This window comes from Panthera onca, chromosome D3, assembly GCF_046562875.1.
Source record: "Panthera onca isolate mPanOnc1 chromosome D3, mPanOnc1 haplotype 2, whole genome shotgun sequence".
Taxonomy (NCBI): domain Eukaryota; kingdom Metazoa; phylum Chordata; class Mammalia; order Carnivora; family Felidae; genus Panthera; species Panthera onca.
The window spans coordinates 39743793-40003411 of record NC_138350.1 but is presented as its reverse complement, the minus strand read 5'-3'; the positions used below and the strand labels follow the sequence as shown (position 1 = coordinate 40003411).

Genomic DNA, 259619 nt, shown 5'->3' with positions numbered 1-259619 from the left:
TGCTTCAAAGTCACAGCTTCAGGCTTGAGTATTTGAATCCCTTTTTTCACTAATTAAAGCCTTTGAGAAGCAACACGTTTTTCTCTTTGCCAAAGTCACAGTAGGGTCAGTTTATCTAACCAGAGATTCTTTCTTTGTTTTTCAGACTATGTAACAAATTAACAGGTGGTAGAACCTGGTGGTTAGAGTCTACATTTTAGATTCAGACTAGAGCTAGATTCCTGACTATCGATTCAACCTCAAGCAATTTATTGCTCCTTCCTAAGCTTCATTTTCCTTCTCTACAAAATATATCCAAATTATGAGAATGCCGTAGAGATTCAAGGAGATAATGCATTTAACCCAGTGATTACCACGTAACAGTAAACATCAACTATTATTACTGACAGAAATAATTTGAAAGCTCATTGTTCATATTATATGTACTGAACTGGTTAAGCTCCAACATGATATTACAGTGATATCACCTCAAGTGAATACAGATCACTTGTAACTATAAAATATTAAACAGACCTAATATTGTAGTCTATAATTACTTTCTTGATGATAACTACAGTTAACACTGAGACCCTGTGATAGGCACTTTATATACAGGACCTCATTTAATTCTCATAATTTCCTGCAAGCGAGGTATAATCAGCTTTACTATATAGCCAAGGAAATCAAGGTTTTGAAGGCAAAGTCATTTACCAAAGATCACCCAGCTAGTAAATGACAAATTCATTTAATCCATATTTGGACTCCAAATCCCAGCACTTCTTGCCATGCATTGATGTATCCTCTAGTGACACTTCGTTTACAAGAAACTAGGTATTCTGTGAGTCTCTCTTACATTATGCTCTGCTTCTGAGCTATCCAAAGTACGTAAAAGAATGCATTCCATTTAGTCCTGATGCTGTTTCCTGGTAAAATTCAACTTGGCATTTCTTCGTCAACATATACCTCCTGTCAGTGTGCATATGGACATTTGAGCTATTTGGAATCCATATGAGAGTTTTCCAAGTTTCATGTTCCCCAAGCATCCATTTGTCCTCTAAACACCCAATATAGAATGGTAGTGGTTCTGATTTTTATCCACCAGGCATGAGAATGGTTCCCAGTGGGCTGTTTCTGTAGACAACATGTTTCAAATCTTCTCAAAACAGGAGGGAGAAAAATAAACAAAAATAAAATATATAAATCATAATACTAGATGATATTTAATGACCATTTGCTATATGTCAGGCATTAATGCTAATTGCTTTACAGTATCTTATTTGAACACTGCATATACATAAAAACATTTTATGGATTATGAAGTTGAGATTCAGAGAGGTTAATATTCTTTTTTTAAAAAATGTTTTTAGTGTTTATTTTTTGAGAGAGAGAGAGACAGACAGAGCACAAGTGGGGGAGGGGCAGACAGAGAGGGAGACACAGAATTCGAAGCAAGCTTGGGGCTCTGAACTGTCAGCACAGAGCTTGACACAAGGCTTGAACCCACAGACAGTGAGACCCTGACCTGAGCCAAAGTCAGACGCTCAACCGACTAAGCCACCCAGGCACCCCACCAAGAGGCTAATATTCTTAATATCACATAACTAGAATGTGACAGAGGATTTAAACTCAGTTCTATTCTATACAGAGTGTAGTCTCCAAATTTCATACTATACTGCCTTTCAACAACTGTGTGTGTGTGTGTGTGTGTGTGTGTGTGTGTGTGTGTGTGCGTGTGTGTGTAGATAGAGCCATATGCCAATAATGTCCATCAGAAGGAAGACCCGTTACTAAAGAATTTGTTATATTTCCTGTGCAACAATTATTTATTACATCAAGATATACTGGCTACAAGGTCACGATCTCGCGGTCCGTGAGTTTGAGCCCCGCGTCAGGCTCTGGGCTGATGGCTCGGAGCCTGGAGCCTGTTTCCAATTCTGTGTCTCCCTCTCTCTCTGCCCCTCCCCCGTTCATGCTTTGTCTCTCTCTGTCCCAAAAATAAAAAAGAAAAAAAAGATATACTGGCTACAAAATCAATACCTTAAAATATTTACAGAATTTTGATCCCAGTTAAAAATACAAAATTAGAGAAGTCCACACACACTTGTGGAAAACTAAAATATTATCATTTATACACTGACACTCAAGATCCCAGTGAAAGCCAAATAGTTTATTTCAAACAAATATATAGGATTTGACAAAACAGCATGAGCTAGAATCAACTTAGTTTACCAAGTGATCTTTCTGCTATAGCATCATCTGGATTCACCCTTTCCTGACAACATATTTATTTAAAATACAACTATCCAGGAGCACCTGGATGGCTCAGTCAGTTAAGCATCCGACTCTTGATTTCAGCTCAGATCATGATCTCACAGCTGGTGAGCTCGAGCCCTGCATCAAGCTCTGCACTGACAGTGTGGAGACTGCTTGGAATTCTCCCCCTCTCTCTCTCTCAATCTGTCTCTCTCAAAACAAACATGAAAAATAACATATAGCTATCCAAATTACATACATACGACATAATTAAACTAAAATTAAAGAAGAAAAATTTAGCTGGTCTCATAAAACTCAATTATTGTGATTCAATCATGATTCCCTTATAGATGAAAAATCACCTTGTCAATTACTCTGATATAATCATAAAGCCCTTATAGATGTGTAATTATTCTGAAAACTTAATGGAATGCTAACCAAGTATTAATTTAAATTTCCTAGGAAACCATCTAATGGAAATGGCTTTTTAAAAAGCATTGAACTATAAAAGTTTGAAAATTTAAAAAAATACTTGCTTCTAGAATTATGGGGCTTTTAAAAGCAATTTTAAAGTAGATATATTCTCTCTTCAAACTGACTTTTAAGAATATTAATATTTTGGGGGCACCTGGCTAGCTCAGTTGGAGAGCATGATCTGGGGCTGTAAGTTTGAGCCCCATGTTGGGTATAGAGATTACTAAAATAAATAAATAAATAAATAAATAAATAAATAGTATCAATCTTTTTAATATTGACATTTATTATATAGTATAATTATATACTTTTATGTATATTATATATTAATTACATTAATATTTATTAAAAATTAAGGGTGAAATGATGAGTTTAACTAATAGTAGTGTATCCTAAAAGCAAAAATACATAGGGGAGCCTGGGTGGCTCAGTCGGTTGAGCGTCCAACTTCAGCTCAGATCATGATCTCACAGTCTATGAAGTCTGTGGGTTCGAGCCCCATGTTGGGCTCTGGGTTGACAGCTCAGAGCCTGGAGCCTACTTTGGATCCTGTGTCTCTCTCTCTCCGACCCTCCCCTGTTTACACTCTGTCTCTCTCTCTCTCAAAAATAAATGTTAAAAAAAATTAAAACAAAAAAAAGAGTCTCTCTTTCCCCTTCCTCTGCCCCTTCCAGCTTGCACTTTCACTCTCTCTCTGTCTCTCTCTCTCAAAAAAAAAAAAACAAAAAAAAAAAAACAAAAAAAAAACAATAAAAATATAAACCAAAAAAGTAATTAAAATAAATATTATTTAGAAATGAAATGTGAAGGGGTACCTGGGTGGCTCAGTAGGTTGAACCTCTGACTTCAGCTCAGGTCATGGTCTCACTGCTCATGGGTTCGAGCCCCACATTGGGCTCTGTGCTGACAGCTTGGAGCCTGGAGCCTGCTTTCGATTCTGTGTCTCCTTCTCTCCCTGTTCCTCCCCTACTCATGCTCTCTGTCTCTCAAAATTAAATAAAAAATGTTAAAAAAAAATTTTTTTTAAAAAGAAATGAAATGTGAACAAAACAAAAACTAAATTCCAACTGAAATCAAGAACTTTTTTTAAAGTTGCTAGTTGTAGTTAACAAGTACAATGCATGCACCAACAGTATGGAAAAAGAAAGACCATGTATTGAAAACCTACTACATCACACACTGTGCCATGACCCAGGATCCAGAGGTGACTTACTCATGTCCCCAAAGTAGCCACTGTGTAGTTAGGTAGACAAAGTCAGGTAGTTACTTAAAAATAATTGTGGTACCATGGCATAAGGTGATATCTGCCATTTTACCCTGTATAATTCACCAACTCTACTCCTACTTCCCTTCTTATGGACCCAAATACTATATAATGAGTATTAAGCATGTTCGCCCTTTGCTCTAGAGGTAGACATTTTCTTTATTATATTGGCTAGTAAGCATGCCTGCCTTTTTCCCCGGAGGGAAACACTCTTTCTATCTTCAAAGGCTATTCATTACACAGACATCCCTGAAAAGATAATCTGGAACAAATGGAAGCCTGGGCCTGCTTGCAAGGTATACAGAAACATGATGGACCCATGAAGAACTGCCTCCCAACAACTGACATACATTATTTTTGCAAAAACAATAACTTTTTCTTCTTCTTTTTTGTTTTTAAGTAGACTCCATGCCCAATGTGAGGCCTGAAGTCATGACCCTGAGATCAAGAGTTGCACACTCCACCAACTAAGCCAGCCAGGCACCCCTCTTCTTTGTTTTTTTTAAGTGAGAACCAAGCTACGGGTGCCTGGGTGACTCAGTCGGTTAAGCCTCTAACTCTTGATTTCAGCTAAGGTCATGATCTCAGGGTCATGAGATTGAGCCCCACGTTGAGCCCCATAATGAACCCCACATCTGGTTCTGTGCTGGGTGTGGAGCCTGCTTGAGAGTCCCTCTCTCCCACTTTCCCTCCCCTGCTCACTCATGTACCATGCACATGCCCTCTCTTAAATAAATGAATGAATGAATGAATGAGAACCAGGCTAAAGAGGGAGAGATCTGAATCTCCAATTTCATTTTATTTTTGACAGTTTCAGAATAGTAAAATTTACATATCACAAAATTCGCCCATTTTAAGAGTAAAGTTCACGGGGCGCCTGGGTGGCTCAGTCGGTTAAGCGGCCGACTTCAGCTCAGGTCATGATCTCGCGGTCTGTGAGTTCGAGCCCCGTGTCAGGCTCTGTGCTGACAGCTCAGAGCCTGAAGCCTGTTTCAGATTCTGTATCTCCCTCTCTCTGACCCTCCCCCGTTCATGCTCTGTCTCTCTCTGTCTCAAAAATAAATAAACGTTAAAAAAAATTAAAAAAAAAAAAGAGTAAGGTTCAATGAGTTTTAGTAGACTTATATAGATGGGCAACCATCACCAAAATCCATTTTTAAAACACTTCCATCACCAGAAAAATTCCCTTATGCCAGTTTGTAGTTAAGCATTGATCCCATCCACAGCCTAGGCAACCACTGACCTGGATTTCTGTCTCTATAGTTTAGCCTTTCCTAGAAATTTCATACAAATGGGATCATATAATATGTAGTCCTTTATGTCTGTTTTTTTTTTTTTTTCTTAGCAAGATGTTTTTGAGATTCATCCATGTTGTTCCAAGATTTGGCAGCTTATTTCTTTTTATTGCTGAGAAATATTTCACTGAAAGACAGAGCATATTTTGCTTATCCATTCATCAATTAATGGACTTCTCATTGTGTCCAGTTTTAGGCTATTGTGAATAATGCTGTCTTGAATTTTTAAATATATTTGTCCTTATATAGTTAATCACACTTGGTCTCACAGATAACAAGTATCCAAACACTGACCAAAAAATATTGATATCTAACACTTACATAGTACTTACTATTTTCCCGGTGGTACTATAAATGGTTTATATGTATTAACTTCTTTATTCCTCAGAACACTGTATGAGGTAGGTGTTATCATTATTATTATACACTTTCACTAATGAGAAAACTGAGGTACAGAGAAATTCAGTACCTTGCTCAAGTACATACAACTAAAAAGTGTTAGATATTGTGGTGATTATTTTACAATGTATGTGATTCAAGTTGTTATGCTGTACATTTAATTTTATTTTATTATTATTTTAAGTAGGCCCCCCCCCAACATGGGGCTTTAACTCACACTCTTGAGATCAAGAATTGCACATTCTACCAACTGACAGCCAGTTGTCCCTATGCTGTGCATTTTAAACTTCTGCATTGCTGAATGTCAATTATATCTCAATAAAACTGGGAGGAAAATGTTAAGAGTGAGGATTCAAATTCAGATAACCCAGGGGGCGCCTGGTGGTTGAGCATCCAACTCTTGATCTTGGCTCAGGTCATGATCCCAGGGTTGTGGGATTGAGCCCCACATTGGGCTCTGTGCTGAGAACAGAGCCTGCTTAAAATTCTCTCGCTCTCTCTCCCCAGCTCATCATGTGCTCTTTCTCTCTAAGGAAAAAAAAATTAAAAATAAAATAAAAATCTTAAAAAAAAAAAAAAAGAAACTATGTTCAAATTCAGATAATCCAGATCCAGACCTCACCCACTTGTCAGTATACAACACTTGCTCATAACTAAAACAATCCACTTGTGATAAAATTCTATAACTTCTTCTATTCTTTTATAATGTAGATACTAGTCTCACATTTGAGGCAGGCATATATCTTCAAGTATTAACTTGATTATATTCTTTGTTTTCTTCTCTCTCTTTCATACTCTGATAGTCCCTTCCCCTTTCTCTCCCAGTCCATGCTGAAACAGAACAAAGATGCACAAACAAAACAAACCTTCAGACTTAGGAGTTTCAGGTACAAGCTTACAGAGCTAGATTTTCCTATCCTGCTCACCAGATAATACTGAGCCTAGAAAAGAAAAGGCAAAAGGCAGAGTACCCACTACAGCAAGGGAGCAAGGACCAATAGAAGGAATGGGGTGATCCTCAACCCAGAAGGAAAGGGGCCTTTGGAAGAAAGAACAAGGGAGTAGAGAGAAAGATAAGGGATAATTTATCCTTAAAAATGGACTCTTGGAGCACTGGGGTGGCTTAGACAGTTGAGCGTCTGACTCTGATTTTGCCTCAGGTCATGATCCAGTCAGGGGATCCAGCCCTTTGTCAAACTCTCCGGAGCCTGCTTAAGATTGTCACTCTCTCTCCCTCTGCCCCTCTTCCCCCCTCATACACATACTCTCTCTCAATCTCAAAACAAACAAACAAACAAACAAACAAACAAACAAACAAACTCCTAACTTTGAAGGCATTAAGCTAAGTGAAATAAGCCAGGCACAAAGAACACGTTATATGATTCTATTCACCTAAGGTACCTAGGTTAAATTCATAGAGACAGAAAGTAGAATGGTAGTTTCCAGAGGCTGGGGCAGTGGGGTGGGGGAAATGGGAACTAGTGTTTAATGGGTAGAAACTTTCAGTTGAGGAAGATGAAAAAGTTCTGGAAGTGGATGATGGTGATAACTGTATAGCAGTGTTAATGTACTTAAAACCACTGAACTGTGCAACTTGAAAATGGTTAAGATGGTAAATTCTTGTTATGTGTATTTCACCACAATTTTAAAACAGGGACTTCTGATTCATCACTGTTCTGCATGAACAGCCCACAGTTCAGCAGTCCTGGACATTGATAACTCCATTCCCCATAAGATAGATGGGGGACTCAGAGAACTTGGCCACCTTGGGCAGAGGGGAGAGCATGAAAGGGGAACCATGCCCCTCCAAGGAGCAACTCAACAGTGTCAGCTGGGAATCTCTTGGTGAGGAGAGAAACAGACACACCCCTATCACACCTGGTTCTCATCAATGTGTACACACTATGTTCTACTGCATCCATAGATAACCAATAACAATTAATGAATGCATTGTACTATTCCACAATCATTGGTGTCCTAGTCCTTAAATACTGGACACATGGATGTTTCCAGTTATTCATCAAGACTAGAAGTCAGGGTTAGGAATTAGGAACATCTTCATTTGCAACCCAGCTCTTTTATTACATCTATGTGTGTTCCCTTCAGAGGCTCTGTTTCTCTGGCTGTTTCTTCATGGTTCCCCCAATTGCGTGGGACTGGAAGAGTGGTTCTCCTTCCTTGCTACACATTAGAATAGCTAAGAAGATTCTAAACTGTACTCTAACTCAGACCATATTTCAGGACAATTACCTCAAAATCTCTGGGCATGGGACACAAGAATTTCTAAAAGCTCCTAAATGACTCTAATGTGCAGCTCAAAGGAAAAATGATCTCTTAGGTCTCTTTCCATTCTAAAATGATGAAAGCCTCTGAATTAAAAAGAGAGCTATAAATATTTTGTACAAATAGAGGTTTTCCTTTTCAATTACCTCCTTGTAAGTATTTTCCCAGAAAGGAACTATGAATTAAAGGGTATATTTTGTGAGATTGCTATTTGGAATAATTGGGCTATGCCATCTAGCACGTATGAATATGCTCTTTCTTCATGGCCACATCAATATTGCAATGTATAATTTTAATTTATTTTCAATATTTATTTTTTTATTTTATTTTAGAGAGAGAGCATGTACCCTAGCAAGGGAGAGGGGCAGAGAGACAGGGAGAGAGAGAATCCTAACCAGGCTCCGCACAAACTGTGAGATCATGACCTGAGCTGAAATCAAAAGTTGGACACCCAACCGACTGAGCCACCCAAGCATCCTTAAATTTAATTTAAATAAATTTAATTTATTTAAATTAAATTTAATTTATTTCAGCAAGTTTAACAGGTGTGAAATAGATCTCACTGCTATTTTAATTTTATTTTTTAAATTATTTTTATTTTAAAAAAATGTTTATTTATTTATTTTGAGAGAGAGAGGAAGAATGTGAGTGGGGGAAAGACAGAAAGAGAGAGGAGAGAAAGAGAATCCCAAGCAGGCTCTATGCTGTCAGTGCAGAGACCGACACAGAGCTTAATCTCACAAACTGAGACCGTGACCTGAGCCAAAATCAAGAGTCAGATGCTTAACTGACTGAGCTACCAGGTGTCCCCTCATAGCTATTTTTAAATGCATTTTAGGGGTGCCTGGGTGGCTCAGTCGGTTGAGCATCCGACTTCAGCTCAGGTCATGATCTTGCGGTCCATGAGTTCGAGCCCCACGTCAGGCTCTGGGCTGATGGCCCAGAGCCTGGAGCCTGCTTCCGATTCTGTGTCTCCCTCTCTCTCTGCCCCTCCCCCGTTCATGCTCTGTCTCTCTCTGTCTCAAAAATAAATAAGTGTTTAAAAAAAAAATTAAAAAAAAATGAATGCATTTTAAAAATTCTTTTTGAGTCTGGACATTTCTATCAATGTTAGCTAACTATTTGGTTTTCCTCTGTGTGAGCTATCTTTTGACCTTTGCCATGGAGATTATTTTTCTCGAGATCATTCTTAATCTGTTAATATATTAACAAAATAAAATTGCTATCATTGATTGAGAACTACTATGTGCTAGATACTGTACCATGCTTTACATATGTTTTGCTTTATTCTTTACAAAAATTATACAAGGCAGTTATTATCCCCAAATTATAAATGAGAAAACTAAGATTCAGATAGGTTAGGCAAGTTACCCAAAGTCACACAGCTAATAAATAATGGAGCTGGTATTTGAACTCATCTCCATCTGGCTCTCAAGAACTATCTCCCTTACTGGACAAGTGAACACTCAATGCTTGCACTGCTCACAGTACATGCTGATGTTTTGCACCATGTGATTCCTGCTCTCTGACCCACAGTGATGGGTCATTTCAGACCTAAAGGTAACTGATGTACATCCTTACCAGCAACCTATGTATGGCCTGGTCCAAAAGGTGAGCCAAACCAATCACATTCCTCTCTTGAGAATTTGAATTTGGAAATGTTGAGCATCAGTGCACTTAATAGAAGGAGCAAAAGTGGAAAAGGTAGAATGAAGAGTTGCTTTGCGAATACTGGAGTCAGAGGAGCCATGACAAACTGAAATTATGAGGCACCAGAAACTAGGGTTAGCAGATAAAGAAGGTTGGTAGAGAGAAAACTAAGTAGGTGTGCTCAAAGAAGCAGACCTAATCAGAGAACAATCATTTGGCGAATGAGAGAAAAACCGAAGAGTCAATACCTCAAAGCTCCCTCTGTTTTCAGTAACTTTCCAGTTTAGATGCCATTCATGTATATCCCTCACCTAGGTATCCTTTTTCGTGAGCTAACTGGACTGGGTCTCTGTTCCTTGCTATTGAACAAGTCAAAATAAAATACTCTTTTTTTTTTTTAATTTTTTTTAATGTTTATTTATTTTTTGAGAGACAGAGAGGGACAGAGCATGAGTAGGAAAGAGGCAGAGAGAGGGAGACACAGGATCTGAAGCAGGCTCCAGGCTCTGAACTGTCAGCACAGAGCCCGACACGGGGCTCAAACTCATGAACTGCAAGATCATGACCTGAGCCGAAGTCGGACGCTCAACCAAATGAACCACCCAGGCACCCCAAAATGCTCTTTTCATTAAATTTAAAAAACATTCTGGATATTAAGCTTTCATCTGTCATTTTGTTCATAAAATGTTTCTATTTCAATTCTTTCCTTGATTTCATTACATTTTGACTTTTGTAAAAGTAGAACCATCAATCTGATAATCAGTAACACTTTCACAGGTCACAAACTTATATTTGCACAAACAATAGGGACAGAAAGCAGAGAGTGGTTGCCTGAAGGTGGGGGAGGAGAGAAGTGGGAGGAGTCAGGAAGGATGGATTTACAAATAGGCATGAAGAAACTTAGGGGGAGATAGATATGTTCAATATCTTGAGTGTGGTTAAGTTTTCACAAGTGTACACATGTGTCAAAACTTAGGATATTATACATTTAAATATGTGTGGTTTACTGTATGCCAATGATGCTTTAGTTAAACCATTTTTTAAAACATATATATTCTTCTTTCCAGTTAAGATACTTAAATAATTCTATTTCATTCAACTTATTATGCTTTATGCTTAATTGGAACTCACCTGCAATTTATTGTGGTTTATGCTATGTGAACTTAATCAAAGTTTATTTTTCTCAGTTTTAATATTCTCTTTTTCAACTACATTTCATAAATAGTTATTTCTTGCACCATTGTTTATTACACTTGGAAAGTCATGTGCTGAGCCTATAATTTTTTATCTATTCCTATTAATATCTTTCATTCCTTGGCCAATTTTTCTATTTTTAAACCTAATACTACCTGGTTTGGAGGTCTGGAATTTTGTTCCTTTGTGATATTTGTAATGTTTTAAAGTCAAGTAAAGGACTTTACATGAGGCAAGTGTGCTAATGTTAGTACATACACACACACACACACACACGCACACACACACACAGATGTTCTCATATAGTTACACAAAATAAATCTCATGTAGCTATTATACATATTATTTTAATAAACATCAGATGCACCTTATATGAAAATAGTTTTAATAGAATTACTATAAGAATTAATAGAGTAACAGAGTAACAGGGTGCCTGGGTGGCTCCGTCAGTTAAGGGTCAGGTTCTTGACCTCGGGTCAGGTAAAGATCTCACAGTTCATGGGATCCAGCCCCACGTCAGGCTCTGTGCTGACAGCATGGAGCCTGCTTGGGATTCTGTCTCTCCCTCTCTCTCTGCCCCTCCCCCGCTCATGTGCATGCACTCTCTCTCAAAATAAATAATAAATAAACTTAAAAAAAAAAAAGAATAGAGGAACACCAAGATTTTATTCATTGTCTCCCCTGTCTTGAGCAATAATTTTTGGGGGGCCTATATATCCAAATAAGATCTAACCTATCTGTGACTAATCCAGCCACCACAACTACCTGTGTACCAAGAAAATTTTCATTCTGGACCTAACAGGCCACACAGAAGTTTGATAACATACATCTGGTTGCATTTCAACATAGGACCACTTTCATCATTTAACCACTTCCTAAGTCTCCTTTATTTTTTTCTACTACCTTTGCCTCAAAGTTCTTGAATAAGGGTTACAGTTTTAACTTAGGTTTAACTGAGCACACATGACATGCCTGGCACAGCGCAAGGTCATGGGAATAAAAACGGAAGGAGGCACTCTCAGGAAATATGTGTACTTTCATATCGTGGCTCTTTCTTCTTCCTGAAGCAGGTAATGAATCATGTAGCACACAGTAAGACACTGAAGGACACGAATCTTGGAAAGGCCCCTTCAAATTTAACTTCAGGTTCTTTGGTCTTTCAGGGATTATGGATTCAGGGATTCAGGGATTATGGGTGGTGCTGCCAGACCAGTGATTTAATGCTTTATTGAATCAGTGCTCCATGGGGTAATACAAAAGGAGGTGTCCTGTGTTAAATGTTGACAAGTTATATGAAACAGAGACTGCCCATAGAAATTACTTTCATTTACCATTATTTTTCCAGGAGAAAGAAGAACTCAGAATCAAAAGTTATAAAATACTTACAGGTGGCTGGCAAAACAGATATTGCCCCAAGGCACTGATTTCAGTGGAACTAAGCCTTGCTGGAAAGTCTGCAAGAAACCATAAAGTCTCTTTTCCTGGGAAGAACAAAAAAATAAGTCAACATTTTGGGCAAATATTCCCACTCCAAATTATTGATACAATCATTTTTATCAACAGCTAGCATGCTTCACCAATCAATACAGCATAGAGGCTGAAAGCTCAGGCACTGAGGTCATATAGACCTGCATTAGATTCCTGCCCCTTCTCTTCCCCACAATATGAACTTGGGCAAGTTACTAATCTAAGCTTCAAGTTCCTCATTAGTAAAATGGAGGTGACAGTAACCATCTTGCAGGGCGATGACTGAAAGGCAATGTTAATAAGACATTCAGAGCTCCTGGCTTATAGGAAGTACTCAATAAATAATCATAACAATAATAATTCATTATTATTATTAATGAATACATTAAAAAACTTCTACTTAGGTGGCACCTGGGTGGCTCAGTTGGTAAAGCTCTGACTTTGGCTCAGGTCATGATCTCACAGTTCACGCATTCAAGCCCCACGTTGGGCTCTGTGCTGACAGCTCAGAGCCTGGAGCCTGCTTCGGATTCTGTGTCTCCCTCTCACTCTGCCCCTTCCCTGCTCATGCTCTGTCTCTCTCTCTCTCTTAAAGATAAATAAACATAAAAAAATTTTAAAAAAAACCTCCCACTTTGAAAATGTAAAACTAATACAGGATATGTTTACAAGCTAGTTGGAAAACAAGTCAAACACACATAAAAAAGCAAAGAACAATCCAAAGTGATTCAATATTTTTCAGTGTAATAAGATGTTAAATATGAGGTTCATGTTATCCCAGAATTCTGGCAGATAGCCCAAAGGCTGAGAGCATTAGTTCTCAGAACATCTATCCAGGCATGCTATATGATTATACAATTTCATAATTATGAAATCCATTTTGTGACCCCTAGTTAATGTTCCAATTCAGGAATAATAGGAGACAAGGAGATCAGACCTGAAAGATTCTAGAGAGACCAGCATACGGAATTCTTCAGAAAGAATTGTCAGAGCTCTGTGCATCAGTTCCACATACAGATGGCGTGAGGAGTAGGTGGTACTTCTCATAGCACTTTGAAGATATCGGTCACCCGCCTTCAGCACGTATTGTTGCTGGAGGAAAGCATGCTGTTGGACCCACTGTCAGTCTATTGCAGGCAATCTCTTTTCTCTCTGTAAGTTTGTACTATTTTCCTTTTTACTCTTGATGTTCTGAAGTTTCACTGGGACATGACTTGGTACAGATTTATTTTTATTTTTCTTGTTTCATATTTGGGTGCATCTTCAACCGGAATAAAGATTATAAAGATTTTTGACTCTCAATCCTGGAAAACTCTCAGTTGTCTGTTTCAATATCATTTTCCAACATTCTCATTTTTATCTTGTTCTGGATTTCCTATTAAATATACAATGGACTAGCTCAATATATCCTCCATGGCTTTTGACCGCTCTTTTATATTTTTACTTTTTTGTCTCTCTGTGTTACATTTTGGTGAAGGTCTCAGTACTGTCTTCTAATCCACTACTTCAAATGTCTAAAATGTCATTTCTTACCATCACCATACCCACCCTCCAAACTATTTCTCCCCCATGTTCCTTATTTCAGTGATAGGCATTACCATCTATCAGAAATTCTAATTCCTTCTTCTCTCAGGCTTACCTTCTACTAATCCTCTATACTATTATCACAGTGATTTTAAAAGAATACAAGTCTGGGGGCGCCTGGGTGGCTCAGTCGGTTAGGCGTCCGACTTCAGCTCAGGTCACGATCTCACGGTCCGTGAGTTTGAGCCCCACGTCGGTCTCTGGGCCGATGGCTCAGAGCCTGGAGCCTGCTTCTGATTCTGTGTCTCCCTCTCTCTCTGCCCCTCCCCGTTCATGCTCTGTCTCAAAAATAAATAAACGTTAAAAAAAAATTTTTTTAAAGAATACAAGTCTGATAATATTAATCCCATACATAAGACAGATCAGTGGTATCCCATTGACCTTCAGAAACATGGCTTTGAGGTCATTCAGGGCATGGTCTCTGGCCCCCTCTTAGGCCTCATATTTTTGCCGTTTTCCCATCATACCCTACCTTCCAGTTCTTCATTCATTCAATATGTATTTTTATTTATTGAGTGCCTTTAATGTGTTAATTACTGTGCTGGGCCTTCAGGATACTTCAGTAAACAAAACAGTTCCCCAAACCCGTCTTCATGGAACTTAGTAAAAAAAAAAAGAACAAAAACAAAAAACTGGGACCTCATCAAAATGAAAAGCCTCTGCACAACGAAGGAAACAATCAGCAAAACTAAAAGGCAACCGGTAGAATGGGAGAATATATTTGCAAACAACATACCAGATAAAGGGTTACTATCCAAAATCTATAAAGAACTTATCAAACTCAACACCCAAAAACCAAATACTCCAGTGAAGAAATGGGCGAAAGACATGAAAAGACACTTCTCTATGGAAGACATCCAGATGGCCAGCCGACACATGAAAAAATGCTCAACATCACTCATCATCAGGGAAATACAAATCAAAACCACAATGAGATAGCACCTTACACCTGTCAGAATGGCTAACATTAACAACGCAGGCAACAACAGATGTCGGCAAGGATGCGGAGAAAGAGGATCTCTTTTGCATTGTTGGTGGCAATGCAAGCTGGTGCAGTCACTTTGGAAAACAGTAAGGACGTTCCTCAAAAAACTAAAAATAGAACTACCCTATGGCCCAGCAATTGCACTACTAGGCATTTATCCACGGGATACAGGTGTGCTGTTTCGAAGGGACACATGCACCCCCATGTTTATAGCAGCACTATCAACAATAGCCAAAGTATGGAAAGAGCCCAAATGTCCATCGATGGATGAATGGATAAAGAAGATGTGGTATATATATACAATAGAGTATTACTAAGCAATCAAAAAGAATGAAATCTTGCCATGTGCAACTATGTGGATGAAACTGGAGGGTATTATGCTAAGTGAAATTAGTCAGAGAAAGACAAAAATCATATGACTTCACTCATATGAGGACTTTAAGAGACAAAACAGATGAACATAAGGGAAGGGAAACAAAAAAAATATAAAAACAGGGAGGGGGACACAACAGAAGAGACTCATAAATATGGAGAACAAACTGAGGGTTGCTGGAGGGGTTCTGGGAGGGGGGATGGGCTAAATGGGTAAGGGGCATTAAGGAATCTACTCCTGAAATCATTGTTTCACTATATGCTAACTAATTTGGACGTAAATTTTAAAAAATTAAGATTAAAAAAATAAGCAGTAAACAAAGTAAGTCAAGTATATAGTTATGTCAGAGGTAATAAATGCAGTGGAAAAAATAAAGCAAGAGAGAGAATGCTGGACTTGGAAGAATGAATGATGGAATCTTAAATAGAATGACCAGAGAAGGCATTATTGAGATGGTGACATTTGAGTGAAGACTTGAGAGAGTTGAGGGAGAAAGCAATGAAAACATCAGAAGAAAGATCGTTGAAAAGGAACAGCAAATACAAAGGTGTCAAAGCGGAAAAATGCCTTCTTCAAGAAACAGCAAAATCAATATGGTTGAGCAATTGGCAAAAGCAGGCAATAGGAGATAAAGTCAGTGAAGTTCACCAAGTCTGGTTTTTTGGGGGGCTTATTATAGGCCACTCTAAGGCATGTGGCTTTTACTCTGAGGTGAGACACCATTGGAGGGTGTTGAGTAGAACAATGACATGATCTAATTTATGTTTTAGAAGGATCACTCTGTGACTATGGAGAGCAGAATTCCGGGGAACATGGAAGTAAGAAGACCAGTTAGAAGACTACTGCAAAAATCCAGGTTTGATACTTTTGTACTAGGATGGTAGCTGTAGAGGTGATGGGACATAGTCAAATTGATATGTTTTGAAGGACTTAACCAATAGGTTTGGCTAACTGCTGTTCTAGACCCTGGAGATGGTTTAACCACAAGGTTGGATGAGGGTCAGAAAAGAAAAAGGTGGCAAAGATGAGCCAACAGTTTTTGACTTGAGCAACTTACCCTAGACGGAGAAGATGGCAGGAAGAGCAGGGTCTGTAGGTAAGATCAGAAGATCAGTTTTCAAAAGGGAGAAGACAACATATGGGGACAGATGCTAGCCAGTAGGTAGATGTGGTGGTGAGAGCTTGTGGAAGTCTATTTTGCCCAGTGACTTAAAAGGTCATCAACTGAGAGCAAGGATGGGAGAAAAGGTGCTGGAGATGCGAGGAGACAAATTTTAAACTGATACCTAAGAGAGCAGAAGCATCAAGATAACATCAAGGGCTCACTTGAGGTCTTTGGTCATATGTAAACTATGACCATTCAGGAGTGCCTGGGTGGCTCAGTCGGTTGAGTGTCTAACTCTTGGTTTTGGCTCAGGTCATGATCCCAGGGTTGTGGGATTCAGCCCCTTGTGAGGTTGAGCACTGAGTGTGGAGTTTGCTTAAGATTCTATCTCTGCCCCTCTTCCCAACTTGCTCTCTCTCTCACTCTCAAATAAACAAAGTGAAAAAAAATTTAAACTGTGACCATTCAGCTTGTTTCCTCCAGTTGAACAGACAAAGCATTAGCATAATAGTTAGTTTGGGGTAGGATAACTGCTCTACAAACCCCAAATTTTAGTGCCTTAACACAACTGAAGTTGATTTCTAAGAAATTTACATGGACTATCTCACCTGATGCACACAATGGATGACTAAAGTAGATGCTATCATTATGCCCTTGTCTAGATAAGAAAACCAAAGAATTGTTTGAAGTAAGCCTAAGCCATAATTTTTGTTTTAGGTATTTGTTTTATTTGGGAGTATTTTTAAAAAACTGCCTCACAAGATTAATTCAGCAAATGTGATTTGGTCACTACATTCATTCATTAACAAGTTATTATTAATATCAACTATGTCAGGCTAAAAACAGTTTATGATCTTAGAAATATTTGCTTTTTCATCAGTGGAGGAGCAATTCTTTAATTAATTGCCGGGAACAGGTAAATTATTTTCTAGGTAATTCTTATTTCATCTTTTGGTTTGCCTTATTCATATTCTCTCTTCTCTCTTCTTGAATCTTTAGTGTTTTTTCTAAGCATTTATCTTTTTTTTCAAATGTATTTTTTTGTTATTTATTTTTGAGAGAGAGTGCAAGTGGGGAAGGGGCAGAGAGACAGGGAGAGAGAGGATCCGAAGTAGGCTCCACATTGACAGCAGAGAGAGCCTGATGCAGGGCTTGAACCCACAAACTGAGAGATCACAACCTGAGCTGAAGTCTGATGCTTAACCGACTGAGCCACCCAGGCACCCCTCAAAAGTATTAGTGTGAAAGTAATAACTTCCCCCAAATATTCTTAATTCAATTCCACATTATTTTTTATCTTGTATACCAATCCTGAATTTAAAAATAATTGTAATTTTTAAAGCAATTCTTTATGTAGAACTTTCTACACCCTTTTAATACATTTATTTGTAGTTTTGCAGCTTTAAAACTAATTTCCAAACAGATTAATTTAACCGCCTTAATTTTATTTAAAAGAAAGGAGTTCCTCCTACTGTTTTCCTGGATTAATGCTAATTTTTTACATCCTAGTTTACATAGAAAGAATTACAATTCCATTTATGTAGGCACAACCAGAATGTAAGCCACGTCTCCCACCATTCGAAAGTTTCTTATATGCAATACAAATTGTAAGTGATCACTAGGAAATTATTGACTTTGCCAGTAAATACCAAAGGTTAATTCAGCCACACTTTCTGTTGTTTGGGTAAGGAGTTTCTCTTCTTGAACCAAAGAAGAGAGCACAGAATTGTAAAATAAAATGTGGGATTTGGGTCAGGCCATTTACCAGCTATGTGCATTTGAACAAATAACCAGTTACCAAATATTTACTGGCACCCATGGAAAATTAGGCACTATTTTAGGAGTTAGGGATACATGAGTAAGGAACACTGGTCCCTGTCCTCCCTTCTCTCCTACCCCTAGGCAAACAGAGACATGAGTTATAATCCTGGTTCTTTTATTACGTTTTGGGTAACATGGGCAAGTTATCAAAATATTTGAGCCTTATTTCCTAATCTGTGAAGTGGAGGTAATAATACCTACTTCAGAGGGTTGTTGTAAGAACTAAATGATAAAAACGCTTAGGTAAAATACCTACCACATAATAGGTACATATTAACAGGAGTTCCTTTGTTTCTCTCTAGATTTTTCTGGTCTCACAAAAAAGCCTCACCTTGAGGCAACAGTGTCCTTTTAATAATTATAGTAACCCATAAGAATCAAATATTATATACTCTGAGCTCTTGAAACATTAATGGAAGGTTTTCTCAACCTTGGCACTACTGACATTCTGGGCCGAATAATGCTGTTGTAGGGGGCTAGCCTGTGCACTGTGGAATGTTTAGCAGTAGTCCTGGCCTCTATGCATGAGATGCCAGTAGCAGCTCCCTGGCAGTGAAAATCAAAAATGCCTTCAGGTATTCAAATATTCCCTTGGGGAAAAAAGTCACCTGTGGGTGAGAACCTCTGCATTAGTGAATCATAAACTTACACGTAGTAGGTCTTGAAGAGCATTTTTAAAAGTTAAATGGCATAAAACAGACACATGAAAAGATGCTCAATATCACTCATCATCAGGGAAACACAAATCAAAACCAAAATGAGATACCACCTCACACTGGTCAGAAGGGCTAAAATTAACAACTCAGGAAACAATAGATGTTGGTGAGGACATGGAGAAAGAGGAGCCCTTTTGCACTGTTCGTGGGAATGAAAAGTGGTGCAGCCACTCTGGAAAACAGTATGGAGGTTTCTCAAAAAATTAAAAATAGAACTACCTTACAACCCAGCAACTGCACTACTAGGAATTTATCCAGAGGATACCAAAAATGCTGATTCGAAGGGGCACATGCACCCCAATGTTTATAGCTGTGCTATCGACAATAGCCAAATTATGGAAAGAGCCCAAATATCTATCAACTGACAAATGGATTAAGAAGATGTGGCATGCAGGGGCACCTGGGTGGCTCAGTTGGTTAAGCGTCCAACTTCAGCTCAGGTCATGATCTCACAGTTTGTGGGTTCGAGCCCTGCATTGGGCTCTGTGCTAATAGCTCAGAGCCTGGAGCCTGCTTCAGATTCTGTGTCTCCCTCTCTCTCTGCCCCTCCCATGCTCAGGCTCTGTCTCTCAATAATAAATAAAAGTAAAAAAAAAAAAAAAAAAAAGTTTAAAAAAAAGATGTGGCATGCATATATACATATATATATATATATATATATATATATATATATGCGCATACACACACACATACATCCACATACATACAATGGAATACTATTCAGCGATGAAAAACAATGAAATCCTGCCATTTGCAACAAAGTGGATAGAACTAGAGGGTATTATACTCAGCAAAATAAGTCAATCAGAGAAAGACAAATATATGACTTCACTCATATGTGGAATCTGAAGAAACTCAACAGATGAACATAAGGGAAGGGAAGGAAAAATACAATAAAAGAGAGGGGGAGGCAAATCATAAGAGACTCTTAAATACAGAGAACAAACTGAGGGTTGCTGGAGAGAGGTGAGGTGGGAAGGTGGGTTAAATGGGTAATGGGCATTAAGGAGTGCACTTTTCTGGATGAGCACTGGGTGTCACATGTAAGAGATGAATCACTGGGTTCTGCACTGTAAGTTAACTAACTTGAAAATAAATTAATAAAAAAAAAGTAAAGCTGTACAATAAAGAAGTCAGAATGGGAAAAAAGTTAAATGGCCCAATTTTGAAATAGAAATCTTAGAAAACATTCTACGTACTCAATAAAACGTACGTATTATTTAGTGATATAAATTTCATACAGCAAGTTATAATCAAAAGTTTGAAAGCCACTGTTCTATACTTAATAAGACCTTTCACATAAACTATCTCATTTAATCAGGAAACTCTATCAAGTAGGCAGGAAGATGTTATCCCCATTTTACAAATCAGAAAATTGAGGCTGAGGTCAGCTGAGTGATTTGCCCTCAGTGTCTCAGTAGGCTGAAGAGCGGATATGATGCAGAACCCAAGTCTCTAAAGTTAAGGTAAAAAGGAGATTGTTACCTGAAGGCAAAAATCTCTTATGGGGTCAGAAGAATAGAGACATAGAGTCAGAGGTCTTTGGCAGTGAGTCCAATCATTAAAACAAGTATCAATATATTAGATGCATGTGAAAATGTGAAAAACATTTTATCAAGGTTTTTATTTTTCCACAGTGGCTTGCTAACCTTTGTGTACCCAGAGTTACTTGTGGAATGAATAAAGGAATGAATGAACACTGACCACACAATTCCTATTCCTCTTCAATCACCCAGTTTCTCTGATCACCTTTAGACAATTAAGCATGCTCCTCCATTTGCCTGGAACCTCTCCTCTCTTTCCCCACTGACCTGTTTTTTTTTAACTTTTAATTTTTATTTTTAATTCCTTTTTTTTTTTTTTTTAAATAAGCTCTATGCCCAATGTGGGGGCTTGACCTCACCACCCCAGATCGAGAGTCGCATGCTCTACAGACTTAGCCAGCCAGGTGCCCTTCCCCATTGACTTTTAGAATCAGCTCTTCAAAAGTCCTCTAGGGGCCACCTTCCACAAATCCCCACACAGGTTTATTTCTTCCCATGTTCCTTCTATGGGCCTTATGCAATTATACTGTAACGATCTGTTTTACAAACTCTTCCCTGACACCCCTTGTGCCTTTGCAATCCTTTCTACTCCCTCTCCGCCAACCCCAGAGATAGCAGCTTTATTCTATTTCAAACAGCATAAACCACAACACCCACCACAACACTTGGAAATACAGGGGCTGTGTAATACCTGTTGACTGATTGAGAGGAAAGAAACAAGGCAAACAAGGCAATTATCTGACACTTAGAAAAGCAAAAGAATGCTGTTGCTTCCTTCCGAGCTGAGAAGACTAAACTATTTCATTGTGGGTTCAAGTTTTCTTTCTGAAGACAAGGACAGTAGTTGGAAGCCTCCAGGTCTCCGTGGTGGCAGGTCACCACTCAGTGGAGGTGCGAGTGCACTGCAGGGTGCTCACACTGCTGCCCAAGTCAGACTCCAAAACCAAACTGCGGTACCCCTACCTCTAAGCCATCTGGACTTGGCCTGTCGCTGCCTAGGTCTTAGGCCCTAAGCTGTCTAGCTCTGTATCCCCAAGTGTTAAGAGTTCCTTAGGACCCCAGTTATACAGATGGCTTCACAGGACTTGCTCTAAAACGATTCTGAATCATTAGGTTGGAGATAAGGCACCCAGTATTTTGAATTTTTACCAGCACCCCCGTGATTCTTAATATCAAGGCCACTTAGGTAACTAATCATCTTTGTGTCACTCCCACTATAGAATTAGGGCAGTTATTTATTTTTCAGTGATTTTTACCTCAATGTTAACCTTGGAATATGCTATTGGTTAGTAGATAAAATGCTCCTGAGGTCCTGGAAGTTGCAGTGTGTTAATATTCAGAATACATAATAATGCAACTTTTAGCTTCCTTTTAGCAGGGTGATTCAAGTGAGAGGCCAAAACCACAGCCACCCCCAACGTCAGAACTGTTCTGGCCACATGAGCCAAGCTAGGCACTGAACCTCAGGGCTGGGATGACGATCCTGAGTAATATCGGTCCAACTCACTCCTTTTGTAGTTGAGCTCAGAGAGCTGAGGTGACCGTGAGCACCACAGTCTTCTCTTCCTCACCAGACTCTGGATGGAAAAGGACAGAGGACAGAACTGGGGCGGGCTTTCCTTTAACAAGATGCATTGTTAGAAGCTGTCCAAGAAAAGGAGAGCTGAGAAAAGATAGGCCGCACTTTTTAATCCCTATTTTCACCAAGCCGCAAGTCCGCTTCACAGTGAGAGATTGGGGCAAGATTTAGTTAGCTCTTGCTGGTCGCCTGTCTTCCCTCCTAGTCAGGTCCCGACTTCCCTTGTTAACCGGGGCTCTGGTGGGAAAAACAGCAAACGGTTTTGAAGAAGGAGGAAATCTTCATCATCCGTGACCTCATGACATCCGCCTGGGCCAAAAAAAAAGTAGTGGCCGCTTGGCTGAGAGCCCTGGGGACTTAGGAAAGTTTGCTCCAATGTATAAGGGGTGGGACCCTTCGAAACAGCACAGTGCACAGACATAGAACCTCCTACCCGTAGACCTCACAGAGACCCACGCCCTGAGTGAGTCCCGCGCGCAGGCGCACGACCGTCCGGCGGCCGGGTCTGGCCCTCTGGGAAGCGCGGGCGCGGGTCACGTGGGCCGCGCAGCCCTCTGCGCTATTTCCCTACAAGGACTTGGGCTTGCCAGGCCCCGCCCCTGGACGTGCCCTGGAATGTGCAGGGAGGCAAACACACAGGGCAGGCTCATCCATTTACCAACAGGAAAGGGGGGAAAAAGCCTACATTGTAAGAGGAGGTACAAAAATATGGAAACCCAGTAGAACAATTACACGAACGAACCATTACACATTCTTCTGTGTTCTAAGTCGCCCGCTTTATGCTCCTTCCTGTGCACTCGTTCAAAATTGCGCCCTCCTAGGACACTGGCAACTCCCCCCACCCGTCGTCTTTCTATTAAGTCAGGCCCACTCTGTCGGCCGACAATGGTGACTAGGCTTCCTTCCGGTTTGCTAAGCGGAGGCCGGAAGTGTTGGTTTTAGGGGGCTGTGGGAGTAGAAGAGTGCTGATACCGGCAGCGAGGGCAGCGAAGGGGTTACCGAAGTGCTGGGATTCTTGCGGCTGTGCAGGGTGAGTGGTGCCCGCGATAAGGTGCGCGAGGCCCATCGCGGGGGCCCATCTCGACGGGGCGGCTGGGACGGCAGTAGCGGGCCACCGGAGCCGGGGAGTGCACCTGGGCAGGTGTACTGGCGGGTTCCTTGTTTCGAGCCCAAGGGCCAGCTCTGGGATCGAAGGCCACGCCCGGAAGTAGCCGAGGCGCGGACTTTGTCCCTTTGCCCAAAGTCGGAGCTAGAGGAGTGTGGTTTAGCTCTCTGGCGCCGCGATCTTGGGCGACAGCCGGGCCTGCGAAACCCGAACCCCGCGGCGCTGACTCCTGGACTATGTTTAGTTTCTAACGTAAACTTGCCGGATTCAAGAGAGTTTGCGCAAAAACCGAAGCCCAGTGTCCGCCGTGCTGCAGCTGTTGTTGCAGCTGTGTGGCTACGTTTAGTAGGAATAACCAACTCAAATTAGCAGCTTCCTCAGCTCAGCATCCATTTCTGTAATTAGAACTTTTTTTTTAAGTGATAATTTACAAAGAGGGGTTGAGGGTGTAGTCTGCCGTTTGAGAAACTCCAAAATACAATACCATGTTCCTTTTGGGTGGAGACCTCGGGTTATTGTCAGTTTGCCAGAGTGTTTCCTTTTAAAGTAGTTGAGCTGGTATATGAAAGTATATATCAGTTCTTAAAGCAGAACTTTGGAACAAATATGCGTTCAGTTGAGATTTTAACTTAAGTGGAAAATGTTTTCTATCTGAAGGTGAAGAAAGTGAATGTTTTTTAAAACTATTTGTTTCATGTTCTGGAAGGCTTTTGATAAAACTTAACAAGAAAAGCTTTCCGTTTTCAAGAGTGAGCATTTACTGGCATGTGAACCTTGACAACTAATTGCCTTAGTCAAGTACTAAGAACTTTTTGGGTGTGGCTAAGAGATCTAATCCTACCTTTAACCGGAAGTTTGCATAGGAGTTGAAAGCTCGCTTCATTTGGAACAGAAGCACTAACCTGAAAATACATTTTTAAAAAAACTGGGGATGGCACCAAAAAAAATCGCACAAACTTCGCTTCAGGGGGAAGTACGTTGATAAATGAGGTAGGAAATTTGGTCTGGATTTGGAAAAAAGATACTACATGCTACCACATTAGGAAGTGTTTTCAAAGATGGGAGTTTTTCTTTAAAGAATGTATCATACTTCCTAGGATACTACCAGTTGTAGTATCAGTTCTGTAGAAGAAACATCTCTAGATTATCTTATATCTATTACCACTTTATAAATGCTGGACTCTAGAATTCTAACTAGAGTAACAAAGTGTAATATTAGTATGGATTAATATTATTTTATAAATGAAACCATAGTATATCTTGAGATGCTGAAAAATCTTCTGGTTGCCCTCGGTGTGTGGAAAAAGACTTTGAGGACCTTTACTTCTACCACTTAATCTAGTCTAATATTTTCCTTACTTGATTTGTATCCCTTCTTTTGTCATAACCCTGAATTGAGTTTCTTCCTATTTGATCATGCTAAAACACCCCCAAATTCATTGCTACCAACACTTACGTCCCCTGATTTAAAACAAGGTTACACTCCTTTAGATCTGTAAACTGAATATTCTTGACCACCATTGACTATGTTTCATTCACTTTCTTGTGCATCTGAAATCCTTTCATTTTTCATAGAGGCCTGCTCTGCAAGTTTCCCTGCTTTAAAGTTTAATACAACAAATATGCCTTCACATGAAAGAGCTTTCATTAAATGCTTCAGAAATAAACTCCAGACTCTAACTTTGAATGAGTGAGAATCCTATAACTTGAAAATCTCAGATGCTTACATCTTCCCATCCTAAATAAAGAATATTTACATTGATGCATGAAATGTTTTCAGTGTTTTTTACCCTAGCTTCCTAGATTTCTATGAGTTGTGCATTTGTTTGTTACATAAAGAGAGTTACAGTCTCGCTTGTTTGGGGAAAGTCAAAATGGATAACAAACTAGAATCATAGCAAGGAGGACAGTGACAATACCATAAGTGATATGCTCTTTGTGATCATAGCACTGTTCCTGATATGGCTCCCTCTTCATCAGTGTTTATTCCACCCATACTTGTAGTTTGGTAGGAAAAACTTAACCACGCTTTCCTTACTGTAAAGATTTTATTTTCTTTTTCTAAGTAATCTCCACACCGAACGTGGGGCTTGAACTCACAACCCCAAGATCAAGAGTTGCACAGTCCATCGACTGAGCCAACCAGGAGCCCCTACATTTTCTGTATTTTAGAACAACTTACTGTGAGGCTGAACTCCCTATTGCTGAAAGGCTACCAGTTTCTGGTGGGAGATAAACTCATAGACAAGAGCACAACCTCCTTGAAAAAGGCCCAGGTAGTAACTTGTCTTAACATTATACTACCAGCTTTTGGTAGAAGTAACTATCTTAATTTTTTAGAATTAAAACTAACGTCTGAATCTCTTAATTCTAAGGATTTCTCTTAGCTTCTAAATGGTACAAGATTTTTCAGGGTCTTCCCCCACCATCTCGATCTTTTAGAAACAAAGATCTTCCTCAACTCACAGTATTTAATAATCATGTATCACCTTTGAGTTATTTTTCATTATTGTCACACATTGTTTTAACTTGAGAGTTCTTCAGGAATGAAAACTATGTGTCATTTCATAAATTTAACCAATCAGTTCATTTCCTTTTTTTTTTTTTTTTTTAAATGTATATTTATTTTTGAGAGGAAGAGCGCGAGCTGGGCAGGGGCAGTGAGAGGGGGGAACAGAGGATCCAAAGTGCGCCCTGCGCTGACAACAGCCACCCCAATGTGGGTCTCAAACTCACAAATTGTGAGATCATGACCTGAGCCAAAATTGGACGCTCAACTGACTGAGCCATCCATGCACCCCTCATTTCATTTCTTTATAGTTGCTTCCCCAACTATATTTTAACCTTTTTAAGATAGGACAATTGCCTTACATTTAATTCTTAAGTAGTTTTCAACACTAGTGACATTTGATGCACTTTGGTATAATTCATCGATCATATTAAAGATTGATGATTAAGTATTGATTGAGCTAAAGTTCTGTGAAAGACCACTGTCAGTGCTGACCAAAGGGAGAAAAAAAAAACCTTTATAACTTTTACAAACCGTTTTTACAATGAATACAAATTTAAAGAATGCATGATTAAAAGAATCATAATGGGAAATGATTTAAAATTCAAATATATATATGTAAAGGTACCTAGAGGACTCCCATCAAATTTAGTATTCTGAGTTTTTATAGATTAAAAAATGTGTCAACCATTTGACCTAGAATTCTCATCAGTTTCTTTGTTCTTAAAATAACTGACATTCCTGCCTCATGAAGGGAAGACAATGTTGTCAAACAAAACCGATGATTTTTAAAGACATGCTTTGATTTGCAAAGACACAGCAAAGAGAGGTGGACTGGTAAATATGTGTCACTCATTACATCTGGATCACTCACCCCAAGTTCTTGAGTACAGTTAAAAGATGGTGGAATAATATACACTGTAACTTTCTAGTTTTTAAAAGTACATTTAGAATAGAGGGAAAAATTAGATAACAATGGTATTTGCTGCCCCAAAAGGTGTTACAGAATGAAAATAGGCATCCATGGTGCTGATAAATTTCCAAAGGCAGCCACACAAATTGTGATTAAAGGAAACTTGGAAATTAGGGAGGAGTGTGTATCATAACTTCTGGGTCGCGTAGGGTATATCTTACCAACAGCACATTCCAGTGTATCACTGAGTGCTATATTGGATGGACTGGAATTTGTGACTCTCCTTTGTGGAATTTCCTACTAAAATCTGAGAACAGATTTAGCTTTTTAAAAAAATCTGAGGCAGAGCTTTTGTAATTATTTCTATGATTGAATTTAGTCTGGGTGATGTGGTATAATCGGGAAGAATGTAGGAAACAACTTTTTAAGCTCATAGGAAGCATTGTGTTCTAAGGTCACTTTGCGGGAGATCTAGGTAGTGCTTCATTCTTTGCAGGCCACAGATTTATTTTTAGAGCAAGGGCATAGTGTTTTGCTACATCATAGCTAAATGTTGTTTTCAGAACGTAAGCTTTAAAATTGTTATCCTGGTCAGAGAGTGAAATCAGTAGTGCCTATTTTAGTCCTGCTTGGAAGAATATAACTCAATACAGTGACCTAGTCTCGCTGGTTAGAGGTTTTGCCGACTACCATCGCCACCTCAGCTCTGAAGGATGGTACGGTAACATTTTGTTATCTGAGGACTGTGGGCTTTTTAACATCAAACAGATTTTTATAGTCTTTTAAAGATTGAGTGCTGAAAAGAAAATTGCCTTTCCATTTCAGTTGTTATTAGGCATTCTTTTTATTTTTAACTTGAATTTTACAGGGATAAATTTAGATTATTAGAGAGTAAAGGTAGTTTCCTTAGCTCTTAACATGTTTTCTAAAACTTAAAACAAATAAATAGCTTTAAAAACTGTTGCGCTATGGCTTTTGTCTAGAGAATTTAGTCACACCTCAAGGGACTTAGCTTGGCTCTGTGCAAGAAATTGGTTTTGACAGAGTGGACGTATCTGTAAAACTTATAGGTGAATTCATAGTTTTTTTAAACTTTCCAGTTAGCTTTTCAACAAATCTCTTTCATGAGCTACTTTGATTCCAGAAGTGAGACTGCAAGAAAATTGTTAGTTGCGAGTGGAAGAATGCTATTTGACAATGGAGATTAAGAGATGAAGACCTGTTCCATCAATTAGTCTTCCTTCCTACTTTCTGTCTACCTGAGAATGGGACGGCTAGTTTAGGCTAGGGCTGTGGGAAAGACTTGTTGAAGATGAATTAGTATTCCCCAGTACTGCCACAGCACTGAAGTATAAAACCAGTACTGTTTCCCCAAGTGTAAAACCAGTACTTACCTGGCTATGCTGCAGCACAGGGGACATGCAATCTTGTTGATATGCTCTGAGCTTTGAATTATGTGAGTTACAGTTTGGAATTTGAAGTTAGTGATGGACTGTTCATTAGATGTTATGACTACTAAGGGTGAGTGAACTCAAAGTTGAGTCTGGTTTTTCTCTTTGTAGTTTGGTTCTGTGAGTAAGAGTATTGATTAGTAGAGACAGATGTTTGCTAAGTGATACTGCCCTGCTGAGTAGTTTTTAGGCACATCTCTAAGTAGCTCAGACATGTCAGGAAGTTTGATGCAGCTTAGTTTTTATTAATCTTTGTGTTTTGTATATTTCCCTTCCTAATTAGGATTTAACCACCACCATGTCGAGCAAAAGGGCAAAGACCAAGACCACCAAGAAGCGCCCGCAGCGCGCAACATCCAATGTGTTTGCCATGTTTGACCAGTCACAGATTCAGGAATTCAAAGAGGCCTTCAACATGATTGATCAGAACAGAGATGGTTTCATTGACAAGGAAGATTTGCATGATATGCTTGCCTCCCTGGGTAATGATCAACTTTAATATTATAAAGAGAATTTCTGTAATGCCTGTGAAGCCAGTCTAATGATGCTGTAGTTTACTAAGATTCAGAGTCTGGAACAGTGTTTCCCAAAGTGTGGCCCTTGGACCACCTGCAAGTTTCTGGACAGGCCTCAGGATTGGGCTGGGGGCCAGCTGTGTTTGTGTGTTTGTGTGTTGCAAACACTGATACTGATTATGAGAACAATGTTATTCCTCTTGTCATCCCAATAGAATAGCATACTATCTCTAGACTCTTAATACAGGCCTTATTCACCGAGAAGACTTTTTCCCAAATAGTTTTGCTATTATGAATACACAGCAAACTACATAAATGATAATCTTTCTTGTCAAAAAGTTTACTGTGATGATTACTTGATGCATTTTGTGATGTAAATAAAATTATGACCCTCTTTTTTATTCAGGGAAAAATCCAACTGATGAGTATCTGGATGCCATGATGAATGAGGCTCCAGGGCCCATAAATTTCACCATGTTTCTCACGATGTTCGGTGAGAAGTTAAATGGCACAGATCCAGAAGATGTCATCAGAAATGCTTTTGCTTGCTTTGATGAAGAAGCAACTGGTAAGTCTGAGGTAACCTTTAATTACTAAGTGATTTAATTTTTAGTTGTGGTAACTAAAACATATAATAACTTGAAATATGATGACATAATACCCTCAGGTTTATTCCATACCTGTTTTTGGACAGGCTTTTCCTATGGCATGTTAATCACTCATTTTACTGCCTTTGCCCTTAAATATTTAATTTACAATTTAATAGGTGTACTTGGAACTTCTCTAGGAAACTTACATTACTCTTTTACTAGGATAACTCCATAATGGTTAGGCTGTCAGTAATTGTGTTGAATGAATAACTTTTACCAGGGCCATCTTGGATAAAGGATAAATTGCTGTAGACCTTGATACCAGTACTGTCCCGTATTTGTTTATCAGGTACCTCTCAGCTCTGAGATTGTTTAAATCTGGTGTCTAATCTTTTGCTCTAGAATCAGACTCCCTGGTTCTATATACCTATTCTGTGCGATAGCTATGTGATTTCAGGCAAGTTACTTAACTTTTTCTAAGCCTCCGTTTTCTTACCTATAAAATGGACACTAATATTACCTACTTCATAGTGTTGTTGTGATTACTAAATGAGGAAATGAGATAATTTATACAAAGTGCTTAGTATACTGCTGGCATAGACTTAACTTTCAAAAAACCTCAAAATTAACAACATAAATGCTTGATCCTTTGGCACAATTGCATATAAAGGAAACATAAGGGCGTAACTCACATGGCAAGTTTTTGAGAAGGAAGGCACACCCTTTATTTACGTATTACTTGGACTGTTTTAAGTAGTCCAAGCATAGTCTGCTGTTGGAAGCATAGTTTCCGCACAATATGGCCCCATTAGGCCTCCTCAGGTATACCATCTTCCTGTATCATCTTCCTAACCTCCTTCCAAGCTCTTCTATGCCTTGTTGTCCTAACTTACCTCTACCATTGCTCCCTCTGTATCTTCCTTACCATATCACCTGCTCCCTCTTAAAACTGAAATTCTTGGGGTTTTTTTTATGTTTATTTTTGAAGGAAAGAGAGACAGAATATGAGTAGGGGAGGGGCAGAGAGAGAGACACACAAAACCCAAAGCAGGCTCCAGGCTCTGAGCTGTCAGCACAAAGCCCGAACTCACCAGCCGTGTGAGATCATCATGACCTGAGCCGTAGTCGGACGCCTAACCTACTAAGCCACCCAGGCGCCCTTTAAAACTGGAATTCTTAACAGTTATACCTGGAAGGGAAAAACAGGAAACTTACTTTTTTTCTCCTAAAGTCACTTTTGTATTGCTTGAGCTTTTTACTGTGAGCAGTTGCTACTTTTTTTTAATGGAAGGGAATACAGCCATAAAAGAGTTAAAAATCCTATCCAAGGGCACCTGGGTTGCTCAGTCAGTTAAGCATCTGACTTCAGCTCAGGTCACGATCTCGCCATTCCTTAGTTCAAGCCCCGGGCTCTGTGCTGACAGCTCAGAACCTGGAGCCAGCTTCAGATTCTGTGTCTCTCTCTTTCTCTGCGCCTCCCCTGCTCGTGCTCTGTCTCAGAATATCTTATCCATTCTTCAAACTTATCTCAATGGTCACATTCTTTATAGAGCCTTAGCTGTGTTTTTACATAATATTTTTTCCTGGTTCCAGGAAAACTTAAAGCCTATCCTTTCATTCCACATCTAAAGTATATTCTTGTCTCTCTCCTGGCCTTCTGTTTTAGTTGTGTACTTATTCCCAGTCGTCACAAAATCTCTCCCCACACCCAGAGCCATGGCTCTGTCTTCAACAGCATTATATTCCCATCTTTGTAACCCCTTCTAACACCTACCACAGCTCCTTGCACATCGTTGATGATAGGTTTATATGATAGTTGAATGACTTGGCTGGGGATGAGGATTTATTTCTACAAGCTGAGAGACTAACATTTAAAGAGCTTTTTTAAATGTAGAATTTAATTAGCAAAAACCCCATAAGTCTAGAGTTGCTCTTGTGAACTGACCTTATAATTTAAACTCATAGGAAATGTATCATCAGTGTTTCAGCTTAATTTCACAAAAAAGAAAATTCAGATTTTTCTTTTTACTTTATGAATTTCAGAATCTCTTGGTCATTTATCAATTTTGCTTTAGTATTAGTGGCTCTCGATCATGATGTGAATTATTTGGAGAACCTTTTAAAAATATCAATGCCATGGGGTGCCCTGACTGGCTTAGTTGGGAAAGCATGCCATTCTTTATCTCAGGGTTGTGAATTTGGGCCCATGTTGGGTATAGAGATTACTTAAAAATAAAATCTTAAAAAAACAAAAAAACTGGACCTCAGGACTTCAGTATTCTTTCCACTGAAGCACTTTATTGATATTTATGATATGGTATTAATTTTAGTGTTATTTGCTTATAGAGTAAGTGTGACCAGGGGTGCCTGGCTGGCTCCTTTGGTAGAGCATGTGACTCTCGATCTCTTGAGGTCATGTATTCAAGCCCCACATTGGCTATAGAACTTACTTAAAACAAAAACAAAAACCAAACTAAGTGTGACCATTCACGCTACTTTAAGGAACCATGAGGCTTAGATTCCTTAATCATACTTTACTGCTTTTGTTTAGGTGTAGGTTTAGGCCCTATTATGAAGACTTGGGCAGGGAAGATGATAGAGCAGAACAGGATGATAGACCTAGGCAGCTGGGCATTGCCTAGGCAACTGTCTGCTGAGGCTGGCTTAAGCATGGGGAGATGCCATATTTCATATATTTGCAAGTTTATAGTTCTTAACATAAAGAACTATATGCTTGGTCAAGTGTAGATGTTCCTTGTAATCAGTCCCCAGAGGAGTATGTATTCTGATCCCCAGTTCTTTATTCTTTAGGCACCATCCAGGAAGACTACCTGAGAGAGCTGCTGACAACGATGGGAGACCGGTTTACGGATGAAGAGGTGGACGAGCTGTACAGAGAAGCGCCTATCGACAAAAAGGGGAATTTCAATTACATCGAGTTCACGCGCATCCTTAAACATGGAGCAAAAGACAAAGATGATTGAAAGAACTTCAGATTCCAGCCAAACGTTCCTTGTTGCCACTTTGGGTATTTCTGAGACGTTCTCTTAGAGTCTGTTGCATGCCCTTAGCTTTGCAGCTTTTGCCTTTCTTGTATTTATTCTCAGCCATTTTGGGCACATGCATCTCTATATTCAGACTGGAAATGGGACTTTTTATGATTTTCAGATAGAAAATAGGGCAATTTAACTTACCAGCCCCTCCCCCTCAATAACTGCAGTCTACACAGATTCAGTATATTTTTTCAGAGAAAGTTATTCACTCAATTTTTTCTGAACCATAATTAAACTTTATGATAAAAACTGGCTTGTTTAAAACTTATTTACCAAAATCGGCTTTTGTTACTTGCTTCTTCCAAAGAAAAGTAGATGAGGCAAAGCCTACAAAAAGATATGGTTGTTAGACCTCTCCTTTACTCCATCCAGTTTCTCTAACAATCCTATCTCTAATATTTATTCCTCCCCCTCCCAAAGAAATCCAGTTTAAACTGCCTTAATTGGGTTTCTTGCACTTTGTCTTTCAGTTTTAAAAATAATTTTCTATAGATTTGCAGAGACATGCTAGCTTTGGTAGCTTTAAATCTTTAAGTTTTACATATCTGTCAACATCCCTCTTTATCTGTTCTAAGCTTTTGTGTATTGCATCACGTGATTTAAAATTAGACCAGGCCACTGAGCCTAATTTTAATTTGTCCTAATTTTTAAAACTATTTTAGCTCCAAAGGTTTTATGGAATGCTTCTTACCAAAAAGATTTTTTTGTATTGAATTTCAAAATGTTGGAAATACAATCCAGTATTTTTTTTTTTTTTTTTTTTTTAACATTTTTTATTTATTTTTGGGACAGAGAGAGACAGAGCATGAACGGGGGAGGGGCAGAGAGAGAGGGAGACACAGAATCGGAAACAGGCTCCAGGCTCCGAGCCATCAGCCCAGAGCCTGACGCGGGGCTCGAACTCACAGACCGCGAGATCGTGACCTGGCTGAAGTCGGACGCTTAACCGACTGCGCCACCCAGGCGCCCCCAATCCAGTATTTTTTATTGTATGTAGTTTCTCTTTAATACAACAGTCCCTATTGAAATACCATGTTTGTTTATGGAGAGATTCCCATGAGTCCATGTATGAATTTTGGACATTCCTGACCTGCCCACAGTCAAAACAGCTGAAGCTACATGCCTGGGAAAGTGAGATCATTATTTCAATCCTAAAAATAACTTCTGCTATCTGCAAAATGCAGGAGTGTTTTCAGAGTTAATCAGAAAGTGGTAGAGTTTCACTTGCTTTGGCCTTCAAAAATCTAACTTTCGGGGCGCCTGGGTGGCGCAGTCGGTTGGGCCTCCGACTTCAGCCAGGTCACGATCTCGCGGTCCGTGAGTTCGAGCCCCGCGTCAGGCTCTGGGCCAATGGCTCGGAGCCTGGAGCCTGTTTCCGATTCTGTGTCTCCCTCTCTCTCTGCCCCTCCCCCGTTCATGCTCTGTCTCTCTCTGTCCCAAAAATAAATAAAAAACGTTGAAAAAAAAAAATTTAAATTAAAAAAAAAAAAAAAAATAGAAAAAAAAAATCTAACTTTCAAACACTCATGAGTTTTAAAAAGACTTTGAAATGTTGGGGGGAAAAGTTGGTTAAAGAGTTGACAGCCTACAAAGATGAGTAATTGACAATTACTCTAATAACTTTATGTTTTATGCTACTATTAATAAGACATTACCTCACTCAATAAACAATTACTGAATGCCTTCAAGGCAGCAGACCTTTGCGTTCAACAGGATAGGTGAGTGAGATCCTTTAATCTGGTGCAGCCAGCTTTACAGAGAAGTAAAAAGTCTAGGAACAAGACTGCTTCTGTCCTCTTTGAGGATAGAATCTCAGCACCTACTTTTTGCCCTTTATGTGTTTCTGAATTTCATTCAGTGAGTTAAGCAAAATACTTTTTCTTAGGCTCATAGCCTTAATGCTAAAATCCAGTTTGTTGAATTGAATTTCCATTTCAACCAAAAAAATGGTCACTTCTGCTTTTAATAAACGTCCAAATAACATTGTTTCCACTACGGAAACAAAGTGATCTCATCTACTAAAATAAGCTCTTATAGTATCTGCATTTTCATCTCTAATAACTTCTCAAAGAATCAACTTCCATTAGGAACAGTGAATGGTCTCCCTTGAATGAAGTAAGTCTTCTAATAAAGTAATAGCATTCTCCACATAGTAACTAGGGTTTGCTTAAGCAAAGATAATTGCCAATAAAAAGCTAAAAATCTCCAAAAGTGGATTTGACTGAAAAACCAGTCTCCATGATGAAAGTCCTACATTCCAAAAGTTCTCATGAAACCAACCTACTGCATCCTTATCTACCTGCTTATGATTATATTACCATTTGGACTTCAGGGCCCAAATTTAATATTTATCAAGGAGCCTATGACTCAAGAGCAGGAATTGATGAGTGCTACTGTGATAAAAAAGGGAGGAAAGCAAAGCTAGTAAAATCAAATTCTGAAAAGGAAAGGCAACCATTTCCTACAAAGTATGAAGAGAGAGGGGACAAGTGGTATAACACCTAGACTTATGAATATGCAGAAAAGTTAAGGATCAGATAGAAGATGATAAAAGGGCTTGGAGAAGAGCCACAAAAACAGTATTGTGGAAACCAAGTGAATAGTTTCAAGAGTGAGGAGGTTAGTCAATAGTGTTAAGACACAGAAAAGTTAAGTTTAAAGGAGGCCACTAGATCAAGTCATTGGTCACCTTTGCTAGATTTGTTAGGGTTCCGAATGCAGAATCCATAGTGCAGCATGAAACAGTAGGCTGCCTAGGTTTAGGGGTCAGGCTAACCTACATTTTAATCCCATTTTTGCTACATTGTTTCATAACCTTAGGTCAATTAGATTCCCTCAACCTCTATTCATTTGTAAAATGGAAGTAATGCTACTGGTTCATAATATGAACATAATCTATTAATATATAATGCAGCACTTTTTGTGACTAAGAGTAGTATGGGGTTTAGAGTCACACTTTGTAGACTTGGGCAGGTCACTTGTGTCAGTTCCATCACCTCTAAAAGGAATGGTACCCTTAGAGCCTGTTGTGAAAATTAGAAACACTAAAGCTAAATGGTCTGGCACACAGGTATTCAAAAGTTACTCTTGTTCTGTTTACCAGTGGGGGTCTGAAGCTTGGCAATGAAGAGAAGCTTGAAGGGAAGTTCAGGATCAAAGGGCTCATCTTTAGAGATTCAAGCCTGTTTGTAGACAGAGGAAAAAGACAAACTGGAAGAAACAATCAGTGAAACAAAATGAATTATGTCCAAGAGATAGGCAGGGCTAGAACCTAGATCACACATTATAGGATTATCCTTAGAGAAATAAAAATGGATACTTCTACCTCTAAAAAGAGGAAAGGATAGGCGATAGGAGTTAATGGCAGTTGGAGATTGATTAAAAGGCTGAGGTTAGGAGAAAGGTCCATAGTTGTTTGATAGTAAATTAGTTCAAACTAGAATTTTATTATATTAAAAGGTGGTAATAAGGATTTACTGAGAATATACATTAAGTCTATCAGTTTCCTGGTACCAACTAGATGCTCAAGTAGTTTTTTAGATTTCCTGAGTAGATCCAATAATTAGACTTGTTTGTGTCTTTCTAGGTCCTCCTTTAGTGTACAATTTCTCGATTTCCCTGAAACCTGGTTTTTTATTCTTGAAAGTATTGCTGGAACTAATCCCACATGGAAGACATGCCCAGTTTCCCCAATGCTGCTTCTCTCATTTCTACCTGCTCTTGAACTTCCAAGTCCCCGTATGGTTTTTTTTTTTTTTTTAATGTTTGTTTATTTTTGAGAGAGACAGAGTGAGAATGGCGGAGGGGCAGAGAGAGAGGGAGACACCAAATCTGTAGCAGGTTCCAGGCTCTGAGCTGTCAGTACAGAGCCTGGTGCAGGGCTAAAACCCACGAACTGAGAGATCATGACTTGAGCCGAAGTTAGACACTTAACTGACTGAGCCACCCAGCCACCCCCCCCTTCTTTAAATTTTTTTAAGTCCCTGTATCCTTTTACACTAGATGTCTGTCTCCCTACTCAAGTAGTGCCATAATGACTTATTATCCACATACATTTTATAGTTGTAATGAACATACACCTTGTTTTTAGTTTAACATAGCTTAAATTATTTTTCATGTTTTGGCATAGCCACCTTTATTTGTAACCATTCTTTTTAATGACCACAATTATCTTTGAAAAGGATATGCCTTAATTAGCCATAACCCAAGAGCTAGATATTTAGATAATTGGCTTTTCGTTAATAAATATTGTTTTTCTTTTGAATCTAAAGAACAATATACCCTAGAATTATTTTACGAACAGAGCTCTTCAGTACAACTTTCTGTGATGATAGAAATGGTGTCTGCTTTCCAATAAGGACATTAGCCACATATGGCTATTGAGCACTTGAAACATGTCTAATATAACTGAGGAGCTGAGTTTTTAATTTAAATTTAAATAGCCACGTGTGGTTGGTGACTATTGTATTGGAAAGCAGTTCTATAAACAAATATGGGGATCAAAGTCAAAGTGCAGTCAGAGTCCCTCAGCTATGATCTTACCTAAGCTGGCAAAGGTGAGGGCTTATGGGATGGTAGTAGACCATACTTGAAGGGCTCTATGACAAAGACCTAAAGAAGCCAAACTCTTGATTTTGAGTGTTAAAAAATTATACTATTGGACCAAAGAGCAGATTGCGGCCAAGGGAAAGAGTCATTATTTTAGAATCAGGTGTGACATTTCAGAAATTGCTTTTCAAATTCTGAGAAAATGCATTCCCTAATCATCTGGACCTTGGGCAGTGTTACTCAGATTAAGACCACAGCATCAGCATCCCCCAGCATCTAGTAAATTTGTATTTACTAGAAATGCAAATTATCGCCTCGCCTTTGACCTAGTGAATCTGAGTATCTGGGGTTGGGGCTCAAGAATCTTTTACTAAGCCCTCCAGGTTTTGCTTACACATGCTGCTGTTTAAGAACTGCTATAGAGTGCTGAACACATGGTTCCTAATATCTAGGAATTTCTGATCAAAGATTTCTAGAATATAAAAGACTATTATTCCTCTCCCCAGCATCTGGCACACTTTCAGGCAGTAACAAGTGCTCAATAAAGGTTTGCTATTGGCTTATCCTCCATTACCCAGAAATAGTGGCATTCATCTATATTAGAATGAGGGAAGTGAAGGTTATAGGCACAAACTTGTGTAATGTAGCTTCGTGGTTTCCTGTTTTGACGAAGAGCATTTTATAAATGTGTGTGCGCGTAACTCTCTCATCTGTTGACCCAAGGAAAGCAAAAAACATTTTCAGTAAAACTTTCTTGTGGTTGTAAGGAGGATGAAACAGTTATAGGCTAGCCGTGGTCTGTAAGGCCATAAACCTTACAATTTGAAGGCTAAATGATAGAACTCTGGCTGGAGCTCCGTTGAAAAAGAAAGGGTTTTCCAGCAGGCAGGAGTCCGCCCCGCCGCCGCCCTCTTACCTTCCGCAGTATTACGCGGGACGCACCCTAATTAGTTATTTTACTTCAAGTTCATACGGAACTACGCGAGCTGTACTTTCATGTGCCAACTGTGGGAGCCCAGGGTGGGAGACCTTCGGCACCCGGGACCCCCCAAATCCTCGGGAACCGCGCCCCGCCCCACCCCACCCCACGGGGTCAAATTCCAAGCCCGGGCCGGCGCCCTGCAGCCCAGGAATGCGGAAGGGCCGCGGGAACCCGCCGCATAAGGCGGGGGAGGAGGGCGGGCCGCGGGGCTACAGCCGCACGCAGGAGGGGATGCAGCAGCCGATGCAACAGGCCACAGAAGACAACTAAAGCCCAGGCTGTGTTCTTCGGCCGCAGCCTCCCTCCTCGGCCGACACAGCGGGCTTCGCTCGGTCCTGAGCGAGAACCCCTCTCGCATCCCCCCGTCCCGAGTTGGATCTCGCCGCGCCTTCCGGTGCGCTTTCCGGTCCACTTCTCGAGGCAGGAAGTGCCGGGCGCCGCCACTGTAGCACCACAGCTCAGCGATCGTCGCCGTCGCTCGTCGTCTCGCGCAGGGCAGACCGGGCTCTGGTGTCTGGCGGCGGTGAGTGGCCCTCGCCCCGGCGCGCGACATCCCTCGGGCCTCCCCCCTCGCCCCCCTCCCTTCCAGCCTCGCGCCCGCCGCCGGGACCCCGCCCCAATAGACCCGGACGCCGGGGACCGGGGGCTTCGGAACCTGTTGGGCTGGGCGAAGAGGGTTGATGAAGAGGCCCTGGCAGTGGCCGGGCCTGGGCCTGAACGTTGAGAGGCCGGGCAGCGCCAGGGCGGATGAAGCCGGGCTAGGGAGACGCCCTGCTGGAAGAGGTGGCTGGGTACCGGGCAGCGCGGAGACCGGCCCTGCGTCACCGGGGTGACTTCACACACCTGGTGCCTCCGACCTCCCCGCGGCCCCGCTGCCAGCACCTGCTCTGTGCCGCACACAGGGCTGGATGCTTTGGTGGGTGCAGGAGTCTAGTGGTGCGTGCGTCTTTGCCTTAGGTGAAGTGTCCACGGAAACTTAAGAGAACCTGTACCGGAGTGCATGGTTGGTACAGGCTAAAATGGAACGATGCCCATAGGAGTTGTAACTCTCACTGTGTCTTGCATCTTGTAAAGATTCAGGTCATGCGTGTTGATGGAAGAAAAGGACAAATCACAAGTCAAGAAAGATTTCCTGAAGAAAAAAATCGTAACCTCCTTGAAGACCTTAAATTCAGCCCTAGGAGGTAGAACTGAAGTATTTCTGGCAGGATCTGTGGTAGGAGGTAACAAGAGGAAAATCTCAAAAGGTGGGAATTGTGTTGGGTGAAAAGGAGACAGTGGGGAGACCAGCCTGAATGGAACAAGAACTATAATGAGTAATAGGTGGGTATAAGGGTAGATAGGTAGGTAAGTGAGACGTTTTTATGGATGTCTTGAAAACTTGGCCAGAAATAACAGATTATGTAAGAGGCATTAGGCAGTCATTTTGGATTCATTACTAAGGGAGTAATAAGAAGAAAGGGTGCTTAGAAAATTAGTTTGGCAGCCTTTGTTTAAGATGGATTTGAAATGGTCTTTTCGTAAGAGAAGAATCATAGCATTTTAGAATTCAAAAGAACCTTGAAGATTATCTTGTGAAATAGATGACTTGTCTTATAGATTATCTTTCATTTTATAATTGAGGAAATTGAAACCCAGAGAAGTGAGATAATTTGCCCAAGGTCACTTGAAGGACTCACGTGTGCCTCTCATTTTCTTTGTAAGCATTAGGTGGACCCCACTGGGCCTCATAACTAAGTGCACAGTTTTTTGTTTGTTCAGGCACTGTTCAATGAAACAGCTTCTATATTGGATGGCTTGATGTTTGTTTATGCTTTAATGAGACTGAGTTTCGACAGGATAGACTGAAACTTCTGAAGGACAGATCCCCAGGTGAGGGTTGTGGGATTAGGAAAGATAAGAGGACTTAGAGCCCATAAAGGGGGCTGATTGTCCCTCTCTTCTAGGATTCAAAGACACCAAGTACCTAGGGATGCTTTTCATTGCCAGCAGCGTTGGGATCTTCCTTACTCTGCATCTTTGCTGTGTGGTGGCATTGCTTGTTACCCCCAGCTAGCTACCCATGTTTTCATGATAGAGAATTTGAGCTGTCTATATATAGGAGAAACGGGCTAGTGGTACAGCTCTGGAGCCAGACTTCCTGAGTACAGATCCTGAATTTAAACGCTACCATTTTCCAGGTGCTTGGGTGGCTCAATCAGGCATCTGACTCTTGATTTTGGCTCACGTCATGATCTCACAGTTCCTTAGTTCGAGCCTTGCTGTCAGGCTCTGCGCTGATAGCTTGGAGCCTGCTTGGGACACTCTCTCTCTCTCTCTCTCTCTCTCTCACTCACTCTCACTCTCTCACTCTCACTGCCTCTCCCCCACTTGCACTCTCTCTGTCTCTCTCTCTCTCTCTCTCTCAAAATAAATAAACTTTAAAATAAACTCTACCATTTTCTAGCTGTGTGGCTGCAGGCACAAATTGTTTATTCTCTTTGCCCTAATTCTCTCTTCTGAGAAGTGGAGATAATAGCGCTGATATCATAAGTTGTGAGGATTAAATATGTTAATACATGTGAAATGCTTAGACCAGTGCCTAGCACATACTTAGCACTCAATTATTGTCTGTTATTAGCATTGTTTCTTCCAGGCGTGGAACAAGGGGGTAACTGGTAAGTTTTGTTGAGGATCTCTTGAGGAAAAGTCCAGTGGAGTTTATGCTGAACCATGGGTAAATCATAGAGAAAAGATTTATTTTAGGAGTAAGATCCAGGATCTACTTTATAATGAATATATGTATATGTAATTCTGTTGTGATAGGAAGCATATGTATGTATTTGCTTTACAAATATTTATGGAGCACATGCCAAGTGTAAGGCAGTCTACTATACCACACAATCCAAGGTAAAAAAGGCTAAATGCCATAAAAATGTATAGGTGAATGGCATGGCAAGAAAATATTACTGGGCAGTAAAAAAAAGAGTAAGTCACAGATAAATGCAACAAGATAGATGAATCTCAAAAATGTATTGAGTGAAAGAAGTGAGGCATATAGAATATACACTGTATAGTTCCATTTATAAGAATTTCAAAGACAGAACGAATTTATGGTTAAATTAATAAATTTCTGGTGTATAGAAATCTGAGCAATGGTTGCCTCTGGGAGAAGTCATTGACTTGGAAGGAACTTTCTGGAGTGATGTTAACATTTATAACTTGATTGGGATGGTGGTTAGATAAATGTTCACATTTACAAAAACTCATTTTTAAGATCTGTGCATTTCACCATATATACATTTCACTGCAATAAAACAAAATGATATGGGTGTTCAGGGGATGGAATGTTTACTGCCAACTGGGGTGATCATAAAACCCATAATTAAAAAATGACAGCATTATAACATATGTGGTAAATACTAAAATATGTATGCTATGGGGAAAGTTTAGCTGGTACTAAGAGGAAAGCTGTAAAAATTGTGTTTGGCTCTTTAAAAAAATACATATAATAATTTATAGAACTGATTACATATTTGCCTAAATATGTAGCATAAAAACAATGATATGTCATTAAGTATATGAGCTTAATTTTGTGGACTATTCTAGCTTGATTATATACTAAATTCCCCCTTATGATTACTGTTTTCAGACCATTGCTCATGTATCCAGTCATTTGATCCTCCTAATTAGCACCAACATTAGTCTTGACTACAATAATGACCATGGGAATCCATGAGAAATTTCTAAAGATTCTGTTAGACCTTGGTGAGCATGAGAATTGAATTGGAAATGACTTTGGCTTTTAGCAGAACTGCTCTCTGGTCTTCTGCATTTACTGTCAGGTCTCACCTTCTGCCTCTGCTTACAAATTGGTCTGGCTAAAAGGAGACCCCCTAAGTATCCTGACCCTAAGCGTCTCCACTACCATTCTACTGTAGCTTGGCTAAAACTTGAACTCTTCATCATCCTTTTGCTCACCAAACCATCTTCTCCTTCCTCCCCAGTTACCTCTTTTTTTTTTTCTTTTTGTAAAGTAGGCTTCACGCCCAGCCCAGAGCCCAAACAACCTTGAGATCAAGACCTGAACTGAGATCAGGGGTCAGATGCTTAACCCACTGAGCCGCCCAGGTGTCCCCCCAATTACCTCATTTTGGTTTTTTTGACCAGTACCTGAGAAAAGCACAATAGTTCAAAGATAGAGCTTTTCATGAAACTCCAATTAGGAAACAAGAACTAGCAAAACAGCATAGGAATCAGAAGAACAGGATAGTGTTGATGGGAATGTTGAGGAAGTGGTGATTCTATTGAAGTTAAAAGAGGAACCCATAGAAGGGGTGCCTGGCTGGCCCAGTCAGAGCATGCGACTCTTGATCTTGGGTCATGAGCTCAAGCCCCACGTTGGGGATAGCGATTACTTAAAAATAAAGAAGCTTCCAGGGTGCCTGAGTGGCTCAGTCGGTTGGGCCTCCGACTTCAGCTCAGGTCATGATCTCACAGTTCATGAGTTCAAGCCCCACATCAGGCTCTGTTGACAGTGAGGAGCCTGAAGCCTGCTTCCAGTTCTGTATCTCCCTCTGTCTGCCCCTCCCGTGCTCATGCTCTGTCTCTGTCTCTCTCTCCCAAAAGTAAATAAACATTAAAAAAAATTTTTTTAAATAAACTTAAAGTAAATAGTATTATGAGTAATTGTGAGCTAACATTTAAAAATCTAGATGGAATGGTTAAATTACTAGAGAAATATTTTTTAAATGCCAAAAGTTAGTGCCTGGTTGGCTTGGTAGAGCATGTGACTCTTGATCTCAGGGTTGTAGGTTCGAGCCCCGTGTTGGGTATAGAGAGCCCTTAAAAAAAAAAAAAAAAAAAAAAAAGGAACCCACAGAACTTGGAGAAATTGAATAGAAGGAATTAAAATTTTCTAACCAGGAATAGAAAGTTCCGTATCCAATGTAAACTTGACTATGGCCATAATTCTGAAATAAAGCCATTGTCCTATTTTAATATTAAAGAGGTCAAGGAAACACAGTGGCTTTTTTTAGTTTTCTAGTACTATATAACAAATTATCTCAAACTCAGCACCTTAAAAAAGCAATAGTTTCTGAGGATCTGGTATTCCAAGGCAGCTGAGCTAGTGGTTCTGAGTCTCATAAGGTTGCAATCCAGATGTCAGCCAGGTTTGCAGTCATCTGAAGGAAGACCAGTCTCCAAGATGGCTGACTCATATGGCTGGTAAGTTGGTATTGGCAGCTGAAGAACCAGACACAAGAAAAGCTCTCTGTCCTCCTATTTACCTAAAAGCAGGGCATAAATTTGCATAGGTGTCCTTCCTCCCCTGTCTACCAGGAAGGACAAAGGTTATTCTCAGGAGACAACGTTAGCCTCTTATCAGCAGAGAAAGCCCTGATTAAATCTACCTAACAAGCCTTACCCTGTTTGCTTGCTTTTCCTGGTAACCTTCCGTCACTAGCCTCTTCCCCTCACACACACCTGTCTTCTTTGTCTTCAGCTGAAGATGATATTTAAGCTGAGTTATTTTCATTTAAAAAAAATTTTTTTTAGACTGAGTTCTAAGCTACCTTTCTGAGTTGGCTTTTCCCTGGTATCTCCGCTGTTACACATGTTAGTAAACTGTTTTCTTGTGAATATGTAATTACAGAAGTGGCAGCCAGGAACTCAAAAGGGTGGAAGGAAAATTATTTTACCTCTTTTCACAGGTCAACCCTTTCCACTGTTGGTGGGGACTGCGCAAGGGCATGAGAAATGTGGAGGCCCATCTTGAAGTTTGGCTACCACCGTAGCCAAGGAACAAGTTCAGATGTTCTCAGAGGCCAGGCCATCACATAAACAAATACCAACTGTGACAGGAAGATGTAGGGAGTAGTGGGGATTCCTCATTGAATACTCATTATCTACAGGAACTTATGAATGCTGGTCATTTGATTCTTTATCATACAGTTTTTCAAGACATCTGAAAGTTGTTTTCATTAAAGTAAACTTAAGTTTTTTACAGTGTTGGCAAGCTAACTCAGTTACTGAAGAAGGCACTTAAAAAGGTCATCCCTGGGAGAAGTAAGTGAACCTCCCTGCGGACTGCATATAGTTTGGCAGCTGCCAGTTTGTGACTTCTGATCTACTTATTTTATTTTATAGATGAGGAAAGTGAGGCCCAGAAAAGCTAAAATGACCAAAGGTCATGTAACTAACTTGTGAATGACAGAACTAGAATTAGTGTCCAGCTCTCTAGCATCTCCATTAAAACATGACTAAGTTTTAAAAGAACTAAAAGAAACTCGATGCGTAAATAACCAGTGCCTTGTAAATGGTTAACTCGTTGGTTCTCAACCCTCCTGAATGGAATCACCTGATGCATTTTTTTAAATTACAAATTCCTGGGCACCACCCATCATCATTCAGTTTCAGTTAGACCAGACTAGGACTTAGGCATCAGTTTTTTTTAAACTTCCAGCAGCCAATATTGAAACCAGAAGGTTAACTGTTGTGAGAGACAGATTTACTTGTCATATGGCGACAGCCCCTAACTGACTTAAGATATAAAGAAGGAACCCTTAAAGGAATGTCAAGGAAGTCCTAGGTAGCTGACAGAATATGCTTCATAAAAGCCAATCAAGTCATATAGGCTGGATAAAGTTCACAAGCAATTTCTGCTTATTAGTAGTGATTATCATGCCCAAGTTTTGATTTACACAACAGTATCGCAGGTGATTTTGCAGACATTTAGATCATTATCGAAATATGTTGACACCACAGCCACATATACCGCTGTTCCTATATCCCAACCCTTATAAGTTCTGTGAACACTATATACACCTTTAGTTCACTCTATATGAGAAATTTACAAAAATAATGACATATTTAAAGAGGAAGTGAGAAGTATTTACTGCTGTTGATGGTTCTTCATTAAATTACATGCTGGTTTATATGAGGGTTTTTTTGCTTTTTTCTTTTTTTGTAATTACAGTTTAAGAGTGGAGTTTGGTTGTTGTTTCCTGCTTAACATTTATAAGTTGAACATTAACTTGACAGTCCTAGATAAAGGTTTCAAGCCTTACCTATGATGTCAAACCAAGACCATGACTGACAGGAAATATTGTCACTTGTTTAAACCTACATTGCAGTTCCCATTTCACTGTGCAATTCTGTCCTGTACATTGGTTTCTCCAGTATCGTCTGAATTTATTGGAAAACTCAAGGATTTGAATTCAGAGGAAAGTCACTGCTCAGAAATCAGTGTTAGATTGCATTGGTCATACTGAAAGTTTTTTATATTTTGTGGTAAGTTCAAGGGGCACCTGGGTGTCTCAGTCACTTAAGCATCTGACTCTTGGTATCTGCCCAGCTGGTGATCTCACTATGGTGAAATCAGGTTCTGTGTCAGGCAGAGCATGGAGCCTGCTTGGGGTTCTTACTCTCCCTCTCTCAAATAAATAAATAAACTTAAAAAAAAATTGTGGTAAATTAAAAATATCTAAAAGAATATTTAGTACAAAGTGAAAAATACAAAGTTAGAAATAGCCTTCAATAAATGGGGCTTGGCTCCCAGGTCTGCCACTAGGTGACCTTGGGAAAGTTATTTAATTGCTTTGATCTTCAGTTTCTACATTTGTGAAGCAGGCGTGTTAAGTTTAATGCACATAATGTGCCTAGCATATGAGTCACTCAATAAATGGAATGGAGCCATAAGTTGAGTAGACCTTTAATTTTCTCCTTGGTCTTAAAGCATTTGGGGCTGGAAAAGTAGCAAGAACAAAAATATATAAGGTAACAAACTGTGTGGTGCCATGGACACATACAAGCAGTTTGGTGTTACTGAAGGAAAAGTACAAAGCAGAGAATGGCTAGAGATAAGGCTGGAGAGGTCATTCTAGAGTATGCAAAGGAGGACCTTGTGTACCATGCTTAAGAACTTGTATTCTATACTGTATGCAGAGGACAGCCAAAGATTTTTAAGGGAAAGATAAGGTCATATTCATATTCATGTGTTAGACACCACTGGCTGGAATTTAAAGGGCAGTTTAGAGGGATGAAGAAGCAAGAAGATAGGTTAGTTGGCCATAGAAATATATATATTTTTAAGTTATTTATTTGACAGAGGCAGAGACAGCATGAGTTGGGGAGGGGCAGAGAGAGAATCCCAAGAAAGCTCCGCACTACCAGCAGAGCCCGACATGGGGCTAGAACTCACGCAACCAATATCATGACCTGAGCTGAAACCAAGAGTCGGACGCTTAACTGACTAAGCCACCCAGGCACCCCGACATAGAAATATTCTACACAGAGATAATGAAGGCCCAGTTTAGGGTGGTGGGAGAGGAAAGAGGAAGATGAGCAAATCTGAGAAATAATTTAAGAGGTAGGGCTTGATTCATCAGGAAGAGGGATGAGTTAGGGATGACTCCTAAGTTTTTGGCTTGGTGAGTAGGTAAATGACAGAAAACTAAGACAATTTAGAAGTGGGAAGATAATGAATTCACTTTTCAACACATTGATTATGAGTGTCTGTGGGATGTCCAAATGAGTGCCTTTCATAAGCAGTTGGACGTTGGAGTCTGTAGCCAAGGGAAAGGTCAGGCCTGGTGATACAGATTTGGGAGCCATTGAATGTTGTCAGACCAGTGAGAGTTGATGAGATCATCCAAGGAAAGCAGAATGGAAAGAATTTTAATAAGCCATGGACTGCTAGAATATTGGGAAACATGAATACCTAGGTGAGTGGAGAAGATAAGAGCCTAACAAGAAAATGGAAGAGGACCAATCATAGAAATAGAACTGAGAGAAGAGTAAGTTGGTATCACCAAGTCAACCAAGTATTTAACGTAAACGAACCTCTCCAGCGTAGGAGTTTCCCTCCTGAGACTGATGAGGTTTTGGGGTGGGGTTTGTGAGGTCCGGAGCCAATGGACAAGAAAAAATTCTTGAAGTCTTTGGTGCAAAAAGGTGATTTTATTAAGGCATGGGGACAGGGCCTGTGCATTGTAAGTGTGGGGGGTTATGGGTTTATGGAGTTGGGGTAGAGGGAGTTCCAAAGAGACTTTCACATACTAAAGACTTACTGGAGGCCTAGCTATTATTTAATGTCAACCTAAGGTTGTTTTTCCCTCTAGCAAAGCATTAACATTAAGTCACAGGGAGTTCCTGGACTTCAGGCTATGATGGGATTGCCTTTTTCTGGTAAACTGGTGGGGACTCTTATCAGTTTAACCATTTGGGTGTTTTTTGTTTGTTTATTTTTGGGTTTTTTGTCCTTTCCTGGTTTTGGGTAGCCTGGAGTGTCCAAGGAGTATCATACATGTCCCACCTGGGTGGGGGGCGGGGGGGAGCTGTTGGCCTGCACTTTGCCCTCAGCTTGCCCCATGTTACTTCATCAGGAGTGGAAGGTATACAAGGTTGGGAACCTTGCATTCTCTTTCCATTTTGGACAGTTCATTTCTACTGTTACTGTTCACCAAGGCCAAGAGGGATTTGGCAGTTTGAAAGCAGTTGCAGTAGAGGGGAGAAAAGCCAGATTGTGGTGGGTTGAGAGTGAGTGGGAAGTGAGAAAGTAGAGAAAGCCAAGATACTTATCTCAGAAGAAAAGGAGAAAGAGGATGGTAGTTTCTTTTGGGGGTAGAGTTCTTTTGACATTGATTGTTTTGCTACAACTTGGCTTCACTCTTCAGCTGATATTCTATTATCAGCTCATATTTTATGTGCGTATGTGTGTAGTGTCTATAGGTACCTTATATGTGTATAAATGTGTACTATTTAAAATGTGTACTATTTTAACATGAAGTAATGAAAAATTTTTTTATTTTTAATGTTTATTTTTGAGAGAGAGGCAGAGAGAGAGGGAGACACAGAATCTGAAGCAGGCTCCAGGCTCTGAGCTGTCAGCACAGAGCGTGATGTGGGGCTTGAACCCACGAACCGTGAGATAATGACCCGAGCCAAAGTCGGATGCTTAACTGACTGAACCACCCAGGCGCCCCAGGAACAACAACAACAACAAAAAAAACACTTTTAAAAGAAATTGTGGTGTTATATTGAGCCTATTATCTGCTCTGTAACATATTTTGATTAGGGTCATTTAGTGAATTGCTCTTGTCTTTCGCTTTCCTTCCCTGTTTCCTTCACTCTAGGGGTCAGACTTGGCTCACCATCTAAGGGCTTTTCCAGCCTTGTTGGTTACTTCCCCATTCTCTCTCACAGGCATTTCCCCTAATAAAAAAATTTTGCGTGTTTAATCTCATCTTGGCAGCAGCTTCCTGAACTCCAAATAAGCTTCAGAAATGTTTAAATATTTTGGGTAGCTGTAAGGTTAGCATGACACAACCAATTTTTTTTTTAAATAAAAATTTACTCTTTGGGAGTTTTTTCTCAGTGACTGTTACAAACATAATTTGTGGATACTGAGAGAACTAATTCTTGCCTTCCTATTTACTGTCTTATGTACATATTATGACTTGAAGAAATAGAATCTTGGGATTTTTAGCATGAAAAAATTTTGATCCAACAGTTTTGGAATGGGAAGAAGAATTAAAGCATAGTCAAGTGCCTTGCTGGTGGACCACATTCTGTCTCTAACCTTCAATATAACTAAGCTGAAATAAGCTAAGTTATTGGACAGAAGAGAAAATTAACATTTATTCAGGACAAGTATGTGGGGTAGGGAAGGAGTTGGAATGTTAGAATGAGAAACTCTAAGGCTGATGTACTTCAACCTGCACCACTAAGCCAAGCTTTAGAATACCCAGTGGTGTATTTTTTTGAATTGAAAATAGAAAAGTAAACAATGTAGATTAAAAGTCCAAAACTCGAGCATGCAACTCTTGATCTCAGGGTTGTGAATTCAAGCCCCACATTGAGTGTAGAGATTACAATCTTAAAAACAGTACCAAAAAAATTAAGTCTAAGACTAAAAGTCCTAGAGACCCAGGTCCAAAATTGCCTTGGTCAGCCATTGTCCCATCTAGTCATCTGCTTTCACACTATGGGGCTACAGAATTAGAGAACAGTCCCCAAGACCACCCTCATTTCTGACACCGGTTGCAAGTTTGGGTCCCCAAGACAACCCTTAGTTTTGATAATTTTGCTAGGATTCACAGAACTCATTAAAAGCTGTTATACCGTTAGTTATGGTTTATTACAGTAAAAGGGTTCAGAGTGAAATCAGCCAAGGGAAGAGATGTATGTTGCATAGTCCAGGAGCATTCCAAATGCAGAGCCCCCAGTTGTCCTCTTCCTTGGACAGTGTTGACCCCTCCTGGCAATAAGATGTGACAATATGCATGGTGTATTGCCAGCTAGGAAGGCTTACTTGATCTCTGATATCCATAGTTTTTACTGGGGCTCTATCACATAAATGCTGTCAGCTGCTCTGTGGCTGACCTCAGTCTCCAGCCCCTTGAGTGGTCAAACTGATAACACATGATCCAAAGCCCTCACAATAAATTACATTATTAGGCTGTCTGATATGACCCAAGACCCTGATATCAGCAGGACATTCCACAGGCTTAGAGATTACCTCCCAGGAGCAGAGGGAAAAGGCCAAGACTCTCATTGAGCAAAATTGTTTACTACACAGGGCCATTGATTTTATATTTTAACCTAAATAATACCTATCTCATAGGGCAATTGTGAAGATGGAATAAGACATTGGATTGAAAAATGGCTCTGGTGCCTCTGGGTTTTCCAAGATAATATGTAACTAGTAATGGTGGAGCTGAGATTTGAACTCAGGACTTTCTAATCCCAAAGCTGATAGTATTTTTGTGTTGCGTTTATCTACATTATTTGAAACTGCAAATAAAAAATGGAATGAAATGTTTATTAATATTTGACATTTATGGGGTGCTTGGGTGGCTCAGTCAGCTAAACGTCCGACTTCAGCACAGGTCATGAACTTGAGCCCCGCATTGGGCTCTGTGCTGAGAGCTCAGAGCCTGGAGCCTGCTTCAGATTCTGTGTCTCCCTCTCTCTCTGCCCCTCCCCCACTCATGCTCTGCCTCTCTCTGTCAAAAATAAACAAACATAAAAAAAAAAAATGACTTTAAATTATTGATGGCTTTCAATAGAGTGTTGGAGGCTGCCACCAAAGCCATATTACAGAGAATTGAGGAGTGATTGAAAAGATGAGAAAATGAAAATAGTTGAGTATTACACTGGTATTCTAAAAGTTTTGTCAAAGGAAAGGGGAAATGTCAAAGGAAGGGATGCAAGATTGAGTCATAGGTTTTGGGATGCCTGGCTGGCTCAGTCAATAGAGCATGTGACTCTTGATCTTAGGGTCCTGAGTTCGAGCCTTGTGTTGAGCATAGAGATGACTTTTAAAAAGTAATGAAAAAAGAGTAGCTTTTGATAATTTTTTAAAGATGAGAGCCTTTGAACATGTACCATACAGTGACTATACTAGTCTCTACAAATGTCCTCTCATTTAAGTCTCACTTGCACTGAACTAGAGGCTGTGTTTTGCTGTAAAACTGAAGATCGAGTGAGCTTCCCTGGTTTCCACACTGTTTTGAAAAACCAAGATTCAGAGAGCTTATGCAATATTGGTAATAAAATGGAGTAAAAAGAAGAGTGCCTATTGTATAGGATTGTTACGAGGATTCAATGGGACAATCCTTGTAAAAAGTAAAATGTCAGCTTTGGAGCATTTCTCTTTAGGAGAGCCCCAAACCCTCTTAACGGTGCTTGGCACATAGTAAGCTACTCAGTAAATGCTGGCTATTGGTATGTATTTTTAAACTAATTTCCACTCAATAAAAATGGGTTTCATGGAATTTGGGGACAACCTATATAATGATTTGTTTCTTAAAATTTTCAAAACTGCTTTTTTCCTAGCCATTTAACTGTCACATTGGAAATAAAGCTTAAATGTATATGTATTCCTACCCAATTGAAGTAATAATTCTACAGTAACCTATTTTTACTCACTGGGGTGCCTGGGTGGCTCAGTTGGTTAAGCATCTGACTCTTGATTTCTGCTCAGGTCATGATTTCATGGTTCGTGGGGTCAAACCTTACATCAGCACAGAGCCCACTTGGGAGTGTCTCTCTCTCTCTCTCTCTCTCTCTCCCTCCCTCCTTCCCTCCCTCCCTCCCCCCCCCCCATGCTCTTTCCCCTCCCCACCCCACCGTCACTCTCCCTCAAAATAAATATTCTTTTTTTTTTTTTTAATTTTTTTTTTCAATGTTTTTAATTTATTTTTGGGACAGAGAGAGACAGAGCATGAACGGGGGAGGGGCAGAGAGAGAGGGAGACACAGAATCGGAAGCAGGCTCCAGGCTCCGAGCCATCAGCCCAGAGCCTGACGCGGGGCTCGAACTCACAGACCGCGAGATCGTGACCTGGCTGAAGTCGGACGCTTAACCGACTGCGCCACCCAGGCGCCCCATTATTCTTTTTAAAAGATATTTTTACTTGCTAACTTCTAGGTGTTACAGGTTCTTTTTTATGTTTTATGCATTCTCCTTTGCTTTGTTTCTTCTTTTTAACTCTAGAATTAAATAGCCACCATGTCGAGCAAAAAGGCAAAGACCAAGACCACCAAGAAGCGTCCCCAGCGCGCAACATCCAACGTGTTCGCCATGTTTGACCAGTCACAGATTCAGGAATTCAAAGAGGCCTTCAACATGATTGATCAGAACAGAGATGGTTTCATTGACAAGGAAGATTTGCATGATATGCTTGCTTCTCTAGGTAGACTTTTATATCCTTAATATGCCCACTTCCCCAAAATAATAATTCAGTGTTTTCTGAATTATTTTTTGCATCATGAGTAAGTATTCCTCAAAGGCTTATTGAGAGATGTCTGGGTGGGAAGTGCCATGTTGGGATTGGCCAGTCATAAGAGGATTTTATTTATAACTTTTTTATAATTGAAGAAAATAAAATGTAAAAATAACAAGATTTAAAGCAAACATAAACTGCCCTCTGGTTGTCCGGGCACCTTACTTGGTTTTATGGGTGTTAATTTATTATTCCTTGTATGATTTTGTTGTTTGTTGTGATCTTAAAAAGAAAGATGGGAGGGAAGGTCTTCCATGTTCTATCCCAAGTCAGCAGTGACTTTATAGTTGGAAATGGCAAACCTAGGAGTTCTCTATAGACTGGGCAGGGAAGGGAGTGCAGGTCACAGATAGCCTACAGTTAGGCTCTGTCTGCACTCTGGAGTTTTCTTATGCTTGACTGTTAGCCAGAACAGGGGCCACAGGGCAAAAAATGAGGGTGTTATTTTTTTCCCTCTTAGTAACACAACATAATTTTGTTCCTCTATTTTATTTTTTTTTCTGATATATTATTTTGAAAAAAATACTTTTTAAGATTTTATTTTTAAGTAATCTGTATGCCCAATGTGAGGCCTGAACTCATGATGACAAGATCAAGAGGTACATGCTCAAAAAAAAAAAAAACAAAATGAAGTTGCAATGCTCTTTTGACTGAGCTAGCCAGGAGTCCCTATTTTGAAAATTTTTAAGCCTGCAAAAAGTTGAAAGAACAGTGTAATGAACATGCATACACCCTTTACCTAGATGCACCAATAGTTAACATTTTGCAACATTTTCTTTAGGCAGAGTGAGAGTAGAATCAGGATACTGAACTAAGTTGTTGCCTTGGAGGTAGTTTGGATCCCAGTGCTTTTCACACTCAAAATAGCTAAGTGTATGCTTTTTGGGTGCGCCACTAGGGAAGAAGGCCACAGAAGAAAATTGAAGGACTTAGTTGTATTACAAAGATTGAACACTCAAACCTGTGCCCTCTCATAATAGATGCTCAGTTAATCTTTGTTGGATGAGTGAGGGATGGTAGAGTAAGAGGCTGACTTTAGGGCCTTCCATTTTGGGGAGCCCCATGCCTTTAAAGATACGTATTTATTTATCTTTCAGATCAACAAATTATATTGGATGCCTTGAATGGGTTCATAGGTGCTTAGCCTAAACCAATTCATTTTTAATCCCCGTGTCTTTCCTGTACCCATGTTCTCTTGACACCTTTGGGTTAGACTTTTTCCCAAAAAATTGGGGCAAGAGAGTTGAATTAAACTTGAAGGTAGAAAAGTAGATCTTTTTAGCTCCTTTCACTTACTCAGTGAATCTTAAAATTAATTTTGGGCTAATTTTTGTATTGGTATGTTGAATAGGTGTAATGAGTGAGACAAGTAATCTATAGTAAGACAGATGCCAACTTGGCATTCATATTTCGCCCAAACTCCCAGGATGAAAACTACGTATGAACCACAGTTCTAGATTTGATTGTTAGCACTTAGTTAGGTATAATATTCTCCTTAGATATGAACATCTAACTTAAGATATTCTTTTCATAGAGAATCATTACAAACAGTGTTGGGAGGGACTTTTCAGAAACCAAGTTTAACCAGTCCATTTCACTGATCAAAAAAATAAACCCTAGACAACTGCTTCCTTTTCTCAAGTAACAAAGCTAGTGGCAGAACTGGGATTCAAATCCACAATTCTAGATGCTTCCTTCTTTCACAGCTACTTTTCCTATACCATGGGGGGGCCTCACAAATGCCTGGACAAAGAGGAGCCCTTTGTTATTCCTACCGTGACTGGCCCTTCCCGACTGGCCCTTCCCGGGGACTTTCTCCTAACTTCAAAGGAAGGGTCAGGGGAATCTCCCTCCATAGGGAGAAGCATTCTTAGTTGGAACCGAGATTAAGATTTCCCATTATGAGCAATACTAAACTAGTTCTGCCATATGAGTAAACAGCATTTGCATATATGTCTGGCCACTGAGTAATAGATACTATTGTTCAAAATGAGCTCAGGATTCTAAGCCAACCTAGTAGTTTTAGCTTAAATGACCAACTTATAAATAAAATTTTTGAAAATACTAATTCATGGGCAACTGTGCCACAATTGGAAATATGAATATTTCAAGACGCCTTGGTGGCTCACTCGGGTAAGCATCTGACTTCAGTTCAGGTCGTGATCTCATAGTTTATGAGTTCAAGCCCCATATCGGGCTCTCTGCTGTCAGCGCTGAGCCCACTTCAGATCCTCTGTCCCCCGTCCTCCCTGCCTCTCTCTCAAAAACATTTAAAAAAAGAAATATGAATTATTTCAAATTTTTAATCAACTTGCATTGAAATGCCCTGATGGACCTTTAACATTATCAACATTCAAGATGTAAAACTGTGGCATTGCCTGGTTCATGGGTTCAGGTGCTTGTTTTTCTTTTTTTGTTTGTTTGTTTGTTTGTTTTTAGAAAGGGTGCTAGCATGTAAGCAACAGAGGGGCAGAGGGAGAGGGAGAAAGAGAGAATCCCAAGCAGGTGCCACGTCTAGTGGAGAGCCTGATGCAGGGCTCAATCTTACCACTATAAGATCTTGACCTGAGTTGGAATCAGAAGTCCAATGCCTAACTGAGCCACCCAGGTGCCCCTCTGGTGCTTGTTTTTGATGAAAAATAGTGAAGGAAAAGTTGCAGAAAGTATCAATGAATGAAAAACATGCAACCTAAGCCCACAATACATTTTTATAATGATGTATCAAAGATTTTTTTACATTGTCAAAAATTTGTCTTTTTAAAATGTCCTTATTGCAAGTTAATTGAAAAAAATAGTTTCATGTGATGATGATGTAACTTAAAAATATGCTGGGAGCATAACAATAACAAATAATTATGTGTTGAAATGAGTTCTTTGTCCTTTAATGTTAAAATGTACAATCTTACAGGGAAGAATCCAACTGATGCATACCTTGATGCCATGATGAATGAGGCTCCGGGGCCCATAAATTTCACCATGTTCCTTACGATGTTTGGTGAGAAGTTAAACGGCACAGATCCGGAAGATGTCATCAGAAATGCTTTTGCTTGCTTTGATGAAGAAGCAACTGGTGAGTGCTCTTTGTTCATGCCCACCCTCATTCCAAACTATATGAAATACTTCTTAGGAAATGAAAAAAACGAGTAAAATATAACTATTTATTTATTTAAGTTTATTGATTTTGAGACAGAGAAAGAGTGCGGTTGAGACAGGGGCAGAGAGAGAGGGAGAGAGAGCATCCCAAGTAGACCCTGCACTGTTAGCACAGAGCCCGACATGGGGCTCAACCCACAAACCACAAAATCATGACCTGAGCTGAAGTCGGACATTTAACTGACTGAGCCACCCTGGTGCAACCCCCCCCCCCTTTTTTTTTTAATAAAATATAACTTTAAAAAAAAATGAATCAACTATCATTTATAGTAGGACAGTATGACCGAGAATGGGTAGGTCACAGGTATGTGGGTCATAAAGCTCCCGGTTTGAGGTGTTAATCTTTGAATTTGGTTCTGAGCTTCCTGAAAGCCAAATGGAGAATTGTCTGTTGAATAGTATTTCTTAGACAATAAAAACTACTTTTCAAGAGACTGTCAGTCTCTCCAAAAATTATAGGGAACTAACTTGAACAATTAAAATATTTTTTTCTCTCTCATTTTAAATCGTAAAGCCTAGCTATTCACATTTTCTTACTCCTCTCCTTTTCCCCTTTGCTTTCCATTAACCGTCTCCTCAGCCACCCACACACTTCCTCAGATGTACCTTGCAACCTCCTTCCTGCTTTCGTCTCCAGACTTGTCATAACCGCACTACCCCTCTGGCACATTTGGTCTTGGCCAGTACTGTCCATTTTTCTGGGCAACTGCCTTTTTGTTTTCCTTTACATCTCTGAAATACAGAGGGTTTTTGTTTTCCTCCCCTAGAGAAAAACACTTGCTTCAAATTAATTGTGTAAGCATTATAACCTATAAACTGAGTCTTTAAAATGAAAGAACTCTCAAAGATGATGTAGTTACATATTGCCTTAGTTCGCTAGTTTCTTTTGTTCACATAAACGTGGATATTCTGAAATATTTTGTAACACTGACGTAGCTTAGAAATGAACCATTCAGTGCCAGGAAGTGTTTGTGACTCCCGTTTCTACTGCCTTCCAGGCACCATCCAGGAAGACTACCTGAGAGAGCTGCTGACAACGATGGGAGACCGGTTTACGGATGAGGAGGTGGACGAGCTGTACAGAGAAGCGCCTATCGACAAAAAGGGGAATTTCAATTACATCGAGTTCACACGCATCCTTAAACATGGAGCAAAAGACAAAGATGATTGAAAGAACTTCAGCTAAAACCTTCCAATTGCTTTGTCTTCCTCTGTTTTATCTCCTAGACACTGTCCCCCACCCGCATAGACCTGTTGCATGCAACTTAGTTTCACGGCTTTGCCTCTTTTTTTGATGTATTTATTCTAGACCTTTCTGCCATTTAGCACTTGTATAATCAGACTGCAAATGGGGTTGAGGTTGTAAATTGTTCTGAAAAAGAGATTGCGAATAAAAATCAACAAATGTGAAAGCCCAGGAAAATATATCCGGTATTTCTGGTTTTGCTGGATTTTTACATTTTTATATAATAAAACACTATTTTGAAATAAAGATTATGGTGACTCAAATGGAATATAATGGAAAGTAGTTGGGGCAGTCTTTTTTTTTTTTTTTTTTTTTTTTTTTTCAGATTTTCAAGTTCACAGATTTCAAATTTCATGGTAAAGCTGATTTTTCAGTTATGTGGGACAATGTTCTTCAGAACTTAAAAAAAAAAATTTTTTTTTAATGTCTGTTTATTTTTGAGATAGAGAGAGACACAGAGTGTGAGCGGGGGAGGGTCAGAGAGAGAGGGAGACACAGAGTCCGAATCGGGCTCCAGTCTCTGAGCTGTCAGCACAGAGCCCGACGTGGGGCTCCAACTCAAACTGCGAGATCATGACGTGAGCCGAAGTCAGCCTCCCAAGTGACTGAGCCTCCCAGGTGCCCCTTCAGAGCTTTTAAGTACAAGTTAACATCATTATTCAGTAAAAACTCATACCTTTGTGTTTTTAATGCTTTTTAGTAAGGTAGATGTTTATTGAATGATAAATACAGAATATATCTGAGGAAACATTGAACAGTTTATGGATCTTAGAGCCTAAGAAGATTCTGATGAATAGTTATTACTAACATTTGCTATGTGTGAATCACTGCACACAGATGATTTTCACTGACTTCCCGACAATCTTGTGAGATAGATTTTTATTAGTGCTGTATTTCAGGTGAGGGAACTGAGTTCTGCATAGTTGAGTGATTGATCAGAGTCACTTGTGGTAAGTGAGAGGTGGGATTCCAACCTGGGTGCCTAACTCCAGAGTTTATAGTCCTGCAGCCCCCCTGTGCTGTCTGCAAAAAGCCCCAAATGCTTAAAAGGTCAAGACATGTCCATTACATTCTAACATAATTTTGTAGTCATTGAAATTTAAAATAACTTGCAGAAATTGATTTGAACAGAATTTCAGGAAAGTATCCAGTTAAAAAACAGATTTTAAGCAATACTATGTTTGAAGGCAGTTCATGTAGTATATAAACTATAGACTATAGGCAAGGACTGAAGAACAGACAAGGCTGCTATGGAGTTCATTTAAAATCCTCAAAGCCAGACAATGTAATAGAGAAAAAAACCTTAAAAAAAACCAAACTAGGTTTTCCCAATTTTGTTCAACACCTCTCCCTCTCTTGAAAGTGTTGTTTCGGTATTTTATCTGCTAGAAATCAATGCACTTACATACCATGTAATACTTGCCGCCGCTTAATTTTTCTGGGCATCCTTTCCATCCTCTTTAAAATGAGTGAGCAGTTTCACTGTCATGGTCTAGTATAGTGCTCTGCACTTCATGAGAGCTTTCACATTTATCATCTGATCCTCACAGCTCACAAGGTAGATAGGGCAGATGTTATTCCTGCTTTTTTTATGACAGCTGAAGTTTAGAAAAGCCAAAGCACGTGTCCAAGCTTAAGGTCACCATGCGGTATCAAACCAGGTGGAGAATCGTTATATGTTTAAGGGGAAATCTGAGATAATCTTGATCATCATTAAACCAATATTTATCAGTCACCTGTTATGTACCAGGCACTAATTTTTTTTTTTAATTTTTTTTCTTTAACATGTATTTTTGAGAGAGAAACAGCACGAGTGGGGGAAGGGCAGAAAGATAGGGAGACAGAATCTGAAGCAGACTCTAGGCTCTTGAGCGGTCAGCACAGAATCCCACGCGGGGCTCAAACCCACGAACTGAGATCATGATCTGAGTCAAAGTCGGATGCTAAACCGACTGAGCCACTCAAGTGTCCCTGCTAGGCACGGTTCTAAGTTTTGGGGGTAACGGGGGGGAGGGGGGAGGACAAAGGTGCTGCCCTCTTGGAGCTCACATTCACTGATGAGAGGCAGGGTCAGTAAGCCATATCACATAAGTGCTGTGGGACAAAGAACAGAGCAAGTGTAGCAGAGGGCCTCTGAGAAGTGACATTAAGCAGAGATCTGCATGACAAGAAAGAGGTTCCCCTCTTACCACTCACAAGACTCCTTTCAGCGCATGCTATAGCAAGAGCATTGGGAGAGCGCAGAAGGACAAGAATGGTATTTGCTGTTTAGTCTAAGTGCAGAATCCTAGGGCTTTGGGCAGTGAAGAAATGTGAGATTTTAAAAAACTTAACCTTGCTGCTGTGTATGGAAAGGAGGGACAAGGAGCGTCTGGGTGGCTCAGTCAGTTAAGGGTCTGACTCTTGCTCTCAGCTCAGGTCATGATCTCAGGGGCTTGAGTTCAAGCCCTGCGTTGGGCTCCGTGCTGGGTGTGAAGCCTACTTAAAAGAAAAGAAAAGAGAGGACAGGGGAGGGGAGGAGCGGAGAGGAAAGGAGAGGAAAGGAAAGAAAGGAGGGGCTAGAGTAGAAACAAAAACAATAAGGCTTCCAGTTAGGAGACTACCGCTGTCATCCAGGTAAGACCCAGGGGCGGCTCAGACTCCCGAAATAGTAGAGGAGGTGGTTGTAAAACATCTCTCCTTGTCTATTTCCTCTCCTTCAACCCTGCCTTGTCGCTGTCTCCCTAATATTATTCTAACTGCCATCAAGCTTTTTAAAAATCAGTTGTTCTTAATGTCTTATGTTGACCTGCCTATCCCATTCTGTTTCCTATAGTATCTATAAAGAGAGTTGTGGAATCCGGTAATAGAAGGCACCTAGGTTAGGACCTTGTTCTTTTCTGGTCAATTAATAAATGAAAACTCTATACAGTATCGTTCTCTTTTTTGAGAATCACATAGTGATGGTCTCTTAAGTTGACAGTTGATCTTCTGGCTATCACACTGGGGATGTGTGGATGTTTGTGCATAATCATGCAGTTGAAACTGTGCTGAATGTTTACTATGTACTAAGCATGTTACCCTACTTCCCTTTCAGATAGGGACTGTATTTGTATTACTCCTGTTCTAAAAATGAAGCACTGAGGAGCAGAGAAGTACCTTACCAAGGTTACACAGCTGGTGGGCAATGGGGCTGTTATTTGAGTTCTGGCAGTCTAGTTCCAGAACCTGCCCTCCCAGGAAAATGATTATTGGGAATAACACCATTTAGTTTCTTACCATCATTAAAGAAGATTCAAAACTCTAGGAGGTGGATAAGGTAGGCATTGTTAACCAGTTTTACAGGTGAGAATACTGAGTTACAGAAGTTCCCTGACTTGCTCAACTTGATATAACTGGACAGTGTCTGAGCCAAGACTAGCTTCTAAGCTTTTTGAGTGAGATGGAGTGCTTCTCATGAAACCTACCGTTTCCTAATTAAATAATGCCAGTAGCCTGACCAAAGTTTTTTTCTAATTTGTAAATTTATGTGACTATACTATCATATATATGAAAGCCATTAATATTTTAAAAATTAAATTATATTTATACATTTAGTGGATTATCTTTCCTAATAAAATAATTGTATAAAATAGATTTTAAAGTTCAGCAATACATATATGAATAAATACTTAAATGATGAATTTCCTTGATCGTAAATGGACTTTTTTTTACACTTCAATGCTTTTGAAAACAAGATGTCTTACAATCACTGTACCTATTGAATATTGTTCATCCTGAAAAGTAATTGTGTTGGTTGGTGTTGCCTCTCAAAACTGATAGGTCTTAAAAGATAAACAGTGTTTGAAAATCTGACAGGAATAGGGTGTGTAAATATGTCATCTGGGAAATATGAATGAGGATGTAAAAGTCTATCACATACTGAAATTTTGAGAAAAGTTTTCTTGGACAGAAAAGTGCTGAGGATCACAGATGGCACACATCACACTCTTGTCATATGCAATTTTAGAGACAATAACCATAAGTGTCGCTAGATGGCACTATTATTCTTGGGTAGTGTAGTAACTTATTCCTTAATGAACTTGAAAGTGATAAAGCAGGAGTATAAATATGTAGAGTATTCGTCCCAATAATGCTGTAACATTGTCAAAATTGTTTCTTTAAGAGATAGAATAACAAAGTCTATTGCAGTGAAATTCATATTATTTTGTGAACCCCAAAATCCAGGGAGCAATCTCTCGGACTCCTTTTTACAAAGCTGTATCATTCATTCATTCTTTCCATCAATCATTCATCCACTTACAAACATGTATTGAGTGTACAGAAAAATGCCAAGATCTCAGCAATGCTCTGGTTGTTTTCACACTGAAGAAAAAGGACTTTTGTCGAAAGGAAGATTATGGCCTTTGCTCTCATAAAACCTAACTCCTCCACTTACTGGTGGTGTCATCTTGTGCAAGTCAGTATTATTATTATCACTTCTATTTTTTTTTAATTTTTTTTTTAACGTTTATTTATTTTTGAGACAGAGAGAGAGACAGAGCATGAACGGGGGAGGGTCAGAGAGAGGGAGACACAGAATCTGAAACAGGCTCCAGGCTCTGAGCTGTCAGCACAGAGCCCCACGCGGGGCTCGAACTCACGGACTGTGAAATCATGACCTGAGCCGAAGTCGGCAGCTTAACCGACTGAGCCACCCAGGGGCCCCTTATCACTTCTATTTTAGAGCTGAGAAGACTGAGGCACAGAGCCAGTGGATGGGTATGAAAATACTTCGTAAAATCATGCTCTGTATATGAATACTATTAGTATGTCAAGAATGTTGCCAGCTATTTCTATTAATTCCCTATAAGATGCTCCATTAAGTCACACAATCTAAGCATATAAAGATCAGCCCCTGCACAAATGACCATGAGACAGCTTCTCAGTGCAGCTGCTCCCTGCCTCTACTTACCTCTTGGAAATACTGTCAGACCCAGAAACGAGGTTGAGAGATCTGAAGTGTTCTGGAAGGATACCAGGAGTATGTTGTGGGGTGTGTATGAGTGGGTGTGTTTAGATAGAAAAAGTTGTTTCCACAAGTCTTGCGGGAAGCCAACCGAATCTTTTACTGGTCCCGCTTGTGCTACAGTTGACGTTGCTCCCAGCGTACAACACTGCCTTTCAGACACCCGTTCTGAACGAACATGATGATGAAGCATATTTCCTCACGGACGACGCTAACTAGCACAGCAAAACTGAATGTGAATACTTTATTCACGTTTTGTAATAATCTGAGTGTAGATTGACAATGGCTCATTTTAGGAGGTTGTGCTCATTGTGCTTTTCTCAAGTTATTTTCTTTTTTAAAAAAATTTGTTAATGTTTATTTATTTTTGAGAGAGAGAGAGTGGGGGAGGGGCAGAGAGAGAGGGAGACAGAATCTGAAGCAGGCTCCAGGCTCTGAGCTGGCAGCACAGGGCCCAATGTGGGGCTTGACCTGAGTTGAAGGCACACGCTTAACCGACTGAGCCACCCAGGTGCCCCTCAAGTTATCTTCTTAGGTGTGATCTATTTATTCAGTTCTTATTTACCCACTCAGATATTATGTCCCAGTGCTGCGGGCGACATAAACATTCTGGCCCTCCTCGGGCCCTCCTAGAAGTATCAGACCGCCTAGTACCCTGGATGCAGGTAAGAAAGGTTGGTTCTCTCCCTTTAGAGAACCCCAAACACAGCTGTGCTCTGTGGCCATGCTGAGGCTACAGCTGATGGCCTAACAGCTCACCAAAGAGGAAAAAGGTGGTTTTTACAAAATGCTTGCTCTGACAGTGATGTTTGTTTTCCCAGCACTAACATTGTTTCCTTCAGACCTGCAAACAACGGTAGCTAAGAACTCAAGTAAACACGTAAAAGAGCAAAACCTCAATTTTATTATTTATTTATTTTTAATGTTTATTTTATTTTTGAGAGAGAGAGAGACAGAGACAAAGACAGAGTGTGAGTAAGGGAGGGGCAAAGAGAGAGGGAGACACAGAATCTGAAGAGGCTCCAGGCTCTGAGCTGTCAGCACAGAGCCTGACAAGGGGCTCAAACTCACAAGCCGTGAAATCATGACCTGAGCCGAAGTCCTCCAGAGGCTTAACCGACTGAGCCACCCAGGCACCCTGAAAAACCTCAATATTAAAAGTTACATTGAAAATATTCAAGAGGTGCCTGGGTTGCTCACTCGGTTAAGCAACCTACTCTTGATTTCAGCTCAGGTCATGATCTCGGGGTCGAGAGACTGAGCCCCAGGCTCCACCCCGCTTCCTCTCTCCCTCTTTCTGTCCCTCCCCTGCTCATACCCTCTCTCTTTCTCTCTCTCTCTCTCAAAATAAATAAGTAAAACTTAAAACAATTAAGAATAAAATATTCAAGATTTCCTGCTTATTTTGGAGACAGTTAAATAAATTCAGCATATTCTCTAGTTAGGTTCCTACCAGGTTATAGGCAGTTGAGAGGTGGGTCCACTTGCTGAAAGTCACTGAGAGAGAGAGAGAGAGAGAGAGAGAGAGAGAGATTGAGAGAAGAGTCCCCACTTCTCAGGTCAGAAGATTAAGGCCTCTAATCTCTCAAATCTCCCTGGAGGCCATCATAGCCATTTGTGGCAGAAGGAGCCTCCTCCTCCAGGCTCTCGGAAGCTTCCACGACCTCCTCCCCCTCACCCAGTTTACCAGGCAGTAAAACTGGCCACTTTACCCCTTTGTTTTCAAATTGCCCTTGAGCTCAACACCCTCCCTCTCACTTTTCCCCACACAGAGTTTTTACACCTTTGGGGCCCAAACCTTGAAAAGTACATACAAAGAGACAAGAATCTGTAAACAGAGAAGCCAAGAGGGAACAATGCCTACATTCATGGGAATAAAGACAGCAATCTCAGAAAACAATCATAATGGCGAATTTTTCATCAGTGATTCTGAGAAACTTCCCCAGAAAAAAGATTTATGTCTCAGTCTCTCTCCTTACCCTCATTTCAGGTGTTTAAGAGAACCAGGGATTTTTTTTGTAGCCCGCTTCTTGAACTCTGTCACATTCATGTAACATTCCCCCCCCCCCCCACTTTGTTTATGAGTCTGCCTATTTCTTTCCCTATTAAAAGACAGAAAGAGTCTATAGCTCCAACCTCTTCCACAACATCAACCCAAGGAGAGCAGGGACCTCTCTTTATCTAATTGTCTTTCCATGCAGAATGGGAGATCCATGAATAGTAGTTGAGCAGCTGATCTGAAGCAAATGCACCATGTACTGCCCAGAAAGGGGAGGAAGGAAAACCCTTCACCCATCCAAGATGGTCGTCTTGGAAAGATGTGCAAATCCAGGCTAGCCCTACAAGTTGGCAGGATTGACCAAGAATGGAGTGAATAAAGTGAAATCGAGGGTAAAGGGGTGCGATCAAATTATTACAAAGAGGAAACAGAAAAAATCATTTTAAAGAGATGAAACGCAAGCATTTGTACTCCCACCACAATTGTGGGGATGGAAGAGGTTAGTATTTTTGCTTTTCAGTACATATCCATCTTTATATGCATATGATTTTTGTTGTGATTTTTTTCCCCTTTTTCCACCTGTGTTCCAGATGCCTGTCACCTTCACCATTTTGCCACTTTGCTTGAATATTTCAAAACAGACCTCAATATTGAAATTCTTCCATGGCACGCTGTTCTTTTATTTGAAAAGATGTGTTTGATTCAGAAAATACACAGAGGTTGCCCTACTTTCTTTGCATCTGGGCTAAATTGGAAGTAGGCAGCAAAATGGGTAACCTCCTGACTAGCGGAAGTGAGGCTGACCAACAGACAGACGACAGCCTGTGGGGAAGTGGTGGCCAGCGGTCAAATGCGTTTCCCCAGCCTTTATGCTACATTGTGTCATAGAGGCCCGGAATGGCAGGCACATATGGAAATCAGTGGCCTCAGTTGAAAGTAGAGTCCAGATAGAGTTCATACCACATTGAGAAATCATATTCGTATTCATAATGTTTGTTCTACATCTGTGGGCACACCCACGTGCATTCATGCAAGCATAAATGCATCAAATGTCTCTGGAAAGACACATATAAGAAGTTGGTTGCTCTTGAGGGGGTAAATGAGTAGCCATGGGCCAGGAATGAGAAGAAGACTTAATTTTACCATAAATAGTCTCTTTTAAAAATTTTGGAACTTATGCTTGCATTTCCCATTAAAAATTACAACACTTGATAATCATCAAAACCAGAGAATACATTCTACAAGACTGGGTATATCTAATAGTAGTCCCCTAACACAATTTCTCCTTTTGCATAAGAGGAATAAAATCCTGCTCATTAACTCAGATGGAAGAGGGATTAATGGGGCATGTTTATGCACTATAGTTTGACTACAATGGTGGATGAATGCCAAAGGTATGTTACCATGTAAGCAAATGGCTCTTGACTACCACGGGCTTGGGGGGCTCCTGGTAATAGTGCTATGGAAAGGATGGTGAGGACTTTGGTATCTGTATTGGTTGAGCCTGGATGATACATTTCTGCTCCTGTTACTGAAAGGCCCATATTCTTGGAAGGACCTGAACTAAGGCTAGAGTAGCAAGGATTGAGAAAATGAATGAATTAGAAGGAGATACCGAAGAAGCAGGTTGTGGAGACCTTCTTTTCTCCCCCTCCTCAGGCAGCCAGGCAGCTGCATATAAGATGTATATAAGCCTTTGGTTAGGCCATCTTGCTTCCGTCCTTGCTGCCACCACTAGATGGACACTCACCTAATTTTCTGGAACTTGAATCCAGGGCTTTCTCCAATTCCTTCCAGATTCTCCAGCATGATCCCTTCTCCCTCTTTGTAGATGGCCCAGAAAAAAGAGACTGGTGAAAGAACAGAATGCAGATGGTGTATGTCTCATATAGTTTACCTTATCAGGTTACTTACTTAGTTATTCATTTAATAAACATGTATGAGAAACCTACTGTAGCCCAAAAGCTGTGTTAGGCTCTAGAGATGCAAGACCACAAACAGTTAACAATCTAGTGGGGAAAATAGATTTTTAACAACTGTGTATGAGTGGGATTGTCTGATAAGTGTTAACAGAACCTGCGCTAGGGTAACATAGGGGCATCTACCAGGAGCATCCAAACTAAACTAGGGGTATGGTGATCAAAGAGGTGACGAAGTCTAGACTGGAAAGGCATGTGGGGGTCCTCCAGTGGGCAGTGTGGGGGAGTGGGGATGGGTGTGCGTGCTTTCGCTGGTTGGTGGCCGGTGAGTGGGTGTTGAGAAGAGTGTGGGGCACTTAAGAAAGAGTTCATAGTATGTACAATGAAAAGTGACCATGGCTCATCAAGAACTACAAACTGCCAGCATGTTGGAAACATAAAATCTGATAGAACAGAAGTGTCAAGGGAAGGAGAAGGGCTTTAAATGTCAAAGTAATGCATTTGAATAAATCTGAAGCTGGAGGGTGACAGAAGGGCCCTGGAGCAGGGGAATGAGGCAGGGTAAAGACTGGGTAATAGGAGTGGGGCAGAGATGGTAAAGATTAGTTGCCAACAGTAATTCTCAAAAGCCAGTCCCAATCTCAAAAGCACATGGTGGTGGGGGGGGAGGGGCTTGTTAAAAATAGTCTCTTGTTCTGACCCCTCAAACCAGAATCTCTGGAAGAAGAGCCCTGGAATATGCTTGATAGGAAACCTCGGGAAATTCTGAGGGAGAGTGAGTGTAGGAACCTCTGAACTACATCCAGTGTCTTCCGTTCACTGCAGACCCTAGTCGCTGTGGGCTTGCCGTGTACTTTCATTCTTGGTGGGCACTTGGTAACCTGAATATGTGTTATTTCATTTAATGGCTGAGACCTTAAAACACGGTGGTTAAGCACTCCAACAAATTTAACCTCTGGGGAGGAGTGTGGTGTTAACACTTCTATACATGGCACCGTTCACAGACCAATTACGTTGGATTTCCAGATTAATGAGATGACCGTAGAGTTGCCAGGCTCTGAAGGAATTGGAGCTTAGACAAGAAAAAAGGAAGTAAAATTTGTAAATTATTTACAAGTTCCAGTATTCTGTTTTTAGTTATGAAGCCAGACTTCACCAAAAAGAGGAAAAGGTAAAAAGAGAGTAACACTCAAACAGGTTGGCAAGAGCTTGCTGGGCCATCACGATCCATATGCCCTTGACCTTCCTGTCTCCTTGGCCCGCTTATCTCACACAGTCCTGGTTTGTAGCAGAGTACCGTCTCGGTTGTGAACATTATCTTTATATGGGCTTCGGTCATTCAGAGGACACCCACAGGCTTTCAAGGCTTTGAGGGAAACTCCTTGTTGAAATGTTTACGTTATTTCCTCTTTACAGCTGCACTGCAAGCGGCACACATTGCTTCATGCTCTGCAGATAATATTCTGGCTCCTCTCTCCTTGGCTTCGGCACTCATCACTTCCCTCCGAGCCTGCCTGTTGTTTCTTCTCTTTTGTCACATCTGGCCCTCACCCAAGTTCAGCCTGCTTTTCAGTGTGTGTTTACTGGCATTCTTAAGCATTTTGAAAAGCCGTGTAGTGTTTTCACTTTAAAACATTTAGGTTACAGGAGGAATGGAATTAAAGATGATTTTTTTTTCATTACAATTACTCTTTCGGTGTTACGTCCAGTAACACCGAAAAATTCTGAAACCTGAGTAAGTTTTATGAAACTTGAATAGTAGTGTGTTCCCTTTGCTCCCAAATGACATGTGGTCACAAACGGAATGCCAACTTCAGTCCATGTTCTAAGCCAGTGGCATTTAGGGAGGTGACCCTGGTGCCCCTTGCAACTCTTCCCATCTTCTCACCCCTTCTACACTGGGAAGTCCTCGAGTGCATTCCACAGCCCATTTGAAAGGCTTCCTGAATTTTCCACTCCATCCTCTCCTCACTGGGTCAAATGCTGAGAGTCAGAAGGACTCAAATCAGGCTGCATCAGTTCAAATCTGAGAACTTGTTAGCTTAATAGTTGGACCTATTTTGTTTTGGACAAAATTGCTAACCTCTTTAAGCCTAATTTTGTATTATCTGTGAAATGAGGCTAACATTAGCACCCACTTTAGAGGGATGCTGTGAACGTTGATTATGGTAATTCATGGTAAGCACTTAAGATAATGTCTGGCTCATTGTAAGTATTCAAGACACTTTAGTCACTAATATTTCTCCAAGGTTTATTGATAAATACTCTTATTTATAGCACAGTATTATCGAGAATTATAAAATCTTTTTTTGGTAAAAATTTGTTGTCAAGAATATGAGCCTGGGTGGCTCAGTCAGTTAAGCATCTGACTCTTGATTTCAGCTCAGGTCATGATCTCACGGTTGGCTCCTGAGATCAAGCCCCATGTTAGACTCTGAGCTGACAGTACGTGGAGACTGCTTGGGACTCTGTCTCTCCCTCACTCTGTGCCCCTCCCCTGCATGCACTCTTTCTCTCTCTCAAAACAAATAAATAAACTTAAAAACAAAAGAATATGATCACTGTGATAAGACTAAAAACATAATCAATGAACCAAATTAACTTTTTCATGCCTTGTGATCTTTATCTAGTCCTACATGTTCCTTGTTTATGCTTCTTATAGCATCTTGAACACATGAACTAGCTAGCATTCCAGGTTGATATGTTTTTACTTTGTGAGTTCTTTTTTTTTAATTATATTTTACTTTTTAATTGAGGTACAATTGACATATAACATTATATTAATTTCAGGTGTACAACATAATGGTTGGATATTTGTATATTGTATATCTCATGAAATGATCACTAAGTCTAATTAACACCTGTCACATTACAAAGTTACACTTTTTTTTTAAATTGTAATGAAGACCTTTAAGATCTACTTTCTTAACAACTTTCAATATGCAACACAGTATCATTAACTATAGTCACATGCTATACATTACATGCCCATAATTTATTTTATAACTGGACGTCTGTAACTTTTGTCTCCCTTCACCCCCCACCCCCACCCCCAGATTGATTCTGTAGTGTGACAAAAAACAGACTAAGTCATATTAACCTAAGTAAGAGTTGCCACATATTATCATCACAAGGGAATTTCTAATCTTCTAGTTAAAAAGAAAATGCCACAACAGCAAGTATTTGATAGAAAACATCAAACTGTCTGATTCTATGTATCCCAAGTCATTCAGTGAGGAAATGTTCCTTGACTTTGTTTTAAAGTAATAAAATGCACATGATAACAATTCATAGAGTAAACAAGGATGGAAAAAGAAAAGTTTCCTACCCCAGCCTCCTCTCCACTCCCCAGAGGAACCCAAGACTGACAATTATTTATCTGTCCAAAAGTTTCATAATGCTTGTACTGGCATGTTTTCTAGAAGCTCTGTACATCAGTTTGGCCTAAGAGTTCTGCCAAATTCTGCGATTTGGTTTCAACTTTGGCCTGTGGAAGACTGAAGAGTCAAATGCCAACTCATAGAGAACCCTGGCATTCTCAGACTTGTGCACGACCAATTATCAAATTGGGGAGGGTGAGGTTGGGGAAGGGGGTGGGGAAGGGAGTAGTTGTCTGCAATTTATCAGTGTCCAGCCAAATCTAGCTTTTCTTTTGTTTTGTAAATAAGCTTTATTTTTATTTTTTTAAATATTTTAAAAAAATATTTATTTTATATATTTTTGAGAGACAGAGCATGAGCAGGGGAGGAACAGAGAGAGAGGGTGGCACAGAATCCTAAGCAGGCTCCAGGCTCTGAGCTGTCAGCACAGAACCAGACGCAGGGCTCAAACCACAGACTGTGAGATCATGACCTGAGCCGAACTTAGCTTAACGGACTGAGCCAACCCAGGCGCCCTGTGTAAATAAAGTTTTATTGAGATCCACCACATCTATACCTTTATATAATTGTCTTTGGCTGCTGTCACGATAGGTGGCAGGGTTGAGTAGTTGCAACAGAAGCTTGCCTACAAAGCCAAAAGTATTTCATTTCCAGCCTTTTATGGAAAAGGTTTGCCATTTCAGATTAGGCTATTATCATGGCTAATCAGCATAAAACCCCCATGATCCAAACAAGGCAAGTCATTGGTTGCTAATATCTGAACAATCACTTTTAAACATAGGAGGCATTCTAGGTATAATTTGGGTGGAAATATCTCCCCAAGTGTTTTATGTTGAAATTCTTTCAGTTAAAGTGTGTATTTACCATTGTAATAATAATAATAATAGTGTAATAATTAATGTTGTAAAAGTTAAGTTTGTGAACAAAAGTCATCATTAGGAATTTTCTGTTTTTCTTTTCTTTTTTTCAAATGTTTATTATTTTTGAAAGAGAGACAGAGAGCAAGCAGGGAAGGGGCAGAGTGAGGAGGACAGAGGATCTGAAGTGGGCTCTTTGCTGACAGAAGACAGCCTGATGTGGGCTCAAACTCATGAAGCGGGAGATCATGACCCGAGCCGAAGTCAGACACTTAACTGACTAAGCCACCCAGGTACCCCAAGATTTTTCAACTAATTAAATAAGGCAATAGATTAACAGTCAGTGCAAATAATTAAGGCAGAGTTTGAGAACTTTGGGAAAGGATAGAAAGTAAGTCCTTTTTGAGTCCACAAATGTTTATAAAAAATAAGTATAAATTTTAAGGACAATAATCAAGATTAGAGAGTATCAAAATTCTAGTATCTGCAAACTTGTTTGGTGAAGTGAGTGAATAAGATAGCTCTTAAGAATTTTAGGGGCGCCTGGGTGGCTCGGTCGGTTAAGCGTCCGACTTCAGCTCAGGTCATGATCTCACGGTCCGTGAGTTCGAGCCCCGCGTCGGGCTCTTGTAATGCCCAAAGTTCTAAAACCTCCCACAAAAGACCACCAGAGTCGTAAGTCAAAGCCAAGCGGCAAGGGTCGTTTATTGCAGGTTCGAACCTGGTCCTCTGCGCACTCGTCGCCGGTGACGCAAGAGGCCACGATTAGGGTTGGTATAGCGTTTTTATAGATAGAGACAAATAGCACAGGGGAGGTTTTTACTTGTGGCGGGAGGAAGAAAGGGGGAAAGGGGTAGGTGAGGAATGTGCTAAGCAAGCAGGTTTACAGAAGCGAGAAATGCCGGTTAGTTTGTATACAATCACTTATTTCATTACATATCAGACTACATTTAGGAAGTTTTACAGCCCATTCTACTACACAGCGGGTTACAGGAAAGGTCTCACAATGCTTGTAAAACAGACTTCTCAGCAATTGTATTTCTTATCAAAGATCCATAATAAGCAGAAAAGAGAACCTAGCTTTAAACTAAGGCAGGGCTGTCATTTGAATTCAAAGCTGTTCCTTTCACTCTGTGCTGACCGCTCAGAGCCTGGAGCCTGTTTCGGATTCTGTGTCTCCCTCTCTCTCTGCCCCTCCCCTGTTCATACTCTGTCTCTCTCTGTCTCAAAAATAAATAAACGTTAAAAAAAAATTTTTTTTTTAAAAGAATTTTGATTAAGGGGCACCTCGGTGGCTCAGTCAGTTGAGCGTCCGACTCCGGCTCAGGTCATGATCTCACAACTCGTGGGTTTGAGCCCCGCATCAGACTCTGTGCTGACTGCTTGCTCAGAGCCTGGAGCCTGCTTCAGATTCTGTGTCTCCTTCTCTCTCTGCCCCTCCCCTGCTCACACTTTGTGTCTGTTTCTCAAAAATAAATAAATGTAAAAAAAAAAACAAAAAAAACAGGAGAAAGAATTTTGATTAATTATTTATTATTTAATTCCAATTAGGCCATGATTATTACAAGAAAAAAATCTATTCGAGAATTCTTCACATCTTGTAAAGATGAATTAAATGCAGAATGGCAACTTTGTTATCACTTCAGATTTTCCAAAGAAGGAAAACTCCAATATCACATGTAATAATAACCTGACATATTTAGACATAATAAAGATTATGTAGAGATATAGAGAAAAAGGAGGTACCCCAAACACATTTTGTTCTCACTCTTGTAACTTCAAAAGGGCGGGCACCATGGATGAACTTTGAGGACATGATGCTAAGTGAAATAAGCCAATCACAAAGGGCAAATACTGTATGATTCTACTTTTATGAAGTATCTAGAGTAAATTCATAGACATGGAAAGTGGAATGAATGGTGGTCACCAGGGACTGTGGGCAAAGAAGAACGGGAAGTTATTGTTTAATGGGTAGAGAAGTTCAGTTTTGCAAGATGATAAAAATTCTGGAGATGGATGGTGGTGGTGGTCGCACAACAATGTGAATATACTCACTATCACTGAACTATACACTTACACATGGTTATAACGTAGTAAATTTTATGTCGTGTGTATTTTACCACAATTTAAAAAAAAGGTTTGATGAGAGTACAATTCTTTATAAGAGACAATTCTTTATAGCTTTGAGTCTATCAAACTCAAAACTTTAAACAGAATCTTGTTGAATTGACCCCTATCGACTGCTAATCATTTTTGTCTCGGGCCATACCACCCTGAACGTGACTGATCTCGTCTGATTTTCAATAATTGAAGTAAAAAGATTCTGGAGAGTTGCCCACTCTATAAATCTTAGGTACAAATTTCCTTCTAGAAAACATGCTACTGAAAAACTACTTCCTAAATTGTATTATGCTACACACACACACACACACACACACACACACACACCAAGATGTTATTAAAGGAGCTGGTTGAAAAAGAACACCTAGGGGCGCCTGGGTGGCGCAGTCAGTTGGGCGTCCAACTTCAGCCAGGTCACGATCTCGCAGTCCGTGAGTTCGAGCCCCGCGTCAGGCTCTGGGCTGATGGCTCGGAGCCTGGAGCCTGTTTCCGATTCTGTCTCCCTCTCTCTCTGCCCCTCCCCTGTTCATGCTCTGTCTCTCTCTGTCCCAAAAATAAATAAATGTTGAAAAAAAAAAAATTTTTAAAAAATAAAAAAAAAAAAAAGAAAAAGAACACCTAATTTACCTGTTACAAATGTGCAGTACCATGACCACAGGAGTTGCTGACCCACTGACCCCACTGGGGAAAGCACTGTTCCTGAACCATGATGGCAATCTTTAAAGATGTGTCTGCTAAATATTTAACTAATATTTGACTTTTTATTTGTTTATTTATTTTTTAAGTTTATTTAAATTTTTTAGTAGTCTCTACACTTAACATGGGGCTCAAACTCACAACCCAGAGATCAAGAGTCGCATGTTCTTCCCAAGGAGCCAGCCAGGTGCCCCATAATATTTGAATTTTTAAATAGAAATTCAGACTTATTCTTGTAGTAACCCAGATGTTCATTCTGTGATGCTATAATCTGTTTCAGTCTTAGTTTTAACTGTATATTGATTTTAACAGCCAGCCATTTGGAATTCAGCCAAACTGTGAAGTTGGTGTTGAAGTACCTATAAAAGCATATGTATTTTTTAAATGTACATGAATGAGATCAAAGTATACATGCTATATTTAATGTTTAATGAGTAATATATCTTGGATAACCTTACATATTGGGATATACCACCCACAAGTATTTATCTAAGAGAAATAAAGGCATATGTCCTTACCAGACTTACACACTAATACTCACAGCAAGCAGCTCCATGTTTAATAGCCTCAAACTGGAAATGACCCAAATGACTATCAACAGGTGAATGGCTAAGCAAATCATATCTATAAGTGGAATACTAATCACCAATAAAAGACATCATCTACAAATATACAGTACTATACAATGGAATACTAATCAGCGACTTAAAAAAAGAATGCACTATTGATACATGCAGCAACATAGATAAATCTCAAAATATTTACGCTGAGTTAAAGATGCCAGACAACCAAAGAGTATATACTGTATAATCCCATTTATATAAAATTATAAAACTGCAAACTAATTGATAGGGATGAAAAAACTGCTGGTTGCCTGGGGACTGAGGATGGGGAAGAGAACAAGGGAGAGAGAAATTACAGGGACACAAGAAAACTTTGGAGGTGATAGATACATTATTTTCACATGGCCATGGTTTATACTCTATCAAAACTGATCAAATTGTTTAAATCTGCTTGCTTTATTGTATGTCATACATACTATATCACACATACATACAAACTATATCTCCATAAAGCTATTCAAAACCAAACAGGGCACCTGTTAAGCTTCTGACTTTGGCTCAGATCATGATCTCACCGTTACTTAGTTCGAGTCCCAAATCAGGTGATCTTGAGCCCTGAATTGGGTGAGCCCCACTTCTCTCTCTCTCTGTCTCTCTGTCTCTCTCTCAATACAACAACAACAAACCCAAAACAAAACAAAAAGGTTTTAGGAGTTGGTAGTGTGTTTACTCACACATTCCACAAATTCGATTTTACCAAACTCTTCTTTAGTAAGAATTTGTAGATCTGTTGATGAAATTAGCCCTTCTCAGGAATGTTATGGCAAATATTTCCTCAATTTTGTTTCTTGTTTCTTAAAAACCGTATTTATGTGATTTTTAGCTAAACTGAAATTTCTTACATTTTTATCAAATTAAATGCATGTCTTTTAGGTTTTTGGCTTGCGGTAGCATAATCTGCTTAGAAAGAAGTTCCTCTTCAAAATTATGTATTTAAAATGTTCCCACAGGGTGCCTGGGTGGCTCAGTCAGTTAAGTGTCCGACTTCATCTCAGGTCATGATCTCACGGTCCATGAGTTCGAGCCTCATGTCGGGCTCTGTGCTGACAGCTCAGAGCCTGGAGCCTGCTTCGGATTCTGTGTCTCCCTCTCTCTCTGACCCTCCCCCGTTCATGCTCTGTCTCCCTCTGTCTCAAAAGTAAATAAACATTAAAAAAAAATTTTTTTTAAATAAAAAAATAAAAAAATAAAATGTTCCCACATTTTATTTGCTTTATATTTTACATTAAATTCTGCCTTGAATTATTTTTGGAATAAGGCAGGAACTGAAACTTATTTTTCCCCCTAAATGGTTAACCAATTAAACTGACACAATTTATTGAATAATTAGTCTTGTTCCATGGATTTTTGTCATCTAAAAATACTTCTGTATCTTTGGTTCTATTTCTGGACTCTTTAATCAACTCCACTGGTCAGTTATTGAAGTTTTATAATAGATGCTCATATCTGGTAGGACTAGTCTCCCTCAATTTTCTTCTTTATTAGCTTTTTGTTTTTTTGCATATTTTTTCCTTGCTGTTTCCTTTTTTTATTTTATTTTATTTATTTATTTATTTATTTATTTATTTATTTATTTTGAGAGCAAGAGATTTATTTATTTTGAGAGGGAGAGAGAGTGCGAGCCAGGAAGTAGCAGAGAGAGAGAGGGAGAGAGAGAGAATCCCAAGCAGGCTCCACACTGTCAGTGCAGATCCTGACCCTGGGGCTGGAACCCACCTACCGTGAGATCATGACCTGAGTCGAAATCCAGAGTCATCCAGACACCCAACCAACTGAGCCACCCAGGTGTCCCTACTGGTTATTCTTATATATTTATTTTACAAAGATGAATTGGAAATGAGTTTCCAAGAGTTAATGTCTCCTAGTAATACTGTCTTTATCTTCATCCTCTTTGCATTTGTATTTTTTCATGTATGTCAATAATATAAAATTTGATCCATAAAGATTAATTAATTAATTGACGTTTAATTTTTTTAGCATTTATTTATTTTTGAGAGACAGAGAGAGACAGAGCATGAGCGGGGGAGGGACAGAGAGAGAAGGAGACAGAATCTGAAGCAGGCTCCAGGCTCTGAGCCGTTGGCACAGGGCCTGAGTGAGGCTCCAACTCATGAACCTCAAGATCATGACCTGAGTTGAAGTCAGACGTTTAACTGACTGAGCCACCCAGATGCCCTGATCCATAAAGATTTATGACAGTTATATCTTTATTCCTTTACCATCATAAAATTCCCCTCTTTATCTTTTTTCAAATTTCTTTCGTTGAATTCATCCTTGACTGATTATGATGCCAGCTCTCTTTTTTTGGTTTTCATTTCCCTGGGATGCATTGATCTATCTTTCCCTTTCAATATTTCTGAACAACTTTGTTTCTTTTTTTAAAGTTTATTTATTTTCGAGAGATAGAGAGTGTATGTGGGGAAGGGGCAGATAGAGAGGGGGACAGAGGATCCAAAGCAGGTTCTGTGCCTTCAGTGCAGGGCCTGATGCAGGGGCTGCAACTCATGAGACCAGGACCTGAGCTGAACCCAGGTGCTTAACCATCTGAGCTATCCAGGTGCCTCTGAAAAACTTTGTTTCTAACTCTTTAGCATTTAATTGTTTTTAACCGAATCTGATTCCTTTTTTCCCTAATATGTATTTAATACTTTTATACTTATTCATATGCCATATATTTAATATTAATTGTCATGTACATTTTGTATTTCCAACACACCCTTTATTTTACTTCATGATATGTTTCTTTTGTTTTATTTTTTTTAATCTTTTTAAAAAATTTTTTTTAACGTTTATTTATTTTTGAGACAGAGAGAGACAGAGCATGAACAGGGGAGGGGCAGAGAGAGGGAGACACAGAATCCGAAATGGGCTCTAGGCTCTGAGCCGTCAGCACAGAGCACGATGCGGGGCTCGAACCCACGGACTGTGAGGTCATGACCTGCGCCGAAGTCGGACGCCTAACCGACTGAGCCACCCAGGCGCCCCTTTTCTTTTGTTTTAAAGTGTACTCTACCTTGGTAACTTGAAAGGCTTACTGTCCACTGGTAGGTCTTTTTTTTTTTAAAGATTTTATTTTTTTAAGTAATCTCTACACCCAACATGGGGCTCAAACTCACAACCCAAGCTCAAGAGTCACACGCTCTACACTGAGTCAGCCAGGCAGTTTTAGGTCTTCTAATAGTTACCTTTTATGAACTTATATAATTGACTAAATCCCTATTTTTTAGTGATAAAATGAAGACACTATCTATTGACTCTGAAATAGAAAGGATGAAAAATTACCATACTTAGACTTCCTTTCATATCTCCCTTTCTGTTAATTTTTGCTAGTTATATATCACAGAGCCAGATATGGGACTCGATCTCATGATTCTGAGATCATGACCTGAGCCAAAATCAAGAATTGGACACTTAACTGACTGAGCAACCCAGGGTCCCCTGCAGTTGTATTTCTTTGCTTCATTTTTTTTCTTCTATGGCGTTTTGTTTTTTTTTTTTTGTCTCCTTTAAAAAAAAATTTTTTTTTGTTTATTTTGAGAGACAGAGAGAGAGAGCAAGCAGGGGAGGGGCAGAGAAAGAGGGAGAGAATGAGTGCTGACAGTGAGGGGCTAGAACCCACGATCTGTGAGATCATGACCTGAGCTGAAACCAAGAGTCGGACGCTCAACCGACTGAGCCACCTAGGCGCCCCATCTTCTATGGTATTTTTTAATATGATTTCTATTCCATTTATTGTAGTCTCTGATTATGGATACCAGCCATCCTGATGTCAGACTATTATTATTTACTCTGTATCTAGCTTCTTCCCTAAGATTGTTAAAATATCTTTCTTTTTCCCCTGCATTCTCTGTGATTACTGCAGACCTTTCCTTCATGTTATTAATTTAGTTTTCAGCTATGTGTGTTCCATTCCTTGCTGTCTCGAATCAATTTTTTAAGTAATTCATTGTTTTGGAGTTTGTTGTTTATGTGTTTATTTGTTTGTGTTTGTGGGTTTTTTTGTTTTTTGTTTGTTTGGGTTTTTGTTTTTGTTTTGTTTTTTTTTACTTAGCATTGTGTATTAGGTATCTCCAGAAAAAGATACCCAGCAGGATATATATATCTAAGCACAAGGTATATCTACATCGATACCTATCTATCTCTATATCTATATCTATATCTATATCTATATCTATATCTATATCATCTATATCTGTTTCATCTTATCTATCCTATTGGTTAGGAGAGACAGAGAGTTTTAAGGAATTGGCTAAAATGATTATGGAGGCTGAAAAACCCCAAGATTTGCAGGCTGCAATTTGGAGACCCAGGAGATTTGGTGTGTGGTTCTAGTCCAAGTCTGAAGGCCTGAGAACCAGGACAGTTGATAGCCTAAGTTCCAGTCAGAAAGCTGGCAGGCTCCAATACCAATGAGAGCCAATGTTTCAGTTTGAGTTGAAAGGCCAGAAAAGAACAATGTGCCAAAAGAAGTCAGGCAGGAAGACTTCCTCTTACTCAGCCTTTTTTGTTCTATTCAGGTGTTCAGTTGATTGGGTGAGGCTCACCCATATCGGAGAGAGCAATCTGCTTTACTCAGTCTATAGATTCAAATTTTGATCTCATTCAGAAACAACTCATAGAAACACTCACTGTAATGTTTGACCAAATGACTGGGCATTTTGGAACCCTGTGAAGTTGATGCCTAAAATTATCACACATTGCAATCTTAGCCTTCTATTGCCTTAGCTCATCTTTGATTTCTTGTTTCATTGAATTTATATATTAATTTTGTTTCATAGAATGCAAAGCATTTGCTGTTTTTCTTTAGGTTTTTAGATATGTTTCTTCCCAGATATATTTTACTCATTTGTTCCTGCTCTTTTTCTGTCATAGTGTATTTGCCTTGTCTTCATAAAATCCTCCTCTCCATCTTACTATTTAACATGGGGGGGACCCTATCCAGATTTCCTATTTTCACAGATAGGGTGTAGATGAATTCTTATTTACAATCTTTTTCACATTGATCTGAGGCCTGTTTGTCTTCCTGTTAGAAATTCTGAAGCTGAGTCTTTTGTGTTTTCTCTCTCGTTGTCCGAGGGCAGGTTGAAGGGAACATCTATCAGCTAGAATTAGACTCGTCTGTAGAAGAGAAAATTCAAAGTAACAGTGTCTTCAATCAGAAAGAGGTTTGATCCTCTCTCACTTAGAAGTCTACCAACCGTCACAGTTAATATGATACTCTGCAGTGTTAGGGTCACAAACTCAAGTTCACCATGTGGTCTCAGGTCACTCCAACTCTACCCATCACATCTGCTTTTTGGCCAGTAAGAGAGAAGAGGAAATGGGAATTCCCACTCCATTTAAGTACCTTCCCATAAGTTGTACACAACGCCTCAAGCTTAACACCTATGAGTGCCTCACTATGGGGTAGCTTAGAAATATCTTTTTTGGGGGACACAAGGGTGGCTCAGTTGGTTAAGCAATCTATTCTTGATTTCAGCTCAGGTCATGATCTCATGGTTTGTGGGATTGAACCCCAGAGCCCCCTGTTGGACTTTGTGCTGACAGAGCCTGCTTGGGATTCTCTCTCTCTCTCCCTCTCTGCCCCTCACGTGTGTGCTCTTTCTCTCTCTCTATCTCTCAAAATAAATAAACTTAAAAAATATATATATATCTTTTTTTTTTTTTTTTCCTGAGTGTCTGTGCTCAGTACAATTGTGGTGTTTTTGTTTGTTTGTTTTTGTTTTTAAGTAAAGAAGAAGGGAAGAAGAGACAGGGTACAACTATTGGTGCCTACAGGGATGGGGATTGGGGCGGGAGGAGAGGAGGAGCTTCAGCTGAGGCCACGGGCTTTCATGTTGGTGGACCTGGTCATTGCTCTTTTTGCTGTATTTGGGTTAAAACTCCTGTCCTACAATTCATCCCACTGTATCGGTAGAGTATATTTACTCTCAGATTCTAGCTGCTCTCCAGTTAAAAGTAGAACCATGAAGCCTTTGCTTCTGATTAAGGAAAAACGTAGGCATTTATTTCCTCCACTTCACCTCTGCTTCACCTGCTAATTGCCCCTCCTTGGCAGCCACACCACTCCCCTACCAATGGAGGAAAGAAAAGATAAACGAAGCCTGTGGGGTTTGACAGTGAGCACTAGTGAACAAAGGGTTTCAAATGAAGGTTTCTGTGCATTTCTTTTTTGTTCACTTCATTTAATTTTAGGGGAGACTCTGTGATCTAGCTTCATCAGTCTTCTATCCTAACCTGAAGTCATCTTCAAATATATCTAGATGGAGACAAGACATGTAGTTGTAAATTGGGTGGATGATTTTATCAAAATAAGAAAACTCATCTCTTGAATGGCTCCCATGTCCCTGTAATGGATACTGTAGTAATCCAGGATGACATGCAATGACTCTTACTGACCTGAAGATACACAATTATATTTTTCTTAGAAAACTAATTACCAGATTATTTATAAAACTAAAATTTTACCAAGAAGTAATGATATTCTTCTTCAGGTACTGTTGGTTATTTTTCAGCTCCCAACTCTGTTGATTATGGTAACCCCAAAAGGATTTTGATTAATAAAGACATTTTACGACACTTTATTTATCTATTTATTTATTTTATAACACTTTAAAATGGACTTTCAGGGAAGCCTCAAAAACTGTCTTACTGATGGATTTTATTTCACCATATACATCTTTTGTATTTTTCTCCTTAGACAGCTGTCTCTTAAAAATTCAGATTGGGCTGTGGGGCGCCTGGGTGGCTGAGTCTGTTCAGCGTCAGACTTCAGCTCAGGTCATGAACTCACAGTTCATGGGTTTGAATCCCACATCAGGCTTTGCGCTGACAGTTCAGAGCCTGGAGCCTGCTTTGGATTCTGTGTCTCCCTCTCTCTCTGCTTCCCCCCAGCTTGTGCTCTCTCTCTCTCAAAAATAACTAAATAAACTTAAAAAAATAATAATAAATAAAATTCAGGTTGGTCTATAATGACAGTCTGGCTCATTTAAAAGGCCTGATTAGAGTGAATAATAATGATAAATATAATAGTTGTAACTAACATTTATTGAGCTCTTACCAATAATATCTTTGCTTAAACATAGCTTGGTGCTACTCGGAGTAGAAATACTGTATTTGTTTCCAAATTAGATTCCTACACTTTAGTGGGAAAACTTCCCTCCTTTGCCCTCCTTATTTTAATGGGACACTTACATTGTAAACAGCATCCCACCCGTCATTATAATACTGGCCTACGTGCCCAGAAAGCTGTTATATATTGCTAACTCACTTTTCTGCTCATGCCCCTAAAAGGAAGACAAAATTGCAGCTTTCCTGTTGTGTGCCTCTATTTCTATCACCTCAGCTACCTTTGGGTCACTCAGCTGTACCATAACATGCTTGGTGGCTGTGGCAATTTGATTTTTTTTTCAAATTTTTTAAAAAGTTTATTTATTTTGAGAGAGACAGAGACAGCACTAGTCAGGAGGGGCAGAGAGAGAGGGGGACTTTTTTTTTTTTTTTTTTTAGTTTGTTTATTTATTTATTTATTTATTTATTTATTTATTTTGAGATAGTGATTTTTTTTACAAACGCTATACAGTAACTTTGCTTTTTTAGGGGAGGTTGGGGGGTGCTTTCATTTTATTTCCATCTTGGATAGGCAGAGATTTTTCTTTTCTTTTTTTTTCCAGAAAATGGAAATCCCAGGAGAATGTATTGCTGATTCTGGTTTTCATTTGAGTGCCCACCCAGGTCATGAGAGATGAATTGTAGTCTTTGTTCTGCCCCAAGCTCAGAAAACCCAACTTACAGGAAATTGGATAGAAACAGAACTGTTTGCAAGAACAGCAGCCATTAACGTGAGCTCTGCAATGATCAAACCTTCATCTGGGGAGACTTCACACCTCTGTGAAAGCAGAAACAAGAATGGAACTAGCTTAGCCTCTCACCTCCTGATTCCCATTTCTAGAGCAGAATATCATATTGTGTCAGTCTGAGGTTTTACTTTTAATCGTTAGGATTCTCTGATTTTCTTTTACCATTCTCAGAATGTGTGTATTTGCTGTTGAACAAGATCAAAAAATATTTATAAAGAGTAGATTAAAGGGTGCGGTGCAGAGGGGAAACCATCGATTTTAAATAAATATCAATTGTCACTTTTTTAATGTTTACTTATTTATTTTGAGAGGCAGAGAGAAAGTACGCACACAAGTGGGGGAGGGGCGGGAGGGCGGAGAGAGAGAATCCCAAGCAGGGTCCATGTTCAGTGTGGAGTCTGATGCCGGACTCGATCTCACGACTGTGAGATCATGACCTGAGCTGAAATCAAGAGCCAGATGCTTAAAGGGCTGAGCCACTCAGGCACCCCTCAATTGTCATTTTTGCTTCACCATTTTGGACTTATACTGAAGACTGATTTTATAGTTATCCACCAGATCATTGGTAAATTTGATCTTCACCTTTTACTACAACACTACGGGAAGTTTGTAATCAGTTGCTTTCTAAGCTTTTCTGTTCAAATCCTAGCTCTCTGACCCTAAGTATCTGGCGACAGGGTCACTGTCTACAGGAGGCACAGCTGTCTTTGCCACTGCCGTCTCCAGCCTCCTGAAAGTTATTTCTTAACTTCCTTCCACACAGTTGAAAGGGTGTTGGAGTTGGAGTTTTCTCAATCCCCGTGTCCCCGTATCCCCAGAGGGGATCTGCTCTGGGTAGGTGAGATCATACAAGGTCGGCTGATGGTCAGATACCAAAACTCTGTGCTGTGCTGTATTCTTTGGACGCTCCCCCACCCCCAACACATTGGTCTCACACCAGACACTCCCTTTGGAGTGGGGTCCAATTTCAGCACCCTCTAAGTCAGTGCTTTGGGACTCCAGACTACTCCCAAACTTGAAACAAAATCCATTTAAAGACCTGCTTTCTCTCTAGTCTTTATGCTCAGACTCTACAATTTTACCACAGTTATTCTTTTTTTTTTTTTTTAAGTTTATTTATTTATTTTGAGGGAGAGACAGAGAGCACAAGCAGGGGAAGAACAGAGAGAGGGGGAGAGAGCAAGAACCCCAAGCATGCATTGCACTGTCAGCTCACAGACTGATGGGGGGCTAGAACTCATAAACTGTGAGATCTTGACCTGAGCCAAAATCCAGAGATGGATGCTTAACCAACTGAGCCACCCAGGCAGTCTTTACCCCAGTTATTCCTTTTTTTTTTTTTTTTTTTAAATATTTATTTATGTTTGAGAGACAGAGAAAGACAGAGTTTGAGTGGGTGAAGGCAGAGAGGGAGGGAGACACAGAATCCGAAGCAGGCTCCAGACTCCAAGCTATCAGCACAGAGCCCGACATGGGGCTCAAACTCAGGAACTGTGAGATCATGACCTGAGCCGAAGTCGGACGCTTACCCACTGAGCCACCCAGGCGCCCCACCCTAGTTATTCTTAATTGTTAAATAAGGAACAATAGTCTTTCAATATACGTATTCTTAGATGTTATACCCACATTTGGGGGAAGGTAGAGGTAGGCATTGATTCTGAGTAAAAGCAGCAAGCCATACAACAGGTATGAAAAATAGAACTTAAGACTAAAAACAAAAAATAAATGTCCCTCTGTAAATTCTTTTCCTCCTTCCGCATTGTTTTCTCTGATCTCTAGAGCGTGTCAAAGTTCAAGCACAAATAAACGACAACAAAAGAGGCCTAGAAAAATTCTCTTTTTAAAAGAGATGTATTCAGTGTAAGATCTTTCACATAATAATTTTTAAAAAGAACACAGTGAACAAGAAAGATAAATTAAAAGATAAGACGATTTTTTAAAAAACAGAATAGATTAAAGCCCTGTTGGCCCCTCTACCTTATCCAGCTCGACATCCCATATCGTCAGCTGTGCTTTTTGTTTTGTTTTGTTTTTAATAATGAAGGCTTAAAACTAACCTTTGGTTATAGAGGTCAAAATAGGGGTTACCTTTGGGGGACATTGACGGGAAGGATCCAGGAGAGCTTGCTGGGTACTTGAGCTGGGTGATGGCTACAAGGTATGTGTGTGAAAATTCATCAAGCTGAGCACTTACAACTTGGGCCCATTAATAAATGTAAGTTACATCTTCCTAACAAAGAACTTAAAAATCTGTGAAGATTTGGGGTGCCTTGGTGGCTCAGTTGGTTAAGCATCCGACTTCTGCTCAGGTCATGATCTCAAAGTTCCTGAGTTTGAGTCCCTTGTTGGGCTCTGTGCTGACAGTGCAGATTTGACCTAAACTATGCTTATTAAGAGGCCCAAAGAGCATTTCTTGAGCCACATGCTGTGTTTGGTGGCTACAATGGGGGACTCACATACTGTACTATATGTTGCAAGTATATCCAGGTGCCAGTGAATCAGGTGGGTATCTGGCCCTCATGGTTTGGAGGAGATTGTTTATTTCAATGCATTTAGGCTAGCTACTTCAAACGTTAAAAAAAAAAAAAATTTTTTTTAAGTTTATTTATTTTGAGAGAGAGGGACAGGGAGAATCCCAAGCAGTCTCTGCACTATTAGGGCAGAGCCCGATGTGGAGCTCGAACTCACGGACTGTGAGATCATGACCTGAGCCGAAAACAAGAGTCAGATGCTTAACCAACTGAATCACCCAGGTACCCCTACTTCAAACTTATTAAATGTAAAACATTTAATAATTATGAGGCCTTTGTTTAATACATGTGAAATATAGTATTTTTCAAGCAATGGTAGTTTAACAATGAGATCTAGGGGCACCTGGGTGGCTCAGTCAATTAAAATCCAACTGGCTCAGGTCATGATCTCACGGTTCGTGAGTTCGAGCCCCATGTCAGGCTCTGTTGACAGCTCAGAACCTGGAGCCTGCCTCGGATTCTGTCTCCATCTCTCTCTGCTCCTCCCCTGCTCATACTCTGTCTCTCCCAAAAATAAACATCAAAAAAAAATTTAAAAAAACAAAAAAACAATGAGATCTAAATTGATTGAAATTTCAGGTGCATTTGGAGCAGTTTCCCAGAGACTATGCATCAAAGTAGCAAAGTGCAATGATCAGTCACGTGACCAGGGGCCAGCAGACTTGACTTCTCCTCCTGATTTTGTCACCTGAACTCATTCACCCAAGTCACCTGAACATTCTGGGCCTCACTTTTCTTATTTGTGAGGTAAGAAGTCACAACTTTAAAATTATGAGACTATAAAAGTTTGAATTTTGTAAACTCTTTGAATGGATGAATTGGGCAGTTGCCTATCCTTAAAGGAGAGGTGATTTTTTTTTTTTTTTAAGTTTATTTACTGGTTTTGAGGGAAAGAGAGCAAATATGAGCAGGGGAGGAGCAGAGAGAGAGGGAAACAGAAGATCCCAAGTAGGCTCCATGCTGTCTGAGCAGAACCTGATGTGGGGCTTGAACCTACAAACCATGAGATCATGACCTGAGCCAAAATTAGAAGTCTGACACTTAACTGACTGAGCCACCCAGATGCCCCGGGAGAGGTAATTTATTAAAAAATAAGAAATTACATGGAAACAAATTCAAACAGTATAGAAAGACATAAAATGATCTCTCCCTCTCCACCAAATATAATTAGTGTGAATAACTACTTATCCTTTAAGAAATACTTATGCAAATATGTATGTAGACTTTAAAATGTTTACACAAATGACTTCATAGTAAATACTATCTATAGTTTGCCTTTTTTTCACTAAATAACATACTTTGGAGATCTTTCACATGAAACATGCAAATTTACCTCACTCTTCAACATTGTGCATCATAATTTATTTAATCAGTCTCATACTACTGGATGTTTGGGTTATTTCCAGAATTTTGTCATTACAATTAATACTGTAATAAAAAGCCCTCTATGTATATGAATAGGCATACTTTTACAAATATATACAAATATATGCTAAAATAATTTCACTAGTAGAATTACTGGGTCAAATGATGAATACATTTTTTTTTTAAGTCCATACCCAACATGGGACTCAAACTCATGACCCCCTGAGATCAATATTCTCAGGCTCTACCAACTGAGCCAGCTAGGGGTCTTGATGAGTGCATTGTAAATTTTGGTAGACTGTGTTAAATTACTTTTCCAAAAGGTTTACCAATTTATCCTCCAACCAACCATATTAGACTACCTACTTCCTCCCACCCTTGCCAACACTGGGCATTGCCAATCTTTTACGTTTTTGGTTAATTATACATAAAAATATGGTAAGAGTTAGATTTTAAGATCAGAATTAAATGATATAAGATTACCAATCTTAATGCACTTCCTTATATTTAGCTTAACAGAGAGGTCCCTTTCATCTTTTAAGTGTTTGGTGTTTTGCATTTATCAGCCCGTCAATTTATTCTATGATGACTTTGGAGGTTTAACAATTAACCAGATTTGCTTATGCTGCTAAAGACTATCAAGATACATCTTACATTTGCATTTCGTTTCAGTCCCTCATTTAGTTTCAGGAAAAAAAAAAGTCCTAATGGGCACATCTTCTGCAACTTAACTCATAGAGATGAAAACACAATGTACACTTCACTGGCTACATTGTGCCCTGAGACTTGAACAGTGAGTGATCAGGCAGCTCCCAGAACAATCAGGTTAAAAGGTTATGCTTTGCAGAACACACTTGAGTTTTCTCGGGTTAACTCAGGTATGTTTTCTCTCTGATCTCGGAGGGTTCATCCTAACAACTACCTACTAATCCTTCAAGAAGAGCAAAGTGCAATACCCTATCTTGATATTGCTTCGGGCAGAAATATAATTGTTGGATATCAACCATGTTATTTTGCATCTGGTTTCCCAGACTTCCTTGAACACAGCTGGTAGGAACATGTCTATTTACAGAGAGGAAAAATGACACTCAGTAATAATTAGTGATGGATTCAAAGTCATTAGTTTGGGCACACCTGAAATACAATTTCAGACTTGAAAACCTTCACTGCTTGAAAAATTATCACACACAATTAACTTTCACTACTCCCAAAAGAAATCCTAATAATCTCCAGGAGTTTTTATAACTTTCCTTTGAGCTACAAAAATAAGCATCTATCTGCCATGAGCAAATCTCTAGAGTTGACTGATAAATATTATTTGTCATTTAAGCCCTCTAAAAAGTATCTGAGAATATATTTGCCACAGGCCTGATTTTTTACGTAACCACAAAGAAACCTGGGAACAAAGAGAAGAGGTAGAGAAGGAAGGAAGGAGAAGAGAGGAAGACAAGAAAGGAAAAGAAGGAGGTGGTGAGGGTGAAGCTGGAATCCAAGGTCAGCTGGGTCAATGGGGGAGGGGTAGAATTATTTCCCAATTTGTATTGGTCCAGCCTAATTTATTCCATCAGTTACACAAGATGACATGTGTCAATTTAAAAGGTTCTCTCAGTATAATTAGATCTGCAAAACGGAATTCATATTACCACCAAACATTGGGAGAGAACACTGATAATACATGTTAAAAATATGAGAGAGAGATATTTGTGTCAGGAAACATAGAGCAGATGTACTTTTGCCCATTCCCTGGGTTTGCTTTCTTGCCAAGATGTGGAGCTGAAGGAGCCACCAACCCAGAAATGCCAACAGGCACAGACAAAACAACAAAAACAACAATAAAAGCAGATTCTCTCCAGTCAGAGGGCCAGGTAAGGAGCCACATAGTCAAACCCTATAAAGCACGTACTGTGTTCATGGATTGGATCCTCAACATAGCACAAATGTTAGTTCTTCCCAAACTGGTATATAGGTTTAACACAATTCTTACCAAATAGTAGCACAATTCCTGTAGATATAGACAAGATTAGCCTAAAATTTATAAGACAAGGCAAAGGAACTAGAATTGCTGAAAAAAATTTTGAAAAAAAAGAACAAAGCAGAAGGAATCAGTTTATCCAAACTCTATCAAAACTCAAATAGATCAAGAAATAAAGTACACAGGTGCATGGGTGGCTTAGTCATGAGCCTGGTGGCAGCCAGCTCTTGATTTCGGCTCACTCAGTCATGATCTCACAGTTTATGAATTGAGCCCCACATTGGGCTCTGCGCCCAATGTGACAGTGTGGAGCCTGCTTGGGATTCTCTCTCTCCCTCTCTTTCTGCCCCTCTCCCACCATACTGTCTCTTTTTTTAACATCTATTTCTTTTTGAGAGACAGAGAAAGACAGAGCACAAGTCGGGGAGGGGCAGAGAGAAAGACACAGAATCAGAAGCAGGCTCCAGGCTCTGTGGGCTCTGAGCTGTCAGCACAGAGCTGGACACAGGGCTCAAAACCCACAAACCATGAGATCATCAGCTGACCCCAAGTTAGATGCTTAACCAACTGAGCCACACAGGCATCCCATAAACACTTTTATAAAAAAGACATAGAGTACAGCATATTCATACATAGAATACTATGTAGCAATGAATGAATGAACAACAGATACAGGCATGAAATGAACAAATATATACAACTTTGGGTAAAAGAAGCCAGTCACAAAAGACTATGTGTTTTTAAATTTCATTTATATAAATGTTGAATTTAAAAAATTTTGAATAAATTTGAGTAAATGAATCACTGCTCATATCTTTATAGATAAACATCAATAAATACATTAGGTAATGTAGAGTAAAAATAGGTGTTGCTAATATCTTACTGAATAAGCTAATTTCTTACTAAGATAAATTAGAGAATGGTATATAGTGTGATAAACGTAGAACTGAAAAGAATGTATTCACTCCTCTTTTGAATTTATTCCTTTCTGGATACTAATTCCACAAATTTATCTTCTATCTGGTGTTTAATTAGGAAAGATTTTTCCCAGTAGGTTTATAGATTATGTTTTGAGAATACTCTTCATATGAATTGAGTAGTTAGTTAAAAAAACAAAAAAAAAGGGGCGCCTGGGTGGCTCGGTCGGTTAAGCGTCCGGCTTCGGCTCAGGTCATGATCTCACAGTTCGTGAGTTCGAGCCCCGCGTCGGGCTCTGTGCTGACAGCTCAGAGCCCGGAGCCTGTTTCAGATTCTGTGTCTCCCTCTCTATGCCCTTCCCCACTCACACTCTGTCTCCCTCTGTCTCAAAAATAAATAAACATTAAAAAAAAAAAAACCAACAAAAAGAAAACAAAAAAAAAGACAAAACAAAACAAAAAAACAGAGAATGCTTTGAGATTTTGTTAAATTAAGAATTTCAGATATCTATGGGTTTTTCTTACCCAATAAGGTGTTTTATTTATTTTTTTTTTTTTAAGTAATTTCTATACCCAATGTGGAGCTTGAACTCATGATCCAGAGATCAAGAGTCACATGCTCTACTGACTGACTCAGCCAGGTCCCCCCCACCCCTGACCGATAAGGGATTTTATTTTATTATTTTAATGTTTATTTGTTTACTTTGAGAAAGAGAGAGGAAGAGAAAGAATCCCAGGGGCTCTATGCTGACAGCACGAAACCCAACAATGTGGGGCTTGAGCCCTTGGATGGTGAGATCATGACCTAAGCCAAAATTAAGAGTTGGACGCTTACCTGATTGAGCCACCAGGGAGCCACCCTGCCTCCAAGGGTTTTAAAACAAATTCATTAAAGTGCTTCAGGCACTTCTCTTATCTAACAGTATTGGCTATTCTCGGAAGTTATTAGGACAACTCTACTCTAAAACTTTTGATTTTTATACTATAGTGTGCAATGTATTTTATTTAACCCAATAAAATATAATTAATTTATTTAGAGTTTAGAAGAGTAAGTATAAGAATTTAAGTCATATACCTATGGGCATATTTTAGTTTTCTGTCCTTCCCATGAGTAAACAGCTGCATTTATCCATTCATGGCTGACAAAACCCATTTGTTGGTACTGTACTATCAAAGTTACTTTTGCAAATGCAAAATCTGGCAGCATTTTAATGTCGAATTATCACATGTACTTGAATAAATCTTTAGAGAGAGAATTGCCAATTTTGAAGGGTTACTGAAGGTACTATTTTATTCACCAGACAAGAGGTCTGCCAAGCACTTCAAAAGTCCAACTGCTTCCTCAAATTACACACTGGATGTAGGAGATTTGAGGAATGTTAACAAAATGAAAATATTAGTTACTCAGATACTTTGAAATATGAACTGCTGAAATTGGAAGTAGCTATAGCTTTGTCCAAGGTCAAAGGTCAATGAGAAAATGTCTTTCTAGACAGAATTAGCAAAATTCTGAAATCTGTTCAACGAATGATCACGATCACTACAAAGCTGGCCAGACTTTTGATTAGGGGATTGGAAAACAGAGAAACAGGTAAAGATTCTTAAGTGGTCTAATTTATGAAGACTGGACTTCTGGATTACTCACTCACTCAAGAAACAAAGCTGAAGAGTCTATTCTAGCTGCTGATCCCACCATCTCCATGAAAGCAGCCCCTCAGCACATAGTGGTGTTTCATTTGTTGTTGTTGTTGTTGTTGTTGTTGTTGTTGTTGTTGTTTAAATCTGGAACAAAGCTACCTGCCCAGCATGTTTTCCCACTGTTCATGATGTGACTTCTGCCAGTCTTGCCAACCCAAACTTGCCTCCCAGTGAATGTTCCCCAACCTCACATCATGCCCCACCTTTTTAAAACTCCTTGTCCTAGATCATTCGTTCTCACTCTTGGCTAAAAATTAAAATCATGTGAAAAGTTTTTTAAAAAATTACCTCCTAGGCTCCCCCTCAGAGATTCAAATTTAACTGCTCTGGGGTAAGGCCCAAGAGCCAGAAGTTTCCCAGGTGATTCTGAAGTGCAGCCAGGGTAGAAAGCCATGGCCTTAGAAGCTCACCTCCCCTGCGGAAGCTCTTCCCCTGCCCCGCCTCCCCCTGCGATCCACCTACCATATTTTTACTCAATATTCCACCAGCAGCACACCATCACTTCACCTCTGAGTCATTTCTCGACTTCCCCAGGAAGAAAATCCTCTCTCTCCTTTGTGCCTCATTATGCACTCTGCAGAGTTCCCTCCCAGCACCTGGTGTGAGTTAATGATCTTTTTCCACTGACTGATCTCTGCTTCCACTGGACTGTGAGTTTATGGGGGTGAGGTTCATCTATGTATCCCTGGTGTCAATAAGCGTTTCCGGGAAAAATGAGGGACAGATAAACAGCTTTAAGAACTCCATCTTCGCTGGCTTTAACCTCCAGAATCCCTTGGGGGAATATTTCCAAAGACCCATAAATTCTCCACATGGTCCACTGCAGACCTGGCAGGAGAGATAGGTGAGAGTGGAGAAGTTGGAGGGAATGTCCATGGCTGTGAAAATCCTTTAGGCCCAACTGTTGGGACACATTCCCTTAGGGTTTTTGCGGTCCGTTTTGGTATTCTGAAAGTATCAATAATAGTAATGGCTATGCACCGGGCATTCTTCTAAGATCTTGCTTTCCCCCAATGTTATTGAGGTATAATTGACAAACAAAAAATTACATATTCTTAACATGTACAATGTGATAGTTTGATATACGTATATGTGGTGAAGTAATTACCACAATCAAGTCAACTAACATATCTATCACCTTATATAATTACTTTTTTGTTTTGTGGTGAGAACATATAAGATCTACTCTTTCAGCAAATTTCAAGTATACAGTACAGTATTATTAACTAGAGGCATTGAGCTGTACATTAGATCTCCAGAACTTATTGATCTTGCATACCTGAAACTTTGTGTTCTTTAACCAACATCTCTCAATTTCCTCCCCTCCTCAGCCCCTGGCGACCACCGTTCTCTCTGGTTCCATGAGTTCAACTCTTTTCGATTCCACACATAACAGATCAGATCATGCAGTATTTGTCTCTCTGTGTCTGGCTTATTTCACTTAGTGTAAGTTCTTGAGGTTTATCCACGTTAACTCAAATGACAGAATTTCCTCTTTTTAAAGGTTGAATAATATTCCTCTGTGTGTGTGTCGGGGGGGGGGGTGTTTATTCATTTCTCTGTTGATGGAAATTTAGATTGTTCCCACATTTAAGCTCTTGTAAGTAGTTCTGCAATGAATGTGGGAATGCTAATCCTGATTTCCTTTCTTTTGGGTATGTGCCCAGAAATGGGATTGTTGGATGTTATGGTAGTTCTATTTTTAACTTTTTTGTTTGTTTGTTTGTTTTAAGTAATCTCTATACTCAACATGGGGCTCGAACCTGTGACCCTGAGATCAAGAGTTAAACACTCTTCCAACTGAGCCTACCAGACACCTCCTATTTTTAACTTTTTGAGGAATTTTCATACTGTTTTCCAGAGCAAATGTGCCATTTTGTATTCCCACCAACTGTGTACAAGGGTTCCAGTCTCTCCACATCCTCACTAATACTTGTTGTCTTTTGTCAAATAACCATTCTCACTGGCGTGAGGTGATATCCCATTGTGGTTTTGATTTGCATCTCCCTGATGGTTAGTGATGTCAAGCATTTCTTCATATACTCATTGGCCATTTGTACATCTTCTTTTAAGAAATAGCTATTCAGGTTGGTCATCCATTTTTAAGTTGGGTTGTTGCTAATAATATCTTTATATTACAGTTAAAGAAATTGACTCTAAAACCTTACTGATTTTACTTCATATCTGCAACAACCTTCTAAGACAGTGAAGCTCAGAGGCTAAACTTACTCAAGGTCATAAGGTTAGAAAGTGAAATTAAATTCAGTTCTGCTACTTATCTCTTTAGATGGTTGAAAAGCACTGCCCTATGGATTTTAATAACCTCTTATGTCCATTAAATGCAAGTAATAGAAAATCATAATTGAAGCACCTGGGAGGCTCAGTTGGTTAAGCGTCAGACTTTTGATTTCGCTCAGGTCATGGTCTCACAGTTCGTGGGTTCGAACCCCGTGTGGAGCTCTGTGCTGATGGTATAGAGCCTGCTTGGGATTCTTTCTCTCTGCCCCTCCCCCAGCTCTCTCTCTTTCTTAAAATAAATAAACATTTTAAAAAGTTTTTAAAAATAATAGAAAATCATAAATCAGATCCATTTAAACAATGAGGAAATGTATTATAACAAATCTTTTTTGCCATTTTAAGATTTTATATTATTATTTAATTTTTAAAGTTTATTCATCCATTCTGAGAGAGAGAGTGGGGGAGGGGCAGAAAGCAAGGGAGAGAGAGAAAACCCAAAGCGGGCTCTGCACTATCAGCTCAGAGCCCTATGTGGGGCTCAAACACACGAACCACGAGGTCATGACCTGAGCTGAAATCAAGAGTCAGACACTCAACTAACAGCCACCCAGGTGCCCCTATGACATGAAATCTTGAGGTTGAGTAGCCATAGGTATGATCTTTTTTTTTTAATTTTTAAAAAATGTTTTATTTATTTTTGAGAGAGAGAGTGTGTGTGTGAGTAGGGGAGGGGCAGACATAGAACCTAAAGCAGGCTCTAGGCTCTGAGCTGTTAGCACAGAGCCCGACGCGGGGCTCGAACCCGTGAACTGTGAGATCATGACCTGAGCCGAAGTCAGACACTCAACTGACTGAGCCACTCAGGCACCATTAGCCATAGGTATTGTCTTAACTGCTGCTCCAGCTTCCTTCTCTTTCTCTGCTCTTTCCTCTACGATGCATGGGCCTCACCCTGAGGTCGGGTACTCTCGCCAGATGGTCACTGAAATCTTCGGACTCACACTAAGACACAGCAATAGGCTTTCTCCTAACCAATCATTTCCAAGGGAATGGGATCACCAAGAGCTACTGGAGGAGTAGACTGGGTGCTGGAAAGCCAACAGCTGCCTCCTTCATCCCTTATATTTACAGAGCATGTCTGAGTTTTCAGAATTGTTTCATGGTAGTTATTGCTTTTGATCTTCACAGCAATCTATGTTAAATGTAAGTTGTGGGTTGTCCTCAGGGGTGGTTTTATGCGCAGGAAAGAATTAATATTCAATACGTTAAAATACAAGTCTCATAATCTAATCTTTCCTCGGGCTTTTAAATCTAGCTTACAAATTCTATCTTTACAACTCTAACAAGTTTGGCAATGACTTTAAGAAGGCCTTGGATTAAAGCGGTCTGTTCATTAATTTTTTTTTAGAAAAAGAGAGAGGCATGAGCAGGGGAGAGGGGCAGATGGAGAGAGAGAAAGAGAGAGAGAGAGAGAGAGGGAGAGGGAGAGAGAGAGAGAGAGAGAGAGAGAGAGAGAGAGAGAGAATCTAAGCAGGCTCCATGCTCAGTGCAGAGTCCAAAGTGGGGCTCAATCCCTGGATCCTGGGATCACAATCTGAGCCAAAATCAAGAGTTGCTCAACCAACTGAGCCACTCAGGTGCCCCCAAATTGTCCTAAGAATAAATAGTTCTTATAAATCTGATGTGTTAAATAAAACTTATAACATATTGAATGTGAATTTCTCTTAATTCAGTTCTAGAGCTATATTTTATCATATCCAAATCAATTATGCATTTGCACATTTTAAATTGGATTTACAAGGCAGTTATTCTAATACTTCAACTGTCTTAAAACATGACAAGTATATAAAACACCAAATATGTACTCATTTCTTTAAACAAAAATATGAATACCATGAATTTGGTTCCCTCAAATCATCTTAGGGATGCACGCCACTTCCCATACAATCTGCGATTTTCCCATGTAATTATTGCTTGAGGTTTTGCATAATCACCGAATATTTAAGCCAGGATCTGACTAAATTCTTATTTGTGAGGGACTGAATTGTATTTGCAGTTGCTATATCAATTACCCCTTAATTTCAGAAGAGCATGGATTAAATGGCCCAAAACAAAGACTCTGATTCTTGCCTTGGAGGAGTCTTGCCCCTCCCACACCACTTAATTAGGTTTTGCATTTCTTTGGTTTTTAAGGTATATAACTGTAATTTCCTTGACTCTCTAAAGAACTTTGAAATTGCTTGATTGTTACATTCTTTTTTATTCTCAGGACCTCCTAACGCTTTGGTGGTATTAAAATATCATTCATTTGAATTCTGTATTTGTCTGACTATTGGTTTACAACTTCCAAGGTAATTCAGCTGACCTGTTTTATGCTAGACAAGCACAGGAAATCCTGTGGTTGGGTTCTCAATTTAGGGGGTATTCTTCTCTTAAAGCAAGCTTTCTATGGTTTAGGACTCTCTAACCAGGAGATTAGAGAACAGTTATGCCCAACTCACACGGGTAGCCATTGAAGGGATTAGAACCCCACCAAAGTGGAAGGAAAATCACATGAAGGGGCGCCTGGGTGGCTCGGTCGGTTCAGGGTTCGACTCTTGATTTTAGCTTAGGTCATGATCTCACAGTTTGTGGGATGCAGCCTCACCTCAGGCCTCTGTGTGGAGACTGCTTAGGATTCTCTCTCCCTCTCTCTGCCCTTCCACCACCCCTTCTCTTAAAAAAAAATCACTTTAAACTGAAAACATCTGAACAACCAGCAGCCACAGAAGGAAACAATATCTAAACTTAACCAAAGCCTCCTGACACTACAGCTGTCTTTGACACTCTCTGAGGGAGTTTCCTGTTTGGGAGAAGACTGATCTTTAGCACCCGGAAGTGCAAATTCAGCTCCATTAGCATCAAAAAGACTAATAGAATTTTTTTGTACTTTCCCATTGAAACCAAAATTCACCCCTTTTATGTTAAATTAGGCTGTAGACCTTTACCTCTTGGCTATCTGGTACTCATCACCCCCATGTGCACATGTAAATAAACCCTGTCTTTCCTCCTGTTAATCTGTCTATTATCAGTTAATTCTCAGGCCCATGACCATTTGAATTTAAGGCAGAGGAAAAGTTTCCTCCCGATGGTTTTGGTAATGAGGATGGGATGGTCGGGACTCCCTGTGTATTTGGGAGACTGCAGCTGAGATCCCAGGACCTCTGACCAAGCTAACCAAGATAACGTTCTTAGCAATCAAACTCCCAGATCTCTGCTCAAGGTACAATTCATCGAGGGTGATAAGAGACTTTCCTTGTGTTTTCTAAAAGGGATTTTCCAAACTTTAGATTTATATGAGAAAAGTTTTTGGTTAGAACAACAGGCATACCTTGTTTTATTGCCATTGGCTTTATTGGGCTTCACAGATATTATGTGGTTTTTTTTTTAGGTTTATTTATTTATTTTGAGAGAGAGAGAGAGACAGGGAGGAGAGAGAGAGTGCAAGCCTGAGAATGGGGGAGGGGCAAAGAGATGGGGGAGAGAGAGAACCCTAAGCAGGCTCCGACCTCTGTGGTGAGCCCAATGCTGGCCTCAGTTTCACAACTGTGAGATCATGACCTGAGCCAAAAATCAAGAGTTGGAATGTTTAACTGATTGAGCCACCCAGATATTGTCGCAAGATATTGTTTTTTTAAAAAATAGAAGGTTTGTGGCAACGCTCCATTGTACAAGTCCATTGATGCCACTTATGACTCTGTGTCATATTTTGGTAATTTTTGCAATACTTTAAACTTTTTCATTATTATATTTGGATTGCTGCAATATCATGATAAGACTTTAATAGATGAGGAGTTGCCTCTTATAGATGAGCAAAGATAAGTGGTTTCTTGAGTTGGAATCTACTCCTGGTGAAGATGCTGGGAAGATTGTTAAAATGACAACAAAGAATTTAGAATATTCCGTAACAACTTCGTTGATAAAGCAGTGGCAAGGGTTTGAGAGAACTAACTCCAATTTTTAAAGCTCTACCGCAGGTAAAATGCTGTCAAACAACATTGTGTGCTACAGAGAAATAGCTCATGAAAGGAAGAGTCAATCAATGCAGCAAACTTCATTCTTATCTTAAGAAGTTGCCACAGCCACCCCAACCTTCAACAGCCATCACCCTGATCAGTTGGCTGCCACAATATGGAGGCAAGACCTGACACCAGCAAAAAGATCATGACTCACTGAAAATATATATATTAAATTACATATATATAATGCTATTGTATACTTAGTAGTGCAATCAGGGGCACCTGAGTGGCTCAGTTGGTTGAGTGTCCAACTCTTGATTTTGGCTCAGGCCACGATCCCAGGGTCATGGGATCAAGCCCTGTGTTGGGCTCCATGCTGAGCATGGAGCCTGCTTAAGATTCTTTCTATCCCTCTGCCCCTCTCCCATAACTTTTACATGTACTAGGAAGCCAAAAAACTCATTTGACTTACTTTATTTTGATATTCACTTTTATTCTGGAACCAAATCTGCAATATCACCAAGGTATGCCTACAGATTTTTGGGTATTTTTGGGTATTTTTGACTCTTATTTTATTTTATTTTATTTTTAATGTTTATTTATTTATTTTGAGAGAGAGTGCAAGCAGGGGAGAGGGAGAGAGAGACAGAGACAGAGACACAGAGACAGAGACAATCCCAAGCAGGATCTACATTGCCAGTGCACAGCCCAACTAGGGGCTCAGTCTCATGAACTGTGAGATTGTGACTTAAACCAAAATCAAGAATTGAATGCTTAACCAACTGAGCCACCCAGACACCCTGAGGCTCTTATTTTAGATAGCCATTTGTCCTGTTCCTTTGTCTCTGTCTTTTGTATTGTTGTCTGTCATAAATCATAGTGTAGAACACAGGCATGTGTCTTATAAGCCTATTGTTTGAGCTTCACAGACCACTTAGTTTACAATTCTCACTAGACTGGTGATAAGCTTTGCTGTGGGTCACCAATAAATCTGGGTGAGGTTCTTCCGATTTGATTTTATGTCCTGAGAGCTTGGCTTGATTCCAGAGAGAGGATTCTCTTTGGTTTTCCACCTGCTGGGCAGCACAGATATTTGAGTCTGTGCTCAGAGGCAACCAACCATCATGTTAGGGGCTGACATATGAGGTCCACAAGCAACACTTTCCTACCAACTGTTGCCAGCATTCAGGAGGTCTGTTGAAGTTTAAGTCCTACAGGATCCCAGCCCATAAGGACCCTTGTTGTCTCCCCATTGCCTTTGAGTGTTGAGAATTCCCTCTCAGTATCATGGATTAGTGGGTCTGTGACTGGAGGTGTCTCATATTTGTAGGAAGTTGAAGTCACAAATACCTAAACACCATTCTTACTGCTTACGGCAATGAGAATTCTTGCTATTTTTCTCCTTGGTTATCTTTGGATACGCGAGCTGCATATTCTGTGCCTTCTTGGGGCATGTGTCTTATGTCCATATATAAGCCATAAAAACATTGATTTAAGTCATGTTTTAAAGGGGTATACTCTCAGAAGTTGAGTTAGAGTCCCAGGCTTCTTTGCTTAAGATATACTTCTTGGGCTGAAAGTTTTTTCTGACTTTTTTTGGAGACCTCTCTATTCTCCCAACTTGCCTTTCATGAGAATTTCTCAGTTAACCGAAACCCTCCACCTTCTCCAACCCCTTTCTCTAATATGCTCCACTGCTATAGTGCTGATCGTCTTTTTCCTTTCTTATTGGTGTGGTTTTATACTAAGGATCATTTGGAACTTCAGTGGCCCCTTCAGGAAACTTAAGATCTCCCTAAATTAGTTCCTCTAAGATCTCTCCCTTTTTATTATCTCCACTCCTTCTTCCTCCTTTTGCTAATATTGATCTTCCCTTCAGCCCCTTTGACATGTCCCCCTTCAGACTCTTACCTCCTCTGGTAAGACTTTATTAAAACTGCACGAAATGCTTTAAAATTTTTATCCCAGTGAATAATAGAACTCCTTAATTCTTTCATATGAAAATGTTTTCATCAGTTTTCCCCACACCTGCTGTGTTATAGAACTATAGAATAACCAAATGATGATGCATCTGACAACATAAAAAAAAGTGTTCTCTGTGTCCTCTTAGGTGTGATTTTCTTTTAGACAGTGTCTTGTCTGCTTGGACTGCCATAACAAAATACCACAGACTAGGTGTCTTAAACAACATCAGTTTAGTTCTCATAACCCTGGAGGATGGAAGTCCAAGAATAAGGCTTGTTTAGTTTCTGGTAAAAGTGCTTTTCTTGGCTTGTAGATGGTCTTCTTTTTGCTGTGTCCTCACATGACCTTTCCATGGTGCATGCATATCATGGGGGGAGTCTCCTTCTCTTTTTATAAAGTCAATATGTCACCACGGGCACCCCACCCTCATGACTTCTTCTACCCCTATGACCTTCTAAAGACCCCACCTCCAAATACTATCGTAATTAGGGATTCGGGTGTCAACATATGAATTTTGAGGGGGGACATGAGTATTCAGTCCATAACAAAGAGGCTGCATGACAAAGTGACAGAGTACTGGACAGGGGGTCTAAGATCCAGATTTTTAGAGCTAGATCTGTTACTGAATAACTTTGACCATGAACAAGTCACAGCTTTTTTGGATCTTAATTTATCCATGAGAAAATGGGGGAATTGAGAAGATCGGTTCCAGAATTTCCTCTAGCTTTGAACTTCTGCTAGTTTTCTTCATTCAGGCCCTTGATAATCACATACATTTAGGTGATATTTTGCCTTATTATCTTCAGATATCTTTTTAGAGAATAAAAAAATCACAGAACTGTTTCAAGAGTGTAGGTGGGTAGTATGCACCACGAGGAGTTGAAAAGTAGAAGAGAAAAACTGGACAGGCAGTGGCTTTGCAAAGGATCCATCTAAGAGATGACGTGTCACCAAGTGGGCCAGGCATAATGCCAGGATAGTGGAGCTGGATGAGCACATTGAGAGCTATACCTGGATCAAGAGTGCTGTCACCAGATACACTGGGACTAGAAAAAGGAGAGTCCCAATGGGTACCTTATTTATTTAGTACCTGTGTTATCTCAGCTGTCTTTTCATTTATTGCTTATTTTCTTTTTAAATCTCTCCCAGAATCCTCCCCCGCACTGTAATCTCTATGAGAAAAATTGTTGGCACAGAACAGGTACCCAATAAATATATATTAAATAAATAAAAGATGTCAGGGTCTCAATAGAAGTGACATTCACACATTTTTTGGAAAGTAATCACTATAAGAGACACATTTTTTTCACATAGACCCAGTTCTTTGTTTTTCCCTTCCCTTCCTTCCTTCCTTTTTTTTTTTTTTTTGTTTTTTTTTTTTAAAGAGAGAGAGCAAGAGTTGGGGAGAGGGGCAGAAAGAGAGGGGCAGAGGGAGAAGGAGAGAGAATCTCAAGCAGGCTCCACACTCAGCGTGGAGACTGACACAGGACTCGGTCCCTTGACCCTGAGTTCATGACCTGAGCCAAAATCAAGAGTCAATTGTTCAACCGACTAAGCACCCAGGTACCCCGTTTCCTTCCTAATACAATTCATTCTGGCATTTTATTTATTTATTTATTTATTTATTTATTTTTTTTTTTTTTAACGTTTATTTTATTTTTGAGACATGGGGAGACAGCATGAACGGGGGAGGGTCAGAGAGAGAGGGAGACACAGAATCTAAAACAGGCTCCAGCCTCTGAGCAGTCAGCACAGAGCCCGATGCAGGGCTCGAACTCACAGAACGCGAGATCATGACCTGAGCTGAAGTCAGATGCTTAACCGACTGAGCCACCCAGGCGCCCCCATTCTGGCATTTTAATCTTCTGTTTCCTTTTTTAAAACCTGGCCCCGACCAACTATACTAATTTAGCCACCTCATAGGGAGGGATGAGGTGAGTCCGCATTGGTGGGTGTGATAGAGTCACCTGAGCTGGGAATGGATGGCCCAGGCTGTGACAGTTCAGTGGCACTAGGTACTTCCCTACCCTCCTTTGTTCTGATTCTGTGCTCTGCAGGGAGACTTCCTCATAATTTTGTCTTTAGGGAATGAATGTGCCAATCAGCAAACATGAATATCTGTCCTACTGATATTTCTATCAATTAATTGGTATTCTATTTTAATAAATCAATTTATTTAATTGATATTCTATTTTATACTAGATACTACACTATCTCTTGTGAATTTGATTAGTGTGAATAAGAATCTGAGAAACTGTTCACCTTTGGATGCCCTTGACAATGTCATAATTCTACAAAGAATGGACCCCAGACCAGACAGAGGCCAGCCAGTTCTGTGATGCTGTAGGGAGACTAGTCCTTTGGGAAAGTCTAATGCTAACAGCAGTTTATAAAGACAACAGAGATCTTTCTGGATGCTAGCACTGCCTGTATTGTGAAATCCTTTGTAAACCTGGTAAGCCTCTGTTTACCCAAATAAGAATGTTTCATAGAGATGACAGACTTAAAGTTTGTTTTACAAAATTTACTTATAGAACTTGTCTTTTAAGGCTAATAATTGCAGAATCATTTTGAGCTAATTCATATATAGCACACATTTGCATCATATGGTCCTTGCCCTTGGGAACTAAATAATAAATACAACTCAGGGCCAGCTAAACCCAAACAAATATACTCATATACACATGTGCTTATTGAACAATGTGTTGCATTTAGATAGGGCTTTGCATTGTCAGGTATGTGCAGGCTCACCTATTCCTTGAGGAAGTTAGGAAAGGTGATGTTATAACTGTGAGACTCTGACAGCTTAGTCTACTCAAAACTTTTGTCCTTGGGCCGGTGACCCTGCTCAGTAATTGGCAGAATAAGGCTTTAATTTCTAGCCTCTTCACCAACAGATCATCTCTCTATGGTTTTCACAGTTGAATACGGTGATCCTCTTTTTGAGGGTTCCCAATCTTTAAGATGTCTGGTATGCTCATGAACTTGTCCCAATACCTGCAGACCTGTTCCTTAGCCTCCCCATCCTTCCAACCATGTGCCTCGTGTGGTCCACACGGAAAGAAAGAAATATGGCTAAGTCATCAGAACGTAAGAGGAACTGCTTACACCTCTCAACTCTTGAAACTATCCTCTTGGCTTCCATAGTCAAAGGAAGCTTTCTGATCCAAAGAGTTACCTAGATCAAATATCTAGAGGGAATTTTTTAGAATTTATTATTTTTAAAAGATTTTATTTTTTTTTAATTTTTTTAATGTTTATTTATTTTTGAAGAAGGGAGAGACAGAGCATGAGTGGGGGAAGAGCAGAGAGAGAGGGAGACAGAATCGGAAGCAGGCTCCAGGCTCCGAGCTGTCAACACAGAGCCCGACACAGGGCTTGAACTCACGAACTGCGAGATCATGACCTGAGCCGAAGTCAGATGTTTAACCGACTGAGCCACCCAGGCACCCCAAAAGACTTTATTTTTAAATGCTTATTTATTTATTTTGAAAGAGAGAGCATGCGCAGGAAGGGGCAGAGAAGGAACCCTAAGCAGATCTGCGCTGACAGTGCAGAATCCGATGTGAGGCTCAAACTCACAAACCATGAGATTATGACCAGAGCCGAAATCAAGAGTTGGATGCTTAACCAACTGAGCCACCCAGCTTCCTCTAAGGTTTTATTTTCAAGTAATCTCTAGACCCAATGTGGCACCCAAACTTACAACACCAAGATCAAGAGTAGCATGCCCTACCAACTGAGCCAGCCAGCCGCCCTCTAGAGGGAACTTTAAATTGTTTGTTTATTTTGAGAGAGAGAGTCCCCATGAGAGAGAGTGCATGAGAGTGGGCCAGGGGCAGAGAGAGAGGGAGATAGAGAATCCCAAGCAGGCTCCATGCTGTCAGCACAGAGCCTGACACAGGGCTTGATCTCATGAACTGTGAGATCATGACGCTTAACCAACTGAGCCACCTAGGCACACCCCCTCTAAAGGGAACTTCAAAATCAGACTTGATAAAGCAACAAAAGGAGTTAATCAGGAATGAATGCACACCAAGGAATAAGTACAATCCACAGCTTATCTTAAACTTAATATAAACATGCAACACACTATAATACAAAGTAAGTTTCTTGTGCCAACTTCCAATTTGTCTCCACTGAAACTAATTTGGGAGGGTTGTCTTTGTTCTATTACAGTTCAAATATAATTTTTCCTTTTATTTTTCTTTTGTAGTCAAGGTTCTGTTGACCTATTTCTGTGTGGCTGTCTGGGAAAAACACACTGTATTTTCCTTTACTCTCATATACAATAATTCTGACTCCAGAGGTGTGGGTTTTCCCATACTGACCAATTCTCTGACACCAGCTGGGTGTCCTACAATTCAACTGAATTCAGGCAGTAAATGACTTAGCACAGACCCTAGGGGTTAAGGGCTCAGTCCCACAAAACTGCCCTCAATTCAGACACCAGTTGCTAGTCGTAGGTCTTCAAGTTACTCACAACTTCGATCTGACTTGGCTACAAATTAGAGGTTTTCATGACACCATCCTTGGGTTCAATAATTTGCTTGAATGGCTCAAAGAACACAGGAAAATAGTTTACCTACTACTGTCAATTTATTATAAAGGATATTTTAAAGGATTCAAATGAATAGCCAGATGAAGGGGTACATAGGGCAAGATCTGGAAGGCGACTCTGAGAACAGAAGCTTCTATACCCTTAGAGTTGGGGTGTATCACCCTCTAAGCATATAGATGCATTCACCAACCTGGAAGCTCTCCCACCACCCTATTTTTGGTGTTTTCATGGAGGCTTCCTCACACAGGCATGATCTATCATTAACTCAATCTCCAGCCCTACCCCCTCTTCCCAGAGGATGGGGGTGGTGCTAAAAGTTCCAAGCTTCTAATCTTGACTAGGTCTTTCTGGTGACCAGCCCCTTTCCTGAAGCCACCCAGGAGCCCATCAAGAATTGTCTCATTAGAACAAAAGACATTCCCATCACCCAGGAAATTCCAAGGTATTTAGGAGCCAGTGTCAGGAACCAGGGTTAAAGACCAAACACTGGGACAAAAGATGCTCCCAAGGGTTCTTATCACGTAGGAAATTACCATGGTTTAGGAGCCCTATGTCAGGAACTGTGTCCTACTGTCCCCTCTTGAAAGATTGTTTCCTATGTCACCAATTCTCTATCTCTGTTTACAATTGCTCAAAGTGTAGATTTTAAGATGGAGTTTTCAGAAACTACTCTGGAGATGATTTTGTAGAATGCCTGCCTTCTTTACTATCTGCCCAGGAATAACCTAGTCTCTGTTTTCTGCCCAGTTGACTCTTGGCCTCTCTCTGAGCTCCCTCAGCCACCTCTGAGATCCTTCCCACACTATAACAGGACAGAGGTTTCTAGAGTCTTCTCAATGTGAGGAAGATGTCTATCTAGGGCCCAAGCTGTAAATGGCTTTCTCTGCTATTCAGCCTGGAGCGCCTCATTCTTTCCTTGCACTCACTCCTGGGGCCCTTTTTGCTAAAATAAAGAGAGGGGCATATATACTCTCTGGCCATGAGTCTCATATACATGGCATCCCAATCTTCTTTCTTGGGCCCCTGTCTGGACCAAAACTGGGCTACAGAGTAGGCAACCCATGCATTTCCTGTCAAGGTCTTACAAGGAATCACTCTGGGCAGGACTCCATTGGTGGATGTTGCATGTGATAACTCACATTTTGCTCGGTGAATTGAGGGTCTCAGGGGAGGTGGTTTTGAGAGGAACTGACAGAGGCTGTGCTCTGTGTGGGAGATCCCCTGCTGCAGTCAGGTCAGCCTGAGGGGATGCTGAGAGATAGTGGCCAGATTCAAAGTGCAATTAGAGGTTGGACAACTATGCAAAGCACAGTGGTAGAGAGGGGCAGAGGGAGAGAGGGAATCTTAAGCAGGCTCCACACTGAGCAGGGCTCGAGCCCATGACCCTGGGATCATGACCTGAGCCGAAATCAAGAATCAGACACTCAACCAACTGAGCCACCAGGTGCCTCTAAATAATTTTTTTTTTTTTTTTTAAAAAGCCACCTGAGGCACCTAACTGGCCCCACATTGGGCGTGGAGCCAACTTAAAAAAAAAAAAAAAAGCCTCTTAGATCCAACCACATGATTCATTATTTGTGGGCAGAAAATTCCTATTAAGAAAGAAGAATCTTCTGTTTGGAATGATTAAAAAAAAAAAGAAACAGGTTCTGAAATGGATAGTGATGACGGTTGTACAACATCGTGAATGTACCCAATGCCACTGAATTGCATGCTATTGAAATATAGTTAAAGTGGTAGCATTTCTGTGTATATTTTACAACAGTTAAAACAAATTTTTTTTTAAGGCAGAACCCCAAGGCAGGGCAGAGGACTTCGAACTCTCTTTGGTCTCTCTGAGCCAGTGGAAACACTTAGTAGGTATTGGTAACAGTATATATAGTAAGCATCTGGTCTTTGGAGGCACACAGGCCTCGCCTCACAGGAGGTCATACCCACACTAGCTGTGGGGAGGGAGCAACCTCCCTGGGTCTCAATTTCTCATAGTTAAGAAAGATAGAAACTAACAAGTAGAGCTTTTGCTAAGATTAAATAAAATAACATAAGTGTGGGATTTAGAATATACCAACTTAGTTCCACCTAACCCCTAGAGCTATTTATTTATTTATTTATTTATTTATATTTTAAGCAGGCTTCCACACCCAATGTTGGGCTCGAGATCAAGAGTCGCATGCTCTACTGACTGAGCCAGCCTAGGACCCCTAACCCCTAGAGCTTTTTAAAACTGTGTTCAGACTCTACTCCAACTGGACACCCACGACCATTGATAGGGCCTAAAAAATGATGGCCCCTAGTGTTGAAAGCAGACATTCGCATCAATTAATTTAGTGCTTCAGTGTTTTAGATACTTTCTACCATTATCTGCATTTAATCTGTCCTGATAAAGAAGCTTGCCCCTCCTATACCTCCACACCTGCTGGCACATGACAACACAATTGATTGTCTTATATTAGTGCTGTGGGTGTTGAATTTTCAGATTTAATTGTTATCTTATCTTTGCCAGTTTGGTGATAATATCCTGGGGGGAAGGAAGGGAAATCAGCTTTGCAGGAGAAGCAGGATAAATTGGGACCTGCCCTGCTTCAGAATAATCACAGTGGACCACTCACTCAGAGTAGCTCAGCGCATCAATACTTTGGAGTCACCAGTTTCCCCGTGTTACCCGGGAATGCAAAGGGTACTTCCATCTCTCCATATCCTTCTTGTGATTTAAAATTTCTCAGATTTTTAAAAAGCATCCATCCCTGATGATAACAATTTATATTTTCCCCATATAAAATGGCCAAATTCTCTAAACCTGTACTCTTCCAGAGTTATTAACTCATCCCTTTAGGAATCTTGTAGGTTAGGTGGCACAGTTATAACCACTTAACTAATGGCTTCTAGAGAGAACAGGAACTGCCTAGAATAGAAGGTTGATCTACTGATTTGACAGATATTTACTGAGCACTGTTCAACATTATCCTCATTTTACAGAGGTGAAAATGAGGCACGGAGAGGTTAAGTCACTGTGTTTGGATGCACAGGTAGCAGGTGGCAGAGCCAACAGGTGCTGGAGGCCACGTGCTTGTTACTGCCCAGACTCACTGGGTGCCCAGGTGCTGTGCCCAGCTGGGACTACCAGGAAGACAGCAGAAAAGGCCCTGACTCTAGCTGCAGAAATGCACCGAATCCCCACTGCTATGAGAGACTGTTCCTCACCTGCTCACATGTCCCAGAAGAAAAACACCAGACAGTTAAGTGTTTAATATAACGGAATAATGGGGCTTTTGACTAAACACCACTCTAAAGAATGATACTCCACTCCAGTAAAGAGTATGCAAAATAGAATTTTAAAATAAGGAGGCAGAGTGGCTATATCCGAATGATCCTGTCCCCAAGACTGAAGCAAGGTGGAGAAAAAGAGACTGTGACTGCTTATTTAATAGTTTCTAGAAAGCAGTATCTGGTTACCACTTCCCCTAGCTGTCTTGGTCGATGGATTCCTGCACAAAGGAGAAAGAGAGAAGGTCATCAAATCCAAATAACTTCAAACCAACTCCCAAAGCAAAGCCTGGCAAATAACCCGCTGCCTGAAGCTGAGCGAGCTCTGCGGCAGGGAAAGGAGCTCAGCTGGGCGCCGCCCACCAGCTGCCTGAGATAGCCAATAGAAACGCAGCACGCCCAGTGATATTTGCATTGCGGATAAACAATGAATAATGGGGTTTTTTAAATGAGTACGTCCGTGTTATCAATTCAAATGTAACTGGGCGTTCTGTATTTTATCTGGCAACCCTACTCCAAGAACTAAAAGAAAAAGAAAAAAAAAGTGTACATAGTATAGTTTCCCTTAGATGCCTTAGCTTTCCCGCCTCCTTAGACCACAAAGCTGAACTTCTTTCTCTAAAGAAAAACATTGTATGTGAAACCATGTAAGGAATTTAATGTGTCTGATAGAATTCAAGGCAGCGTACCAGGGTGTAAAGGGAATTTTATTATTGTTCTTCCCTAGTGAAAGAAACAATTAAAAGTTGTGTAGACTGGGGTGCCTGGGTGGCTCAGTCGGTTAAGCATCCCACATCAGCTCAGGTCATGATCTCATGGTTCTGTGGGTTGGAGCTCCACATCTGGCTCTGTGCTGACAGCTCGAAGCATACAGCCTGTTTCGGATTCTGTCTCCCTCTCTCTCTGCCCCTTCCCTGTTTGTTCTCTCTCTCTCTCCCTTAATAATAAACACTAGGGGAAAAAAGTGTTGTGTAAACTACTGGGCTGAGAATGTGGAGAAATGGGTTCTAGCTGCGTACCTAGTTCCAGCATCCCGGTTATGTCCTTCCCTCTCCCCAGCCCCTTTCACCCCTCCTCAAAACTTGGATCCTGGAAAGCACAGAGTTTTCTTCCCTTGGCAGAGGGTGCCCACTTAGTGGTAAAGGCTGGAGGAAGACAGGTGGAGAAGCGAGGATTTGTGTATGTTTGTGTGACTGCAGGCTGAGAACAAACTGTAACTTCATATTTAAAAGCACACATTTATTGGGGCGCCTGGACGGCTCAGTCAGTTAAGGAGCAGACTCTTGGTTTCAGCTCAGGTCATGCTCTGTGCTGACAGGGCTGAGTGTGCTTGGGATTCTCTCTCTCTCTGCCCTTCCCCCACTCATCTCTGCCTCTCTCAAAATAAATAAATAAACTTTAAAAAAAAAAAGCACACACTTATTTAATTAACATAGTGAGATATTTTAGCTATTATATCCATACTATGTGTGCCTGCTTTTATAGTCAGAAGTGAAAATGATACATATCTGTCCTTCAAGAGAGAGGTAGAAAGAAATGGGTGTTAGCCTAGTTCTGCCATAGTTCCCAGCGGTGGATTGTTTTCTGAGGGTCACATTCTTCACGTGTGACAAGGCAGAGCTGGAATGAGAGCTCTAAGGTCTCTTCCTGTTCTAGAACTTTTTGACATGACAATTCCTCAATGGGCCTTTGTAGGCTTCAGGAATTTTGTACCTTAGAAAAGGGAATTCATATCCCTGGTAGGCTGGTTTCAGCTGAGAGACGAAATAGCTCCAGCTTTACTACTGAATACCATCATAAAATGAAAAAGACTGAACTTTAGGCACATACACAAAAATCCATGTGCAATAGTGACATTCATTCTCTTGCACCAGTAAAACTTGCCAAAGGAATAGTTGTTCAAAGCCTGTCGCCTCCAGGCCCTAGCACGCCACCCTCCTTCTAAAAGAAAATTAACCCCTTTGTGTCACGACACAAGCATATTCACACTCCAAGTGGGAAACAATGAGACACTACAATCATAAAATTTCCATGCCTAACTGTCTAAGCAGGTTCAGAGTGGTATGATATTACTTCTTTGGGGGGCCATTTCCCAGGTGCAAAAAGACTTCCACAGTCATTGTGATTACTTGTTTATGATTATTAGTAATGACAGCATTCCCCAGGCTTCCATGAAAATAGTACTTAACATCTCCAACCCAAGACTGTCCATTGGGCAGTAGTAATTCTTCCCTTACCCACATTTATATTTTGTATCTTGATTATTTAACTCTAAATATTAACAAGTTCTATTATTAGTAGATGGCTGAAATTGGTAGGAATCCTATAATTCCTGTCCTATGTGTAAAGGAAAACAGAATGGCTAGGTATTTAAATATGGCCAGGCATAGCCAAATTCAGTTGAATTTATATACAAAGTTTTAGAGAATCTAAACTTAAAACTTCAAAAAAAATTTTTTTAATGTTTATTAATTTTTTTAGGGTATGCATATATTTATTTTGACCAAGTTTTCCAGATTACATTGCATCATGGAGGCACCAGTGTATATCCCTGCTAATTTGTTCATGGGGGTTCTCATATCCTCACTTTTTTATGAACATTGGTATTTCCTGAATAGTTTTTTTTTTTTTTAATTAAAAATTTTTTTTTAAATTTACATCCAAATTAGTTAGCATATAGTGCAACAATGATTTCAGGAGTAGATTCCTTAGTGCCCCTTACCCATTTAGCCCATCCACCCTCCCACAATCCCTCCAGCAACCCTCAGTTTGTTCTCCATATTTATGAGTCTCTTATGTTTTGTCCCCCTCCCTGTTTTTATATTATTTTTGTTTCCCTTCCCTTATGTTCATCTGTTTTGTCTTAATATGAGTGAAATCGTGTGATTTTTGTCTTTCTCTGACTAATTTCAGTTAGCATAATACCCTCCAGTTCCATCCACATAGTTGCAAATGGCAAGATTTCATTCTTTTTGATTGCCAAGTAATACTCCATTGTGTGTATATATATCTTCTTTATCCATTCATCCATCGATGGATATTTGGGCTCTTTCCATACTTTGGCTGTTGTTGATAGTGCTGCTATAAAGATGGGGGTGCATGTGTCCCTTCAAAACAGCACACCTGTATTCCTTGGATAAATAACTAGTAGTACAATTGCTGGATTGTAGGGTAGTTCTATTTTTAGTTTTTTGAGGAAACTCCATACTGTTTTCCAGAGTGGCTGCACCAGCTCACATTCCCATATTAATTATTTTTTGAGAGAGAGACAGAGACAGAGACAGAGTGCAAGTGGGGGAGGGCAGAGAAAGAGGGGGAGACACAGAATCTGAAGTGGGCTCTAGGTTGTGAGCTTTCAGCACAGAGCCTGTGGTGGGACTCACACCCACAAGCCATGAGATCATGACCTGAGCTGAAGTTGCTTAACCGACTGAGTTACCCATATGCCTTTAAAAAAATTTGTTTAATGTTTATTTATTTTTGAGACAGAGAGAGAGAGAGAGAGAGAGAGAGAGAGAATGGGGAGGAGCAAGAGAGGGAGACACAGTATCCAAAGCAGGCTCCAGGCTCTGAGCTGTCAGCATAGAGGCTGTCTCAGGGCTGAGCATGGAGCCTGCTTAAGATTCTCTTTCTGTCTCCCTCTACTCCCTCTCCAACTTGCATGTGCCCTCTTTCTTAAAAAAAGAAAAAAAAAAAAGGAAAGAAATATAATGTGGGGCATATATATCATTTTAAACTTTCTAGTAGCCACATTAAAAAAAAGTAAAAAGAAACAGGTGAAATTAATTTTAATAACATATTTTACTTAATATATCCAAATACTATCATTTCAACATGTAATCAATATAAAAACAGATATTTTACATCCTTTTTTTTCATACTGAGTTTTTGAAATTCTGTGTATATTTTATAGTTACAACATATCCCACTTTGGATGTGCCATATTTCAAGTGCTTAGCAGCATATGTGGTTGCTGGCTGCCATACTGGATGGTGCAGATGTGGAGACTAACTTATCTGCTCCAGTGCTGCTATGTCAGAGATTAATAATCCCCTCCTAACACTCATTTTTCCCTTTTAGTTTAATAACAGAACCGCAGTTTTTAGGTTCTGTATGTTAGCCTTCCCTGCTGTTCAGTGTGGCCATGTAACCAAGAGCTGAGGCCAACCAGAGGTAAGCATCAGTATCTAGTACAGCCAAGATGTCTCCTTATCCGAAAAAGGCACATGTTCTTTGTTAATACTACCAGTGCTTAACATCTGGCTTAGGAGAAACATTTTTTTTTTCTTTTAGAGTAAATAATGTATAGACTCATCAAATCACTGTGTTATACTCATGAAACTAATGTAACACTGTGTATCAACTATACTTCAATTGGAAAAAAAAAAAGGCAGAGTTTGCTCAGTTCTCTCTTCTGGAGCTCTGGGAGTGTTTTCGGCCTTCTCACATCTATTGGAATGAGCCTTGGAATGCCATCATGGAGCTATCATAGCCCTGGGCTGCTGCTGGCTTCTGGACTGCTATGTGAGAGAGAAAGACTTCTGCCTTGTTTAAATTATTGATATTTTGAACTTTTTCTGAGCCTAATCTTAACCAATGTACTTCTAGAAGATGGATTTTGCCTATAACAAAATTAGTCACAACCAGTAGCAGGAAGCCTTGGGAAATACTTTGTGGCAATGTCCTCTCCGGCGTCTTATCTTACTCCGGTCAGTCCTCTAGAAATGTTCTAAGTTCTACATGCACAAAGACCCTTTGACTCACCAAATAACCCTGAGAAGGGAGCTCTCCCATAGGTGGTTAACAGCCTCATTGGGAGAGAAACAATCTCACTGTATCTCAGTTGCCCCAAACTACCTACTGCCTTGTGCTCCAGTAGGTGGGAAAATGTCAGTTATACAGACTAGAGGTTCAGACTGTATTTCCGCTTTAAGATTTAAAGTTGAAACATAAAAGTATCCTTTTCCAACTCACAAGGGTCAAGTAGAACACATGATGCACAAGGCTGCATCTGCTATCACATTCATAATGAAAAGGGTTTTATTGAATCCTCCAGAACATGTGTCTTTGAATACAAAAATGCTTGATAGGCAATTCAGACCAAATAAAAAGGGATATGAAGTGCACTGAGCATGGCAGTGTGAATGAGCCTGGAAGAACCCCTGGGATCACCTGAGCCATAAACTTTTGTGACCAGAAACCCTCCTTTTGTGAGAGGTGCTGCACCCAGACTTTATTTCCCAGAGACCAATGGCTTCCTTCCCTGGCCAAGGGCCTAACACCAGGACGAGGCAGGCACTGAATGGCAGGTGGTGACCATTAAGAGACCCACCTTAAGGGGGGGCCTGGGTGGCTCAGTCAGTTAAGTGTCTGACTTTGGCTCAGGTCATGATCTCGTGGTTCATGAATTTGAGTCTTTGAGCCCTACTTCTGACTCTCTGCTGTCAGCACAGAGCCTGCTTCGGATCCTCTGTCCACCTTGCTTTCTGTCCCTCCCCCACTTGCTCTTTGTGTCTCTCAAAATAAATAAATAAACTTAAAAAAAGGGAGAGAGAGAGAGAGACCCACCTTACAAAACTGAAGAAAAAATTACTAAAATTTAAAAAATATGGGGCGCCTGGGTGGCTTGGTCAAGCGTCCAACTTCAGCTCAAGTCATGACCTCAGGGTCTGTGAGTTCAAGCCCTGCATTGGGCCCTGTGCTGACCGCTCAGAGCCTAGAGACTGCTTCAGATTCTGTGTCTCCCTCTCTCTCTGCCCCTCCCCTGCTCACACACTCTCTCTCTCTCTCAAAAATAAACATTAAAAAAAATTTTTTTAAAATAAATAATACATTTACCTCAACGACTTTGGGAAAAGCTCTGACAGTTTCTTTATAAACTAAGCATACACCTAGCCTACGACCCAGCAATTCCAGTCCCAGGTCCTTGCTCAAGAGAGCTGAAAACACATATCCACACAATTGTACAGGAACAGTTATAGCAGCTTTCTTCACAATAACCCCAAACTGAAAATAGTTAGGCATCCATTAACATGGGACTGGCTAAACAAGCTGTAGTCTACTCATGCAATGCAATTCCATCGGGCAATAGAAAGTGATGAATTACTGAAATAGTCAACAGTACGGATGAAACTCAAAACAATTAGGCACAATGAAAGCAGCCTTACACAAGAGTTCATGCTGTATGATTACATTTTTATGAAATTCTAGAACAGTCCAAACTAATCTATCATGGAGAAAAATAGACAATCCAAGAAAAGAAATGAAGGAACCAATTCCATTGACATTAGCATCAAAAAGAATAAAATAGGTATGAATCAACTTAGCCAAGGAGGCAAAAGACCCTGAAAACTACAAAACAGTGCTGAAGTAAATCAAGGGACAAAAAGGTTACTGTTTCCTTGAAGTGTTACAAGCTTTTCTATATGTTAAACCCAAATATACCTTTTGACTATTTCACCCTGGGTTCCCTAGAACAATCCACAGCAAGCTACTGTCTTCTCCACATTCCAAATATCTGAAAGCCGCTGACAAATATGTGAAAATGGCTCCTATATATCTCTTTGTATCATTTCCTAAGGACTTGATATTTTCTATAGGACATGGTTTGACAATATCTTGATATCCTGGCTGCACTCCAGTTTACAACAGTTTTGCTGTGCTGTTGTTTTTAATGATATCTATGAAGGAGCACAAGACCCCAGATAATAGCTAGGATGTGATAAACTAGGATTATTTAGCTTAATCTAGGAATGTCATCAAACATTTAGATCATGCTTTTGAGTCTGCAGTCTGGCCAGTTCTTTTCTCTCCTGTATTCATGAAATAGACACTGTTTAACCTAAATGCATTGTTTCCTAGTTAAAATTCTTCTTAGAGTTTTTTTAATGTTTATTTCAAAAATTTTTTTAATGTTTATTTTTTGAGAGAGAGACAGAGTGCGAGCAGGGGAGGGGCAGAGAGAGAAGACACAAAATCTAATGCAGATCCAGGCTCTGAACTGTCAGCACAGAGCCCGATGTGGGGCTTGAACTCACAGACCATGAGATCATGACCTGAGCTGAGGTCGGAGACTTAACTGACTGAGCCACCCAGGCATCCCTCTTCTTGCAGTTTTAATTCATGTTCTAGCCCTGAAATCGTGGACCTTGCTGTTATCTGTCATATAAGCTATCCCTCCCAGGTTTTCAACACCAACTTATTAAATAAGCATGCCTGATAGCTCTTTACCAAAGTAAACATTAAAATATAAAACAAGAATCCCCAAGGTATATCATCAGAAACACTTATCTCCAATTTGACACTAATCAGTTAATAATTTCTGGGTGCAGTTGTTTAATCAGCTGAAATAATATAGAAGGTCATTGGCTGAGCATAAATAATCCTGAAAAAAAAAACCCACTTAACACCATTTAAAACAGAAAAAAAATCCATTAAATATTGAAAATAATGTTTTATTGGAATGAATCTTAAAAAAAAAAAAAAGCAAACGTCTTGCAAATGAATTCATTTTACTTGCAAGTTAACAAAATTTCAGTTATGATGGCAATAGTGCATCAGTTCTGAGAACAGAAAAGAATGGCTTGAGTCTTGTTATGTTATGAGAGGAGGGAGACCTTCTGACAAAACTATGACAGCAAGGTGTGGTCATCTTCATTTCATTTTTGGCATTCAGATTATCATCATAAAGACAGTCATTTCTGCAAAAATATTAGAAGGCTTGATTCATTTTCTTGACATCCTTACTTTTCCTTTTATAGTCAAGTAATTCATTTCTGTGGTCCTTTGAGGGCTTTGTGAATCTTTTCTTCCTCAATTAAGTCTGACTCTTCCAGATCTCTTTTTTTTATTTTCTATTTTGGATTTCCTCCAAACAATTCTCTGAAAGACTTCTTGAAGTCCAGCATCTTTTGCAAGACTTATAATTTCACTTCACAGTTGATTTGAATCCCTTAAAATAAGATAGCTATTTAAATGGATTCTGGATCCAGCTCATCCAGGTTGAAATCCTACCTGACCAAGAGCCTCAATTCTATAAAATGAATTAATAATATTCACCTTAAGGGGCTTTAATAGTATTAAGTGAGTACATATGGGTAATGCACATAAAACAGTGCCTGGCACATAGTAAGCATTTAATATTATAGTGCCTATTTTTAGTAACGTATTATACAAGAAAATCAGCAAGCCATCAACAGACAAAGGAGTTGGTGATTTGGGTTGGGACAGATGCTAGTGTAAAGTGATGTTATGAGCTAAATTATGTCCCCTGGAATTCCTATGTGGAGTCCTAACCTCCAGTACCTTAGACAGTGACTATTTGAAGATAGGGTAATGCCTCCTGCAAGTTTAAAAGAAGCCATCAGAGTGGGCTATAATCCAGTATGACTGGTGCCTAATAAGAAGATGAGATTTTATTTTAAAAAAAATTTTTTTTAAACATTTATTTATTTTTGAGACAGAGAGAGACAGAGCATGAACGGGGGAGGGTCAGAGAGAGGGAGACACTGAATCTGAAACAGGCTCCAGGCTCTGAGCGGTCAGCACAGAGCCCGACGCGGGGCTCGAACTCACGGACCGCGAGATCATGACCTGAGCCGAAGTCGGCCGCTTAACCGACTGAGCCACCCAGGCACCCCAGGAAGATGAGATTTTTTAAAAAATGTTTATTTATTTATTTTGAGAGAGAGAGAGAGAGCATGAATAGGAGAGGGGCAGAGACAGAGAGTGAGAGAGAATTCCAAGCAGGCTCCATGCTGTCAGCACAGATCCCAACGAGGGACTTGAACTCACAAACCTTGAGATCATGACCTGTGCCAAAATCCAGAGTCAGATGCTTAACCAACTGAGCTACCCAGGTGCCCCAGAAGAGGAGATTAGGGCACAGACACACAGAGGAAAGACCATGGGAAGACACAGGGAGAAGAGGGCCATCTACAAGCCAAGGAAAAGGGCCTCAGGAGAAACCAACGCTGTTGATACCTTGACCTTGGACTTCAGCCTCCAGAGCTGTGAGAAAATAAATTTCTCTTGTTTAAGTCCCCCAGTCTGTGATATTTTGTTATTGCCATCCTAGCAAACTAACCCAAGTGAGGAAAGATATTTGAGTGTGACTATCTCACATCAAAAAGTCATTAGTTTTTTTTTTAAAGTTCATTTCTAAGTATTTCTGTTACGATCATTTTATTTCTTTGCACCTTTGAGACTGAAGTCTTATGTAGTGAAAACTGGAACACAGCGGATCCTGGAATCAGCAGTCCACATTTCCTGTACACAAGGATGTCATGAGAGACTCCTGGCAAATGTCTTGCTCAAATAAGTCATTTCTGACTACAATATTTTCCTGTTCCTCCAGTCAAGTGCTACAAAATGGAAACAAGGTTGGTTGGCCTGAGCTCAGATTTCAGGGAACTCAAGAGAGTGCCTAGCAGTCACCACTTTTCTTTAATAAATACGCACAAAGCCCCTTTAATCATTCATCGGAGTTTCGCCGAAGCTCAGCATTAAACTTCACCAGTGCACAGATCCATAAGTCGCTTTTCCTGTTGGGCTGGAAAATCTGGAACTCATTTGCCCATCTCCGGTCTTTTGCCGGCTCTCTGTTTCCCCAATTCCTCCTCCCTGTCGGATTGCCCTGTGATCACATCTGCAACTTCTTTCAGGACTCTGGGGTGTCATTTATCTAAGCCGACAACCCTGCTCTCATGTTAAGCAGCTAGATGCTCTTTTCTGCATCTGTCTTGGATTGAAGACCATTCTGTTTGGGACAGAAGACAAAAGCTTTATCGTTTGTGTGGTTTCATGACATATATGCATTTTTTTTCATTTATATTGATCATCTGTCCTCTTTGTCTTTCCTGGTTCTATCAGTGCAAAATATTATACACTGTCACGAATATCCTTTATGCTGCAAAATTTCATTAAGTAGATATCAGTTGAATGCAAGATATACTATCCAGTGCTGCAGTGATTCCCCGGCTGACTATAAGATCCATTGATATGCTATAATAATTTGTATTATTGTAAGTATACTTAGGAATTTCAAATATAGTCCTATTTTTTTCTCTACTCCTGTGAGTCTTGAACTAATCTTGAATCTTTGGCATATATTACAAACAATGTTCTTAAAAAGATAAGTATCAGAAGTAATAAATGTCATGTGATAAATCAGGGGCCCCTGGGTAGCTCAGTTCATCGAGCATCTGACATTGGCTCAGGTCATGATCTCAGTTTGTGAGTTCGAGCCCCACATCAGGCTTGCTGCTGTCAGTGCAAAGCCTGCTTGGGATCTTCTGTTCCCCTCTCTCTCTGTCCCTCCCCCACTCCCACTCCCACTCTCACTCTCAAAAATAAATAAAAGATTTTTAAAAATTAAAAAAATAAATGTCATGTGCTAAATCATACCATGCTGTCCTCCATTAAATAGTGCCACTTTAGAGGCACTTGGGTGGCTCAGTCAGTTGAGCATCTGGCTCTTGATATTGTTGGGCTCTGCCCTAACAGCACAGAGCTTGTTTGGGATTCTCTCTCTCCCTCTCTCTCTCTCTCTCTCTCTGTGCTCCTCCCCTGTGTGCACACATTCTCTTTCTCAAAGTACGTAAAATAAACTTTAAAAAAAAAAAGGATTGCATTTAAAAAAAATGGTGCCACTTCAGGAAAGTATATACTTCTTCCCCTCCATGATTATACTGGTATTATCTAGACCCCATTCAGCGGCTCATGTATCAGATCCCCTAGACACTAGAGAAGGTCTGCAAAACCATCCACATTGGCACCTTCTAGGATGAAGCCAACTGAAAGCCTGTACTGCCCACCTGAGCCCCATTACTTCAGGGGACAGAGTCCTGTCACCAGCACTTAACGCTTTCAGCTCTCGTAAGTCGGGCTTTCACTACTGGTCAACACTTATTCTAACATTTCCACTGACGGACGTGGCAGTACTTCCTAAGGGGCCTGCACAGATAACCCAAGAACCCCATCTCCTCCTGAAAGGGAGAAGTTATGCATGCCCTTCAGGAAATTGTCCTTTTGGCTGTGGTGCCTCAAGTCACTGTAGGAAAGTAGGAGTGAGAAAGAAGGCTGATGGGAGAGAGGCCCCATCTTTGCTTAAACTTGAGCGGATTCATTGCTTTTTTAATATATTTGGCTTCCTTCTAAGATTTTGTTTCAAGAAAGCCTTCATGGTGGTTTGTAGTTCTAAGTATATCTGGAGGCTGCACACATCTACTCCTTACTTAAGGTTGCTAGGTTTAGCAAATAAAAATGCATGATACCCAATTAAATTCAAATTTCAGATAAACAACAGAATAGTTTTTGTATAATCATGTCTCACATATTGCATAGGACACACTCATACTGAAGAATGATCAGTTGCTTATCTGAAATTCAAATTTAACTGAGTGCCCTGTATCATACCTGCCAGTTTGGTCCTATTCTTAGTAAACTAACAGTCCTTCCTCTCACTCCAGATGCTGACAATGTGGCAGGCTGACCACCTCAAAGTGTGTCTTGTCTAATAGATCCCTTTTGGTGATTGCCCCTTAAGTCTTTAGCTGCAACCCTTTCCTATTCAGATCTCAGCCTGTGGATCCCTGTCCCTCAGGCCCAGCATACTCCACTCCCAGCTGAACTGTTAAGGACAGTCTGGCTTCAGGCCCCACTGACCCAGCTCACTTTGACATGGATAATCAGAATGACTGACTCCATTTTAGGCCTGCCAGTCAGAGAAGATGTTCACCTGTGTGGATCACTGGAAATGTCTATATATCAACACTTCCATTTCTCAGTTGGGAAACAAACCCCAAAACTTCATAGGTTTCCACCATGAAGTCTTGACTGAGATTGGTGATCTACAACTGGTTAGTGTTACAGGTTGGAGGAAACAAGGGGATGGTAAAACGCTATGTGAGTTGCCTTTGGTTGAGAGAATGGGAAGAAGGGAATGTGTTCTGCCATAGCTGTGAAATGAATGGAAGGATCTAGAATGTGGCTTGAAGAAGAATATTGTCTCAGATACCAAGGACATTTGACAGGGTGCTTAGAATGACAGAAAGAGCAAGGAGAATCAGAGTCAAGAGTCTAAACGTTATTCTAGGATCTGCTTGATGAAATTCTGAGGCAGGTATGTAACCTCTCTGAGCTTTCTCTCACATTGGATGCTTGTGCCTGACTTGCTGGGTTTTGTGGGAATTAAATAAAATACCACCTAAAGTTGTCTTCCTTCCCATTTCCTTCTATTCTTTCCTAAATTATTTTCTCCGCTCTAAACAAAACAAAACAAAATAAAAGGATTATGGTTCGGAGAGTATAAAGTGAAGAGGTCAAAAAAGAAAAGAAATATCTAGAAATATTAACATTAAAGAAAATTATACAACTTATTTGGAAAATATTCCAATTAAGCAGGAGAATATGAAGAGATTCTGTTTAAAGACAGAACACACACATTTATAGCTTCTCCTTCCAGAAACACAACTGAAAGTATGGCAAAAGGACAAACAAAAGCCGTAAACCCTCCGAACAAAGAGAATAACAGAGAAGACAATAGCCACAAAATACCGGGAGGCAGAAAGCAGAAGAAAAAGTGAACTGACTTTGCCCTCCATAAGAGGAAGCCTGATTTTCCATGGATAGCACTAGACAATGAGAGAAATGGCCACACCAGTCCAATACAGGAGATAATGAAGACGGGAGGGTCACATCTCAAGCCTCCTCCCCCAAACCTTCAGTGGGATGAATATCCTACCCCACCTTGTCAGAGGACCAAACTTGCTTCCTGAATCCTAGCTGTCAGGCATAAACCTCCCAAGCAAGTAACAATTACAGAGAAAATACCTAAAAAAATTCTGAAGCAAAGGGGCACCTGGGTGGCTCAGTTGGTTGAGCGTCCAACTTCTTCTGCTTAGGTCATGATCTCATGGTTCTTGAGTTCAAGCCATGTATTGGGCTCTGTGCTGACAGCTCAGAGCCTGGAGCCTGCTTCAGATTCTGTGTCTTCCTCTCTCTCTGCCCCTCCCTAACTTGCTCTCTCTCTCTCTCTCTCAAAAATAAATAAACATTAAAAAAAAATTTATTTTTAAATTCTGAAGCCAAGAATGATCCTCAGCCAAGAATGAAGCTCAGCCTTTAGGAAAGCCCAAGACTTACTAGTCTACAGAGAGCCCAAACAGCTTATTAGTGCTAAACTTTTGTTATCAGACATTTGAAGAGGAATTATGTATATGAAAAATGTAGTTCTAAACATCAGTGGAGTGGGGGTGGAGAATCAATTCAGAGGAGATCCAGATTATACATATTAATGAAAACTTTAAAAAACAGTCATTAATGTCCTCCCAGAGATGATAAAATATTTTATCCATGAAACAAGAACAGGATGTCACCAAAAATTTCAGAAAAAAAACAGCTCTTAGAAATAGAAAATACCCATCTCTAACATGGCACCAATCATAAGATTATTTTTTTACTACTGTTTAAAAATGCACAATTTTTATTTTTACCTACTGAAAAACTTTTAATATGGCTTAGAGATAGATGTATTATATCTCATCACCATTGTGTTTGTATGAAAATATAAGAAAAATGCATTACTTCCTAAACATCTTCATATTCAGAATTTGAATCTTCTGAAACCACTTCCCAAGTCAGAATCACTGACATCTTTTCTCCTTTATTGAATTTCTTTCTTCATGCCATTAGAGTACAGAAATGCATCATTTCTTAGCCAGTTACTCCACTGGAATCTTAGGGACTTTTTCCCAAGCTACTGATATCTATCTTTCAAATTTTAACTCTAGCACTGTATTTTTTTACTTACATCATAGTTTCATCTTTTCTTGATTGAACTGTACATTACTGGATGTCATGCACTTCTCTTCAAAGTCAGCAGGAAGCTTCTGACCAGCTGAAGTTCAAGGCTTCAGTGATAATCTTGCACAAGGTACAAGTTGGTCACACGAGCTCCTTGTTGCTTTGATATTTCTCTCATTTATTCCAAGGCATTTGGCATTTTCCTTGCCTTCAACTACATTTCTTGACATGTGTGGTATCAACAATGCTTATAACTCATGTGAGATGACAAGTTTGTATAAGCAATGACAATGGTGCTATGACTACTGCCTGGACAACAGTCATTGTAATGGGCCATTATTTATGAAAAAAATCCTGATTTTAGAGGCTTTAAAATCTTGAAAAAATGTACACCTTGGAATCACTGAAGAGCATTAAAAAAAAATAACACTCACTAGAGGAGATATAAGATTTAAGAAATGTCTCAGAAAGTGTGGGGGGGGGGGGGGAGGAGAGAGGGGAGAAGACATAGAGAAAGAAAATAAAAAAGGCAAGAAAATTGGAATGTCCAGTTTATATGTCCAGCAAATAAATATAAGGAATTTGAGAATGTCCAGCAAATAAATATAAGGAATTTGAGAAAGAAGACAGAACAGATCAAATGGAGGGATAAAACAAAGAAATAACTCAAGAACATTTCTCATAACCAACATACAAGAGTTTTCAGATGGAAAGGGCTCACCAAGTGCCCAGCACAATAGATGAAAATAGCAATACTCAAAGGCACATCACTGTGAAGTGAGGGAGAGAGCATGACCTTGAAAACTTCCAAAAAGGAGGGGCATCTGGGTGACTCAGTCTATTAAGTGTCTGCTCTTGATTTCGGCTCAGGTCATGATCTCATGGTTTGTGGGATTGAGTCCCACATCAGGCTCTGCACTGACAGTGTGGAGCCTGCTTGGGATTCTCCCTCTCCCTCTCTGTCTCTCTGCCCCTCCCCCACACATTCTTTCTCTCTCTCTCTCCCTCTCTCCAAATAAATAAATAATAGAAACTTTTAAAAAAAAAATTCCAAAAAGGAAAAAAAAAACCAGATTCCTTATAAATAATCTGGTATTAGAATGACTCTAGATTTCTTAATGGCCACATTGTAAACAAAGAGAATAAAGTAATGTAAAAATTCTCAGGAAAATAATACTTAGATTCAAAATTCTATCTCCAGACAAATTATCAATTAAATATGAGACTAGAATAAAAATGTCTCCACATATGCAAAGTCCCAAAACATTTATCTCCAACTACCCTTGGAAGATATTAGGGGAAGATACCCAAGGAAGTACTCTACCAAAATGAGTGAATAAACCAAGAAAGAATTCAGGGACTCCAACAAAAGAGAGCTGTAAAAAGAATATCCCCAGGAAAAAAGTGGAGGAAATCCAAGATGATAGTTTTGTTGTGAGCCTAGACAGTAACCAGCCTAGCAAAGAGGAGGTCAAAACAGTTGGGGAGAGAAAATTCCAAGAAGATGAAACTGATAGGAAATCACTTATATTGACAAGGGATTTAGACCATGGGAAATATAATGAAATATTTTAGATATGAGTAAGTTGCTTAGAAAACTAAGCAAAGAGGAAAAAATCTTGACAATTACTAACTCCAGGGAAAATATAAAGTTGAGGAGTAATCATCGTATACTATGACTTAATCAGCAGTGACTGGCATTTATAGTCACAAAAAAGAAATCCCCAAATACCAATATACCCCAGATTGTGATATATCTTGAGTAGGGGGTGGGGTTGGTCACATGTGTATGATATAGGCGCAGTGGAAAAGTTAATGACAGAACACAAAATCCTCACCTTCCAATGTGGGAAATTGGTAGATATAGTGCCCAGAAGTAAAAAATCAACAAATAGTGGTACAAGCATGTTATTAGAGATGTGAAGATAAGGACAAAAAGTTGTGGTTAAAGTGTGAGTGGTTCCTTCTGGGGATTGTTAACCAGAGCGAGGAAGCAAGGGCTGTGTAAGAGACTGTTTTCACAATAAACCTTATAGAATCATTTGATTCATCAAAATGCTTAATAAAAAAATTAAAACAACAAAATATGTGGAGAGTAGAAGAAATAAAAGAGGCATTAGAATGAAGAGATCACCAGAATCTATGCATGGGCCCAACTCTTTTAACCTCTCTGACATTCAGTTTCCTAACCTATAAAATATAAAATTATAGTATGGTTCCTAATGCCCTGCATTGATTGCAAGAGGTCAATACAGTAAGATACGTGTAAAGGTTTTATAAATCTAAAACTCTATAGAAATGTAAGGACCTGTTTTTATTAACTGCACAAGGCAACATGCAGGCTCTTTGATACTTGTTTGCAGCCCTCAGAAAACTTGAACCCCAAACCACAGCTGTGCAGAGATATTATGGCTAATCCTTACAGAAAAGAATATGTTGCTACCTTCCACAGGGCACTGTGGCTGCTCTTATGAATGTTCATGGAGTTTGAAGTGAAGCTAGTGTTTCATGCTGTGTCCTGGGTACATATCCAGTGTGTATTTTAAGATACTTCCCAAGGTGGCTCCTGAGCCATCTTGTCTAGATAACCACATGCAAAAAAGGCCAAGTTTGTAGTATAGCTAACAACATTGTACAAATTTCAATTTCCTGGTTTTGATAATACTTTATGGTTATGTAAGATGTTATCATTGAGGGAAGCTAGACGAAGAGTACCCAGGAAGTCACTGTACCATTTTTGTAACTTCTTGTAAGTCTAAAATGAATTATAGAACAAAACGTTAAAAAATAAAAGTACCCAGATCTGCTCAATGCCCCAAACGAAAGGGAATTCAAGCTACATCTGGGATGCAAAGAGGCTGTTCTTTCGAGGAAATGCTGCGTCAACGCCCTTCTAGGCTGCTCTCTTCTTGCCAGGAAGGAATGGTGTTTTACGAGATCTGTTTTCCTGAACCATTTGCTCAATATCTCTCCTCAAACCACTGTTTTATTTTGGCCATTAAGAACAATTACCAGGTACAGTCATCCACCTTGAAGAAGGAAAAGACTATAATCATTTTGCTTACTTTCAGATAACAAAGCCGGAAATCAGAAGTCCTTGGGTAACCTGAAAAAATCCCAACTTCGTTTTATTTAAGGATGCCAAGACTCCTTGTGCCACTGGCACTGTAGGAGGAGGGATTTCCTGCATGCTGAGTAACTATTGCAAGATGCATTAGCCCACAGCTTCGGAAGTTCCAGATTTCTTGGCATCAAGGGATTATGAATAATCCTCTCCGCTCCCCTTGACTGTTGGAGGACTTTCAAAATGTTTTCTAGGCCTCAACCCTCCTGCCCTTTGATCTTGTCAGGGGGAATGCAAGACATCAAGTTGTTCATATGCTAGACTAGTTGCAGTGTCTTTCCAACTTTAGGGTGCATAGGAATCACCTGGAAAAAACACAGATTCTCAGGCCACACCCCCTGAAGCTCTGACTCCATAGATCTGGGCTGGGGCAAATTATCTCCAATATTGACAATTGACAATATTGACCGTAGATCACACTGTGTAAATCACTGGCAGAGGGTACTTGGCTTAAAAAAGATCAAGAAAAAGCCTTATCAGACACAAGGAAAGGCATATAGAAATCAAAGGGTTTGACATGAGAATTGAATTGTTAAGAAATGAAAATGTGGTCATGGTTTATCAGCTCACATTTTAGATTTAATAATCCATTCAGTAATCATTTAAGAATGAAAATTTAGGGGCATGGGTGGCTCAGTTGGTTAAGCATCTGACTTCAGCTCAGGTCATGATCTCCCGGTGGTGGGATTGAGCCCTGTGCTGGGCTCCGCAGTGACAATGTGGAGCCTCCGTGGGATTCTCTCTCTGACCCTCTCTTTCAAATAAATAAATAAACTTAGAAAAATAAGAATGAAAATTTAGAATTGTCCAGTTATTTTCACTTTTGACATATGGCATCAATGTTGTTATTTTTCAGTCCCTTAACTGGGACAAAATGAAGCAGAATTCTTTAGTGTCCCTCCCCATCCCCCCAATGTTAAGTACTTGCATCTAAAGTACACAGACTGGAGGAGCCAAGATGGCGGAACAGCATGGAAGCTTTTTATGTGTCTCACGTCCATAAAATACCAACCAGCACTAAACCAGACCAATACTAAACCATCCTGCATACCTAGAAAACTCATCTGAGGATTAACACAACAATCTGCACAACCTGAACCACAGAATTCAGCATGTACGCAGCACGGAGAGGTGATCTTGGGGAGCGAGAAGCCGCAGGAAGGGAGGTGGTTTTGCGGGCGGAGAGTGAACAGAGATGGGGTGGGGGGAGAATACAGGAAAAGCACCCCCCAAAAAAACAGGTGGAGAGAAAGTGGAAAAGTGGAAACAGCCACAGGGACTGAACTAAAAAGGGAGAAAGGAGAAAGGAGAAAGGAGAGGGCTTAAATTCCATTAAGACTATAAACGGGGGGAGGGCAGAGTCTGAAACTCCACAGCTCCATACCTGGTGAGAAGGGCGAATCCCCAGGAGCAGAGCGGAGTCCGGGGTTCTTCAGGTCACACGGGGGGAGGCGGTTCCCCTGCTGGGAGGACACCTGGTGGAGGCTGTGTCGGTCCCCCAAAGGCAAGGCCCCAGTGGACCTGGGAGAACAACCACATTTGCTGGTGCTGGAACAAGGTCATTAAAGGTAAAGCCTGGTGCCAGATGCGTGTTGTGATTTTCCATAATCCCTGAAACGCTGCTGCTACACGACCTCACGAACTCTTTCTGGGGCGGGCTGGCACCCGGCTGCAGCCTCTGGGCATCGGCAAAAGCACGGCCCTGCGAACATCCTGGGTGTGGCTGGCCCGCGGCCATTGCTCCGTGAGACCCTCAGCAGAGAAGCAGAGCTGGGCAAAGCCGCAGTCCTTCAGAAGTAAGGGGTCGGAAAAAACAGCCGCATCGGAGACAAAACTCAGGAGGGAGGTGCTGCCTGGGGCTTGGTCACGGACTGCGTAAAAGCGGGGAGTGGATGGAAGCCGAAGACAAAGGACAAGTGAGCGATTGCCCATCAGGGAGAACAGAGTTGAGATACTAGAGACTGGGTACCTGGGTGACGCCATTTTCACGGCTCCCGCGCATGCGCATATGCACCTACAAGCACCACGGCAATCCACCCCAGTAAGCGAAGCAGCGCCATCTAGTGGAGAACGGAGTCATTACACTAAGTCGCACCGAGCTGGGCTAACCTCGCTCTTCAGGAACACAAGTCTCTCCGCCTGCTTAGTTTATGGACTATAAAGTCCTTCATAGTTTGACTTCTAGGGGAAAATGAAGTAATTTCAGTCACATTTCAGTCTGTTCACTGGTCCATCTATTCAGTTTTCTTTCTTTTTTTTCTTTTTTCTCTTTTTCATTTCTTTTCTTTTTCTTGAATACAGAAAGAAAAAATTCATTTTTATTTTCAATTTTTATTAATATTTTTAATTTTTCTCTACTGTATTTTTTACTTCTGTGTAAATTTTTTCAAATTCTATTTTACTTCCATCATTTCATTTTAGTCTACTTCAGTATATTCATTTTTTAAAATTTTCAAACGATTTTCTTTTTTTCTTATTTCCCCTTTTATTCTCTAATCTATCAAGCTGCTTTCAACAGCCATACCAAAACACACCTAGGATCTAGCTTCATTTATTAGATTTTGTGTGTGTGTGTTTGTTTTCAATTTTTCAATTTTAATATTTTTTTAATTTTAATTTTTTCACTTCATTAATTCCTTTTCTCTCTTCAAAACAATGAAACCAAGGAATCCACCCCAAAATAAAGAGCAGGAAGAAACAACAGCCAGGGACTTAACTAACACAGAGATAAGATGTCTGAACCAGAATTTAGAATCATGATGATAAGAATGCTAGCTGGAGTTGAAAATAGATTAGAATCCCTTTCTGCGGAGATAAAAGAGGTAAAGCTAGTTAGGATAAAATAAAAAATGCTATAATTGAGCTGCAATCTCGAATGGATGCCACGGAGGCAAGGATGGATGAGGCAGAACAGAAAATCAGTGATATCGAAGACAAACTTATGGAGAATAATGAAGCAGAAAAAAGGAGGGAAACTAAGGCAAAAGAGCACAATTTAAGAATTAGAGAAATCAGTGACTCATTAAAAAGGAACAATATCAGAATCATAGGGTCCCAGAAGAGGAACAGAGAGAAATAGGGGTAGAAGGGGTATGTGAGCAAATTATGTTGGAAAACTTTCCTAACCTGGGGAAAGACACAGACATCAAAATCCAGGAAGTACAGAGGACTCCCACTAGATTCAACAAAAACCGACCATTAACTAGGCATATCATAGTCAAATTCACAAAATACTCAGGCAAAGAGAGAATCATGAAAGCAGCAAGGGAAAAAAAATCCTTAACCTACAAGGGAAGACAGATCAGGTTTGCAGCAGACCTATCCACAGAAACTTGACAGACCAGAAAGGAGTGGCAGAATATATTCAATGTGAAACATATGCAGCCAAGAATTCTTTTTTAAAAAAATTTTTTTAACGTTTATTTTTATTTTTGAGATAGAGAGAGAGACAGAGCATGAATGGGGGAGGGTCAGAGAGAGGGAGACACAGAATCTGAAACAGGCTCCAGGCTCTGAGCTGTCAGCACAGAGCCTGACGCGGGGCTCGAACTCACGGACTGCAAGATCATGACCTGAGCTGAAGTTGGCCGCCCAACCAACTGAGCCACCCAGGCGCCCCAACAGCCAAGAATTCTTTATCCAGCAAGGCTGTCATTCAAAGTAGAAGGAGAGATAAAAAGTTTCCCAGGCAAACAAAAATTAAAGGAGTTTGTGACCACTAAACCAGCCCTGCAAGAAATTTTAAAATTTTAAGAGGGACTCTCTGAGGGGAGAAAAGATGGGAAAAAAAAAAAAAAAAAATATATATATATATATATAATATATTTATATATATATAATATATATATGTATATAAAATATATTATATATATATAAATATATTATATATGTTATATATAATATATTTATATATTTATATATATTTTATATATATATTTATATATTTATATATTTTATATATATATATTTATATATTTTATATATATATATATATATATAAAACAAAAGCAACAAAGACTAGAAAGGATCAGAGAACACCACCAGAAACTCCAACTCTACAAGCATCATAATGGCAATAAATTCATATCTTTCAGTACTCACTCTAAACATCAATGGACTCAATGCTCCAATCAAAAGACACAGGGTAACAGAATGGATAAGAAACCAAGATCCATCTATATACTGTTTACAAGAGACCCACTTTAGACCTAAAAACACCTTCAGATTTAAAGTAAGGGGATGGAGAACCATCTATCATGCTAATGGTCAACAAAAGAAAGCCGGAGTAGCCATACTTACATCAGACAATCTAGACTTTAAAATAAAGACTGTATCAAGAGATGCAGAAGGGCATTATACCATAATCAAGGGATCTATCCACCAAGAACACCTAACAATTGTAAACATTTATGCTCCAAATGTGGATGCACCCAAATATATAAATCAATTAATCACAAACATAAAGAAACTCATTGATAGTAATACCATAATAGTAGGGGACTTCAAGACCCCACTCACAGCAATAGACAGATCTTCTAATAAAAAAATCAACAAGGAAACAATGGCTTTGAATGACACATTGGACCAGATGGACTTAACAGATATATTCAGAACATTTCATCCTAAAGCAGTGGAATATACATTCTTCTCCAGTGCACACAGAACGTTTTCCAGAATAGACCACATACTGGGACACAAATCAGCCCTCAACAAGTACAAAAAGATCAAGATCATACCGTGCATATTTTCAGACCACAGCACTATGAAACTTGAAATCAACCACAAGAAAAAATTTGGAAAGGTAACAAATACTTGGAAACTAAAGAACATCCTACTAAAGAATGAATGAGCTAACCAAGAAGTTAAAGAGGAAATTAAAAAGTTCATGGAAGCCAATGAAAATCATAACACCACAACCCAAAACCTCTGGGATGCAGGAAAGGCAGTCATAAGAGGAAAGTATATAGCAATCCAGGCCTTCCTAAAGAAGGAAGAAAGATCTCAGATACACAACCTAACCTTACGCCTTAAAGAGCTGGAGAAAGAACAGCAAACAAGACCCCAAACCAGCAGAAGACAGGAAATAGTAAAGTTTAGAGCAAAAATTAATGCTATCAAAACAACAACAACAACAAAATAGTAGAACAGATCAATGGTTCTTGGAAAGCTGGTTCTTTGAAAGAATTAACAAAATTGATGAACCCCTTGCCAGTTTGATCACAAAGAAAAAGGAAAAGACCCAAATAAATAAAATCAAGAATGAAAGAGGAGAGATCACAACCAACACAGCAGAAATAAAAACAATAATAAGAGAATATTATGAGCAATTACATGCCAATAGAATGGGCAATCTGAAAGAAATGGACAAATTCCTAGAAACATATACACTATCAAAACTGAAACAGGAAAAAATAGAAAAGTTGAACAGACCCATAAGCAGTAAAGAAATTGCATTAGTAATCAAAAATCTCTCCAAAAAACGAGTCTGGGGCCAGATGGCTTTCCAGAGGAATGCTACTAAACATTTAAGGAAGAGTTCTCTTCCTATTCTCTATTGAATACCTATTCTCTTGAAGCTGTTCCAAAAAATAGAAATGGGAGGAAAACTTCCAAACTCTTTCTATGAAGCCAGCATTACCTTGATTCCAAAACCAGAGACCCCACTAAAAAGGAGAACTATAGACCAATTTCCCTGATGAACATGGATGCAAAAATCCTCAACAAGATATTAGCCAACCGGATCCAACAATACATTAAAAAAATTATTCACCAAGACCAAGTGGGATTTATACCTGGGATGCAGGGCTGGTTCAATATCCACAAACCAATCAATGTGATTCATCACATCAATGAAAGAAAGGACAAGAACCATAAGATCCTCTCAACAGATGCAGAGAAAGCATTTGACAAAATACAGCACCCTTTCTTGATAAAAACCCTCAAGAAAGCAGGGATAGAAGGACCATACCTCAAGATCATAAAAGCCATATATGAAAGACCCAATGCTAATATCATCCTCAATGGGGGAAAAACAGAGCTTTCCCCCTAAGGTCAGGAACAAGACAGGGATGTCCACTCTCGCCACTGTTATACAACATAGCTTTGGAAATCTTAGCCTCTGCAATCAGACTACACAAAGAAATAAAAGGCATCCAAATCAGCCAATAGGAGGTCAAACTTTTGCTCTTCACAGATGACGTGATCTATATGGAAAACCCAAACATTCCACCAAAAAACTGCTAGAACTGATTCATGAATTCAGCAAAGTTGCAGGAAATAAAATCGGTTGCATTCCTATACACCAACAATGAAGCAACAGAAAGAGAAATCAAGGAATCGATCCCATTTACAATTGCACAAAAAAACATAAAATGCCTCGGAATAAATCTAACCAAAGAGGTGAAAAATCTATACACTGAAAACTATAAAAAGCTTATGAAAGAAATTGAAGAAGACACACACACACACACACACACACACACACACACACACACAATGGAAAAAGATTCCATGCTCCTGGATAGGAAGAACAAATATTGATAAAATGTCAATACTACCCAAAGTAATCTACATATTCAATGCAATCCCTATCAAAATAACACCAGCATTCTTCACAGAGCTAGAACAAATAATCCTAAAATTTGTATGGAACCATAAAAGACCCCGAATATCCAAAGCAATCTTGAAAAAGAAAACCAGAGCAGGAGGCATAATAATCCTGCACTTCAAGCTATATTACAAAGCTATAATCATCAAGACAGTATGGTACTGGCACAAAGACAGACACTCAGATCAATGGAACAGAATAGAGAAGCCAGAAATGGACCCACAAACATATGGTCAACTAATCTTTGACAAAGGAGGAAAGAATATCCAATGGAATAGACAGTCTCTTCAGCAAGTGGTGCTGGGAAAATTGGACAGCGACATGCAGAAGAATGAACCTGGACCACTTTCTTACACCATACACAAAAACAAACTCAAAATGGATGAAAGACCTAAATATAAGACAGGAAGCCATCAAAATCCTCGAGGAGAAAGCAGGCAAAAACCTCTTTGATCTCAGCAGTAGCAACTTCTTCCTCAACACATCTTCAGAGGCAAGGGAAACAAAAGCAAAAATGAACTATTGGGACCTCATCAAAATAAAAACCTTCTGCACAGTGAAGGAAACAATCAGCAAAACTAAAAGGCAACCGACAGAATGGGAGAAGATATTTGCAAACAACATATCAGATAAAGGGTTACTATCCAAAATCTATAAAGAACTTACCAAACTCAACACCCAAAAAACAATCCAATGAAGAAATGGGCAAAAGACACGAACAGACACTTCTCCAAAGAAGACATCCAGATGGCCAACCGACACATGAAAAAAATGCTCAACGTCATTCATCATCAGGGAAATACAAATCAAAACCACAATGAGATAGCACCTCACACCTGTCAGAATGGCTAACATTAACAACTCAAGGCAACAACAGATGTTGCCGAGGATGCGGAGAAAGAGGATCTCTTTTGCACTGCTGGTGGGAATGCAACCTGATGCAGCCACTCTGGAAAACAGTATGGGAGTTCCTCAAAAAATTAAAAATAGAACTACCCTATGGCCCAGGAATTGCACTACTAGGCATTTATCCAAGGGATACAGGTATGCTATTTCAAAGGGACACATGTACCCCCATGTTTATAGCAGCACTATCAACAATAGCCAAAGTATGCAAAGAGCCTAAATGTCCATCGATGGATGAATGGATAAAGAAGATGTGGTATATATATATATATATATATATATATATATATATATATATATATATACACATATACATACATACAATGGAGTATTACTCGGCAATCAAAAAGAATGAAATCTTGCCATTTGCAACTACGTGAATGGCACTGGAGGGTATTATGCTAAATGAAATTAGTCAGTCAGAGAAAGACAAAAATCATATGACTTCACTCATATGAGGACTTTAAAGACAAAACAGATGAACACAAGGGAAGGGAAACAAAAATAATATAAAGACAGGGAGGGGGACAAAACAGAAGAGACTCTTAGATATGGAGAACAAACAGGGTTACTGGAGGGGTTGTGGGAGGGGGGATGGGCTAAATGGGGAAGGGGCATTAAGGAATCTATTCCTGAAATCATTGTTGCACTATATGCTAACTAATTTGGATATAAATTTAAAAAACAAATTTAAATAAATAAATAATAAAGTACACAGACTTTGAGCATTCAGTGATGTATAGAATTGTTGAATCTCTGTGTTGTGCACCTGAAACTCATATAACTTTGTATGTCAACTACACTTTAATAATAAAAATAAATAATATATAAAGTGCACAGACAGACTTCTTAAAGTATCAGCAAGCAGAGGAGCAGAAGAAATGAGTTAACATACAGACTTGCTTAGTTTACCTAGGTTGTGATTATTTAGGAAAGTTCAAGGAGCAAATTGCATTTTAAAGCTGAGCAGGATGGTCTTCAAACAGGCTTTTATTTATTTATTATTATTTTTATTACTCCAATCCAGTTCACATTTCCCTTCCTGAACAGCATTCCTATTTTAGCATCTCGTTTACCTTCCAACTTGGCCATTTATCAGTTTTCCATGCACAAGACTTCTAACCTCAGCAGGACTGGGAGTTCTGGGCAGAGCAAAATCATAACACTCTCCCACATGCTTTGCATACAGTAACTGTTCAATAAATATTTGTTGTATGAATCCGTGAATAAATACATGTAGATGAGCTGTCAGCTAAACCACCAACACCAAATAAAACAGCTCCAGAGGGAAAAGGATTGTAGAGCCCTAGATTTAGGGCCTCCAGTCTCTGCTTCCTCAATCTGTAACCTATGAACAAGCGGGATCCAAAAGAAATATAGTGCAAGCTGCTCACACAGGCTACCTATGTAGTTTTATTTTTTTTAAGTAATCCTATTTTTAAAAAGCAAAAATAAAAATGAAACTAACATTGCAATGTGTGTTAACTAGCTGGAATTTAAATAAAAAATTGGAGGAAAAAAGTAAAAATAAACAGGTGAAGCTAATTTTAATAACATATTTTATTTAACCCAATGTGTCTAAAATATTTCATCAGGATGTCTGGATGGCTCATTTGGTGAAGCATGTGACTCTTGATCTTGGGGTTGTGAGTTTGAGCCCCAAGTTGGGTATAGAGATTACTTGAAAATGAAAAATCTTAAAAATAAATAAATAAATAACAAAATATTAATTCATCACGTACTCAACATAAACTACTAATGCAATATTTCCCATTCTTTATTTCATACCACTTTTGAATCTGGTATGTATTTCACACTTACATTTTGAATCTGGTTAGTACATCTCAATTTGGACCAGCCACATTTCAAGTACTCAGAAGCTACATGTGGCTGGTGGCTGTCACAGTGGAGAACACAGGTCCAGAGGCGTGTTGGCTATGAGTAAGCCTCATTTTCCTTATTTGGAAATTGGAACGGCACCTTCCTCACAGGGCTTCAGTGAAGATTCACCAACGGAATGTGAGGATGTGTGATGGCTTATAACACAAAGGCTCATTTCTTGCTTATGCTACACATCTACTGAGCAGAGTAGGGACTCTTAGAGTGTCCATTATGCCCTTTTACATTTTGGGAGGGCAAAGTAAGTCATATGGCCACACCTACACTTCAGTGGGAGTGAAGAATTACAATCCTACCATGCATCTGACAGGCAGAAAGCAAGAAGTATTTGAGGTCTAAATCAGAGAGTATTTCAGAATAGTTATTCATTCCAACAATCAGTTTTACTAACTTCCTGAAGAACTCATTCTGTAGTCCAAACTACCACCAGAGATCACATTTTAAACATGGGATTTTCTCCCAGCACAGGTTTGCGTTTGGGGCTAAGAACGAGGGAAGTACATCAGACATCTTAAAAGCAGCAAATTCCAAAGGTCTTCATCGTGTTGTGCCTTTGCAAATGCTGATCCTGCCTGGAACAGTCCTCACTGGTCAAGAGTCAAGTCAGATACCACTTGTTTTGTTCAGTTTTTTGTCAGATCTCTCCCACATGTTGGGCACTGTCTTAAGGAGCTGGGGAAACCTCAAGCTCCTAAACAAAACAAACAGATCAAGTCTCTACTTTTACATTTATTTATTTATTTTTGAGAGAGAGAGAGAGAGAGAGAGAATGCACATGTGAGCCAGGCAGGGCCAAAGAGAGAGGAAAAGAGAGAATCCCAAACAGGCTCCATACTGTCAGCACCAAGTCCAACGTGGGGCTTGCTCTCACAAACATGAGATCATGACCTGAGCTGAAATCAAGTGAGTGGATGCTCAACCAACTGAGCCACTCAGGTGCCCCTCAAGCCTCTACCTTTAATGGAGCATACTTTCTGATGTCCCATATAGAGGGAAATCTTTCCCTCCCAGGTGGCCATTACACCTGGCCACCTGACTTTCCATTACAGCCTACGGCAGAAGAGCCACGTGTTGAGATGTCTTTCTCTCTCACTTCTGGGGAGATTGTCTTACTCGTGTTTAGCACCAGCTTCTTGAGAACCACAGAGTGTGAAGACAAGGCTATTAAAGGTCAGCCTCCCTGGCAGGTGGATGGCTTAGTGGCTTAAGCATCCAACTCTTGATTCCAGCTCAGGTCATGATCTCATGGTTTGGGGATTTAAGCCCTGCTTTGTGTTGTGCTGACAGTGCAGAGCCCGCTTGGGATTCACTCTCTCCTTCTCTCTCTGCCCTTCCCCCACTCACACACATACTCTCTCTGTCTTTCTCTCAAAATAGATAAATACACATTTAAAAAAATAAAAATTAGGGGCACCTGTGTGGCTCAGTTGGTTAAGTGTCTGACTTTGGCTCCTGGCTCTGTGCTGACAGCTCAGAGCCTGGAGCCTGCTTCAGATTGTGTCTCCCTCTCTCTCTGCCCCTCTGCTCACTGGTGCGCTCTCTCTCTCTCTCTCTCTCAAAAATAAATAAACATTAACATTAAAAAATAAATAAAAAGTAAAAGGTCAGCCTCTGAAACAAAAATTCAAAAGTCAACCGATGAGTTTGGTACAGAAGCGACTCCCCTGGGAGAGAGCTGCAGATGAGTGTCTTCTGAATCTAGGGACACGTGGCAATTAAATTTTCTTACGGGGCTTTCCTGTTGCTGCCTGTGCTCTCGGCCTGCACGCGGTAAAGACTCACTGCCCAACACCTCAGAACGCTGGGTGCCAGGCATAGAACCCCTGAATCACTGCATCTTCTGGGGTGGGGGGAGTGCAGGCTGGGCTCAGGGCCACTATGAAGCTGGGGGGAGGGTGCTATGTGCGCGGCAGCCTCTATCGGGAGGTGCGCCTCCTCCAGCTCAGATGTTACCCCGGGCTCCTTCCGCCTGCCTGCTGAGCGGGGTACGTGATTCCCAAGCTACGGGTCCTCGGCAGTGGGCTGTTGGACACCAGATATTGATCATAAAATTCACCTTTTAGGATGCCTCCTTGTCGTATCTGGCCCCCAAATGATTAACATAAAAATTATTTATTCTTCTAATTATAACTCCTCAGTGAAGGAGCGGTGGGCATTTTGGGAAGAAGACACAGGCATGGAGGCTTCGCTGAGGCTGAGTTCACAAAGGCTGTCAGATTTAAGGATTTATGCATGTTAGAGACATACCCCTTAAAGCGAGTGTAGACTTCTGATCATTCTTTTGCCAGTGAGAAAATCTGGCCCAGAGATTAGAAGGGCCCTGCTCAAGTTCACATGAGTTTACTTACATAAAGTCTGTTTGCTTGGAGACTGTCACGGAAGCTATAACTTTCCTCTGTACAGTATTCCTGCGTTTGAAGGACCCCTCTCTTTTCACTGGGCGTGATCATTCTGAGGGCCCTTCGGTCCCCACACCCAGGTGACCCCAGGAGTGGGGAGGTGCTCCAGTCAGGGTATCCCGCCCATAAAGGGGGACCATGAGGCTGGATCTGCTGATTCTTTGAGATTTGGGTCATGTCGCTAAAGTGACATGGGTGGCGGGAGGGGTGTGGTGAAACTTTCTCTATCTTGGTTGTGGTGTTGGTTACCAGCGAATTTGTTTGTCAAAACTCTTAGAACTAAATACCAGAAACGGTGAATATTCCTGTCTGTAAATTGTACCTTGATGGGGATCAGAATATGCCACCCCAAAATATGTCACTTTGGCATAAGGATTATTTTTAGCTAAAGGCAGCTGAGAATCAACAGATGCATGAAGGTTTCTTGCCCTCTTCTTATTTGCTTAAAAGCAGGGCATAAATTTCCCATTGTGAAGGTGTCTCCCCTCCCTTTCACCAGAAAGAGAGTGACTCTTATCACTGTAGATGAGGGGCTGGCACTGAGAGGAGTTTACATAAACACACCTTACTAAAAATAACCAGTATCTTCCATTATTTGTCCCATATATTTGCTTGTCACTTTCCCATGATTTATCATCCCTTGCAGCCTAAAGCTTCTTTCCTTCCTTAAAAGGGAATATAAATCCCGAATCTAACCAGTTCTTGGAGTTTCACTGCTTTTCTGTGAACTCCCATGCATGTGAATATTAATTAAAATGTATGTCTTTTCCCCGTTAACCTGCCTTTTTTTTTGGTTTACTTCACAGGCCTCTAGTACCTGAAGCTAAGAGGGTAGAGGAAAACTTTTTCCTTCTTGACAAGCTCAGTTTAAAAAAAAAATTAAAAATAAATCCCTTCCTGAGAAATGTTTATGTGATATTAGTAATTGTGGGTAAAGGAAGAAAGATCACAAAACAGAATGTTTAGTTTGATGCTATAATGAACATCTGTGTTTTGAATTTGAGTTTGAATTTGCCCCAAACCTTCCTTTCCTTCTGGGAGCCTACCTCTCCCTGATTCTGGATGGTATGGATGTAACTGTCACACATCACGTAAGGCCCTAGCCCTGTCTGGTCAAAGGAACAGGTAAAGGGGTACCTGGGTGGTTCAGTTGGTTAAGTGTTTTACTCCTGATTATGACTCAGGTCATGATCTCACGATTCGTGGGATTGAATCCTGCATTGGGCTCTGTGCTGACAGTGCAGAGACTGCTTGGGATTCCTTCTCTCCCTCTGCCCTCCTCTGCACATGCATGCACGTGTCTCTCTCTCTCAAAATAAATGAATAAACATTTTTTAAAAAACAACACAGAAGCAGGTACATGACTCTGCCTGAGCTGATAACAGTAGCCCCGTGTCCTGGGGAACATACCTAAAGAAAGCCTGTGACTGAAGCAGGGCCAAGCAGAGTTTGCCTTTACATTTATAGACAGTCGGTCTCATTACTGTTCTTGGTACTATTTCCTACCATTTGACTTTAAAATGGAAGCACAAAACCTCAGTTTCTGCCATCATTCATGTCACTCTGCTGAGGGAAACCAGCCTGAGCTAAGTTAAGAATCACTGTTCCTGCCATAGGCGATGCCCATCCTCAACCCAGCCCCCTCCTACCAAACTCTGGTCTTAAAAAAGCTGGACCCCCATCGAGGGTCGATGAGAGTTCTAGCGGCTCCATACCCTCACCAACACTTGGTATTGTCAGAACCAAAACTTTTGCTAATTCATGAGCATAAACTAGGATCTTGTGGATTTTTTAATTTTTATTATCTTCTCAAATGTTTATTTATTTTTGAGAGAGAGACAGATTGTGAGTGGCGGGGGGTGGAGGGGTGGGGAATGGCAGAGAGAGGGAGACACAGAATCTGAAGCAGGCTCCAGGTTATCAGCACAGAGCCCTACATGGGGCTCGAACTCACGAACTGTGAGATCATGACCTGAGCCGAAGTTGGAGGCTTAACCAACGGAGCCATCCAGGTGCCCAGGGATTTTGTGTTTCAAATTTGCATTTCTCTGATTATCATGAGGGTGAGAATCTTTTCATGTTTATCAGGCATGTGGGTTTCCTCATCTGTGAATTCTTTTGTTTGTTTTAAGTTAATAGTCCTTTTATTGCAGGGGGATCGGAGGGGGAGACTAGAATTTGCAATTTGGAATGGATGTAAATTGTAATTTCTTAAACAGCAATGTTGATGGTTGTGCTGATGTCCACAACCCCCAGCCTTCTCTGCTGGCTCCCAGTCATGGTTCAGAAGGTTTTAAAAAACAGAGTCAGGGGCACCTGGGTGGGTCAGTCTGTTAAGCATCTGCCTTTCCCTCAGGTCATGATTTCAGAGTTCATCGTGAGTTCACACCCTGCACTGAGTGAGATCGAGCCCCACTTCGAGTGACTTCATGCCCCACTTTGAGATCCACACCTCCATGCTGGCAGTGCAGAGCCTGCATGGGATTCTCTCTCTCTGCCCCTCACTCACTTGCCCCCCCGACCAGGAAAAAAAAAAAGGAAAGAAAGAAAGGATTAAAAAAAATAAAGGGTCAGAAGATGCTCCTTTGGTAAAGGTTTCTTTTTAAAAATTTTTGTGAACGGTGATAACCTGACACCCATTTCACTCTAGTATAATTCAGACAATGCTAAACCCGACACATACAGCATGCCACCAGGGTGTGTCACTGTCACCATGAGTCAGGGCACACAGAAGGGCCAGAGAACCATCCTACTCTACACAGTTTATCCTGCACCCATTTTTCTGCACAACGTCCTGAAGGAAACTATTTATAAATAAGTGGGTTTTTTGCAGGTAACGAGCTATGACAATTTATAATTTTTTTAAATGTTTATTTATTTTGAGAGAGAGAGAGAGAAAGCAGGGGAGGGGCAGAGAGAGAGGGAGAGAGAGAATCCCAAGCAGGCTCCACGCTGTCAGCACAGAACCCGACACAGGGCTAGAACTCACGAACCATGAGATCATAAACTGAGCCAACCCCAAGAGTCGGACGCTTAATCAACTGAGCCACCCAGGTGCCCCCAGCTATGACAATTTATAGTAACAAATTGAACTAGATCCCATTTAAATAGGCCTTGAATTTGTTTTTTCATTTTTTAACACAAATGCCTGACTGGGCTCAATTGTCAAGCTACATGCATGAAAAACTGGGCAGCCCGAACAGTGTGTCAGTCCTTGGCCAATGGAACTGCAAGGAGTCCACTAAGTGCTTCCTTCTCATTAAGGTAGTACAAGTATTTATACTGTGAAACTGACGTGTAGCTCAATCTCTAGGGAACAAAACCACCAACCAATATATGCAGGTTTTGTGTGTGGAACAGAAGGTACTTTTGACGTGCAGTTTGGTATATAGAAATAGAATGAGTAAATTTTTTTTTTTTTTTTTTGCAAGATGTAAGTAAAAGATTCTATTTGATTCTTCTAGAAAGGGGGAAAAATGGAAAGTAGGGGGTGCCTCGCTGGCTCAGTCGGTAAGGCATGTGACTCTCGATCTCAGGATTATAAGTTTGAGCCCCACGTTGGGTATAGAGATTACTTAAAAATGAAATCTTAGAAAAAAGTTCAAAGTAGGTCTTCATTCTGCGGTCATCATCTGTATGAATTCTTCATAGTCGGCTTATCCATCTCCATCAGTAGGTGCTTCTTGATCATTTCATCTACTTCTTCATCTGTTAGTTTTTCTCCCCAGTGTGTCATGACAAAATGTAGTTCTGCACCCTGAGGTAACCAGGCCATCCTTGTCAGACTCAGAATGCCTCACGATTCCTTCTTTATTGTCTGTGTCTTTCATCTTCCTAGCCATCGCAGTCAAAAATTCTGGGAAGTCAATGGTGCCATTATTGTCAACATCCGCTTTGTTGATCACATCCTGCAATTCAGCTTCTGTCGGGTTCTGACTCAGTGACCTCTTGACTGTTCCGAGTTCCAAGTTCCTTTGTTGCGATGGTGCCGTGATCATCTTTGTCAAATTAGGAGAAGGCTTCTTGACGTCAGTAATCTGTTCTTCAGTTAGCTCATCAGCCATTGCACTGGGGCAGCTGGGTCCCCAGCTGGCCACCGTCCATTCCCATCTGCGAATTCTTCATTGATGGCTTTTGTTCAATTTTCTGTTGCATTATTTGTCTTTTTCTGGTTAATTTCTGAGATTTGTTTCTCAATGTATTCTGTGTACTGATTCTTTGTTAGCTAAATATATTGAATTGATCTTATCTCATGTGTGACTCATTTAATTTTTTTACTTTTAAAATATTTATTTTTAGGGGCGCCTGGGTGGCTCAGTTGGTTAAGTGTCTGATTCTTGATTTCATCTCAGGTCATGATCTCACAGTGTGTTGATTCAAGCCCTGCATCCGGCTCCACACTGACAGTGCAGAGTCTGCTTAGGAGTCTCTCTCTCCATCTCTAACCCTCCCTCCCTCTCTCTGTCTCAAAATAAATAAACTTTTAAAAAGTTTTGAAAAAATAAGGGGCATTCACTTTTGAATGTCCTCTCTCTGTAAATACTCTAAAAAACTTTTGCCTGCTGCTTAATAAATAAATTAATTAATTAATTAATAATAAAAGATATATATATATCTTTTTGTTGAACAGAATGAAGATTTTTATTTTACTTTATTTTTTTAATTTTTTTAACGTTTATTTATTTTTGAGACAGAGAGAGACAGAGCATGAACGGGGGAGGGGCAGAGAGAGAGGGAGACACAGAATCCGAAGCAGGCTCCAGGCTCTGAGCCATCAGCCCAGAGCCCGATGCAGGGCTCGAACTCACGGACCGCGAGATCATGACCTGAGCTGAAGTCGGATGCTTAACCGACTGAGCCACCCAGGCGCCCCTGGAATGAAGATTTTTAATGTAATTAAATGTATCACTCTTTTCTGAAAGTTTACGATTTTTTATATCTTAAGTAAGAAATTCTTCTCTATTTTTAAATTCAAAAATTTTTCAGTTTTTCTTTTTGTGATGCCTGGTTGGCTCAGTGGTACAGCATGTGACTCTTGATCTTGGTGTTGTGAGTTCCAGCCCCACATTGGGTCTAGAGATCATTTAAAAATAAAATCTTTTTTTTTTCTTTTTAATGTTTCTTTTTAATGTTATTTTTGAGAGAGAGAGAGACAGTGTGAGTTGGAGAGGAGCAGAGAGAGAAAGGGAGACACAGAATCCAAAGTAGGGTCCAGGCTCTGAGCTATCAGCACAGAGCCCAGCACAGGGCTCAAACCCACGAACCATGAGATCATGACCCGAGCCAAAGTCGGACGCTTAACCAACTGAGCCACCCAGGCGCCCCAAAAACAAAATCTTAAAATATATAAATAAATAAAAATGTTTCTTTTTACATTTAGGTTTTTAGTTCACCTGGAATTCACTTTTTGCATATGCTTATGAGGTAAGGCCTTACTTTTGTTTTTTAAAATTTCCATGTGGCTAATCAGTTGTTTTAGCAGGATTTATTAGAAATGCTATTTATTAAAAATCAATATTCTATTGAAGGCACCTTCCTCATACTGATTTGTAATGTCACCTCTATTATTATCAAAGTCCTTTAAGATAGGTTCTTTTTGTCTTTTTAAAGATAGTTTGAATTAATATATGTTTTAATTTTTATTTCTATTTTTTTTAAGTTTTTATTTAAGTAATTTCTACACCCCAAGGTCAAGAGTCCCATGTCCTTCCAACTGGGCCCGCCAGGCGCCCCTGTATGTTAACATACATTTTTAGTTGAATCCTAATCTATAAAGAATTTGGCATTAGGGAATAGAGTGTCAGGCAACAGATCTTACATATGGAATTGGGTGGGTTTGGGGGTAGGCTGGAGGGTGCCACTGGTCTCTCCTGGGAAGTTGGGCATCCCTGGCTCACAGTAGGAGAACTATTGGTTAAACTGGGATTTTTGTATACTGGGACTGCAGCATTTGTGACATTGGTAGGAAAAATTCCAGCTGTTAGATACATCTTTAGCCTTTGGAAAGGGGCTACGGTAAGACAGATTTAACTGAAGGAGGGCCATCTGAAAAGAAAGGGGGAAGAAATCATATAGCTTTCCTTACAGATGTCCTTTTTGTTTCCAGGAGGAAATCCAAAATTGCATATTTGGTTGTCTGAAGCCTGCCAGAATTTGAAAAGCCAAACGATCTGTCAAATTAAGGATAGTTATCTTAAAGGAAGGAAACTGGAGGGTTTATCAGAAAATTCAGTTGGAGGCCAGGAGCCCGCCATACCTCCACCCCCCATCTCCCCTCTTCCAAGCCTCTGTTAAAGCTCATGGCTTAGATCAAGGATGATGGCACTGCCTTTGAAAAGGCAGTTGGGGTGCAGCCTAGGAGCACAGAGCAAACTTTAGACGCCTTCTCACCCAAGATTTTTATATTAATTTCTCACTGCTATTGTAACAAATTGCCACAAATTTTGTAGCTTAAAAAAACACAAATGTATTATCTTACAGTTCTGGAGGTCTGAAGTCCAAAATGGGTCTCACTGGGCTAAAATCAAAAGGTTGGCAGGGCTACATTCCTTTTTGGAAGCTCTAGGGGACAATCTAATTCCTTGCCTTTTCTAGCTTCTAGAGGCTGCCCACATTCCTTGGGCACATTCCTTGGTTGATGGCCCCTTTTTCCATTTTCAAAGCCAGCTACACGGATCAAATATTTCTCACAACATATCTCTGACACTGACCCTTCTGCCCCCCTCTTCCATTTTTAAGAACTCACGTGATTCCATTAGGTTCATCTGGATAATCCAAAACAATCTCCCAATTTTAAAGTCATCTGATTAGCCACCTTCATTCCCTCTTGTCATGTGTAACCTATCATAGTCAGAGATTCTGGGGATAGGATATGGATGTCTTTGGGGAATCACTTTTCTGCCTGCCACAATTATTCTGTTTAATTTTCTTATACTGCATGACACCGCTATAAGTGGCTGCATTATAATTTATTTAAAATTTCCCTGTTGGGGGCGCCTGGGTGGCTCAATTGGTTAGGCATCTGACTTTGGCTCAGGTTGTGATCTCATGGTTTGTGAGTTCAAGCCCCGCACTGGGCTCTGTGCTGACAGCTCAGAGCCTGGACCCTGCTTTGGATTCTGTGTCTCGCCCTCTCTCTCTCTCTGCCCCTCCCCCACTAGTGCTCTGTCTCTCAAAAATAAATAATCGTAAAAACAAAATTTTTTTTTAAATTTCCCTGTTGATAAACTCTCTGGGTTTTTCTTCTTTTCCTTTAATAAATGATACTATAACAAACACCTCTGTAAATATGGTTTTACATTTTGGATTTTTGCTTTGAGGTTCATGGAATAAATGATGCAAATATTTTTATGACTTTAAATACCATTGTCTGGATTTTTTGCTAAAATAACTGTGCTAAGTTCATATTCCTTTATTGTACATGAGAATATTACCTCAGTAAACTCATGTCGATACTGGCTTTTAGCAGTGAACAGTTTTTGTTTTTATTTTTTGAGTATGTTGAGGCTGAACAAGTTTTCCTATTGTAAGTTTTAGGATGGGAAAGATTTGGGGCTTTCCTAGCACCTAGCATGGTGCCTAGCATTGCTTTCAGTAAATATTTGTGCACTGAGCGAGTAGAACAGCATAGTGCATAGTGGAGTGGTTAAGAGCTTTGAAATCAGACAGATCCGGTTCACGTTTTCAAGTGTTTTATAAATAGCGATTTATTTAATCTTCCCAACAATCCTGTAAGGTAGGTACTATGATTGGCACAGTCCCCATTTTTCTAAAAATGAAACTAAGGCACAGAGAGGTGAAGGAACTCTCCCAGGACCACATAGCAAGTAAATAGCAGACCAGAATTGAAGCCCAGGTTATGAATTCTGGTTCCAGTAGCAATGTTCTTAACACCACACAGCTTCTCTGATACACAAGTGTCTACTTCATAGGGTTGTTATGATGATTAAGTAACTTAATAGAAATGAAGTGCTTCTTGGTCGAAACAGTGCTTGACATATAATTAAGTACAAAAGTTGGGGTGCCTAGGTAGCTCAGCTGGTTAAGTGTCTGACTGCAGCTCAGGTCATGATCTCACAGTTCGTGAGTTTGAGCCCCACATCGGGCTCTGTGCTGACACCTCAGAGCCTGGAGCCTGCTTCCGATTCTGTGTCTCTCTCTCTCTGACCCTCCCCCGTTCATGCTCTGTCTCTCTCTGTCTCAAAAATAAATAAGCGTTAAAAAAAAATTTAAAAAATAAAATAAATAAATAAATAAATAAATAAATAAATAAAAATAAAGTTTCCTTATTTTATACGTAGTATTTGTTCACACTAAAGTAGTACCTACCAATTAGGATGGGATGCTATGTACCTGGACTCCTGTCTTTGCTGTATGTAAACCATAATAAAGCATGTTCAAGCAGTCTTCCCCCTGTGACTGACAGAATCCGAACAAGCAAAGACCACCACTTAAAGCCACACCTTCTTCTTTGCACCACAGTGTGAATGCCCTTAATGCCACCGAACTGCACAACTAAAAGTGGTTAACATCATAAATTTTGTTTATTTTACGTAAAACAAACAAAAACATACCCTTTTCGAGTGTAAGTGGATTTTAAAAGAGGGGGATTTTAGATTCATCAGTATCTTTAACAGAGACAAATCTTCTAAAAAGCTTAAAAAGTTTTCAGACTGAAAAGAGGCCATATGTGTATCCAGCAATGGTGTCATTAAAGTAGAGTGTTCTCCTAATCCCTCCATGCATTAAGATATCAATAGCTTCCCATCCCCCTTCCCCAAGAAAGACAAAAATAAACTGGGTAAATGGGCAAATGTCTGAAACATTATTGTTAACTCCTTAAATATTCAGACTACTAAAATCATGTACAAGCAAGAGTTTGTACAGTTCAGTTGCTCTCATGACTCAGCACTCAGGGATTTCTCATGCATTAGGTACAGCTCAGTCACTGCATTACACAGACAATATCATAATGTAGCAGAAATAATTGTCCTAAGTGTCATAGTCAATGAATCATTCAATTAAGTGAATGATTACATGACCAATCCCAGTAGGGGTCACTGCCATTCACTGCAAAATCATGTAACATTGACTTAGAAGAAAATTTCAAGATCATAAAATAAGATCATTCATTTGGAATACAAATTATTTAAAAAAAATTTTTTAAATGTTTATTTATTTTTGAGGGGCACTTGGGTGGCTCAGTTAAGCCTCCGACTTCAGCTCAGGTCATGATCTCACAGTCCATGAGTTCCAGCCCCACATCGGGTTCTGTGCTGACAGCTCAGAGCCTGTAGCCTACCTCAGATTCTGTGTCTCCCTCGCTCTCAGCCCCTACCCCACTCATGCTCTGTCTCCGTCTCTCAAAAATGAATAAGCGTTAAAAAAAAGGTTTTTTTAACGCTTATTCATTTTTGAGAGGGAAAGGGAAGAAGGCAGAAAGAGGGAGATAGAGGATCCAAAGCAGGCTGTGTGCTGACAGCAGAGTCCAATGCGGGACTTGAACTCACAAATCTTGAGATCATGGCCTGCACCAAAGTTGGACACTTAACCAACTGAGCCACTCAAGCACCCCAGAATACAAACTGTTTTTTAAACATGTCCTCTGAATCTCATAACTTTGAATAATCTATATCAAACCCGTGAGCAAGTATTTTGTCAAAGTTACACAGGCGACGTTAAGGCTGTTAAGAGATAAACTGAAGCATACTAAAAATTTTAAGTTTATTTGAGCAAAAACGGATTTGAATCGGACAGTGCCAAACTGGGAGTTCTTAGGAGTTTTTCACCCACAGGAGCTGGGACAAGACTTTTATAAAGACAGAAGCGGGGCGCCTGGGTGGCACAGTCGGTTAAGCGTCCGACTTCAGCCAGGTCACGATCTCGCGGTCCGTGAGTTCGAGCCCCGCGTCAGGCTCTGGGCTGATGGCTCGGAGCCTGGAGCCTGTTTCCGATTCTGTGTCTCCCTCTCTCTCTGCCCCTCCCCCGTTCATGCTCTGTGTCTCTCTGTCCCAAAAATAAATAAAAAACGTTGAAAAAAAATTAAAAAAAAAAAAAAAAGACAGAAGCAAAGTAAGGAAATTATTTGATTGGCTACAGCTTAAAGCCTAGTTGGCTGTTTGTGATTGGTTGTCTTTAAGTTTTTGATGTCTTAACCTTAGGTATTTCAGGTGTTAGTTTTGTTTGCTTAAGTAGGCCACTAAGGCATTAAAGCCACCTCAGTCTAATGGCCTCCTTGTTTAATTAATTTAACAGGGCTGACGCTAATCTTTTTTAAAACCAATTGTTAGAGATTATTTCCATAATTAGCAACTATAATGTAATTGATACCTGCTGGAGAAAGTAGATCATGAGATAAATCATCACAGTTCTCCAGCCTATCCAGAACTACTTTTTTTTTTTTTTTTTTTTTTTTTTGCAGCATACAAATGCCATACATTAAAACACAGTAATCCAAAATCTGTTCCCTCTGAAAGGGATGGATTCCCTGGTTGACTTCAGGTTTGGAGTAGGAAAAGCAAAAGGTGGGCCTGGATCACTGTCATCTTATTGGAGCAGCAATTAAGAAAGTGTTTTTTAAACACTTTAGTGCGTGTAGGGTCGCCAGGTGGCTCAGTTGGTTAAGTGACCAACTCTTGATTTCGGCTCAGGTCACCATCTCCTGGTTAGTGGGATCAAGCCCTACTTCCAGCTATGGGCTCGGAGCTGACAATGAGGAGCCTGCTTGGGATTCTTCCCCACCTCCCCCCCCCCCCACCCCTTCCCTGCTCATGCTTGTGTGCTCTCTGTCAACATAAATAAATAAACTTAAAAAACAAATAAAGGTGAATGGGAACAAGTCAAAAAAACATAGGAGTCCACTAAAAGATGCTGAACACCCAACACTTCAGTTGAAGCGATTAATCTTAGTTTAATTCTGATGCATCATATAAAACAATAGGCCTGAACTCTTTACATGTTGTACCATACTTTGGATTCTCTCTCTCCCTCTCACTTTCTGCCCCTCCCCCACTTGTGTGTGTACCATGTAGGCTCTCTCTCAAAATAAATAAACCTAAAAAAAAAGGAGGGGAAAAGGCAGTACACTAAGATTAAGGGAAACAAAAGCTACATGACCATTAAAATAGTACATGATGTTAGATTGGGTCATGGATTAAAAAGAGGAAAAAAAAAATCTATAAAGAGTGTTTTTGGAACAATTGGGGAAATAGGATTTTTGGCTGTGACTCTGTCACCCCAATATATGCCTCTGTTGGCATATGTTGGGGTGGATCCTTTGAGCTAATAGCAGAGGCAGGAAAAGCTTGAAAAATGAGGCACAAGTTTTCCTTCTGTAAAAGAAATGGAAATTTCCATTTGTAAAGATGCCTCTCCCTTCCCATAGCAGGAAGAGGAAGTCTCTTCCAATTCTTATCCAAGGAGAAAGTGCTGACCTAAATCTGCATCACAAACCTTACTAAACAACCCTAGTTTACCATAGTTTAAGGTAACCTTCTTACAACTTGCATTCCCTGCCCAAAAGCCAAAGCCACTTTTCCTTTTTTTAGCCTAAGATGGTACATGAGCCTGAGTTTTAATCACCCTTCTGGACTACTCATGGTAGGTGCTCCCATGCAGACACGAGCAGCATACATGTTAACAAATTTCTCTTTGTTCTTCTTTTGTTAATCTGTCTTTGGCCAGTCTAATTTACTAGGTCCCAGCTGGGGAACCTAAGATGGGTAGAAGAAGATATTTTCTCCTCCTCTACTGCTGTTATTTTGAATATTTTCATCATAAATGATTATTAGATAATATTATACCAATGTTAAACTTCTTGTATATGATCATGGTATATGCAGAAAAAGGTCCTTTTTCTTAGGAGTTAGGGATTAAGTGGTTAGGAATATAGTGCAGTGATGTCTGCGAGTTACTTTCAAATGATTCAGAGAAATGATCCAGAGAGACAGACGGAGAAAGAGAAAGAGAGAGGAAGCAGAAGTGGCCAAATGTTAGGCATTCGTGAATCAAGGGAATGGGTACCAGGGAGATCTTTGAGCTATCCCTGCAGGTTTTGGACGGGCGCCTGGCTGGCACAGGCCGTAGAGCACTCAGATTCTTGATCTTGACTGATGGCATTAAGTTTGAGCTCCACACTGGGTGTAGAAATTCCTTAAACACACACACACACACACACACACACACACACACACACCCAGAAATATTCTTCTAACTTTTCTGTAAGTTTAAAAGTATTCAACATAAAAAGTTTTGGGGAAATTGCATTAAAAGGGTCCTTACCATATGTTTCATTTATTTGTGTTTTTGCTTAAATTGTCTTTGCTGTTACCCAGTCTGGTAAGAGTCTATATTCAGACTCATAACTTATTTTCTAGTACTTCAAACTCTAGGTATTTTTGACTACATGAAATAGAAAAGTAACACCATTAGATTTTCTTCCCAGAGATTATTCTTTTGGTAAAAATACATTGGAAAAGGAATCATTGTAAGTTCCGTGTTTTAAATTTCCTAAGGAAACTGTTTTAAAGTGCAAACATTTGACCTGGGTTACCATTTGGTGTGGTTGGATGGTCAGTGGGAAGACACAGCTGGGGTCATGGAATTTTAAGGCCAGAGGGATCTTCAGGATTATGAATACATCATGATTTTTGCTCGTAAGTGCTTCAATATCTGCAGCCACCAGCGAGTTGCTGCCTGGCCATTGGGAAACCCATGCAAGTTGGAAGTACAGAGACGTAGCATACCACAGGACAACCTTGGACGTTGGGGTGGGGAGCTTATTGATGAATATTCTCTTCTTCTATCCTTCCAGTGAACAATTCTGAGGTGAATTATATATGGCTCCTCAAAGACGTTCCAGCAAGATTAAACTCCAATTTCCCAGAACAGTGAAAATGCAGTTGTCACCCTATTTCACTCTTTTCAGTGCCTCCCACCACTGGGATCACTTCCCAAGATAAAAGGTGTACATTTCCCCGGCTCTGCGTATGATACCCGTATTCTATAGGACCTTACCTGGTGCCTATGAGTCCTGATCCTCTCAGTTTCTATAGACAGAATCATCTTACTTCTCCTTGACATCTTGCTGTGCCAAAAACTGGCAGCGGACCCAGCTTTTTTGCTAAGGTAGTGAAAACTCCTTTATAAGTTTCCCCCATTGTGAGCATTCCTGGATATCTGTTGTCTGGCTCCCATCCTATACCTTTAGTCCTTGCGGGTTACAATCTTTTCCTTCCTGTATTGTTATTTTAGCTGGGGAATGCTGAAATATACAATAACCAAAATGAAAAAAAAACTCACAGAAGGGCTCAATAGCAGGATGGAATGAGCTGAACACTCAGTGAACTTGAAGATAGAACAAAAGAAATCACCCAACTGGGGGTGCCTGGGTGGCTCAGATGGTTAAGTGGCTGACTTTAGCTCAGATCATGATCTCACAGTTCACAAGTTTGAGCCCTTCATCTGCTGTCAGTGTGGAGCCAGCTTTGGATCCTCTTGTCCCCCTCTGTCTCTGCCCCTCCCCTGCTTGTGCTCTCTCTCTCTCTCAAAAATAAACATTAAAAAAAAAAAAAAGACATTACCCAACTGAACAACAGAGAGAAAATAGACTAAAAACAAACAAAAACAGCTTCAGGTGTTAGTGGGACTGTAATACAAGATCAAACATGCGCCCTTTTTTGCATTTTTTGAAATGTTCATACAGTATTTTTCCTCTTTGCATTGTTGTTAATACAGTGAGTTGCACTGATTCATTTTTTGACTATTAGGCCACTCTTGCATATCTTTGTGATGATATATTATCCTTTTCTTAAGTGTTGAATTCTCTTTGCTAATATTTTATGAAGAATTTTTGTACCTGTATTCATGGAGCTATTGAAGGAAAAGACATATGATATAAAAATATTTAAGTAACAACCCCCTGGATTATTAGAGCAGTAAAGGTAAGGGAACCCATTGTTTAAGAAATGCAAAAGTCTATACCTTTTATCTTGAATAGAGTTGGAGAGTTAAGGAGGGCTCCATATCTCTTTCGGCTTTGTCATTTACAGAAATGCAGATTTGTTTGAATCGCCTGAAAATAACCAGAAAGATCGCCATATTAGTTATACCAATGAGTATAAATAGGTTAAACTTCCTATGAAAAGATAAAGATTCCCAGACTGAATCAGAAGACAGCATCCATCTCCAACTCTATGGTATTAATAGGGACACCCTAAAATTAAGTGACAGAAAAGAGTAAAGGTAACATGATTAAGACAGTGTCTTTCTTTTCCTAGTTTTCTGAATTGTATTGAATGCCCTCTAGCATATACTGCTTTTTAAAAGATGTATTGGGAAAAAAAAAAAAAAAAAGATGTATTGGAGGAGTGCCTTGCTGGCTCCGTGGGTACAGCATGCAACCACTGACCTGAATATTGTGAGTTCAAGCCCCACATTGGGTGTGGAGCCTACTAAAAAAAAAAAAAAAAAAAAAAAAAAAAAAGGTTCTTTTAGAACTATAGGGGTCGTTCTTTAAAAAAAATAAAGAATAGGGGTGCCTGGGTGGCCCAGTCAGTTAAGCATTTGACTTGGGCACAGGTCATGATCTCACAGTTCGTGGATTCAGACCCTGCATTGGGCTCTCTGCTGTCAGTGCTGAGCCTGCTTCAGTTCCTCTGTCTCCCTCTCTCTCTGCCCCTCCCTGGCTCACTCTCTCAGAAATAAATAAACATTAGGGGCATCTGGGAGGCTCAGTCTATTAAATGTCCCACTTCAGCTCAGGTCATGATCTCGCAGTTTGTGGATTTGAGTCCCAGGTCGCTCTCTGTGCTGACAGCTCTGAGTCTCGATCCTGCTTCAGATTCTGTCTCTGTCTCTCTCTCTGCCCCTTCCCCCACTTACACTGTCTCTTTGTCTCTGTCTCTCTCAAAAATAAATATAAAAGACTTACTGGACTTATTGATATTGTTAAAAGATGACTTGAAGTATATAAAAAAATTTAAGAGTTCATTTGAGGAAAAATCAATTCAAATCTGTCAGTGCCAAACAAGAAGTATTTAGGGACGCTCCATCAGGAAGCTCAGGGAAAGAATTACATAGAGTGCAAAGGCAAAGAAAGGAAATCATTGATTGGTTATATCGGAAAGCCTACTTGACTGTGATTGGCTGTCCTTAGGTTTCAATTTTGTACCTTGAAGTATTTCCAGGATTAGGTTTTGGTTTGCTTGTGCAGGCCACAGGGCTTAAGAGCCACTTCAATCCGACGGCCTCCTTGTTTAACAATATAATGTTATAGTAACAAATTTTCTCCTTTTTTTAAAAATTTGTTTTTAATGTTTTATTTATTTTTGAGAGAGAGAATATGAGCAGGGGATGGACAGAAAGAGAGGAGGACAGAAGATCCGAACCAAGTAAGTGCTGAGAGCAGCAAGCCTGATGTGGGGCTCGAACTCACCAACTGCGAGATCATGACCTGAGCCAACGTCAGACTCTCAACAGACTGAGCCACCCAGGGGCCCCTATAGTAACAAATTTTGTAACATTGGATGATCCTATAGTTTCTGATATAAACTGTAAGATGGCCAAATATTTATCAGGCAATCCTATGCAAAGAATAAATACATAAAGCAAGAAATATCATACCAATATCATGCAGCGTAGAGGTAAAAGCATAAAGCATTAACATACAAATGACTGTTTTATTTTACTTTATTTTATATTTTGCCTATTTCTTTATCTTTGAAAAATAGAAACAACATGGACAGGGTTGGGAAGCAGAGATAATACAGAATATTATAAAGTTAAAAGTTTAGTTCTGCATTTGCTCTGGCCATGGACCCAGTTCTACTCCTGAAAGGAAGCCACTGTCGAATATGTTAATAAAGGTTATAGTTCATATTCCTTTGAACTGTGAATAAGATTGTGTCAAAATATATAATAACCAAAACAGAAATTAATAGATATAATATTGACATACAGAATATTTTAAAATATGTTTTCAGTCTTTCATAAATCACACAGGAAACAAATAAGGTAGATTATGGAGGCTACAATAATAAAATGAACAAAGTACCTTAATAGCTGCATTAAAAAAAATTTTTTTTAATGTCCATTTATTTTTGAGAGAAAGACAGAGTGCAAGTTGGGGAGGGGCAGGGAGAGAGAGACACACACACAGAATCCGAAGCAGCTCCAGGCTCTGAGCTGTCAGCACAGAGCCCAATGCAGGGCTCAAGCCCACAAACCGCGAGATCATGACCTGAGCTGAAGTTGGACGCTTGACAGACTGAGCCACCTGGGCCACCTGGGCACCCCAATAGCTGCATATTGAATGTTATACCTTTCACATGGATACTTTTCCAGTGTCAGTGGAATTTATTATCAGGCAAGAAAGAACCTATTGATAAAATTTAAGAGTGGAAAGTATATAGAGCACATTTTCAGAGCCCAATACTCTAACATAATTACTAATGAAATTTTAAATAATTTTTTTTTTAGAGTTTATTTTTAAGTAATCTTTACACCCAACATGAGGCTTGAACTCATAACCGTAAGATCAAGAGTTGCATGCTCTATCGACTGAGCCGGGCAGGTACCCCAAAATTCTAAATTCTAAATAACCAAAATACTTGGAATTTAAACTAGAAATGTATTTGAACATGAAGATCCATAATATGTAGGAACGACTATCCAGATTCTAGAATCAATTTCCCTTACGTGTTTTTTTCTTTCATAGACCTATATACACACACAGAAGATTATGAATTAAACCTTAGTTTTAATAATGATACAAAGAAAACATTGATTTTTATTTTGTGAAGAAAGGCATATAAATGTTGTTGTTGTTAACCCTAATGAAATTATAAAAAGTTGAATGAGCACACTACTTATGGGAAAAAGTAGCATTTTCTTAGAATGGATTCTTTTTCTTGTTGATTTTTACTACTGTGACCATTGAACTTAATGAAAGAAAACCAAAAGAAATGCACTTTGCTTATGCACATATACCAGATAATTTATCTCCTATAGAGAAATAAAAGTGATGTTCAGGAAAACCTACCAAGATGTGGCTGAATTAAATCATATTTTCCCAACATAAGAATACGATAATGACGTCATACTCCAGAATAAAGAAGTAGCACAGTTTTCTGTTTGACTTTGAGCAGATGCCTCTTGTCTACTGCTGGTCACATCAATTGTAGCTTCATCCACCATTTCAAATGGTGCCTGAGCGTCTGGTTGATGGACAGCCAATCAGATGAGGATTTCGTCTTTCTCCATAACAAAACCTGTTGCTGGAAGTCAGGTTTTCTTAGTTTACTAACTATTGTGTGTCTCTTAATCTTAAGCACTACCACAGAAACATCCTGCCCCTAGGACTTCATATCAATATGGCTATTGTTTTACTCTCCACTCACTGCTCAGCATTTTCATCTATAAGGGTTAATTCCAGAGTCTCCTGAACTGTAACTCTCACAAATGAAGCACCTGAAGAAATGGAGTCCTTACCATGAGTTACAGACTAGCGGGTGGAATGGTGGGGCCGGTCTGGATTTTCCTCCTTCCTTGTTTTCTGTGTATTTATGCTTTCTCCAATTTTTCCCATGATGGCCTAAGTACCTTTATTACACTTCCTGGGGTAGGTTTTGTTTAGTTCTTGTGTTCTAAGAACTGGTTAGTTATGTAACACGTTTTCTAGTTCATTTGTTTCGTTGCTATTCTTTCTTTGGAATATTCTTGTCATTCTTTAAACAACTTTTTTAGTTGTTTACTTATTGAAAAATTCTTCCTTTTCCTTGATAAGGAATGAAGGCATTGGAGGTCATGAAGTTTCCTCTTGGTATATTTTGCCTCATGTGTTTTGATCTGTATTATTACTATTTCCAATATTATCATTATTACTACTATTTTATTCTTTTCTACTGATCATCATAAAATTTCCAATCTGTTGAGCTTTGCTTTGCCCAGTCACTTTTATTGCTAATTATCTTTTTTATTACATTTTTTAAATTACATTTCTGTCAGAAGAAAAAAGCAGGCCATACTCTCTTCTTTGGGGATATTTTTGAGGTGTTCTTTGTGCAATATTTACAGTAAACCACAGTAATAATTTCTTAATGTTTTCAAAGAAAATGTGTTTGAAAATGTACCCAGGGGCGCCTGGGTGGCTCAGTCGGTTAAGCGTCCGACTTGGGCTCAGGTCATGATCTCACGGTTCGTGGGTTCAAGCCCTGCGTCGGGCTCTGTGCTGACCGCTCAGAGCCTGGAGCCTGTTTCAGATTCTGTGTCTCCTTCTCTCTGTGACCCTCCCCCGTTCATGCTCTGTCTCTCTCTGTCTCAAAAATAAATAAACGTTAAAAAAAAAAAAAAAAAAATTAAAAAAAAAAAAAAAAGAAAATGTACCCAGGTTTATAAACTGTTCTAAATTTTCTCTATTTGATGTCTTTCATATTTCAACAATAATGTATAAATGTTTGCTATATGAAGTATGACAATATACTAAAGATGTATAAATGCAAAGTTTATCATCTCCTTGCCCCTTTCCCTAAACTCTTGTTAAGAGCAAGAAAAGTTTCTTCTATTTTTTCATAATCTTTTTTTTAAATGTTTATTTATATATTTTGAGAGAGAGCGCGTGTGCGTGCATGAGTCGGGGAGGGATGGAAAGAGAGGGAGAGAGAGAATCCCAAGTAGGCCACACAGTGTCAGTGCAGATCTCGACACGGGGCTCTTGATGTCACAAACCACGAGACTGTGACCTGAGCTGAAACCAAGAGTCAGATGCTTAACTGACTAAGCCACCCAGGTGCCCCTCGTAGTCTTTAACACATACCTATTTAACCTTTTAATCATTATTTTATCCTCTTTTATCTTAGTTTTTCTTAATACTATCTGAGAAAAGGGTGTTAATTGTTCAGTTTTTATATTTTTGTTGCTTCTTATTCTACCTCTTGAAGTTTGTGCTTCATATATTTTGATGCTTTATGTGTTGTATAAAGTTCCATGATGTTTACTTATTCATTGCGCATAAATATCTTTAATTATTATTAAGTGAACCTCTTTGTCTTACGTATTTCTTTTTGCCTTAAATTAAACATCTCACTATTACTTTCTTTTTCTTGAATTGGCTGACTACACTTTTGCCTTCTTTCATTTTTAGTCTTTCTGACATCTTTTATTTTCAGTGTACAGATGGTTGGGTTTTATATTTTCACCTAATCAGTCTTTATACATATAAATTGATTTTTAAAATATTTTTATATTATACTTATTTATATTTATTATATATAATAATATAAATTGATAAAATTTTTAAAAGGAAGAAACTATTTTGTTCTATTTCTTTCCTTTATTTTTATGCATTAAATATAACTTTCTAACTAGGTTTCTTAAAAATAATAAGGAAGTAGGGGCGCCTGCGTGGCTCAGTGAGTTAAGCATCCGACTTCAGCTCAGGTCATGATCCCACAGTCTGTGAATTCGAGCCCCGCGTCAGGCTCTGTGCAGACAGACAGCTCAGAGCCTAGAGCCTGCTTCAGATTCTGTGTCACCCCCACCCCCCGCCCTCTGCCACTCCCTGACTAGTGCTCTGTCTCTCTCAACAATAAAATAAAGACATTTAAAAAATTAAAAAATAATAATCATAAGGAAGTAGACTTACATGGCAAAAGAAAAAAAGGAAAAACAAAGAAGAGTGTATAATAAAAAATATAAACTACTTTCTGAATTTTTCCTACCCGTAGTCCCACTTTCCAGAAATAACTTAAGATTTTCTGGGTTTGTTTTTCTGGAGGTTATAACTAACACTTTAAAGTATATTGCTGTCTTGATTCCTTCCATATCTTTTAAGTCTCCTTCCCTTTTCAGCTCTCAATATGTATTCATTATAGTATTCTCTTTCATTATCAGTATTTTCAACACTTACATACGGTTGTACAATTTCCAGTGATTCTGTGGGTTGACTGGGCTCTGCTGGGTCAGGCTTCTGCTCTGTGAGAGGTGAGCTGACGCGGATTCTTCTGAGCTTTCCCGAGGGCTATGTCATTCAGATGGCTCACTCTCGGGCACTTGCTGGGGGCTGGAAGTTTAGCTGGGTCTGTTGACTGTAGCACCTTCAGGTGGCCTTCCCACGTGGCCTGTGCTTTTTACAGAGCGGTTTCTGGGTTCGGAGAGGTAGCTGGGTTCCAAGAGCTCCAAGAGGAAAGGAAATAGAAGCTGCCAGTCCCCTCAAAGGCTAGACCTGGCCTGATGTCACCCCCTCTCCAAGTGTGCTGGATGTTTTTTTAATTAAAACAAATTTTTTAATGTTTATTTTATATTTGAAAGAGAGAGAGACAGAGTGCAAGCAGAGGAGGGGCAGAAAGAGAGGGAGACACAGAATCTGAAGCAAGTTCCAGGCTCTGAGCTGTCAGCACAGAGTCCGACACGGGCCCTGAACCCAGGAACTTGAGATCACGACCTGAGCCGAAGTGTGACGCTCAACCTAGTCACCCAGGCACCCCTTTAGTTTTTTTTTTAATGTTTATTTATTTTGGGGAGAGAGAGAGAGAACAGGGTTGGGGCAGAGAGAGAGGGAGACAGAAGATCTGAAGCAGGCTCTGCACTGTCAGCACAGTCCCCAGTGTGGGGCTCAAACCCATGAACCATGAGATTGTGACCTGAGCAGAAGGTGGTTGCTTAATTGACTGGGCCACCCAGGTGTCCCCACTGTGCTAGATTTCTTGTCTCTGAGCATAGAGCCTCTCCAGATGCTTCCCCAGGGAAAAATCTCTCTTACTTCTCATATTTGGGGTTGTGGTATTACTTACTTTTTTTTGTCCATGCAAACTCTTCTGTCTTCCATGAATACTTCCAACTTTGTGGTCTATGCTCTTTCTCCACTTTCCAGCACTCTTGCCATTGAATTGTCTTTCGGCTTCTTTTCCACCTTCTCAGAGGATCCTGGGGAGGAAGGGGAACATGTCTGTTTAGTCTATCACCGTGAACCAGCTACAAATGTTTTGCTTTTAGTTGGCATATTCTGTAATTTTTTTTTTATCTCCATCTATTATTGCCAAATTATTCTTATATTTTCATTGTGTAAAATAATAAAAACAGGGGCACCTGACTAATTCCATCAGAAGAGTGTGCGACTCTTGATCTCGAGGTCATGAATTTGAGCCCCACATTGGTGTAGAGATTACTTAAATAAATATTTTTAAAAATAATAAAATAAAATAATAAAAACATATTTCTTTCAGAAGCCATAATCACAATATTCAGGAGCAATGGGTACCACAGTTTTAAATTATTTAATTCTGTTTAGTAGACTACAGTATTTATTGCTAATCTATCTCCATTGTAGCTTCTTAACTTATAAATTCTAAATTTGATTATTCTCTCAGATAGCAGGGTTATTTTTAAGTAGATTTTTCAGAAACATTTTATTAATACTAAAATTTACAAAGCTCTTACATATTTAAGATTGTGTTTCTCAAGGCTTTACATTTGGAAGATATCCTGGCTAGGCTAAGAATTCTGTATCATATTTTTTTCTTTGCAACACTGCTCCATTACCTTGTTTCTAGTGTCTCTGTGGATAGACATCCAAGGCTTGCCTGATATATATTATTTTTCTTTAAAGGTGACAAGTCATTCCTGGATGCTTGTAACACTTTTTTCATACTTGAAATTCATCAGGAGATGTCTTGACCTTGATCACTTTTTGATCTTGTCTTGATCTTATCACTGTTTTCTTGATGTTTTCTTTTTTAATGCTCATTTATTTTTGAGAGAGAGGGCGCACACGTGCGCAAATGTGGGCAAGCAGGAGAGGGGCAGAGAGAGAAAGACAGAAGATCCAAAGCGGGCTCTGCATTGACAGCAGTGAGCCCAATGTGGGGCTCCAACTCATGGACCATGAGATCATGACTTGAGCAGAAGTCCGACACTCAACTGACCGAGCCACTCAGCCACTCCTTGATGTCTTGTTTTAACCTGAAGATTTAGGTTTCTTCTTTCAGGAGAATCTTCTTTTATCAACTGTGAATATATATATATATATATTGGCTCTCTTCCCTAGGAACACTTATTATGTGTGTCTTGAATCTTCCTCTTTCTTTTCATATCTATAATTCAGATGTTAGCTAAGGCCTCTTGGCCCTTTGTCAACTTCAGGACCTATAAAAGATCAAAGACCTCACAATATCAACTAAATCCTGTATCTTTCCTTCTCCATATGTCATAGATACAAAACTATGAGCATACAAAACTACATACCCTTTTTAAAAAAATTTTAAAAAAATTTCTCCCAGAAATGGACTGACGTTGATATTTAATGACCTTTCATTGAATCTGGTTAAAATTTGAAAAGCTCTAAGGAGGGGTTCCTATCACAGGACTGGATCATCTTCTTCTCTCATTATTCTTTTTCCACTTCTTCTCCTCATCCCCTCCTTCCTTGTATTTGTGCACAGTAACTTCCCTCTTTCTTTAATAAGACATTTTTACCAACTTACCAAGCCTGGAGCCAGAAGTGGGTGGAGGTGGGGACGTTAGCACTCATTTCCTACTCTTAGGATCCACTCTCCCAAACAAAGGGTTTAGTCACAGCTGCATTCAGGTGTTTAAATGATGTCATCAAGATTATATTTCCCACTTTTCCTCTCAGGTTATGTTTGTCTCTGCTTTTTTTTTTTCTCTCTCTGTTCCCCTATGTGACCTAATTCTCTTCTGATACAAATAAATGCATTCTATGTAGAAAATATGACTCCTGGTAGTACCAATCATATGTATAACCATATAATTCATGGTATAAAAATGAGAGACTCCCTCTCTTTCCCAATATTTCATATATCAAATCCCTTGAAATAAATAAGATTGGATTTGCTTGGGTCAGTGCCCAATCTCATTGTGTTAACATGGCTGGGGAGTCGTGATTGGATGGAATGCCTACCCCCATCATCATTCCCATGGGAATCCTATGGGCTCTGGGAAGACCAGCTCCCTGGAGTAGCGAGTGTTGTTGCTCTGAGAAGACAAAAACAACAGGTGTTTACATACCTCACACTCTTTGATATGGAAATGTTCCCTCTCCCTCCCTGGCTCATCCTTCCTTGAGTGAAGGGTTACTTCCAGGACCTTGGGGAAACTTTTCACCTAATATCAATATTGGTATCCTATTAAAGATTTGGGGAACTAGCCTGGCTTGTGTTTTCATCTCTTTTGTGATTGTTTTTTGTCTTCTCAGCAGATTTCGGGGGGAGAAGTTACAGTAGGAAGTTACTTTTATGAAAGGTCTTTTGTTTGTAGCTTGTGAAATCTGGTAGAAACTACAGAGCAAATGAGAATGAAAAGGAATAGGGAATAGACTGAAGGAAAAAAAAATGACCTAATAAACCCCAGCCTCTCAGAGTGAAACGAATTGTAGCAGTGATTCCTCATGCAAGGGGCTCAGTGAGTTACACTGAGGCAAGTCATGGCAGGGTGATTAAATCAGTAAAAATGCTCAGTCAACTGGGTATCTGAGTGGTACTGGAGTCCAAGAAAAATCTTGCTTTGAAGCTATTTGCTAAAGGCAATACGCGTTCACTGAACACTTAAGATTTGTCAGGCGCTGTGCTAAGTACCGACTATAAACATGTCATTAAAACAGGCTATGTTTTAAGAACTTAAAATCTAGCTATTGTGTTGTATAAACTCTTTACTTCCTCCATATAGTTTATTCTTTATTATAAGTGATGATTTTAGAAGATGCTACTGTATTTATTTCCTTTCTAAAAGATACTTTTATGCTTAGTAATAGCTACCATTTGGTGAGGTCCTATTCTGTCATATACCCTCTATACACACTATCTCTAATCCTCCCCCAAAGCCTATGAGCTAAGTGTGATTATCTCCATTTACAGGTGAGAACAGTGAGGTTTGAAGGAGTTAAGGAAATTCCTCAAGGTCAAGAGGCTGAACCAGGTTTGAAACTCAAATCTCCAGGCTCTCTGTCTCCCACTGTGTTTTCTCCCTCATCACTTCTCTCTCTGCATGTTCTCACCTTTACCTCCCTCAGGTAACTGCTTCCTGCTCTCATGGCTTCTCAGTTTGACCCAGCTGTCCTCTCCCACTGGCCCATACCATTGCCTCTGGCCTGCACTTGGCTCGATGTCCACCTGGTTCTGTCAGTTGTGAGTGGTACAGGGGGGTTCATGGGTTCAGATGAGGACGGTTAAGTTTGGCCCTCAGAGGCAGAAGTCTCCTTAGAAGAGGATCCCACACTAGTGAAGATGACTGGCATTAAGCACAGTGAAGTGTAGTAGGACGTGCCCTAAAATGTGCCACTTGGCATAAGGATTATCTTGAGCTGAGCACCACTGAGAACAAAGAGATACACGAAAAGCTCTCTGCTTTCCCCCCATTTGCCAAAAAGCAAGGCATCAGTTTGTAAAGGTGCTCCCCTCCTTCCCATCTCTACCAGAGAGGAGAGAAATTAACCCCCAGAGACAACCCTAGGCCCTTATCAGCCTGGAGATGATGCCAGAGGAATCTACATAACAAACTTTATTAACTAGCCTTTATCTTCCTTAGTTTCCCGATTTATTTGCTTTCTTGCAATTTGCCACCACTAGGAGCTCAGAGTCATTTTCTTTTGTCTTGTCACATTTCCACAAAATTATTCTACAGAATTATTATTAAGATGTTACATAAGGGGGCGCCTGAGTGGCTCAGTTGGTTGGGCATCCTACTTTGGCTCAGGTCATGATCTCACAGTTAGTGGGTTCAAGCCCTGCATCGGGCTCTGTGCTGACAACTCGGAGCCTGGAGCCTGTTTCGGATTCTATGTCTCCCTCTCTCTCTGCTCCTCCCCCACTCGCACCCTGTCTCCCCCTGTCTCAAAAATAAACATTAAAAAAAATTTAAAAAAAAAAGATGCTACATAGGGGCGCGTGGGTGTCTCAGCTGGTTAGGAATCAAACTCTTGATTTCAGCTCAAGTCGTGATCTCATGGTTTGTGGGTTCGAGCCCCATGTCAGGCTCCTTACTGAAAGCGCAGAGCCTGCCTGGGGTTCTCTCTCTCTGCCCCACCCCCATTCTCTCTCAAAAATGAATAAATATTTTTTAAAATGCTAAATAGGGGCACCTGGGTGGCTCAGTCAGTTAAGCCTCTGACTTCCGCTCAGGTGATGATCTCACAGTTCGTGGGTTCGAGCCCCGCATCCAGCTCTGTGCTGACAGCTCAGAGCCTGGAGCCTGTTTCAGATTCTGTGTCTCCCTCTCTCTCTGCCCTTCCGCCATTTTCACTCTGTCTCTCTCTGTCTCTTAAAAATAAATAAACATTAAAAAAATTTTTTTTAAATGCTAAATAAATTCTCTTTGAGTTACTCATCACAGAGTACTCCCACGTGTACAATGCACACGTTAGTAAACCTCCGTTTTTCTCTTGTTAATCAATTTGTCAGTCTGATTTGCAGGGCCCAGCCACTAAAACTAAGATGGATAGGGGAAAAATATTTTTCTTCCCTACAGCAGGCCTACCTGAATGGCACACTTTTATTAATTTATCAATTAATATGACTTTTTAAAATTTTGTGTCATAGTTAGCAGGGGACTTGCCCGGAGTCATCCCACACAGATAAAAGAGCTAGCCAACATCTGAATTAAATGCAATATTGAAAAGTGACAGTCCAAATGTCAAAAAAAAATAACAGTTAAAGAATCATAGTACATAAGTTCTCATATTATATAATCATCAAGAGTTATGTTTCCAAAAAAATTTAATTTCATGGGGGAATGCTCAAAATACACTAAGTTTAAAGAAAAGCAGGATAAAATTTCTAAATACACCACATATTGTATGAACATAATGTGCATTTTAAAAAGGGAGGTATAAAGTTAAAACTAAAGACAAGAAGAAAGGAAGGGGGGGGGGGGTGTAGTCCTGGAAAATGCCAATCAAAGGAGTTCTAGAAACAGGAAAGGAAGGCAAGGAAGCATATGCTTCTCAGCATCAGTGTTGTGAAAGAGGGTTCCAGATGATCCCAGAGCAGACAAACACATCGCAGGTTCTTGCATTCTGTTAAAAATACTGAGTCACAGGTTAGTTCCCTTTGTTGGCATTGCACACGGCTGATTTACGATTCTGAAGCTCACCAGGTACTTTGGCACAGGGAAGGTGATGCTCTCGCGAGTACGTGTGTCTCTTTGAGAACATGCCCCTGGCTCGCTAGAATACTAGACTGGCTGTCTGGGTTACAAAGCAGCCCCTGTTAGGATAAAGTGAGACAGTTACCTCATTCACCTCCAAGTTCACCAGGGAAGCTCTCAAACTCCAGAGCAGGGAAAGCAAAACCCTAAACCGTGGTCACCTTGCCGCAGCGAAAAGAAACCAAACAGGTTCAACCTGAAACTGCCTACCAACCTTGCCCATTTCCTCACCCCAGAGAGTCTGGAGGTCATTCAACTAAGGGACCAGCTTTTTGTATTTGTAAATGACATTTGGCCCAGAGTAAATGCTCTTGTCCTGGGATCTCATACGGAGTATAGGCTGGCTCCAAGACACAACGCTGTACTGTTCGTCCCTGACAGGCACACCCACATACATTTTGAGGTTACAGAGGTAGATTTTTGTGGATAAGGAACGAATAAATTCCATAAACACACAAACCGGGAAAGCATTGGTCAGATGGAACCAAGGAAGAAAGTCTAGGAAGAAAAGCTGACCACCAGCTGGATATGAGTCAACAAAACAACAGAGAACACACATACATGCGCACACACATACATACACAGCATTTGAGAATATTCAATGAAAGCTTTGTTTCTAAGACAATTCTACTTCTTTCTCAGCCCTGTCTCTGGAGACACAAGCAGAATACTGTTACAAAGAGAGCCACAGTGACAGCATGATATCTGGTGCACAAATGAGGAGAGAGTGAATAAAAATGGAGACGTTTTATAGCTGTCCAACAGTAATCGATAGATGTACAACGGCTTACGCCGAAGGACCTTGCAAGGTAGAATGAGAAGGGAAGGATTATTGGGGTTAGTTCACATCATTCACTAGCAGACATATAAAGTACAATCATAGGGGTGCCAGCCTGGTTCAGTCAGTAGAGCATGTGACTCTTGATCTTGGGGTTGTGAGTTCAAGCCCCACACTGGGTATTGAGCTTACTTAAAACAACAATAATAAATAAATAAAATACAATCATCACACTCAAAGGTTTCAGTTAAGCATTCTGACCTTAAGTAGTAAAGTCTCCTCAGGGGTGCCTGGGTGGCTCAGTCAGTTAAGCATCTGACTTCGGCTCAGGTTATGATCTCATGGTTCGCGGGTTGGAGCCCCGCATCGGGCTCTGTGCTGACCGCTCAGAGCCTGGAGCCTGCTTCGGATTCTGTATCTCCCTCTCTCTCCCTTCCCTGCTCGTACTCTGTCTCTCTCTCTCTCTCTCTCTCTCTCTCTCTCAAAAATAAGTAAACATTAAAAAAAAGAAAAGTCTCAAATCTGGGGCAAACCATCATTAAACTCTCCAGATATAACAGTGGTTAACATTTGTTGTGTTATGCCATTTCTCATGTAAACTTCTACAGGCCTTACACGTATTAGCTTAATTAATCCTCACAGAAATACTATGAAATGGGAGCTGTAATGGCACTTTTTTTTTTTTTTTTTTTTTTTTTTTTTACAAATGAGGAAATAGAGGCAAAGAAAATTTCAGTATCTCCATCGAAGTCTTGCTGATAGTGGAAGGTTTTGCACCCAGGAGACTGGAGCTCCAATTTTTATGCTCAGTGCTCACCTACAGAGCTCACTCCTTGGGCTTCCTTTTGGAGTTTAATTATTATTGTATCTCATTTAAAGAATTGTTTAATTGTTATTTTATTTTTAATACCTCCATACACTGGGACCCTGGCATAATCACTTTGGATATTATATATGACTGTGTTCAAAGGTGTCTCTTTCTTCCTTCCAGCTTCCAACCAGCTTCCAGAAACATCCCAGAATCCACAAAAACTACTTTCCACAGGACAACTGCTCATCCTAAGAATCTCTTAGGATAGATTGAGATTTAGTAATCATAACAGTGTGCATTTGCATACAATTTTATAAGTGCTTACTTTCTTATATTCTCACTTCCTGCAAAACCCTGAAAGCATATCGGAGGCTAGTATTTTCCTCCCCATTTGAAAGGTGGCGATTACAAAAGTTCTGAGAGTTCAGGTGACCTATCCGAGGACACACAGCTAACACACGACTGAACCAGGACTGGAATCCATTTTCAGTGAGTGGTCCCACTGATGGAAGCTCCGGAGGCCAGGGAAAGTCCCTATTCTTTGGAACCTCTCACGTCACTAACACGGTAGTACCTAACCCATAATAGATCTTCAGTAGGTAGTGTTGACACATATTGGTAGCAGGAAGAATTTTAAAGTGCTGATGTAAAACTGGAGCAGTGTCTGCATTCTGCACAAAAGCTTGAAAGAGACCTTTATTTTGTTCCAGGAGGGACCTTTCATGAGTCCTTTCTGTCCATTGTTCTCAGGGAGAGCTAGCAGTTGAGTAATCCCAATGCTTGTGGTTCAGACTGGGATGGGTTGGTAGGTGCTGTTTGAGAATGTAATGCTGTTATTAATGTGCCTTTCAAGGATGTAAGAGAAGGGCGGGGGGTCTTCATTTGGAGAACAGCTTTTTTTTTTCTTTTTTTTCTTTCTTTCTTTCTTTCTTTTTTTTTTTTTTTTAAATTATTAGATTTGTTTCCTTTACCTGAAGGTGGTGGAGGTGGGGCAACTGAAAAGGAGGAAGTGGGCTCAGACAACACAGAGGTGGGCTGGGGGTGGGGGTCTGGGAGGGGGGCGGATAGAGAACAGATGGCCCAAGGAAACCCCAACTGAAGGGTGTGGCCAATGGATGCTACTGACAGTAATAGGTAATCCAGGCTTCAGTTTCCCTTTTCTGTAAAATAGTTCCTTTGTGTTATTTTCAAGCCTTGATAAAGTTTGTTTAACATGGCCGCCTTGCTCTACATCCTTTGAGAAATATGAGAAAGGGCTCTGCACGTGGAGTAAGAGGGGAAGAGATCAGATCAGAGAGAGGGGCAAGTTGTGGAGAAATGTTTGTGAAATGGGAGCGATGAATGACAAAGAAGCCCAGAGGGTGGTGGGAGGGAGGTGAGAAGTGATGACCAGAGTGGAATGTGGAAAGGATAAGCAACCCTCACCCACCCCAAGGATACTCAGAAATAGCTGGGGAGGAAAGTGGACTTGCCTACAAGCAGGCTAGGAGCTTCAGGCCGAGCATGTACGTTTTAAATAGAAATGTTCGCACTCCTCAGTTGAAAAGCTGGAGGGCCTGGGGAGGAGTCGGGTTACTTTTGCTAAACGGATGAACTTCCATATGTCTGGAATCTTAGAAGAACAACTTGGATAACCAGAAAATGATATTGCCTCACACTAAAACTGTCACTCTGGAAGAAGGGGGTTGGTGATCGATAGTAAGTTAAGGGAAATGAAACCACAGAAGTAACAGAACTGCAGCATGAGCAAAATGATTTATGCAAGGCACATGTAAATGTGTGCCCTTTTGCAACTATGACTTTGTCCCTCTTGATAATTTTAGACACCTGAAAGGGGCCCTGTGCTATAGTCTAGAGAGATCATTGTTCCAGCCAGGGGAATTCAAATTCCGTAGACATTCCCTTTTATAAAGAATACAGTAGGTACCTTAATCATCAAAATCATCCTTTATTTATTTGCATTTGTGAAATACCCCTGTCTTAATCTTTGGTATAATCTACTATCTATGCAGGGGCACCTGGGTGGCTCAGTCAGTTGAGCATCCAACTTGGGCTCAGGTCCTGATCTTGCGGTTTTTGAGTTCCAGTCCCACATCGGGTTCGCTGTGGTCAGCACAAAGCCCATGCAAAGCCCACACAAAGCCTGCTTTGGATCCTCTGTCCCCCTCTTTCTGCCCTTCCCCTGCTTGTGCTCCCTCTCTCTCTCTCTCTCTCAAAAAATCTACTGTTTATTCAAAGAAATAAAACATTAGTACACAGCACGTACATCTAGTGTCAATGAGCAGCTAGAAGTTTCTGGAAGAACCATCAGCAATGAAACAATAAAACTTTAAATATTTAAGTGATAATAATTAGACTTGGCATTGAGATGAGCTCCACACTTATTTTAGTCATGCTTCAGAGTCTACAAAAAGGGCAGTATACTGAAGGTAATCTTTACATTCTAAAAGACCTAGTTGTCATCACAATGCATTGTTTAAATACCCTGAAATCACTTTTGCCGAGACTCTTTTGGAGGAATTAATGTAGTTCAATTACTTCTAATGTGATAACAATAACTCCTGGGTATATTTTAACGTGTGAAAAATTTAACACAAATAAAAATTATCCATTGAAATGAAATATTTCAATAATATGATTCTAATACAGATTTAACACTTACAAATCAGGTTTCTTTCAGTAATAATTTTACCATATTTTTAGAATATTGTGTAAGCTAATTTTATGTTAGAATTTTTAGCTAATGTAGGGGAGCAAAATCACCACCCTGCAATATATCTCTTTGGCAGATGGATTATTTTAGGCTGATATTTAAAAAACCAAACAAAAAAACATAAGGCTCAGTAAGAACCCTTGATCTTCCCCCTAACTGCCTGAAAGAATTTAGTTAGAGGACCTGCTTCTGGAAAGGAGCTATTGTAATGGATAACTACAGTGTATATAAAGTAGGTATGGTAGACAAGGAGAAGCTTAGCAAAGTCTGTTAAAATTCCTTTCTATGTCCAACTATTCCTGTGTGACCCAGCCAACATTTGTTTATCAAATATTTACTCTTTTTTATCTTCCTGTGAATTGTCTTCCCTTTGAGGTCCCACACCCCTACCTTTTTGTCCTTAGCTCTGGAAGTCATAGAAGCCTCCATTGTCTAACTGCTTGTGGGCCTTATATTCTTATAGAGCCTCTGTACATAAGAAATCAAATTTTATTTGCTACTGTTAACCTGTCTCATGTCAACTTAATTTTTAGACCAGCCAAAAGAACTTTGAAGGGTAATGGAAAACTTTTCTTCCTCAACACTAATACTACCTTTGTTCATGAGCAAATGGTTGAAATAGAGACTTTATAGAGGAGAAAACCCAACTTATATAATGTTATGGGTTGAACTGTGTCACCCCAAAAAGATATGTTGAAATCTTAACGCCCTGGACCTCAGAATGTGACCTTTGGAAATTAAAAATATAATTAGTTGGATTATTACTTGGCAATCAATAAGAATGAAATCTTGCCATCTGCAACAACATGGATGGAACTAGAGTATATTCTGCTAAGTGAAATAAGTCAGTCAGAGAAAGACAGATATCATATGATTTCACTCATATATGGAATTTAGGAAACACAACAGATGAACATAGAGGAAAGGAAGGAAAAATAAGATAAAAACAGCAAGAGAGGCAAACCATAAGAGACTCTTAAGTACAGAGAACAAACAGGGTTGTTGGTGGGGTGTTGGGTTGGGGGATGGACTAAATGGGTGATGGGCATTAAGGAGGGCACTTGTTGGGATAAGCACTGAGTGTCTATGTAAGTGATGAATCACTAAATTCTACTCCTGACACCATTATTACACTATATGTTAACTAACTGGGATTAAAATAAAATAAAATAAAATAAAATAAGTAAATTATTTTTTTTAATTTTTTTAACTTTTTTTTTTTTTTTTTTTTTGAGACAGAGAGAGACAGAGCATGAACGGGGGAGGGGCAGAGAGAGAGGGAGACACAGAATCGGAAGCAGGTTCCAGGCTGTGAGCCATCAGCCCAGAGCCCGACGCGGGGCTTGGGCTCACAGACTGCGAAATCATGACCTGCGCCGAAGTCAGACGCTTAACCGACTGAGCCACCCAGGCGCCCCGTAAATTATGAAATAAATACCTAAGATGAGGTCATACTTGAGCTGGGGATCAGGGGGTCGGGGGAGGGGGGTGGGGAGTACTGGATCAATTCTGACTGACATCCTTATAAGAAGATGACCATTTGAAGACAAACACACACAGGGAGAATGCCATGTGACCACAGAAGAAAAAAAGCAGAGTGATGAGCAGCTGTATACCAAGGAACACCATGGATTGCCTATGACCCCGGAAGCTAAGAGAAAAGCATGGGACGGATTCTCTCCAAGAGCCTTTGAGAGAGCACAACCCTGCCAACACCTTGTATTTCTGAATTCTAGCCTCCAAAACTGTAAGAGAATGACTTTCTGTTGTTTTAAGACACCCATCTGTGGCACTTTGTTACAAAGGTCCTAGGAAATGAATACAGATTGGAATGGTTGCCCTCACCTATGTTACAGAATGATGAAGTGCAAAGGGCACAGACTTTGGGGTTCAGCAAAAGTGGACATGAACCCTGACCCAACCAATTCTTTCCTGTGTGACTTTATGTAAGGTAATTACTTTAGTCTGTTTCTTTAGCAATAGAAATAAGATCCTCACAAGATTGAGAGCAATTATCATGAAACATATGAAAGTTACAAAGCACATAGTAGGCTCTCAAGAAAGGCTGATTTGCAGCCTTTACATATGAGCTCATTTAAGTGGTCCATTAATATTCATCATTTTGATATTACTGTTTACATGTTCTTTCCATTATATCTGCTGACATGGGCTTTTTCTTACGTTTATTTGACGTGTTTATGAAAGTTAAGAGCTCTTTTCTTTCTTTTCAATGTAATTATTGAAAAAAATACTGAATTTCAATTGAATAGTGAAAAATTATTTTAACACACACACACACACACACACACACACACACACACACACACACGTTTTAGAACTGTAAATTTCTAGTGACCTGGATGTTCAGCCACACTTTTGGCAGTAATGGTTAAAAAAAAATTTTTTTTTTCATAACTAATGGAAAATAGGCAGTAGAAACTCTAGTTCCCTGATTGTAATTTGAAGAAAATTCAGGAAAGTGAGTGGGTGAAAATTCCCAGACAAATACAGTTTGTTCATTTAATTTTATCTTGACCGTGCTGAAAAAAGTGTTTTTTTGAGAAATAGTAAGATGATGTTCTTTCACAGAATACTGAAACGTGAATTATCCAATCTAATGACCTGGTTTCAAAGTCTGAATTATTTATTAGTCTTATTAAAAGGGGATAAAACTTCTGCTTCAAGATGGAGGAATGACATATTTATGTGATCTTTTTCTTAAGGCCTCATTAAAATGACAATAAAGAAATAAAGAGGTATAATTGAGGAGCAATCAAGAGATGAGGAAAGGGCCATCGGTGATCTAAATCTTTCAATAAATTTCTGGAAGACAAAGAAGAAAGTTGTAACCAGAGAAACACAGTGAAGGTAATTCCAGCCTGAAGGATGCATGGAGAGGCCATACCTGAGAAGGAAGCCAATCTGCCTACCAATCCCAACATGCAAGGACTCAGAAAATTCACTTCCCACATCTTTTCTTAGGAAGTTACTTGGCAATATGCCTCTGCAAGACAAAGGAATAAGCCAAGGAAAAGCACTGGCATGCAGGAAATGGTGGTTTCCAATGAGGAAAGCAATTAAGGGAAGTCTCAGGGTGACAGCTGGGTAGCAGACCTGGCCAGTAAGCAAGAGGCTAGGAGGAAATTATCTGGGGAAAAAGGGAAGGGGCTGAGTGTCTCATACTAACTTTGTGATTTTAGGCTAATACAAAGATGCCAACAATGCAAAAATAAAAAGAAAGAAAAACAATTAGAAAGCCACATTATTCATGTGGATGGTTTGGCTCCAAACTATAGAAAAACCAATGTGGCTTAAAGAAGAAGGAATTTTTTGGGGCGCCTGGGTGGCGCAGTCAGTTAAAGCGTCCGACTTCAGCCAGGTCACGATCTCGCGGTCCGTGAGTTCGAGCCCCGCGTCGGGCTCTGGGCTGATGGCTCGGAGCCTGGAGCCTGTTTCCGATTCTGAGTCTCCCTCTCTCTCTCTGCCCCTCCCCCGTTCATGCTCAGTCTCTCTCTGTCCCAAAAAAAAAAAAAAAAAAAAAAAAAAAGAAGAAGAAGGAATTTTTTATCTGACATAACAGGGGCACTGTAGGCAGGGAAGTTTCAGGCTGACTGGTTAACCCAGTGGTTCTGGGTCTTCATCAAGCACATATGTTCTTTCCATCTTTCCCTCTGCCAGCTTTACTTTGTAAGCTTTATTCAAAAGCTGGCTCTTCTCTCAGTAGCAAGATGCCCACTGCTCTTTTTTAAGGTTCACACCAACATGATAGAACCCCAGAGAAGATGCCATGTCTCTCCTGGAGAGAAGAAAACTTTCCCAGAAGTCCTCACCTGACATCTTTTCTTGTCTCAATTGGCCAAAAGTGTGTCATGTGTACCTTGAAACAATTGCTGGAAAGGAGAATGGAACCACTACTGGAGAGATTAATTGCTACTTGATATTCATTCTCTTCTTCTTCCCTTTCTATAATAGAACTCCCTTGAATTTTATCTGGATACATAATCACCAAAGTAGGAGCCACCTTTCCCAGCCTCCCTTGTTCCTACGTGTAGCCATGTGACTAAGTTCTGGCCAATAGGATGTGATTGGAGACGTGTGGGCAATTTCTAGATTATTCCTTTAAAAAAGAGTTATAATCGGGGGGTGAGGCGTGACTGGCTAGCTCAGTCAGTACAGGATGTGACTCTAGATCTCAGGGTCATGAGTTCAAGCCCCAAGTTGGGCATGGAGCCTACTTAAAAGGAAAAAAAAAAGAAAACAAGTTGTATGGAGGTGACTAGCTGGCTCAGTCGGTAGAGCATGCAACTTGATCTCAGGGTTGTGAGTTCAAGCCTCACATTTGGTATGGAGATCACTTAAAAATAAAATCTTTAAAAAAAAAAAAGTTGTATGCTCTCCACTGCCTCATGCTTTCCCTTCAGCAAGCACAAAGGTTTAGTGGTAGCGAGTCAGCTTCAAACATGAAGATGAGGGCAATTCCTAAGGAGATGACAGCAACAGACAGAAGGAACCTGGCACCAAGGTGCTCTCATGAAGCTAAGCTTACACTCCTACTAGTTTAGAATTTTATGTGATAAAGAAATGAACTTCTGTCCATTAATTCTGATCACTATTAAACAGCCAGAGCAATATCCTAATTAATGCAATGACCATGCTTCACTTAGACCAGTGAGTCTCAAAGTAAGGTCCCCATACTAGCAGAATTAGCATCACCTAGAACTTTGCTGGAAATTCAAATCCTTGGGCCACACCCCAGATCTACTGAGTCAGAATATCTGTGAATGTAGCTCAGCAGGCTGTGCTTTACCAAGCCTTCCAGGTCATTCTGATGCCTATTCAAGTTTGAGAAACACTGAATAGCTCACGTGGGATCCTTTGTTTGGCTGAAAATAGAGCTGACCTCTGCTGGAAATTTTGGCTAAGTGGATGAGGGCAGACACTTGAAAAACTCAGGGTCCTGTTAGGTTCTGTCAAGTGAGGATGGGACGGATGCCAGGTGGCAAACCAAGAGCATCTGTCCTTGTTATAATATAATAAACATAGTTAACTGATTTTCAACTCTTCGAATTAATCTAAAGATTTACTTACATAGTTGACTCTGGAACAACGTGGGGGTTAGGTGCACCAATTGCCATGCAGTCAAAAACCCTCGTAAAAATTTTTACTCCCCCAGAATTTAACTACTAATAGCCTACTGTTGACAGGAAGCTTTACCAGTAACATAAACAGTGGATTAAAAATGTCTTGTATGTCGTATGTATTATACACTGTATTCTTACAATAAAGTAAGCTAGAGAAAAGAAAATGTTGTTAATAAATTAATAAGGAAAAGAAAGACACTTATAATACTGTACTGTATTTATTTTTTTTTAATCTGCATATGAATGGACCTGCATAGCTCAAACCCTTACTGTTCAAGAGTCAACTTTAGTTTCAGAGCAGAATGTAAAGGTCATGGTCATTGACAATATGAAAGTATATATGGCAGACTTGAGTGATGGAAATCAAGAGGAGAGGTGAAAGAAAATGGAGAGAAAAGAGATAATGTCAATAGCTGACATAACAAGAAATGAAGGTGCTCATTTAAAATGAATTAAATGTAGGGGCGCCTGGGTGGCGCAGTCGGTTAAGCGTCCGACTTCAGCCAGGTCACGATCTCACGGTCCGTGAGTTCGAGCCCCGCGTCAGGCTCTGGGCTGATGGCTCGGAGCCTGGAGCCTGTTTCCGATTCTGTGTCTCCCTCTCTCTCTGCCCCTCCCCCGTTCATGCTCTGTCTCTCTCTGTCCCAAAAATAAATAAAAAACGTTGAAAAAAAAATTAAAAAAAAAATAATAAAATAAAATGATAAATGTAGGGGGTTCCTGGCTGGCTCAGTCAGTGGAACTTTTGACTCTAGATCTCAGGGTTGTGAATTCTGGCCCCATGCTGGGTGTGGATCCAACTTAAAAAAAATTAAAATCGATAAATAATAATAACTTAAAAAATATAATTATAAATGTAACTGAGAGGAACTCAAAATAAGAACACAAATTGGAAGCAGTCCACCTGTCCACTGGCTGATGAATGGATAAAGAAGATGTGGTATAGGGGCACCTGGGTGGCTCAGTTGGCTAAGTGTCCAACTTTGGCTCCAGTCATGATCTCATGGTTCACGGATTCAAGCTCCGCATCAAGCTCTGAGCCGACAGCTCAGACCCTGAAGCCTGCTTCAGATTCTGTGTCTCTCTCTTTCTCTCTGTCCCTCTTCTGCTTGCTCTTTCTCTCTCTCTCTCTCAAAAATAAATAAATAAAAATTTAAAAAATTAAAAAAAAAAGAGGTGGTATAGATGTACAATGGAATATTATTCAGCATTAAAAAGAATGAAATCTTGCCATTTGCAACAACTTGGGTGGAGCTAGAAAGCATAATACTAAATGAAATAAGTTAATCAGAGAAAGACAAATACCATATGATTTCACTATGTGGAGTTTAAGAAACAAAACAGAGAAGCAAAGAAAAAAAGAGAGAGACAAACCCAGAAACAGAATCTTAATTATAGAGAACAAACTGATGGTTATCAGAGGAGAGAAGGAGGGGAGGAGTATGAAATAGGTGACGGAGATTAAGGAGTGCACTTGTTGTGATGAGCACCGGGTCATGCATGATAGTGTTGAATCACTATATTGCACACCTGAAACTAATACTATACTCCATGTTAACTAACTGGAATTAAAATAAAAACTTAAAAAAAAAAAAGAACACAAATCTATTGGGAAAGAGAGCCAAGCTAAATCTTCATCTTTCATGGTAGGAAGTCAACAAATAATTTCAGAAAATACTACATCAAGAAATAGCAATGTTAATATAGTATTTAAAGAAATGAGGCGATCACCATAAGAATAAAAATAGAAGTGACTAGAATAGTTAAAAAGAACTTTCCCTCTTGGAGGGGGGACTGCTGTTCTTTATTAACCCTTCTCTACAATTCGACTTTTATTTTTAAGTTAGGGGATGTATTTTAATAATGAAACATTTTAAAATTATGTTTTCAGAGGTGGTAGGCACAAGGTGGGACAGAGTCCTCCTACAAAGAGTTCCTTTGTGAAATTCTTTGTCCAGGAGTGGGGTCACCAAGAATGTGCACAGAGCCCCAAGTCTCTCCTTTCTTGTGAAGCAGCTTTACGACTGGTTGGATTGGGACAGAGTTTCTGACAAAAGGCCTTCTTCTCCTCATCGGCATACTCCTTTGGATTACTGTATGGAGTTCATATGTGGCCAGCCTCAATGGGAACCGGGTCAGAGGGATCTGTTGACAGTCTTGCTGCTGTCACCTTTTGTAGAATTTCCTCTCTTGACCACCCCCACTTTCTCATTCAGTTGTAGGGCACACAGCCTTAGTGGGCAACGGATGTTTGCACCAGGAGACTTGTCCTCATTAGTCTCAGTTCTGACCGGGCAGCTGAATGCTTGCATCATGGACGGTCACGATATTTCAACAATCAATTGCCCCAAGGCACTTGAGCTGACAGCAATGGTGGTATACTATACAGGGGCAATTAAACCATATCTATGTCTTTATTTATTTTTTTTTTTTTTAATTTTTTTAACGTTTATTTCTTTTTGAGACAGAGAGAGACAGAGCATGAACGGGGGAGGGTCGGAGAGAGGGAGACACAGAATCTGAAACAGGCTCCAGGCTCTGAGCTGTCAGCACAGAGCCCGACGCGGGGCTCTAACTCACGGACCGCGAGATCGTGACCTGAGCCGAAGTCGGCCGCTTAACCGACTGAGCCACCCAGACGCCCCAATATCTATGTCTTTAAATTCAGCTGGTCTGTTTCTTCTCACCATACTGTTATTTTTGCAATTTACTCTGCGCCCCAAATTACTCGTCTCACAAGTTGATGCTGGGCTCTGTGTTCTCAACAGAGTAATTATAGTTGGAAATGGGGGAGGCTGAAGTGGTTTGGGAGAAGCATGGTGCAGGGCAGTGGTTTTCAGATTGCTTTCAGTGAAGTCCTGGGGTGCTGCAGGGACACCTCCATGGAAGCACTCCAGGGAGTGGGAGGGAGTAGCCAGGACCCCAGATTCTACCTCATTCCCATTTGAATCAGAATGGCTGATCCAATCCTGTCTTACATGTTGAGAGGAAGAAGTTTCCAGAAATAACTTCCTGGAAATCACTGATGCTGAACACTGGACTAGCACGCACAAGGCCCGGGTTTGCACATTATTTCTCTTATTTACATGATGGTTCTACAACCATGAGCAATCCTATGACTTCTTTGATGATTTCCTGATTTGTAAAATGGAGATAATGGTACCTTTCCCCCTATGTCACAAGATTAACTCGATGCATCAGATAGAAAAGGTAAATTCTAGACCATTATAAAAACACAAAGGCTTATTACCTAGAAGAGAGAAGGACACAGTCTCAGAAGAGTTCATTTAATTAGGTTAAATATTGATGGAGGATTACACAGATATATTTTTTATAGATTGACCAGGAAAGCTATGGTCAATTATCATGAGGCAGTAACTTTATTTTTTTCCTTTTGAATGATCTCCCCCCCGCCCCCGCCCCACCCCAACATTTGTAATAAATTGCACACACAGAAGAAACCTATAAGTAACCACTGTGGTAACTGCTATTTTGCAGTAATTAATTTCTCTAGAGATAGTGATAATCATCCTGAAATCCATGAGCTGTGTGTATGCTCCTGGCTCCCAAAGTCCCAATGTATTTTAAATGCAACCTTTCAGTTCCTACAACATGGAGGAAACAGAATGCAGCAAGACTGTGAAAGTATACAACTCAGATGTGCAAAAAAAATTTCAAGTTTGTTTTCCTTTTGACTGCTCATTGGCAAGCTGACTTCCCTCTCCCACTCTGCCCTTTTCATTTCTCAGGTATCAAGAGGAAAGCTTGATTTTATTTCTTTACAATATTTCCATTTCTTCCCAATTATGCAGGTTTGTTTCAGTGTAAACAATTGGTCCATTCAAAGTTCAGCTTCCCATTAGGGCTGATAAAAATCTTTATCTGGTTAAGTAAATACTCTCTCTCTCTCTTTTTTAAAGTTTATTTATTTCTTTAGAGAGGGGAGAGGGGCAGAGAGAAAGGAAGAGAGAGAACCTGAAGCAGCCTCCATGCTGTCCCAACCCATGAGCAACGTGAGATCATGACCTGAGGGGAAATCAGGAGGCCCAGGCCTAACGGACTCGGCCACCCAGGCGTCCCTAAAATACTCTTATCTCTTAAATGTAGTCTCATCCACCTTTTCTTCTTCTGGGGAAACCGGCAAGACTTACATATTTTCTTGATGTCTTCCAGATAAAAGGTGCTTGTATGGTGCAGTGTCCAGGCCTCCTCTGACCTCAGAGACAATGTCCCATGCGTGCTCTGTAAAGTCTGCTGCTAGTCAAGTGCCCAGGGGCTCTCTCCCCTACAGTCACATCCTCTGCACCTATAGGTAAGCCCCTCCCCAGTGGGTCCTCCCAAGTTTGCCCCCTTGGGACCCGCCTACGGGAAGGTCTGGCCCTGGTGACCCTTCTTGAGAACCAACAGCATCCTGGGAACCCATATTCCATTCTCCTCTGTCCCCACCACAGTGTGTGACTTCGGCTCAGCCCAGAAAGAAAATCGCAACAAGCCTAAACATGCACTGCAATACGTCCCCCTTCTGCAATGACCCTAGGAAAAAGGGCAGGCTTTGCCCCTCCTCTTCCTGTCTGACAGAACATTCCCCTTCATCACATCCTCTTTCTTCCGGAGGTGACTCTCGCCCTTGCCCCAGGGTGGAAAGGGTTCAGGAAACAGAAACCAGCTTATCGTAAGGAAACAAAGACCAGGAATCGTTCAAAAAACATTTTATCTGTTACAAGGAGGAAAGAAGTCTCTAGGACAGCAAGGATTTGCCTCAGCAGGGAAAGGCCAGGACCTGGTGGAAGAGACCGCCCTTCACGGAGGGAGCTAGGTGCCCAGGTCGCTGCCCTGGGGGCTCACCCTGCCCTTGTCCACAGGGGTAGGAGGAGCCTGGGTCAAGAAGGACCCAGGTGTGCGAGGTCTGCATCCGCAGTATCAGGCACGGGGTCTGGCTCATTAGATTCACGGAGAAAGTTATAGTCAATGGAGTGTAGGAATTCTGGCCTTTGCCAGCGACTCACTCTTTGGCATGGTCAAGCTTTATTCGGTGAGTATCTGTTTTTCTGTCTATAAAGTAGAGCTGATAATAAATAAACCCTACCTTACAAGGTTTTTTCCAGTGTGAAAGAGAAATTTCATTGAATGTCACTTGGTGAGCACAGAAATGTAGGGATAAAAGATTCTTAATTCTTCAATACCCCCAGATAGCAAGAAGGTAGTGACTAAAAAGAAATGTTTATTTTCTCATTGGCATTTTTTAATAGGGTAGGAAGAATAAGAGATTTTTTTTTCATTGAATCAGTATAACTATTTTCATGTTGATAGAGAAAAATGTGGGTGTGCCTGGCTGGCTGAGTTCCTAGAGCATTCCACCCCTGATATGGGGTTGTAAGTTCGAGCCCCATGTTGGGTGTAGAGATTACTTAAAAATAAAAATCTTAAAAAAGAGAGAGAGAGAGAGGGAGGGAGAAAGAGTATAACGTAGCAAGTGAACATTTTTATCCTTTGCAACCTGGGTCTTAATGCAATCAAGTTTGCTAATTACTGCCCCAGACTCATCTTGTTTGCCACTCATTCCAACACAGAGATTAGGATCATTAGGGTAAAATTCTGTCCCCAAACTTGAATTGAAAATTTTTAAGTAGGCTCCCTGCCCAGCATGGAGCCCAACATGGGGCTTGAACTCACAACCCTGAGATCAAGACCTGAGCTGAGATCAACAGTCAGATGCTGCCACCCAGGTGCCCCTTTTAAATTGAGATTTGACTGGGATTTTGTTAAATCCGACATTTTATAATACTGAGCTTTCTCATTCAGGAAGATGGTAGTTCCATTCACTTACTCAGATTATTATTTTTCTCTGAGTACATTTTGGAATTTTCTTCATAGAGTCTAGTATGTTTTACATAAAGAATTTTATAAGGTTTTTTTTTCATACTATAAAAAGAGACTTTTCTCTCCATCACAGTTTAGCTGTTTATAGATGATATACAAGAAAGTTACAATCCTACTAAAAATTTGTCCTTTATAGTTGCCATAATAAAAATAACAATAAGAAGTGATAAAATTATAGTAGTACTGAACAGTTGCCAGATGGCAGGCACTATATTCTGTGTTTACATGTATTTTCCTGTTGAATCTTCACAGTAATCCTCTAGTTATTTATCACTGTTATCCTAATTTATAAATGAAAAAACTGAAGTTCAGTGAGATGAAGTAACATGCCCAAGGTCACACAGTTCATTCCTGAGCACTCATTAATTCCCTTAGGTTTTCTAGATACACAATCATATCGTTTATACAAAATGAGATTTGTCTACTCCTTTCTGAGGGTTATGTCTCCTATGTTTGTTTCATGCTTCACTGAATTGGTCATAATTATATAGTAAAATATTAAATAGTTATCATCTCTTAAATGTTCCTGAACCCTCATACCTTCGGTGGACATGAGTATATGATGCTTAGTCAGTTGCAGTAATGATAACAATAATCCCTAACGCTTATTGTGCAGCTAGACAGTCTGAGTCTAGAATTGATGCTCTCCACCACACTACTAATTCAGGAACTACTCTCACTTGTTCTAGCATGTTCCATGCCACTCTAGCATGATCCTCATGCTTCAAACCTTCTCCTCTCCCCTCTCCCCTAAGTTTCCTGGCTTTGTAGCTAAGCTTCATCTCCAAGTCCAGCCCCAGTTGGACTAGTGATCCTGTTTACCATGGATTTTATTTGGTTCTTCCTTGTGATACTATTTGTAGTGGTCTCTTGGCTCTATCAATGAAATTAAATAAAGAGGTGGCCCATCTCTGTGTCTTCTTTAGGCCTCAACACCCATTCTGTTTAGGCCCACAATTTCCTTTTACCAACATACACCATTGAAGTCTCTCCCAACTTCCCTTTAAAATATCTTTGAAAACAACAACAAAAAAAGAGGAATTGCTAATTAAAAACTCACCATACCTAATGTCAGAAAGGCCAAAGAGAAGTGATACTCTTCTAACTACACTTCCATATTCTTTCTAAAGGGAAATTTGACAGTGCATGTAAAAAAAAAAAAAAAAAAAAAAAAAAAAAAAAAATCATAGAATTTTCCATATTCCTTGACTGAGAAATCTCACTTGTTGGAATTTATCCCAAGTCATCATGGATGAACACAAGTATATTTCTACAAAAGTCTTTATTTCAATATTATTTAAGATGGCTAAAAATTTATAGAATCTAGATGTCCAATGATGAATGTTTTGTTAAATAAATTATACTACATCGAGAGGAATATTTCATAACATGGAGAAGTTCATGATATACACTGTCAGGTCCAAAAAAGTATATCACAATTCAACATATGGAGTAAAATCCCATTTTTGTTGTATATAGATATATTCATTTCCCTATAACTATGTGACTATAAATATCGATTGTCTATATATTTGTGTATCACTTTAGAAATCACCACAGCAAACAGAAATATACACCCCCAAATATTCAATTTTGTAATAACTGTGTCTGCGTAATTATGAAGAAGTGGAAATGTGTATTTCTTCTTTTCACTCAATGGTTTCTTTTTTTCTTTTTTTTTACATTTTAATTTTCAGTATATATTTGTTTACTGGTTTCTGAATTTTCTACAGTTGATATAGATTACATTTGGAATAGGAAAAAAAGTTATTCTTAAAACCATTTGTTAATTAGGTTATAAGCAAAGAGACACAAACTATAGGGCTCAAATAAGATGGAAGAGTTTTTAAATCTCCCCAAACTGTCTCAAGGTGAAAGGTCCAGTGTTATGATGAAGCTGTATTCCACAGTTATTTAGGGAGACAGATTGCTTTCACCTCGTGCTGCTATTATCTGGGTTAATATCCTTTCCATTTGGTAGAAGCTGGCTAACCTCCATATCCCTATTCTAGCCCACAGGAGACTCCAGAACAAGTACATTTGTCTCCAAGGAGATGACCAGGAAGTTGCACACTTCATTTCCATTCTCTATGGGCTTCATCCTGGTCACACACCACACCAGTCTATGATCAAGGCAGGCTGTGATCTGTATCTGCCAGCCATAGATACATGTTTAGCTAAAATTGAGGGTGAAGGAATTATTACTAAAACTCAGAAGGAATCAATTAATAGATGCTCCCTCAGATATTATAAAGCTACAATAGTTGAAATACTGTAATACTGTGGTACAAGAATAATGGAGTAGGCTGGGTATACCAAAAGCAGGCTCAAATTCATATAAGATTTAAGCATATAAAAAAAGGTAGCTTTTCAAGTTAGGATGGTTGACAGAATGAATTATTCAGTCAGTGATGTTGAGAACTGGATAACCATTTGGAAAACAACAAAATTAGATTAAATAACAAAATGTATTCCAGATGTCTTAAATACTTAAAGTGCTATAGGGAAATATTGATGAAAATGGTGACCAGATTGTAACTTCTGCTTTAGTTGGTTCCCCATTCCACAGATCTCTGGGTCTTATTGAGCTTAATTATCTCTTCATTGACCTTTGGCAACCAGAACTGCCATATACCAGATGTAGAGGGCCATGGTTGTGTTAGATCAGAAGAGTGCTTTCTATTTTGTTTTTTTGTTGGTTTGTTTATATCCTTTCTATGATCCTTTTTTCTTTGTGTCGATCTTATGTGTTGCTAAATACAATGCATAAGACTAGTAATCCACCTGAGACTACCCTAAACATGCATCTGATTGTATGTGCTGCATATAAAAAGTAGTTTCCAACTCAACAACAATAAACTCGATTAAAAAATGGGTGAATGACCTGAATAGACATTTCTCTTACGATGATATGCAAATGGCCAACAAACATATGAAAAGATGCTTAATATCACTAATCATTAGAGAGTGCAGGGGGACCTGGCTGGCTCATTCAGTAGAGCATGTGACTCTTAATCTCAGGGACCTGATTTCAAGCCCCACATGGGCATAGAGCCTACCTAAAAAAGAGAAAACAAATGGAAATCAAAATCACAGTGAGAGATACCACATCATGTCATGTTCTACCCACTGATAGGAGGATGGCTACTATTAAACATTAAAAAAACAGAACATTAAAGTATTGGTAAGGATGTGGAGAGATTGGAACCCTTGTGCACTGTTAGTGGTAATGCAGCTGCTATGGGAAAAAATGTGGCTGTTCCACAAAAAATTAATAAAAGTAGAACTACCATATGATCGAGCAGTCCCACTTCTGGGACACATATGTTTTGATTCCATTTATATGAGGTGTCTACAGTAGACAAATTCATAGAAACAGGAAGCAGAATGGTGGTTACCAGGGGTTGGGGGAAGAGGGAAATGGAGAGCTGTTTAATGGGTATAAAGTTTCAGTTTTCCAACATGAAAAGAGGTCTGGAGACTGATGGCCCAACAATGTTAGTATACAGAACACCACTGAAGTGTACATTTAAAATGGTTAAGACAGTACATTTTGTATTATATGTTTTTGACTATAATTAAATTATAATTAAATTATATGTTTTGACTATATGTTTTTTACTATAATTTTGACTAACTTAAACATATATTATATGTTTTTGACTATAATATAAAAAAATTAATCTTGGGGCAGGCACCTGGGTGGCTCAGTCAGTTAAGCATCCAACTTCGGCTCAGGTCATGATCTCACGGTTCGGGACTTCAAGCTCCACATTGGGCTCTCTGCCGTCAGCATGGAGCCCACTTCAGATCCTCTATCTCCCTCTCCCTCTGCCCCTCTCCCACTCATATTCTGTCTCTGTCTCTCAAAAATAAATAAACATTAAACACTTTTTAATAAAAAAATTAATCTTGGGGTGCCTGGGTGGCTCAGTCAGTTAAGCATCTGACTCTTGATTTTGGCTCAGGTCACGATCTCACGATTTGTGAGATGGAGCCCCATGTTGAGCTTCACCCTGACAGTGCTCTGCACAGCTTAGTTCTCTTGGGAGCCTGCCTGGGATTCTCTCTGTTCCTCTGTCTCTGCCCCTCCCCCACTCATGCTTGTTCTCTCTCTCTCTCTCTCTCTCTCTCTCTCTCTCTCTCTCCAAAATAAGTAAATAAACTTTAAAAAAATAAATAAAAATTAATCTCATCACAGAGTTTGTGGTTTCAGATTGCAAGAATCAGAAATAGAGATTTCTGGGGCACCTGGGTGGCTCAGTTGGTTAAGCACCTGACTTTGGCTTAGGTCACGATCTCATGGTTCATGAGTTCAAGCCCTGCATTGGGCTCTGTGCTGACAACCTCAGAGCCTGGAGCCTGGTTCAGATTCTGTGTCTCACACTCTCTCTCTCTCTGCCCTTTCCCACTCATGCTCTCTGTTTCTCTCTCTCAAAATTAAATAACAAAAAAAACATTAAAAAAATAAAAAAGAAAAGAAAGAAATAGAGATTTCTTATAACCAAGCTGTTCAATATGGTAGCCTCTAGCCACATGTGACCATGGAGCACTTAAAATGACATTCCTACTTGAGATGTGCTATAAGTTAATAATATACACTGAAGGGGTCCTAGGCTGGCTTAGTTGGTGGAGCATGTGACTCTTGATCTCAGGGTTGTGAATTTAAGCCCCATGTTGGGTGTAGAGATTGCTTAAAAATGAAATCTTAAAATCATCATCATCATCACCCATACCGAGGTTCAAAGAACTAGTGCAAAAAAAATTAAATAAAATTAAATAATGATTTTTATATTGGTTATATGCTGAATAGTAATGTTTTAGATATATTAGGCTAAGTAAAAATATATTATTAAAATTAATTTTACCTGTTTCTTTTTACTTTTTTTTTTTTTTAATGTAGCTACTAGATTTCACAGAGATTCTGAAATTATCAGACCAGGAATTTAAAATAACTATGAATAATATGTCAAGAGGTCTCATACAGAAGGGAGACAACTTAAGAACCGATAAGAGCAGAGAGATGGAAACTCAAAGAAAGAATCAAAACAAAATATTAGAAATCAAAACCACTGCGGCAGAAATGAAGAATGAAGAATGCCTTTGATGGGCTCATCAATAGACTACACATGAAAAAAGAAATCAGTGAACTTGAAGATATGTGAATGGAAACTTCCCAGACTGAAAAACAAAGAGAAGAAAAGAATCAAAAAGATGTAACAGGATATCCAAATATTATGGGACAATTACAAAAGGTGTCACATATGGTGATTGCAATTCCCAAAAAAGGAAAAAACAGAAGAAAGACTTAAACTAATAATTGCTGAGAATTTTCCAAAATTTATGAGACACCAAACCACAGATTCAGGAGCTCACAGAATACCACACGAGATAAATAACAAAAACATACACACGGGCATATTATATTCAAACTGCAGAAAATTTGAGACGGAGCAAATCTTTTTTTATTAAAAAAAATTTTTTTTAATGTTTATTTATTTTTGGGAGAGAGAGACAGAGCATGAGCGGGGGAGGGGCAGAGAGAGAGGGAGACGCAGAATCGGAACCAGGCTCCAGGCTCTGAGCTGTCAGCACAGAGCCTGACGTGGGGCTCCAACTCACGAACTGCGAGATCATGACCTGAACTGAAGTCAGACGCTCAACTGACTGAGCCACCCAGGCGCCCCAACCCCTAAAAAAGTCTTTTTAAGAACTATAATTGATACACTATGAGAGGAGAGAAAAACTGAATCATATAAAATGCTCAATTAAAATCAGAGAAGGCTGTGATGCCTGGCTGGCTCAGTCGGTGGAGCATACTAGACTCTTGATCTCAGGGTCATGAGCTAGAGTCTTACATTGGGTGTAGACACCAAAAAACCAAACCAAAACAAAGAACCAAACCCCACCCCTGCCCCCACATGAAAATAAAGAACAAGAAAACAATGAATAAAAAACAGTTATAAATATGGCATATATTAATTCAACTATATCAATAATCACTTTAGGGGTGCCTGGGTGGCTCAGTTGGTTAAGTGTCTGACTTCAGCTCAGGTCATGATCTCATGGTTCATGAGTTGGAGCCGTGTGTCAGGCTCTGTACTGATAGCTTGGAGCCTGAGCCTGCTTTGGATTCTGTATCTCCCTCTCTCTCTCTCTGCCCCTCCCTGCTCACACTCTCTCTCTGTCTCAAAAATAAATAAAACATTATTAAAAAAAAATAATAATCACTTTAAATGTGAATGATCTAAAAATACCAATTAAAAGAGAGACTGTCAGCATGGATATAGTAACAAGACCTAGCAATATGTTGTCTGTAAGATTAAATATAAAGACAGATTAAAAGTGAAGAGATGGAGAAAGATATACCATGTTAAACCCTCCCAAAAGAAAGTGGCAGTAGCTGTATTAATTTCAGACAAATTATGTCCTGCAATATCTTGGAAGGCAGTGCTCATCCAGCCAGGCTCACAGCTCGAGGAGAAGTGTTTGAGGAAGGTCAGAATGTTTATGTATGTTGACTGCTTTCTCTGTCTTTTGCTAAGTCCTATGAGGGATGAGTCCAGGCAAGAGTTAGGTTTGAAAGCAGAGTGAAATGGAATACATTTCTAAGGAGGGAGGTTTGGTGAAACCTTTCTCATGTGCTCTTTACCAGTCAACAGGAGCCAGCCAGATTAATAAAGTTTGGTTGCTTCCCAACCTAAGCCAGTTGCTTCACATAGCATCAGGTTATCCATCATATTTTGAGTGCGGGTGTGAGCCATGTGTGTAAAAGAGGAGACTCTTCGGGCTTTCCAGACATGATGTGTGGTTGTGGTTACTTGACCATGGAGTTGAATGGAAGGAAATATACCAGAAATGTATTAAGAATCCACAAGACTGGCCCTCAAGAACTAGTAATTCTTCAACCCCTAAAGCAATCCCCAGGGCTCCCACAACTGAACCTACACAAGAGCATTACCCTTCAATACCACTTCAGATGTGGCTATGAAGCATGATTAATGGAAGAACCTTTCAGAGGCAAAGCTGAAGGCCACAGTGAGCAATAAAGAAGGAGATTGGCAGAGCTCGAGTCTAATGGAGAAACACACTTAATTGCCAGTGCAGGGAGCCTTTTGCCTTAGCAAGCATTACACCATTGCCGTTCAATGATTGCTGTTTCCTTCCCTTTCTTTGTCTTTCCAAAAGAAGTTTCTTAGGATCCCATTCCTAATTCATCACTCTTTTTGGTGAGTGGAGGTGGGGAGGACAGATAATCTGTTTTTCAGAAGATGCTCACATGAAACAGTCCCAGAGAGTCCTGATGGGGGAATGCATGTCACAGAGATCCTAGATTTTGAACTGAATGCAGTGGCCAGATGGAAATTTGGGTTGTTTCACTTGAACAGGGGACAAGTGTGTTTTATATGTAGGAAGAAGGCTGAGTGTGTGTAATTGGGTTATCGTGGGTGGGTTGTGGCTGAGACTGTATGCATTTTCCCCTCTCCCTCTAGCAATAGAATTATCAAATTTTAGATTAGCATATGGTCATTCCGTCAAAGGCTATATTTCTCAACCTCCTTAGCATAGCTGGGTTAGAACATGTAACTTGCTTCTAGTTAATGGGATGTGACAAGAATTCATATATACCATATATTTTTAAGCTATTAAAAGAAATAGGCATGGCTCCCTTATTCCTTCCTCTCTTGAGGAAGCAAGAGCTGAAGTAGGCATTGTAGGTTACAAGAGAGCAGCCACGGTGGAATAACAAAATAGAAGGGGTGTGACCCTCAGCACCTCAGAGTTGCCCGTATTAGCCCTGGAGTGCTTATGTTCAAACTGATAAAGAGAGAAATGCATCTCTTTCATGTTTATTTGGGTCTTTGTTAGAGCAAATAAAGCTTATAGCCTAATTAATGCAAGCTTCTGATCAACTATCATATCTCATTGCATTGTAACTCTTTTCCTTCATTGTGATTCTTTTTATTATAAGTAGCCAATCAGTAACAATAATATCAGGGAATAATAATGTGTAGCAAGTCTCTACTACAATCCAATCTCTACTATAATCTACTTGGAATCTAAGTTCAACCAGCCCTTGCAGGATCTAAAATGGGAATTAGAGAAGATATCAGGAAATGAGGTTATTCTCATCTATGCTTCTACAGACCAGTTTTCTCTGCTTTGGTTGGTATATGACCCAATGTGATTGAGTTGGCCCCAACTTTTTACATCATTTCCTAACAGAGACAGAATGGGACCTCTGTTCTAATTCCAGAGTTTCCAGAATAGGGAATCTGGCCCAGCTTTGACTAGGGTCTACTTAATCCAATCATCCCATAGGCTGGTATTTGAAAAGAAATTTCTTAGAAAAGGTTGGTGTCAGCTTCAGAAATAGCCTATGGGTTTAATATATCATTAATTTATGTGTCTGTCTTCTGCATTATAGTTTGTTGTGAGGTTGGGAAGAAACAGGAACTCCTATTCATTGCTGGTAGAAATGCAAATTGGTATTTGCATTGTGAACTGGAATTTGGCAATATCCAACAAAACAGACACGTATTTATTTTTGACACAGCAATTGCACATCCAGTTAGTTATCTTCAGCATACATCTTCAGTAACATGAAAACAAATATGCATGAGATTGTTCATTGCAAAATTATTTATAATTACGCCCTAAATGTCCAAACATAAGAAAATAATTGAAGTATGGTACACCTATACAATGGAGTACTCTGGAACTGTTAAAAAAAAAAATAGTAAGGTTGATATCTATAAACCGATAGTGAGTGATTTCCAGAACATATTCTTTTTTTTTTTTTTTTTTTTGATGTTTATTTATTTATTTTGAGAGAGAGCTTGTGTGAGCAGGGGAAGGGCAGAGAGAGAGAGAGAGAGAGAGGGAGAGAGAATCCCAAACAGGCTCCATGCTGTCAGCACAGAGCCTGATGTGGGGATGTGGGGCTTGATCCCACGAACCATGAGATCATGACCTGAGTGAGTCAGACACCTAACCGACTGAGCCACCCAGGTGCCCCTGCTTTGTACTATTCTTACTACTTTTTTTTTTTTTTTGATAAGGCTGAAAGTATATTAAAATAAAAAATCACATGGGGCGCCTGGGTGGCGCAGTCGGTTAAGCGTCCGACTTCAGCCAGGTCACGATCTCGCGGTCCGTGAGTTCGAGCCCCGCGTCGGGCTCTGTGCTGATGGCTCAGAGCCTGGAGCCTGTTTCCGATTCTGTGTCTCCCTCTCTCTCTGCCCCTCCCCCGTTCATGCTCTGTCTCTCTCTGTCCCAAAAATAAAATTAAAAAAAAAACGTTGAAAAAAAAAATTAAAAAAAAAAAAATCACAAAACAAAAGTAAATGAGAAAATAATGAAATTCAGACATATGTTCTAACATGGGTGGACCTTAAAGACATTATAGTAAGTGGACTAAGCCAGACTCAAAAGCACAAATACTATATGATTGACTTATACCCTCATATAAGTAGTAAAGTAGTAAAGTCATACAGATAGAAAGTAGAATAGAGGTTGCTAGGGGCTGGGGAGGGGGCAAATGGGGGTTAGTGTTCAGTGGGTATGGACTTTCAGCTTAGTATCAAGGAAAATGTTCTGTGCTGGTTGCAACACTGTGAATGTACTTAATGCCGCTGAATTGTACACTTAAAATTGCTTAAAATGGTCATTTTTACATTATGTGCGTTTTACCACACATACAAAAAAAGGGAATGAGGGTTGACAGCCCCAGATTTATATTTTAACCCCACAACACCAGCGCTCCTTCCCCAGAACTGATTACAAACTGCAGGTTCATTCAACAAAACATTTAAGGAACAGCCTCCTTCCGGACCAGGGATCTTGTAACATCTTGCCAATCACAGTAAGAAACAGCCTATTTAAATAATAGTTATGAGCTGGCTCAGGAAGTAATCTCAGTCACTACAGTAATGAGCCAACAGCCTGCTTGCCGCCATCCCAAGGATGGTGACCCTGAGAAATCAAGCATTTTGCAAGCCTTTCCCTGTTGCACCCTTTGACCTCTGCAGTGTGAACAGGAAAATTAAAGCAAAGTAAAATAGCCGACTTAGGCAGTCTGAATTCTGGCACCAGCCTGGCCTGAAGTAGGCTCGTGTTCTCATCTAGGTTACTCATTATTTTTTTATAGTATAAACAATGGTAAAGTGTCTTCTATGCTTTAAGTGTTTATAGTAACACTGTACAGCATCAAATATCAAGGCACAATAAATCTTGTCTTATTTTTTAGAAACTTCAAGTACCCTTTCACAGCCACAATGAAATGTCAGGCCTTCAATTTTTTAAAAGCCTAATAACCAGACTCTTTGCCTCTGATTCATTCCGGAGACAACCGTGAACTTCGTCTTCCAGAAGTGTTGCCAAAAGGTCTTCATTTCCTACAGAATGAGGCCCCATACCCCCACCTCAGTCTAGCAGTTTGACCTCAGTATACCTTTCAAAGCTTACCTTCCACGAACCTGCTTTCTGTATCTGCCAAATTAGACCACTGAACCTTAGAATAAATCCCCTGAAGAGTGCACCCATTTTTAAGACTTCAGACATACATTGGTGAGCTGTTCTCTCACCAGCTTTGAACAAAAGGCCTCCTTTTCCTCAAATCCTTGCCAATCCTACTTTCTTCCACTTTTGAAATTCACTGCACTACTCCTCTTTTCTCCTCCTTTGAACTCCCAAGCACATTATCTATTGTTCTTCACTTGCTTAGCTTTCATATCAACCAGCTTAACACTTTACACATAGTGAGCAATCAAGAATATTTGCCATTTTTTGCCAATGTTTGCCAAGTGACGAATACCACTATTTCAGTTTCCATGCAGAACCTCTCATTGTACCTAGAACCTGATACCAAGGTCTTTAACTTAAAAAATAACACCTACTGGTGTTTATGATGATAAAAGTAAGTCCAAGCTCACTGCAGTAAACTGCAAGAGAGAGGGCGGCATAATCTCACAGCGTGGGTATAGGCATTATTTACATTTAGGGTGATAAACAGACGATATAACAAATGAAGCTGAATCCTAAAAGTACCCAATTTTATTTTTGATTTGTTTCTATGCCATTGGGATAATGTCTGCAGTGGATGGTTAGAGTGTAGCTCTAGAGGCCCCGAGGTAAAAGAAAATAAATCTTCAATTTTATTAATGTGGAAGAAAGAGTACAAACTCCTGAATGTCCCCCAATCCTTCTAGGCTTTGTTTCTCAAGAGCAATCTGTAGCTGGGATGACTGCTCTGTGTGATTGGAGGTGGGGTGGCGGGGGGAGGCTTCTATCCTACAACTCATGGGTTAATACATGAGGAATGAATGTCAACTTCCCCTTCCAGGATTGTAAGTTTTTTTCCTAGCTTAGACCACATGTTACCAGATAAAGATTCCTTAACAATAACTTCGTGAAATCTTCTTTACCCAACTTGAAGTCTAACAAACTAAATTCGCGTGATTTTTTTTTACTGGATTAGAGGGTGAGTTTTGTTGGTTTTTGTTTTTTTTGTGTTTTTTTTTTTTTTTGCATTTTTCATGCAAGTTACAATTTACAAAATAAGATACATATTTTGGGAGGTTCAAGAGGGAGAAATGGGAAAAGCAAATGTACGTTTAAGTTCTGTCAGAAAGGAAATTTTCCTAAACAATATTATTAGTATGAAAAAACGGGGGCTTTATTTTGTGAATTGGATTTCCAAAGCTACACAGAAGGGCTATATCTCAGACTGGGGGTTGGGGGTGGGGGGTGTCTCAAGAATTCTTGGAGGCTCCGCAAAATGTCAACAGAAGGCAAAGCGCACTGGTTACAGAATAATTAATCCATTTGAAAAATGCACTTTGCAATCAGACAAATAAGAAGCGACCAATGACTGATGAAGTAGAAGTTTGTGTAGGATTTTTCTATACTCTTTCCCATAAAGAAGCTGGTAGATGAACATAGGACTTTATTAGATGAAAATAAAGTGAACCTAATTCATGAAATCTGGAACATTTTTTGAAATGGTTGCTTTGTTTAATGTTTAAAACTAAATGGGATTCTTGCAAAGTACAAAATATTTAGAACAAATCACAGATTGCTGGTTTCCAATGAGGGATAATGTGTCCAAGAATAGTGAGAGAGAGAGAGACAGGCAGACAGACAGAGACAAAGAGAGATAGAAAGAGAAGGAAGGGAGGGAGGAAGAAAGTAAAAACAGCTCAGCTATCTGAAATACTACTGTTTTCAAATCTAATGGTCAGAATGTTATGTTTCTACATTGTGGAATAAGGCCCATGTGTGTTTTCATGTTACCATCTGGCTGTCCTGGCTGAAAACACCTCCACACTAGATGTATCAAAGCTTTCTAGACTTTACTCCCCCATCTCCCTATTCTTGTCTCTCTCTCTCTCTCTCTCTCTCTCTCTCACACACACACACACAGTACCCAAAGAGGAAATAACTGGCCCTAAAATCATTTGTAGACATTAATTTTTTAAAGTAATTCATTTCTTTAGGGTCAGTAAATAAAACGGTATTTCTAGAGATCTCAAAGTGAGATACTGATTTGGTGGACATGTTGCCTGAACCAAAAAAAGTCAGGACACACAGTCTGACTGTTCAAATAGGAGAAATGGAAATAAGTATTTGAGGGTAGGACTGTCCAAAAAAGAAAATTTACCTCAGTTATTGGTCTAAAAGAGGCTAGTAGAGCTAAAAGCCTTAAAATACTATCTATGGATAAAACGTAATTGTTCTCCCTGGCAAGAAGAGAACGTTTAACCATAGGAACAGAAATAGCTAGAAAGGAAAATACAATAGGGCATAATTCTGGGACTTCTTAGTCCCATTAGTAAACAAACCATTTAAACTAGGGAATAAGGAGTTGCTAGCCAGAACATTAACTGTAAGAGCTTATCCAGAGATGATATGATGTCTGGTATTTGCTTCAAAATAATACAGGAGAGAAGGGAGTATGTGAGGACACAGATAAAGCAAGAGTGTGGCCTTGGGTTGATAATTGTTGCATCTAGGTGATGGGTATGTGGGGATTCTTTACACTGGGATCTCCATATGAGACATATTTCAATTTTCCATAATAGAAAGTAAAAAAAGCAAAACAACGACATTCTAGGCATGACAAAGTCTTTGTTTCTGAGGTCACCTGGCTATTTTTCAGGTCTTTTAAAAATTTTTATTCAGGACTAGTAGACACATGTGTGCATTGTTGGCAAGCACAAGCAGAAGGGAAGAGAAAAATAGGGACTGATTTTTTTTTTAATGTTTATTTTTGAGAGAGAGAGAGAAAGCATGAGTGGGGGAGGGGCAGAGAGCGAGAGACAGACAGACAGACAGACACAATCCAAATCAGGCTCCAGGCTCTGAGCTGTCAGCACAGAGCCCGACACGGGGCTCAAACTCTGACCCACAAAATCATGACCTAAGCCTAAGTTAGAAGCTCAACCGACTGAGCCACCCAGGCGCCCCCAAATAGGGAATGATTTATACATTTCTTTCACCCTGGAAGAGGAGCCCTGCTAATCTACTCTGTAAATGTGTTGCTGAGGACAGCTTCCAAAACGGGTTGGAAAAATAAAATATGCCTAAGTTTAAAAAATAAAGTATATCTAAGTAGCGTGGACATGAATATGTTTTCCTGCCTTTTAAGGTAATATGGAAGAATTGTTTTCGCTTTTTCATGACATCCTGTGGAGGCCTGCTGAAACACTTCAGGAGATAACAGATTGTTCCCTTTTACAAATATGCCAGTAGAAGAGAAAGCCTTTACTTAAACGTTCCATGCCTTTCAGGGGATATGCTGACTCTATTCGTACACCGATAGCATGTATTAATTTGGTGTGTGGAAAAGCATCTTGCCCTGCTTTTACATTTACATTACATGCTGTAATGCTTGGCCAAATTTTCTGTAAAAATTACCTGCATCAGGATTAATCTTTCTAATTTTGCAGATTTGGTCATCCAGTTCAACAATGTAAATGGTTTGACAGCCTTTGTTATTATGTCCTGTAAAAGGCAATGAATAATGAGCTCCCAGGGTGTCACTGGGGGTTATTCACACTTACTAATGATTAACCACCCATGGCTCCTGGACCAAAGAGCCAGACTTAAAGGCCCCAAATACAACTTCAGTCTCCTATTTTGGATCCCTGCTTGTTTCTATACAGGATCTTCAAAAATCCCCTCTACCTCAAACCAGAACAAAACTTAAATGTCCAATATAGGAGGATTGGTACATAAATGATATCTACAGTTACAATGGACTATAATTTAGTCATTAAAAATGATGATGGTAGACCTGCCTTGCAAGAAATGTTAAAAGAAGTTCTTAAGAGAAAAGGAAAGTACAGGTGAGAAATGCAGACATACATAAAGAAAGGAAGAGTGCTGAAGAAGGAGTAAGTGAAGGTAAAATAAAATGATGTAGGCCTTCTGCACCAGTCAATGATTGCATGCTTGCCTCTCTAACTCAATCTTACCTCTCTCTCTCTCTTCTCAGGCTTGTACAAAAAAAGCACAAGATGAAAAAAAGTAATAGCCCCCTTATGATGCATAATATTCCCTTCCCTTTCTTCCTCCAAAAGTAGCCGTTGTGAATACTTTCTTAATATTTGAGTTTCATTCCAAAATATATAGGCATGAAATACTTTATACAAAAGGAATAATTGTTTTGTCTTGCTAAAAAAAAAAAAAAAACCCTTATCAATATATTTTATTAATCTTTCCATATCAACTCAATCTAATTTACTTCATTGTTGTAATGACTTCCACATAAAATTTTCTTCTTTTTTTTTGGAATACCTTTTTCTGATGAACTGCCTATCTACAGACTTTGCCCAACTTTTTAAAAACAGGGTTCTTGGGGCACCTGGGTGGCTCACTCAGTTAAATGTCTGACTTTGGCTCGGGTCATGATCTCACGGTTCGTGGGTTCAAGCCCCTCATCGGGCTCTGTACTGATAGCTTGGAGCCTGGAGCCTGGAGCCTGGAGCCCGGAGCCCGGAGCGCAGAGCCTGCTTTTGATTCTGTGTCTCCCTCTCTCTCTGCCCCTCCCCTGTTTGCACTGTCTCTCTCAAATAAATAAACGTTAAAAAAATAAAAAAGAAAAGAAAAGCAGAGTTCTTTCTTCTTTCCTACAGTTTGTATGAGTTTTTCATAAATTAGGTAAATTGGTCATATGCTTGACATGAGCTGCAAGCATTGTTTCCCATTTTCTTTGTTTTTGGAAAATGTATGGAATTTTTCCTGAAATTTAAGTTTATTTATGTTTATATCTTTTATTGTTTCTTGATTTTACAGCCTGACTAAAAAGGCCTCTCTCACTCCGAGATCATATTTATGTCTTCTTCTAGAACAGGTTGTGTCAACCTGGGCACTGTGGGCAGGGGAGTTTTTGCTGTGGTCTGTCCTAGGCGGGGAGGGTGCCTAGCAGCATCCCTGGCCTCTTTCCACTGGATGCCAGTAGCATTCCCTGCTCTCTGGTTGTGCTCACCAAAAATGTTTCCAGACACTGTCAAATGTCCCCTGGGAGGAAAAATTGCCACCCACACTATGCCTGGAGAACCACTGTTCTAGAACATGTGTAGGTGCCTTTTTAATTACTGTAACATTTTAATCTTTGATTCCGGTGAATTTTATTTGTGTTAAAGAAGGTGAGATGGAAGATTCAACTTTATTTTTTTTTTATTTTTATTTTTTTGATTCAGCTTTATTTTTAACTGATGGTAGTCAATTGCCCTCATTCAATTTATCCCTGATCTGAAAAGACCCCTTTGCCGAAATCTAAATCTCCGTATATGTTCTAATCTGTCTCATGATTCTTTCTTTTCTTTTTTTTTTTATTCTCAGTACAAAACTTTTACATTTTAATTACTATGAACTTCTAAACATACTTTAGGGGCGCCTGGGTGGCTCAGTGGGTTAAGCGTCCGACTCCTGGTTTTGGCTGAGGTCAAGATCTCACCGTTTGTGAGTTCGAGCCCCATGTCCGGCTCTGCACTCATGGTGCAGAGCCTCCTTGGGATTCTCTTTCTCTCCCTCTCTCTCTGACCCTCCCCAGCTTGTGCTGTCTCTGTTTCTCTCAAAATAAATAAACTTTAAAAATACATACATACATACATACATACATAAATAAAATACTTTATCTGGAGGGGCTTCCATCTCTACTTTTCTCTTTCAGCATTTCCCTGGCTATTGTGAGCTGTTTAATTTTGTTTTTTTTTATTTTATTAAAATTTTTTTTTAACATTTAATCATTTTCTGAGAGACAGAGAGAGACAGAGCATGAGTGGGGCAGGGACAGAGACAGAAGGAGACACAGAATCCGAGGCAGTCTCCAGGCTCTGAGCTGTCAGCACAGAGCCCGACGCGGGCTCGAACTCACGAACTGTGAGATCATGACCTGAGCCGAAGTCGAACCCTTAACCGACTGAGGCACCCAGGCGCCCTACGAGCTATTTTATTTTGATGAACTGTGGCAGTTTTTAAAAATCCTCTTGGTATTTTAATGGAAATTGCTTTAAATTTAAAGATTGATTTGGGGAAAATAAACATCTTTATACCTTCACTATTGAATCTTGCTAGAAAGAATAAATTATATCTTTTATTTTACTGAAGGCTTCCTTTATGTCCCTCAGTAGGGTTTTAAAGTTTCCTTCATAAAACTTGCACATATTTCTTGTTAAATTTATTCCTAGATATTTCATCATTTTATTGCTATTATAAATGGGTCCTCCACAGTGTTGGGAAGAGGTAATGGTGATAAAATGGAAACACGTGAATAGATTAACCCTTTTGATGGAAAGGGGAGAAAGGGAATATGTTAAAAACAGATATGATATTCCTGAACTCCTATTCTTACTGCATAAATATGGTACTTATTCCAAACAACATATATATTTTTTAAAAACAGACATGCTGCCTCCCTTCATTATTGTTTCACCTAACCTTGTTCCCTCAACATTAACTCACTCTTTTTAGATGAGCTTTAAAGCTAACCCCAAAACAGACTGCTTCTTAAAAAAGAAGAAAAAAGAACATAAAAATAACCAATACAATAGAATATTTGACACAAGTCATAAATAGGAAAAAAGAAGACATAAAAATGGCCAATAAATACACAAAAATGTGCTCACTTTCTCAAAGAAATGTAAACCTTATAAAAATTAGGTGCCATTTATTTGCCTAGGTGATTGACAAATATGAAATTGATTAATAATATGCAGTGTTAGTGAGGGCATAGAGAAAAGTTTTCTCACATCCCTTTGGTGGGATTTTAAATAGGGAAGATGATTTGAGGGCTAATTTGGCAATATCTATGAAAATTTTGAATGCACATGCCTTTGACCCAACCATACCACCTCCCAGGGACTCCTACAAAGGGACTCAAGCCCCAAAAGATCTGTACACAAGCTGACATTCTGCTGAGACACAGGAGTTTACAATCAGGAGGAGTTCCTTCGAATTGGATGATGCACATGTTCTCTCAATTGCTAAATATTTCAAATATAATTGGACTACCTTTTTATAGCTTTTATATTTCAAATATAATTTGACTAACTAGTCACAAATTAGAAATTATTTAAATACTCATCACTAAACAAATTGTTACATAAATGAAAAAAACATTGCAGAATATCATTATTGTTTGGATCATTGACCGGGGGTCAGAATGACAGGACAAATTATGTCATTTCCCCAGACTCCAACAACTTCCTCTGTCAGATGGGGTAATAACAAGGAATATGTCTTAAGATTGTTTTCAGTAATAAATAAGACTAAATAGGTGAAGTGTTTGCATACTCCCTGGCATGCTATATTTAATAAATGATTGTATTCTTTTTATTAATGATTCTTACAGTCTCAATTTTTTTCTTTTTCCTTCCTTCCTTCCTTGAACTCACTACCCTGAGATCAGGAGTCACATGCTCTAATGACTGAGCCAGCCAGGTGCACCCCCTTAGAGCCTCATTTTCATGCATTATTTTGTTTAATAAATATTTATTGGGTACCTATGATGGGTGAGGCATTGTGCTCAGTGCATGAAGATTTAATAATGAGCATACAGTTTAGTAGGGGAATCAGAGGAAAATAAACAAGTTAATAGTCAAATAAGCAAAATAATTAAAAATTGTGGCTATGCAAGAAACAAAGAAACAGTTGAGCGTAGATCTGTGGTTCTCAACCGGCGGCAATCCCTGCCTCCTCCCTTCCTCCACACCATTTCCATCCCCTCTGGAGGACATCTGGCAATGTCTAGAGATGTTTTTATTTGTCACAACTTGGTGCGGAGGGTGTTACAGGCAAGTGTTGGTTAGCAGCCAGGGATGCTGCTTAACAATGCACAGGACAGCCCCCACAACAAAGAATTATCCAACCCCAAATATTAATAGGGCTGTGGTTGAGAAACCCTGAACTAGATGGTGGGGGTGGGGGGGAACCTAAATTCAGGTCAAGCGGTCACAGAAGACTTCTCTGAGGTGACATTTAAGCCAAATTTTGACTGGTGAAAAACAGCGAGACTTATAGCAGAGTGGAGTGGGCCCAGCCACGGCGGAGGGGACTTGAAAACAAAAAGTAACAGTGTGTGTCCTACACATGTGTGCCTAGGGGAAGTGAAGGGGACAAGTAAGAGAGCTTTCATGTTTCACTTTGTATGGCTTTCTTACTGAAGTTTTGAGAATAACTTTTTTTTTTTAATTTAAAAATGGGGAAAGGGAAAGAAAAGTACAAAAAGCAGGCAGGTTGGAAGACAGCCGCTTGCAAAACTACAGATAGATTTCAGAGAAGAAGGGGATTTTAGAACCACCCCCCCCCCCACCACTCCCTCCCCACCCCCATTCAGGAGGCCCTGGTGTGTAATCTGTGGTTAGTCAGTCTCTGCTTTTCACCCCTCCAAAGAATGACAGAGATCACCTGATTTAAAGCCAAATAATCTATGTCCAACACTTGGTTTTATACCTTTCAGTTCTGTTATATTTGTTGTTACTTGACTTTAAGGGGTAAAAAATAACCCACTTAGAGTTCATGTATTAAACAAGATAATTTAAATAAGTGTTCTGGGGTGCCTGGGTGGCTCAGCCGGTTGAGTGTCCCTTCTTGGTTTCGGTTCAGGTCATGATCTAGCAGTTCATGAGTTCCAGCCCCACATCAGGCTCTGTGCCGACAGTGCAGAGCCTGCTTGAGATTCTCTCTCTCCCTCTCTCTCTCTCTCTGTCCCTCCCCGGCTCGCTCTCTCTCTCTCAAAAAAATAAACTTAAAAAAATAGTGTTTCATAAACTGGAAAGCACAATACAGATCCATGCTGTTGAGAATAAAGGGGGGGAAAGCTGTGCTCCACAAATAATCTTTTTGCTCTGCCCCCTTGATTCCAAACCCCCTGTAGGTAGTGAGCAATGAGGACTGGACTAGAGAGGGGAAAAGACTGAGAAAGGAAGTGCCCAGGAGAAAAGTGATTACAAACAAAAGTAGTAGCACAGTTTTACATTATTCATGTAACTGAGGCGAGGAGAGAAATCCTGATAGATAAAATCACCACAAGATGGTTGTAATCCAGGCCCTTGAAAAGACAATGGCCAACTTCTCCCTTAAGCAGCCCAAGACCCTCTGACCTGAGATGTGAAAAGATGATTATAGCGTGGTGTTTGGAGCCCTGCAGTGTGCATACTTCATAAAAGTATCTGCTCCCCAGAGACTAGAAGCCAAAGGGGTCCAGCAACTGTGAGACGCCATTCTTGCTGGAGGGAAACTGTGCCCCATCAATGGCTGTTCAGTAGATGAATGAAGTAAATACTTCTCTGATAGCTTGATAGACCTGGTATAGATATAAAAATTAACTGCACATATTGACACACTTTCCTGGCTCATTTACCTTTCTAAGTTTCTGAGTTTTTGCCTTTGAAGGGTTTGCAGGCTGTGAAGAGTAACTTAACTTACACAACTCTGTGTCTTTTCTTGGCCTTGAGGCAGCTTCAAAAGATGACACCAAATGGAACTATGTGTGCCTGGAGGGAAAAAAATAAATAATGGTGAAAAACGTTTATCGGCAGCCTTCTCCAGCACGAAAGCACTTTCTCACTTTTACTCACATAATTTTCCAATTTAACATGAATATGAATTCAGCAAATAATAGGCAGCAAAAGCGAATCCATATCATTTCTTTTAGCACTGAAAAGGAACTCAAAAGTCATTGGAACAGTTTTATGGAGAGGCCCTGCCTGGGACATAAAGGGACTGACAGAGCCAGAATTGAAACTTGTTTTTCCACCTTGAGAAAAGCAAATAAACAAAAAATATCCTAAGCAATTGCTGGTTTTTCCGAGCCCACTTTTTTGGGCTGTTTTTCTTCCCTGTGTTATGCAGACTTCAGGCACTTTCTTCCCAGAATGCAACAACAATCCAAAGCCCCAAACAAGTTTGAGACAGGCCATGGGGGTGGGGTTGGGGGTGGGGATGGAGGTCGGAGAATCCACTGGAGAGCCCTCACACGGAATGGTGCCCGTGTTCCTCTTGGGAGCATCTCTCCAGATTTAATAACAGTTTTGATAGGATTCGTTCGAGCAAAAGGTGAGCATTGGCCGGATCAAGCCGGACCTCCAGCAAGAGAGTTTAAAGTTCGGCTTTTTTTTCCTCTTTGCAATTTGAAAGAGGCTTTTAATTCTCCCCGCCCCTCCCCCTCCCCCTGTAAAGTCTGCTTTCTACCTATAAAGTCGCTTCAACTCTCGGTTTCCATCCCGGTTGCCTGAGAATCGCAGTAATTAGCCAAGCTCACTTCGACGAGGAAAAAGATACCTTTGTGTACCTAATGAGAGCCACCGCGTGGCCAAGGATAAGCACGCCGACGGAAACATTTTTGTGCCGGGCTTCTGTAAGCGGGCAGGGGGAGGGTTAAGCCGACCCGAAGGCGTGTTTTGTTGAGTGGCTTCGAAAGCCGCCGAGGCAGCCGAAGCAGCTTTCGAAGTTAGCAAACAAAGCGTCTCCCCAGTAACCGCCCGCTTCCAGACTAGGCTCCTGCCACTCAGACCGCGGAGTCGCAGCGTCGGCCGGCCCCCGACTCCTCCTCCCTGCGTCTCTCCTCCCTCCTCTCCAGTTCACCAACGGATCCGAGCCACCAATCCCAGCAACAAACAATCCTTCAAATGCTAGGACGCCGCGGCCCTCTAACGGGCGGCCTCCCGCTCGCTCCCCGCCCCACATCTGTCCCGCACTCGGGCGCAGCAGCTGATTCATCTCCAGCCAGGCCCAGGGAAGGAACTGCGCTCCAGCAAGTTGCAGACTAGCTTCCAGGCTGGTGGTTTCCCCTAGGACCATGTTTCCCCCCCCTCTGCCGTTTTAGATGTGTGCTCTCATAGGTGCCGAGCAGTCGGCAAACCACAGAAGAAAAAAAAAGTCATAAGGTTGCTGCCTTCTTAGAATGACGCTTTTTTCCTTGTTTATTCATTTTAAGTCCTGTAATTGGTAAAACCACCCAAGCTTTGTAAACTCTGGCCTTAATTCACTCTCGAGGCGGGGGTGTCTTTTTTTTGGGAGGGCGAGTGGGTGGGAGGCTGGCTTTAATTTTCAGTGTGATCCTGAAACAGAGGCTCCAAAGTCTAGTTAGTCATCGTTTGGCCGCCTCAGCCCTTCTCGGGTTTAACCTTATTTCCACGGAGCTTTTCCTGCCGGCTTCTCCATCGAGGTTACAAAACAAAAACAGCACAGAGCCGAAACTGGAGGCAGACTCAGGCGCTGACGTCTCTACTAGGTTTATTTACGGTTTGGGTGTTTTTTTTGTTTTTTTTTTTTTTAAGTGATGGGGAAAGTCTTAGAGAGGCATGCGACAGTTCGTTTACTTCAAAACAACGGGACACACACGCGAAAACTAGACCCAGTGGAGAGGGCGGGGAGGGGGCAGGCGTTTCTTGAAATCAGCCAAACAGCATCTGGTCTTTTAAAAGGGTAATCTCATCAAGGAACTCCTGTTGGAGTCCTAACTCTCAACCAAAATAAACTAACAGGAACATGTGTTTGCTCAATGGCTAGTTTCTGTTTGAAATTACCCGAGGGGAGAAAGGGTCCCCTAACAGGGTTTAAGTCCTAAAAGTAGACTGTTTATCGAAACATATGAGCAGCCCCAGTGTGGTCGCCCCCTTCCCTTAAAGGCGGCACTGCCGGGGTCGGAGGGTGGGGGTTTCAGGCCGATTTGCAGCCAGGCGGGCGCGCGCCCGGGCAGTCCCCAGGCTGAGACTTTTAAAGAGCATGTGAGCATGACAAGTGTCTGTCCGCAACGTGTTAGATTTTGAAACTGCCGTGCAATCCATTCCGGAACTCGCAGCTTTAGCCCGGGGTAACAGACACTCGCCTGGGGTGTCTGTGTCTCACTCTCCTCCCCCACCCCGCCGTCGCTGTTGGAGGAAGAGCCCCGGGAGGAGCAGGGTGCGACGCGCCGCGCCCGCGTGTCAATGGCAGCCGCGCATTCTGGAAGAAGTTGGTTCTTGTCCTGAATACTTTTCCTACGGTGCCCCGCCCCTTGAATCAGAAGCAGCTGTCTTCTCCTTGCGGCTAGAGAGGGACGGTGGAGTTTGGGGCAGCTGTCAAAAACGAGAGGGAAGCCTTTTCTTCCCTGGGGTGGAGGAGGGGGCAGCATTTTTCCATCTGTTGCAATTTCCTAACCAAACGCACCCTCGCCAGCCCAAGGAAGAAAGGCCCAAAGGAGAAACCCAGGCATTAGGCTGGTGCAGCCGCCGCCGCCGAGCGAGGGATGCGGGCGGCGTGCGCGCTGCAGGGAGGAAGGATCGGGTTTCTGGGCTCAGCAGCCCCCACGAGCGACGGGTGACAGCGGCTAGCCAGGCGCGGAGTGAGGCAGCGCGGCCGGGGCTCTCGGTGCCGGCCTCCCTGCCTGGAAGGTGCGGGGGAGGGGCGGAGGAGCAGCGGGGCGGGCGGGGGACGGGGCGGGCGGCTGGGGGCGGAGGCAGGACCTCCTGTACCTTCCCTCTTCGCCTCTCTCACTCTGACAGCGCCGAGGTACGCCGAGCAGGAGCGGGGAACAAAGGAGACGAGTGGGGAGGGGAGCGAGTTGGGCGAAGGAGAGCCCCCGGACGACTGCCAGAAGATCCCGACAGGAGGAAACCCAAGTGTCACTTGAATTCCACCCAAGGAGCGAGCGCCTGGGATCCGAGCGCCTTGATTAGCAATAACGGCTGAGCGCGTCCTATAAGTTAGGGGAGAGTCTGCGGGGAAGGAGGACAATCGCTTGCCCCCTCCACCCCCGCTCTTGGCCCCTCGAGACCCCAGCATCGCCTAGCGCTGGAAGGGAAGCTCCAGAATGAAAAGCAAGAAAGGTAAGACTCCACGGGCTGTGCGCGCCACGGGTGCGGGTCCGGGGAAACGTGCTCGCGGGGCCCCGCCAGGCTTGGGGCGAGAGTGACTTGGTGGACTTTTCAGCCCGGGGCTCTCAGGCAGAAACCGCGGCCGTTCTCTTTGTTGAGGCTGCGTCTGAAATGGCAGTTGCTGTTTTCCTTCTAGACACAACACGAGGGGCTGTTGTGGGGAGACGGGCCTCTCCACGCTGCTGGCACGTTGTCAAGAAACACGCTCAGCGCCTTGTTTGTGCGCCTCCAAGTTTCATTGTCTCAGCCGCCACCCCACGCTCCGCGGAGCAGCCGCGTGGCTTCTCTCTGGCTCTTGCGAGCGGGGGTGTGGGCCCAGGTCGGGGGGACCCCCGCCCCGATTCTCCCGGGCTGGACCCGGGGCGGTCCGGACCACCGAGCGGCGTCGCCTTTGTCTGAAAGTTGGGCTCCCGGGCCCCCACTCCCTCCCAGCTGGGCCCCGGCACGATCTTCGCTGGGGATGGGGTGTTTTCACAATCGAAAGAATGCGCCTCTGGCCCCCAAACCGCCCTCGGGTATCGGTAGCTTTGGAAAGCTAGACTTGTAAAATCTCCCAGCCTCTAAAAGTTTTCCCACGATGAATTTGGGGCGAGATGAAGAGTTAGGACTGCGGGCAAACAGCTTAAAGCGGCGTGTGGTCAGAACGAGTCCAAGTGTGACAAGCAGGCTTGGTTGTAAGTGCACAGAGTGAGTCTGTCATTGTTTCCACGAAGCGTCCTGGAAGCGTTACAACTAAAACTTGCCGTCAGTCTGGTTTAAAAACAAAATACACAGAAAGAAAGAAAAAAAACAACCCACCGCCCCGAAAGGTCAAAGAATGTTAACTCCCCTTTGAAGTTAACTTTTGGGTCCCTGGCTGGGAGGTACCCCGAACGTTCCGTGGTGAGCCAGAGTTGGCTTTTCTGTTGTGATTTATGTGGAGTGGTTCAAAACAGAAGTTAATCGCTCAGGGAAGCCAGCGCGGGGGTGGGTGGGGGGGGGGGGGCGCTGCTGCGCATGCCCAGGAGCGTCCCCGAGTTTTTGTAACTCCACATTCTTTCAGACTAGTCCAGCGGATATAGTGAAAACCCAGTATTGTTGATGGGGCGGCCTTCAACCCGGGAGGGTGCCCTCGGCCACGTTTTCATCTTGGTGTTGTGTACCTTTCATGCTGGGCGGGTGGCTTCCCAACGCGCGGAGCTTCCCAACCCGTGCCTTCCCAGCGAGAGTAAAAGCGAAGGTCAAAACCCAGGGCAGTCAGTATTTGGGGGTAGGACACCCAGCGTCCCCTCTCCGGGGGACAGTGAGAACGTGGGGGCTTAGAGGCTCGGATGTTAAACCGGGCTCGGTGAGAAACGCGTGCGAGGAGCGCCCAAAGTGGTGTCTGGTAGGCTGTGTCACCTCAACAAGGACTGACGGGTCTAGATCCCTATTGGAAGGCGTTCTCCCTCTCCCAGTGGAACTGACGGGAGTCACTTAGGGGTTTGGGGGTTTTGTTTTGGAAAAGTCGTTCTTGTGAGCCGAAAGCAAAGCTGGGCTTCCGCCGGGGGCGGGCTCCCCCCATTGTTCGGGCTCGGGTGGGGAAGGTATTCAGCAGCCTGGCGGGTCCTCCCCGGGGCGCCCCCTCGGGTACTCTGCCCCGGCGCTCCTCGTCCCCCCACCCCCGGAGCCCCCTTCGGATGCCTCCGGGTCTTCCCCCCTCCCCCCGCCCCCCAGCAGAGAAACGAGGCTGGGACTCTCCGGCCACGGGCTGGGAGTATTAGGGGTCAGCGGTCCCGGGGGCGCACGGTCCTGCTCCTGAGCGCCGGCTCACGGAAACAATGAAAGGTGACGTGTTGGAGGGGAAACTTTGCGACTGGTTCCGAGCTCGTGCGGGGGAGCCGAGACTGCTGAGATTGCCCGGTTTCTTTCCCTTTTTAGGTTTTCCCGGCAAACCCTAGGGGGGGCGGGCAGACCCCTCAGAATGTTGGGGTTCACGGCCGCGCTTCTAAGTTTCTTCTTGTAATCTGAAACTCCCGAAGCCCTCAGGTTGTACAGTTGGAGGGGCCGATTTCAGCTGGGGCTGCGGAACTCGCAAGAACAAAAGCTCCCTGGCTATCCTCCCTCCCTGGCTCCTCCCTCTCCTCTAGTCCTCCTCCGTCCTGCCTCCCCGCCCCCTTCCTAAAACGACCTCGGAGGGGGCCCGCGTTCCCGGTCTGCTCAGCCAGGACCCGGGAAGAAATCTGCCCCGCCTGGCTCGTGGAGTTGGACTGCAGTCTCTTAGAAAAGTCTGTGAAAATCTTTTCAAGTTTTCTTGAAAACAAAAGCACCTTAAACTCCATCGCAGAGCCGGGGATTTCGTCCTGGTTGGTGATAATAGTATCTCGGAAAGCTGAGGGTGCCAAAAAGATCTTCTCACCCAGCAAATAGCTTTAGAACAAGCAAAGGCGATTCCGTGAGGAAAATCCCCGACGTCTTTTTGTACCTAGTTCCTGACAATTTGGAATTCTTGCTTTAGAATTGCTTACTGCTGGCTGGGTCCAGCCCAGCGCACCTTGGAGTCTGTGCCTGGGGTGTTAACCACGATTTCTGCGGCATCTCCTGAGATACTCTGATCAGGAAAGTTGTTAGGTTAGGTTTCCTTTTTCCTAATTGTACGCTTGAACTTTTCCTTCGATTATTCCTATTTGTAGATTCTTCTCTAGCCTCTTCTAGATATTTTTAAAAGTCCAACTTCACAACCACTGTGTCTCTGGCCTTCCCTCGCCACCCCCCACCCCCAGTTCCTAATAAGAAAAGATTGATTTTTAGAGCTGTGGGATCCATAGGCCATCTTGTGGCTTTCTAAACATTTCCTTGTATGTGGATGGAGTAAAAGAGGCTTGTGATCTCCCTCCCCCACCACCACATTTTTTAAAGTGTAAGCAGAGCAGGACCTTTGGAAACAGGCGGTAACCGGGAAACTTTTCAAAAGCTCTGTTACAATAGGAAATGAGTAACGTGGAAAAGTCTTTTTGTTTTTCCAAGCTGAGCCACAATCCGGAGGGAGAGTTTTAATGAAAACAGTCCTGACAGCAGCAAACGTGGTTTGTTGCCGTGAAATATCAGCTGGTGTGGCCAAGGAGCTGAAGTCTTAACTTCCTGTTACTTCAGCTTTTGTGCACATATTGGAAATATTTGTTAAGAGGTCCAGAGGCCTGGCATTCATTTATTTAAATGAACTGAGAACAGAGTAAAGTCACAGTGCAGTTTAGCGTTGCTTAACTGAAACCTGCTTTTGTGTGTCACTAACCTATTCTGAAAAATCAGGCTTCTTGTCAAACTAAACAAGCAGATCAAAGGGCAGGCTTCAGAGTTTTTTTTGTTTGTTTGTCTCAAACTCTTTGTTATTACCAACTTACAGTTGGGAATTCACCACTGTTCAATGAGCAAATTTTCACACTTTTTCTAGTTTAAAAGCGGGGGAGGGGGATTATAGCCTCCAGAAGAATGTCTGGCTTTTCAGACGTTGAAGAGTTTAAACAAATTGCTTTATTTAAATTTGCCTTAGTCATTCAATTACTTGACACATTTTTAAAAAGTTAGATTGCTTTATTTATCAAAGTAAATGTAAAACAGGAACTCATTTATAATTTCTTAAGGTGTTTTTTTTTTTATTAATAGCTCTTTACCCAAATTTCAATAAAGGGTTTAAAAGTCTCTCATCTTCACAGTGAAAGCAGTTTCAGTTTTAAATGTGCCTCTTTTTTTTGTAAACTTTTTTTTTTTTAAAGCAGTTTCTTCTTCTGGGAAGGGGAACATCAAATACCCTGCGGTTAAAATTTAGGATTCTTGTGTGTTTTATTGATAGCCATTTGTTAAGCCTTGAGCTAAAGTGAATTTGCAAGATCATCCTACTCTTTTGTTAGAACTTGCTTTACTTTGTCTTTGGAAGGTTCCTGCGTTTTCTGTGGATACTCCCTCCAGTACCGTCTGCCCCCTGCAGTCCAAAACTAAAAATGTGTCACCAAGTCAGACTCAATTAATTGTGCGCCAGCTCATAAACAAATCTTTGAATGAGTAGCTTTTTGAGTGTTCAAATGCTTTAAAAGGATGGGTTAAAAAAAATTTTTTTTAATGCATCAAATGGGTTATCACTATGGGGAACATTGTTTTTATTTTTTATCAGGGCAAACCACTCTGAGTTGCCTCTACAAAGTCAAGAATGCGTACCTTTCCATTTCGTGTTATTTTAATTTTCTTTATATAGAAATACTGGTATTTCTAAGCATGGTATGCTTTTACATTTTAAAAATTCTATTCTAGATTGTTTTCAAAACAGAGTTCTCAGTCATTCAGAATTGCCAGTTGTGGTTTTGAAGTTCAAAATTATGTTTAAATGTTAAGGGCCAGATCTGAATTTTTGTTGACCCCAGTCTATCATATGTGATGCAAATATTCTCTATGGCTTGTGAATTCTTAAAATTTCTGGTAGGATTAAAGTACTTACAAAGGGAGTTTCCTCTGGGGATTACGTATTCCATTTTCTTTGTCATGTAATAATTTAAGACTGAACTCTACTTATTGGTATCTAGTATTCTAGATTCCGATTAAACTGCCAGTTGAAATTTATAGGAATTTAAAAATGTAATCAGTCTGAGGTATCTTTTGACCTCTTACTCAAGTACTAGTAGTAGAAAAATATTTTTGTGTAACGAAACTGAAAACTTCAGTGATTGGTTGTATTTAGTAAAAGGTTGACCAATGCTGTCTGTGAAAAGTAGTTGCCTAAGTTTTGAAGAAATGTAGGTAGCAATGAAAAAGAAATGACCATGGAGTTTGCAGAAAATGTTAAATGTATTTTGCCTTTAGAATACCAACTGTGATTTTTTTTTTTCCCCCTCATAGCCATGGAAAAAATGCATGACTCTGCCTTTTTATTTAAAATCTTCAATGAACGAAGGAGGAAGAATAGCATTTAAAATGTACATTAGGACACTTGGATTGTTTTTCCTAAGTTAGCAATGACCTCAGAGAAGGTGGCTAGACACATTCCATCTGCTCTAACACCTTTCCTGTTTCGTGTGTGACAGACTATTCACTTTGAGCGCAGCTCTGTCTCTGCTGCACTAGACTTTTCTGAGCATCATTCCAAAGGAATGTAAAAAGTTAAATTCTACAGGAAAGTGCGTATGAAAGGGCATCTAACAATTGGTGGAGAATCTGTAATGTGCCACTAGTCAAATTACGCTTGAGGCTTTGCCATGTGCTCAGAAATTTCCAGACGGAAGACACTGGTCCTGTACTTGGCTCTTGGCAGCTGAGAAAACATGGTTACACACTCAATGGTCAAGAGATAAGCTTTTGCCATAGGTGCTCCCCTGAGAAAAGCGGTTGATGGCTGACCTTTGTCCTTTACCAGGTGTTGTGGTAGCGTCCGGCAGTGAGACGGAGGATGATGACAACATGGATATCCCCCTGGACCTTTCTTCTTCTGCTGGTGCAGGCAAGAGAAGGCGCAGAGGCAACCTGCCCAAAGAGTCTGTTCAGATTCTCCGTGATTGGCTGTATGAGCACCGATACAACGCCTATCCCTCGGAGCAAGAAAAAGCATTACTGTCCCAACAAACACACCTGTCTACACTACAGGTAAGGAAAAAGGAACAGGAAGTGTATGCACATGGGTTGTCTCTTTTCCTTTCCAAAGTCATTTTATAGCATTCCTGTATATCAAATCATGAAATGCCTCCCCACTGAAAAAAAAAAAAAAGGAAGGAGTATCTTTTTCTTATAAACTTTATAGTGCTGAAAGCTAATAACTGGCTATTTAGAGAAACAGAAACCACTTGACAGTCATCTGTCAAACAACATTTCCTTTAATGCCTAAAAGAGCCTTCTTTTATGCAGCAAACATAAAGAGGAGGTTAAATCTGTCTCTATTGCCCAGGAAACTGGTTTGATATTTAAACAAGGACAGACTTCAGTGAGGTAATTCATGTTATGCCTGTTGACACAGTCATTTGAACTGGGAAAAATCAGTAACCGGGAGGAGTGGCTCTTTTCATACAGGAAAAGTTTTCCTGTAGTTGATTAACTTAAATGCTGGGGCAGTAGGTAATAGGTTAGTTCTGGGGGAGCGTTAAAGGGTAAACTTCTCTCCCTAAAATCATTTTCAGACATTTGAGAATTTTTATCCTTTTCTTCCTCCTGAAAAGGCTTAAGGATGATGAGATGAAAAAGGGAATTTGTATTAGAAAAGGAAGAGGTTTATGGCAGGAAGCAGCTCTCTTTTCTTGGCTGAGCTCAAATACCTTGAAGTAACTTTGGAAGTTCCGATTTAAGCCTTTCACGCCTTCTTTAATGCAGAGAGAGAGATCAATTAGGCATCCCGCAGAAGGTTCTCAGAACATGTTTGCTGAGTGTTAAAGCGTACCTGTATGGTTTCAGGTCTGTAACTGGTTCATCAACGCCCGCCGCAGGCTCCTCCCAGACATGCTGAGGAAAGATGGCAAAGATCCAAATCAGTTCACAATTTCCCGCCGTGGGGCCAAGATTTCTGAAGCGAGCTCTGTGGAGTCAGCAATGGGCATCAAAAACTTCATACCAGCTCTAGAGGAGAGCCCGTTTCATTCCTGTTCAGCTGGACCAAACCCAGCCCTGGGGAGACCACTGTCCCCCAAGTCATCATCCCCAGGATCAATATTGGCTCGCCCATCAGTGATTTGTCATACCACTGTGACTGCATTGAAGGACGTGCCTTTCTCTCTCTGCCAGCCAGTTGGTGTGGGACAAAACACAGATATACAGCAGATAGCAGCCAGCAGCTTTACAGACACCTCCCTCATGTACCCAGAGGACACGTGTAAATCTGGACCAAGTACAAATACACAGAGTGGTCTTTTCAACACTCCTCCCCCTACTCCACCGGACCTCAACCAGGATTTTAGTGGATTTCAGCTTCTAGTGGATGTTGCACTCAAACGGGCTGCAGAGATGGAGCTTCAGGCTAAACTTACAGCTTAACCCTTTTTCAAGCAAAACAATTTTCACAAATGTTATGATTGTCGGGGTGATGGCAAGAGATGAACTGCATTATTTTATATATTTTTTTATTAATATTTGCACATGGGATTGCTAAAGTGAAGCTTCCTGTTACTGAGATGTCTTCAGTGGAATACAGTCATTCCAAGAACTATAAACTCAAAGCTACTGTAGAAACAAAGGGTTTTCTTTTTTAAATGTTTCTTGGTAGATTATTCATAATGTGAGATGGTTCCCAAGATCATGTGATTTTTCCCTCTCTCTCTCTCTCTCTCTCTCTCTCCCCCGTTCCCTTTTTTTGTTGGTTTTTTTCCCCCAGACTGTGCAATACTTAGAGAACCTATAGCATCTTCTCATTCCCACGAGGAACAGGATGCCCACATACTGTCTAATTAATAAATCTTCAGTTTTTTTCAAACAAGTATGAATCTAGTTGATTGACACCTTTTTTTCATGACATAATAAAATATTTTCTTTAAAATTTACTGTAATGCAGAGTATTTTATTGAGGAGGTACTTAAAAAGGAATAGGAATGTAGCACCCAATGAGCAGGAAGTTGGGGGTAGGGTGGAGTGTGACTTAGGGGGTGTCACCAGCTCTTTGAAGAACCGTGGACAACAAGCTAGTATGTATAAACAGGATGTGTGATATTTACTCTTGATAGGAGCTATAAGCAGGCCCTTAAATCTTTACTTAAAACTGAATGACACATTGAAATGAATCATTCCGTCGGTGCTTAGCAAACCACTAAGTCCCTTGGTGATCTGTCCTGCATATTTTAGGACGTGGCCGGTGTTGAAACAAGGTCTCGAAGCACCTGATTATGGCTTAAGTTTTCAGAAGCAAACAACCCAAGCAGTCCCTCAGCATTCCCCTCTTTCACATTACCCTTTAAATTAATCTTTATTAACTGGTACGGGTAGGTTAGTCTCTACATTCAAATATAGCCTTAATTTGTACGGAAATCACCTTTGAAAACCTAAAGCATTTTCTTAAGTGATTAAAACAGTGGGGTTCTGTCTTCCACGGGATTGTTAGTGTATGAGGTTTGTTTTGTAAGGTCACAGTTGGTGAAAACTGGTGCCATACACAAGCGGAGTTTGTTGGGATAGACAATTACTTACGAGGCCAGGATAGCCAGAAGGGAATTGGTGGTGTTCCTTTCACTTACATGGTTGACCAGAGTTGTCACATGCCACAAAACCATTCTTTGGAGTCATGCTTAGTATGAGGTTTCTTTGTTATTATAGTCATGTACTTTCCAGCCCTGCTCCAGCTATGAATTGTCTAACTTTGAGAGAACGTCACGGCCTCTGTACTGTTGAAAGAAAGTGGAAAAACTTCCAAATTTAAGTGTGTCTAACTTTGTAAACCTATTAAGGAAGTCCCTACTGTAGAAAGAGCTAAACTCAAAGGCTTGTTAGTAGGAAAGAAACATGGATCAGGACAACTAAGAGGTGTAAAAAAATAAGAGCTGAAGGTGTGGTGATGTAGCCTGTGCTGAGCCATCAGTGGGCTGGTGCCAGCTACCTCAGGGGCACAGAAATAGATATAAACCAAAAAAAAAAAAGAAAGGAAGGAAGAATAGTAAAGTAAATAAAAGGAAGGTATAAAATAAAAATGAAATGAACAAAGAAAACTAAGACTCATTACCTGCTCTAACAGCTAGATCAAAGGCTGAAATTCTTTGAGTACAGATAAGGGAGACCAGCAAATCCTGAAAGACTTCCCTGGTTAAGATGTTTCATTAATCATACTAGCAGGGGGAGAGAAGGAACCCTGGGAGTGATTTAAAAGAAAAATGTCAAGGCTCAGATGAAGCCCAAAGGTTTACAAAAAAAAAAAAGGTCCTCCCAAACTGCCTGTTTTGAGTTTTTTTTCCCTCTTGAGGTTGATATATATCCTGGTTGATAATAACTGGTGTGTAATAAATGTAAACCATTAAAAAAACCAAAACAGGTATATGTAACTGGAATGCCAAGTGTAAAAGGCCACATAACTGTTGAAGCCAAATAGAAATGAATTTTGTGCTTAGTATTTACATGATCTTTTTTCATTTACTTACTTTTAAGCTATTTGTGTTTTTGTGTTTAAAGTGCATCCCTTTTAGATAGGATACTGTTGAGTTTTGCTTTTTTTAAATCTAGCTAACAATCTCTGCCTTTTACTTGGTGTGTATACTTGATTTATTTTTAATTTTTTGTTTCCTTTTTTAAGTTTTCATTTTAATTCCAGTTAGGTAACATACAGTGTTACATATATTTAATATAATTTTTGATATGTTTGGATTTACTTTCCATTTAGGTTTTTTCTCCCTCTGTTTCTCTTTTCCTGCCTTCTTTCAGGTTAATTGAATATTTCTAGTATTTCCTTTTAATTTTTCTATTGGCTTATAAACTATACTCTTTTTTAATGGTTGTTCTGGGGATTACAATATACATCTTTAAATTATCACAATCTATTTAGGGCTTATATTATATACCCTCATATAAAATATAGCACTTACAACAGTATAATTCATTCAGTCCTTTTGTTTTATATGTATATTATAGCTAGATACATAATCTGATAGTAAAATGGTCTAATTTTTGTTTTCAACAAGCCCACGTTTCTTTGAAAATTAAAGGAAACGGGAATGTGTATAGATTTTTATATTTGTTAAATATTGATCATTTCTGGTGCTCTTCCTGTGAATCCAAAAGACATGTTATCATTTCTCTTCAGCTTAAAGAATTTCCTTGAGAACTGTGCAGGCCTGCTTGTGACAAATTGTCTGTTTTTGTTCATTGAAAATAACTTTTATTTTACTTTCATCTTTGAAGGACAGTTGCACTAAAGATAGAATTCTGGGTTGATGGTTTTTGCTTTTTGTTTTGTTTTTTTTCCATCACTTTAAAGGCATTTGTTTTCTGGCTTCCATTGTTTGGGATGATACATCAATTTGTCACTTGTATCATTATTTTCTTGTATGTAATGTCTTTCTCTGGCTCTTTTTGTATTTTAGCAGTTTGATTATGATGTGCTTAGGTATGGTTTTGTTTGTGCTGCTTGGGGTTTGTTGAACTTATTGAAACTGTAGGTTGATGCTTTGTTTTATTTTGTTTTTTACCAAATTTGAGAAATTTTGGCCATTATTATTTTTTTTTTTTCTGCTTTCTTCTCTCTAGAGCTTTAGTAGATTTATATTAATCACTTAACATTGTCCTACATGTCTCCAGGCTGTTTTTCTTCATTCTTTTATTTCTTTATTTTTCAAATTGAATAATTTGTATTAAGTTTTTTAAAATTTTTTTTTTTTTTTTTTCCAACGTTTATTTATTTTTGAGACAGAGAGAGACAGAGCATGAACAGGGGAGGGGCAGAGAGAGAGGGAAACACAGAATCTGAAACAGGCTCCAGGCTCTGAGCTGTCAGCCCAGAACCCGACGCGGGGCTCAAACTCACGGGCGGTGAGATCATGACCTGAGCCGAAGTCGGACGCTTAACCGACCGAGCCACCCAGGCGCCCCTAGTTTTTTAAAAAATGTTATTTATTAGGAGAGAGAGAGGGAGAGAGCGAGTATAAGTGGGGGAGGGGCAGAGAGAGGGAGAGGGAATCCCAAGCAAGCTCTACCCTGTAAGCACAGAGCCTGATGCAGGGGCTCTACCTCAGGAACCTTGAAGTCATGTCCTGAGCTGAAATCAAGAGTGGGATGCTTAACCAACTGAGTCACACAGGCGCCCCATGTATGAAGGTATTTTTAATTCACTAATTACTGTCTCCAGTGAATTTTCATTCAGTTACTATATTTTTTGCATATATAATTTTCATTTGGTTCTTTTTTATTCTATTTCTCTGTTGAGATTTCCCCATCAGTTTATTAATTACAAGTATATTTTCTTATGAGCTATTTATAATAGGGGCTTTAAGTATTTGTTAATTAACATGTCATAATCAGAGTCGCTGACTGCCCTTTGCTTCAGGAAAGGTCACATTATTTTTTTGCTAGTCTGGTGATTTTTTACTATATGTTGGACATTATAGATGATACATTAATAAGGATTCTGGATTCTGCTACATTCCTCTAAAGAATGTTATTTTTGTTCTGGCAGGCCGTTCATTTGGCTGGGCTGAAACTTCAAAATCTGTTTTTCCTGTAGTAAATAGTAGCTCAAATGTCTGATCAGTTCTTTCAGCTTCCAGCTGTTGCCTTTCAAGTGAGTGCACTGGGATCTCCCTGCACAAGCCGACCGAGGATTTGGACAGTTTAGATTCAGAATTTGAGATTTGTTCCTTTTTTTCCCTCCTTTCCAGGATTCCTCTCCTAACTTTCCATCTGCTTTGCCAACTCCAACTCTGCCCTTAATATCTCAGGCCACCGAGGCTGCAGTTTTCTGCCACCTTCTAGCCTTTTGAAGGAGGAGGAGAGCCCTCAGGCAGCAAGCCACAGCTTGCATGTCTTATCCCCTGAAGTTCCCTTCTTGTAAGGGTAAACAACCCTCTAGTTTCTACCTGCTTTAGGTCACTCTCCAGGCCTCCAATAGCTTTCTGTTTAATTTTTTGTTCACATTTTGCTATCATTGCCTATAGGGAAGTTAGTCTGAAAAGAAAAGAAATGGCTCCACCATTACTAGAAACTAGAATTTTACTGTAGTTACTTTAAAGAGTTCTCAAATTTATCTGCACATTGGAATCACCTGGAAAGCTTAAAAACCAAACAAATAAACGAAAACTTGTGGCTTGGTTTATTAGCCACTGTTTCTCTACATAAGTAGAACACTAGGAGTTGACAATTCATTCTCTATCCATACTTTAAGAAAATTACTGTTTTTCTTTTTGTTGAAATATTAGACAATTTTTGTAAAAAAAAATGTAATTTGATGAAGAATTATCATTTAGGTCAAGTTGGGCAATTAGAGTTTAACGTAATTTGGTATTTGACACTGGGTTCATACTATAGTATAATAAATACAGTCCTTGCAACATGTAAAACTAAGCCACTAACAAATAGTCCTAATACTGCAGGAAGATGAACATGCATTTGTATCAAATGAAAAAATAAAGTTTATCTCTGGAAAATTGGCCAGAGTAAAAAGCAATGTTCCGAAATCAGGTTTAGGTCTCATTAAACTCATTAAGAGAAGGATATGTCGAATCTTGACCCCTAACAAAAATGGACTGCCATCTGAGATGAGTTTTATGATTCAGAGACTGAAAAAATACTCAACAGATACTTTGTGGCCGAAGAAATAGTGGCAATTTATGGTTGATGGTCACAAAAGAACAGCTAATAAATAAGGAAAGCATGATAAAGTGATGAATACAGCAATAGGTACTACAAGGATTTCATCAAATGTGAAGGAAACAGTTTTTGAATGAAATGTTTTATGACATTAATAGAACATGCCAGCTTTGAAGCACTGTATGGTTGACTTGCAAATGAAACCAAATCCCATGGTGGGAACGTATTTGTAAATTCATTAAAAAATTTTTTTTTCAATGTAATTCATTTTTGAGAGACAGCGAGTAAGTGGGGGAGGAGCACAGAGAGAGGGAAACACGGAATCTGAAGCAGGCTCCAAGCTGTCAGCACAGAGCCCAACGCGGGGGCTCAAACTCACGAACCACAAGATCATGACCTGAGCTGAAGCCAGACGCTTAACTGACTGAGCCACCTAGGCGCCCCGAGCACTGGGAACGTATTTATAGACAGACATTTAACTAATAGCATACAGGTAAGGAAAATGAAACCGTAGAGGGGTTTCAGAAGAAAACTGTTACCTTAGGAAGCTTGGGTTTGTTGTTGTTTTCTAATATCTCAAAATATTTTTTTTATAAATAAAATTACTGCAACTTGAATCTATTCACATTTGATTGGATCAGTCTATTTTATGATCTAAGGACAAATTCAGCTCTTGGAAGAGCTGCATTATTTCAAATTATTGCATATATTTTTAATATAGTTTTATAAACTATATTATAAATTAATTCTATAATTTTAATGTGAGGATAGGGCTTTCACAGACTATAAATAGATAAGCAAAAGATAGTCATTTAACTTGTCGCATATTTTTTTTCAAAAAAAATCTGTCTTGCTACCTTTTGACTTGTTACTCTATCTGATCATTAATGTTTCGTTGCTTAAAGTTCTTGCCAATGATTTTTGTTTTGAAATTTGATTTACTCAAATGATTCTGTGAAAAGCTAATGTGTATTACATTAGTTAACATTTCCCCCCAGCTTATGTGTATAGTAAATCTCCACAGTCTAGAACATTACTCATCAACAGTCCTTTCAGTTGTAATGTTTTCTATAAATATATCATCTGTAAACCCAATATTACAATGAAAAATGTGAGATTAATTAGGAAAGAAAAAGAACAGAATTTACTGAACACTATATATTATTTGCTTTATTAGTATTGTAATACTTATCGGACAGTTTATATGCATATCTCATTTAGTCCTTACAACCCTGATGGGAGAGGTTATTCCCATGATGCAGCTAAGGAAACTGGGACTCACCCAAATTCAACTTGTCTGTGGTTACTGGCTAATAGAGCCTGCATTCACTAGGTGATTCTGCAAAGCTCTCCCTCCTTCCACACACTATGCCTAAAACGAAAGAACTTGGAACTGTCCCATTTTTATCATACTGTTGTTCAATAAAGATTTGATGGCTGCTTTGGCAGATGATCACATGCAGGTTTTATTTTCTAAGTACCTCAATTTATTTTTCTGCTGTCTTATCAAACTCCCTGCCGACACCCATTGCTTTACCCTTTGGCCATCTCTGCTTCTCAGGGAGACTTGCCGGAATTGACACATCCTCTTGATTTCCTAAATCCTAAGACTAGCCGGAGCCTGAAATAATGAACTCTCCAATGCCAAGAAATCGGTCTTATAGCTTCTCTGTGTAAGTCTTGACACCTAATCTCTGATTCATTGCATTTCATTTCCCTTTCTAAGTATCAGCTTTCTGAGCCTGCAACCTCGGGGCTACTACTTTTTTTTAAGTACGTGTTTGTTTGGAGTGATTTTTTGTTTTTTGTTTTGTTTTGTTTTGTTTTTTGACTCAGAAACTTTAGACTTATCCTAGTGTCTATAGTTACTCTGTGCTGCTCCTTTCAATTTCCTCTGTACAAAAATTAAGTCTTCTAAGACTTCTCTGGGATGAAGGCATAGCTTCAAGAAGTAACAAACACTCCTTTTAAATGGAAAGTGAAGATTTATGACAGTGCCTTTCCACTCTTCTCTCCTCCAACCCAAAAACATCACCTTTTTTGAAGCCAGGCCGTGTAAGCTGATTAGAGCCAGAGGTCTTAAATGGTACACACCAGGGGGCAAAGATCAGCTTTAAAATAAATACCTCCAAGCAAAGAAAACAAAGCAGAACATTATTTCCCTTTCAGAGAACCTAAGATATAGCAGGAAAAAACTTTGTGCAAGTTTTCTAATGGACTGCCACCTCGAAGCTTGACTAAAAAGTTGACTTTATTTGGTGAAACATGTTGCTATTCACAGGCAGGTGTGCTCTGATTCACCAACTCCGTGTTAACTTGAACTGCAGAGGTACCTTTGATCAGCTCCCCGAGAGCCTCTCTGGCTTCCCGACTTGGCTCCGCAAACTTCAAAAGAACTGTAAAGCAGACTCTAATCTCAGCCTTCCTGTCTCTACGTCTGCCCACTGGGTTCACATAACAGCATGTTTTCCTTGAAGGGCGTTTTCCACGATTATACTGACTGTCATACTGTTAAACCTGCATCCAGGTACAGGGATTCCTCCTTTTTGTAACTCAATCTCTGCAAATGGTTTCTTGGGCTCATTTGCAGTGACATTTATGTGATTATGTAAATCAATGCCTGCTGGCCTGATGCTGGAAGTAATACTTCAGTTTAGGGGAACTCTGTTATCAGTAAAGCAGCTAGTAAATGTGACAGATTCTGTCCATGAAGATGACACACAGACAACAGATGTGGATATTAGTTGGGACTCTGACAGTGGATTGGGAGCGTTGAGTTACAAACATAACAATGTCCCTTACCAGGGGATCCCAAGACATATTTATATTTCAAGAGCATCTCACCACCTCAAGCATGAATGGTCAGATAACATCCAGTCTTCTTTTTAAATTTTTATTTATTATTATTTTTTTAAAGTTTTTATTTAATTATTTTGAGAGAGACGAAGACAGCGTGAGTGGGGAAGAGCAGAGAGAGGGAGAGAGAGAATCCCAAGCAGGCTCTGCACAGCCAGCACAGATCCCAACACGGGGCTCAAATCCATGAACCCACAAGATCATGACCTAAGCCGAAATCAAGAATCGTATGATTAACTGACTGAGCCACCCAGGCATTCCTGGTCTTCTTTTTTTAAGTTGATCTCTCAGCCTTTTGACACTCAACTACAAGATAAGACTTACCCTTGGGCTTCATTGCCCTTTCAAAGCCCATACAGTTTTGGCCTCCAAGATTTTGTGCCCCTGCCTTTGGACTCTTAAAAAATGCTCTATTTTTGACATTGCATTGGGAGGTATTTTAGAACAAGTGGGGGTGTAGGTGAAAGAGAAATCGAACTTGTGAAGTCTCAAGCAAGTTACTTGGCATCGCGCGAAGCCTGGGTTTCACCTCTACGTCCGGTCAAAATAAATACCTAAAGTGGAAACCCTTAAAAGTTTTAGAGCAAAGCAGATTGACCTACAAATACATGTTGTCAGTGCATGTTAGATAGCAGGAATCTACCTCTCCACACCCACCATTACCTGGGCCGGGTTCAGAGTCCCGGCTTCCACATTGCCTCCTGGCAGGTGAACGCTCCCCTACCAGCTGCAGCCTTTGATCTGGTCCGGCCAACTCCACCCTTCCTGTTCTTCCCACCTCCTGGCTGCCTTTCTTACAATAGCTGCCGTTCAATTTCCTTCCCCCACTCTTAGTGCCGTCTTCCTTTCTTCTCTCTTGTTATTCAGGAAAAGTGGTGTGAAAGCTTCAGAAACAGGTTGTAGGCTAGAGAGAGTGGTGGCCCTGCTGAAGAAGGTATTCATCCTCTGTCTCTCAGACAAAGTGGTTTGAATTTCTACCTCCATTCCTGCGAAGTTCAAAATAACACCAGTTCTTCCTTACTAAGGGGCTGACCATCCAGAGAGATTTGCTTTCTCTTTCCTGTGGGTTCGCTTAAGAGAAATACTCTGAAGAGATCTCATTTTGCCTTTTGTGATTTTTGTTGTTGTTGTTGTTCTGGTGAACAAAGCTAAATGTATGATGACAGTGACAGAAACAGAGGCATAATTTGTTTTCTTGGAGGTAGAAGGACTTTTCGGGGTCATTGAGATGAGAGGAGAAAACTGGGGTCGTCTATTAGTTAACCTTTTCAAGTTATGTGACTTCTCCAAAACTGACTCCCCTCATCTCCTTGTTTATCCTCCAGAGAATATTTTTATTTTTTTTTATTGTTTTTTATTTTTTATTTTTTTAATTTTTTTTATATTTATTTATTTTTGAGAGACAGAGCACAAGTCGGCGAGGGGCAGAGAGAGAAGGAGACACAGAATCCGAAGCAGGCTCCAGGCTCCAAGCCATCAGCAAAGAGCCTGACGCGGGGCTCGAACCAACAAACCGCGAGATCATGACCTGAGCCAAAGTTGGACACTTAGCCGACTGAGCCACTCAGGTGCCCCAAGAATATTTTTAATATACCACAGTTGGTCTTTTACTAGAAGCAATAACTAGTCAAATAGAACCTCATTTGTCTATTCTTTTTTTTTTTTTTTAATTTTTTTTAACGTTTATTTCTTTTTGAGACAGAGAGAGACAGAGCATGAACGGGGGAGGGTCACAGAGAGAGGGAGACACAGAATCTGAAACAGGTTCCAGGCTCTGAGCTGTCAGCACAGAGCCCGACGTGGGGCTCGAACCCAGGGACCGTGAGATCGTGACCTGAGCCGAAGTTGGACGCTCAACCGACCAAGCCACCCAGGCGCCCCACATTTGTCTATTCTTGAATGTCTTGCTTTTGCTTCATTCCCTAGTTACTTGAGGACAATGTCTCTCCTTCAACTCTTCTTTCTTTGCTCTTTGTTCTCCTTTTCTCTTTCTTTATCCCCCTGTTTAAATTTGTTTGTCAGCTTATTATAATTTTTTTTTTAATGTGTATGTATTTTTGAGAAAGACAGAAAGAGAGAGACAGACAGAGGCAGAGAGTGAGCGGGGAAGGGTCAGAGAGAGAGGGAAACACAGAATTTGAAGCAGGCTCCAGGCTCTGAGCTGTAAGCACAGAGCTGTGCTGTCTCATGAACTGTGAGATAATAACCTGAGCTGAAGTTACATGCTTAACCAACTGAGCCACTAGGTGCCCCTTTGTCAGCTTGTTATAAAGGACAATATAAAGGATACAGATGAACAGCTAAATGAAGGGGTACATTGGGTGAGGTCCAGAAGAATCTGGAGCCGGGAGCTTCCATCCCCTTGGACCCGCCAGGCGCCACCCCACTGGGTGCCAGTGCCTTTACCAACCCACAGGCTTCTTGCCTTTTGTGACTTTGATACACAACTGAAGCTGCCCCCTGATACAGGTGGAAGAGCACTGAGCCGGACTTCAGAGGAACTAAGTGTGGTACTAGGCCAGCATAACACTAGCTTCTCGAAGCTGGTTTTCTCACCGGTAAAGCAGAGGGTAGGTTATATAGAGGATCTGCTCAGCCTCTGAAAGCACTAACCTTCTAAGGACATAAACAATAATACATATAGATCTGAAAACATTGTAGTTTATTTGAAATCAGTAAAAGGTCTGCAAGATATTGATCACAAGTAAAGGATTTACTGTGTGACAGAATGCAAATAAAACGTTTACTATTGGGGGGGGCACCTGGGTGACTCGGTTGGTTAAGCATCCGACTTTGGCTCAGGTCATGATCTCATGGGTTCGTGAGTTCGAGGCCCGCATTGGGTGAGTCAATGCCCCACTTCTCTCTCTCTCTCTCTCTCTCTCTCTGTCTCTCTCTCTCTCTCTCTCTCTCTGCCCCTGGTGGGATTCTGTCTCCCTCTTTCTCTGCCCATTGTTCACTCACACTCTTTCTGTCTCATGAATAAATAAATAAATAAATAAATAAATAAATAAATATTTACCATTGGGGTCTCAACATGATGAAACGTTGCCTTTCAGGGATGATGTTTCCATGTAGGGAGGAGAAAATCTATGTGAAACTATTAAATTGGAGAGGCCAAGTGTTTTGTTTTGGCATAAGTGATGTAGCAGGGTGGGGAGGGGAGGTGGGGATAGGAGGGGGGGGTGCCCTGAGAGGGAGGTGGAGGTGAGAAGAGGGGTGCAGAGCACCAGGCCTGCCCTGCCAGAGACCAATGGTCACGTTTGCTCTTCACTGGAGAGAGAGCCTGGAGGATCTTAAGGATTTTCTGAGGATGACAGAGCTCCAGGAAAACCTATAGTTGATTAAGAAAATGACTGTAATTATTATAAACTTAGCAAGAATCCAGGGGGACATTTGGAAACCGGATAGGAAAGAACCTTAAGACTCCAGGGAATAAAAATGTGAAGCCTTGCAAATTAGGATGTAGGGCTTTTATTTTATTTTTATTTTTAAAAAATGTTTATTTATTCTTGAGAGAGAGGTAGAGAATGAGCAGGGGAGGGGCAGAGAGAGAGGGAGACAGAATCCCAAGCAGGTTCTGTGCTGTCAGCATAAAGCCCACACAGGGCTCGAACTCACAAACTTCGAGATCATAACCTGATCTGAAACCAAGAGTTGGACACTTAAGTGACCGAGCCACCCAGGCGCCCTAGGATGTAGGGCTTTTAAAACAGCTGTCCTGGGGCGCCTGGGTGGCTCAGTCGGTTAAGCGGCCGACTTCAGCTCAGGTCATGATCTCGCGGTTTGTGAGTTCAAGCCCCACGTCGGGCTCTGTGCTGACAGCTCAGAGCCTGGAGCCTGTTTCAGATTCTGTGTCTCCCTCTCTCTCTGCCCCTCCCCCGTTCATGCTCTGTCTCTCTCTGTCTCAAAAATAAATAAACGTTAAAAAAAAATTTTTTTTAAATAAAAAAAATAAAAAATAAAAAATAAAACAGCTGTCCTTTCAGAATAGCTGGGCAAACTGTATACTTTCACGTTAAGGATGTTTGAAGCACAGTGTGAGTGTCACTTGAGAGAAAGGGAGTCTCAGCTATGCAGGTCAGACAACTTGTGTGCACAAAGAACGTTTATTTTGTGTTCAGGACTCTATGAGGCAAAGGTGGCAGGGGGTTGGGGGGGGGGGCGGGCTGGCAAGAATAGAGACCTAGGAAGCCGGGGAAAGGGACACCAGGTTCTATACTCTGGCTGTGCATCGGGATCTCCTGGTGGGAGGCCTTCAAGTACAGCTATCTGGGCTCCAGCCAGGACCAGCTCCGTAACTCATAAGGCCGAGTGCAAAGTACACATGTGGGGCCCCTTCAAAGAACAATAAAAAAATACCATTAAAACTACTTGAAATCTAACGTGTTTTCCTTTCTGTTGTCCTGTCACGGTGTTTTCCATTTGCCATTTAATATTATTTTAGGCAAAGAAAAACTACAATTTTAAGTTATTAGCATGAATTTTTACTGTTCATCGTTATATGGTACAATGCCCGCTTTAAATGGAAACAGTAAAACATATACAGGATCACCCAGATGACACCGTTTCTGTTTTGTAGCCTGTTACATGCACATATATCCTGTGGTAACTGGAAGAGTGGAAATGCTGTGTAAAAGTAGCTAATCTGTTTTTTATCTGTTTTTTTTTTTTTTTTTTCCACTTCTTAATGTGCCCACATCCTACCAACATTCTCTACCTTTGGCTTACTGAACAAGAAAGGCCTGAAAGGAGAAGGAACTCTGGGTCTTCCTTCCTTTCCCTTTCCTTTAATGTCACTATCTTCAAAGTAAGTGGTTGGCTAAGACAGGGAAGTAACAAGAGCAGAAAAGTACCTGATAGGGTTCCTTATTCATTCATGACTCTTCAAATACCACTGCTTTCTTTCTAGCTCGAATGGAAAACACGGCTTCTTGGGGCTGTGAGCCCTTCCTGCTACTCGGTTGTAAACCTAAGCGCCTTAACCGGCACCCACTTTGGGTCTCGCTGATCTCCTGCTATCTCCAGTAGGGATCTTCAGTGCGTGCTCCTGGGGCAGGGGACTGCTGACTACATGAGAAAGGGCCAGCAAGGACACATGCGACCCGTAATTCCTCTGCTCATTAACATCCACTGCTGTCTCATTGGACTTACAAAACACAAATTCAAAAGCATACAACCATTAAGAATTTTAAGATGGTTAAAGTAATTTTTTAAAGTTTATTTATTTATTTAGAGAGAGTGAGCACACGAGTGGGGGAGGGGCAGAGACAGAGGGAGAGAGAGAGTATCCCAAGCAGGCTCCCTACTCTCAGCGAGGAGCCTCATTCAGGGCTCGAATCCGTGAACCATGAGATCATGATCTGAGTCGAAATCAAAAGTTGTACGCTTGACCGACTGACTGAGCCACCCGGGCACCCCTAATTTTAAGGTGGTTAGAAAGAGCGTTAAACCAAGCACAGGGCTGTCCTGAGTATGGAGCCCTGTGCAACTGCATATGGCATGTCCATGAATAGCCCTGGCTCGACTTCCGTATTTCCTACCCTAGACTTTATTTCTAACTGGAAAGTCACCTGGATTCTATGGCCAGGGCTTCTGGAATAAAGGAAAGGTGAGGGAAGTGAGGAAGAGCCAGGTTCCATCAATGCTGCTAAAGGTCTGGGTGAAACCACAAAAGGAAAGGAACTCCGGGTTACCCTTTCTTTCCCTTTCCTTCTATGTCTCACGGTCAGTGTATGTTGAAGGTTCACCACAAGTAAGCCACAGGCCAGCACGGGCGAGAGGGAGACAGAGGATCCCACTCAGGTTCTGTGTTGACAGCTTAGAGCCTGATGTATGTTTCACACAAGATCATGACCTGAGCTGAAGCCGGACACTCAACCAACTGAGCCACCCAGGGGCTCCTACTTTACCCTGTATTCAGACCCAAATCTAGATTAGGTGGTATCCAAACTAGTTTTTGCACAACCTTTTCTGGAAATGGAAATTGAAGATAGGATTGTGGTTCGCAAAAAGAGTACTTTCAGGAGAAGCTTGCTTAAATCTATTAACATGGTTGATAAATTGCTTTTACGGATTGAGAACCATCAAAACGAGTTGGTAGTCCAGTATTTCTCAATCCTTTCTTATCATGGCAGACATAGAAAGCGGTCACGTTGTGTAGCATATACTGCTATGCTCAGCTCAAGGCTGGAGAGCCTTCCTGGGAACCCCAGCTGCCCCTAACCTTGCCTGGGGCTCTAAGGCCTGCTGAGCACTCAGTGTACCTTACTCGGTCACTCTCTGGGCCAAAACACGCTGCCTGGGAAGTTTTGCTGTGGTAGATACTTGTTGGTTCCTCCCTGGGAGCCATTTCCCCTTTCTCCTTTCTAATGGCATAAATTTTTCATTTCCATATGATGAAGGGAAAAGTGACTATTCCCAGCCTGTAGAGGCAAGCACAGGACTTGAGCCAAATCTCTTGGTGAACTTGTTGCTCTGACCTCAACGACTGGCTGAGGCATGGCACTTTACTGGTCTGATCAGAATGAAAGTCATGCGTGGCATGCTGGGACAAAGCCAGTCTCTCCTCTTGGACACCGCATGTGTGGAAATGAGACCACGGCTGTGTCCACTGAGCCATTGTGACAGGCAGAGGAGGCCAATGCTTGAAAGAGGGCCCAAGCAAGTGAGTGGAGTCCGGGAGCCCTGATTCTACCAGAAACCTGTAGAGAATTCTAAACCTGGGGCTTGTATGGTTTTTCAACTTGGCACTTATGGGAGCCTATGAAATTATTTTATTGTTTAAACCAGGTCTAGTTACCTTGCCTCTTAATTATAACTGGCTGCATTGTCCAAGGCTCAGATTCTCTTGGAGTTTCCCAGTAGCAGTAAGGGAATGTCTATCCAAATTTTTCATCCATATAGAATTGTTGCTAAGAGTATCCACTTGAGGGGTGCCTGGGTGGCTCAGTCCATTAAGCATCTGATTTTGGGTCAGGTCATGATCTCACGGTTCATGAGTTCGAGCCCCACATCAGGTGAGCTCACGTCCCATTTCAGGGGAGCTCCAGTCCCGCTTCGGCCTCTGTGCTGACAGTGTGGAGCCTGCATGGGATTCTCTCTCTCTTCCTCTCACTGACTTGCTCTCTCTCTCTCTCAAAAATAAAGAAATTAAAAAAAAAAAAAGAAAAGAAAGAAAAAGAGTCTGTTTCTTGTAGCGGGAAAAAAAGAGTATCCTGTTGGCCAGAGTTAGACCCACTGTCTCTGACCATAAGGTGCAGTAAAGTGAACTGGGCTATACAGAAAAACAAACCTGTGACACTGGCCAGTTGGTGAGGCTTATGAACCAACGGAGTTAAAACCACCTGTCCTGTGACACACCATAAGCCCCTGGAGATGTAGGGGTGGTTTACCACTAGGATTCTAGGAGCAGCCACGTGCTTCTAAGAGTGGATTGGCTCCCGTTTTAGAGACAGAACACTCATTGCTGACTCTGCAGTTTCCTAGCTCCATGACCTTATCTGAGCGTCAATTTCTTCTAAGATGAGAATAACATATTCCTTCTCTGCCTCACAGAGATTTTGTAAGGGTAAATGAGGTAGTAGATGCTGATGTGCTTCCTAAACCATAAACGTCGTACAAACACAGTAGATTATGGGTAGAGCATTTTTTAAAGACCCTGTAGACATTCACCAAAGAGTAATTCTTTCTTAGAGCACTTAGTTATTATGTGATAACATTTCATTCTTTTGGGAATTGTTGTAGAATACATATAACATAAAATTTACCATCTTAACCACTTTTACGTGTACAGTTCTGTGGCAATAAACACGCTCATGTTGTTGCTCAATCATCACCATCATCCATCTCCAGAACTCATCTTGCAAAACTGACACTCTGTACCTATTAAGCCATAGCTTCCCATTCCCCCTGCCTCTAGCCCTTTTTAACCAGCATTTCTACTTCCTGTCTCCATGAATTTGACTAAAGTCTCTCATTTAAGCAGGATCACACAGTATTTGGCCTGATTGTGACTGGCGTATTTCACTTAGCATCATGTCTTCAAGGTTTTTCCATGTTGTAGCCTGTCAGAATTTCCTTCCTTTTTTAAAAGGTTGAAGGATATTCCATTGTATGTATCTACCACATTTTGTTTATTCATTTGTGTGTCGATGGACATGGGGTTGCTTCTACCTGTTCGTTATTTTGAATAATGCTTCTTTGGACAGGGCTGTACAAATATCTCCTTGAGACACTGTTTTCCATTCTCTGTGTATTCTTTCTGGGTATTTCCCAGAAGAGAAATTGCTCTATCATATGGTAATTCTATTTTTTACTTTTTGAAGGTCTATCATACTGTTTTCCATAGTGGCTACAGCGTTCCACATTCTCATCTCTAATGCACAAGAGTTTCAGTTTCTTCTCCATTCTTAGCAACATTTGTTAATTTCTGTTTTCTGATACTAGCCACTTTAATGGGCACAAGTGGTGTCTTTGTGGTTTTGACTTGCATTTTCTAATGATTAGTGATGATGAGTGCCATTTAATGTGCTTATTGGCCATTTGCATATCTTTGGAGAAATGTCTATTCAAGGCCTTTGCTCATTTTTAAATTAGGTTATTCATTTTTGGTGGTGGCTAAGTTGTGGGAGTTCTTTATATATACTGGATATTAACCTCTTATTAGATACATGATTTGAAATACATGGCATTTTTCATTTATAATTTTTTAAAACTTATCATCTTTATCTAATGTATTTTCAACCAAGTTTGCATTAGTTTTTTCTGCGAGGCACTAATTTACAGCCAATGGAAAGATGAACCAATCGTTTCCTATATTTACAATACATTGGTTTTAGCTCAGGCTGCTATAACAAAATAGCATAGACAGTGTCTTAAATAAAAGAAATTTAGCTCTTACAGTTCTGGAGGCTGAGGGGTCCAAAATCAGGATGCCACTGTAGTCAGGTTCTGGTGAGACCTCTCTTCCCAGCTTGCGGATGGCCACCTTATTACTGTGTCTTCCCATGGGAGAGAGAACAAACATGGCCTCTGGTGTCTCTTCTTATAAGGGCACTCATCCAATCATGACCTCTTCTAATCCCAGTTACCTCCCAAAGGCCCCATGTTCAAATACCATCACACTGGAGGTAAGGAGTTCAACATACACATTTTTGGGGAGACACAATTCAGTCCATGACATCACCTAGAAGTATCCAAGCTGGACTTCAAACAGTCAAATGATGCAATTAAAACAAATATGAAATAACACTACACACCTATTAAAATGGCAAAAATCTGGAACAGTGATATCACCGAGTGCTGCAAGGATGTGGAGCAATAGAACTCTTATCATTGTTGGTGGCAAATGCAATATGGTACAGCCACTTTGGAAGCTCCTCAAAGTGCCTTCGTGTGTAAATGGAGACAACAACATTTATCTGTGTAAAAAAAAAAAAAAAAAAAGAATAAGACTCTACGTGTTTTTCTCCTTCACAATTTTTTGTGTGGCTTCTTCTGGGTTTAGCCTGAAGCATCCACAGGGCTTGAGGACCATGAGGCGTGTGATGGCAGAAGTGCAAAGAAACACACGTACATTTTGTTCATTGGTTTTACCATCAAGGTACACTTTTGAGAATCAAAAGAGAGAGAGAGGAACAGGGAGGCTTGGGTTTATGCCCTAACAGTAGCTGAAAGCAGAAGAGTCTGGCGGGTGGAGTAAGATGAGGCAGTGAGGTGAGGTGCCATCACAGCTGCCATGGGGAGGGGAAGACACGGTGGCCTGGGGGATGGGGGGGTTGGGGGGAGCTGGCGATGAGAGGTGTTAACAAGGAGGTAGAAGATGGGGCACCTGGGTGGCTCAGTCGGTTGAGCGTCCGACTTCCGCTCAGGTCACGATCTCGCGGTCCGCGAGTTCGAGCCCCACGTCAGGCTCTGGGCTGATGGCTGGGAGCCTGGAGCCTGCTTCCGATTCTGTGTCTCCCTCTCTCTCTGCCCCTCCCCGGTTCATGCTCTGTCTCTCTCTGTCTCAAAAATAAATAAACGTAAAAAAATAAAAAAAAAACAAAAAAACAAGGAGGTAGAAGAGAAAGGGTCAGGCAGTTGGAAATCTCCAAGCCAAGGCCATGCAAGTTACCATTTGCACCTGATCTTGGGCTTTGCTGTGGAGAAAATCACCCTCCTGTGATACTGAGGCCATTCCCTTCAGCTGCCAGTACACACTGCCCATGGCTCACCCTGCATACAGCACTCCAAACGGGGGCGCCTGTGTGGCTCGGTCAGTTAAGCGGCCGACTTCAGCTCAGGTCATGATCTCACAGTTTGTGGGATCGAGCCCCGCATCCGGCTCTGTGCTGACCGCTCACAGCCTGGAGGGTGCTTCAGATTCTGCGTCTCCTTCTCTTTCTTCCCCTCCCCCACTCATGCTCTGTCTCTCTCAAAAAACTGAACGAACTTTTTAAAAAAAATTAAAAAATAAAATAAAATAAAAATACAACTCCAAACAAACTGGGCCCTGCGTGGACATCCCAACTCGTGCACTCCCAAACAAGGCAGGTTCAGTGGTGGTGGAGAGGCAAATCCCCCGGCTCCTGAACTAGGGCCGGACTGATGAACGGTGAAACCGATGCTTGTGACGTACCTTATAAATGCCTGGCTCACTCTGATCTTGTGAGTTTGAGCTTCATGTTACATAAAAATGAAATCTTAAAAAATAAGATCAGTGTGTGGGGGAAATGCTCAATAATTTCTAAGGTATTGACAAATATAATTTAATAGATAGGCTTTTCCTGGATTATAAAACTTTCACACAAATTCAATTTTACGCAAATTTCTCCTTGGAGCACATAGTAACATTTCAGATTCGTGGGAAAGTTTGCTTTCAGGCTTGTGATGTTTCTATTATCCTGTGAATTCTCAGTACTCTGGGTATTGGAGTGTGTCCCCCTTTTTGCACAACCTCAAATTGCAAGTTGTCCTGCCTCCTGTGTTTAGTCACTCTTTTTTCAAAAAAGCTTTTTAAAAGTACTATAGCCCCTGCCTGGCTGGCTCAGTCTGTAGGACATGCGACTCTTGATCTCAGGGTCATGAGTTCAAGCCCCACGCTGTGCGTGGAGCCTACTTAAAATAAAAACTAAAACAAATAAATAAAAAAGTACTATAACCCCATCTCATCTGATGGGGTTATTCATACTTGCTCTAACCAATATTTCTCAGGATTTCAGGAAAGAGGAGCCAGGGGCTTACATACTCATTGTCACGTTTTCTCTGAGTTACTAATTTTGCCAAAATGCCACCTGCCTCTTATAATAAGTGCCCTCTCCCCATCCCGGGTCCATGCCCTTGGGATTTCATTCCTCTTTATCTAAACTAGCAGGAATACACAATGGAATAGCAACTGACAACAGCAACAACTTTTTACAGAAACGATGAGAATAATGTATAATAAATATTACAGAAAAATGTATTACAGATTATTACAGAATAGGCAAGAAATAGCTTCAAATGCCACCCATTCCACTAATATTTATTGAGTGCCTTCTATATGACAGGCATTGTTTGACTGCTTGGAAATATAGAAAGGAATAAAACAGACAAAAATGTCCCCATTGTCCTGGGGTTTACATTCTACTTGGGACAAAGAAAGAAGACATATTTTATTTATGCATCTTGTTGATTGTCTATTGTAGGATAGATAGTGAGAAGGGGTATGGGGGTGCCAGGAAGCTGGTCTGCAGGCTTCCATGGAAGTAAGATGCCTGCAGGATGCTTTGAGAATCCTGCTATACTTTAAGAACCATTTTATGCCCTCCACTTTTTGGTGCTTTTGACACTCACCTTTGCCTCCTCACGGCCCACATCCTGAATTCATAAAGCCTTTTGGATTGTGGGTGTGTGTATGGGTATGGAAAAGGAAAAAGGGACTGACTTTGAGGCTGATTCAATATGGTTCTAAATATAAGCATTGTATCTGTAAGCAGGAACCCAAAGGCTAAAAAGGCCACAGACTTTCAACCCTTTCTTTAGAATTAATAGACATCTAGGGCCGTTACTTTGGACTTTCACAGGTAGGGGATTGGGGTGGGGAGGAGGTGGATAGCTCAAAATAATTTCTGGGGCCATGGAAAGCCGATATAATCACTGATATTTATATATGCACAATTCCACATGTGCATTCCTAAATGACTGCCAGGCCTCCTAGAGCTCTTTTAAAAGCAAGGAGGGACAGAGAGGATGACTCTGGAGGCCCATTAGATTTGAAAATTATAATCCATAGAAACATCTGTACAGATTTCTGGGTGAGGGAGGAATAACAATGATTTGATGAAGGCAAGAACAGTGTTTTTCTGAACCATATTAAGGCACTTGGTCTGACGAAGGACTTTTTCTCCCCCTGATCTGTATATACATCAATGTCAACACCTATAGACAAAATCTGTAACATCTAAATTGTCCTGGAAAGTTCAGGATCTGTGGTTTCCTTCCTTACACAGTTGGCTTTTGAACAACGTGAGGGTTGGGGTGCCAACCCTCCATATAGTTGAGAATCCACGTAGAACTTTTGACTCCTCAAAACTTAGCTACAAATAGTCTACAGTTGACCTGAAGCCTTAGTGATAACATAATCCATTAACTCATATTTTACATGTCTTATGTCTCGTATACAGTGTCTCTACGATAAAGTTAACTAGAGAAAAGAAAATATTATTAAGAAAATCATAAGGAAAATACATGTATAGTACTGTATTTATCAAAATAACTCTATGTACAAGTGGACCCGTGCAGTTCAAACCTGTGTGGTTCAAGGGGCAACCATAGTTCAAATTTCATTCTTCTATGAGATATCCAGAGAGAAATGTCAAATCTGACTGTCCAGGAAATTCATTGTTGTGAAGGTTGATTGAAATAAGGAGTTTATTCATAAACCAGAGCTTGAGGATATTTTTATGACACAAATTGTCACTTTTTTTTGTTGTGTAGGATTTGACTTCTCAGACTTTAAGCCTCTATAGGAGAAGAGCAATGATTACTATGTAAATGATTGAGTATACATGGCCAATATTCCCTAGATTCTGGGGCTATGCGACAGCGGGAAGGTGGTTGCTAGAGACTCAATGTTTGTGTCATCCACCAGCTCCTGCCAAATGCATACATTGAAACCTAATCCCCAAAGCCATGGTATTTAGAAGTGGGCCATTTGGGAGGTGATCAGGTTCTAAGGGTGGAGCCCTCATGAATGGGATTAGTCCCCTTAAGAAACAGATCCCAGGGGCGCCTGGGTGGCTCAGTTGGTTAAGTGTCTGACTTCAGCTCACGTCATGATCTCATGGTTCCTGAGTTTGAGCCCCACATCTGGCTCCGCACTGACAGTGTGGAGCCTGCTTGGGATTCTCTCTCTCCCTCTCTCCCTCTCACCCCTTCTCTCTGCCCCTCCTCCACTCATGCTTTCTCTCTTTCTTTCAAAAATAAATAAATCGTTAAAAAGAGAAAAAAAAGTGTTTCAAAAATAAATAAATAAATACAACAGACCCCAGAGAGCTCCTTCACATCTTCTGCCTTGTAAAGAAACACTGAACTTTCACCAGACACTGAACTTACTGGCCTTGATCTGGACCTTCTCACCCTCCAGAACTGTAAGCAATGTTTGTTGTTTGACCCAAACTGTAACGTGGATACTCTATGGTATTTTGTTCTAGAAGCGCAGATAGGCTAAGACAATGGTAGATGAGAAAACTATCCTTTTAGGCAATTTTGGTTTTTTGTTGTTTTTGTTTTTAGATTAAAAAAATTTTTTTTAAATAATCTCTACACTCAACATGGGGCTCAAATGTACAACCCCAATATCAAGAGTTGTGTGCTCTACCAACCAAGCCATCGGGAGCTCCTTGGTGATTCTTTCTTAGACTGATTCTGCTACATGATTATGCAAAAAAGTCTCAGGTGTGTAGTAATTGCTTCACATTTTATTGTAAAGTATGTTTTTGAAAATAAACTGATGCAAGCTAGTCAATTCACGGGAGTATGCTGTATGATGTTGAACTTCCTGCCTTCTGTGTTCTAATTCTCAGAATGAGTGCTGAAAAGCCAAACTGGCAAAGATATTTAACCTCAGTGGAAAACCTCGCACTTGACTGATATCTTTATGCTCCAGACAAACTCTCCATAGATACAAATGGAGACATTGTGTTCCACTAGTAAGCAGGTCCTAAGATTCCTAGTAATGCTTCCGGTAAGGACAGATTTTTTTTTTCCTCTTGTGCAAAGTACACTAGTTCTTGTTTGTCCTTGCCCTGGCAAATGAGTTAAAATACAGTCCCCACTATACACCTGTCATTCTAGCCATACCTAATTACCTGCGATTGATTCCTTAGACATCCACTGCTCTGACCCTCCTCCATGCCTTTGCTCAACCCGTTCTTTTTGCTTAAAATGCCTCTGCAGTAAGGGTTCTCAACCTTGGCTTTACCCAGATATGCATGCTTTGGTCCTTCCCTGCCCGCCCCCCCCCCCCCCATCCCATTCTGATGTAAGTGATCTCCCGTGAAGATTTCTTAAAGCTTCCCAGGTTGAAGACCGCAGTTGGACAACAGTTTCTCTGAGGGGGGCCCATGAACTCTGGCATTAGATTCACAGGGTGACTTTGTTAGAAATGCAGAATTGGCTCTCAAAGCAGACCTCCAGCGTTAGGATCTGCTTTGAGGGTTGGGGTAGCTAAGTGATCCCTAAGTGATTCTTAGGCACATTGAAGTTTGAGAACCATTGTCCTGGGGGCTGTTAAAAGCCTGCAAGTCAAGCCCCACCTTCCATAAATCTTTGCCTCCTTCCCTGCAGTTAATCAATCACTTGATGCATTTTGTAAAAGGCAGAATGCTTTGGTCTATCTTCAGGTGACTGTTAGGTTTTAATCTTCTGCATCTGCAGTATGTGTCTTCTTCTCTTCCCTTCTCCCTCCATCCCCAAATGATAGAATGTGGCTGAGTGGAGGGACAGCTCAGCCCAGTGTTTTACACTTAATAAAGAAGTGGTTGTTTAAATTCAGTGTCAAAGCATAATCTTCCCAAGACTGGGCCTGAAATATTAACCGGACCTTAGAACCCTAGCTGCTGTGTGAAGTCCTCTGTGGCTTTCCCACACTGATGAAGAGTCCTCTGTTCTAATGTGTGTTAAAAGGCACAGAGCTGTTTGCCTAAATGCAGCTGAAAGTGCCCTCCGGGTCACAGCGTGAACACCGGTGTTAGGTGGTGACAGCCCTGAGGGACAGCAGCGACTTCCGCCTGGCAAGAGCGGCCAAGCCTGCTGGGAAGAAAGGGTTGCAACCTTTAGTGAGACAAAGGGATGCTTTTGGGAAATGAAGAGTTCCTGCTCATGGACAAATAGGTCTTGAAAGTCACACGCTCTGATATGGGCCCGTCTGAACAGGAAAAGGAGGACTTCTTATTTGTCAGGAGGTCTGCTTGAAAAGAAAAGAAAAGAAAAGAAAAAAAAAAAAGCACCCACTGAAATATTGCTTACTTCCTAGAGGGAAGGACATATTCTTGGACTGAACTCCAAAGGATGTCGGTCTCAACAAGGATGTCAGAACTGACTCTGTCTTATTATGGGATGATTTGTTTGCCAAGAACCAGAAGTCACTCAAACCAGTTAAGTCACAGAGGGCTGATTTTAAAGACGCAGTGGTTGTACTTCCTTCTATGTGGCTATTTGTCGGTGCTGTGATTAGCAAGGCAGTTGTATTGACACACTGTGTTGCAACAGATGCAAAATCATTTTGGTAGTCCTTTGAGGACAGAAGAAACTTTTAAAGTTATGGAGTCCCCAGACTGAATGAAGACGAACTTTAAAATGCTGACCACTTTGCCGCAGCTAGCAGGAAGCCCAGAAAGAAATTTAGTATTCGTTTGAGGCCACCCAGGACCCTGGGGACCTGAGAGCTTGGTGAAGTCATCCGCCAACTTTTCCTGTCTTCCTTTCCTTGTTTGGAGTTTTAAGTTTTGTCTCTGTAAATCATCTTAAAACCTTTTTAAAGAAGAGGAGTTTCACTTTTATTTTATTTTTAATTTTTTTTTTCAACGTTTATTTATTTTTGAGACAGAGAGAGACAGAGCATGAACGGGGGAGGGGCAGAGAGAGAGGGAGACACAGAATCAGGAGCAGGCTCCAGGCTCCGAGCCATCAGCCCAGAGCCCGACGCGGGGCTCCAACTCGCGGACCGCGAGATCGTGACCTGAGCCACAGTCGGACGCTTAAACAACTGAGCCACCCAGGCGCCCCGAGGAGTTTCACTTTTAAAAAAACTAAAGAGGAAAGAAACTTCATGGGTAGTAGATGATATCCCGTGGTATAAACCTCCTAATCATCCAAGTTCTCTGCTCCAATGCAGACATAGACCCCTAGTGAGCTTAGATCCTGCTGCCAGAGGCTGTTAGGTTCTTAGGCAGTCTAAGGTGTATGCAAATAGAGCCAGTTCCCAGATGAGTTCCCACCCCAGGGCTGACACTGTGATTACTTTTTCCCTCAGTTCTGGCAGTTATATGTTCTGGGAGTTATATGAAAGATTACATTGGAACCACCTCCACATTTCCAGACTTTTTTCCCTTCCTTGTTGAAAGCCCATTGGAAATTCTTGGGTTTGTTGTTGTTGTTATATTAAGCATTTCTCTGAATTTACATTTTGAATGATTTGTTTCCTTGTTTGCAAAGGTAGGTGCTACAACTCACACGTGTTTGGTGAACTGAAAATCAAGGTAGCCTTTTTGGAAAGTCAATTAGCAATATTTAAAAACAAAATGCGTGGGGGCGCCTGGGTGACTCAGTCGGTTAAGGGTCCAACTTTGGCTCAGGTCATGATCTCACGGTCCGTGAGTTCGAGCCCCGCATCGGGCTCTGTGCTGACAGCTCAGAGCCTGGAGCCTGTTTCAGATTCTGTCTCCCTCTCTCTCTGACCCTCCCCCATTCATGCTCTGTCTCTCTCTGTCTCAAAAATAAATAAACGTTAAAAAAAAAAAAAAACACAAAATGCGTGTCCAGTTTTCTAGGAATATGACCTGTAGATACACCTCCACATGTATGGAAGATGCACTGTGAGACGATTTTCACTGCAGATTTTGTTTGTCATAACCAGCTGTGGAAATGGCCTAAATGTCCATCAACTGGGGGGACTGCATAGTGTAATGTGGTTCGCCCATAAAATAGAATGCTACAGAGCCATTAAAGAAAATAGGTGGATCATAATGTTCTGAAACGAAGCAAGGGGCGCCTGGGTGGCTCAGACGGTTAAGTGAAATGAAGCAACACATCACTAGGTGGAAAAAAGTGAACAATAAAGGAATGTGTACCTTATGCTTCATGTTTGTGGGAAAATAAAAAATCTATAAGCTTGAGTATGTGTACATAGATTTTAAAAGGGTACACAAAAAAACGGCTCAAGGATGTTGAATGTGGCAGGAAGGAACTGGAACAAAAAGTAGGCTTATTTTCGATGTATACCCCTTCGCTCTTTGTTGAAATTGTTGTATGTGTACCTTTTTCACCGGTGAAACACTGAAAGATAAATGTCTTTGCTTGCATGAAGAATCTAGACTTAGATTGGATTGAGACATGAGCTCTGTTACTCACCAGGGACCTCGGGATGCTCCCTGATCTAACTTACTTGTCGTGACTATCTCTCATAAGGTTACTATTAAGATTAAGTTCCGAATTGCATAGAAAACAGTACAACCAGGACACAAGGCACTTCCCTAGTAAATGTAAATGTGTCATAATAATGGTGATGATGGGGCGCCTGGGTGGCTCAGTCAGTTAAGTGTCTGACTTGGGTTCAGGTCATGATCTCACGGACCGTGAGTTTGAGCCCCACATCAGGCTCTGAGCTCTCAGGGCAGAGCCCACTTGGGATCCTCTGTCTCCCCCTCCCCTGCTTGCTCTCTCTCTAAAAAATAAATAGACATTTAAAAAAATAATAATGGTGATGTTGATGATAATGAGAGTGAACATTTACTGAGTGCTTACCATTTGCCAAGCACTGTATTAAGAGCTTTCCATGTGTTGATTTATTTAATCCTTAGAACAATCTTATGAGGTAGGTACCGGTTTTATCCTGATTGTACAGATGGGAAAACTGAGGTACAGAGAGATTACGTAACTTGCCCCAAAAGACTCAGCTAGTAAATAGTAGAGTCAGGGATTCAAACACAGGTGATCTGGCCATAACCTGAGCTCTTTCCCATTTGCAGGATGGCCCTATGCCTGCTGGACAAACTGGACACTCTTGGCACAATGTTGAAGCTAATGAGTCAGTCCAGTTTCTAAGAGAAATGCTGGAAATATTTGTAAGTGTATGACAGTGCTTTCCTACCCAACCCCAAGTCAGAATATTACAATCAAAATGGCACATGGGTCTTTCCCCTGGAGTGTGTGGGGACCCCAAGTGGATCCTCTCTGTTTGTGAAGCTGGAGTCACTGACAGAAACCCTGCTCAGAAATTATTACTTTCGGCTGAAGCCAACAGGGATTATGGGGTGTGGCGAGGGCGAGAGACCTCTCTTCTCTGCATTTATTATCTAATAAATCTAAATACTTAGAACCATGGGGGCACTTGTCCTGTTTCATGAGGATCACTAAGGTAACGCCATTGGCAGAATGACTTCTCTCAGGAAGATACACCCCATTTCTCAGGGTAGTTAAGACCTCGTACTTCTTCAGGGAAGCATTTCCTTCATACTTAACCCAAGTTCTCTCAGTTGAATAGTTAGCCCAGTTCTAATGTGTTGCCTTTGCTGGAGGAATGGCTAGTCTTTGGCCTTCTTTTAACCCATCTTAAAATGAAGTGCCCTTGAGAACAATTACATGATGAATTCAGCCACTGACAGATCCTTAATATTCTAACACTGAAACATCTCAGGCTCACACTGGTAGGGTGCTTTGTTTTCTTTCCTTGTCTCTGGAATTACTCACAATTATCTGAATAACTATTCCTCACTTCACCTCTATTTACAAAGCTCTTTAACACTCACTCACGCTCAGTTGACAAACTCCCATTTTCCGGTGCCAGAATCTCTCCCCTGTTCTAATTTTCCAAACTATTGATCAGTTTTTTTCCATTCTCTGTAAGATTTCATTTTGAACAGTCTGCTAGCCAAGGGATCCTTGGTGTATCAACTCAAGACTAGATGCAAAGACACCAGCTCTTTTGAAAGGGTCCTCCTTTAATCATTCCAGACTCATTGCCTTGCTTGATTAACTTAAGAAACAATTCAGGAGCCCCTGAGTTGCTCTTTCATGTTTGACAAGCTCAACCTTGGAAGTGCTAGGCTCACTAAGACCTCCCAGGTATTACTCTGGCCAGGCGCCATGCTGCAGAGGAGAGAAAATCCCTTCATTGAACGTGCTGGGGAGAGGGGAGGCTCTTGATCAATGTGTTAAATTAAACCAAACTGGAAAGGATTCTAAGAGTAAACTATTTAACCTCTCTCCTGCTTATCTTTGTTTACGTTCTGACTTTAAGGCCTGCTTCTTCTCACACTTGGGAATTACAAACAGACATTGTATTGGCCAAGGTTGCAAAGTACACTAGGACTTACTCTAGAAAGGAAATGATGGGATGAAGCTGTTGTTTAAAAAAATGTAATTCACAGGGCACCTGGCTGGCTCAGATGGAGAGGGATGAGACTGTTGATCTTGGGGTCGTGAGTTTCAGTCCCATGTTGGGTGTAGAGATTACTTAAAAAAAATTTTTTTTTTTTTTTAATTTACAGGAGTAAACATTATTGGTAGCAAGAGGTTATTGCTTAGGACCCCAAATCCTTTCAAATGGAGCCTCTTTTAAAGTTAGCAAAATGTTTGTATCTTAACCTGGAGAGATGTTTCTTCCAATATACATTATGGGGCCATCCATATAGTATTATCTAACTTCCTAGATGTTTCTCCTCATTTTTCATAATAGAAAATGCTTGCAGGCATTGGACTTGAAATGCCTCCCAAGAAGAAGGAAGGATTCATCAACTGATGGTTATGTGGGTAAATCTCAGAAGGCTAGCTACACAGGAGCATTGACCTTCAGAAGCAGCAAACGCACAAGGATTTAAGACTACAAAACCTGTAATTGTTGTCTGTCACCTTCTTTAGTGTCAATAGGGAGAGTGCATCTTCCTCTTTGTAACAGAAGAGAAAACTAAGACAATTTGCTTCCCTTTCCCTCTTTCCGAAGTGAAAAGGCAAATTTTTCTATGGAAAAATCTCTTTGTTGTGATCTCTATGGAAGCTCCCCATGACAATGATTTACTTAGCAAGTAATCTTCCTCCTCCCAGAAGGAAAACTAGAAGCGTGAAGAGGAAAGAACAGCAATCTTCAAAAGCACTAGTGAAAACGTTCGGTGCCAGGAACAGCAAAACAGTTCCATCAGCTACATGGCAGGGCTTAACCTTTGGTGTTTATCAGAACGCTTTCCTGATTTCAGCCATTTGCTATAAATTTAGGCTCGTGCTCATTTACATAGAAATGTACTGAAATCATCCATTGGCAGGCTAAATGGAGACTCAGGAATCAGGAATCACCGGTACTGGGGTTTCGCACATTCCTGTGATTGTCTGGTGATGCCTCCCTAGGCCTGCAGTAAGCCCGCAGGGAAGCATATAGACCAGGAATAGCACACTATTTCCTCTCCCTGCTTTAGGGGAGATAATGAGTGACTTACAGAGCAATTTGAGACCTAGTCTGTGAACTTACAGTAAATGAGTTGGGACCCAGAGAGGGTTTTCAGACAGGGTCACCAGTTACTGTTTGCAAAAGGAGTTGATCTGATCTTGGTTTAGTGGCTAAAAGTCAAAGAGCCTATTGAGCAAACTTGAGGTAAATTTCAGACCCTTTAGTATCACTGGCATTTGAGAATGAACACATTCAGACACTATGATTTTTAAATGCCATTTATTTAAACCAAAGTCGATTTGTATTTTCAAGGGGTGGCTTTCAAAGATATAAAAAAAAACTCATGTTCAGAGCAAACAATTTTGTTCAATTTCCATAAGAAACAAAATTACATTTTTGGGAGGGAGTGGACCCTGTAACATGGGCCATTGAAATTTGCTTCACTGAAATTCAAATTTTTTACATGCAAAAACAAACGCACTTTGCTTTGGGATTGGCCGAAATGTTTAAGAAGCCCCAATGAAATATAAGGATTAATTTGGTAAAAGGCAAGAAGTAAAACTGCAGTTCACACTACAGGAATAGTCAGTGCACAAACCCAGGTAATGAGATCTTTGCAGCCTTACAAGCGATGAGCCACTTGATCGATCCTCTTTTCAAACAGTTTCAGAAGTATATCATGTTATTTTGGTAATTGGTAAAGGTCTTGCTTACGTACAAAAATCAGAAAAAGAGGCTTAGCTGCTTAATTTCCATGTTTGTTACATATGGATGGATGGGTTTGCCCAAGTACTTGTGGGGAGAAAATACTGTGTAGACTTTGGCATTTTCAGAGAAGTTCAAGTCCACTTCATAAAACATTCTAATTTACCTTTATGGGGGCGGGAGGTAAATCTGTATTTTTGTGTATAAAGTAGGGTTTATGGGGTGCCTGGGTGGCTCAGTCAGTTAAGCATCGGACTTCAGCTCAGGTCATGATCTCAGGGCTCGTGAGTTCAAGCCCTGCGACGGCTCTGTGCTGACAGCTCAGAGCCTAGAGCCTGCTTCAGATTCTGTGTCTTAGTCTCTCTGCCCCTTCCCCACTCACACTCTGTCTCTCCCTGTCAAAATTAAATGTTAAAAAAATTTTTTCAAGTAAGGTTTATGAACATGACTGAGATGAAAACCAGCGGAAACAGACAGTGGCAAATAATTATCCATTTTAAATGTGGGAAGAATGATAGAGACCCTACTGAAGAGGAAGCTGAACAAAGTTTCAGATTTTTGGATTCAAATCTGTCACTTTTTTTTTTATTATTTAAAAAAAATTTTTTTTTAAACGTTTATTTATTTTTGAGACAGAGAGAGACACAGCATGAATGGGGGAGGGGCAGAGAGAGAGGGAAACACAGAATCGGAAGCAGGCTCCAGGCTCTGAGCCATCAGCCCAGAGCCTGACGCGGGGCTTGAACCCGTGGACCACGAGATCGTGACCTGAGCCGAAGTCACTAAGCCACCCAGCCGACTGAGCCACCCAGGCGCCCCTCAAATCTGTCACTTAATAGTAGTGTCCCATTGGGCAAGTCACTAAGCCTCAGTGAGCACAGTTTTTCATTACTTCGGGGATGAAATTAAAACCACAAAGCATTATTCTGATTTCCCCTATCTCCTCCAGGGTAGGAACTGTGTAGGAAACAAAACTGATGAAATGTTTGCGAAGAAATCCAGGTGGGTCAAATCTGTACAGATTTGCACGTTTGAGAGGCCGATAACTTCTTTCACAAATATACAGCTCTCATCTGAAACTTTCATATGCGCGTGATCGTGTATGGTAAAAGGCCATGGTAAAAGGCCTTTTGGTTTTCAGTATTTTGATCCTTTACATAGGACACAAAGTCTACCCATCTGCTCACCAGCGGCTAACCTAAACGTGTATTTTATTGTATTCTAACAATAAAAGTTAGAATGATATACTTCTTCATTGCTTAATTATTCCCTCCAAAGACAATTACTTGTATTTTGGAAGAAGCAGGGCTTTGTAGTGAAAACACACAGACCTGAAAGCAGTGCATTAATTATTTTATTAATTTCTTCTTTTTACATTATGGGAAACATTCATCTATTTACAGTTTGTTTGTTTTTTTTTTTTTTTGTCCACACACAATCTAGGTAAATAAGCCTATGAAATTCCACTTCATAAAGCCATAAAAATGTTCCCCACCCCTCCATCTGAAGGCTTTCAAATGAATCTTTTTTTTCCAAACCAAAATAATTTTTAAAAATTACATTGGGAATTCAGATATGCTAGTGATTTACATTCCAGTTATTTAAAATATGCATCTAGACATGTTTTAAAAAAGAAATGGTAAATTCACAAGGATAAGGCTTAAATTAAAGTGGTAATGCACAGTAAAACATTAAGGAAACATCTATAAATAACAGAAATATATTACAAATAAATTAGTTCTATTTACCATTTCAAATATTAAAAATCTTTAATCCATTTCTTCATCTCTCTTTACAAAAAGGTTATGTGAATTGTATGGAAACATCTGCAAAAAATATAATAAATACTTAATTTCTTTGAACGTTTTTTGATGTGGGAGACAAACTTCTTTTGTAGTTCCCCCCCTCCCCAAGAAAATGCCCAAACAGCTTTATACCAAAGTTAAACAAAATAAGTAATTTTTCAGGGTACATACATTTTCCATTATGAACTAAAAAACATATCTACAAATTACATCAAAAAGAACAATGTGACAAAGGTTATGCTCACGGATGTCAGCTTAAGGGGGCAAATGGTTAACAGGCAGCTTTATGTGGGGTCGTGTTTTAAGATCAATAATTAGCTTTTTATAAAGTGTTTGTACAATTTGTGTTTTAAGGAAGGCAAGGGTCATGATGCCTGTAGGCATTCAGCTAAAAGATTTAAAATCCTTACCAAAAATAGCTTATGAATATACAAATACCATTCACATAGACAAGATAAATAGGCCTTCTCTTGTCTCTCTTTAAAATATCCTGGGCTAAACCGGTTTCCAAATAAAATACTGTAGGATGATCTTGAGTCATATTAGAAATCGATTTCTTAATCCCAATCTTCTCTCTACCTCAGGGCACGGAGCTGTAGTTGGGAACATGGGTCTTCCGATGGATGTCGCTTCCTTCATGTCAATCTATGAGTTCCAAGTCATTTTCAGGATTGAATGGGACTATAGGCTACCCAAGGTGGCAGATGGCCTTACTGGCTGCAAACTTTGTGTGACCTTCCGTTGCTGCTACAAACTGAAGAAAAGGTGTATTCTTTTTAAAACAAGCGAACCCTTGAAGTTCAAAATCTCTGTCAGCTCCAATTTTGCAAAGCACTCAAGGTGCTTTGTCCACCCTAGTTAAAAGTTGGTTGGTTGGTTTTTAAATAGGTTAGTAGCCCTTTTCTTGTAAACCACAGCAGTAAACATTTGTGCCCTGTTTATAAAGATAGCTCAAAGCATCAGTGGCTCTGAGAGGTAGCGAATTCCCTAGTGGTTTTAGAATGTGACCATGAAAATAGTTGTTGCCAGAACCCATCACTTCTCTTAATTTCATAAATAAATTAGCACCTGGCTACGAGAGTATATTTTTTAAAAAAAGTTCTGGTGCAAGCTTATTTGATGTGTGTTTTTAGTCTGTCATTTTTCAAGGGTAATTTCTAATGCTTTAGAGTGGGAGCTGGACATAAAATGTCAGTGATACTTTAAGATCACCACATCCTAAATGTTTAAACTGCTACGAGTAAGGGCGTTTAAAGATAACTTCAGCTAGATGCTTAGCGCACACTGCCCATCCGTCAGGACTAAAAGTGTAAATTCACATTCTCTGCCAAAAGCCTGGGTTTCTTTCAGTGCTTATGAATCACGACTTTCCCCCCTTCCTCGTGACTGCTGAACTGCTGAGGTCAAATTTCTTCTCTCACCACCTGGGACCTCAAGATGAGGGGCAGCTCTTTGGAACGAGGCCGCGTGTCTACTTGGGTAGAGAATTTATTTTATCGGTTTGACATAGGACGAAACCCTTATGCTGGGGACTGGTAGGACTCTGGGTAGGAGGGAGAGAAGACCAAAGGCGAAAATATGTCTGCATTACAAACTACCGGGTTACAACAGATGGATGTGTAGCATTCAAAGGGATGACAGGAAAATCCAAACTTCTCTCCAAAAACACCCTCGCTGCCACTTACAGCACTTCTTGACCAGGTGTGTACTTATAGGCATAGTAGGTAGGCCCCCCAGGATGGACACTAACACGTTAAGAGGACCAACGCTTTCCCCTTTAAAGACCCCCCACCATCACAACAATATAATACACATAGTACAGTAAAAGTTGATAAAACATTTCAGGTCTAAATTTTCTTAATAATAGGACAAAAAAAAAAAATCCCTTACGTAGTATATCTTAAACTAGCAGTGCTTCCTTGCCTTTCTTCCTTTTATTGCCTTTCAGAATAGATTAATTTCCCTGAAAGATCGAATTTACAATCTTCTGCTGATGGACACATTTGAAGCAGTGATGGATGGAGTAACAGTGAGGCAGTTTGTGCAGCTGTGAGTGAAGCAGGTAAGCCCCAGCACCTGCAGAGTTTGCTCCTCCCTTCCCCACTACATATCCAGCCCCACTTCGTCCCCTCTAGGATTGTCACTCATCGATTCCGGTGAGATGGCGTGATTTCTGAGGTTGGAAATAAAGTGCTCCATCTGCTTGACAAAATAATAACCGTTTAGGGGAAATAAAGGGAGTCGGAGCCCTAGTTTCCTTCACGTGGAAGACGGTTAAGTCCCAAAGGCTCACCCTGTGCTACTGGATTTCTGAAATACCCTATGGTTTTATATTGCTGAGCTCTAGGGACAGACTAGCTTGGGAGAACTGAGGATGGTGGGCGACCTAAAGGGGCCATTTCTACACAGGTGGGTTTGGTTCTGCCGAGAAAAGAAAGGCCGGCTCTCCGGATGAGGCAGGTGGGTGACGCGTCCGTACGGGTGGCGAAGCTCGGTGGAGAACGTGGGCAAACCGGTCCGGGCGGCTGGGGCTACTGGGGGGAGGGGGGCGGCTCCTGCAAGACCGACAACTACACCGCGACAGTGGAAGTCACTGAGCTCCGGGACGGACGGGCTCGGAGGGCGGGGAGGGGGCGGAGGGAGGACGGAGCGCGGAGGCGGCGCGGCGGGGCGCGCGGGGCGCTCAGAGCCGGGTCTGCGCCTCGGGGATGTAGATCTCGATGCTCTCGGCGCTCTCGGTGGCCGAGTTCTGGCGGACGGACGCGGCGCGCTTGGCGGCCATCAGGCGCTTGCGGGCCTCCTGGCGCTGCGAGCTCTCCAGCGAGCGCTCCCGGATCAGCGGCGCGGGGCCCTTCGCCGGCTTCTTTGGCACTGGAGGAGGGGCCCTTCTCTCCTGATCAAAGCAGAAGGTTCAGGACATTACACAGCTTCTCAGGACAAGCTTGGGAAAAACTGGGATAGGTCAGTAGTTAGAACACGCACACTTTTTTTGATTTTGGTTTTGGGTTTTTTGGTTTGTTTTTTAAACCTAAAGGTGGTTAGTTCTGATCTGCACTCTGTATACATATATATATACACACACACATATATATATATATATATATATATTTATATGTACATATAAAAAATGTACATATATATATTTCTTTATTATTCTGGCTTGGGTATTCAAAAGATGCAGGGGGGAAAAAAAGGAATACCGGTAAGCTTAAGGCCAAGGGTAAGGCCGAATTGCAGAACTAGTCTCTCCAAGGGAAGGATGTGGGTGTTTAAAATGCCCTCTGCTGAAAGGTTGCGGCTCCCGGCATATTTAGTGTGGTTCTCTCTGGAGGCTCCAGACTCTTCCGGGTGCCAGGGATGGGTTAGGGTGGCAGCGGCAGCAGCAGCCTCTGGGGACCCTGCGTCCCCTCTAAGGAGGCGAGGCTGCGGGTGCAAGCTCGGCTCAGAGTTTAAAAACATCCCCGCCCTCTCTCCCCGGGCCCACCCATCCAAACCTAAAAGGCCAAATGAGGAAGAAGAGATGATAAGACTGTGTTCTTTAGCTTTGTTGATGCCACTGTGAGTTATACCCGTCTGCACATCACACACAAACACACAGCAATAGACTTTCCGGGGTCACCCTGGAGGGAGGACACTGATGGTTCCTCCACTCGGTGGGGGAGGGGGGTGGGGGGGGGTGGAATCCGTTCCCAGATAGGCTCCTAAAACATCCCGCTGGGATGTCACTCCTTAGGGGCCTCAGGACGGTTGCGGTGGCCCAGAAGGCAATTCCAATCACAGGAACAGACATTGTGCTTTGAAAATTTAACCCAGGACTGAAAGAGGTCTTCCTCCTCTCAGCATCAGCAAACTATGAAATGGTTGGATATTTTAAAATGCCACTGCAGGGGCGCCTGGGTGGCTCAGTCGGTTAGGCAGCCGACTTCGGCTCCGGTCATGATTTCAGGGTCCATGAGTTCGAGCCCCGCGTCGGGCTCTGTGCTGTCAGCTCAGAGCCTGGAGCCTGTTTCAGATTCTGTGTCTCCCTCTCTCTGACCCTCCCCCGTTCATGCTCTGTCTCTCTCTGTCTCAAAAATAAATAAACGTTAAAATGCCACTGCAAAAATAAAGGCCATTCAACACTTGGGTCACAGAAAAAAAGAAAATGCAGTGGGCAAGCTGCGAATCTAAACCACGAAGGAATTTAAAGAAAAGGATAATGAGTTTTCAGACTCTCTGAAAAGGTCCATATGAATCTGCTGTTTTCATTTTTAGTAAGATACCTTCAATTCTCATGACACGGATGTGACAGTTATCTTAAAATAGGGATTTTAGGATTCTCCAAAGGGGTATACTCTGTATCTTCACACTTAAACTCATTGCAGCAAATCCTCCTTGCTTGCCTGGGTGAAGTGCCTAGATAAATTTATTACATTGGAATTGCCCGCAGGCTGATTAAGGCGGAGTCTGTGTGGACAGAAAAGGGAAGTCCAGAGTGCAAACAGCATTTGGCCAACTCTGATTGTGCTCATTTGTTTCTTGCCCTCAAGTTCATGGGGTGCTGAAAAGCTCTGGTCATAGACAAAGTGTATAAAAATTTAGAAATCAAGTTCACTAATGACTCACTGTGTACGTGTCGACAGGTTACATATGTCAATTCTTAGCATCACAAATTTTGGACATTTTAAGTCTTCACTGTTGGGTAACTTGGTGATATTTGGAAAAGTATGAATATTGGAAACTTTTTAGCCATATCTTCCTTTCCTTGTACTTAAAAAAATAATATTTAAAAAAACCCAATGAGTGAGAATTAGATGGATCAGCTCTAAAAACTAAATTACCAGTATGTGTGTACATCTGTCGTGTTTTCTTAAAATAAGAACAATTTAAAAGCTTATTTAGTACATAGTTTTAAACACAGATTAAAGAAAACTAGATTGAGTGCGGATGTTTGGCTTCCCACATAAGAGGCCACACATATATCAATGGTACTTTGATGCTTAACACTAAAACCCCTGGTCAATGGCGATAGAATTGGAGATGAGGGACAATGACACTGACCCTCTCGCTGATTATGAATCGGCCCTTGGGACTCGCTTTCTCCTGGGCGTCCACTGACTGTATGAACCCGGATACCATGATGGAGAGCAGCAAAATGGACTGGACTACTGTTCGCTCTCTGACAGGCAAGGAGATCTGAAAAGGGCAGGCTACCGGAGCTTCATGGGAACACACAAGCCTCATGTTTAGAGGCTGAATCTCTTGGACCTGTTCAACCTCAGGCCATTGGAAAGCAAAGAGTTAAAAAAGTCATGCATGACAGGCCAACCTAGGGAGGTGGATATTGGATACCTGTGTGAGCCTGGTGGAACCACCATAATCAAATGTGAAAATTGCAGTTTATTAATTAAAGTAAAATAACTTGAACCTTTATTTCTAAACTGTTGAATGAGAAACCCAGTGAGCAATATTCCCCAAGTCAAGTCAACCAAAAGTAAAACTCTTTAAAAAAAAAAAAATCCCAACATTTATGATTACTGTGAACCTTTATGGTGTATATTTTTAACCTTGAACAACAGCGGTTTCTTTATTACTATATTTATGAAATGATTATCAAAGTCGGTTAGTTTTCAGGGCTTCCTATTTTTCTCAGAAACACATCCTAGGGTGTAAGGAAGTTGAACTCTTGCTCTATATAATCATGCACTGAAGATGTCATTTATTTTAGTTTAAAAAGCAAAATGGAGGCAGTTCCTTCCAGTGACTAAAATGGTTTAACTTAAAGTTTAATTAACAAAAAAGCCACATTCCCATTTTCCAATTCACAAAGACAGGTTTTTCTTTAAAAATATGCCTGAAACATATTACAGATAATATCCCAAATGATTACTATGTAAACATTGTCATTACAATGAGATTAATATGATATCAGCTCCATTTCACATTGTAAACAGCAAGACTGAATGCAGAAGCCTATTTAGACTGTCCAGTGTTTGTGCAGGTTTTTAAATGAACCATACAAAATCTACATTGTTCTACCTTCTTGTCAAGAGGATCCATCTGTTTCCAATTATTGGCCTTTAACTGATGAAGTTCATCAAATTTCATACTAATATTTTCTATGGACAACTGCAGCATGTCCCAGAACCCCGCCAGATCCTGGGAAGTGGGCCTTGGATGAGCATTGGGATTCTGTACAAGAGAAAGAAAAACATTCGTGCTTTAGAGGCAATCGATGACAACAAGCACAGGCCCAAAGGGGCATTTTCAAATATTTCAAATAACATAAGGGGGATGAGTTCCTTTTGGCTTTCAAATAGGAGATAAAAGTGAGGCTACAAATGGTAATTCTTCCTTTTTCTTCTTTTCTTTCTTTCTTTTCTTTCTCTTTCTTTTTTTCTCTCTTTCTTTCTTTATCATCTATTATCTATTATCTATCTATCTATCTATCATCTCTATCAATCATCTATCTATCTATAAAGATTTATTACGGAATAATTGAAACATACAATTGTAAGATATTTAAAGTGTACAACACGAAGATTTGATATATGTACACATTGTATACAGACTCCTCCCATAGAATTAATAAACACATCCATCACATCACATAATTATCTTTGTGTGTGTGTGTGAGAACATTTAAGTTCTACTCTTAGCAAATTTCAGTTATACAATACACTGTTATCAGCTATAGTCACCATGTTGTACATTAAATTCTCAGACCTTATTCATCTTATAACCAAAAGTTGGTACCCTTTCAACCAATGTCTTCCCTTTCCCCCACCCCCCAAGCCCCTGGCAACCACTTTTCTCCTCTTTCTTTCTATGGGTTTGACTCTTCTTAAAAGATTTCATTTCAAATGGTAATTTTATACACTCATCTGAGTCAGTGATTCTCAAATGTCAAGGTTGTAAAACTCTTCTTTTGTAATACAACATCTATCAATGTGGTATGAGGAGAGAACCCAAACTTTTCAAAAAACTATGACAAGATGCATTAAAACATATTTAAATGAAGACACCATCTTCGGCGGGGGTGGGGGGTGGGGGTGGGGAGGATAGTGGAGCTGGAATCTGACATCATGTCATCCAACTTATTCAGAGAACAGATAAGAAATCTAAAATAAGACTTGTTTTAACAGTCATGTTGAGGGAAACGATAGGGTAAACAAATGATGAGTAAGAAAATAATTTGCATTTTTAATATTTTGTAATGTTTATTTTATTTTTGAGAGCGAGTGCAAGTGGGGGAGGGGCATAGAGAGAGGGGGACAGAGGATCTGAAGCAACTCTGTGCTGACAGCAAAGAGCCTGATGCAGGGCTTGAACTCACGAGCCTCGAGATCTTGACCTGAGCTGAAGTTGAATGTTTAACCTACTGAGCCACCTAGGTGCCCCCCAAATAACTGCACTTTTAATGTACCATGTGTTTAACAATTAAGATGTTACTAATATAGGAAGTCATTTTATCATACAAGGACTTTTTTTTTTTTTTTAATGTTTATTTATTTTTGAGACAATGCGAGAGACAGAATGCAAGCAGCAGAGGGGCAGACAGAGGGAGACACAGAATCTGAAGCCAGCTCCAGGCTCTGGGCTGTCAGCCCAGAGCCGGATGTGGGGCTTGAACTCACAAACCGTGAGATCATGACCTGAGCCGAAGTCGGATGCCTAACTGACTGAGCCACTCAGGTGCTCACAAGGACTTTTACTAAATCTTTGGGAAATGAATTGGTTTTAAATCAACCATAACATAAAATAGCAAATGCAAGAACACATATCTATACATTACACATAGATGTCTGTAATGACCCACTTTCTAGATAATATTAAACAGTCTTCAGTGTTTAAGGATTGACATTTTTTTTTGCCCCATCCCTATATCCCTGACAGGTACTAGAAAGTATGAACCATGAATTTATATGATGTAAAACAGAAAAAACATAACTAGGAGACTGAAGGTGTCATGCCCAATATTAATCACTACTGCCAATGGTAGCTAAAGGGATTCATGGTTATGGGGGTGGGAGCTTCCAGATGTCAGAGGCTTACATCTGGGTCAGTTTGGGTTACCTGTGGGTATTAAAGCCAATTGGATATACTGTGAAACCTCATGCCATATAATAACCTGAGGCCATTTTGTACTTTTTTTTTTAATGTTTTATTTACTTTTTGAGAGAGTGGGAGTGGGGGAGGGGCACAGAGAGGGGGACAGAGAGGATCCAAAGTGGTCTCTGGGCTGACAGCAGAGAGCTGGATGTGGGGCTCAAACTCACGAATTGTGGGATCATGACCTGAGCCGAAGTCAGAAACTCAACCGGGTGAGCCGTCCAGGTGCCCCCATTTTGTACTTTAAAAACCAACTTTCAGGAGCACCTGGTGGGTCAGTCGGTTGAGCATCTGACTTTGGCTCAGGTCATGATCTCACAGTTCATGAGCTCAAGTCCCACATCAGGCTCTGTGCTGATAGCTCAGAGCCTGGAGCCTGCTTCAGATTCTGTCCTCTTTCTCTGCACCTCCCTGCTTGTGCTCTCTCTCAAATATAAATAAATAAACTTAGAAAAAAAAAAAACAAACTTTCAGGAAGTGCAAGGTCAGTGCTCATCAAAGTTAATAGGTTGGAAAAGTTAATAGGTTGGAAAGAACTTTTTAGCCCTTTCACGGACTAGCATTATTGGTCTGCCTTCAAAATAAATACAAGTTAAAATGTATTTATAAACTTATACTTCTAAAACTGTCCATAGTTCTAGAATTCACTGAAGACGTAAATTCTAAAGTTTGTCAGTATTTGGTTCAGTATTAAACCCTAGTCTAGTGACACCTGAATTAAAGAGTTTCTCTGCAGCATTTTCATTTAGTAAGTTAAAAAATTTTCTTAACATCTAGGTTCAGAACAGACAGATAATAGCTTTAACAAAGTACATTGCAAATGGAGTTTTGTGGTCTTCCTCATCTCACTGGTAACTAAGAACCAAATTGCTCATATTTTGGAGTTGACTACAGTCTCTTAGGTCACAAGCCTATCGGCTAAATTGGTTCAGTGCAGCAGTGATGAAATGATTGTTTGGTAGGCCCAAAGAGTTTGTTTAATTCTGTATGATGGGCAATTTGGTCCCTCCTCACCAAGAATCACTGCCCCTGTGTCGTCAAGGGGACAGATGGGGAAGCAGACAGAAAGAGAAACTGTGGGTCATGTGACATCCCACGCACAGAGAGTTGCAGCCCTCGCCTTAGTCTGAACCAGGCCACTTGGAGGTTAGAGGTGATGGAGGGTGTGGAGGGATGAGGGGGGGCTGGGTTCCTGAGTTTAGTTTTGTTGGAAAAAGTAATGCTCATCCATTTATTCTATGCCTGAAAGTCAAGTCTGGGATAATATTCAGGTGTTTTCAAGTGTTCTCCTCAGAGTAAGAACTCAAGAAAGGAGAGCTGGGTCTGGTTGTGCCCAATCTTAGGGACGCTTTTGTGCAGCTTTATAGACCTAAGAAATGCCACCACCAGGCCACCACGCTTCCTGCTGCAGAGAAGGTGGGGCTGACTGATCTGCCCATGTCCCTCTAGGAGGGCGTGGACTAGAATTCAAACCTTTGGGGCTGGTGGTGGGGCTGTCAAACAGGCACTGAGGTCAGATAGACTGGGATTTGAATCTTGGGCTCTGCCTCTTACCAGCTGACCCTGGCCAAGTTACTGATTGATTGATTTTTAGTTTTTGTTTTTCATTCCTGACCAAGTTATTTAGCTTTTCCATGCCCATTTTCCTCAACTGTAAAGTTGTCATAAAAATAATGTCACTATCTGCTCCATAGGGTCACTCTGAGGATTTAACCAGATCATATATCCTAAAGCTCTTGCCATGGATTCTGGCACATACTGGGCTTTGAACCTTCCCTTCTGAGGCACGATTTGACCAGCCATCCATGGCCCTCCACCCGAGGCGCAGTCCCACTTCCTGCCTCTAACATGCTGCCCACATTTCCAACTAAGTTCCTCTCGCTGCTCAGGCACGTGAGCCTATCAGGAACCAGGAAACGTCAAAAGCTGGCTTTAACAAACCTTTCCTAGAAGTCTGCGAAATTTTCAAAATGTTTTGTCTGCAATTTCATCATCAAAACTTTGCACAGTGTTTGTGTTCTACTTCATAACATACCTGCTTATTATATGATTCTGTGAAAAAGTGTGCTGTTTGCCCTATAGGGCGTACATATTGGCTTCCATGTATCTTTTAGGCAGTTTGAGAAATACAGCTTTCTATGAACTTTCATACATTTGAAGAGCACAGAACCATGTTAATGAGGATCTGTGACACATTAGCAAGTTTACAAATTAGCAGGAATTCTGTTCGTGGCACTGAGTGAAGCTCAGTAAAATATTTGTTGAATTCACTTACCAATACATTTACTAACCTATGTTATCCCATAATCCAGAACAGAATTTCTGGGAAGGTGGAAGGATTTTTGCTGAGGGAGAGGAAAACAAACTACAGATGTGGGGGGCGGGTGTGAGGAGGAGGTGAAGGACAGCCCCAAAGGGGGGTTTCAGAAAGAAAAGTCTGGTGAAAAGGGACCGAGAACACCAACTTTTGCAGGCTTTCCATTTTCTCTTGATTGAACCCTGTCTTGATAGATCCCCTCCAGTCTATATTTGTCCTTGTTAACAAGATGTGGTTAAAACTCTAAAATCATAGTCAATGAGATTGCAAATAACCATGTTTTTACTTTCCACAAGTAAAGTAACTTTACTTTAAAGACCTAAGTGGCTTTTCATTTTATAAAGACCAAGTGGCTTTTCATTTTATATTAGAGCAAGCGTGACCAACAACTGACCAATAAAAGCTATTGTGGAAGGACACTTGCAGAGAATAGTAGCAGTTTCTTTAAAAAGACATACGTGAGGAAGCTCTTGCCCTTGTCTTTTGTAGTCCCTTTAAAAAAAATGTTGTTGACGCTAGTGGTGTTTCTGTCTCTTCATTTTACTTTATTTGGTTTTTGTACGTCCAACAAGGATGAATTACTCATTTGTCTCAAGGAGATCAAATCTACACTTTGTGATGCCGTCCACCTCTGGCCTTAAATTAAAATCGAGAACCCTGATGATGAGATAGGCACTGATGGCTATTTCAGAAGGAACATCATTATCCAAAATGGTTTTCGGTAATATCATTTTTGAAATATCAGGCTGCTCCATACTTTGGTAAGAATACTGAAATCAGGGCTGCCCTGGGAAAGCCAGGAAATTGGAAACATTTCAGTTACCAAAAAAAAAAAAAAAAAAAAAAAAAAAAAAAGGCAGGAAATGGAGTTTTAACTTGATTGGATTTTTTCTTTTAAGATTATTTAAGTATAAAATAAATATTTCTAATTTTTTTTAATTAAAAAATTTTTTTTAACACTTATTAGTTGTTGAGAGACCAAGAGTGAGTGGGGGAGGGGCGGAGAGAGAAGGAAACACAGAATTTGAAGCAGGCTCCAGGCTCTGAACCATCAGCACAGAGCCCAATGTGGGGCTCGAACCCACAAACCATGAGATCATGACCTGAGCTGAAGTAAGATGCTCAACCGACTGAGCCACCCAGGCGCCCCTAAATACTTCTAATTTTAAGAAAAGCAGGAAATTAGATTCCTCAGAAAATTCTATTTCAGGCGAGAGAGTGTTCAAAATTAGTTGTGGCAGCCTTGACAACATGATCTCCTCCTGACTAGCTGGGAAGTGGTAGTGATGGGGAATGTTACCTACCAGGTTTTCTTCACACAGTTCTCTGAACTGGTAGAATTTCTGGGCCATGAGAAGTTGGGCACTGCCCACTGCAGTTCGGATTTTCCCTAGAACTGAAAAAAGCAAACATACAAGAAGTTTACACATTATGTCTCACTGTGGAGATTTAGTCTGGTAAAGCAAAGAGGAAGTTATGCTGCAATAATTAGGAAAAACTGCACACATACAGCACGTGAACACACACACACACACACACACACACACACACACACTCAGCCCAGCTGCTGTTGGGCTAGTCTATGGAACAGAGGCTAGGTGAAAGTATAAAATCGACTTGGACAAAAACACATGCTCATTACACATATTTCTTAGGAATAACGGAGTTTTCCATCACAGCACTGGAGCTTACCAAGAGGCAAATAGGTTTTTCTTCCCTCCCGCCTTTTATTGCAAGGATAAGTTTCAAGTGTTTTTCAGTATAGTTATGGATTTATTTGTGTCAGCAATCATGGTCTGCGAGCTCATTTTTCTAATCCAACTCCAAACACAAGAAAAGCAATCCTGACTTGAAGGGGCGCTCTCTTGGCACTCACCATCTCCTATCCATAACCTTCATTATTTTTCCGGAGCTCAGCCACGGGGACTGTCAGGAAAGTGCCATGGCCAGTTGAAAGATTTTCTAAGGAATGAACATTTTCAGCCTGTTGCCTAGGGAACGCCAGCACCGTTCCAGCTTTTCCACTCCACAGACCAATTTTATTGTTAATATAGGTTTAATTCCCTATGCACTGTGCTGAAAATCTCCTTTGCAAGCTACTTCTTGTCTTCCGTGCAGACTAAGGCGAGAACCTTTCAACTGAGGGCATGCTGAGACGGGCAGAACCGCTCTGCACAGAGCTGTCCTGAGGTATGCATTGTCCCAAGGCCCTCCCTCCACCCGGTGGGGACCGGGGGCACAGCTGCACTGCTGGAGCTCTGCCACCAGGCAGTTCTCAACATGCCCTCCCTGTCGGGGAGGAAGGGGAGAAGGCGCCCTGCTCCCCCTTCCTGGCCCCCGCATAGACAGGGAGACTCCTCAGAAGGGCACTTGCTCCGTGGTGAAATCTGCATCTCTGCGGGGAGGTGGAGTAAAGGATCGAAGCAGTGTGAGTGCCGCGGTTTTGCTGTGGATTTACAAAGCCTGAGACCCAGGGTGGAATGAGGTCTCTCTTTCTTGACCTCAGTCCCCACAAGGTCTGAGAAGAAGACAAAAGAAAAAAAAAAACTTTATTGTGACAGGGTTTTCTAGTAACTTTCTTCTCTGTTTAAAACTTCCAGGCTAGGGGCACCTGGGTGGGTCAGTCGGTTGAGCATGTGACTTCCACTTGGGCTTAGGTCATGATCTCAAGGTTCCTGAATTTGAGCCCTGCATCAGGTTCTGTGGCGACAGTATGGAGACTGCTTGGGATTCTCTCTTCTCCTCTCTGCCCCTCCCCTGTTCGCACTCTCTCTCAAAATATTAAAACCAAACCAAATCAAACAAAAACCTGCCAGGCTAGACCATGGTTTATGATATGCACACTATACTTAAGCATTATTCAAATATTTTGGCATTCCCACACACGGAACTCAGGGCATTTATGAACTCTCTGTCACCAGTCCCACCGAACAGCCCAGGTGCAGAAATCGCCTCCTCAGTGACAGCCAGGAGCTCCCCTTGATGGCCATAAGGCAGCAATTCCTCAGGCCTAAGTGTTTACTCTTTTCCAGTCTTGCTTATGTGAGGCCCTTCTCCTTTTCTCCACACCCCTGAAGCAGAAAGGAAGAAGCATGTGGAGACACAGAGCATCATAGTTGCTAAGGGTCCGGCCCTGAGCTGGCTGAGGGTTTTGGCCCCAATACTTACCAACCCCTGCCCTGGACAGGTCATTCAATCTCTGTTCTCTCCTATGTAACGTAAGGTTAACGGTATCTATTTGTAGGGTTGTTGTGAAGGTTAAAAGCAATAATACACAGGAAATGCTTGGGACAGTGTCTGATATGTAGCAAACAACCAATAAGTGTTTGTTATCACCTAGGGCCAGGATACTACCATTCCTCTCTGGTTATGCCACCTGTGGGTCCCACACTTGCTCTGCCCGGAAGAGAAGAGGAAAAAAACAAAGTCTGGATTATTCAAAGGTAATCAGACATCCTTGGTTGCCTGGGACAGGTATGTGCTTTGGATCACCTGTTCCAGATCTGAGACAGTTCTGAGGAGGCATTTCCTAAGTGAACATGTGGCTTAGGCAAACTCTAAGGTCCCTGGAAGCATCTCTGAATTATGTTGCTGATGGGTACGGCTGTGACACCAGCAAATCCTTAGAATGAATCCTGGAAGCTTAGAACTTGTCCTGAGGGGTCTCCAATTTGTTGGCTTGTATGGCAGAGCCCCTGGGAACTGTCATAGAACCCCCAGCTATTCTGATATGCCTCAAAACTTTGAGCTAATGTTTCTCCATTACACCTGAAAACCTGAGTGTATAATAGATTACTATAGTGAGAGCAGCTGAGTAAGACAGTGATTCTCAGATGAGAAGAAAGCACTGCTCCAAACAATCTTTCAGGCAACACCCACTCACGTAGGAGCCAACTCAGATGGATGTCTTCTTGAAAGCAGAACAAGGGACATCCTCAGCATGGTCTGGCGAGAGCTGTAGATTTGGAGCAAAAGTAACTGGGATGAAGTTGTGGCCCTTCTGTTTTCCAGCTTTTTGCCATCATGTTCCTTGAGTGGAAATTCCCTACTGGCTCCGGGATTGTTTGCATTTCCAGTGTCTGAGTGATAATCTTTCCTGGGCCCAGGAAAAGGAGGTGCTGATGTGGGCTTTGGGAGAAGCCATTCAACAGGAGGGCTTGGGTCAAGCAGATGAAATTCCTACTTCCTTCGCCTCCACGCTTTTGTTTCTAGAGAACTAAAAACTCACTTTAATTTCTTTTTTTTTTAAGTTTAATTACTTTGAGAGAGAGAGTGACTGGGGAGGGGCAGAGAGAGAGAGAGAGAGAGAGAGAGAGAGAGAGGAATCCCAAGCAGGCTCCACACTGCCACCATGGAGCCCAAAGTGCGGCTCGAACTCACAAACTGCATGATCATGACCTGAGCTGAAATCCACATTGAGACGCTCAGCTGACTAAGTCACCCAGGCATCCCAAAACCCCCTTTAATTTTGAAGAAAAAAGCTCTAATGGAGTTTGTTCTGTTTTTCCATTAGACATTCACTTAGTGTGGAGATAACTCTCTTCTTCTAAAGGTAAATTTCATATTTGTTCTGTAGTCTTTGAGGAAGAAAAAAGCTAATGAAGCAGATGTGCTCCTGGGATTGCATTTAGTTGGCTCCCTTCACACTCTGGCCCATACACCTTTTCCAGATTGTTCAACACAGATGTAGTCAATAGTTTTTATTACCCATCACCCTTCATTGAATGCATCTTCCAGAATAATGCGTCTCTACTGTATTCCTGCATGCATGCCACTTAATGAAGATTTATACCATCTATTTGTATTCTGTATATATATATATACATACATATATATATATTTAATGTTTATTTATTTTTGAGAGAGAGAGAGAGAGAGAGAGCAAGCAGGGAGGGGAGAGAGAGAGAGGGAGACAGAACCCGAAGCAGGCTGCAGGCTCTGAGTTTTCCACGCAGAGCCTGATGCAGGGCTCAAACTCACAAACCATAAGATCATGACCTGAGCCGAAGTTGGATGTTTAACCGACTAAGCTACCCAGGTGCCCCTGTGTAATATTTAATCACATTATGGGCCCTGTTTTGCGGTGCTACTCTTTTTATGTGGGTAAGTCTGGTCTCCCTAGGTGTCTTATAAAACCCCTGGTAATTACTTTTTAAGATTCTTTCTCCCTTTCCTTTCCTCCCCAGCTGTTAGTCTGTTCCTCAGTGGAAGTACAAAATAACAACCCAAAACACTGGTGAACTAAATTCCTTCCATTTCAGAGGTGGGCACCTCCATACTAACTCCCCCACTCATAACCTAGAAACTTCTCATCCTGCAGTAGATGGTTATGGGGAATCATAACAGAGAGCACAGGCCTGGGTTAGTTCATCACATAGAGCCAGGAAGATCTTTTGGTAAGTTATCACTGTTTGGTTTTTGCACAGATCTGTTTATTTATATTATTATCTTGTATTTATCTCTTTTTAAAGTTTATTTATTTATTTTGAGAAAGAGAGAAAGCACTAGCAGGGAAGGGACAAACAGAGAGGGGGAGAGAGAAAATCCTAAGCATGCTTCATGCTCAGCGCAGAGCCCAATGTGGGGCTCGAACCCACGACAGCAAGATCACAACCTGAGCCGCTATCAAGAGTCAGAAACTTAACCGACTGAACCACCCAGGCGTCCCTATTACCTTGTATTTCAAAGCACTTTCACACGTGCATCAAACCGGATCCTTTCACGACCCTGTGAGGGCAGATATCATCATTTCATTTGAGAAAATTTGGGCTCAAATTATGAAGAGCCTTCCCCGGCGGCCCTATAGTGCCTGGGACTCTGTCTTCTCCCTCCCCATCCACTTGTGCTGTGTTGAAAACTGGGTCTGATTCTACTTAAATGAAGCCATGTGAGGGTGATTTCTTTCCTTTATCAACACTTTCTAGCTAGGACCACTGGACGGGGGGGGGGGCAGCTGTAGTTAGCTTATAGAAGAATCTGAGGCAGTTCAGCAAACTCGATCCCTGCCCACACTGAGATGGGAGAGCAAAGCACATGTACACGAATTGTTGCACAAAGACATTTCAGCTGTGGAAAGAATGGGGGAACTGGGATCACTTGAAAGGGATGCTAGTGGGCGTAAGGTTGAAGTCTGGGTTTTCCTTTTAAAGATGATACATCAGAATAAGAAGCAGAGAAAGACTATTTTGGGTGTGAGATGGGTCTCTTATGAGAACTCTAATTTTAAATCTAGCTATATGCAAACAAAAGCCCAGACGTTAGGGAAGAGCACACCTCCTTCCTCCCACTGAGCCCCATGGGGGATGATTTTTATTTGGGAATAAGGAGGTGATATACAAGGCACAGGGCTGAAGAGGATGACAATTTATTTTTTTAATTTAATTTTTAAAGTAATCTCTACACCCAACGCGGGGCTCGAACTCACAACCCCGAGATCCAGAGTCATGTGCTCTGCCGACTGAGCCAGCCAGGCTCCCTAAGAATAATTTCTTTCAATCTTGCAAGTGGATCCATGGAAAGCTGCAAGCGTGCTGACCACAGTGTAAAACAAAGACCCTTTCCCTTGGGGCTATGCAGGACTTTTACCTGAGTCAGGATCAGTATCTCATATCCATAAGCATGGCTGTCTCTCCCTTTTTCTGCCATTGTGGGGCGTGCGGTTGACTGCTCCTCCCCACGTCTTCTCACAAGACTTTCAGGGTCCAGCAATTCCCGGCCAAGAAAGAAAAGTGGAACCATCCCAGTCCCTCAGTGGATTCGGACAAAAACTGGTAATAAAATCAGATACAACTGCAACAGGAGACGCTGGAGAAGAATCAAGCCGGGTCTATCAGGATTCGCACATGAGACAGTACCCATATTTAAGCTGCATCAAGGTCACCAGCATCACCACTATCTGGACAGTTGGGCATGCATTAAGGGGAAAGTGATTTTCTATGTTTCTACACTAGTAGGTTGCCTCAGTAAGATGAGAGACCTTCCATTTGAAAAAAGAAGTCCTTAAGCATAATTAACATATCTATCTTTTAATTTTCCAAGAAGAACTGAGTCTCTAGAATGGAATAGGCAGAAGCAGTGGTTTCCCTGACTGTTTCTGATTCTTACCTACTACGCCCAACTCCACAATCGTCAGGTGCCCACATCAGGCATCAGAAACAGAGAGGGATAGACATATTTCTATACCCTCAATGGATGGTGAAGCTTGCTACTCCCATCCAGTGGACATGCTGGGTCAAACGCTCCCCCAGCCCTGCCACCTACACCGTAATTCACCTCATATACTCCTTTTCCAGTCTAACTTTTCTCTCTGCATAAGATACTGGAAAGAGCATAGGTGTGGAAGTCAGGAATGCCACTTGCCAGTGGTTGATGTTGGGAGACTTTATTGTACTCTCAGACTCTGTTTTCTTTATCTGTCAAATAATCATTATACTATCTTCATGGGATTGCTGATTATTTAATGAAATAACAGACAAAAATGGTTAGAAGGTAGTAGACATTCTTTAGTTCCTGGGCATTTACCTGGGAAACTAAAAGGTGGCATGAGCCAAAACAGGGAATTATTTCTCGTGCTAATCTTCATACTCCAACCTTTCTTGAATGTCTTTATTTATTTATTTGTTTATTTATTTATTTGTTTATTTGGTGGATTTCATTCAGGCAGATTTAGGCAGGGGTCAATAATTTCTTTGGTCTCTGTGTATAAGGAAGTCATAACAATTATTCAGGGGCCCAGATTTTCTGGCAGAGTCTGGCAGAGTTCTCCCACCTCTAAGAGCTAGAACAGTGGCCAACTGGTTGCTGGGAGACAGAGATACAGAGAGGAGACAGAACCCTAGCCAGTGCTGGACACCCACACCACCCAGCTGGAGCCTTGTGCAGGAAGCAAACTCATGGCAAAATGAAGGGTCAGAGCCCTCCTCATGAGAAGCAGCTTCTCTTGCAAAACAAGGTCCATTTTCAGGTGCAGAGCAGGCCAGGTAAGTCCTGCTAGCCTGGAGAGCTATATTCCCATCTTGTGTTCCAGTGTTTGGTCCTGTGGCTCGGTGCCACTATGAACCCACAATTTTCAAACTCAGCTGATTTCATTGCTGTTCCTTAGTCCTCTGAGATGATCTCTGCTTCCTCCCTCTCCGACTCTCCCTTTCTGACTCTTGCTCACTTGCAACTCAACCCTGCCTCCTCGTCTTCAGCGATAACTGTGCCTCCTATGAGATGAAGAAAGCTGAATCACGCAGGAATATTCTCCAAGTTCTGCCTCTCCTAATACTGGTCTAGTCCCCTAAACCTCTAAAGAGTGTGAGGGTTCTACATGATGGGCAAGCAGCAGGCCTCTCTGGTTAGTTGGGTAACAAAAGAGATGCCAGGTGCCAGGAGGAAATTACTTACATTCATTCCTAACGTCCCCTCTCCATGACTGTTAGCCGCTCCCACCAAAAAGACTTTCCTACATTCACTCCTCCCATCTGATTTGCCTGATTCCCTTCTGGCTGCTCTGAGAACGTGCTCCATAAGTCTGTCCCTGTCTCTGTGACCTATGCCTCTCTGTGCTATAGCACAACCAGGGATGCCTGTGAGTGTCCTCCAGTCTCTCCCACCCTAAGGGGGGAAACTCCTCCCCAATCTCACGATCCCCTCCAGCTAATATAAAATTCCTCTTCTTCCTTGTCCTGGACTGCATTGTGTGCTCCCAACATTCAAATGTTGAAGTCCTAACTCCTTATTCTTCTGGGTATCTCTTCATTTGGTCCAAAGGCTCCCACATGCAGTCTTTGGCTCTGACGCTGCATTCCTTGTTCCTTAGGGCTCTCCCTCTTTACCTTGTAGGTGCTGAACACAAAATTCAGTCCTAAGCCCACTTCCCTGATCCTCCTTGAATGGGCTCATCATTCTCATGGTTTCAGCTATTTTGGAAATTTGTTTATGTGTCCCAAATTTATAACTCCAGTGTATATCAGCCCCCCATATCTAAGTATCCACTCAATGCCTCTTGTCTCCCCAAATCCATGTTTCCCTCAGGATTCCCTAGTTGATTATCATTAGGGCTACCAGGCCATCCACAGTGTGGATGCCAGTCTTGGAGGTCTGGTTTCACTGGGGGAACTAGAGGGGCTTTTCCATGGTTCCCTATCATCCATGGGGTAAGCAGGTAACTTTCTTCAGTGGGCTTGCAGGCATGGCCCACCTGTTCAGCCTTACCTCTGCCCACCCTTTCAGTGCTCTGGGTCACCAGTTGCCCAAATTCAAAAGCTGTCTCTCTTCTCAAAGCCCTTGCTCAAGCTAAACACCAAGCTGAGGATGCCTCCTACGCTAGCCCTTCCCCCCCAACCCCCACCCTGCTCAGGTGTACCTCCTCCAGAAAGCCCTATCTCCTTTCCCCTCTTGCTCCCCACTGCTCCTCAGATTCCCATGCAGAGAGCTGTCTCTGCCCTTCCCACATTCTTTCCAGCATAATCTATTTATATGTCTGACTCTCTAACCAGACCTCAAGCCTTTCTTTTTTTCTTTAAATGTTTTATCTATTTTTGAGAGAGCACAAGTGGGGGAGGGGCAGAGAGAGAGGGGGACAGAGGATCTGACAGCACAGCATGTTCAACTGACTGAGCCACCCAGGCGCCCCCAGACCTCAAGCCCTTCCAATGGCACGGACTGTGCCCATGTAATTCTTGGTGTCCTGTTCAAGGAATAAGTTTTGAAACTAATAGACTCGTCTACAAAGTCTTTGTTAACTAGAAAAACAAATTAGCTGCAACATTCCAGACCTTACACATTCTGATTCTTTAAGGTTTTGACCATGTCTGGCATCACTTTTTCAGTTACAGTCCTGACTAATTAATTAGCTAATATAGTCTTAGCTGGGCTATTATTCCTTTTGGGTTTCTGTTTACAACACTATTTGGGCCGATTTAGGCTGGAAGAGCCAAGCCATCTGGAATAAGATGAATGTGTCTGTGGATGAATTAAACCTCCTTATCCTCAACTTCTGACTTCTTTTCACTCACCTGGCTTCTCCCCCACCCCCAACGTTGTAGATTTTAGGGATGAAGAGGGAAAAGGAATTTGTAAAAAGTGGATCCACCCACTTACTTGAAATTTATGTGGCTTTGTCACACCAAATCTGTGGGATTTCAAGTTGGGATTATTCATGTAGAGACATTCTTATTTACAAATGTGTCCTCCCTGAAAAGAATTTCTCCAACCAATTGCCCAGCTGCTTCTCAAACACATTTGTGATCCAGACCTGCTGTCAACAAAAGGTCTCCATAGAAAACATGGATCTGTTTCATTCCTGGCTGACAGTGCTTGCTCGGCATTTTACAAGAATGCTTCCTTTTTTTTTTTTTTTTTTAAAGGAGCCAAAACTCAGGGAATAATGAATAGAGAGAGAATTCTCAAGTAGAAATAGTCTCATAAGCTAAAAGCTTCCAAAGGGTTAAAATATGGAAGAAAATATTGCTTTGTTTGTAAAGAGCAAGTTTTCAAAAGCTCAGCTAACTTTATTTTTTTCTCCCAGTTCATAATCCAAGAGTCTTACTCGTAAAAGATGGTTATACTTCAACCCATATCTCGATTTACAACAGCCATGAAATAATAGCAGTATACACATCCCATAGAAAAATATAGTTCTTGAGCCTTTGAAAACTGAATAGAATGAAATTATAAAACAGTTCTCTTGGTAATACAGAAGAAAAGAACTGAATGCTGTGTTTGAAGTCCATTGCAATTATATCCCACATGAATAGTTGTTGTTAGAGAAAACCATCAGAGATCTTGCCTCAGTCCCTCTCTGGAATCCCTGCTTCTCTGCAGCACAGAGGCAGTCTGGAATGATGGAATCCCACTGGCCTAGAGAACAGAAGATCATTGCAGGTCACACACTCCACCTCTCCATGCCTCAGCACCCTCCTCAGCCCTGAGACCACTCCCAGTGCAACACACCCACAAAAGGATGCTCTGTAATGTCCTTCTGGCACCCAAACCTTCTTCTTTGTGCCCAGTGCTGTGCAGAGCAAACTGAACTGAGCATTCCAGAAGGTTAAACATAAGGCACATTATACACGATTTCCTTTTCATTACTGCCACTTCCTCTGTGGTCACTAATTTCAGGGTGGCCAGACCTTAAAAAAGAGACTATACAGGGTGTGTGTGTGTGTGTGCACGTATGTGCTCGCACATGCATATATGTGTATGGGTGTGTGTGTGGGGGGGGGGGGGTCCTGGGGCAGGGAGGGAATTTTTGAAGGTCACTTCAAAAGTAAGATGAGAATAAAATAGAAAGGAGCTAGAATACACCCACCTCATCCTGCTTAGAAATACATAAGGCTTGAGGCAGATGAGTTGCAGAAATCAGAGAGAGAGAGCTTCTCTGTTTGCCACCCACAGGCTGCCGGGACACAACACAGGCACCTGGGCAGAGTAACCCTGGTGATGGCACCGATAGACGGTCACAACGATGACTGTGCACAGCTTCCGTAACTCAACCTGAAACCAGGCAAACCCCTTTTCAGGTTTCGTTTCCAGCCCCGCATTTGCTGCCAAGGCTCACAAGCCTTCTGGGGGACCCAAGGCCAAGTTTCACTAACTTGGATGCTGTTACCAGGCAAAATTAAAGTGGAATTAATCTGCCTCCTGCACACGCTCTAGGTTTATCAGTTTATTTCAGATAAAGCCTGAAAATTCCACATATAAGTTGTCCACAATTCAGGAGGCAAAGATAGATTTCCAAGTACAATCAACCAGTATTTCATCGTAGGGCCGCTGAAACCCGAGCCTCTGTTTTTAACCCACATTGCTAGACTGCATTCCTAGTCGGGAGCGTTTGGTTCCATCTGGCCATTTCATTCCCGGTCAGATAATACCAGACGTATCTATGTAACATACAAGCCACTGTCAAATAGCACTGAGCCATCTCCCCGAGACAGCTGTTCCACACAAGGGCTTCATTGTCTGAGAAAAGCTTGTATCATTTTACTTCAAGAGCTGGGGGAACAAGCATTCTGTCAGCTGCCAGGGCTTGGAGGAAACCTCACTCACTGCAGATTTTCATTACTTTGTTACCAAGCCCCAAACCCCACAATGGGCTGTTAGGGATGAACATTGGAAACAGGAACGAAAGTCCTCGCTCTGCTTCCATTTTATCAGGGAACATAATAGCTCCACACACCCAGAGAATTTATAGTTATGCTTTTCAAAGATAACACGACACTACCAGGCAACCACAAATGCCTTTTCTCATGCCGCCCTTGGTCGTGCGCGTTTAACCGCTTCAGGTAAACCAGGAAAGTGCTTTCCAGTCCTGGAATGCCAAAAACAACGTCCCTAGGAAGCAGCTGTCAGACTCAGGATAATGGCATCATAAAATAATTGAGAACTGAAAAAGTATTTAAAATCGGATGGTTCCTTTCTTTTTTTAACTCTCTAATCAAGAAACATTACTGCAACTACCCCACCCTGCATCTATACCTCACGTTCCCATTGAGCGAGAAGGTTCGGCTTCCAATTTCTTTTTTATCCCCCAGGAACGCAGTGTATTTTACATTTAAACAAAATGTAACAAAATACCTTATATTCTTATGAGCCTGATGACTGTGAATGTGATGATAGGTAGCTTATTCCAGTACCTTCAGCTGCTGTAGGCCTTTTTTGGAAGGGAGGGTGGGATTTTTTGTGTGTGATAAAATATACATCAGACCTACCAT

The 259619-nt window shown here is 40.8% G+C and overlaps 4 protein-coding genes, 2 long non-coding RNA genes and 1 pseudogene across 29 annotated transcripts in view; 4 read left to right on the top strand and 3 right to left on the bottom strand.

Moving 5' to 3' along the window:
• The first annotated feature begins 22855 nt into the window (after nucleotides 1-22855).
• On the top strand, nucleotides 22856-32855 carry LOC132665804 (myosin regulatory light polypeptide 9). 5 transcript variants are annotated; one of them, XM_078435392.2, is made up of 4 exons: nucleotides 22856-22995; nucleotides 28227-28425; nucleotides 28865-29026; nucleotides 31860-32855. In XM_078435392.2, exons 2-4 carry the CDS (start codon nucleotides 28242-28244, stop codon nucleotides 32030-32032), a joined length of 519 nt encoding a protein of 172 aa, XP_078291518.1. In that variant the 5' UTR covers nucleotides 22856-22995; nucleotides 28227-28241; the 3' UTR covers nucleotides 32033-32855. The 5 variants fall into 5 exon arrangements, with proteins under 5 accessions (XP_078291518.1, XP_078291521.1, XP_078291519.1 ...); XM_078435395.1 differs by lacking the exon at nucleotides 22856-22995 and adding an exon at nucleotides 24042-24060; XM_078435393.1 differs by lacking the exon at nucleotides 22856-22995 and adding an exon at nucleotides 25268-25346.
• Nucleotides 32856-33077: 222 nt separating this feature from the next.
• LOC145712990 (uncharacterized) lies at nucleotides 33078-34135 on the top strand. The gene is made up of 2 exons (XR_014135880.1): nucleotides 33078-33365; nucleotides 33633-34135. It is a non-coding gene; the product is annotated as an uncharacterized LOC145712990 (long non-coding RNA).
• A 3694-nt stretch (nucleotides 34136-37829) lies between these two features.
• Nucleotides 37830-56044, top strand: LOC144612678 (myosin regulatory light chain 12B). The gene is made up of 4 exons (XM_060613365.2): nucleotides 37830-38154; nucleotides 51111-51309; nucleotides 54308-54469; nucleotides 55551-56044. The coding sequence occupies exons 2-4, from the start codon at nucleotides 51126-51128 to the stop codon at nucleotides 55721-55723; spliced, it is 519 nt and encodes a 172-aa protein (XP_060469348.1). The 5' UTR covers nucleotides 37830-38154; nucleotides 51111-51125; the 3' UTR covers nucleotides 55724-56044.
• A 5722-nt stretch (nucleotides 56045-61766) lies between these two features.
• LOC132665803 (uncharacterized) lies at nucleotides 61767-196131 on the bottom strand. 2 transcript variants are annotated; one of them, XR_009604290.3, is made up of 6 exons: nucleotides 195658-196131; nucleotides 194828-194960; nucleotides 154273-154405; nucleotides 153390-153655; nucleotides 147467-147557; nucleotides 61767-64634 (listed from the first exon to the last, which is right to left on the bottom strand). It is a non-coding gene; the product is annotated as an uncharacterized LOC132665803 (long non-coding RNA). The 2 variants fall into 2 exon arrangements; XR_009604289.3 differs by having other exon boundaries at nucleotides 194893-194960.
• LOC132665802 (uncharacterized) lies at nucleotides 136959-137918 on the bottom strand (annotated as a pseudogene).
• A 1148-nt stretch (nucleotides 196132-197279) lies between the features above and the next one.
• On the top strand, nucleotides 197280-205786 carry TGIF1 (TGFB induced factor homeobox 1). 2 transcript variants are annotated; one of them, XM_060613361.3, is made up of 4 exons: nucleotides 197280-197421; nucleotides 197952-198275; nucleotides 203683-203909; nucleotides 204708-205786. In XM_060613361.3, the coding sequence occupies exons 2-4, from the start codon at nucleotides 198260-198262 to the stop codon at nucleotides 205281-205283; spliced, it is 819 nt and encodes a 272-aa protein (XP_060469344.1). In that variant the 5' UTR covers nucleotides 197280-197421; nucleotides 197952-198259; the 3' UTR covers nucleotides 205284-205786. The 2 variants fall into 2 exon arrangements, with proteins under 2 accessions (XP_060469344.1, XP_060469343.1); XM_060613360.3 differs by lacking the exon at nucleotides 197280-197421 and adding an exon at nucleotides 197474-197840.
• A 30258-nt stretch (nucleotides 205787-236044) lies between these two features.
• Nucleotides 236045-259619, bottom strand: part of DLGAP1 (DLG associated protein 1) — an 892830-nt gene continuing 869255 nt past the window's right edge. For 15 of the 18 annotated variants that reach the window (XM_060613343.3, XM_060613345.3, XM_060613340.3 and 12 more), the window contains 3 exons: nucleotides 248226-248317; nucleotides 242532-242684; nucleotides 236045-239406 (listed from right to left, as the gene is read on the bottom strand). In XM_060613343.3, coding sequence (XP_060469326.1) covers nucleotides 239197-239406; nucleotides 242532-242684; nucleotides 248226-248317 — 455 coding nt within the window. In that variant the 3' untranslated portion in view covers nucleotides 236045-239196. Of the gene's footprint in view, nucleotides 239407-242013; nucleotides 242685-248225; nucleotides 248318-259619 lie in introns of those variants that run through there. The other 3 variants (XM_060613358.3, XM_060613359.3, XM_060613354.3) reach the window with 3 other exon arrangements.

Bases quoted from the DNA above. Each gene is read 5' to 3' on its own strand.
- TGIF1 (XM_060613361.3), top strand. The intron at 203,910-204,707 runs GTAAGGAAAAAG...GTATGGTTTCAG, and splicing joins CACACCTGTCTACACTACAG to GTCTGTAACTGGTTCATCAA.
- LOC132665804 (XM_078435391.1), top strand. The intron at 28,426-28,864 runs GTAATGATCAAC...TTTTTTATTCAG, and splicing joins TGATATGCTTGCCTCCCTGG to GGAAAAATCCAACTGATGAG. The intron at 29,027-31,859 runs GTAAGTCTGAGG...TTTATTCTTTAG, and splicing joins CTTTGATGAAGAAGCAACTG to GCACCATCCAGGAAGACTAC.
- LOC144612678 (XM_060613365.2), top strand. From the start codon at position 51,126: ATGTCGAGCAAAAAGGCAAAGACCAAGACCACCAAGAAGCGTCCCCAG. The intron at 51,310-54,307 runs GTAGACTTTTAT...ACAATCTTACAG, and splicing joins TGATATGCTTGCTTCTCTAG to GGAAGAATCCAACTGATGCA. The intron at 54,470-55,550 runs GTGAGTGCTCTT...ACTGCCTTCCAG, and splicing joins CTTTGATGAAGAAGCAACTG to GCACCATCCAGGAAGACTAC.